Source organism: Diprion similis, chromosome 14 (assembly GCF_021155765.1).
Source record: "Diprion similis isolate iyDipSimi1 chromosome 14, iyDipSimi1.1, whole genome shotgun sequence".
Taxonomy (NCBI): domain Eukaryota; kingdom Metazoa; phylum Arthropoda; class Insecta; order Hymenoptera; family Diprionidae; genus Diprion; species Diprion similis.
Genome location: NC_060118.1, coordinates 8,751,846 through 9,040,203, shown reverse-complemented (window position 1 = coordinate 9,040,203; position 288,358 = coordinate 8,751,846). Strand labels below are relative to the sequence as shown.

At 38.6% G+C, this 288,358-nt stretch overlaps 11 protein-coding genes and 1 pseudogene across 13 annotated transcripts in view; 4 read left to right on the top strand and 8 right to left on the bottom strand.

The window, feature by feature from the left end:
* Positions 1-83,971, bottom strand: part of LOC124414841 (hemicentin-2-like) — a 167,139-nt gene extending 83,168 nt beyond the window's left edge. The window contains exons 1-2 of the mRNA XM_046895935.1: positions 83,961-83,971; positions 77,529-77,749 (exon numbers count right to left, since the gene is read on the bottom strand). The gene's annotated coding sequence lies outside the window, so the exon portion shown is untranslated. The remainder of the gene's footprint in view (positions 1-77,528; positions 77,750-83,960) is intronic.
* An 8,384-nt stretch (positions 83,972-92,355) lies between these two features.
* Positions 92,356-94,066, top strand: LOC124414845 (probable 28S ribosomal protein S6, mitochondrial). Its single transcript, XM_046895938.1, has 4 exons — positions 92,356-92,527; positions 92,735-92,874; positions 93,054-93,215; positions 93,302-94,066. Exons 1-4 carry the CDS (start codon positions 92,483-92,485, stop codon positions 93,393-93,395), a joined length of 441 nt encoding a protein of 146 aa, XP_046751894.1. The 5' UTR covers positions 92,356-92,482; the 3' UTR covers positions 93,396-94,066.
* Positions 94,067-94,413: 347 nt separating this feature from the next.
* On the bottom strand, positions 94,414-106,931 carry LOC124414798 (myophilin). Of its 2 annotated transcripts, none has more exons than XM_046895876.1 (4): positions 104,692-104,787; positions 95,179-95,315; positions 94,858-95,062; positions 94,414-94,728 (listed from the first exon to the last, which is right to left on the bottom strand). In XM_046895876.1, exons 1-4 carry the CDS (start codon positions 104,704-104,706, stop codon positions 94,558-94,560), a joined length of 528 nt encoding a protein of 175 aa, XP_046751832.1. In that variant the 5' UTR covers positions 104,707-104,787; the 3' UTR covers positions 94,414-94,557. The 2 variants fall into 2 exon arrangements, with proteins under 2 accessions (XP_046751832.1, XP_046751831.1); XM_046895875.1 differs by lacking the exon at positions 104,692-104,787 and adding an exon at positions 106,734-106,931 and having other exon boundaries at positions 94,415-94,728.
* A 5,474-nt stretch (positions 106,932-112,405) lies between these two features.
* LOC124414594 (60S ribosomal protein L13a) lies at positions 112,406-114,937 on the top strand. The gene is made up of 6 exons (XM_046895570.1): positions 112,406-112,536; positions 113,041-113,171; positions 113,365-113,474; positions 114,096-114,241; positions 114,429-114,551; positions 114,805-114,937. Exons 1-6 carry the CDS (start codon positions 112,516-112,518, stop codon positions 114,886-114,888), a joined length of 615 nt encoding a protein of 204 aa, XP_046751526.1. The 5' UTR covers positions 112,406-112,515; the 3' UTR covers positions 114,889-114,937.
* Positions 114,938-115,135: 198 nt separating this feature from the next.
* On the bottom strand, positions 115,136-116,459 carry LOC124414592. The gene is made up of 4 exons (XM_046895569.1): positions 116,225-116,459; positions 115,899-116,154; positions 115,454-115,822; positions 115,136-115,375 (listed from the first exon to the last, which is right to left on the bottom strand). Exons 1-4 carry the CDS (start codon positions 116,374-116,376, stop codon positions 115,160-115,162), a joined length of 993 nt encoding a protein of 330 aa, XP_046751525.1. The 5' UTR covers positions 116,377-116,459; the 3' UTR covers positions 115,136-115,159.
* Positions 116,460-117,867: 1,408 nt separating this feature from the next.
* Positions 117,868-124,971, top strand: LOC124414591 (transient receptor potential channel pyrexia). The gene is made up of 2 exons (XM_046895568.1): positions 117,868-117,986; positions 121,630-124,971. The coding sequence occupies exon 2, from the start codon at positions 121,677-121,679 to the stop codon at positions 124,671-124,673; it is 2,997 nt and encodes a 998-aa protein (XP_046751524.1). The 5' UTR covers positions 117,868-117,986; positions 121,630-121,676; the 3' UTR covers positions 124,674-124,971.
* Positions 124,972-169,557: 44,586 nt separating this feature from the next.
* Positions 169,558-173,826, top strand: LOC124414465 (annotated as a pseudogene).
* A 576-nt stretch (positions 173,827-174,402) lies between these two features.
* Positions 174,403-177,007, bottom strand: LOC124414464 (gustatory and odorant receptor 22-like). Its single transcript, XM_046895413.1, has 7 exons — positions 176,637-177,007; positions 175,941-176,194; positions 175,597-175,857; positions 175,395-175,503; positions 174,854-175,098; positions 174,696-174,785; positions 174,403-174,528 (listed from the first exon to the last, which is right to left on the bottom strand). The coding sequence occupies exons 1-7, from the start codon at positions 176,947-176,949 to the stop codon at positions 174,403-174,405; spliced, it is 1,398 nt and encodes a 465-aa protein (XP_046751369.1). The 5' UTR covers positions 176,950-177,007.
* An 851-nt stretch (positions 177,008-177,858) lies between these two features.
* On the bottom strand, positions 177,859-179,017 carry LOC124414678 (microsomal glutathione S-transferase 1-like). Its single transcript, XM_046895689.1, has 2 exons — positions 178,910-179,017; positions 177,859-178,386 (listed from the first exon to the last, which is right to left on the bottom strand). Exons 1-2 carry the CDS (start codon positions 179,012-179,014, stop codon positions 178,042-178,044), a joined length of 450 nt encoding a protein of 149 aa, XP_046751645.1. The 5' UTR covers positions 179,015-179,017; the 3' UTR covers positions 177,859-178,041.
* Positions 179,018-179,629: 612 nt separating this feature from the next.
* On the bottom strand, positions 179,630-182,706 carry LOC124414677 (PI-PLC X domain-containing protein 1-like). The gene is made up of 6 exons (XM_046895688.1): positions 182,444-182,706; positions 181,444-181,617; positions 181,066-181,297; positions 180,649-181,002; positions 180,392-180,579; positions 179,630-180,327 (listed from the first exon to the last, which is right to left on the bottom strand). The coding sequence occupies exons 1-6, from the start codon at positions 182,490-182,492 to the stop codon at positions 179,966-179,968; spliced, it is 1,359 nt and encodes a 452-aa protein (XP_046751644.1). The 5' UTR covers positions 182,493-182,706; the 3' UTR covers positions 179,630-179,965.
* A 3,233-nt stretch (positions 182,707-185,939) lies between these two features.
* LOC124414619 (palmitoleoyl-protein carboxylesterase NOTUM) lies at positions 185,940-202,449 on the bottom strand. Its single transcript, XM_046895618.1, has 8 exons — positions 202,369-202,449; positions 188,143-188,512; positions 187,795-187,855; positions 187,462-187,685; positions 187,164-187,373; positions 186,761-187,037; positions 186,355-186,668; positions 185,940-186,284 (listed from the first exon to the last, which is right to left on the bottom strand). Exons 1-8 carry the CDS (start codon positions 202,384-202,386, stop codon positions 185,950-185,952), a joined length of 1,809 nt encoding a protein of 602 aa, XP_046751574.1. The 5' UTR covers positions 202,387-202,449; the 3' UTR covers positions 185,940-185,949.
* A 9,322-nt stretch (positions 202,450-211,771) lies between these two features.
* Positions 211,772-280,023, bottom strand: LOC124414645 (glutamate receptor ionotropic, kainate 2-like). 2 transcript variants are annotated; one of them, XM_046895648.1, is made up of 18 exons: positions 279,761-280,023; positions 269,634-269,738; positions 248,412-248,567; positions 246,749-246,939; positions 241,037-241,336; positions 240,192-240,311; positions 239,275-239,448; positions 238,763-238,981; positions 238,450-238,665; positions 237,642-237,726; positions 237,407-237,545; positions 237,047-237,184; positions 236,093-236,291; positions 235,801-236,032; positions 235,419-235,702; positions 235,091-235,346; positions 213,863-213,866; positions 211,772-211,785 (listed from the first exon to the last, which is right to left on the bottom strand). In XM_046895648.1, the coding sequence occupies exons 2-16, from the start codon at positions 269,719-269,721 to the stop codon at positions 235,095-235,097; spliced, it is 2,793 nt and encodes a 930-aa protein (XP_046751604.1). In that variant the 5' UTR covers positions 269,722-269,738; positions 279,761-280,023; the 3' UTR covers positions 211,772-211,785; positions 213,863-213,866; positions 235,091-235,094. The 2 variants fall into 2 exon arrangements, with proteins under 2 accessions (XP_046751604.1, XP_046751603.1); XM_046895647.1 differs by lacking the exons at positions 211,772-211,785; positions 213,863-213,866 and having other exon boundaries at positions 235,081-235,346.
* Between the last annotated feature and the right edge of the window lie 8,335 nt (positions 280,024-288,358).

Below are 288,358 nucleotides of genomic sequence, written 5' to 3'. Positions count from 1 at the left end.
ATATACGTTATGCATTTCACATTGTACACCTTGATTCGACGGTGAGAAATTTTTATTCCTTCTTTACGTGCTTATATTGTGTGTGTGTATATATATATATATATATATATATATATATATATATATATATTACAGAGTACGAGAGCGGTGAATAAATAAATGCAAATACGGAAATTGCATGTGTGGAAAAATAAAAATAAAAATAAATAATTAATGTCTAGTTACCGCGAAATCGAGTGCGTTATAAATAATGCAAATTGATGTTACATACAAATGAGAATAATCTCATTACTGGCGTTATATTGTGTAAAATAAAATATGAATTATATTATTATATGACGAGTAGAAGAATGGGAGAAGAAAGAAATTAATTGGGAATTCCTTTTTTACTGTTTCTTTTTTTTTCCTTCACATTATCTCATTTATCGTTTGAAAATATTATAACGAAATATGTTTTTTCACATATATAGATATACTATACGTATATATATATATATATATATATATATATATATATATGTATGTATACATTTTACCGGCAAGAATTTCTGCGGCCGTAGGTATATCAATTAACTCAAGTTTCTGTGGTGGATATAATTATTAGCTCGAAGAAAAGGAATAGGGACAAAGAGAAAAAAAAGTATGGATGGATGAATGGGATGAATTGAGATTTTGAACTTTGAACTTGAAAGTTGCTTAATGACAAGCATTTGCGCGTTCTGACTTTATTCTCCCCTCGCCCCTTTTTTTTTCCTCTGTACTGACGCGAAACAAAAGCGATGGAATTACACACACACACACACACACACGTGTATATATATATATATATATATATACTATATATAATTCATATTTTTTACGCGTTTGCGCAAAGGGGAAAAGGGGTCGTCTTGGGAACTTGGAGCGTGGAAGAGAGAGGGAAAAAAAAAGAAAGAAAGAAAGAAAAAAAATATACAGGGGACAAAAGTTGTTATTACTATCCGCAACTTTTTCGCCAGTTTATGTATACTCGTAGGGTATATTATATATAATATCAAGGTATAGTAGTTGAAGGACTCCACTCTTCCTGTTAATAACCCGCATCCCTGCTCCTCGTAGAATTTTAATGCATCAATTTCACGGCTAAATTTCTACCAGAGGGGTGGTGGAGGAGGGTGAAAGATGCCTCGACGTTGTGTATTACAATCTCTTGTACTACGATATTCTGAACTACGCTCACGGTTCGCGTGCATCCACCCCCCCCCCCCCCCCCACCCCCCCGCCCACTGTTACATAGGTGAAATAAATTAACAATGTCCGCTCGCCGCGGGAGTTCTGGGTAAATTACCCTAATTAACCGATGCGCTATGTAGGTACAGTATCGTACAGTGTCTCTGTGCGTACGAGTTTTTCTCACACCTTGACGAACACTTTGTGATATATACGTGCGTGTGTGTGTGTGCGTGTGTGTGACGTAGGCATCTGATTCTTTTAAATACATTTTTCCTCTTTTTTTTTCCCATTTTTACATACGTGATGATAATAGATGTACAGAGAAGAGGATAATTATCATCCCTTATTTTTATCGATCCTTTTGTACAATTTTATATCATCAACGTTAGACCAGCTTTCTTGGGCGAAAATTTCGATCCCTCAGCAATTTTGATGCATTTGTTTCGGTAAACGTTATACTTGTGAAAATTCTTAACTTTATCGTGCTTTCGAATCGACCTTTTGTTTTCGAATTTTGTGCCGTTTGTATTGTCAGAAATTGATATGACTTGGTAAATTTTTTGTCTGAATAAGTCGGATTTTTTTGGATAGATTTTTAGGAATAACGAAAAAGAAAAAATACGTTTTCTTATATTGATATTGATACTTGCACTGCGACAGGCAAAATATTTGATTTTCATTAATTTCGTTTTGCGCTGAGAAGTCGGCAACCCGAAGCGTATCCTGAAGTTTTCAGATCGGGATGAAAATGGGATCATATTCATAATCATTATTCTTTAATTATGATCTCATTTACGATCCTGCATTCTAGAAATTTCAGGCTATTCTCTCGAACATTTGTTTTTATTCACAGAAGAAAATAAAAATATTTTATTACTTGGTACTTCGCACCTACGGTTTTGAAATGTGTAGAAACCGGGTTTATTTTTGTTTATTTATTTATTTTTTTTTCAACACTTTACGAAAAGTTATGTAAAAATGGATCTTACAACCGAAAATTTTTTTCAAACGAAACAGAGATTAGATCGTATTTTTTCGACGGAAGGAGAAATCAAAAATGGGTGGTGGGGGCAAAACTTTGAAGGATCAATACTTGAAAAGGCTGATGTATCGAAATTTCAAACATGCGGAAATAAAATAACGAAAGACAAATTGTTCGAAATCTTTATTTTCGAAAGTGTCAGTGATTATTAGTAATTTTAATCACTCACACTATCGACAATAAAGATTACTTTTATTATTTTATTTTCTCATGTTTGAAATTTCGGTATATCGGTCGTTCCAAATATTAATTATTCCAAGTCTTGACCCTCCGCACATAAAAATTCGAAGACAAAAGTTCAATACGAATATCTAATAAAATCTATCAACGCGTATTTTCCGTAAACTATAAAATATTCAAAAAACCAAAACCAAAACCAAGGCCAAAAAAATCAATATCTGGCGATAGCGGAAAGAATAGTATAATAACAACAATAACAATCAGGGCTCGTTAAAATGTGTGGCATTGTAAAAGCTTTTCACATCCCCCATTTCCTCCCCTTCAACCCTCCCCTTCTGTTGAGCCACGTTGAATATCGGGACGGTTTTTCGTTACTTCTCCGTAGCTCTGTTGCTCTAGATATGCGGTGCAGCGATGAGTATAGAAAGGGACTTGCAGGGGGACGTGCTTTCAGGTAGCCGAGCTTTTTTCGCCGGGAATGTCGATACGTTTGAAGCCAGTTCCTCACCGTTAAAGTGAGTGGAGGAGGACTGAGAGACGGGCTGTCGGGTAACGTTTTTTCACTTTGACGTCTAGTCGTCGGGGGCTCGGCAACGAGCTCCACCCGGATTTTCTCTGCACAGGCACTCTTTAACGAGTACGTACCCCATTAGTCGAATACTCCTATCTGGCGCAAGAAGCCCCTCTGCAGGTAGAGTGTAGACGAATAGTATGCACGATACAATCTATGTGAGCTTAGCAGAGTCCAGCCTGCACTTACGTGTAGCTCTAAGCGACGGCTGTGTTATGGATAAGCCTGAAACGAGAGCTTTTTTGTGGAATTCGACGCTCGATGCTGACGGATAGGAAACCGGAGCTACTGTTTTTAATACGTGGCAATGCCAAGTCAAACTACCTTTTCAATGTTTTACAGTTTTACAAAGTGAAGCTACGTTTTGTATATTTAGTGGTTCGAAGTGAAACTACGCTTTTTTAAATACTTTGTGGATGTAAAGAGTGAAGCTACATTTTAAATATATGGTTTTATACATTAAAGCTGCGTTTTCAATATGTAACTGTACAAAGAAAAGCTACATTTTGGAAACGTAGTGGTGCGGAGTGAAGCTACGCTTTGAATGTGTTGTAGACGTAAAAATTGAAGCTACCTTTTATATATATATATATATATATCGTTTTATACATTGAAGCTGCTTTTTGAATATGTAACTGTACAAAGCAAAGCTACATTTTGGAAACGTAGTGGTGCGAAGTGAAGCTACGGTTTGAATACGTCGTAGACGTAAAAATTGAAGCTACATTTAAAATATGTTATAGCTAACGGAGTGAAGTTACTTTTTAAATATATGGTTGTGTAGTGTAGTTGCGTTTTGAATACATAGCGGTACAAAATGAAACTAGATTTTGAATAAGTAACTGCACGAAGCGGAGCTACATTTTGAATATGTAGCTGTAAAAAAAATGAAGCTACATTTCGAGTGCGTGGCTGTACGAAATGAAGTAACATTTTACATATATAGCCGTAGAAAACTGAGGCCACCGCATTTCGAATATGTAGCTCTAAGAAATGAAGCTACGTTGTAAGTACATTGTGAACTTTTAGCAAGAAAAAAATGAAGTTGCTTTTCGACTATGATGTAATAATAAAAACGAAGCTGTAACTCGAATACGTAGCAACACAAAAAGGTAGCTTCAGTCGTCTATCTGTCGGCGTTAAACGGTAAGTTTCACAGAAAACCCCCGGTATATACAGTCATATGTGTGTGTATCGAGAGATGTAAAACGCGGTGCAGGGCATAAATCGGCTATCCACTTTCCCCCTGTCTCTCAGAACTTGATATTTATGGCGGGGTTTAAAATCTAAACATAGGTATTCCCTAAGCTCGCGAGACAGAATCATTATTTCCCAATTTTCTCCCCAACGTCTCGAGATAGATAGAAAAAGAGCGAGAGAGAGAGGATAGAGGACTGGAGCTTTTCGTTCCTAACCTCTTTCTCGCTTATATCCTTCGCCCCACGAGTAGCGATCCTTGCTTCTGTCGAATCCCACCCCCTTGCTCGAGAACCACCCTGTTGGTTGCTCTATCTCCTGCAGGGTTCTCGGGTTCCTCGACGTCATGGATTGGACTTTCATTGATCGTCGAATTCCGGAATAAGGCGGGATGTGGGGGGACGAGAAAGGCGAATCGTGGAGGCTACAGGGAAAAAGGAGAGAGAAAGAGAGAGAAAAGAGACGTCGCCTGAAAAATTATACTCGTTTAACGGTAATGAGTCGTGCAAAGGACTCTGAAACGAAAGTCAGTCAAGGTGAGAGCTGGAGAAGGAGAAAGAGACGGGGAAGGGGCAGGGGCAGGGGCAGGGGGGGGGGGGGATTTGAACGGGGTAGGTAGTGGCGGTGATGGTGGTGGTGGTAGTGGTTGCTGGGAAAAGATTCCTTTCGAGGGAAAACATTCTATCAAGAAGAGTCCTGCGCTACGAGACAGTAACCGTCTCATCTCTACATAGGTATATATATATATATATGTATATATACAGGTGTATATAAGTAGTTTGTATGTATACGTACGTATATATGTATATGTACAAGAGTGTAGATACCTATACATAGCTGAGGCACGATGCTTGCAAACCGAACCAAACCAAATCACCGACCCGCGAGCACGACGACGACGCCTTTCCAAGACCATTCCTTTAATTAATTCGACTTGATTTCGCCGTCTATACGCGGTGTAGAGAGTGATGAGAGAGAGAGAGAGAGAGAGAGAGAGAGAGAGAGAGAGAGAGAGAGAGAGAGCGAGAGAGAGAAAAGAAGGCGTTCGAAAGGTAGGAAACGATGCGGAGAGAGAAAGATAGGAGAAAAAATGAATGGCCGCGGTGGGAGGATGGAAGGGTGGGTGGACGGGGGAGGGGTGGGCAAGAAGTGCGAGAGGAAGAGAATAAAAAATGTTAGGTGCAAGGGAGAAAGGAGAGAAGAAAGATGAAAGAGCGCGGGAAGGTTAAATCGAACCACCATTATTCAGACGCACCATACTCTTCTTCTTCTTGGGTATCGATGTATAATACATTTATAGCTATATATTTTCGGTCCATGCATCATATTATCCTGTATGCACGTGAATGTATAGTGTAACCTACTACACGTTACACTTTTTTCTTCACCCCTTATATTTTCCCCACGGTATACGAAAAATGTGTATAAGGTATACGAAACCCATATGTATATATATATATATGTATGTATGTATGTATGTATGTATGTTTAGGTATACGTGTAGGATACTATATATGTATGTACGTATACCCACGTATCACGATGATTGAAATCGAAAGGGAAATAAAGAAATAAGTGAAAAATAAAATGTAGAAACACATTCACCACCGATTCGATAAATGTGAAAATGTAAATTGAATTTCTTCATATATGTATGTATGTATGCATGCATATATATATATATATATATATATATATGTGTGCGTACGTAGGTAGGTACGTACACTCGAATTCGTCCGTTTCGCAACGTGGCGTGAAATTGCTGTGCACGCGCGCGCGCGCGCGTGTGTGTGTGTGTGTTTATATAATATAAATTTTTTCGGGTAAGGGTTCATTTTTCATTTTCTTTTTTACTTTTCGAAAATCCCGTTGGCCGAAATTTCTTTCCGTCGTTGTTGTTTTTTTTTCGCCCTCCGTTTTCCGGGTTTTTTTTCTTTCTTTTTATTTTCGGGCATATAACGCCAGGCCACCAGATTCGCGGTTTATCGCCTCTGCTACTGGTCGAGAATTAATTGCGGGGCGTGAAATGGAATTTTTACTATTCAAAGTTTGATTAATATTAATACCACTTCCCTGTTTCCTGCACTCTGTCTCTCTGTATATCTATCTGTATACATGTATGTATACGTGTATATATCTATGATGCTAGGTAAAATTGGTGAATATATTTCAACGTGGGAAAAACAACAGGTGATTGTTTTACGGTGGGTGTACCTACTTTATACACAGTTTGCACTAAATGCATTGAATACATATATCAAAACCGCTTTAGAATTGTGAAATTATTCTCTCGCTTTGTTATATGTTTACCATGTGTATACCTGACATGTAAATTAATTTCATTCTCAAATACATTAGCGGTGAAAAACGTATGCGTGAAAAGGTAGCTTCAAAAACAAGAAGAAAAGCAAAAAAAGAAACTAAGGTTGAAAAACTGACATCACTGAGTTGAAATAATTAACATTTATTCAACTCGCCCGGAGTGCGTGAGTTTTTTCTTTCTTTTTTTTTCATATTCGAAATTTGCGTGGCTGCTGTATTTGAAAAAAAAAAAAAAAAATTTTCTCGAAATATTTCGTTCAACGTCGCAGAGTTACGAAGATTGAAAATTTATCAGGGGTTCCTGGAAACACGAGAGAGATGAGATAAAACAAGGAAATCTGACAAGCTGTACGTTTCATTTACGGGCTTAGAAAATGGGTAGTTGAGCAACGAAACGAAGCAGAGCTAGTCGAATGCGATTCAGCGAGTCTATAATTACTATTCGCTTCTTTGCCTCCCTCGGCGCTTGTGGAAAGGGGTTGGGGGGGGGAGGACGGACACAATGGGTGGGCTTGCAGGGTGAGCTTTTCACAATGCTCGGAGTAAACCCAATAAAAGCCGTCAGTAATGAGACGCGCCTTGACTCGGCTCGAACCGGCCCATTTTTCTTTCCAGTTTTACGCCATTTTTTTTTCTTTTTTTTTTTTTTATTCTTCTTAACCTCCCTTCCTCCACTTCTTCATTTCGCCGTCCCTCTCCACACGATCTTTTATTCGAACTCTGCCCTTTCACGCCGAGTACTCTATAATACATACATATATATATATATATAGCTTATATTTTATACTCTTCCATCGGTAACTATTCGTATAATACTTATTCCGACTTCGTTTTCAACCCCTTACGTCAGCCCTCGAAACCCATTTGGAAGCAACGACGAATCAAACTTTTATATTATATGTGTGTACGTATATTGGTATATAGATATATGTTAGGGTACACATGTGGATGTATATGTGCCTTATGTGAACAACGTGTGTGTGTGTGTGTGTGTGTGTGTGTCCTATACATCTAGCTATACCTTATGTACAGCTACTTACGGCAAACTTCAACCTCGTCGAAAAAGTTTCACCGCGGTGCAGAAATATATCTACTCACCTACCCACCTACCTTACCTACTTCTATACTCGCACTCAAAGATTCTTTTACCGTGTATAAAAAACTCTGTGGATATAGTATAGGGAAGAGGGGGTTGGCAGAGGGTGGTTAGGTGGATACGTACGCGTCGCTAAGGAGACACGCCGGCGAAACGTTTCACTTCTTTTCTTTTTTCAAAACGTTTTCCTCACGTCGCGTCGCGTCGCGTCGCGATGCCGCCCAGATTTCCATTCAATTATACATATAAATATCTGTGTGCTACGCGATATGCGAAATCGCGATTTTTTTCGCCCGTGAAAATTTCCGTTTTTTACCCTATAAGACGAGTGGGTATGTGGAATATATATATATATATATATATTCATAAGGCGTTTCACGCGAAACTGGCCTACGTGTGACTCACGATATTAGCGATTTTGTTTTCTTTTTTTTTATAATTTATCTTTAATCGTGGTTTCGAGTCTATTAAAAAACTTCTTTCACCAAGTGTTTGATTTTTAATGCTCGAAAATATAGGGGAAATGAATTTTCGACCAAGATGGAAGTCGGAGTGCTTTTTGTTTGGAAGCTGGAGGGGAAACAAGTATTTAAACGGTGTGGGAAAATTGAATTTGATGCAAATTCGAAAATTCGGATTTATATTCTATTCGGTTTTTTCGCTTTTGTACTTTTCGTTTGGGAGATAAAGGTGACACAAGTAATTGAATTTTTTTTTACTTTCATCTTTAACACAATATCAGGTCTATAGTATCTTCATATTATATCATGTATGATGAGTCGAAAACGGTTTACTAGAAATAATAATCATTCAATCCGAGATCCGAGGTTCAAAGTTAATAAATAAACTAAATTCGGCAGCGTTTAAGCCGTGTGTTGTATAATAATTCTACATTCAGTAAAGAAACGAAAGAATCCGAAGAAAACGAACTTAGAACCGTAAATTTTTTATTGATATCAACTGAATTCAGAATCCAGAATTTCAGACAATCGTTTTTACCTGTTTTCTCGATTTTCCGTACGGTTTATTAATACGATACAGATGTTTTCGTATAAATCTTTTATTTTTTTTTTTTTTGTTATTCAAAAACGTCAGTTTTATAATACAACTCTGTACGTACGTATAAATAAATTTCACATAGCTTCGTTAGCTGTTTTGATTGATATACCTTCTCGTTATACGTATATATTTTTTTCATCATTCAACGTATAAACGATATTTCAGTGATCAAACGAATGCTGCTATACATGTATACATATATATATATATATATATAATAATAATTTCGAACCCCCGACGACAGAGAAGAATTTCAGGTAATTAACGTATCGGTTCTGACGAAAGGTGCCACCCTTTTCTCGTCTCTTACGCCCAAGTTCGATAATTAGGCTCCGAGGGCCGACTAATTACCGATGGAGATGATTAATTTTCATTCATCGTCTAGTCTATAGTCAAGGATTGTATCCATGCTCACTTAACGTGCAGCCTTTCGTCCTCCGCGTGACCCGGGAGATTCTCAATTATCTTTACTCTACGCGATGTTCATATAAAAATATGTATATAGATTTTTTTTTAGATGATCGCTAAATCAGCTCCAAATGATTAAAAAATAATCCCAAAAGGCTCGATTTTACCGTTTAAAATACACACGTTTTCGCTATATTTTAACTGAAAAATTTATTTCGAGAGTAATGATTTTCAAAAAAAATCTCAAACTGCGAGATTTTAATCTGAATTGATGTAACTTTATCATAAAAAATTCACATCATCGTACCAGGCTATCTAGATAAAAACTGGAGGCGAAAAATCATTTCTCAAGTTTGAAAAGCCCGCGTATGACGCTCGACGCCTAGCGGTGTTACTTCATCCAAGCGGCCACCAGAGGGCGACGATTCTCTACATGAAGCGTTACGCCACGACCGTGTGGGATTCCCCCGTTTATATTTATCTTTCTCATTCGATTTACTGTGTGCAATCGAAGTATTAAAGAGAATTCAATTCAAAAAGCGTTTTTACGAAACAGTGTTCATTGAATATGAAGATTCTGCGACGTCACATTGCGGGAGAGTGGTTGGGGTGTAAAAAAGGGAATTTCACGGTGACGTCATTTATGTACGGTCCCAAATAAGGACCATTACTTCATATATAAATGTATATATGCATTGCGAACGCGCTACTCTTCCCTCGTATATGATAATATGGAGTTAGGAAGCGCCGAGTCAGGACATCGCAGCGTTGCAGCATCCGATATTTGATCCCATATCCTGTTCCGGCTCACCGTTGCATGCGGCGTAATTGAAAACTTCTTGTTCAATTTCCATTCGGAAGGGATCGACATATATACCCTCGGCTGAGGGGGAAGTCCTCGCGTTGCATTGGGTTCATTCAATAATTATCAGATGTGTAATAATTAATCCATCTCGAGCCCTTTATATCCCATACATATTCCGAGAATTATTACATTATAATTCATACGTTACATTGCTAGCAGAGAACAGGTAGAATTATTCTATCAATAAAAGCGTGGATAATGTACTCGGTGCCAATATTCACTCAATTATTCGTACGATCTATAATCTGTGACCAATTAGACACGCGATTCTGAAAAATTATTTAATGATAAGCTCGGATGAGAAGAGAATGAAAATACCTGTCGATATTGGACTCCGAAGTTTTTTTCTAGCCTCCGATTTTTCCGCGAAAATCTTTTCAGGGAAAAGTTTATTTCAATCGTGTTACATATCTGGTGAAACGCGAGAATCGTATATGATCATTTTTTCTTGCCGGATTACACGTGGCATTTTTCGGTGGATTATATAAACCGGAAGAGAAACCGAATACGGCGAAAAGTCTGTGTACATACTTACATTTCGTATACGTATACGTATATATGTATCTATACATAGAGAGAGAGAGAGAGAGAGATATATACATAGCGGAGTGATATTTTTGCGGAAAAAAGTTTTTCATAAGTCCTTGGCGAGTTGCAGGACTTTCGGGCAAAAGTTGTCCCGCAAAATTTTCGCGGATCAAGCGGGACGCCGAGGAAAAAGAGCAAGGGAAGCCAGGAAACAAGAAGAAAAAAAAACCGAGAGAGAGAGATGGAGAGAGATAGAGAGTGAAAAATAAAAAGAACCGCACCGACGGAACCGCCATCGACAAGAATGAAAAGAGTAGAGAGGAATAGAAAAAGAAAAAAAAATCGCGTTCAGGAGTGGGGACAGGGTATAAAAAAAAAAAAACGAAAAAAAAAAATACGCAAGTTGTTTTCGCCTGATCAGCCAATATTCTCACGGATCACGAATCTATTCACCGCTGCAACTGTCGTTAGTTACAAGTTATGAATTTAATACTGAAAATCGCGTGAGCATCAAAAGAAAAAAAAAAAACAAAAAAAATGATGTTAAGAAACTTTGTAATAATCGTGATATACCAGCTTTGTGAAGTAACGAAAAAACAAGCAAAAGAAAAGAAAAGAAAAACAAAGATCAAGAAGGTTTATTCTGTTCTTGACTTCTCGACTATTCTTTTTTTCTGCTCTGTGTATAATATGTATCGCAGAAAATATATCCTTTGACTACACTTGTCTGATGATGTAAGTATTAGGATATTTCTGGAAAAAAATAATTTGCACTTTTCCACCGTGACATTCCCTAAAAAGTTTGTTCAGGACAGAAGAAAAATTTTGATTCCTTGAATATGAAATGATTTTAATTAATTTTGAATAAATTTTCTTTTTTTTCATTATCGCTTACGCTAAACGTAGTATCAATTCACGTCACAAAGAAGATCCATACTTGTAATATTAAGTCTTCAGCTGATGTTTGAATAGTGTATTCCACGACTTTTTCATTATTAATTCAATCTCATAAAATAGTTACTATTTAATATGGACTTTCAAATTTTTGATATATAGACATAGTTGGTTGATATGTAGATCGTGATCTTTCGGTTGAATATAAATGTCAGAAGAGAAACAATAATCGAAGTGCGCAACAAAGTGTTTTTTCATGTATTGAAAAAAAGTGTAAAAAATTAAATGAGCTCGATATTCCACGCGAAGTAGAGCATTCATCTTTGTTTTAAACGTAAGCAAACTTTTGAGGAATTTTTGCCGCTTCATCCCCCAAATCAACTTCAAATAATTCGAAAACGATTTCTGACATTTTAAAAAATATGAAGCGACCTCCTAAAAAATTTGTTTTGAACTGTCCTTTGTAGTGGGCTCTCAAAACATGAAAAACTAACATTTTGTCACACGAGACTCGGAAAAAAAAAAAAAAAATAGTCGATTTTTTTGCGCCACCCTAGTACACATGCTGTAGTTATCATACGCGTTGTGCGTGACGTTGATCAAGTTTAAAAAAAGATGCATGATATAGTATAAATATTATACGTGTGAGCAGCTGGGTGGTGCAATGGTGTGAGGAAAAATGAATCTCCCGAGAGTACGGTGTGGCCATAGATTACAGAGGGATACGTGCCCTACACGTGTAGCGGCAGAGTGGTGAAAAGGCTCGTGTATCTAGGATCTCTATTCTAAAAATTCCTTTTCACCTTACATAATACGTTGTAGTATACATATATCTAGATATATATATATACTACCTATAAGGTGAAGGTAATATCTATTCTGCAAAGTCGATAGCAGCACGCTAGTGACGAAAGTTGTCCTTTTCTACCTTGGCAACTGATGTCGATGACTACCATGGATAGAAGATATTCTTTTCTATGGTGACAAACGTTCTTAGAACAGCGAATGATTTCCAGTTCATATTGAGGATGAGGTTGGTAACGTTAGTTCAACGGTACATGTTTAGGAAAAATCTTTTATCGTTCAAGATGTGATTTTGAAAAATTAACTCCTTGAAAGTCGTTCTAAAATTGAGCAGTAAAGATGATTTTTTTTTTTTTTTACCGATGTTTCGTTAGTTACTAACTTTACTAACTTCAGCCTTATACTTTCATTCATCTTCCTCTCCTCTTCGTCCTCCTCCTCCTCTTCTACGTAACGCAACAATATTTTTGTTTCCTTCTCTTCTTCATTCATCCAGGTGTGTGTTTTTGGTTCTGTTTTCCTATTTTTCTTCTTTCTTGATTTCTTTTATTTTGTTCTGTTTATGAGACCATTACCAGCGTCCAATAAACGTGCGAGGGTGAAACTAAATGGATAAATCACGTGGGTCGTAGAAAATGACAGAATGAATGACACGGGCGTTGTTGTCGGGGGGTGGAGAGGGTGGAGGATGGTGTTAGCTTTTATTGCTGGTTCACGTCTTCTATATACCATATATATATATATATATATATATATGGTGTATACCATATTCCTTGCACACGATCCTTCTCCCGATACGTGATATCAGTCTTCGATCCGAAAGTGTGAGGGATACGTCTGCACGGGACTATTTCTGGAGGTTTTTTTGGTAGGTACTGTCCTACCGTTGACTCGGCATTGGGAGAAAGTAAGAAGAAGAAAAATAAGAAGAGGAATAAGAAGAATAAGAAGATGCTACTACTGCAGCAATCATAGTAAACACGGAAAGAGAGACAGAGACATCCGGTCTATTATCGCCGGTTGCTAGCTGCGAGCTGATATGCCTGTCAAAGACAGAACGCGACGCAATCTTTACCCCTGCTAACCCCCCGTGGCTGAGGGATGTCACGAGATTCCAACACGGAATGCTTCCTGTCTCTGTGCATGTATGTATGTGTGTGTGTGTGTGTGTTTGTGTTTGTGTTTGTGTTTGTGTGTACCGATCAAAACGACGAACAACCACCGACAACCATCCCGTCTCATTTCTGTGTTTGCGTCTGATTCTGGCTTGTCTGCAATTCGCGAAACTCGCGTATATTTATCACATCCGATCCGACGACGACGACGACGACGACGACGACGACGACAAGAAGTTGAGCAAAGAGTGATTCGCTCTCTTTAACTCTCTCTTTCATTCCCACCTCCGACCATCTACCTACTTTTACCCACTTTCAAGTGAACCTCAGGCTAAATTTGTATAACGCGCCTGCAACGTGACAGCACCGCGTATTGTATTATTTATATCCTTTTTTTTTTTTTTATTTTTGGTTTCGTTTCGTTTGGTTTGGTTTATTAGGAAGAGAAGGGACGAGGCACGTTTTCCTTTTGCGCACGATACGTTCGAAAATCGTAACAGGCTTATTACTGGGATTTGGATACACGTTCACTTCGGTATGTAATACAGCTTCGTGAAGATTTTTTCCTGTTTTTGAACCTGTACTTCTGATATTTGAAGAAAGAAAGAAAGAGACGGAGAGAGAGAGAGAGAAACTTCTTTCAACATACATATATGTGTGTATACATATATATTAGGGTGGCGTAAAAAAAACCGACTATTTTTTTTTTTTTTTTTTCTTTCGAGTCTCGTGTGACAAAATGTTAGTTTTCTGATGTTTTTAGAGCCACTCCAAAGGACTCCGAAGGACAGTTGAAAAAAAAAATTTTAAGAGGTCGGTTCACATTTTTTAAAACGTCAGAAATCGATTTTTTTTTTTCTCGTTACGGTACAATTTCATAGACAAAAAAAAAATAAGTTTCCGAAAGTTTCAGTTCAAAATTTGAATTTTGAAAGGTCGCTCATAATTTTTTTTCAATTTTTTGGTGCATTTCTTTAGATCTTTTCGAGCGACCTTTTAATATTCATATTAAAATTTCATCAATTTTTTTCTTTAATTTAGTAAGAAAGAATCGATAACAATACACCACGACACGAATTAAAAATCAAACAAAATGCTGAAAATATAATTTTTTTAATTAAATTTCTTGACGATTTTAGACATTTTAAAAAATTTGGAGCGACCTCTTAAAATTTTTTTTTTGAGCTGTCCCTTGGAGCGAACTCTTAAAATATCAAAAACCAACATTTTGTCACACGAGACTCGAAAAAAAAAAAAAAAAAAAAAAAAAAAAAAATAGTCGGTTTTTTTTGCATATACATATATAGCAATAATCCGGATTCTAAGGAACAAATACGTCGAGATGGTGATTTTAAATTCAGTGCAACGACGTGATCTTTGTTGGCTTCTTCACAGGATGAACTGAGGTGGAAAGAGAGAGAAGGAAAAAAAAAAGAAAAAAGAAACGGTAGAAAAAAAAATGCTTCAAAGATTGTTGAAATTTTTCATTCATTTTGGAGGATTTTATCTCGTGCATGGTTATACCTCGTTTATGTTTTACATCGAGACGACTGGCTGAGGATTTGCATGAAAGCTCCAAATATATGCACGTAAGGTCGCCATTCACGACGAGTTTTACCTCCTCCACCTCCACCCCCACCCCCTCACCACCATCTTTTCATTGCTGATACGTCTGAGAATTTGATATGTCTAGAATATTGGACATCCTGATCGTAAGTCTCAGGTCGATGTATATTTTTAACCGAATGTGCATGAATTTCGCAACATTTCATCTTGTATGCAGGTATTCGAGATACTGAGATTTTTCTAGGTGGTTTTACTTTTTTATCCACACATTCCATATTGAAATGAAATATTTTTATTCTCTTGTTCAAACCAGCCAAATTTTCTTGCTTTACTTTATCCTGCAATCATTTGTTCTATAATTCTTTCTATTTTCGATTAAGTTTAACGGATGCGAAACGAAAAGAATTCTGTGCCAAACCGAAGTCTAAAAATTAACGTGAATAAATATACTCGAGTACAGTGATGACTGATATTACAACGAAATGACGCGTTTCTCTCTGTTCGCCTCTCTTTTTCTCTTTTATTTTTATTTTACTTATTTGTCTATTTTTCTTTCTTTATTTATACAGTTTCTATATATTTTTTTATTTATTTTGTACATTTCTGCATTCTATATTTGTTTATCTCTATCCATCTACTCGTTTATCTATAGTTTAGCTCCTTTCTCTCTTAAATACTTTCTTATAGTAAAGTATTATAATCTCAAGTTTGTGCTTACTTGCTATTTAGCTTATAAGTTATTCATCTTATACTGCTTTGTCTATGTACTACTAATATTCACGTCCGAAGGGACTTTTCCCAGGATGCACAAACCCTTCTCTCTCTCTCTCTCTCTCTCTCTCTCTCTCTCTCCACTATCTACCACCACGACTATCTCTATATCTACTTTAATTTCTTCTCTTTATTTTGTCATTCTTCCTATTTCAACCCTTAAATGACCAAAATTTGACTTTAATTTGATCCAATCTTCTGGAATCTAAATCACTTTTCTATAAAAAAAAAAAAAAAAGATCCTTTCAAATTCCTCAGACCCCGGTCCTCTAAAGGGGTTAACTTATTCCCCCTCTGCTTACTTGATTTTTCTGTTTCTGTTGTTGCTGTATTTTCTATCAACCTTTTGTCGTTACTTACAACATTATCTACTTGTCCAACATCGTCACGGACATAATGAACATCTGTCTATCTATCTATCCCTCCCTCTCTCTCTCTCTCATACTATCTATCTATACATGTATCCACAATTTATGCGTCCTACGATATTTAGGCCAGCCAGGGGTTGTTTTGCCTGGCCAGACCGGCTCCTTCCTTTGGCAAATTTCGCGTAGGGATGTATTTCTGCACCCAACCAACCAACCAACCAACCAACCAACCCGGGTGAATGGGTACATGCAGCCCGCGCCTGCGTGCCTCTATCGACTTTATACGCCTCGTCGAGGAACCCGAAACTCTGCACCAACGCAACGCAACGCAACGCAACGCAACGGGTAGGGTAAGGTAGGGTAAGCCTCCTTCGGGTTTGCGTATACCTAACTACATAAGCCTGTCTATGTATTTATATATACAAATATACATATACATATACACACACATATATATAGCATGTATTTACCGACCTACAGAATGTACATAGAACGTGTATTATGTGTGTGTGTGTTTATATATATATATATATATATATAGGTACAGTGTAAGTAGAGGCGGGATCTTAGCCCTCTCGAAGCCCCTTCGCAGGCCCTTTTGTCGCAACCATACCTGCAGGCTCGTCCTTGCTCCTGTCCCTACTCGACACTCCTCAGAACTCTGGGGCACAGCCTACCGACGCATTATTATTAATATCTCTGTTAATATTACAGAAGTTTAGGCAGAGAAGCCTCTCCTTCTGTCCCGACCCGAAACCTCCTTCGCATCCACATCCAACCCCGCCGCTACGCTGTATCTGTGTATATAGTCTACCTATATTACAGGTATTATCTGGCAGGTAGACCTACGCCGTTTGTATATATATATATATATGTAACTACAACCTCTATACTGTTTACGGTTCAACTTCCGTGATCTGAGATCGTGAATTAATTCCACTCGAGATATCTTTGACGTTCGAGAAGGGAAGAAAGAATTTTTTTTTTCTTTTTTTCTTTTAGCAACTCCGAAGTTCAATCCTCGTTCAGATTATTCAGATTGTAAATTTTTGCCCGAATTTTTCTTTTCACTTTTCATTGATTTAAAACTGGAATAGAAGGTTCTTGGAGGTTAGGATTTTTTTTTTTTTTTCTTACGAATACGATTCATTCTAATTACTGGAAGGTTTTATTCACGAGAAGGTGGTAACAAGGTGTTCATTTTTTCTTTCAAATTCATAGAAATAATCTTTTAGAATATCCTTAATTTTTCTCTGGCAGTTCACTCGATCTTTTATTCCAATTTCGAGATAATATAATCATTCTTTATATTTGGCGTTTAATTAACACGTGACCTGGCAATGAATATGTGTTACATCCCCCCCTAATACAAACACGCAGAAGAGAGCTTATAAACCGCAAAAGTTTCAACCCTCTATAACTCGAATCTTAGGGAATTTAGGAGGTGTTGCAATTATACACGCCCGATTATATAACTAGGAAACTTTGCACCTGCGAGTGGTGATATTTATACGTATACGTATGTAGGTATGTATGTATAACTCACGTAACGCGATAAGGATTCACCCACAAAATATATGACGAAATATTAGGATCATATATATATATATATATATATATATATATCCTGGGGTGTTGTATAATACTTGGGGAGTTTCAGACAATTAAACACGTCTGAATGTCTCGGTAATTTTCGGTTCGAATTACTGGTGGTCTAGCCTTGGAAGCTGGAAGGTGTAAAAATTGGTCGTTGAGCTGCTTCTTGCCTTAAACGAAATCCTATAAAGCTACGTGTCTTGTTCTGCGGAAACGCGTGAAAAGTTAATTAAACTGTATAGAACGTAAGCTTGATATTCGTATCTTGTATCAACCGTTGATGGGGGTGTGAATTTCCTCCCTGTAATACGGTTGGGAAATTTTTCACTCAACAAGCTTTATACCCTCGATTGAAAGAGATATATTGGAAAGAAAAAAAAAAAAAGTGAAGATATAGACGCCGTTTGGTGAGTGGTATTTCAAACATCCGTCACATCGTCCGTCAACCGTATAACATTCGTGGTGCGGTATAACCAAGCTGCAGGAGTGACGGGGGTTGACGTCGTTCAGAAATACCTGGGCTCAACAGGGTTAAGAATGACAGATCGAAGACCGACGCCTTTGACATCCTTACGAGAACAGCTGCGTTATTAAAATTGCCACGGATAAGGGTGGGGGTTATTACATCGAAATTGCGAAAAGGAAGACTTACTTTTACAAACAGCAAAAATAAGAAAGAGAAAAAAGTTGCCACATTTTTTGCCTTATATTCAATATCTTTCAACTTCCTGATAAGCAGCTTGGAAACAAGCCCGAAACCCTCCAAGCTTACGGCTAACTGTTTAGAAAGTTTGTGACCATCAGGTGGTGTTTCGGCTCGCGCGGATCTTTGCGCGCCTTAAATCGTCGCATGTAAGCGAGATTCGTGATATCGAGTACTAATTTAAGGGGTTGAAACGACCTGCCGCGCAGACTTTGGACTTGAACGATTGCGAGGGTCGAGGGGTGAAGGGGGACGAGCAGCCGCGTTACGCTAAGTTTCTGAAGCCTGAACACCTGACAGACAAACTAACTGACGGGTATAATCCGAGCTATTCCATCGCGTTCACCGTTCAAAATTTGCCACGATTTCAAACTTGATACCGAGTTACCGACGGAGGGAGGGAGTGAGACTAGGTGGCTAGACCACCAAGGTACCCGTCTAACTACCCGATAACTAATTTACTCTCTATAACCTCCGGTATACGCTCCCCGGATTATTAGGTGCTCGTGGGAAAAATATTGTCATGGAATGGAGTGGAAAAAGAAAACGAAAAAAGGAGGAAATTGACACATGATGCAAACGTTTTAGGTTAGTGTACCAGTTATGAATTCACGTCACAAATTGTGAATTTCTCGACGACTAAAGCCAATTGCTAGAGAGTTAGATACTAGAAATTTAGTTTATGGTAATCTTAGAACTAAGGGTCCAACAGATGTAACCAAAAAAGGTCGATGATTGGTACCTGAGCTTACTTTCCAAAAAAAAAAAAAAAAAAAACACCGTTTTCGAAAGACGTACTTGCCGTTCTGTCCGTATAGAGTAAATTCATTATTCCTACAAGAGAAATGGATTCAAGGGTGAAAATTTGTGTACAACTAAATTTAATCGCATGGTTGAACAACTTGTATTCATTCGTTAAGGTTTTACCTACAATTAGGAGACAAAGGAAAGCTTGCGTTATGCAGGTATAATGAATTGTTTGAACCATGGATGCACGTAATGCTCTGTAAGCTGCGGTTGTTGCGTGCCTAATACAACGAGACATGTATTAGGTGCTGTTTCAGAAGCCCCAACTGCAGCTGCGTGTGTGCTTTGCGCGCATTAAACTGTGCGGAGGTGAGGTAGAGAGGTGTAGGTATTCTGCATGAATGGTCGAGCTGTGGAGAGGAGAGAAGCTCGTGCACCGCGAAAGCTCGGGCAAGGAGAGTGCAGCCATCTTCAGTCCCCCCTCCATGAGCACATGGGATATGTAGACACTGCAGGCGTGGGTATCATGTATAAACGTGCCAAGCGTGACGTTGTAAGTTCAGACGGCATTAAAGGCTTTCGTTCCCAACTGATGTTATGGTCGACAACAAAAAAGCAATGCCGCCCGGGGATTTGCTCTCTCGGATAGCCTGCATTATGCGTGGTTGCTTCACGTTCTGAGTAATGCAAAATATTCGATGTTACGCATTTGCTACGAATGCTCTAGAAGTAGAGATCAAGAACAACAAGAATTTGGCGAAAACTACGCTTCGGATTCATGCGGAGTTCGGAAGCTTGGCCGTGAATCGTCCATTTTTTATCTTTAAAGTCACTGCTAGCAACCAATGTCATAGCCTCGATGAAACTGATGCAGGATATAAGCACAGAAGTTGTAACTCACCGATTTACTTCATTTTGTGATATGTTGTAGGACATCGCAAAACTTTAAACACGTGTTTTATTTTGCCAACTCGACGTTTTAAGGGTGAAAAAAACACCCGAAAATTCAACTTCCTAGAATTTTTTGACAAAACCAATTGGACGTTATTCACCTTCAACACACGATGATGTTGGCAGTTTTTTTTTGGGGGGGATTGGAGTTGCATCCCCTGTTTCTCGGGGGTGATTTTTTGGGGTGGTTTTTATTCCTTGAACGGTGGTTTTGGCACGTCAAAATAAACACGTGTCTAACGTTTGTCGATGTACTACAACATGTCGTAGAATTAAGAAAATCGGTGACACACTTCGGGTGCCTTCCTTGTAACAGGGGTGAGTTTCAGAGCGGAGACTGGGGAAGAGAATTCACCGTGCAGCGTGTTTGATCGAGGTCGTAGTGGCGGAAACTGGGACGTTTATTTGATGAAATTATTCTTCCGTGTTCGGTCGGTGCCTGCACGTCAACGACGAATCAATGCAACGCCTCGTGGCAGACGTCGATGCTGATGGTGTTGGCGAAAAAGATAGAAACGGGGGAGAAAAAGCGAGATGGATGGACAGGTACAAGGGAGAAGCCGATGGTCGGGGTGAATATCGATTTGATTCTATATCATTCGTTCGTTTCTGCGATGCGATGGTCCGGTGGTTTATTCGGCACTCCCCAGTAGCATCGATGGGCCGAAGACGATCTTCCGGAATGAATTTTTCAACGGTTTGAAATACTGCATCGTTCATTTTGATAAACACGCGTCGAAAACACCCCGAAGTCGATTTATGCCACTTTCAGAACTCGGGGCTGATCGTTACTTCCATTCCATTTTCACAAATCGATCACAAATAAAAAAAAAGTGTTGAAAATTTCTATTTTTACGGGATAAATGTAATTCTGGGAAGGTTATGGGCAGTTGAAAAATGGAATTTGGTAATCTCGGGCTTTCGGGGTTGCTAAAAATGAATCCGATGTCAAAAGTCAAAAATTCAAAATAGCGGATCCAACATGCAGGACTGAAATTAGAAAAATTGATCCTCTTCGCTTGAAATTTCTTACTCGGGAGTTCTCGGGGTCGTAATTGGTAACTCCAAAAAACCCTAGAGTGTGCATTTACCAGCATTCCGATGACTTTGATATTTTCAGTCCGCCATTTTGAATTTTGAAAATTTCTCAGAGCTGAGCCCATTTTTTAAATCAATGCATGCTTCGAGGGTTACGATAGTGAGGAAATTTTGCCAGCTTCGCTTTAGTTCCCGGTTTTTTACCGAGTCAACCGAGGGAGCAATCGCGCTAATGTTTAAGCGGCTTTGACGTCGTCGTCGTCGTCGACGAAGGGAAGAAGAGGGTGAAGGAACGGCGACGACTCGGATTGGCAAATATTTACGATCCTCGGAGCTTCACCTGCCGCAAGGGAATTCGGGGCTTCGGTTGACACGCGATAACGAATGGCGATATCCTAATCACCTGTCCGAGAGGCTCCTCGCGCAGTAAAACCGCCATTCCGCGAACACTCGAATCATTTCAATTAAACATGGCGCTTCGTAAACATCCGAGTATTGTGCGTATTATTTGTGCTCCACAGACACACACAGACACACACACCGCTCGTTGTTTTCAATCATTTTTTGACGTCGCGTCGCTTTATGGAATATTCATAAACGGATCGTCGATCCTGCCAAGGTGATAAGAGAAAGTGCTTTTCTCTATGAAGAGACATTTCGAAGGTTATCTATTTTATCTTCGATCGTGTCAAACAGTTCAGGACTAAACTAAAGGCGAATAGAACACACCGTTTGCAAATATGAGAAAATATTCCTAATATATAATTTAAATAAATATCAACAAGTTTAAACAATACAAGTAAATCGAAAAATGATTTTCTAATTAGAAAATTCAACGACATTAAACTCTGGTATTTTTTTTTATTCGATTCTAATGTTCATCGATCAACTTCTCATCAATTTGTAAATATTTTTAAATCTAACTATGCTATTCGAATTTGCTAAAACTCGTTTCTATCAGATATTAAAGCCATTGTTTTATTCACGCTCACTATCACCGGCGTAAGTAACATTGGTAGAGTTTTTTAGACCCCATTTTCCCTCTTCCCAACTGGTGATTTATCGTTAGACTGGTGGTAGGTCCCATTCATTCTTGACGCTGCTAGCTTCACGTGCAGTGTAAAATTTCCTGCCCGATTACCGAACGAGTATAAGAAAGAAGAAGAACGGCTTTGAATCTTGCAATTGAATTTCGAAGACCAACCGCGATAGCAAGCAAGAAAAAGCGTTGTGAAAACCTAGTCTATGACGTAGTAAATCGCAGACTCGACGATACCGGCGTCTTCTCTGCACGTTTGGCGATTTTATCACCGTGGCTGGGGGGGGGGAATCTTTGTCAGAAATTGAGGGACGGGGTAAGAAAGCAAGCAAGTTTTCTCAAAGTACCTATCACCGGATGGCTTATCCGTGGCAAAACGCGAAGCAAAGGATTAGGCCGAAAGATAATACCTTGGCTGGTCGGCTGATGACTCCGAGCATTAGAGAATCTTCTTCAGATAACTTATCACGCTCCCCCCCCTTCCCCCCCCCTCTTCGTAGCTTCGCCTTTACCGATCCACCCATCCACCCATCCACCCCGGGTTCCGGGATCTCGGTTCTCAACTCTCGACCTCGCAATTTCTTCTCAGCTTCGCAAAAGCGAAAAAGATCCCAACCGTCGTCTTACCGCCCGGCTATTGATTTTACCCACCACCCCCCCCCACCCCCACCCCCACGGTTATAACTCAGGGTTGAATGTCGCGGGGATATTTTCATTACACCCGGTATGAAGAGCCTCCGTGCAGTCTGTGCACGCCTTCTCGTGTATTTGGCTTTTCAATCTTTTTCCACACACTTTTTTTTATTCTTTCGTCATCCTGCACGTATTCCTGCACCGTTTAACCATTGTCTTGATGTCCTTTTTTTTTTCTCTTTCCCCCATCCCTCGATAAGCGCGCGGCATCTTTTAACCCTCTTTCTTACTATCTTCATCTTCTATTTATCGTCAGGATATAAATTTTAGTGACGGCAATATTAGTAGTGGTAGCACTGGTTGTATAATGGTGAAGATGCCACGAGGATATCACAATCAGTCGACTGTGATATGCGCCGTCATGTGCAAACTGATATGGGAATTGCTAACCCAGGGTGCTGCTGCTGCTGATGCTGATGCTGATGCTGCTGCTACTGCTGCTACATCGTCTAGTTTCTTCCCATCTCCTTGGGAGACAAAAACTGCTGATCAGCCAGCAGACGACGGATAAAAAGAGCAAAAATGTCCAATTGACAGCTGTTTGAACAAGGCGTTTGTCTCTTCACAGCAAATCAATGGTCCTTTTGAATTACGATCCTAATTTCATAATTTTCATCATTTATTCCACTAATAATGGTGAATCTAAATTTTCATTCTAATTCACTCGATCGTCGGAGCGTTTTTTTTTTTTTTTTTTTTTCTTTTTATTTCGAAAGCGGAGCTTTCAAATGGACTTATCGTCATCATCATCACCGTAATCATCCCTTTGGAGTGTGTGTAAAAAAAACGTCGGTGAAAAAACAAAAATACAAAAAACTGACGTCCTTTGTGCATCAATCAATGCCACTTTTGGTGGCGTTGAAAAGGCATGCAAGCTCCGGGGTGTCTGTCTGTGTGCAAATGTACCGGGCATAAGTGAACATGAAAATCGAGAGGAGTACAAAGCCTGACGTGATGTGAAGTGGAATAGATAGAGAGAGAGAGAGAGAGAAATAGGTTTATTTAAGAATGTCCTGGAGCGGTGAGCTCCCTTAAGGATAACTCAGATGTACAATTAATGGATACTCTCGATGAAAAATTTCTACAAAAATATTAATCTACAAAATACAATACAAAATAGAGAACATAAATAAAAAAATAGATGATATCAGAAAACAAAAAAATTAAGAGAATGAAATTTCTAAGGCTGTCTAGATAAATTTGCAGAGACGAAAAGAGAGAGAGAGAGAAAGGAAAAATATTTCAAAAAACAACACAAAGAAAATACATGAGAGATGGAGGATACGCATATAATAATGGGTTACGAGTTGGCCGTGTATGTTCTTCGATGTGTGGACGGTATTCGTGGCTCGATTCCGTGCTTCGATGAAATTTTAACGCGGGGCAATCCTCGCGTATCCAAGTCACCCTCCTTCTTCCTTTCCTTGCCACCCCCACCCCTCTTCGCCATTCGCGTTTGTAGGTTGAGTATAGGTGAAACCTCCAGAGAAATAAACTTCTTTTTCCGAGAGATTTTTCGATTCCCGGACGGAAATCCTGCCGCCCGAAGGAAGATGCCGCCGCACCTTCGAAGAAACGCGCCCGCGGACCAGGCGAGGAGGAAACGTCAGTATCCTTGGGTTATTTCCTCCACCACCACCACCACCACCACCGACATCGTTCCCTCCACCCCTTCCGAAAATCTAGGCTACTAGTCCTGGTTACAGACGAGTGAGCGAGGATGTATCGTCCGCCCTGAGACTTCTAATTTATTTTCAACCCCCGCTGCGCCGGGGGTGGGGGGTTATAGGTGTAGGTACCGGGGAATTTAACAGAGTGCTCGTAAAAGCTGCAGGGGATTCGGGCAAATGTCTGTGTCTGTACAGAAGACTGTGGCCTGCGGTGGAGAAGCGAACGATGCCAAATTCATAAAAATTAGAACCAAGGCTGATGTCTAATTGGTCAAAATTAGGGTTATTCGATATTGTTTATCAGAAATTTCAAGTTGATTAGAGACTTTTTAAAATTATTTTTCTAGTGGGTACGGAATTAATCTTTTGCCAAATACGTTGTAGTTGAAATTTTCTGCTCTTACGATCTGTGGATTGAAATATTTTGAGAAGCCTCGAGCAACCCCTTTCTTGTATATTAGGTAAATATTTCTATCACATGTATATGTATAGGTGGTACACTGGTGGCAATGATGTCGATAATAATTCACAATTCAAGGATATCCACGAGAGAAATTATTATTTCCAAATTCGAACTGACTGATGAGATATATTTGAGGGGGTGAAAAACAGGGGTGAGAAACAATCAAAAGAAGAAGAGAGAAAAAAAAAAAAAAAGAAAATGAAAGAAAGAAAGAAAAACGAATGGGACACAGATAAGAAGAAAGAAAGAAAGAAAGGAAGGAAGGAAGGAAGGAAGGAAGGAATTAGAATCGTCTTCGTCATCCGGTTGACGACATGCTGTGCGGACAGGCAATATTTTCTCACCACCCCTCGACAGGAAATCTGTTTAGGCTCCACCCCTTAATCGAAACTCATCGAGGCTACTAATTAAAATTCGTTACCAGGTGAAATATCGCTGCGGTAAAGTTCTTCCCTCCGGCAGAGTGGTTGGTAGGTGGTGGGTAGGTGGTGGGTAGGTGGGTAGGTGGTAGGTATCTTAATTCCCGAGGCTCGCAGCCGCCTCATAGTCTGCTCAAGTTGGCTCTTCCGTTCGGTTATCTACCTAAGGGGCTGAAAAACCGCACCGAAAACCAAACCTGCACAGCTCACATTCCACGCGCAAAGCTCGAACGTCAAACCGCTAATCTGCTTCATCTTTTTTCGTCTTTTTTCCCGCCCCCCACCCCCCTACCCCCACCACCCATTTTTTTTACGGCTCTCTTTCCGCTTTTTCGCCTGCAGGAAAAAGGACCGCTTCGTTGGCTACAAGCTCGGCTTATACGTATCATAATAATACATACATATAGTATATGTACATATATATATATATATATATATATATATATATATATATATATATATATATACGCATGGATGTGAAATCGTGACTTTTATCGTTTTAACCGCAAAACATTATATATATATATACATATGTATTGCACATATGTAGGCGCGCATACACGGATCTCCCGGGGGTTTGAAAATGCACGAGCGTTTATTTCATATATATATGTATACATATAACGAACGCTTTTTATGGATATGTAATTTTTGAATTTCTGTTGCTTTGTTTAATCAGAAAAAAAATAAATAAATAAAAAATACGGAGTTGTTTTAATCACCCTGTGAATGAAAAGTCGAGTTTTTATTCGATCGCGACGTTTCGAGATACGGGAGAATCACCGTCGACAACGTTTTTGGAAAAGAAACTTTTACTACATTATTTCACACTAAGAATTTTTTTAAGTAAAATATATGGAATGGACAAGATATTAATTAAGATATGAATAGAAAATTTATTACTTTGTGTTATACTCAATATTCCTGTTCGCGAAGCCTGACGGAGTAGCGACATAGTCAATGTGAATCTCGGTTATAGTGAAACGCGAATACTCCATACGCTATTACTGCGAAGTATTAATTAATTCATGTTAATTACACAATTTAATTAGACAATTAATTTTAATTTATCAATTAACTGTACAGTCTAAGTACAGTATATATGTATATAAAACGCCTTCATACTCATACCTATATTAGTATGAACGAGCCTCTGGCTATTGATGAAAACGATATTTCGAAGAATTTTTTTCTAACAAATTTTTTTCAGCAATGAAAGAAAAAAATTTTCGAACGAAGAAAATTAAATTCTGTGATCAATCACGATAATAGCCTCATTCTCTAAGCTCTGCTGTTATTTTTTCCTCCCTTCCCCCTCCCTCCCCCCGCCCCTCTTTTTTTTTTTTTTTTTTTTTCTTCTAAATCATGGCAAATTTCGCATTACAGGCGGACAAGGTATAAAACGTTTAATTATAAATACACCCGAGTCAGTTGGTTTGTAGTCACGTTCATTCTACGTGTGCATACATACGGAATCGAGGCAGTCAGCAAAATTTGAAGGGGGGAATTTAACTTGGGATTAGATCGCGCGCCTCGCTCCGAGAAGTTGAATCACCCCTTCTCTCCCCCCTTCTCCCTCTCCTCTTTCACCCCTTCTTCCGCTACTCGCGTCACCAACCCTATATACACCTAGAAATACGTATACATGGATATACTCAGGGTGTGTGACGTCACGGGAAACAAGGATACCCACTTACAAACCTCGTCTTTCCCCTCGCGGTTCGTCACTTAAACTACCACCCCCCCCCCCCCCCCCCCCCCCCATCGCCTCACCATCTCCTTATCGCGTCGATTGTATTATTGGCTGGTGTGGGATAAGAATATGGTTGGGAAATTTACGTGTAACGGAAATACGGGTGGCATGGTGGAGAAGGAGGAGGGGCAGGGGTGGGGGGGACGGGGAGAGGGTTTAATATTCTTGTATAAGTGGTCAGTAGAAATTGGTATTCTCTGGGAATCTCTGCTGGGGAATAGGAGATAGATTGAGAGAGAGGAAAATATAGTCGAGATATCGCGAGATTCGCGCTACAGGAAATGAAACGATAAAAGACAGCAGTGTTGCCGGAAACCTACACGCCTCGTAGAATAATATTCATAGTAGATTTATATTATGATCGTTTGAATTTCATTGTAATGGACCGGAATTGGATGAAGGATAAAAAGTCGATAAAAAAAAAAAAAACTACAACGTTCGATTTTTTTTTATCGAGAAATACAGCAGATTTCAGGGAATTATAGAGGATTGTAGAAAGGACTAAGAAACAATTATTTTAATGGAAGAATTGAATTGAATTGTTATTATTATTATTATTGTCGTTGTGTTCTTGTTCTTGTTGTTCTTTATTATTCTTTATTATACTTTATTATTTTTCAACGCGGTGGAGCTCGTGTTGTTCTTCATTCGTGCGGAAATGTTTTACTTTCGTTTTTGTGTCTTTTTTTTTCTTTCTTTCTTTCTTTCTTTCTTTCTTTCCTCAGTTTTCAACGAGACTACGTTATCGACAATTTTATGTGTGATAATAATTTCACCTCGATTCTCAATTCATCCATTTTAATAATCTCCGATCAGCTGCGGCTTATCGCCTTCGAACGGCACTTTCTGATATTAGTTTTATTATTAATATTCAAACTCAAAGACGTTGAATTAGTTTCCCGACTATACGAATAAACCTCACCGATATTGTGTATATAAAAATAATAAAAGAATATCAATTATTACGTATGTTTTTTTTTTTTTCTCTCTCTCTTCTTCTCTTTGTCAGCTCAAATCTAAAATTTTGTTGAATATGTCGAAAGAAGAAAAAAAAAAAAAAAAAAAAAAAAAATTCCCCGAAAGTTACAGCCCTTAATAATTAACATTAATATTAGTTTTCCTGGGCGTGAAAAAATCTTCCATATAAAATAAAAGTGAATGAAAATTATTATTTTTTTTCTTCTTCTTCTTCTTCTTCTTATTTTTCAAAATTCTACAACTCAGCTACATTTTGTGTTTATCACATTGTTATCGGTCACAATTTACGCATAATTGAACGATCTTAAAAATTTTCTGAAACGGCGTAAGTGCAACTTACACTGGTAAGATCGTACGTACGGGTCACAGTAAAGTTGATTTTATACCAAAAATTAATGATGATAAAAATGTTGAGAAAAATTTTTGCTGTAAATTTTTGAATATTCCGGGTAAATTGCGACCAAGAATAATGCGATGCGATGAATTAACCCCTCGGAGGGTAAAGGAGTTGGCATTAAACCGTGGTGGGTTTGAAGAAGGCCAACAGCGTGACGGGGTTTTCATTAATCGTAAACGAAGCGGAAGTTTGTATATTACGTATACACACAAGTCTCTCTCTCTCTCTCTCTCTCTCTATACATTACTAAACACACACACACACACACACGCACGCACATTGAATATCGGAGCACTTTACCTACTCGTCGTTGATATTCAATAACTGTCAAGTCCAGGGAGCAATGATGCCGAGTCGTATGAATAACGAGTGTTTGTCTGTCTGTCTGTCTGTCTGTCTGTCTGTCTGTCATATAATATACATGATACATTTCCATTAAGGGGTTATATATACGGTTAAAATTTTCGAAAAATTGATTTGTTTTTTGTTATTTTTTATTTTCGTAACTTACACATATACAATATATTTATGTAAAAACACAGAAAATTTCTTGTCAATTCGTCGAATATTGTACTGACAACTCGATGTAAGTTGAAAGAAGAAAAAGAGAAAAAGAAAAAAGAAAAAAATTTTCCACCACGTGTAAATTGCTTCTGAAAATTTGAACGCGTTTTTTTTTTTTTTTCTTCACATCTTTTCTCAAACCGTGCTTTTAGCGTCACTGAGCAAGATTTCTCGGATCAGTATCAAATTTTAACACAAACTTTTCAAGTATATTCATCATTTTATAAACAATTTAAGGCCTCAATTTTTGTCGAAAATCGATTGTTTTTTTTTTTTTTTTTCAGATCAATTATTTTCACAAATAAAAAATGTTTGAACACAGTTAAAAGTTACCATGATACGTGTAAAAAATTTTTACTTCAAATAAATTAAAACGTATTCTTAAAAAAAATTGTTGAAAAATCGATTCTCTTTGACCTCCTGACTGTTGTATATTGTAACCCCTTAACGTACGTACGCGTGTTAATAAATAAATAGAAGCCTCAGACCTAGAACTTATGACAAATCAATCCTTTGAATCGCAGATTATTGTACTGAGTCAATTTTTCTGACAAGATAGTATTCGATGGTTTTTTGAGACTCGCTGATGACGAATCTGAAAACAGATTTCAAAAATTCAAGATTACGGATCCAATATGGCGGATGAAAATATCGATATTCATCAATCAATTAGAAATTAAATCACCTATCTCCATCCGGTTTGATTAATGCTTAATGATTTATGTATATGCACCTACATATATTACAGGCGTGTGAAATGTATGTAAACTCCGAGTAAATTTGAAGCTGGCGTAATTTTCACACACACACGCATTCACACATTCACACATACAATGTTAAACCCCGCGTATTCTATAATTAGAAAATTGACCGAAGCGTGGACAGTAGCTTCCTATTTCATTTACATTATACGTGTGAAGTATACATATATATATATATATATGCATGTATATGCATGTGTGGATTATGCATATGTATGTACGTATGCAACTCACTCATGCACGTTCAACCGAGTTCGCCCAGTTTTATGGTAATTCAATTCATCGCGTTCGTTGCATCGGTGAACCGTTTCTAAAACGCGAGGTTATTTGAATTTCGGAAATTACGTCGTTCGAAGTATAAAATTACAGATAAAAGAGAAAAGTAGAATATTATGGTTAAAAAAAAAAAAAAAAAACGAATCCTTAGATTTTCAAGTATAGATACGTATCTACGTGTATACATACACTAGGGTGTCCTTTATTTGGGGGTTGTTGACGAATTTTTGCCGTCTAAAAACCTCCAAATTAACTTCAAATAATTCGATAACAATTGCCTAGTTTTTTCAGATTCTTACCGCAACTCTGGGATGGTCCGTTTTTTGATCAAAGTTTCTTATGGAAATAACATGGAGAAAACTTGTTTCCTCGGTATATATTTTGTTGCAAGAGTAATAATATTAAAAAACAATCTGTAACCACGAGGTTTTAGTGGGAATCAGTACTGCTATCTGTAAAAAAATTTACATCACGATACCAGCGAAATCTAGACGAATTGCACATCTTCTGAATAAAAAAAAAAAAAAAAAAAAAAAAAAACATCAGATTTCGAGATTGTGCAATTCGTCGAGATTGCGTGGTATGATTACGTGAATTTTTTCCCCAGACAGTAGCACTAATACCGTCTGAAACCTCAGGGTTAAAACTTTTTTTTTAACATCATTACTCTTACAATAAAATATATACTGAGAAAAGCAAGTTTTTTCCACGTTATTTCCATAAAAAACTTCGACCACAAAGACGTCTATCTTAGAGTTGAGGTAAAAATCTGAAAAAATTAGGTAATTCTTTTCTAATTATTTGAAGTTGATTTTGGGGATGAGGTGGCAAAAATTCGTCAACACCCTAAATAAGAAAGACTCTAATATACATATGTGTATAGTATACAGTATTACAGGACGCAAAGGCTGACTTACGTATATAACTGGCGGCTAACCAACAAACTTTTTGACTTCTTTCATCAACTCGGCAACACCTCGGCATAGGAGACTACAGAAAACGATACGAAAACTTTGCTTGCCACTTGACACCGTGTACACGTGATATTATTTGTTGTAACGTAATGCAACGCGCGTATACTTTATACACTCCTGCGCACGTGTGTTAAATACAAAAAACAGAAACAAAGAAACGTCTTTACTCTTTTCCTTCAACGCGGATGTTGAATTAATGCGAAATTCGCGTGAAATTGAGATACTGAATTCGATAATTTATATCAGGAATCTATATATATATATATAAAGAATTCGGTTGATTCTTCACTTTTTTATCTGTTCATTAATTAATCTTGTTGTTGTTGTTGTTGTTGTTGTTATTATTATTATTATTATTTGAACAAAAATACAATCGTCATCTGTGAGATCGTATATCGTGAAGCGTATATATATATATATATATATGTATATATGTATGATGTAGAACCAGCTGTCGTCAACTTGGAATTTTACTTTAACTTTTTTCTCCTCCGTATTAGGCTTTGCATCGTTCTTTCTTTTTTTTTTTTTTTTCTTCTTCTTCTTCTTCTTCTTCTTTTCATTTCGCTCCCACTTTCTTTTGAACTTTCTTACTTGTTAAATCTCTTCTTTTTCCTTTTTTTCTTTATTCCTTTTTTGTTTTTTGGTCTTTCTTTTTATACCTTCTTGTTTTGTTTCGTATTGTTGGCAAACGCGTAGTACACCCCCTCGGTTAATGATGAGATATATCATATATATATATATATATATATATACACGCACACGGGCAGGCAGAGCCTGTATATAAGAGGTGTGTGTGTGTGTGCATGAAAGGGGTGGTTAAAAAATGAAAACAAAAGCTGACGAAAAGAAAACAGAAAATTTGGTGGTAGGGGTGAGGGGTGATGTACCAAATAAAAAAAAAAGAATAAAAAAGAAAAAGAAAAAAAAAAAAGAAATGAAAAACAGCCAAGGGTTAAGAAAGCAAGCGGTGAGAAAACAAGCGCGTTTCACAGACAAGATAATATAACGAGCCAAACTATATTATAATATCTATCTGTCTCAACTTTTGCACCCTCTCGTGAAAGCTTTGGAAAAAAAGATGAAGAAAAGAGGGAAAGAAAAATGGAAAGAGTAGTGAAAGGGAGAGACGAGCGGGTTGAGTCGAGTCAGCTCACTGTCAATATTTCAATTTCCACTCTTTTCTCGCTATTCATCCCTCTCCCTCCATCCCACCCTCACCGTTACTCTCCTCTCTCTCTCTCTCTCTCTCTCCCTCTCTCTCTCTTTCTCTTTCTACCTTTCTCGTCGAGTTCTTTCTCTTTCTCGAAGCTGTCGCCGCGGGTGAAAACCCTTGAAAACAGTGATTCGAGGCCGGGTCGGTCGCCGGTGTTCGGGATCAGTGAAAAATGTAAGGGGAAAAAGAGGAGAGGAGGGCGCTTACCTCGTTAGCACTACGGGGGTGGGTGGGTGTCAGTGGTGACGGTTTTACCCTCGATTTTTGGACCAAGATTCTAACCGATGACGCACAGTAACGATCCTCTCATCGCACCCAAGGGCAACCCCTTTCTCTCTCACCCTCTCTCTCTCTCTCTCTCTCTCTTTTTTTTTGTTTATTTACTTTAATTTCTTTTCTTCATATTTTTTTTTTTCTTTTCTTTCGATTTTATATTATTTCTAGTTATTTTTCTGTTTGCTTTGATCTACCGCTAAGCTAAATGGTTTTTTTTTTTTTATTTTTTTTATTTCTCTCTATTTCTGACTTCGTTTACTTATTCAAGTTAGGTTTTTGTGTACTCACTTGCTCTCTCTCTCTCTCTATGTCTGTCTTTCTGTTTTTGTTCCTCCTGCATCATGTATTATCTGCGCTCTCTACTCTCCCTACCTTTCTCCTTAAAGTTTACAAGCAATTGTAAGTAAAATAAATATTTTTCTATTTTTATCTTCTCTCTACTTTTCTTACTTATATATATATATATATATATCTTATTTTATATATGTATCACGTCCGTATGTCTTAATGTTCATCTATTTCCCTATTTATTTCTCCCTAATTTTTTTTTCTAATTCGTTCTACGTATTCAATTTTACTTTACACCGACTCTGTGCATATATTCATATTTCTAATTAATTTAAACTTACAAACGTTGTTATTTCTATACTCTACTTAGACTTTTCTCTATTTTTCTCAATTGCTTTACGTACATAATAGGATACTTTACTTCTGACTCTTTTCTCTTACTTTTTAAGTCCACTTTTTTTTACATATATATATAATATAAAATATAATAACCACGTGACGTGTCGAAAAGTATATGTATATAATACTTATATATTACATGTAGACGAAGAGCCCGCGGTTTTGACAGTTCGTTGGAAGGTCAGTGGCGATAATTAAGACTTTCACCGTGATAAACGGTAAAAGAGAAAATGAAAGGTGAAGAGGTGACGTCGAGGGGTGGAAGGACGACTCTGGCGAAAGATTCCGTCGCTCGGGTCAAAGACGGCTTTGAGTATCTGCCCACCTTCCTTCCCGCGAGAAGAGAAAATAAAACTGAAGGAAATAAAGAGAAAAAAAAAAAAAAAAAAAACGGTGGAAGAAAAAAACTTCGAGAGATTTTTAAGACTTCTGGCGTGGCAGGGGGAGAAGGGAGGGGGAAAGAGGGAGAGGATAAAATCGGTCGGACCGCGGAACTCGATTTTCCTGATTGAAATCCCTCGACGACCGCTCTCTTCTCTCTTTTATACAGTTATATTATACATATATAGGTATATTATTGTATATATGTATATATATATATATATAAGTGTTACGAAGGTACGATTTTTGCGCTGAACCATCCGAAGATGATCATGTAATAACGACGTGCTCGAATCAGCAAAACAGATAAGTGGTTTCGGCAAAAACAGAGTCAAATATACAATCTTATTCATTTTTCTTTTTCTTCTTATTATTATTATTATTATTGTTATTACCGTTATTATTATTAATGCCGTAACTGTTTCACTTATACATGCATATTTGCACGATACCTACATATATCCAGAGATCGGTAATATGGAAAATTTTTCGTATTAATTTTTTGTTTCTTAAAAAGTATCAAATAAAATCAATTGAACTATAAATTTTTTTTTTTTTTTTAAATAAATTATTCATTCAAATCATTGTCAATGATTATTTAAATATTTTAGAATGAAAACAATAGTACTGTTAATTATGTAAATATTAAATAATTGAAGATAAAAAAGTTACTAATTATTTGAACATTCAATAGTAAGTATTAAATATTTTTTATTCATTCGGTATTCGGTAATCGATGGTTAATATATTATTAATTTTGAAATATTTCATAATTCATAATAGAGTGTTAATAATTAGAAATATGTTCAATAATCATCAGAATGATTGCAAATATTACAAGCAATCGAAATTCACGGGATTTGGTAGCATACAATACCTATAGATACACTTCGTTAAGAATCCTAATTGAAAAAACTTGTCGTAAAATTAAACCATCTTCTTAGATTGTATTATACGAGTGGTTGAAAAAACTGCTCGGATTGAGGGATGAAAATGTTTTTTGCAATATTTTCAGAATCAACAAATCGTTCCCGGAATATCGTCTTCATAGATTTAGAAGTGAAAAAAAAAAAAACGAAAAACAAATGAAAAAAAAAAAAAAAAATTAACAAAAAAAGTTATAAATAAAATCGATAACAATAATTTTTTCTCCTTCGATCATTCCGTTTTAGAGCAGAGTTTCGTTGCAGGAAAGCTCGATATTTTCCCTCCAAACAAGGTATTGAATTTGTTCCGACTGATTGGGCGGCGTCGAAGAGGAGAAAGGGGTGGCGGTGGAGGGGGATGAGGGGGATTCAGATGAGGCGCTGCACAGACGCATAATTATTTTATTTTTCCAACTCCAGCAATCACCCTCGAAGAATATTGCTTTATAATCTAATACGAATTAATTTCTTTCCGATCGGCAGGTTCAATAGATTTTCAGACGGTTTTGTCGGCTGCTCCTGACTGATTCGCATATAAATATATACATGACGTATATACACATATATACATATTACAATGTAGAAATAAACCGAACTTTACTGTATCATCTCGGGGAATTATAATAAATACATAATCCATCAGCGAGAGGATAATAATAAAATTGTATTTCGTATAAAAATTTTATTCGTTTAGTGAATTGAGAAATGGCCGAAGAAGAGGAGCAAAAAAAAAATAAATAAATAAATCATATAAAGATGATAACTTTAAAAGTGATAAAAAAAAAAAAAAAACAGAAAACAATAACATAAAAATAAGAAACTTCTTAGGAAATCGATGACGAAGAAGAAGGGAAAAAAGAAAATTATAAGAAAAAAAAAAAAAGAAAAACTTTAACAATAACGTAAAAATAAGAAACTTGTGTATTAATTGTAGCTCTTTTGGTGACTGGTTGTCTCTCCTCTCCTCTCCTCTCCCCTCTATTTTTCCCCTCTCAAAAGTCCGGTCGCTGAATATCGCGAAACTCGCGCCGGTTCCGGAGGTTTGCTCAGCTCGACTCGGTAGGTGAAACCGTCGAGAGCCGTCGTATTCGAACTCCGTAAACCAAATAATTGCTGAACGTGCAGCGGCAGGGATTTCATATGCTTTACCTAGGAAGTAATTATTATTAATTTTCACCGAGCTTTGATAACAACCTACGCGTGTTTGCAAAGTGCCACCTTATGCTGCTCGGATCGCGTCGAGTGGAGGGTGGTTGGGTGGTTGGCTGGCTGGGCGCTTTTAAATCGGTGGAAAATCGAGCCGGTGAGCTTTAATTATTGCCTGCTTGCATAAATATATATATATATATATATATATATATATATATATATATGTATTTATACCTAGACACGTCAGATATTCACCTACAATGCGTAATAAGTGGATTTGGAAAAAGTTTGAACCTCATTTTACAAGTTTTTCATCTGCGATATCAAGTGTAGGGTAGGAGTGGGAAATATGGGGTACGCTTAAAATTTTACAAAATATTTTTTCTCTAAAAATGTTTTCAACCCTTAAATGGCACGTTTTGAAAAGTGTCCCAAGGTGGGCAGAAAAATTTGGAAAAATTCAGGAAATCTCATCGACTATCCTAGAATAAGATAAGAAATCACGATATTGATGATTTGATCATTTGTTTAAACAATATAATCGTATAATCAAAGGAAAATGCGAAAAAGGTTAGCAAGGGGAGACGGTTTGGGTGAAGCACGAGTGACCCATCGTTGCCAATCAAGGGTTAAATAGTAAAAAATGACTTCTATAAACATTATTGAGTATTATTTTGAATTTTCAAAAATTTTATGAAAAAAAATTTTTCTTTCCTTCCCTTGACATCTGAAAATCCATGAGTATTTCCTCAAGTATCTAGTTCTGCTTCCCCCCCCCCTCCCCCTCCCCCACCCCTCTCGTACACCATGTTATTTTCTCGGCCCCTTCGCTTTCCTCTTCCTCTTGTTAATTGTTAGTTTATTTAAAATTGCACAAGTTTCCATCCGACATGGACGCGCAGTTATTATTTCGCAAAGTTATACATGCGTCGTTGAGGCAGGCAGCGCGCAGCGGGTTGAAAATGGAAATTGTGTTTTTTACGTATGTGTGTGCAACGTAAATCGAAACTACTCGACGTCGCGGCGTCGCGTCGGTACCTTTGCAGAAATATTGTGCACCGTGGGGTTAATTGAAAGCCCGCGCTCAGCGCACACGTCGAAACGCTTTCAGCCTCCGTAACGAATCGAGTTAGAAAAAAGCCGGCCGTGGAAATGGAAATTCTCTGATTACACCAACCTCCGGACGAGTTTCTTTTTTGGTTTTTTTTTTGGTTTTTTTTTTTTTTTTTGTTTTTCTTTTTATATATACACCTGCCTACATAACATTCGCACCCGAGAGCAGGCGGACGATATTGACGACCGTTTCGCACGGTCACATCTACTTTCGTTTCGTTTCGAGCCCGTGATTCGCCGCCCATTGATACAAGGTAATTAAGTTTATTGCGCTAAATAAGTTCTGAGCGACAGAAAGGGAGAGAGAGAGAGAGAAGGAAAATGTGGAAAACCCGACGGGGCGGAGAAATGTGGAAAAGCTTTTTTGCCGAAGGATATTCGACAACAGTCACGAACGAATGTGTTATAGGAGAATGGTGTGTATAAAAACGAACGTGCGAGTGATAAAACGTGTTTTTAAATTGAAGAAGAGTTTCTTTTATTTTCCTTTTCCGAGGCGACGTTTTTTCGTTCCCCCATTTTTTTTTTTTTTTTTTTTTTTTTTTTTTTTTCTCTACCCTCTTCCTCAACGATTTTTTACTTCTTCTTCTTATTCTTCTTCTTCTTTTTCCAATAATGAATTTATACGGCACTCAGGTTCTCTGCGACCCTGTGCCGAAAATTTCCAGGTACAGCAGCATCATCGAAATTGTCAATTCACCCTCTCGGTGTTCAGTTTCAGCCTCGTCTTTCGACAAGCGGTTCGCCACTGCCGGTGTAACTCTCATCCCGGTTTATAATTGATCGTCGAGCTATGTGCAAAAAAAAAAGAAGACAAAAAACAAAAAGAAAAAGAAAAAAAAAATCACGCGTTGATAACCGCGCGTCGAATCCCACCGCTGTCACCAGATCGAACCGCAGCGCGTTTCTGTGACGGGGATTTTTTTTTTTCAGGATAAAACTTGGGTTAAGTGGAGGTATCTATACATATATATATATATATATATTAGGGTGACTCGAGACTCAAAAAAAAAAAAAAAAAAAAAAAAATCGGTTTTTTTGCGCCACCCTATTATACATATATATATATATATATTTTTTTTTCTTCGTCTTTCTTCTTTCTTTTTGAGGGGCAATGCCTGTCACGTATTTATTTATATTTTCCGAATGGAAAGCCGGCGTCGAATATTTATCAATTAACGAGGGGTTGTTTTGAAAAGGTCTAAAGGAGAGGGAAATGTCTCGTCGAAATTCATCGATCGGCCGGACGTGCGGTGCGAGGCGACAATGTCACTGATACGCGACCATTTTTCACCCCCTACGTCACGCCGGTACCGACGAGAGGGACGTAGGGTGCTTTTCCCCTTCGCCCAGGGGGAATACCCGCGCTTTTGGACACCGCAGGAATTGCTAACGACTGGCGAGAGAGCCCCGGAGACTCGCTCGCGTTTAAAACTCACTTATCGTCCGAACCGCTTCCTGTCCGTTCGTCATAAGCTATAGGGGTTGAAAAAAAAAAAGAGAGGAAATACAAGGAAGCGAAGAAAAGGGAAGAAAGTTGAAACACGGGGATGAGGACAAACGACTCGACGTGGCTCGACACGCCGGCGAGCTTTTTTATTCAAAAAAGAGAAAGAAAAAAAAGGAATTTGGGGGTAGGAAAAACAACCCCGGAACGGAAAAACTCCGGAAAAATCAATATGCCTTTCCACGTTTAGTTCGTCGCACGTCACATCGCCTCGATTTTTCTCGCTTTTTGTCGGGGATTATGGCTGACGGAAAGTACTAGTCATGGTTTGACGGTTTTTATTCCCGATCTCGACTGACGACACGGAATCAGCTTTGTCTTTTGGAAAATTTTACGGATCTCCCGTCAACTCAATCGGGCGACAAGACCAACGGAGGCGAAAAATAAAACTCTTTATGCGGCGGGGTCGAAGTTACGAATTTGAAAAGTTCCGGAAGTGCCTAATTCCGAATTATTTTCTAGAGCGAAACTTGGTTGGTATTTAAGGGAATCAAAATTTTACGAAACAACGAAGCTTCGGAAGTCAAATGAATCATTTATTAAAAATTGTTGTTATTTTTTCATTTTCAGTATCAATTTCTCTGATCTCTGTGTGTATGATTATATATTTTATGCAGTAAAACATCGAAAAAAACTACTTGGTCGGATCGCACGAAGTTTGGGGGAAAAAATTCCGCAGAAAACAACGACCGCAAAAGCTTTTCAAAACTGAATAATTTATTTTCAATAAATTTTTACTACAAACTCATGTACACAAGGGTGGCTGTTAGAATAAAAAGTTCATGCTCCAAATAGAAAAATCTTGAGTTTACCTTGAAAATTTCATTTCATTTATTTCATTATGAAGGGGTGCCGGCAGATTTTTGAAATCATTTTTTTTTACAATATTTTTCATCAGATTTATTTTTTCCTACTATTTTGATTTGTTCAATTTTTATTCTAGTCGTGCTTAAAAAATTTTATGTAATGACTAATTGAACTTGTTTGAATAAAAAGTAATTTTTGATCACAGATTGATTTGTTTATCGTTTGAATTTTTTTTTTGTCGTTTCGTTGTAAAATTAAAAAAAAAAAATCAAAATCTGAGAAAAACTAAAATCTTGTTTTAGAAGGAAAACGAATTAAAAAAAAATTAAAAAAATCAAAGAACAGAGTAAAAAAAAATGTTTTACAAGAAAAAACAAAACCAGAGAGAAAAAAAAAATCGTGTAGCGCATCAATTAGTCAACAATTTCGGAAAGCTCTTGTCAGAAACTGACGATCCAATTGGTTCACTGACTCGAAAATCGCCAAAGGTGTACGTAATTTCGAAAAAAAAGATAGAAAAAAGAAAAACTATGCCTCGTACTTTTTTTTCAACTTCATAAAATATACTGAAATTTAACGAAGGATATTCAGTAGCGATTTATTTCGGAAAGTTTCCACCGTAATAGTTTTAAAGAGAAGAGACACCTGTTTTCAAAATCGCGTCACCGAGACTCGACTCGTCTCTTCTCTTCTCTTCTCGTCTCGTTTAGTTTCGTTTCGTTTCTTCTTTCCCCCGAAAAGCGCGATGGGTGAAACGAAATGTTTATTTCCGAGCCATTAAAGAGGAGTGGAAATCGTGTAGAGGGAAAGTGATGGGACAGCAGGAATCGAAGGGCTCTTCGTGTTCCTCCCTAACCGTCTCTGTCGTACCCTTGTCTCCTTATATTTCTCCTTCATTTGTCTACGGCCTCTTTTTCCTATCGCCCTTCACCGCTCTTCAAAGGTTTTTACAAAAAGTAAATTTACCGCCAAAATTTCTCGCGACTTTTCAAACCCTCGTGCGAGAGAGAAAGAGAGAAAAAGAAAAAAAAATAGAGGGGGTGAAAGGAAGGGAGAGAAAAAACGTATCATATCATTTCCCCATCGATTCTGGTTCTTCTTTGTCGTTTCTCAGTTTCTCTTTTGCTTTTCCTCTCTTCTTCTTTCTACCATTTCGTACGAATATATATATATATATATATATATCGTCTCTAACCGAACCGGGAATAAATGTCAAATTGTTTTCATAACCGAAAACGATATTTCTTATATTATATTCCATTTTGACATTTACGAGAAACGAGATATATATCCGTTATATGGATCGTTCATTTCAAACTGTGTAAATATTTGTTTCCGATCGAGTACCTGAAATCTGTTAATATTATTATAGTCAGGCGTATATATATACATCCTGTTTACCTTATTTAACTTTCATCAACCATGTACATTTACGCTATATTTATACTTACGGAATGTGAATTATAAAATTTTTATGACAAAATTTTTTCTCACCCTTACATATGGCGATAAAAAATATCATTAAAGTAGAAAGAAATTTATCTACTATTTTTCATTTTCTTTCGACGATTCATCGTTTTTTTCTTGTAAAAACTATAGACAGAAATATTGTTCCTTCGGCAAACTCTTTGAAGTGAAGTCGGAGTGAAAATTAAATTTCGATCGTTTCAGAAGAATAAAGGTAAACATTTTTCAAATTCAAGTACGAGTATTCGGGGGTGAAAAAGAAAAAAAAGAAAATCACAAAATAAAAATAGTCTCCACGAGGGTGCTCAAAAGCACGATATTCTCCCCACTTCAAATATCGATTATGACGCGCAGAACGGCGCGTTTCGAGTTCGCGATATTTCACGCACAGCCGCCTGCAACTAATCGCGATTGAAACAATACGATCGGTAGCAACAACGACGCCTTTTGTGTGAATCGCTCGATGAAAATAACAATGACAATAAAAACAAGAGAAGAAGAGGAGGAATAGAAGGTGAAAATCGAAGGAATAGCGGATGGCGGGTGGGGGTGGGGGTGGGGGGGGGGAGGTGAAGAGTAGAAACGTATTGCTCGGAAGAGGAAAATAAGAGGAAAAAAATCTACTCGCACTCCTGATTTATCGTCGCACCTTAAGAAGGCATTATCATCTTTATCGATCATCGATTGTCGAAACACGTTTTAGAGGAAGGGGATCAGGTGCGTGACGGCGCGTGTCGCTGGATGAAAGAAAAAGAAGTCGCGCTGGGCGAAGAGAAGGATAAAGAATGGCAAGAGAAAGTTGCTACGGGGATGAAATAGGAGGATGGCGGCGGCGGCGGCGGGGGGGGGGGGGGGGACTGAGAGGTGATAAATAAACCAATAAATATGCAATTTGTCAAGGAGAAATATAATAACCGAGAAATATCGTCGCCTCGCTTCGATTCACCTGTTTTATAGAAGGAGGAATCGTTCGCTCGTTTTCTCTGTAATATACTTTTTAACGTTGTTTGGGAAAAATAAAAAAGATTTCATAACCGTGCCTGCGGCGATATACCTATATCGTACGTATCTTTCGAATGTGCAAAAACGCAAAGAGGGATTTTTTATTTAGTTGTTTGGTTTTTTACAATTTTTTTTTGTTTTTTTGTTGTTTTTTTTTTCTTCTTACCCACAATTCATTTATTTTAAGATACACGCATGGTGAATAGATCTTAAGGGGGGTTGAATTTATGAGTATTTTTTATATTTGTTAGCTGAGAGAAAAGATTTCAGTGGAAATATGCGTAGGTAGAAAAATAATGAAGTTATGAAGGAAAGCTTTCGGACATCTATGCTTCGGCTAATCGAATCGAAATTGTTTTAGAAAATCTAGCAGATTCGTTCGATTTCAACTATATGATAGCTAATTTTTATCCAAAAGCTTATATTTCAGGTAATCTTTGAAACGTATTTTCTTTTTTTTTTTTTTTTGTTATCACTAGTGAAATTAATGCAAAAAGTTTTATTTTTAAAAATTAAAACAAGTTTTTGAGAAAACTTTCTTGAACAGAGTCCTTCGAATAGAATGATCAGCTGGAAAGACAAAGTTTCGAGAACTAAACTTAAACCTATATATATATATATTTTTCTATTCTTCGATAAATATTTCATCTTTGTTTACAAAATTTTCTAAAATTTTCTAAAATATTCAAAGTACGACTAGCGCGTGACAAAATTTTTCAAAAAAGTGTTGACTTCTTGTCGTCCGACCAACAACCATATCAGTCTCGACTACAATATAGCAGCTGGTGGAAAAAACGGCAGCGTGTTGAACAATAGTAAAAAAAACAAAAAAAAAAAAAGAATAACAGAACAACATGTGTAATCAAAATTCATTGAACTCCACACTCCATGTCGAGTGATAAATTCCTTAGACATACTAAATTAAACCCTCGGTCAGTGTAAAATGGCGATACATGTATAGAAAACATGGAGGGAAGTAGAATGAAAAAAAAATATAACAATAATTTATAGAACTAAGGAAAACAGAAATTAAGGCGATGCGATCGACTCGCGATTACACATCGAGTGTGGAGCTCGTTCCCTGCACGATAGCATAACAAGTCGGCTTAACTCTGCGGGTGCATTTCTTATGTATACCGTGTGTTTCAACCCCGCAGACAACCACAAACAACCCTTATTCCAGGGAAAACCCCTGGGGGTGAAATATCACGCAATTTTATTATTATACAGCTGTACAAGTACCCACTTGGACAGGGTAGCCTGCGGCCGGCCGCTCGGTGCCCAATAAAACGATATCCGTTCTATGCGAAATATTTACGTTCAACGTACGTGCCGCGATTTTACGTTGTTTTCATTAATTTCTCTTCTTTTTTTTTTCTTTTTTTTTTTTTCATTTCCTTATCTTTTTTTTTTCTTCTCCACTTTTTCTTTTCGCCTATTTTCTAATCCGTGGAATCGTTACACGCGCTGCGTCGCCTTATTAAGGTCATGTTGTGATCCTACACTTACCGACCGAGCAAACTCACCAGTTTTCTTCCTATGTTGAGGAAAAAAAACGGATGGAAGATGTTTTTTTTATAAGTAACTGTGTCAATTAATAAAAATTACAGGTTCTTCCTTTGCGGTACGATTGTTGCAGGAAAATCTATTGTTTTTATATATCTGTATACTGCACTGAATATTGTACAATACGGATATCGTCGCCGTAATCGAGCTTGTGATGCGTAAGTTTAGAGAATAGTCAATACAAGTGACACGTATCCGTGAAAAAGTGATTTTTGGATTATTTTTATTTTTATTTTTTTTCGAAAATCGATGATTCTCACGACTGACTTAAAAATATCTCCTCGTTCGCAAACCGAACGAATTGTAATTTTATTAAAATTGTATCGGCTAGATACGATTTTGGAATTTTTTCAAAGAGAAAAAAAAAAAAAAAAAAAAAAAACAATGTCTACGATAATTCGTCAGTAATTATCTGAAAAAAATTTCGAGTATTTCTAATTTTTTTTATTTTTCCTCACGTGTGTAAAAAAATTGACAAATCTCGCTCGACGTTCGACAGACGAAAATTTTGATGAATTCACATCATCGTTCGGATGTGCACAAGATCCTCCGAGGCTTTGGAATAAAATTTTCAGAAACACTGCCATCGCGTGTAGATAGAAAATTATACAAGAGTAGCTCGTTTGAAAGAGCTGGCTAAGTTTGATCGCGGTACAATTTTACATATATATATATATATATATATATATATATATATATATAACATTACATACATGTATACATGGGTAGGTATACTTAGTTTCGTATGAAAAATAAGGGTGCAAAATTCGTCATCCCACCTTCGTCCGCAAGCTGAATATTTTAGAGGAAATGCAGAGAGGGAGAGAGAGAGAGAGAGAGAAAATAATTCGGGGTGAAATTTATACGAGACCCGTCTACGCTCGGTTTTTGCATCACGTACATGTACAAGAGAGAAATAAAGAAAGAAAGAAAGAAAGAAAGAAAGAAAGAGAAAGAAAAAGAAGAACAGAAACAAAGAGAATGAGAGACTCGCCCCTTCGACTGATTGGCTCGACAGTTTTATGCGCAATACGTACATACATACATACATATATATATAGTATCTGTGTGTACAGAGGTATACCATCGTATACCTACACGTGCATATATGTATAGTGAAAGGTAAATTTTTCTCCTCAAATTATCCATGATAATGACGCTAGGGTGGATGTTGGGTGGGCGGGGGGGGTGGGGGTGGGGGTGAAAAGACGTGCGCTGAAAACGTCAGCTTGTTAAAGCCAACAATATAACGCGCTTTGGTGGCAGCGGGAAGCGACGCGACGCCCGGGTTTTCCGATATTTCTCTTCTTTTCCTCCTAGTCGTACCCTCTTTAGTTTTTCATTTTTGTTTCATTATTATTTTTCTTTCTTTCTTTCTTTGTTTTTTTTTTTGTCGTCGTCGTCGTCGTCGTCGTCCTCTTTTAGTTTACGTTTTTCTGGATAAATTTTGTTAATTTTTTTTTTCCCCTCCCCCTCGTTTTCTCATTTTTCTCTCTGCTTTCCCGTTTTCTTTATCTTCTATCTTCTTTATTCTGACAATCAGCTTCGCGACATTTGAAAAAACCCCGGGATCGCTGGATCCGGATGTGATTTTTGTCGGGGTGGAGGGGGGTCGGTGTGCGTGTTTGTGGGTGAGTGAAAAATCGGAGGGTATAAGGTATGAAAAATGCGAAGGAAGTAAACTCTTCCCTAGAAATAATAAAGCGCGTGTACCTTACGTCACCCTCGCCCTTTCGGAATATGTTTGCGCGCGTGCATGGAAATCGGGGGGGTTTTCTGCGTCTCGCCGAAAGGGAGAAAAAGAGAAACGCAGGGAGGGAGGGAGGGAGGGAGGGAGGGTGCAAGCCCTACTCGCGTACAGGGAAGTGACAGCCTCGAAGCCAATTTCGAATACTCGGGGGCGTCGCGGCGCCGCGAGGACGCCCCCCACACCCTTCTTGCCGCGGGTAGTTTACCCTCTATATTTTCTTCCCCTCGGTGGAAATCCATCCATCCATCCATCCATTCCCTGTAAAAGTTATGCCGGTATAAGCCTCACGTGACGTTAATTCTTACAACGTCAAAGTTAGGTATTACATATACCGGATGTGTTATTATAACTATACCTGTGCAAAAGGTAATCGACAGAAACCGTAGCGAGAACGCAATGAAATCGACTAAGGAAGTGTTCGCTATCCGCATCTCGATTAGCCCGTGTTTCTGTGTGTGTATATTAGGGTGGCGCAAAAAAACCGACTATTTTTTTTTTTTTTTACAAGTCTCGTGTGACAAAATGTTAGTTTTTGATGTTTTAAGAACCCACTCCAAAGGACAGTTCAAAAAAAGAATATTTAAGAGGTCGCTCCACATTTTTTAAAACGTCAGAAATCGTCGAAAATCTTTTTTTTTTTTTTTTTTTTTTTTTTTAAATTCTTTTTCTCATTACGGTATAATTTTATAGACAAAAAAAAAAAAATAAATAAGTTTCCGAAAGTTTCAGTCCAAAATTAGAATTTTGAAAGGTCGCTCATGATTTTTTTCCAATTTTTTGGTGCATTTCTTTAAATCTTTTCGAGCGACCTTTTAATATTCATATTAAAATTTCATAAATTTTTTTTCTTCAATTTAGTAAGAAAGAATCAATAACAATACACCACGACATGAATTGAAAATCAAACAAAATACTGAAAATGTAATTTTTTTATTTTAATTTTTTGACGATTTTTGGCATTTTAAAAAATTTGGAGCGAGCTCTTAAAATTTTTTTTTTTCAGCTGTGCTTTGGAGTGGACTCTTAAAACATCAAAAACTGAATTTTTGTCACACGAGACTCAAAAAAAAAGAATAGTCAGTTTTTTTGCGCCACCGTAGTGTATACAATATGAAATATTCCGCGTCAAATTAACAGCTCATCTACTTCATCCCCTTCGATTTTGATCATTTTTTATCACGACGTTCTTAGTAACCAAAAAGATTCTCGCGTATTTTAGTTTTTTTTTCAGATTTTCTTCTGCCACTGGTGAAATTCTTTAGAAAATTGCAAAACCAATAACGAAAACGCAGTGTTTTTAAATCTTAAAAAATTCACACTGATTCTAAGATTCGAAATGTGACTTTCCAACAACGCACACGATTATGGGATCTCGATTTTTAATATCTTTTTCCCAACTTTTTTCATCTCGGAATTGCTTTTGCTTCTTTATTCTTTACATGCCTCTATCTGAATAGATTGTGGAATCATATTGCCTTTATCCTTCCGTGATGTGATTTATTTAGATCGGGGAATAGAAAAGAACACGGTCAATAAAAAAAAAAAAACAACGCCAATTCCGAAATGGGAAGACTGAAAACTTACGAAAAAACTAGTAAATATTGAATTCCCATTATCGCGTGGTGCTTAAGAATCATATTTTTGATTTTGTCTTTTATAAAATCAGGTATTTTGTAATAAACAAAAAAATAAAGTGTAAATAATAAAAAAATTAAGTAAATAACAAAGATAATAATCAGTGTTTCAACATTTTTTACTCCGTCGTGATAACTTTCACGTAACCGTAATAAACTTTAGCTTCAGCGAGACCATTTCTTTCATCACTTTTCACGTTTCAAGACGTTTTTGGCCTGAAGCAACTCTCAGTTATAATATATATTAAACAGAGTGAGGAAAAAGTATGGAAACCCCTAAAATTGTCGGGGAGTTCAGCGAGTTTTAAAAAAAATTACCAAGGCTAAGTCTTAAGTAATTTTTAACAAGATATTCAACTTCCTTTACTTTGACTTTGAACTTGATTTTCCAGGTCATTTTGAGACGTCAAATTTGATTTTTCAAACTAGGAGCCCCCATTTTTGGTACCAGAAACGGAAAGAATGGGAAATTTAAAAAAATGGGCGTTTCCCTTCTGGAAAATTGAAGTCGATCTGAAAATGACGTTGAATATGAAGTTCAAGGTGAAATAAAATGCCAGCATCGAAGAATCCCTTGTCAAAAATTATTATTTTTTTTCTCCATACTTTTCCTCACCCTGTATACTCTTAAACTATAAATATAAAAATGGGCAAGTTATAAACGAACAAATTAATTAAACACTATGTTTCTAAAATCCATCCGGCGTCCCTTGGGACGCCAGGAGACTCGCTGCAGGGTGCAGTAGTTTCTGATCAGGGCAAGTTGGCACGGGGTGAAAGCCCGCGGGGGTTGAAGGGGTGGGATCCACTTCCGGCGCACTTCGCGTTATCGGATTCCGCTCAACCCGCTCGCTCGACCGTCACTTTCCCCGCACCGGGGGTTGAAAAAGGGGGTTGAAACGGGGTGAGGGGTTGGGGGAGGACGTAACGTGGAAGAAAATTCTTTCCATCCGGTTGAATGTAAATAATGAAAACTGCGGAACGAACGAGTTGAAACGGAAAGACCGCGGCTTCACCTCGAGATAACCAAACAACCGTTTTAGATGCAATTATACAAACAATAGGTAGGCAGTCGGCTTAAATGGTGGGATAATAAAAAAAGACGAACTGCCTTCCGGTCGACGTATTACCCCTGTAATCCTGTAACGCGGACCTCGCATTTATACACTTGTTCGCATTTCGTTTTAATCGAGCTATATATGTATATGTATACGCGTCTGTGACCAACGCCGGAAAATTGTTGGAAGCTTTGAACGCTTTTCATTGAAATGAGATTCGCTTTGTTCCTGTGATATTCTGTCAGTCGCTATTTGAAACTTTATTCTTCAGAAGTAAGCGAGCTTAACCTGAGTTACACGCAACAAAAGGGCGCAACTTCATGTCAGCCATTTGGTCGAAAAATGGCTGACGACTTGCTAGTTATAAATACCCTTAATAAAATTCTTACAGGGTTTAATAAATATTACAATCAACCGATTTTAAAGTCTTAACATTTTCGATAATTTCTCTGCTGTTAGGTATAGTGAATTTCGATATTTATTATTCTTATTAAAATACGTTGTTATTATTATTATTATTATCGAAACTTCATTAATTATAGCCAAACTCTCAGGTACCTACCCTGCTTTTGCATTTGACTGAAATTTCGTTTCAATTTATTCAGAAACAAACCACATCCATCAATTGTTCCATTGAATTCTGACAGTCAAATTTTTCATCACTTCTTGAGGCCTAAAAAAAATATGTATATCAACATTTTTTTCACTTGGCGTTGAAGAATCAAGGGTTGAAACTTTCGAATAAAAATATCTGTGCTTCTATCTCAAGAATCACCATCCTTTCGACGATTCTGTTCTCAAATCGTAATCAATTTCAGTTTGCAGTACAAAAATCTATCAAATTTCTTCTCCCGTATTGTGGGGTGATAATTTTTCTCGTCTTCCATTTCGAGGCTTGTTTCGGTATAATTTGGTATCGACAAGGATAGATGATGGTGGGAGGGTGGGAGGGTGGGAGGGAGGCTACTTTTTCGTTTTTCGTCAATGTCTATATTTTTAGCGCATTATCCTCGTTACGAAGCCCCGGACAGGTGGGTGATACCCATCCCCACCGATAGTCACGCGATACATCATTTCATTTCAATACGAATCCCCCCACCCCCTATACATATATATATATATACATATATGTATACAACCGTATCAAATGAGGCGAGCAGAAACTTGCGATACGGATACAGCGTCGATGCGTATCGATTAAACGACTGAATAATGTACCTCAGCAATATACAACTTGTCGTATACGTAGGTATACATATAGGTATACGTCTAACTATGCATAGACGAGAGTTTGTTTCCATTAATCACGCCCTTTCTCCGACGAATAATCACAACCGCGGACGTATCTATGCGACCCATTCTAAATATCAAGACAATAAAGATTGTAACAACGGTTAAACCGTGTATATATACACGTGATACATATGTATAGTATGATTATATTTTATACATTTTCCACTATCGAAGCAGCATCGCAATTTCTGGTAAAGCATTTTTGGATGTGGATGAGGGTTGAATTATTAGGGGATGATGAGAAATGTGCAGGGAGGCTCACAATCAGTTATCAAGATTCTACATGAGAGCACACAGAAGTATGTTGATCTTTATTGGATTAGTTTGGCGCAGTTTGACGAGAGGGGGAGGCAAGCAAAAGTCTGCGGTCTGTGAGGGAATTTTGCGAATGAAAAGAAGTAATCGAAAAGTATGTAAGTGTGACGAAGCAAAAAAGAAGAAGAAGAAGAAGAAGAAGAAGAAGAAGAAGAAGAAGAAAAAAGAAAAAAAAGAAAATGAACGACTCTTCTTTTTTATTTTCCTTACTTTACTTTCGTTTCAATCGCCCCACTCTTAAAAGCCCGCGTTCTACCTCAAGTTGGAAGTTTGTTACGGATGCGTGTAACATATATGTATGTATGTATGTACATACTTGTACGATACATCTGCACGTAAACGTGTATCGATAAAATAAAATTCTTCCATTTTTCTTCGGTCCTTTTCCCTTTTTACCGATTTCTCGCCTACCCAGTCATCGCGTTGTCAAGGCCCCCCGCCCACCCTCCGGAAAGAGCCGTGAGAAGGGATTTTAAAAGCTGTAAAGTGGGAACATTTGACGCCAAGGTGAACTTAGCTCGAGGCTTGGCGGATTAAAAGGTGTATAGTGTGTACTTTGCCACAAAAGGCATAAGGGGTAGGCGTCTATGACGTAGTCAGTCCGCCGTCGCGACATCGCCATCGTTACTCTCATTCTTTCATTTATTTTTTCTACGTGTCGCTGGGTTAAGGCTCTCGCGAGTTATAGTGCATGGAAAGTTGGACAGTCAAAAATTAGACGGCAGAAAGTTAGACGGTGGGAAGGTTGACCACAAAAAGGTAAATAGGGATTGTGAAGTTGGATGGTAAGTAACGCATCAGACAGCTGGACAACGTGAAGTTAGACAGCAGAAAGTTGGACCTCGTGAAGTTTAATAATGAGAAGTTAGAAAATAGGAATTCAAGCCGTGGGAAGTTAGACATGGTGAAGTTAGGAAGCACGAAGTTGAGCATTCGTAAGAAGTTAGTCAGGAGGAAGGTAGACATCGAGAAGTTAGACATTGAGAAGTTAGGCAGTGAGAAGCTAGACATCGAGAAGTTAAACATGATGTAGTTAGGTATTGAGCAGTTGGACAATAAGAATTTAAGTAACAAGAGTTGGTCAAAATGAATTTAGACATTGTGAAGTTAGACACGATGAAGTTAGACAAGAAGAAGCTAGACAAGAAGAAGCTAGACGTTGAGTAGTTAGGCAGTGAGAAACTTGACATTGAGAGGTTGGAAAATGGGAATTTAAGCGGTAGGAAGTTAGACACAATGAAGTTAGAGGTGATGTAGTTAAGTATTGAAAAGTTGGAAAATAAGAATTTAAGTAATAAGAGTTAGACAAAATGCATTTAGACATGGTGAAGCTAGACGAGAAGAAGCTGGACATTGAGGAGTTAGACACGACGAAGTTAGACAGAAGGAAGTTAGCCAGCAAATATTTATGTAGAACCGATCAGGCGCGTTTCATGGTCCACATCATGGCGATTGCGTATTGAAAAGTTGGAAAATAAGAATTTAAGTAATAAGAGTTAGACCAAATGAATTTAGACATGATAAAGTCGGCCGAGAATAAGCCGGACATTGAGGAGTTAGACACGACGAAGTTAGGCAGTAAGAAGTTAGACAGAAGGAAGTTAGCCAGCAAATATTTACGTAGAACCGATCAGGCGCGTTTCATGGTCTACATCACGTGATTCGCAACCGCAATAATTGGCGATGCGATGCGTTGTACGACGTGGAATGCTGGGAAACGAAGCGAGCATACGGTGCAGCAAATCGGGGTGGCTGGTTCCCCCGTTTCCAGGGCAACCCGTTACTCTTTCGTTTTAACACAAACCACACGCGTGACGCGCCCCTGAGACTGTGGCTCGGTATAAATATAGATCCACCCTGAAACTGCGTGCGTTACACATGTGCGAGGGTACAAAGCGACGCGCGCCGTTCCTGCAACAGCCTCAAAATATGCTTTAAACACGCTTGAAGGTGCGCGGTTTTCCCTGCGAATCCGTGGTTTTAGATCTCTGTTTTTATGCCTACGGTGGGAAATTTTTACTTTTATTTTTTATACCAATTATCTTTTCAACACACCCGGTTGATTATACATCAGAGGGTGCGGAGATACACATGAATATATATTGTTCGGTGTTAGTAGTTCTTTTTTTCTTTCCACGTTTTGTTGTTTTGTTTGGTTTTTTTTTTTATTTTTTTTTTTTTTTTTTTTTCAAATGCTATTCCGGTAATTTGCATTTGTATAGGAAATTTTTCAAAATTTTTAACGATTGCGTTAGGTTTTTTTTTTATTGTAACGGGTTAAAAATTTTACTTCTCTCAAGTTTTTAGTGATTTCCTACAGAACAGCAAATGTTGACAGTATTTGCGCGTCTTTCAGATATTCCTTCAACTCTGACGACCTTCTTATTACTTTTTCTATTTCTTATTCTTTACAATATCAGGCATAAACCGTAGAATTATACTGCAGAATAAAAACTTTCACGTTTTGATCTTCGATGATAAGTTCGTGAGAAAGTTATCCATCATGTGAGCTTTATTTCATTTCAAGAAACGAAAAACACATCAACTTTAATAGTTATACTCCCCCCCCCCCTCCCCTCCCTCCCCCTTCCAGCGTGAAATTCCTGCACGTGAGATGAATTTCACGCAAATTGTGGCTGTCTAGTAATGGCGGTATGAGTTTATACCTATACATACATATATGCAACTAGATCGATGTAGAAAAATCGCGTCTAAGTCTAAGTCTAGCCACCCTCATAGTATGGACGAACAATATAAGTCTTCAAAGAAGAACCGGTTATTTGAATTGAAATTATTCCTCTCAGAAGCAAAGTTTATACATAAACATACAATGTAAGAAAATATATGTATATATATATATATATATATATATATATATATATCATTCAAGTCAAATTTCCAGCAGCGTTTGAGTTTCGAAACGAGGCTGGAACAAGCCGTGCTCCCGAGGTGGCGAATTGAAAAAAGGGAAAAAGGGTCGAAAGGGAACAAACGAAAATGAATAAAAATCTCGGCTGCCCATATAACTATATATGCATTCATAAAATATTTATATATACGTGTGATTAAAAGAGAAACATTGGACACACACGGTAAAAAAAAAAAGGACGCAAGTTTTTTCTCAGTACGAAAGCTCACGCCCCTCTGCACCCTTGTCGCTAGTCGCAAGCTCGGTCTGCGCAAGCAGCTCACCACAGTGTGCGGATTATCCCAGAAAATATAGTATAACGTTGGCGCTTGCGACGGTGTGCAAGCTTTTCGCACAAGCATATATGTATATACATATATATATATATATATAGATATATACGTACGTGGTTTCCTCGTTAAGCTCACAGTCAGGGAGAGCGAGTCGAAAGTGCGCGCGGTTGGCAAGAAAGAGGAAACATGGAGGTGGCGACATTGTTATTTTCTTTTTTTTTATTCTCTTTTTCTACGAAAGCTCGATTATACCTAACGCAGGTAAGAGGAGTTTTTCCCAGAACGTGGAGTAACGCGATATGTGTGGAAAAATAAGCGCGCGCATTGCAGACGGCTGGCGCCAAGGGGTGGAAGGAAAGCTCGCGCTGCGTGTGCGGTTAATATACCTATCGATTTGCGAAATTTCACGCACCGCAAGACCGCGACGCGTTGTCAAACGGCTCGGTTCTGTTAGCCGTCGTCGGTCGTTCGACCCGCTCGGTGACCCCGACGACCTCGACGACCTCGCATCCTTCCCTTTCAACCTAACGGCAAACAAAGTTGTTTGCACAAATGTCGCAAACTTGCCCCTGGAGATAAGAGGGTAAAAGACGAAGACGAAGAAGAAGAAGAAGAAAGAGAAAAAGAAACTGCACGCGAAACAAGCCGATGACCAGACGCGCGAATTCGGACTCTAAGCGATCCTTATTCTTCTTCCTTCTTCTTTCTCTCTATTCTCCGCGCTTTTTTCCTTCCCGTCCAACCTCAAACCCCTCAGATTATCTCCCCAAAAGCAGAACCCTCGATCATTTTTACGTCTAGAGATACCTACCGTCGGCCAGACGGCGCTGCTGCTGCTGCTACTCCTCCTCATCGTGCAGAAGCCGCTGGGATTTTACCCTGACCTGAAACTGAGGGCTGTTTCGACCGCTTTACGGTCTTCTCTATGAATTCTACGTTATGGTAATTCTTCGGTGTGTAAGGTACACGTATACCTATCTACATATACCATATATATATATATATATATCTATATGTATATATATACACAAATACATGTTTTATAGGGTATATATTACGGCAGCAGACGACGCTTCGCTGCCGTTGCTCGGTGAAATTTTTCCGTCGGGTTTTATATCGTGTGTTATACCCATTTCGGTAAATGTATGCCGCAGTGTACCGGATTCGTCAGGTTTGAAAACTGCCGACCGAGAATCGCGGAAACTTTTATGCATCGTGATATATTTCCAAGCTCCATCCATGTCCTTATGTGTATTAGGTCTCGACCACTGTTAAACCCCGACCAACTTAAAATTATTTCACGTTTTTTTTGCAAATTTTTTTTTTTTAGTAAACCGTTTATTTTTACTAAATATTTCGAGTCGATTGCGAATTCCCGTATTTTTTAAATTCTCAAAAATTCAGCGAATCATACAAAACACCCTTCGTTAAGGAAAACGTGGGCTGAATTTTTTTTTCATCTGTTAATTCGGAATTTTCAAATTTTTAAACCCTAAATTATCTTTACTAACTAGAGTGGCGCATTATCGAATTAGTGAAACCGAATATTTACAAGTAAATTGACGTTTTTTCGATTTGATCCTGTGTTAAATTTGGATTTAAAAATTTGTCTGAATTAACCCGGCTGCAGAGTGCAATGATAAATCTCTTTAAACATATTTTCAACCCTCCGTTGTGTATGTATAATTATGTGTATATACATACATATATATATATATATATATACATTCATGTACGTGACACCTAGCATTATTACACCTCTCGTCTCGTCGGCCTTTTTTACGCCCCAGGAACTTGTGCGGTGCGGAGAATTAATTTCCCTCTCCGATCGTCAGTCATGAAGGGCCACCACTGCGTAATGAAACGTTATAGCAGCTTTCCCACCCTTCACACCCTGCCAGCATGATAATCACCCGCTGTAGAGGGTAAGAAGGAGCGTAATTCCTGTCCGCCCTTCTCCTGTTTCGTCATCCCTTCTGCAAAAGGTGCGGAGAAATATCGTGAGGAGGGGGGGGGGATAACCGGTTAGTCGGTGAATTTTTATACCATAACATAAAAGGAGAACGTTTGAGAGAGAAAAAAAGAAAGATAGAGGGAAAAATAATTCACTCGTACGATGATCGCGATGCCTAGAGTCGTTATTTTATATATGAAAGCAACGAGATCAACCAGCAGCCTCGATGCTTGCGCAGCTTGCCTGCTTGCATGAGACGCGACTGACTCTCTCTCTCTCTCTCTCTCTCTTCGGGAACTCTAGAGTGGAGTGCAGTGGAAGACGCTTTAAAGCTCGTTAGCGCAGCGCTCGCTGGAGGATGCAGTGCACTTCTACTGATGAAATATTACCCGGCGACATGACATGACATCCACACACGCCGGTTAATGCGTAGGCACACATCCTCCACGTGCATCAAACTTGTGCTCTTCGCTCGCGAAACGGTCTACGTACATACAACAGCCCCTTGAAGGGGTTGTTTACCGGGCTTCAATTACACTGAGAGCCTCTCTCTCTCTCTCTCTATCTCTCTCTGTCCTCAAGATTTTTCCTCCAAACGAAATAAGGAGGACTGATTTCTGTCTTCATTTTTTTTCTTTCTTCCACCCCCATCCCTACATTCCTTAATTACTGTCGAATGTAAACGTCATCCCTGCAAGTTTTTTTCACTTGTTATGACTGTGATTTTCAAAGAATTAAAAAAGCTACTTGTGCTGATAAGTATTTTTGAAAAATCGTAACGATGATTTGACTTTTCTGAATCTCAGTTTATATATCAATCGGGGAAAAAAATAATCAATTTAACTGAAAATCGAAAAGAAGGTGGGGCAAAGTGGACCCCTGAAATTTTTGAAACAACAAGGAGGACGAAATTAATCACCTCAACTTTTTAATAAATATTCATTATTCGGAAATCATTCACTCGACTAATTGCACAGCTCATAGCACGAAAAGTTTCAAATTCTGCTCAACTGTCGAAATAATTTTTTACAACTTGAAATTATGATTACATTTTTCTCTAGAAAACTAGATAAAAATTCAACATAATTGTTGATATGAAAATCAAACATTTTAGATATTATTTTCTTGAGGTACCCACTTCGGTCCACCCTTCACTATACCCAAAATCTGTATAATCCAGGGAAGTGCCGGTTTCCACGTCTGTATCTGTAACCCCGTTTCTCCATCCCTTCCTCGCAGGTTGTTACGGGCAAATCGAGTCAGCCCCAACACCACACAGCAACAGACGTGGAGTCGGGTTCACACCGAAAGTAAGTGTGCGTCTGCACACGCCTGGACAGTGGGGAGCTTGAGCCCGGCATTTCGGGCCTCTCTATTATTAGCCGCGAAGCCAATTCTCGCCGGAATTTAAACCCCGCAAAACCCCAATATCTCCTCGACTATACGCATCTCGACCATCCCCTACAGTCTGTGAAATCCTACGGACGTTCGCGTCGCGATTAGGAACATCGATCACCACCCCCGACGTTTCGACTGTCTATTGGTTTCGTTGTCGCCCCCCCCCCCCCCCTCCCACACCCCCCTTTTTTTTTGGCCAACTTTTTTTGAACGTACCTAATACACATGCCGAGGGTGCCTGAAACCGTTGCGATCGTAGAGAAAACGCGGCTTTGGATACAAATGGGAAACGTCTTGGTGACGATGGCTACGAATATTTAGAGTGACTGTAATAAGCTTCTGATAAATTAATTAACTTATTTATTTATTTATTTATTTATAAGAAAAGTAATAAGAAATATTAATGATACAAAAGAAATAATTATTCATACGTGAATAAAGGTCTGAAGAGGTTTCATATTATATAAAAATTAGGATTGCAAGGATAAAGTCAGTTTTCGTTGTCAATTTCAGAATAAGGTTTGCTGTTCAAGTTTATGTTGAAGTAGTAATTGTTACGTCGTAAGTTCTTCTGGGAAAGAGGAAAACGAAGTCTAGACAGTAATTTGGGACAGTTAATTACGTTGTTGAGAATTTTCGTATGCAAGAATCGGATGAATTCTATACATTTCTGAACAAACTGAGGATATTGAACGAATTGAAGAATATAATCGGATAAAATGAAGAAATAATACGAATCATCTGAGACAATGTCGAATTAAATTTTAGCAGATATTCTAAAACAGTATTTATCTAGAGTATAAATAGTTCGAGATGTATAGTATATTCGAATGAATGTATCAAGAATCTGAGACATCATTGAAAGAAATTTTAAGTAGCTAAAACAGAATCTAGAGAAAGTGAAATTTCCTATTATAATCGATAAGAAACGATTCTCTATTATTTCTTCGACTTTCGTTTGTGAAATAGTTTTTTTTTTTTTCTCTCTTTCGATACCTGTAATTTATTCATAAAATTTCATATAAAACAACGATCGAGCCGAAAATTGAAAATATTTACTCTTTATAAAATTGTAAAAACGAGGCTTTCCGAATGACTGAATATTTTCAGTGATTAAACCGGCCTTTAGGTAGGCAAATTCTTTTTACCATTTTTTTTTTCTTTCTTCTTTTTTCTACAGAATATATCTAAAAACCGAGGAGAACAAATCTTACGCAAGGAGTATAAACGTGAAAATTTTTCGGCGACGGAAGTTGGGAATAATCTTGCTTACTACGTAAGCGAGGGGTAGTTTGCATCTTTCATCTCCTGGTTTTCGCGAGGAAAACTAAGAGAGAACTGCCATTTCCGTCTTGGGCCGGATACACGCCGGCAATTTTCCTTCAAGAAATTCGTACGGGCTGATCTCGACGAGCTGTACGAATGGTTTTGTGTATACATACATATGTATTCACGACGATGCAAGGACACAAAAGATGCGAGACGTCCTCGGCGTCTAGAGTGAGTGTTGCGCCTTCTACTCACTCCGATTTGTATTCAAGGTACTTCTTGAAATGAAAGGAAAAATGAAAGGAAAGAAACGAAACTCTGCGCGATATACGAAGTGAGTAGATAACTGCATGCGGAATGAATCCTTGACGATGCGATGGAACGAATTTAAAACCGGCAAGTGATGACCATTCGCGTTTGGTCAGCCACGCGAATCTGTTTGATAGATACTGTAAAAAGAAAGTATCTATATACTCGAGATCCGAATCTCTGAATTTGTTCAGTCCGTGATGGGGTTTAGAAGGTAAATAAAACATCGGATACGTGTTTTGTGCCCGGTGATTTGACCGTTCAAGGGTCGAAATGATACTTAAATAAGGCAGGGGTAAGAGTTCCGAATTTTTAAAACTCCGAAAGCTCTTAATTGCAAATTATTTGCGGGCGAAAATTGGAAAGTTGTGAAATATTCCGATGTTTCAGATTTTTGAATTCTTTCATTTTCGATCTTTCGGAACTTTCGTGTTTCGTCAAAGTTTGATTTCTTTACTTCAAGTTTCACCGTTGAAAAAAAATGCAGGATTAAACTCTTTCGAAGATTTTGAAATTCTGAATTTCAACCCTCGTCCTTTTTAAATCTCAAGTAATATGCTATCTTCTTTTAACAGTGAATAAATATTGAATTGGTTTTACGAAAAAATTTTACATCGGCACTCAGGAATCCTAAAAAAAATCAATTTACGGGTAATTCTCAACCCTCAATCGGCCGAATCAGCAAATCAAAAAAAAAAAGACGATTGCAAAATTTTGTCTAACGTTCTAAAACATGTCCGAGAACGAAGAAAATCTTTTCCTTCCAATCTTTCCCTCTGAAATGTTGTGTAGACAAATTTTTTTTTTTTTCACCAAATCACTTCTCGCTCAGTTCCCTCCACCCTCCACCCTCGTCTCGTTATTGTGTTTTATTACATCAGTATAATTAAACGGTCGAATTGTTTCATCGTCCTAACAATTCTCGAGGTATGGAAAACGAAATTGAACCGCCGCCGTCAGAAAGTATCGATGCGAGAAGATGATGACGGAGTAAAAAATTCGGTAGATTCGTTATCAGACAGAGAAAGCTGGCTGATTGTCAGACAGGCGTTTGGAAGGAATAAAACGTTTGTACTCGCCGAGAACCGCGTCTCTAGATATATATTGTTTCGCACAGACCGTTGAGTCGGATAGTAATATCGAAGCGTGAATATCTTTCGTCGACAAAGTGAAAACAAGAATAGTAAAAACGAGATAGAACTTTTCCAATTACGCCGCAGGGGATGAAATCCAGGCAAATAAAAAATTAAGACATTTTCATCCCTATAAGCCTGAAATTTTTTATATTATTTTATATAAAAATATTCACCGCTTTCTATACAGTTTCATCTTTAATTCCTATAATCTTTTTACTTCGCTTCGGTTACTAAGGGATAATAATAATAATAATAATAATGATAATGATAATGATAATGAAAAAAAAGCTCGCAATTTTCGGGAAACTTAAACGTATTTGAATTTAATTGGAATTAAGTAGGTAATCGAATTCACGGAATTGGAGAAGAGAAAATAATCGTTCGTGGGATAATTATAATTGACGCACCCTCTATTTGATAATTATTGCGATTCTCCGAATAGATTGTACCGGCGTGATTAATTCACTTTTGTGTGCCCGAGCGTAGGATGAGCATCGCGACACGGCGGTGATGCTAATTCATTGATTACACACTTTTAAACGTTGCTCAACGCACCCCGTCAAGCTTTCCCCGTATCGCTATTCTGTCACGAATAATTATGCCGATATGTATTATATATATACATTAGGGTGGCGCAAAAAAACCGTCTATTTTTTTTTTTTTTTGAGTCTCGTATGACAAAATGTTAGTTTTTGATGTTTTAAGAGCCCAATCCAAAGGACAGCTCGAAAAAAAAATTTTTAGTGGTCACTCAAAATTTTTTAAAATGTCAGAAATCGTTAAAAAATTAAATTAAAAAAATTATATTTTCAGTATTTTGTTTGATTTTTAATTCATGTCGTGGTGTATTGTTATCAATTCTTTCTTACTAAATTAAAGAAATAAAATTTATCAAATTTTAATATGAATATGAAAAGGTCGCTCGGAAAGATCTAAATAAATGCAGCAAAAAATTGAAAAAAAATTATGAGCGACCATTCAAAATTCAAATTTTGAACTGAAACTTTCAGAAACTTATTTTTTTTTGTCTACAAAACTACACCGCAACGAGAAAGAAATTTTAAAAAATCGATTTTTTACGATTTCTGACGTTTTAAAAAATGTGAAGTGACCTCTTAAAAATTTTGTTTTGAACTTTCATTTGAAGTGGGCTCTTAAAACATCAAAAAATAACATTTTGTCACACGAGACGGATTTACATACCTAATGTAAGATTTTTGTCGTCAAAGATTTTCGGGTGACGTCAAAATGTTTAATTTCTAGACAATTAATTTCTAAACTTTATTACTATGTATAGGTACGGTGTGAAAATTGACGACAGTCAACTGTTTTCTATAGATAAACATTTATTTACTTCGGATATTATACAATCCATAAAAAAAGAGTTGTCACGCAGCATTTATTTAGGCACAAAGCATTTATTTAAAAAGATTTTGATAACATATTGCTGTTATATATATATATATATATACACGCACGCACGCACTCGTACAAATGTATGTTATAGATAGATACAAAGGGTGGAACTCGATTTGCCGCAGGGGATGAACAGCGATAACGTTTCTCGAGGCCAGGCTCTGGTTTATGGAGAGCAGAACGCAGGTCTCTATAGATTGGAAAACCGTTTTCACTTGGAAACAAACAAACAAACAAACAAACAAACAAACGACTATGGAGAACGGTTGATCGCTTGCTTCGCGAACAATACGATCCGATGCACACACACACTTACAAATGGCTGCAGGCAACCACATCCACTTGGTACTACGCTGGTGGGAATAAGCTATTTGGAGGTGAAGAGAAGCTCAGGTTGCGCACATCGCATCGTCTTCAGAACTTGCATCATTGCAGTATAATGCATGCACGTGTCACGTGTTACTGCTTGTTGTCAAAGGGGTGGTTTTACACTATTGTTGATGAATTTTTTTTTCCCCCCCTATAAATTTGCAGGTAATTTTAGATAATTTTAAAATCCGTGTATCACTTTGTATCCAGAAGCTTGCATCGGTATAACAATCACGCGATTTCCACGCAATAGAATTTCTCCCAAAAGGGGGTAGGGGGTAGGGGGATCGTGGTTGAATGAATAACGAGCGTCATTTGCGCGGTTGAAATCGGGTGGAGGAGAAATTTTATGGTACAAGCTTTCGGTCGAATGTTATCGCGGCTTCTTTTTTATACAGTCGAGAGGTAAAAAAGTTTGCCGAATTTAAGCCGGTGCAGGTCGTACCTAACCCTAACCCTCGACGTTTTTCTTGTACGAACAAATTTATTTTAGCGAAATTGGAGGGATTTATAATTCTTTTAACACCTTTTGCCTCTGTTGTACCACCTAATGCTGCACGAAAAACGAGATGATCAGTCGCCTGGCCTAATTTTAAACCACAAATCGTCTACCTCTCACCGTTATTCGTCATCTCGTTATTCTCTGTGTGAAACGCGTTCTCACGACCACATCACACCTCGTATAGTAGGAAACATTTTCCGTTCGGAACCCGGGGGAGAATTTGACGGGTCAATCCACCGACGCCCTTTTCCAAAGCCCTCGTCACTCGCAGACAGCTGTATTACCGATAATTCGGTAACCGTTGTAGAAATTTTTTTCTCATTACTCCGTCAAAACCGAAAATTCGTACCGACACCAACGAGATTGAATGTGAATATTAAATTTTTCATTAACTGGTTAACAATTTTTTTTTTTTTTTTTTTTTTTTTTCACTCTCATTATTCGTTGTCACGTTTTTCATTCCAACGAAACTAGTTTTTTTTTTTTTTTTTTTTTTTTTTTCTTATTCAGTTACAAATTTTATTCCGAGTTTCTAGTTCGGGGAAATCATGAAGAAAAGAAAAAACTTTTTTATATACATTAGGGTGGCGCAAAAAAACCGACTATTTTTTTTTTTTTTTTTTTTTTCTTCTGAGTCTCGTGTGACAAAATTTTAGTTTTTCATGTATTGACAGTTCATAAAAAAAATATTTGAGAGAACTTATTTTTTTTTGTCTAAAAATTATACCGTAACGAGAAAAAAAAGAAAAATCGATTTTTGACGATTTCTGACGTTTTAAAATATTTGGAGCGACCTCTTAAAATTTTTTTTTTTTTTTGAGCTGTCCTATGGAGTGGGCCCTTAATAAACATCAAAAACTAGCATTTTGTCACACGAGACTCAAAAAAAAAGTCGGTTTTTTGCGCCACCCTAATTATACATATGCGGTAAAATAAGACTCATGTAAATTTTTAATTTACGATGTATTTCAAGTACGCGTGAAACGAATGAATACAAATGAATAAATAACCATATAGGGGGGGAAAAAAAAAAATTGTTCGGTTTAAACGGTAAGTGAATATATACTGGTGCGAATCAGAAATTTGTGTAAAGGATAAAAAAAAAAAACAAAAAAGAAAGAAACAAAGAAAGAAAATTCATGAAAAATGGATCAAAAAAAAGGAAAAAAAAAAAAAAAAAAAATCATGAACCGTGGTATTGAAATGAACAAAATCAATCAATCTCGAGGCACGTCAAAGTCGTCGGCTGCATTTTGTCGGTGACACACGTCAATCAAAAAACTTGGAACGACGGTGGCCAACTTTTAGCTCCATTGCCGTTTATCGAGTGTACGGGGTATGGGTTAAAAATGGCCGAGCGGGGATTTGAATGGTCCGCGATTTTCGGGGAAACGGGTTTCGGTTTCATTTTGTCGGGCAGATTGATCGACCGGCATGCATGTATGTACATACATATACGCACAAGTATACGTAAGTAGTTCTCGAACGGTGCGTCGGTCCGTGAAAATTGCAAGCTTTTGGGCGAAAGCTTATCCCCGATTTTCTTCGTTTTATCCGGCTATGGAAGAAGGTAGTTCTCTTCACCTAACCGGCGGAAGTCCGCGGGGAGACGGAAACCCGTGAAAATCTCATCGATGAAGAGCCTGCCTACCTGCCTGCATGCACGGGGCGAAGGAAGCTTTTCTTATCCCGCGAAGAAAAGCTCTCGAAAAGGAAAAGGTCGTCGTCGCGAGACTCCCGAGAGTTGTTTGGGGCTTTCAAAGGAGATCGCGAGAGCCTGCTGCACAGCTGCTCGTGCATCCGTCTTTCTCGCGGTGTCAAACTTCCCCGGAAACAGCACCGAGACTCTGCAAGTCCTTAGAGCCCCTCGCCAATGCTGCAAAACTCCTCGAAGCACTTCCGTCGAGATCGAATCAGAAACGTGCTGCACGGAATCTCGACGGAGTTTCTATCCCTGGCTGAGCTCTCGCCTGCTATACAGACATTCCGAACCTGGAGGAACAGCTACTTCCGCTCTAGGATCGGCCATTTTATTTCCACACAATGGCCAGAACGTCGCCACCCTCAAACTTTCCACGGATTAGCTCCTAGACTCAGGAAACGTCACGAATCGGTAACCCTGGTTTTGTTCTTCTTTATTTTTTGCGTTGAAAGTTGCCGGGAGTTGCAGAGGAAGAGCAAAACAGAAATCTACGAATCGATCTAGCATCAAAAATTCATTCAGTCTATTGGTTCATAGAATTTTATCGATTTTAAATATATATAATCTTTCCTCGACGTGCGAGAAAAAAAAAAAAAATCGTAAACGGTACTTTGTTTTATTTTATTTTATTATTTATTTAGTTTTTTTCCTTTTTTGTTTTCTCATCTCATCTCATCTCAGGCTTCAAGTCATGTGAAATGCGTATCAGACGTCGCGATTGAAATCAAGAGTTGGGATTTTTCCGCGGGTGAAGAAAAACAGAGAGATCAAATAAATAATTAACAGGTGACGAGAGGCTGATAGGGAAAATTAAAAAATCCATTAGCACTGTTTATATCGGGCGAGAACTGGACACTCGTCAGCGGTATCCGCGTGGTATCATCGCCCTTATCGTAAGCGTCGTCGGTTTATCAGCACGAAAAGCTGTCGTGACGAGAACCGAACGAGACACACGGCATCGCTGTTTCTTTTTTTTTTCATTTTTATTTTTATATCTCTTTTTCGCCGGCTCGTAAACCTTTATTTCCATTAAAACCGTTGCCTTCTACTTTTCATTCTCCTCTCTCGCTTCGGCCTCTTTGTCAGCTATCAAGCCGACGAGCTGATCTCCAATCAACGAAATAATTTGAACGCACCGATGCGATATGGTGCTCTAAGTTTTCCGTTCGTAAGTTCCTTTTTTTTTTTTCTTTTTTTCTCTTTGCCGTAAAGAAAGTCAATTTTTACCGTCATGGATTTTTGGCTCGTTTTCTCAATCACGTGATGTAAATGATAAAAATCGTCAATTCAATAAATCCAAACGATACTGAAAACGTTTTTTCAGATTTGTCGTCTATTTTACGAGCAGTTTCTTTCTCATACTTTTTGGCACTGCTGTCGACAAGTTGGAACGTAAGATAGTTGCTGAGTAACTGTTCGGATATTGACTGGACAAAAAAGTTTTACGCATATTTTCATTCTGTTTCAGTATTTTGAAGATTCTTTCATTTTGTATTCTAGTGTAGTTTGGTTCGAGAAAAAATGTCTTGTTATTTTGTACTGTTTCTTCATTTCAATAATAATTCGCAACAGACACAACAAATTCGAATAAAGGAGAATAATGAAAAATGACGTGACAAATTCGGAGATAATCTATGTTTTTTGTCGCAGAAAAGCAAAAAAGAAAAAAACAAAGAAAGAAAGAAAAAACCCTTTAGAAATAATTCAAATTCTTTGAGTTGCTGCGAGCGAGGCGAAGAAATATATCTCCGCTGCACGCGGAAGAAATTTCGCTCGAGTCGTTGTAAATCTTACCATTTTTCGTGTCTCTGCATTCTGATTGCGCGGTCGTTATCGCAATTTTCACGTCGGGGGTTCTCGGAGAGCGATAATCGGCTCGCGTGACGTCGGACCCCCCGGGCGACCGGAGTTAGTGCGGAGGTGAAGCATTCGCATCCGCACAGCCTCCGCCTCCTGTAAACGATAAACTGCTCGAAAGCTCCTCGGGGAAATAAAGACTCGGTAGGTATATAGCGAGATTCGCGAATAAGTCGAGACTCGAGGAACCTGCGAGTCTTGGATACGAGTGCGTTCTTTGCGCGGTGGCTTTATTGCCCAGTTGTGTAATTCCGCCGATGACTGGGTCTCGAATCGGGTCTGATTTTTATTACATCCACTCCGGCATTTCATCTCCGCTTCAAAACGATTTCGCCAGCTTTTTTCGCCCCACCGCCGTGCGAGAAAATTTACCGACTTACCGACTGAGCTGATCGGCACGTGACCCACGCGAGGCCTTTCCAAGAATATTGGTCAACTTATTTATCGACTGAACTGATCGGCGCGTGACCTTCGCGACGAAAATTGACCGACTTACCGACTGAGCTGATCGGTACTCCATGCTTGCGAGACTCTAACTTAGTGCATTTCGTTTTTCTTCGATTTAAACAATTTGTTTTTAATCAAAGACGTGAAACCACTTGCATTATCTGCAACCTTTCCTGGCAGTAACTACATATTGACGCGAAAGAAACGAGTGTAACGATGCAGGCTGTAGTCGAGTCGGATCGAAGTTTCCCACAAGTCGGTGCTTAGTCACACGCAAGAAGTCTGAGGCTGAACAGCGGGTCGGCCTAATCGGTAAAGTATAACCTCCAATTTTATTTTCCAACGATACAGATAAGCTCAGGCGTTAATATTATCTCGATTACTGTTGCGGCAGCCTAGCCGTGCTGCGCTGACCCAGCCCTCGGCATCAGACCAACGAGAAATTCAATTTCGGCTTATCGCTGCGGGATATGATACTTATCATCGGTACACTGGAAGGGTCGGTTTTCCCATTTTCCCCCATTCTTTTCTCTCTCTTTGTGTTCCTTCCTTTGTCCAGTACTTTATGTGAATTTGTCATGCACCAGGCGTAGGTGCGATCACGTGGTTTAACGATGGAAAATTTGTCAACTTATTTCCAATGCGAAAAAACGCCACGGGATTATATCCTGTAGCTTGAAGTTAGCCGCGATAATGTAACGTTTTTTTTCCTTCTTCATAATACTACTTTTCCACCCTTGATATCACGGCTATTGACTCTTCCATTATTACATCCGGTGTAGCATCGCGTTTATACATCTACATTATATTAAATAAACTTATAATCCGTTCTTCGGTATTCTCTAAAAGGGTTTCACTGCCGATTCAGCCGGGTCAGCACTATTTCGTAATATAATCAGTCTAAAAAATATTTCGGGCTTTCGGTAAACCGCTGGGACGTAATATCCTCTGTATAAGCGGTTGGGCGGTGACCACTCGGTTAAATTCGAACTTTCGTAAATTATTGAAACAATATATGTGTAGCCTCAGGCAACTTTGCCACCGGATTAGGGTACCGGAAGGTCCATAATTCTATTAAGCCTATTTATTTTAACCCTGTTAGAAGGCACGCGGACTCGGTCTTAATTAGGGCGGGCACAGGTGGACATAAGTCGCTATATTCCCCCGGTGCTTCGATTCGCTTTGAATCAAAGAAGATACCAAAATCACTGTATGAAAACAAAAAAAAAAAAAACACCCTTTCATGGATCAGCTTTAAGGGGGGGACACGTCAATGAAATTCTAAACTTATTCGATTTGCTTGAAAGTTGAACTTTTTCTTTAGAAATTTTTTCAGATTTTTACGATGAGAATTGTAACGCAAAGAACTTTTCGAAAAACATCACTTTTTGATGTTATTTTAAATAACAACTGGACACATGTGGAAAGTAACTGATTGGAACCGAGTGAAAACCATTTGTTTTATGGAACTTTATTATGAGTTCAAGTTTCAAGTAAATCGAAAAAGCTTAGAGTTTCACCGACGTCTCCCCTTAACAAGATAAAATTGATGTTCAAGTATCATAACTTTCAGGGAATTCGTTTACGGGAAAAATTGTGTTATAACATAAAAATAAACGAGACGTTTTCAAAGTTTTATATCAATTCAAAATTTTGCCATGGCTACGATACTCGTTAGCAATTTGTTGTAATTTTTTCCGATAATTTAATCCCCATTTCTGAATACCTAATCAATTCCATTTCGTCAGCCCATCAGCTGAATTGATTGGCTGGACTAAGAAGTGTCGACGACTTGGTCCGAGACATCTTCCGACCTGATTGAGTGCTAAATGTTTGTTTTGAAAAGGTATTTCACCGGTAATGTGGATCCCCCTTAGCAAGAAACATACTTTGAGACCATAATATTGTGGGTTTCGATGTCAGGCTATCGGGTCGTGTATCTGACGTAATACCAAATTGGCCGTACGTCGTTAGTCGACGTCGCGACGACGCGAGTTGAACGTCGTACCGTTGAGCTGGCTCAAACCGACGCGACGTTGCAACGTTGTGTGTCTGTGTGTTGTCGGAAGCGTTTTTTTTTTTTTTTCTTTCTTTCGGCTCAAGTGCAAGTGCCTTAGCACATGCCTACGTACCTGTGTGACTACCTTCGCACCTGTTAACACATTTCCTTGCTATTCGCAACCGCGTAATCGCCTGCCGCTGCTACAGCAAGTCTTGAGGGTATGTACATAAAACCATTTTAAAGGTGCAACCACTCCTCCAACGGCAAGTCGGTTACACGTTTTTAGATTCCACTCGTGCGTAGAAAATATCGCTGCATTTCTCAAGATTCTAATATTTCCTGCAAATTATTTTTTTTTATGCTTTTTACTTAGTTTGATTTCTTTTCCTTTTCGTTAACGAATTTCGATCTCCACCCTGGAGATTTGGTAAAATATGAAGCTCGTGCGATTATTTTCAACACACCCTGAACTTGAATGTGATAATTTTGAGACTTAAGCACGATTGTCTACCATATATAGACAGGATGTTCGATGTACGTTATGAATTTGCAACAATCAATCACTCGACGATAGTTAATTGTATAAAAATCGTGACTTTTAGAGGAGAAGCGCGAAGAGAGCTTGCACGATTAGCATGAAACTTGTAAGCTGAGCATTCCGTTTATTCGGCAATTATTTGAGACGAAGTTGAAGGGGTTCTTTGACACCGTCTTGTGACTACAGTGAGTGTAATTACCGTTCTGCACCCAGTGGGAGGGGAATTTATTTACCGAAAAGGGAAGCAGCTTTGCGTGCGTATCGGTATACATCGACAAACGCAGAGACGCGGACGCAGACGCACACATTTATACAAACACAAACACAGAGACACCGATACGTCGAGCAAACAGTCGGCTTGCGTAGTAAAATGCCACGCGGGTGCCGGTTTTCGGCTCTATCGTGTCGGGTCGGCGTAACAATTTAAGAAACTGTCGTTTTCGCCCTATCAGATGGATGGACGGCTATCCAAGGCCGAGGCGTCGCGACGCCGCCGTAGAGGGTCGAGGATCTACCCTCGAATTTTGGGACCCGCGTCAGTCTGGCGCACCAAAATCAAAACCAAAATCGACCAGAGAGTGAGCTGATCGGCATATGATACAGTTTTTTATTTGAAAGTTTTTGGACCATCTTTTCTTTTTGAACTCGTATATTTGAAACTTGTTTTTTTTTTTTTTTTTTTTTTGTTATAACGATGTTCATTGATCGATTCTCAATCGCTTGAAATAAAAAACAAACTCAAACATGTTAATTTCCACTCTAGTTTTGAAAAAAAATCTGGATATGGTTCCCGATACCTCGGTTTTACAACGACGTAGCAAAAAACCAGTGCGGCAAGCTAGAGTTAAGTTCACGTGATTAATTGAGGCCCCGTTACCGACAAAATTGACCAACTTATCGACTGAGCCGATCGGCACGTGACCTACGCGAGGCTTTACCGATAAAATTGACCAATTTATCGACTGAGCTGATCGGTGCTCGACGTTCGCAAGATCCTACGTAGCCTCCCCCCCCTCCCAGCTACCCTCGAATTTCGGAGCGCCACGCCAGTTCGGCGAGTAGAAAACTAGAACCAAACTCGACGAGGTTCAAACTAGGTTCGCCAGCGTAGGACGGACGACGCGACGAGAGAAAGCTCCTCCTGTTATTCGTGCCTTGGTGTGTGTATTGTCAATTCCAGGCGCACAACAGCTTTCAGGCCGTATTTACCGAACGTTTGATCTTTTGCCTGCAAATTACACGTACCTACCTATCTACTATACCTACACGGTCTACTGCCCCTTTCTATCCGCACTCGCTTTATCCACCCGCAATGAGCAGTCGCCTTGTCCTTGTTGTCAGTCCATACGACTGTATCTCGACTATCTCTCTAACTTTCTCTTATAAGCCCGTCAGCTGTTTGGCTATGTTGACTTCCGTGTGTAGCGTGAGAAAGTTTTTTATACAAAAAACGAGGTTCAAGTTGGCAACGTTAACGTGTCGAAACACACAGGGATAAATATCATTATTAAATAGGCTACACGGTGGTTCCCCTATTTTACGCTGACTTTTTTTTTTTTTTTTTTTTTCTTTTTTTCTGAGGCTGTTCGGAAAAAGGTATCTAAATTTCGAATTCAATGTTTGGAACATTTTTTTAACCGAACCATAAATCTTCGTAAAGATTTACTGACCCTTGTTTGTTTTAATTTTATCTCGACATATTCTTAGCCTGTAAGATCGTACGTTTCGCATACCGTTGAAAAGAATAATTTTCAAATTTTATATCGTCACTAAAATGATCATCAAAAAATGACTCCGTTTTTTATATAATAGACCTAACCTTACCATAAAAAAATGTTTCATTCGTTAACTTTTTTCAACGTTTTTATTTGGTGGAATACTAAAATAAAAAAAATAAAAAAACACAGAAAAAATGAGATTTTTCTACCAGACAAACTGCAGCCAGTTACTATATATTTACGGATCAATCAGATAACCGAGCGGCGAAGAGAAACAACAGCTATAGTCGACGAGTAGGTAAACATTAAACTTCGTTTTATTCATCACACATACTCTATCCGGGTATTACGCGGGTACAACGTCGGTAATAATATCATTTATTGTCACAGGCCAACAGCGACGATACTGCAGTGTATTGTACAATTGTACATACATTCAACGTGTATAATAAAATTATAATCAAACATATAATATCGCGCTGTTAATTATTATTGCAGCTATTATATATACCTACAGAGTGAGTAGCTAACGGTCGAACGATCTAACGCGCATGCGCCAAAAATTCTAGAGCAAAAGCAGTTGTTTCGTCAGGCTTACCAACCGTCATAAGTACAGATGACGGGTCGTCGCGGCTTATGTAACCTCAAAAATGTTGCTCGTCCTGACAAGGCAAGTGCTTTTTTCTCTAGAATTTTAACGCATGCGCGTTAAGTCATTCAATCGTTAGCAAATCACTGTGTATGTATATGGGGCGTTCCACGCCAAATCGGACGTTTTGAAAAACTTTTGATTTCCTTGATTTGTTGATATTTTTAGTACCCTTCGAAAGAGTCTTTCTGGTAAATTACATATATATATATACATATACATATATGTGTGTGTGGGGAAAATAATATTGAGTGGATATTCACTCGTGTTCCTTTTTTTTTAAATTCTAATTATTCAAGCTGACATTTTTTTCTCTCTTTAATTCATTTATTTCCCGTTAAATAATAACAATAACAATAATAATAATTTGGCGGGGAGGCGATTTGCCCGACGAACTCACCCAAGTGACCGTATTTATCGGGGTCGCTCATTTTCCCCGGCTAAAATCGCTGTTTTTCGATGTAAATCTCCCTCTGCCACCTACGAGGTTTTCATTAAGCCGGCGGACACGAGAAGCTCGTGAAAGCTCCTCAAGCCGCAAATCCTGTTGAAGGAGAAGACCATGAAGCCCGGTTTGTTCGGTCAAACATTTGTAGACAGCAACAGTCAGCTTTGATTTTCACGGCCCTAGTATGCATACATATGTATAAACCACCCTCCTACACTCGCGATCTTTTACATACACATACGTTCGTACGTAATACACTGAGATTACATCGGCGGGTAGAATTTAGCCCAATAAATTAGGTAATCGATGTATATACATTGCGGTAGAAATTGATTTCGAATACCGACGATAATGTTATAATTATAAAAAAATATTATCTGATAAATTATTTGTAATATTTATCTTTTTTCAAAATTCAAGTCGAAAATATTATTCGAAATGACGAAGAAAAGAATAAAATGAGCTATCATAGATAGAAATCGAACCAATTTATTAAATTTTTATCAAATTCGAAATGATTTGAAATGCGAATCTAGTATTCAATATTGCTATATTTATAAACAATCTCACATTTAGTATAATTGATGGATATAATAATTCGATGAAATACTTAATACGCGACAACTATTTCGTATACAAAAGAAAATTGACAGAAAGTATTGATTTTTGGCTAACGAATTGCCAAGCGGCGATTTTTTGCGCTGTTTCGCACGCGGTTTAAAACTCGAAACTCGATCCTCTACAGAAACCAAAAAAAAAAAAGCCGAGACTGAAACTGAAACTACGTTATTTACTCAACTTTGCGGAGCATCCCGGCGCCGCGCCGTGACGAGGACTTTCAAAGGACGCGATGCTATCCTTCGACTGGGAAAATGTTCCTTCCGACTTTGTTACACGATCCTAACGATCCTAACGACTGTCGTATTATAATATCCTCTTCCTGCACATTTTAAAAAGCTGCGTCTCCACGCATGCATGCATAGTATAACGAACACCGCTTTTGATAACTTTCTTACTATAAAAAATTACAAATTGTACGTAACGTGGGGGGGGGGGGGGTTGAAATTCCAAATTTGAAAATCTGTGAACGTGCCAAATCCCAAATTTTTTCGTGGTGAAGCTTAAATTAAGCAAATCAAATTCTGACGGAACGTAAAAGTTTCGAAAGTGGGAAAATGAGAAAATTTAAAAACCTGAAACATCGATATTTCGGTGAATCTTCACCGCCCTGATCTTCCTTTGTTTTGGATTTTCGATATTTTTACGCACGGAATCCCGGTCTTTTTGAGTTTTAACTTTCGACTTTTTTCATTTTTTACACCCCCTCATCGAGTGGGTGAAAATTTGTTTCCTTATCTTAAAATTTCGTCGGGAAATAATTCGTAACCAAGCACTTCCGGAGCTTTTGAAATCTCGAACTTCGGCCCCTATAACAACAAGTTGGATTATCGTTTCGCGAATTCAATTCATCTTTGTAATATTTGTCGCTTATTCAGCCTCTCTTTCTCTCTCTCTCTTTCGCACATTCTTCTTTCTCCCATTCTCTAATTTTCTCATTCACAAAAAAAAAAAAAAATCCCCCGGGTGCGTGTAAACGAATTTCCCCCTCATCTCGGCGCAATAACTTCAAATCTTGTTTCACGGATGAAATAAAACGCGCGCCGAGTCTGTTTCTGACGATTCTTCAAGCTCGAATATTTCGCGGGCAAAACGTAAGCGGCTCGCTATTCCTAGCAGTAGGTAGGTACCTACAAGCGAATATCCACTTAATGCCGAATAGAATGCTTGCTTCTCCCTCTGCAAAAGAGGATCACCGTCGCGTCGTTTCTTCACCCTCTTCGCATCTGCACACCTCTAACCCCACAGATACATGCATATACATTTCCTTGCATATCTTTCCCTCTCACTCTTTCCGCGTGCTTCAAGCTCTTTATGTTCCACTTGCAGCTCCATTGGTTCTCGCTCTCTTTTCGAGACTGCATCCAAAGCTTTTCCCGCAGTCCGCGCGCATTTCCGCTTTATACTCACTGTCATTTACGAAAGAAAAGGATCTCGACGTTCCTCAGGAGAGGAACTCACAACTCCTCGAAACTCTTCTCTCTATCAATTTCACTGGCGAATATCCGACAGCTCACTTGTATCGTATATATACTATATAAAATAAGTACAAGCTAGTAATTTTTTTTTTTCATTCTTTTTTTTTTTTTTTTTTATCGGTCTCTCATTTATCTTTGATTCTGACACTTTTGCTTGTTTGTTTGTTCTCATGTTTTTTTTTTTTTTTTTTTTTTTTTTTACACATGCTTGTTCATCGAATAACAGTTTTAAGTGATGTGACGAAAAAAAATTATGTGACCGATAATTTTTTTTTTCCATTCGTCAATTCAATCACTTCCGGTTGTGTGTTGTATATCCTGGATGATAAAAAAAAGGGAACCGATCCTTTAAATCTTGAAATAAAAAATATCACCGTCAATTTTTATGATATATTTGATACACAGGACACGATTTTTTTCTCGTCAGTTTGTATAAATTTTTTCAACGATCTTTCAAACCTTGACAAAACTTCTCACGGTTTTATCGATACAGATCGATGTATCTAATCACGAATTGAAAGTAACGGGAAGATATTATATACTTTTGAAAGTTTACTTTATTTTTCGTTCGAAAAATTTCCGAACCTCTTTTCAACCTCGGTGTGAAATTAAAAACTTTGAAAAACTTTAATTCCATCGTGTCTGATACAAGAAGGGATGTTTACTTTTTATTTTTCTTCAAGTTTTTTGCTTCTTTTGCTTAGCTTTTTTAACGTGTAAATAGATAATTCAATCTCTTTAAATTGTTTTTCGTACTTTCTAGACACGCGTGTGTGTACAGAGTCAACGGTAATATTTAAACTTGGCTACTCAAATACTTTTTGTCGTCTTTCTTTGACTTTCCTTTCCTCTTGCTTTACAACTTGGATTTTCCTTTTCACGTGTCGTACTTCTACACAGTTGACAAAAGGAAAAAAAAAAAAAAAAAAAAAAATGTTCCACAACAACCGAGTCAAAAGTACAAAAATCACCGTTTTTCTTTCACTATCCTAATTTTTCTTCATCGATAATATTTGTTATGCTAATTTTTTCCTCCCTTATAGAAAAAATCTTTCCCAACCCCATATTAATTCGTCGTCCATCACCGTTGGAAACAATAATCATTATTCGATTTGCAAAATGTACACGCAATCCCAATAATTACATATCGATTTTTCAATCGATATATCGGTCTAGAATGGTGTAAAAATTTGAAAAAATAGAGGAATAATTGATCAAAAAATTACCACCGTCCTCGGTTTTCTCTACACCCACCACAATGTCAAACCGTGGCAAAACGTTGACATATTGTAAAGCGAGAATTGATAAAAAAAGATGAAACATTTTTTTTTTTGCTCGCTCCAAATGCAAATTCGAACCAGATGAGTCGGTGTAATTGAAGGTGGAGGGGGATGGAGACAGAAAGGCTCGGCTTATTCGGTTGATTGATTAATTGGCAGCAGGATTCAACGAATTCATTTTCTTTTGCCAGAGTAGAATTATGTTGTTCTTTTTTTTTTCTCATCGTCTGGCGATTGTTTTTATTTATTTTTTTTCTTTCCCTTTTTTCAAGTCTCCTTTTCATTCAATTTTTACAAACACGCTACGCGTTGTTACAGCCAGGTCTGGTACTTTGAAGAAATAAATAAATAAATAAATAAATAAATAAATGAATAAGTGAAAAAGAAGATGAAAAACGTATGAAAATAGAAAAAGAAAAATACACGAACAAATGTTTGAAGGAATGATACAATTGTAATGAAATTTGAAAACGAGCGATAAGTGAATCAATCGTAATGAATCATTATTGTCAAGTTAAAGTGTTAATTAACTGCAGCGTTAATTACTGTAAAATAATGTAATTATTCCGCGGAATATCCGCCGGACTATCTTTCTATCGTCGTACTTTTTTGTCCCATCTTCATATTATAGTCCCTCGCCTAATTATCTTTTGTCTCGCCGTTTTTTCTCTCTCTCTCTCTCTCTCTCTCTCTCTCTCTCTCTCTCTCTCTCATTTTCTCCCCCCTTCTTGCACAAAATTTTGCCCCGTCGAGATTCTTCGATAATTTCACAACGAATCGTTAATTGGTTTAAAAAGGCAGCGAGCGATAGTCGAATTACACGGATCCACGGCCCTAATTGGTGTTCCTTTAAAGTTGAACCCGGCGGCCTCTGCGCCGCTGATATCTCATCCAGTCTCTACTCCAGGAAACGGGAACGAGGAGGAGACTTCGCGATCCCGGCATTCGGCGTGCTCAATCTTTCATCGAACCGCGCATTTACTTATGCATGTAAGTATATAGTAATATATAGATATATACATACATACATATATATATATACGTGGCATATAGAGAGAGAGAAGGAGGGTGGGAAGGAGGGAAGGAAGGCAAGAAGGGTGTCCTTGCCTGGTGAGGTAAGGATCTCTGTGAAGGTGTCACGAAACTCGGTGTGTCCAACGTTATTCACCCCCCCTGCGTTTTTTTATTTTTTTCAAGTGTGGCGGGCGTGCCTTTTCAAGAAACAATTATCCCCTCACCCTTGAGGGGATTTTAAGACTAAAATTAACGTGAAAATAAAAAATTACGGACAGCGACGCGGGGCTTGAATAAAATGAAGGAAAAGAAACAAAATGGGAAAGTATAATTACTACAACAATAACAATAATAATAATGATAATGGTAACGAAAATATTTACAACCGACTTCACGCGTTTTGGAAAAGACGATGCTACGTAGAATTTTTTTCCCTGCATTAGCGAAAATATGGAAACATTGTTAATCCTTTTAGTCAAGGAGTCACTATAATAGCATCCTTATTTTTTTATTTTTTTATTTTATTTACGCAAAATTTTGAATTTTTTTGCATTTTTAGGTAAACCGTTGAACTGAATTTCGTTACTGAAAGAATTATTCAGGTATTAATGATTTTATGTTCTTGATCATTTTGATTTCTTCACGATCTTCTTGTCTAGTTTTAATTGATGATTTTACGTCGCGACTTTTGGCTTTTATTATATCTAGATTCGATATAATCTTTTTGTCGGTATGACAATGAAACATTCAGAGCTATTTAGATTACAGTTTATCGTCGTTGAATCCATGTTCAATTAAGTAACTTTATATAAATCTTTGGTCGAGAATTCAAGATCCATTATTATCTTGGACTCTGATTTCGATTAAGCTTTTGATTTCGTGTCAGGAGTCTTAATCCTCCGTGAAACTTTCTGCGAATGATCGTTGATTTATGAATTTATTTTAAAACCGATATTTATATCACCGAAAAAAAAAAAAACTTCTACTTGTCGTTAGTACCCAACGTAAAGTCCTTAAACAATTTTGCACTTCTCATTACAAGTGAAAAATATTTTTACTTCTACGGATTAGAATGAAAATAAATTTTTCAATTGTAATAAGAATGAAATAAAATCGTACACCTTGTCATTATTTTCTGTCACAATCAATCGAACTAACTTATATGCATTTTCTTGCAACTATTGTGACAATTTGACGTTAAATAAAAACTATAAAATAATATGAAATTGATAATTTTTACGTAGGATATTCAACGTCGAAATATCCATAAAACGTATCACCCAGCATCGTCAACTACGAGAACAAAAAATTTCTCAAACGAGATTTTCCTCCGACCAAACTTTGGAAATGATCGTCGTCAGATGCCATTAAAGTCGATCCATATATCGCGATCCTCAGAGTCCCCGAGTCCCCTCCAGCTGCCTGGGACCCACGGGGGCCAGAGAATGACAAGTTTGGTTCACCCTCTCTCGCTCCGAGAGGGTGGTCGAGGCGTTTACTTTTGCAGGGATCGTTTCTAACTTGGCACTCCGCATGGTTTATGGTAAACGTGTGCAGGTGGGTCGGTTCGCGTTGAAAAGCATTTGTTGGGCTAAGCTAAAGTTTGCGTGACCCAAGCACGTTGAATGCTGAGGGTAGGAGAGAGAGAGAGAGAGAGAGAGAGAGAGAGGGAAGCTCAAGCGACCCTTGGAAACCCGGGAATCGCTCGTAGAGCAAATACTTTTAACAAGACGGCGGGTTGGGCATTATGTTTAGGAGAGAATAACCAGCCGCTGCGTCGAGTCTCGAGAGGGATAATTTCCTCGACGATGCTGTTCTCGATTAGGGTGGTAGGAATCGGTTACCTATTTCCATTCAACCGATTCACCGCCACGACGCGACGACGACGTTGCTTGCCCCCGTGGAATCGTAACGAAACCGATCCGATCGGAGTAGGCCGAATTTAACCGGAGAATTCGACAGACTGTATAATTGAAAAGACGTGTCGTCGGATATTTATTTCCGGTACGGAAAGAGCGGGAGATTAACCCGCAGGCTGCTGCTGCTGCTACCCCCCGAGTAAAATCCAGACAAACGAGCTTTCGTTTATCCTCATTTTTTACATTTTTTCATTTCTTTTCTTCTTCTTCTTCTTCTTTTCTTTCCTTATACCTTCACCGACTTCTCTCCTTTTCCTCACTCATCCTCGTCCCCTGTATTTATATATAACATGCATTATCCGCATGTACGTAACCTGAACCCACCCACACACGGTGTTCACGCAATCGAGATTCTTTTTCTCTCGGGTTGTTGTTGTTATTATTATTATTATTTTTTTTTTTCTTTCAATAACAAATTTATTCCAGCCCTCTTCTCTATCCTCGTATATATATATTATAACAAAGTTTTAACCTCATCGCCTTGGTAATTCGCGATATCTTCATATCTTCGTGGACATGAGAGAGGAATAAAAAAAATTGTCCCTCGAAGTATCCCGCGTGAATTCTGTATGGGGGATGAAATTTTTTTTATCCCTCCCCCCCGTTCATGTAACCGCTCTTTGTTCTTTCCTCAGGCGAGTCGAGATCAGGTATATAGGTATATATATATATATATATACTGTTTAAGAATTAAAATCAGGCAAAGATGAAGAAGAGAGAGAGAGAAAAAAAAAAAAAAAAAAAAAAAAACTTCCCCTTGATAATCAAAAAAGTAATTTCTTCAAACGTATTTTCATCATTTAACTTTTCTGACCAAATAAAGTAACGCCGCGGGGGCTGTCGAATTAAAATTACGGTAAAACAGGTTGCCCCTGGTTATTATATATACGTCTTCCGATTTTTCATCGCGATTTAGAATACCATCTCGGCGATTATATTCAGGGGATTTCGTTGATTGGTCAACCCTTGGAAAGCAATCACCCTGTGTTGTCAAGCGGCCGACGAAGTCGACCAAGAGAGAGAGAAATAAAAAATAAAAAGTTCGATGAAAAAAACGCGACTCCGAACGGAAGTCGGCCGCAGTGAGCCGCACCTGCGGGACAAATTTCGCGGCGGTTGAAAGAGGAAATCACTCACTGTGTCTGGGGTGGGTGGGCGGTTCGCGGCCGTCCGGAGGCCGATCTCTTCGTGGAGGACACCTTGGATCCCGCTAACCCTCTACGGGTCGAATCTTCCGGGGTTCCGTCATTCCTCCTCCTCCAGGACTCTTGCGGTCGCCCGCGGGACCTCCGGCCCACTACTCGACGAATATTCACCCTCGCTTCCACTAACGACAACTAATTACTACGATGTACACTCTCACGGGGCGCGAAAGACGGCGGGATGTCGACACTGATTAATCCCAGGTATCTCACCTTTGCTTAGATTTCACTATTATTTTCATACAAATTTAATATTTGTATACAAGGTGCAGTTTATTATTATTTAATTATATTATGGGCAGATTCACTCTTAGGCATTCACAGTTATCTAACGATTTTTTTATTTCTTCTCCGAGAATTGCGGGGATTTAATAGTAATCAAAGAAACAACAACAACAATAACAACTATAACTATACCTAATCAAACCGTGCGTGATTCAATTTTTCAAATTGAAACAAAAATCGATGCACTTTGTCACCACAAGTTTTCACTTCTGCACTGTTTAATTCAAGGCTACACTCACTGTCATTAGTTCACAGCTGCTTCACGACCTTTTTTGTTGCACCAAGTGTTTGTTTGTTTGTTTGTTTGTTTGTTTGTTTGTTTGTTTATAATCTAATGAAGGGGGAACGAAAGTGGGTTGGTACCGTAATTCTTTAACGACTGATTTTTTTTGTAAACCAGATTTTTTCAATTTCAATTAAGTGCAGCAAGTTTTCCGTTAAACAATTGAGACGTTCGTCTTCCGGAGGAACCGGTGCCCGAACTCGGGGGACGATCAAACGCGGGTTCCTGTCCTCGCGAAGTCCTGGCTTCGTTTCCTACGGGCTTTATCCCGCTCCCATGCACAGGCGCCGTCGTGGGGACGTCGGCCGACGGGGAGGGCGCAGGCGGAGGTGGCGCAGGCGTCCCGACGCGCCCCGACGCATTGATTCCTGAAATCCGCGCAGACCAACCTCCATCGAGAAGGGAACTCTGCCGCCTCTGCCACCGCCACCGCCACCAGCAAGCTCCGGGTCCTGTTTGTCCCGTCCCGTCTCGTCCCGACTTCAACGCCCGACAAACTCTCTCCACCAAGTCCAGCCGCACACTTCACCTCATCCAGAAGACAGGCTTTCGTGCACGCCTCCGTATCGCCTTTCAGGATTTTTTCCCGGACGAATTCGCCCCGAAACTTACCCTCGAGTCGGAACTTTGGACTGACTTTTCACGTCCCTTTTTAACTCTCTTTTATACTGGTTACGGCAGCTGCTTGACCACCTTTCATTTCATCATTGAACTATCGGACGTTTCAAAAAATTTCTCATGTCTTCCATTAATCGCATGCTAATTAGGTGAATTTAATTTATAGTAGAAAGATCCTTCGTCTATGCTGCACCATCAACGACAGAACTTGAGATACTATGGTTGGGAGGACATGGAAGTTACATGGTTGGGTTCAGAACGAAGGAGGAAAGGAGGGATGTTCCATTAGGATTCTGGTCTCACTTTCGGTCCGCCTCCTTCTCTCTCTCTCTCTCTCTCTCTCTCTCTCTCTCTCTCTCTCTCTCTCTCTCTCTCTCTCTCTCTCTCTCTCTCTCTCTCTCTCTCTCTCTCTCTCTCTCTCTCTCTCTCTCTCTCTCTCTCTTCGCACGATCAGAGTAATGAGTGTAATTACTGCGAAATTTAATCGCGTCTTATCGCTTATACCTACTTTCTAGAGGGAGTTATCCATAAATCTGTCTAGCAATGAATTACCTCGCATTATTATACCTGAACAATACGTAAAGCTTCGCGAAGCTATTCACTATAACTGTAGGTATCTCGGGAAGAAACTGTGTTCCAAACAACTTGCGAGATGGCGTGTTCTGACTTGGGCTTGGAGGTTGAAATTCTCGAAAACATAGGCAAAAAACAAGTCTGCTGAATTTTCAAGAGGTAGACATAAAAGTTAAGGGGGAAAGTCAGGCTTTTTTACTCGCGGAATTGTTCCGCAGGTATCTAATTTCGACTTTTAAAAATCTCAATTATCCAGTATTTTCTAATCCCTCGTGCAGTCGCAGCATGTGGAAATGTAAAAACTAACCTCTAGTGAAATTTGAAACAAGATTAATTCTAAAACCCGTGTAAATAATTAACTTTGGAAATGTTAACCGTGCAATTGTTATCAGATGTTGTAATTTAATGCAAGTTGGAAAATGAAATAGAAGTTCAGTATCCCCACCCATTTTCCATCCACGTACTCCAATCGAGAATCTGCGCGAGCGTTCATTAACGCTGGATAATGTTCACGGGCGCTATGGAAGACCGTGTGAAACAATTAATTGGCAGAGCTAAATTAAATAGGAGGAAGCCGGGGCTACACGTGGCTTGCAAAATGGAAAGCTCAGCCCTCGGTACGTTAGTCGTTACGCCATGGTAGTCGACTTTTAATCGCGCACTCCCTGTCGAACTCGATCGATCGGATAACTTTGACGCAGAATTGTTATCCCAAGGATGAAAGGGGGGAGGGGGAGGCTGCGCCGACGGGGATTGTAATTCGGTAGTTAAGGGTTAATTGCCTCCTATATTTTCGCCGTTTCCATCCGCAAACCCCGCTCTACAGCGATCACCGTATCTTCGTATGCGAAACCGGAAATCTAGCCCGTCTGTTTCATTCTTTTGGCCACTTTTCACCCCCTTTTCAGTTTCACTTTTTATACATGGCTTGAAAATGTCACCGTAACCATGTTCACGAATCACAAATGTACTTTTACTCGCTGATTCGGGGTCCGAGAGAGTCGTCTGCACTTCTGGACTACCTACATGAAAAACTTTGAACTTTGTGGATTTTCATGGAACTTGTTATGGAGTCTGGTGCAACTTGATGGAAATCTTTGTGGAAGTGGATTGAAGACTGTGGAATTTGATGGTAATACTTCAAGGAACATGATGGGACTTACGAGACTTGATTGAACTTCATCGTAGTTGTCGGTATACTTTTTGAGACTTGAAATGAAGCTTTGCGAAAGTTTATATAAAACATCGTGAACTTGATAACGATGATACTTTATGAAACTTGCCGAAGGTTATACAAGACTTGGTGAAACTTCATGGGGCACTTAATGTTGGAACTTCGTAAAACTCACAAGATCTTATGATACTTTAATGAACTTGATACGAAGCTTTGATCGCGCGTGATGGATCCTGACGATACTTGGTGAAACTTGATAATTCAAAGACACTTTCACAACTTTCCAGATTCCATGAAATACGATTCAAATGACTCTTCAAAATTGCTCAAAACTTTACAAAGCTTCTCGTCCTAAGTTGATTCCATGGTAAGACTAACGGGACTAACAATCGACGTAACATATATCTGTCAGGGATTTAAAATAATTTGAGAAGAATTCTACCATCACAAAACGTCGGCCCAGAAGGGTGAACCTTGAGCCAGCGATGAACCCTTCGGCACTCGGATCGAGGATCATGGATCGGCAGTAACGTCGAAGGGCTTCAATCCTCGAGGAAGACTAACGAGTCGCTTCTGGCTCCTTGAGCATGTGACGCATAGCTATCGTTCACCGACGCGTCGGCCCGTTAAAGAAATACTCAGGAAAAGGGCTGGGCTTTGGGCGTTTTCGCCGCTCCCACGCTAAGACGTCGGAGTCCCTGCGAGTCGTGTCTTATTCTTCTTCCTCTTCCTCGAGGGCTGGCGTGAAATTAGAACGCCGGCGTTAATCGCCCGGGGTTGGTCCTAGCAGGACAATTACGAGCGATCGCTTGACTCTCCCTGCCATGCTCGTTTATAGAACCCCCGGCTCAACCCCCTCCCCCTCCCCCTCCCCCTCCCCCTCCCCCTCCCCCTCACCTCTCATCCTCATCCTCTTCCTCCTCCACGCCTGGCATTTCAATTATGCGTACCTCGCCCATTGTCCCTTGCGGCTGGGCTGCTGCAGAACTATCCACGGATCCAACCCCCTTGCTTTCCTGCCTGACTGCACTTTCGTAATTGACACTGGTTACCGTGCCTGGAGTTGATGTACCTACAGTCTAAACTGCAGAGCAACGAAACGCCGGAAATGAATGAAGGAATTCATGGAAGAAGGGTTGAAAAACGGGGTATCGGTAAAGGGTTGATAATTACTGCGGTCAACGAACGATATCTTTCGCAAACACCGGAGAAATTCAAATTAAGAATGAAAAAATTTCAATCGATTTCGTCAAATTCTGATTTTTTTTTGGTCAAATGAATTTCATTTGCTGGATCGTTTTATTTGAAAAAAATTTTTATTTAAACATTATTGATAAAGGAAACGATTGTCAAAGTCCCGACTGATTAACGTTGTCGACAAATCAGTGATTTAAAATTTTCTCAAATTTTTTTCTACCTTTCCAATTTTTTTCGTATCAAGGATATATTCATTCATTATAATGATCAAATACCAGAGAAATTTTCAATGAATTCAAGTTTCATCTAATTTTGTCTACCGTCTTAGTTATTTTCACTTAATTACACTCACGGCCGCGTGTAACTAACTCTGTGTATAGAAGAGAGTAAGAAAAAACCAAAAAGAAAAAAACTTCGCCGAGTCTTTTCTACGCGAAGAATTAAGAATGCCGACCTTTGCGAATTTCCAATAGTCAGAAAAGATTCGTTTGATTATTCAATCTTGGGCTCCTCCTGCACCTTTTGTCCGCCGATGTGTCTGGAGAAGAAAAGGAGGAAACCGATCGAGGAACGAGGATGAACTGAATGAAAAAAAAAGAAAAAGAAAAAAAAAACACACACACACACACAGAAAAACACTCGGCTCTCTCTATTTCGCGGAGAGGCCGCGAGCTTGCAGCTTAAAAAGCATGATAAGTACTCCGAACAAAGGCGCGGCGGGTTTCTAATGGTCTGATGTAGCGTGCAGTCAGCCGGACAAAAGGAATTTGATTTTCAATTAGAATTTATTACACCCCCTCCGGCGTTTCGTGCATACAGCCGCACCTCTCCCTTCTTTCTTTCTTCTCTCTCTCTCTCTCTCTCTCTCTATATATATATATATATCTTTGGCAGAAATAAAATATATATAATTATATATAAAACCATTGCCACAATTTTCAGTGTTAATATCCATTTTTCAAGATAATACGCGGTGAGCGGCGAGGGGGCGAGGGGGGAGGATAAAAACGAAAGAAATTTTAACCGTATATTCCAACGACATATTATTATATACAGCGACGATCAGACGTGTGATTATTTATGCTTGACTATTTATTTATTTATTTTTTTTTTTCTACCTTTTCTAAAAATGAAAGCTAATTAAACGAAATCCGACCAGCAAAATTAGGATGAAAATTACCTACCCTTACTATCATACCGAATTACCCCCTTTTGACGAAAGTTTGCGAGGCGTGATTAACGCGAATGCATATAAACGTCATTGCAGGGGTGTGGGGGAGAGGGGAAGGGGGGGTGTGGCAGAAAGTAGGTTAGGGTGAATTTGATAACGTCGTTTATATCAGAGTGACGAGAAATTCGAGGGGGAGATAAAAAAAAAAACAAGAAAAAAAAAGAAAAAAAAAACACCAGAACAACGCTTTTGGCGGTGTTACGAAATTCCCGCGGCGGTGCCGCCGCAGGTGTTTAATGTCGAAACTTTTATCTCATCTACTCTCCACAGTTTCTTTGATCTTGCGATGGTACGCTTGTACCTTATAGGTATACATTTATCACACCTTCTATCCTTGTACACCCGCTTTGCTGCTTCGTTAACGGCTCGTTATAAACGAAAAATTTTAACCCCACCTCCCTCGGTTGCTGTTTTTACAAAAACAGTGAAATCCGTGTAATTATTACGTACAAATAAAGAAAACCTCCATGTCTGTTTCCGTCATCCGGCTGTCTTATCGTTTTACAATAAGTACTATCGGATACTTATTTTGCCTCTGTCATTGGAGCACGCCTTGACCCAAAGCCCGCGGCACGTGCCTCAAGCACGAGTTTCGATCTTGGCGGATTCTTTCCTCTCGCGAAAGAGAAAAAGACGAGAAATAAGAAAGTGAAGTTGAGTGAAACACGGACGAGAAGGGAAAAAAAAATAAACAAGGTTTTCAAGTTTGATGAAGAAAAATTACCTTTTATACTGGTAATTGAAGATCGAATTATTACGCCATGTGTCGAAAATTTTTTTGGCCAATTTTTTTTTTTGCTGTGCAATGAAATTCTCCTACAAATTTTAGAAAATTAATTCAATTATATCGGTAACGTTGATAAAGGTAAAAAATAAAAAAAATATTAAAACAAATTCCATAGTTGCAAATTTAAATTTCGTGCTATAATAATAATAATAATAATAATCATAATCAAGATTCAGTTTCAATTGGAATGTGTATAAAAAAATTTCAATACCTACATACTTCACGAGCTGGTGTTTATAAGGTATAATTATTGCGACTGGAAATTCGTCGGGGAATTTCACCTTACTTTTGTCGTTGCGCTCGTGAAGCTGGGATTTTGGAAACGTCTCTCTTTCCCGCGTTGTGCGGAGCGTTTTTGGGCTGGCGACTGGCTACGTGTCAATGGCTCTGTAGCCGAGGCTGAGTAAAAAAGAGTATAATAACGTTGGGAGGCAGGGATGAGGCGAGGGAAAAAGGAGACGTAAAAAGAATAGAGGAAATTCGTTGCTCGAAAGCTTCTAAATGAGTTAACGATCGGTGCGATAAGAGAGACGTTGAATTTTCAAGAAGTCTAATATATATACGTGTATAATAATACAGATATATCTACTCAACAAAGTTTGGCGAGACGACGAATTCTCTCTTATAATCGTCACGGTACGCGATGAAAGAGGGAAAAAATAGTGCAAATATTATACTCTGCATGCCGTCTGCGCGGTATTAACGATCATATATATATATTATATAGCGACGAGAATTTGCACTCAGAGATAGAGAGAGAGAAACTGCAGGTAAAAAATTCTTGAGCCGGATAATTATTCTTCTGCAAAAACCACAACCTGGAATGATTATGTCGTTAACTTTTGTTGGCTATATTTTCCCGAGACTTTGAAAAAGAAAATATCTTTTTACTCTTTAAGGAGACGGTTTCACCTCGTGCATATACGCAATCCTAATGTCAAACTCATCCCTCGCCTCGAGATGTGATCGCGCGTCTATTATTATAACTCGTATAATATTAACGAATTATTGCAGATGACTTGAGTGAGTTTTTTTTTTAACACAATTTAATAATATTTTAAGAAAGAAAAATGTGGTGGCATGCAAGTCTGAAATATTTTGAATCCCAAGTAAATAACGATGCATTTAAAGAAGATCGCTTTTATTGAATGATCAGAAAAGAATTACAAGTTAATTGTTGGATAAATTTTCGTCACTGAAAACTTTCATCGAGGGTAATTAAATTTTTATTTCTTTTTCCCTTCAATCGATAGAATTTATCGTAGCATATTGTAGACTCGGAGAGGCTAACACAGCATTAACATATCATGTATATAGGTATGTAAACCACGTAGAATGACTTATGACCGCATGCATTCAGTGCTTTGTATAAATCAAGGTGAGCTATTTCGTTTTTGCGTTGCGGAAACCGCGCTGCGGATGAAAAAAGCAATAGCCAAGAGCCGCACAGCCGGCAACCAAGTCGTGAAACAGCCGAGGCGATCTCGAGACGTATAAATATCGCCGGCGCATAACTGCCTTGACACGATTGAGAAAGTCGATTTTCCTCCTTTTCTTCTTTCCCTTTTCTTGCCTGGCCCCTTTTTCTGCCTGCAACATACGCCTATACTAGAATATTACGCCTTCGTATTTCACGTCCTTGAAATATCGGAACACCCTTGTGAATCTAATGAATAATACCTGCGTGCAAATTCGTCGATTTTTCTGATCCGTAATTAATCACACCGAAGAATTTTTAATGAAAACTGCCACTTGACGCCTAATAATAGACAATTCGAGATAAATTTTCAACTTGTGATGCCGCGAAACGTAGCTCGGTTGCCTATCTACCGGCGTTCAGCAACTTTTCCATGAAAACTCCGACTTGACGCCAAAAAATAGGCAACCAGAGATACGTTTCTAACATGTGCCAACAAGAATGTAGCTTCGGTTGCCTATCCACCGGCGTTCGGCGAGAAGTTTCACCGAAAATTCTCGGTACAGAAATTTCTATGCATCATACGTATAGCAAATCCCAAGGACAGAAGCCGCTAATCCTCTGGGGGAAAAGTCCTCGTTAATTCACCGCAAAGAACACGGCGCGCAATGCAGTGAAAATGCCTGAATCCCGTGTCACTTGACCGCTGAGCTTTGGCCGCGACCCACGTCGAGCTTTTGGTTGAGAGCTTGCAGAAAGCGGGGAAAGCTTGACGCAGTTCTCCTCCCCCCCCCCCCCCCCTTCTCCTCTCTTTTTCTCCGTCTTCCTCTTTCTCTGTCTCTCTCTTTCACCGGTTTTAACTTCATGCAGTGAAAATTAGGCAAAAACGGAACCCCGATCCTCCCAAAGGATCCCCGGTGACCTACAGTCACTCAACGCAATTCCCTTCCTCCTCTCCTTCCTTTATTCCTCCGCTGTGACGCCGCGGCGCCTACCTCGCAAAAACCCGCGGATAATCTCACCCGTCGTTTCAAAGGCCTAACTTAACGCGGCTTTGACTACTTCTCTCTCACATCGCTATATCTCACCACCTATCTACTTCCAACGGCGTCCCTCCTCCACCCTGTAGACGGTCTGCAAGCTCGTTAAGATTGGACGGAAGTCGGAGGATGAAAACGATCAGATCCGAATTAAAGGAATTGCGAAGGATTTAAGTGTTTATCAAATCAATAAACATATTGAATACTGCATGGATTCACGAACGGAAGCTTGGATATCGAGGCTTTGTTTCAAATCGCTTCGTAATCCGGGATTATAAGAATATAGTAAAGTCGTTTGGTCTCACTTTAGGACTCGTGATTTTTATTTTTAAAACTTGAAACACTTTTTTTCACATACTGTGCATCGCCAAATATTTAATTTTACAACGTTGCACGGATACTGATTGTGATCGACAAATGGCAACATTCAGTTGACTGTTGGAAAAAAAAAAAAAAAAAAAGAAAATGTTTCACGATCAGTGACTGTAAAATTGAACGACTCTATTAGATATTTAATAATTTTCAACCAATTTTAATGAAACCATCGCTAAACCGTATATTTGAACAATGAAGCTACGTAACGTTTCAAAACCTGAAATCAAATGACAGCTTCGCTATTTTTTCGCAAGCATAAAATTGCAACTTGTTATAGAATTTATGTGAAAAGAAAGGTGCAAATTTTTACGCTCACATGATTCGTGAAAATTGTAATACTGAAAAATAAATAGCTTCGTCACTTTGATCAAAGAAATACGAAAATGCTAATCCGTGTCTTGCAATTTTTACACATAAAAAGAAAACGACGGGATGCTGAAAATTCGGAGAGTTTCATTTTACTTTCACCCTTCTGAAATTTCGGCATAAATAAATAAATTTTCGCTGCTGAAAGAAACACCCGGAAAAATCAATTTCTATAACACATATGATATACTATATAATACCTATATCATGTTCCGAGGTGTATCGCCATTATGCTATTTGGGGATGTAAAATCGATCGCAAGGGTCTCGCTGAGTCGCCGAAACGAATACAGTTTATAGTTTTATATTCATAGAACTTATCAAATATTATGACGAATGTTATATACAAAGTTATAAGGTGAAAGGAGATATTTCGGGCGTTTGCAGGAATCGTCGAGAAGGACCGTTGCCGTATAAATTTCGCGTTCGTGACGCAAACCCGTGAATTTTGCCGAATATTTTATAATCCGGTTGGTTGAGAAACGCGGACGTGTAAAGCCGTCTTAGTTTTCGTATATACATTCAGATTTACACATGTGCCAAGAGTCGAGTTTTATCAAAGGAATAACGAAGAAATTCGCTGCCGCTCCCTGTAACCGGGGAGCAGCTAATTATAAACCAGCGCAAACCCATGTAGCGTGGATTCTGTTTGATCTGGGTGAAATTTCGACGATAAACCTGTTAAAAAAATTCGGTAATCTTGTCGGAGAAACACTCTGACGTCGACTCGGCTTACCTCCTTTCCCAAAGCTAAGCCCCCTCACCCCATTTACCCCCCCCCCCCCTCCACCCCCCTTTGCTTCGTCGCGTAAGCAATTTGAGAGCAGCAGCAGCTAATCCGATGCAAAGATTTCGCGACATTTGAACTCGCTAGGATTCGATCGAATCTGTCCTCTGATTTCGGATTCTGATATCAATTCGTCTTTGGTGTTATGAAAAAGTTTCAATAATTTTTTTCTTCTTTTTTTTTTTTGTTAGATTACATTAAAAAGATAGTATAATTAAAAAAAAAAAATTGGGGTTCAAATTAAAAATCAAATCAATATTTTGAAAATTCGCAATTTCAATGCGAATACTTGTACCACCTGAGGATTTGGCACAACTTGTTAAAGGGTGGTGAATGGTGTGAAAATTAAAGACCCTACAAGACCGATAGACGGTTTCTCTTTAGGGGATGAAGGCGAAACGGAATTGAGAACGGAAATGGAAAGGGACGACTAATCGGGCGAGAAGTTTCTCCGGGGTGTTTGATTCGGTTGGCTATACCCAATTCAATTTCTAAAGCATTTCATTGCAGCCGGGCATTGAGATGAGGTTTGGTTTCAGATGTTAACGATTTTCCAGAAAGAATACGAAAAAGAATAAAAAGAATTAAGTAGAAGACATCACGCACTGTTTCATATACTTTAACATTTTTATACTATCCCGTAAGAAAACTAAGAAAAAATATCGACTCCTAGCCTAGAGGGAAAGAAAATTCTCTCGGAGCTTTCGAGTTTAAAACCTGTCGTTAAAATCACACCCCGATTATCTTTCCTTACACTTCCTACCCTCCAGAGTCGATAGTTAAGGTCGACGCAACAGAGAAAATATTGATCACACCCTCTCGGCTGCTCTTTTTGTGCGTACCTATATACGTGCATGTATCGCGTTCTTTATCAACACTCCTCGTGAAAAAAGAATGAAACCGACGTCGTAGTCGCCGCCTGGATCCACCTGCGAACTCGAATGTCCATAAGGTAGCCAATATACGAGGTACATACATAGCCTAATATATGCTCATGTACATTATCGTCCATGTACCCAGTCGTTTTATGTCCACAACGTGCATGCATGGGCACACGTGTCGTATACATGCCGATCCGCAAATCGGAATCGTAAATCGAAACGAAGATTTCAAGATTCGCCAATTCTTTTCTCTTTCGTTTAAATCGTCGTTCAAACAAGTTCCTTATCCGATCCGTTTTTCGATAAAGTTTCTCATACGGAAAAGTAAAGAGGTCGCGATTTTTCCGAACCAAAATCACACCGATCGGTATATATCGGTGGGTGAGAAATCGGCCGGAATTTTATTTCCAAATTCTGATTGATGTAGCACTGACGGAACACTTTTCTATTATCGCGTATGAATTTCACCCCCCCCCCCCCCCCCCCTCTACCGCATCAGCCGAAATTGAATTGGAATCTAGCCAACCAATTACCGATGACTTTTCTGTGTAATCTGAAAAATGATACATCTGAAACGAGCTGTTAAATTACCTTAATTATTTCGGTTCACAAATTTTTCTTCCCACTGAAAAAAGAAATGGAAACAATACGAAATTCCAGAGAATATATAATTCTCGTGGAAATAGTTTCACAGAAGCATTCCTGCTAGACGAGTAAGCGCGGCAGAAGCCGGTCGAAAAAGCTAATTAACTTATTTCTAATCAGCGTGGAAGAGGAGGATGTTATAGCTAGGTGAAAGCCAGCTCTCCAAGACAGAAGGCGGTACCAACGTGTAACGAGAATGTGGCTTTTAGCATAAAGTCTTCTCCTTTTTCTATCCGTCAGAATAGAATCTTGCGCACCAAGCCATGCAGGATATAGGATAGCAACGTGACGTGTCTGCTTCTTCCCATTTCCCTTGGCATTTCAATTATCCTCGTCCCGTCGTCGCCGTCGTTGCAAAACGGCACCCGCCATTCCTCGCTCATCCACCCACCCCTACGGAATGGGGGGAGGGGGTGGTTGTACATGCGTAGTTGTAGGTATACACGAGCGTCTATTTAGACCTTGTCAGCACCGAGTACCGGCACTTGACCCTTGACCCCGAGGCTCGAGGGTCGAAGGATCAGGCCAGACGCTTAAAGATAGCTTCGAGGACCAAATTCACTCGCAATTATTCCTGCGCTTATATTTTTCGCCTCTGATCAGACTGAGTTTTTTTCCGGGTTGTTAAGGTGGAATATTTCCAGCGAGATCGGCTCTTGCGAAATCTTTCCAGCTTTTCCTTTCCCCCGGGAAAGACTCGATTAACGATTAATTATTTAATCACTGGGTTTCCGTGTTCGTTATTTTTCCAACCCCACCGTTCGCCGGCTCTTCCTGTATATTCCTCTTGTTTTCATCCCCCATAACCCGAGGGCCTCTCTCCACCCTTCGGTATAAGCACCGCTCAGTTCACCTTAACGTTTTGCCTCCGGGGGCTGAGGGCGCGATTTCCGAGGGTCAAGCTTCAAGTATTCATTCTGTTCGAGGTGCTAAAGTCGATCCCTCAGGTACCGTCAATTTTCTTTATTCATCCAGGTGACTGCTGGACGGAAAACCGGTTGGCATTCTTATAAGTCACTCTTTCGATCCTCTCGCAATTTCAGTTATATATTCATCGTTTCTGAACTATTTTCATAATACTGTTTGGTATTGTCCGTACCAATAAGCTGAAATTAATTCTGTTCAATTCACGATTGATGATAGTCTATAGGAAACAAGCGTTTTAACTTGAATATTAATTATCCTAATTATGAGGACTGACTTCCTATAATTCATTTACACATTATAATTTCGGTACAATTTTTCGCACCCACGAATTCGGTATGATTAGTATCGATGACTATGCAAAATGGATGTAAAAACTAAAAGCGTCACTAACATCCGGTTAAAACTCACGCCCGAAGATCGAGATCGTTGACAAGGATAATGCTATCGCGGGTACTGACAGAACAGGACTCGAGTATTCATGAGTAACTGACAAGACGGATAGGCGTGCAACGTAGGTTTAGAGTGGCGCACTTTACCTGTGCGCGAACCATCGATCCGATCATAAATTACCTGTTGAACGATACCCACGCTGTATGTTTAAATGGAAATTTTACATTTTTTTCTCTTACGCCTCTCCATTTTTCCACTTTTCTTTCTCTCTCTCAAATTGACCGTTTTAACACGCGCGTGCTCTGCATTAAACGTTTTCCAATTAGTCGAACTTAAACGTAGCTATTTACCGTGTTATTTCACGCAATCGTTACTTTGGTAATTCTATGTATCGTCGATAGCCTGCATTTATGCAATTCGGAGTACATTCTTAGTAAGAATTTCTTACCCGTTGACTTAAGATAAATGTCGATCGGCAAAATGTACTCTCAGTTGCCTGAATGCAGGCGGACTTTCTTATGTGTTCAGTAATGTTTATTATCATGCGTTCCAAAATTAGCTTCCAGTTCTGTCAACCATCTTTTATCTCTTTTGCGCTACCAAGTTCGTGAGTAGCTCTTCCTCTATCCTGGGGAGTTTTGGAACACATCTTTAATCGGTTTTCATTGGCTTACTATTTTTTTTAGCATCTAAACTGGAACGAGTTTCCTTTCTAAGCAAGTTTTATGTGCCAATGATCATAGACGCATAAAATTTCCACAGAAAGAAAGCTTATTTCAACTATAATTGAACAAATAAAAAAAAGAAAACAAAATAGTGAGCCACTGGGAACGCATTAATGAACACTAGTTATAAATGCAAGTAAATTTGGGTGAAAAATGCCTTGATTTGCATAAATGCAAGAGTATTTACCTTATTATGTTAATGTATTTACTCATGTAAAATTTTGATGACACAACATGTTATGTACAGTATATACCCTGACGTTATACAGTGATTTGCAAATTTTAATCGTTGTATTATGACGGTTGCGTGCTTGTCGAGGAAAATTAACCCTCGATGTATAAATTACGCCTGTAGCCAAAAAGTTGAAAGGAAATATTTTCACACACCAGAATTTCACTTTATCCTCACGTTAAGTGTACGACCAGCTGTCTATCACGAGAGACCCTCGAAATATTCTTAATGCGAAAGACTCCTGAATTCTGATTGGATATGATGAAATTTCAGAATTCATGACGATGGATAAAACTTTAGGTGATTACTCGCGATTGGCGTCGAACGAACTTGATGGGAGAAATTGAGGGATCGGTGAAAATAATTTTATCCCCAAAAATATCTCAGATCAAAACGTCGTATGACTTATTAATCAGCGAAATATTATCGCGCAGGCTATTATTGATCTCAATTAGCTCAAAGTGTCTTAAAGTCTGAATTCCTAATTGTATAATTGTTTATTGCGGTGATTTTTTCTTTGTTTCTAGAAAATTTTCGCATTCACAATTTTTTCAAAAACTGAAATTTCGCAAATTCTTGAAACCCTGCTATTAAATAATATCGATGATCAAATATTTGCTTTATTTCTAACTAGAAATCGGTTATCAGAAAATTTCTAATTCTGCTTGTCAGACATTGATCGAGAAAAAAAAATATCGGGATCAACCAGCGCACGTTCGGATTTCAAACTTCGCGCCTAATATTTTCTGTTAATATTTCTCCGTCGCATCACTAGATGTCGCTACAACACAGAAACCGTTTGAAATTTAAGAGCGTGATTGGTAGCACCGACCGATCGATGGTCATTCGTCCATACCGAATTCGTTTCAGCCTTTCGGAATACACAAGAATTTCATTCGGAACGTTTGTCGTAATTTTCTGATTCCACGCGAGAATTATACCTGGAAAGTCTCCGAAATGCCGACGTACGAAGTGTCGATGCTTCTCCGCGTCATGCCAAAGGTCTGTTGCGTCTAATTTGATTATTTCTTCATAACATAACCTAAAAACTTAGCCGACCGCAACATAACCTACAACTTTGAATAAACGTTTATGTTGTGAATTCGTCCTTTACGTAAACTGGAATATTGAGGTATCCGCGTTGGTTGTGTTGTGAAATTATTCACAATATAAATTAGAACTTTGAATTATTTATTATTTTTCTTGCAGACCGAAATCGTGTCGACTCTGAAACGGACGGCGAACACAATCTTCAGCACTGGCGGAATAATTCGAAAAATCGACAGTCTTGGGCTTAAGAAGATGCCGTACAAGACAAGCGCCCACAGTTTGGTACACAAGGAGGCAAAGTACGAGCAGAATATCTAACGCAGCTAAGAAAGTGTCGAGAGCAGGAAGCAGGCTTAAGTTTTCAAACGAGGGAAAAACGTCTCTTCGTCTTTGCTCTGACACTTTTTATGGCTATGCCATAAGCATCCTTGAATAAGCACATGATTGGTATCGATGTTGACAATCTTTATTCTTGTAGCTATTTCGTCATTTATTTTGATGCCCCACCGTCAAAGATTGTTGACCTAGACGAGGCATTTAGCAGAGACGTAGATATCGTCAGGAGACGAATTTACAAACAAGATTACGAGCCACCCGGAGCCTGCACTCTGGCTGATGAGATAAAGCCACCTGCTTACAGGTGAGAAGCTAAGTGAAAGAGAATGCGAGAAGCTTTCATCGATGCAGACTTCTGATTGAGAATAAAAATGTTGATTTCGTTTTCAGGAGCGAGGTACAGAAAATGATGGAAATTGCCGAGAAGACAAAGAAAAAGTTCAATTACAACACTGGTCTGGATTATTATCCATTCCAGAAATAAAATACTTTAACATGTTACTTCTTTGAAAGAGGAAACGTCATTTTTTGTACATAAATCTTGTACACATTGTAATTCTGATTGTGTACGTGACCGTAGAATATATTTATTACGCATGAAGTCGGGGTTCCTAATTGTCTTACAATTAGTTGGTTCGTCAACAGCTCGCATTGATTTTTTATATCGGAATGTCTCTGCGATTATGGAGTGAATGAAATCCCTCATTTTCGTTTCATTTTCAATCTATACTTTGATTTATTAATCTATAATCTTTCTTAATACATTATTAAAAGTTACATCTGACAATAGTATATATATAACCACCAAAAAAGAGTTTGTACAAAATACTTGGTAAATAATCTTTCTATATATGTATAGTGTATAGTATAATTATCATATAATATAATAATCATCATTAATATTAATAATAATAATAATAATATTATTATCTTTATGTATCATAAATATCTCCTCGCGTTAGAAAATCCAACGAGAACGTGTAAAGCGACTAGCCATGCAAATTTTATACAGAGTTTCAAGTTCTGGAAACATACTTATTTCGAACACAATCGTCACTTCCGTCATCGTTAATTGTTGTTACACGCTATTACGTCGTGAACCGTGTCGCAAACATATTTCCGTCGCTGTCCCGTCGGAGATGAATAAAAACGAACAGAAAAAACAAATGAAGAAAAAAAAAACACAATTAAACATAAAAAAAATCTCGTCATCATTAGTAAACAGCGAGGAAGACTAACTCGAAAGAAAGATAAAGATAAATGAAAGATTTCGTGAAACAGTGCAACATATTTGTCAATTTAGCTTAAATAAACTCGAATCCCGATTTCAAACGTCACAGCTTCGTTGTTCGATTAATTTTTTTTTATTATTATTTTCATTATTATAATCGTTGTCGTATCAAAATGGAAAAGAAAAATTATCGATTTTATGTTGTTTTTTTTCTTTTTTTTTTTCAAAGAAAAAGGGCAAAGAAAGAGAACGAAAAAAAATGTTTATAGGTTGTACGAAGCATTTCGTGTCCTTTGAATGTAAAATTAATTAATTTACGTGTGTGTGTGTGTGTGTGTGTGTGTGAGTTGTCTAAGGCGGGGTTGGAAGTCTGAATTATGGAAAATGTGGCTGAGGAGGAGGGTGGGAGGGTGATTTACATGTGTCTTGTGTTTCCAAAGTTGATGCCACTCTGGGTTGCTCCCTTGTTGCTACCGTACTGAAGACTTATCACACCTGCTCCAGCCTTGAGCTGTTCGTCGCTAAAGTTTCGCACGTTCTTGTCAGCCTCTTTCGGCCCGATGCTCGGTTTGCCGTAATTTCCAGCCTAGAGTGAAAATGAATAAAAAAAAAAAATTTTTTTTAATTACGGGTAAATAAGGCCGATTCTAAAAATCTTTATATCGAAAAACAAATTATTCGCATTATTTTCAAAAAAAAAAAAATTATCACTCACCTTGCGGCCCAGCGATTGTAGACAGATTACGACAGAGTTTAGATTTTGTCTTTCCCATAGATCGACGGTTTGGAATGTTTCCTGGGCTGGTACTCCTAGAGCTCTTGCATTTTCTAAAAACGCGTTTATGTTCTCCATGCACTTGAACGCCAACCCGGTGTTGTTTATCTTCTTTACTGATCCCTCCTTGATGCTGTTCACCAATCTGCGAAATAACGTTTTTTTTTTTGTTTTTTTTTTTTTTCAAATTATTTCAACCCGATCGAAAAGATTTATCGAATCTTTGAAATGAGTTTTGAAGGACGAGTTTAAGGCTCTCACCTGCAGAGCAGAGTTCCGTCCTTAAGGGTCTCGTAAAAATTGTCCATGTCTCCACTCGTGTTTATGTCCTCGCCGGTTATTGTTTTTATCCATTCTAAACTCTCCTGGGCCAATTCCTCGCTGTATTTGCTGTTTATCTGAAAACACGGAGAGAGAAAATCGTTATCAAAAATCGTTTCAATATATATATATATATATATATATATATATATATATATATATATATATATATAGTTACTAACATGTAATATAAAAAACGATATTACATCGCGAAAATTTTCAAATTTTTCAAAAATACACGTACATATTGACGCGATTATTAATTTTTTTTTTTTTCTGATTTATATTCAAAATCGAGCAAAGAAATTAATTCGTTAATTGATATAAATTGTTTTTTCTTAAGAATATAAAATTGTAACAATTGTTTTCTAAAAAGTATAAAATTGTCCGAAACAAAATTTAAACGCGAGTTTCAATTCTATACGAATTACGTGACTATGACTGGCGATGCAGCTTACGCGGCTTACGCGTGAGAAAATGGTACGTATTCTCACATAATTCGTATAGAATCGAAACTCGCATTTTATTTTTGACCTCAAACAAGTTAGCCGTACGGATTCGAAAATCTAACCGATCAGAAACTTTATCTTATTATACAACCGTTGTAGTTTTGTTATTCGATATCGATCGATATCGATCACGCTGTACTCGTTGATCGGCTATCATAGATTGTCTTGATATTTTTTATTTTACCATTTAAATTTTTATCGGATTACCGGATCGGCGGCGAGAATTATTCGTCGGTAAAAACGAAAATTCGTTTTTTGTTCTGTTTTTTCTGCATCTAGGGAAAAATTTTATTGCGGTCGTGCAAAAACACATTCGAACGTTATTTCGTAGGTATAATTTAACAACGATAGATCGTTGCCGAACGAATTCGTTGCCCCGTGAACGATGACAAAAGATATATATTATGCCAACGGCTGCATTCCATCGAGCATGACTCATATTCCCAGACGGTGACATCACGTGGCAAAATCGATGACGAATAACATTTTACACGAATCCTTGAGAACGAAGCACGCTGTATTACAATGAATATTATTTTTCAAATTACAATGACGGGAAGAAATTTTGAGCTGAGTTTAAATCATCAAGTTGATTAAATTTCAAAAATTTTGAATTCCGTTCGAAATCGGTTATTAATTCGTAGGTAAAAATTCGAAACGTAGATAAACAATAATTATAAATAAATCTCGACATTCGCGCAAATATCGAATTTACGAATGTGTCTAGCAAACTTGACATTATAATTTTTATGCAAAATATACACATTTCAAAAAAAAAAAAGAAGAATAATGAGAAAATTTCTTACGAAATTTTTAGTCACAGACTGTAAACGCGATGCGCGTTTGAAAATTGAGACTTCAAGAGCGTTGCGCCTAATTTCTTCAAAAACCAATTCACGTCTAAATCTACACGAAAAGTAAAATTCCTTTTCGGCGATTGAAGCATGAAATTGCGGCTTACCGAGCTGCAAAATTCTCTCCGACATTTTGACACCGCCTTTGACCATATATTTTACAGGCAGAGCGGCAAAACCATTCGATCATCTTTAAACAGCTGCTATAAATATGCATTCATATGATTATACGTATAGAATCGACTAACCTGATTGTCAAAGGTTATAATTAATTAATTCGCGCGCGAATGATGATACCTAATGCTAGAAAAGTATTGCAAAAAAAAAAAAAAAAAAAAAATCTAAAATAGCTGTATATGTGTTGAAAAAACACTTTTTCTCTTGATTATTTATTTTTTCTTCTTGCCTGATCGTTGAAACTTTTATTACGCGAGTAGTGCGATGCATGTTTTTATCATAATATGCGGTCAGATATTCGCGTTATCAGGATCCGCACAAGTCAGACCGACGTTTTTATCCCTGACGCAATTCGCTCTTCTCAGCTTTTCGAGATTTCGCATGCATACGTTATTGTTGTTATTATTGTTTACTATTATCGTCAGCATTACGTACATATTTAACGAAAGACACGTGTGTTGGAATAAAAAATTCCGAATGATACGGATGACTGAAATATATTCTATAATAATTACCGCGCGATATGAAGTAAAATTATTATTTATCTATATAATATAAATTAATTATTATCGTATCGTGACTGAAGGCGTTATATTTAAAACACTTTTTTTCCATACCCTATCGAGCGATAAATAACGCGAAAATTTGAACGAATTTGATAATTTTGTTTTTTCAAATACTGTATAATATCATAATATTTAAAAATTCATAGTCAAAGTCGCCGGATTTGTATAAAGGAAGATATTAAATACCTACTCGGTTGGATACTTTCGGCGAAGTTGCGAGATACATATGTAATATAAACAAAACGTCACGTTTGGATAACTTTAAACTTGCCCAAAGAAAATCACTCTGTATATCAAGTATTTATACGTATATATAAAATATGTGAAAATTCAGTGCTAATAACGATTGGAAAAAAATCTTTATCCAATAAAAGTCAAATCGTATTTCCTCATAGTTTAAAAAATTTAATTTTTCATTTCCTTCGACGCTCTTTTGCTCATAAATTTCTACAAATATTACGCCAAGCAAGTGTTTAAATAAAATAAACTTTCTGGCAGCTACAATTATATCACGAAAACAGTATACAATTAATCTCATCACATATACTTATGATTTCGATTGAAATTGATGAATAATTTATTATAATTTATTATAATTAATAAAAAAAATTTAGTATAAACGTATAACGTCGCGGTGTTATTACTTCGTCAAGCATTTGAAACACTATCAGTGTCGCTTCGATTCTTCATTTCTATGGATTCCCGAGTATATTATAAATACATATATGTATACATAAAACGTATCGCAAACTGCATCAAATAACAATAATAAAAAAGTATGATAAAAAATGATGGAGTAAATAATCCGAGCATTTCGTAATCATATTAGGTCAAATTTCTAACGACTTACATACCTCACGGTATGATGGTAAAAAATTTTTTTTTCGAAATTCCACGTAGCCCGTGATAAACACATGTACATCATTATACTCAGCTGTAAATGCATCATCGGATTTTCATAATAATAAGCTGCCGCAGCTATACTAATATAAAAAAAAAAAAAAAAAAAAAAAAAAAAAAAAAAAAAAAAAACCGGCGTTAACTTGGAAAATGAAATTTTTATCCCCTTCGTTCGACGTTCCACGCATCATGAGATATACTTTTTATGTACTCAACTGCGTGCCGTTGACTGATGCATCCGAACACGATAAACTCGACACACATTCACGTACGCGTTCGAATATATGTATATACATATATATGTATTTAAAGTAAACATGTGTAGTAGCTGTGTGAAAAGCGGTAAATAAGAAAGAAGAAAAAAAACTACAAAAAAAAATTGAGTGAATTTTTCTTGACGTCATTTCACGCTAATAAACCGTAGAATATACGCTATACGATGTCCGATTTCGGGAATATTGAAATTTCAGTATAATTTTCTCTGCTTTAATTTGTCTTTTTTTTTTTCTTTTTTCATTTCTTTCTTTTCTTCATCTTTTGAGACGCGATATTGATATCATCCCAAGTTTTTCTTATCATCTGCGTATTATAAGTGTTGAAGAAGTGAATTTATCGTGTCATTCAATGTATGTACATACATACGTATAACGTGTTATAGCTTATAGGTATGTATAGTGTGTACCTTGTGGAATTTCGACTCAGCTTTATCGGTTCAAATTTATTGATATAAACGTGCCATATGTACATACATGCAGAGTACACGACGACACGGTGTTCATATTATACAGTCGAACCCTGCATTATGTGTTGGGGAGGGTGGGGTAAAGTGGGCACCTTGAAATTTTTGATGTCTCAAAAAATTTGGGGGCAAAGTGGGAACGCTGAAATTTTTTAAATAACAAGGGATGAAATTAATCAGCCTAAACTTTTTATTGAATATGAATTGAAGTTGAATTTATGGTTAATTTTTTTTCGAGAAAGCTAGATAATAATTTAACATAATTTTTTATTTTTTATTTTTATACATGAAAATCAAACATTTTATTCTGATTTTATTATTTTTCTCCATTTAAAATCGAGATATGTTCGTGGAATAATTCGATTGCAGGTAATTACAGTTCGCGTGAAAATTTGGGTCACCAGACGTGATAATTATATTATATGCACAATGCATTACGAGAATAAATAATAAAAAAATCTTTAAACATCGTCCGATAAGTGATATGAAGAAAAATTCAAGCTGGACGCGAAAGGAAACGATTATTGATACGATGAATTGAATAAATTCATTGTTAGTTTATTGTTTCTTTCCAAAACAATTAGTAATTTTTTAATTCTTCTGTTAAACTATAGTTCATTCATACATTCATTATAAAAATTGTATAATATCGGCGCTACGTGTATTTGAGAGAAAAAAAATTGTGGGTAATTGGCTCGAGTTGAGAGACTCTAAGATCGGATGATGTTGATGCTGGGTCGAGGCAGTCGGGTTTGCGGTCTTGGATCGAGAAGTCCGTAAAAGGAGCTAAACGGACCGTCGACGACGAGATCTCCCAGTATAGGTATATGTATAGTTATATATGTACATACATACTACAATACCTCTGAAACGTGAGTCTTTTCACCTACATGATTGTAAGTTGTATTCACGTATACGTGCTTCGGGCATTAATTTACACCGGCGATAAAGCGAATTGATCAGACTGCGTATTATCATGTATATATATATGTATGTGGGTACCTATTATTCTATACAGTTCGAGATACGTGTATAGTAATAGATCCCGAGAAAATCGTTGACCCACATGTTGAACACATCGTTTGTCTTATACATATGACCATATATTGAAAAAAAAAACTCGGCCATTGGCTGGCGTCATCGGTCTTAATGTGTTCTCGATGCTCGTGATTCGATATATGGAACCGATTTAGTTGTGTTATATATATATGTATGTATATATTACTGTGATGTTTGTATGGATAACTTGATTGATTGAACTCGAGATGGAGATCCTAATTCGGTTGATAATAATTCACCTGTTTGTATAATGCAAGATCGACATGAAATCGTCGCGATCGTTTCTATTTCGTAACAGGAATTAATCCTCACGTTCGTCTGGGAATAAATTCTAGATCCTTATTAGGATGCGATTTTCGAATAAGACGTGTAAAATAAGGTATGGCAAACTGGGTCTGATCGTGCAGTCTTGTTTTCTTGTATGTATTATCACGTCGTCGTTAAAACCACTGTCTGTGAACGATGAAAATATGAAATATCATATGTGAATATGTGAATATAAAACAAATAAAAAGTAACAAAGGCCAAACGAACGCGAGATTGAAAATTTTCAGATCTATTCCTGATAAAACGTTTTTTTTTTTTTTTTTTTCTCAAAGTTTCACCGGAACGGAATTTTCACTTCTATATATATATATATAATTAAAATTTCATCCTCGCTCCGGGATTATTTTTGATGAATTCTCTGATGATTATTTTTTTCTGGAAAAAAACTTTTTGCGCCTAACTTTTTATTTCCAGCACTTTCCCGGAAGAACAAGACAAATAAAAAAAAAAAAAACTAAAACATTTTCATTCGAATGAGATATTTAAAGAATCAATTTTATGTCTATTAATGTTTCTTAAAAAGTTTAAAGTGCGAAGAATATTGTGTGTGTAAATCGCATGATAAAATTCAAAGAATTGTAGAAATTATGGCCAATTCGTCGAACATTTTAAATTCAATTATCTCGAAACTACGTTTCCGAGTTCGTGGCTAGGATATCTCGAAAACGAAACGACCAATTTTCATCAAATTTGTATTAAATGTTTTTGTCCATTTTGTCTCGTTCGCTTCGTATAGTTTTTTTTTTCCATTAGATTATTTATTTTCTTTTTCTATAGTCGAAAAAAGGTGTTCAATTTAGTCCCGAAAACGAACGTTAGAAAATCGAAAATTTCACCGTTTCGTTAATAAAAACGAACCGCTCAATATATTGTCCATTGATAAAATTACTGAACATTTCCTTAATATAATATATAAACTTGAAAATAGCAAAAAAAAAAAAAAAAACGGATGTAATCGAATGAACAATTTTTTAGATAAAAATTCTCGAAATTCGTTTACTTATCCAGCCATCTATATACTGGGATGTGTCCCCTTAAACACATCGGCTAAGCGGATCATCCTCGTGTGTTTGTGTGCTCGGCATATCTCGACACACATAGACGCTGTTCCTACTTAAACGTGCGAAGGATACGCTTGTAAGAATCGTTTCGAATCTCCATCGGGGAAGAGAGACTTTGCCCCTCGGCCACCCGCGCTCAGATAAGAACCTCGAGGCTTGTTGTTATACCGGTTTTTCATCGATATATGTATGTATGTATGTACGAGTATATATACAGTGCGAGGTACCTCGTTTATGTACTAGAGTCTCAGAACCGACGAGAATGCAGGGTTGAAATATATTTTTTATTCATTGTAATTGACTTTCTTCGTTTATGCAATATACTGCATAGTTAGAATAAAATTGTGGTTTTTTTTTCGCTTTTTCCTCTTTTTTTTTTTTTTGATCGATGTGACGACGATTTGATGTTTTAAAAAAATTGAAACGTTCTTTTCTAAACATAGAACATTGAATAGAATTTACTGTATACGTATACATGTATTAGCTGACGATTAGTCATTTCGGTGTTGAATATGATAGACTTTAATTCGCGTTAATCAACGACGATCGGTTATGAATTCGAATGAATTCGAAGAGCGTAATAAACCGTGTCGAAGAAAAGAGGAAAGAAGGAAAGAAAAAAAAAAAATAATAATTCCTTTTTGTAACAACACCAAAGATAGATAATTATCGCAAGAAATCAAGATCCGGAAAACTTGTGTTACGTTAGAAATTCTTTTGAAAAACGAATTAAATCTGATAATAATATTCTATTCTTTGCTTATTATTATTATTATAGCTGTTTAGCAAACTTAATATCTTACGTTTCAATAAATAATCAATTTATGCACAACAATTGACCGGCGAACTGCAATTCAACATAGATAATTGTATTACTCAATACGCGTTGACGAAGTAGGTACTTAGCTAATTATAAACTTGCCGCGTGAGTCAGATGAATGACTTTAAAACTCAGCGGTGGTGGTAGTAGTGGTGGTGGTGGTTGTTTTTTTTTTCTTTTTTAATCTTTCTGCTCAACGGAAATAAAAAAAAAATAAATAAATAAAAAAAAAATTTAGAACCAAAAAAGAAGAAAATCCGAAGAACCAGTCACAGACAGTAAAAAAAAAAGTATGTTTAAGACACTGATTGATTTCGCGGTTACTTCTCTCTACAACCGAATTCGGATTCTTGATTAGTGGCAATGACTGTAGGTATATATAAGTTATACGGAGTGTATACATGTATGTAAAAGTTTGTACAGCTGTACGCTCATAAGCACCTCATGATGATGATGATTATTAAGTAAATTGTCGCGTTGAATATGAAATAGTAATATAAAGATATCCGGGTGACTCATAGGGCCAGAACCTCCCTTATATGGCAAGCTTTACTCTATCGTCTATCCTTCTCTCTCTCTCCCTCTCTCTCATTTTCAAACCGAAAATATCGATCTATTCTGCTGAAAGCCGTTATGGACTAATCGATGATAATCGGTTCAAGGAACAATATTTTTCACGCGGTGGATATTAAGCAGCAGATATATATATTCCAGGTACGCGAACGTTGATCATCGTTTTATAATTTTACCTGGAAGGTGAAATAACGAGGCGTCAACGCACTCGAAGCTTAGAATTAACTTTCTATATACTTTCCAGACCAAACGATTTTTGATTTGCTTCGTGTTTTTTTTTTTTTTTTTACCGTTGTTGTCCTTGTTCTGAAACAATTTTTTTGTATTTTTTTTTTTTTTTCAGATTATAAAAAAATGGTCGGTTTTTTCGTGTTTTTTTTTTCGGATTTAAAAAATCCTTACTCAGAAACGGTTGTTCCGAAAAATCTGAAAAAATTCAGAAGAAAATTTCAGAGCAAGGACAGCAACAGAAAAAAATACGAAGCAAATCAAAAATGTTTTTCGTTTGGAGGCTAGCTGAATCGACGTGGACTATATATATATATATATATATATATGCTCCGAGTGAACACACCTTAATGCGTATAATGTGTATATAGTACACCCGCTTTGTGGACACCTGACTAATTGCTAATTACCGTTTCACTTTGGACGTTGATTAAATGTATAACGAAAGCCTTTTTAACCGGCCGTCATACTTTTTCGCAAAATTATTTTTATCTCGTCTTATATTATTATAGTTATTAAGTATGTACATATATATATATATATATATATAAATATATTCACCCTGCAATCTCTTTGCACGCTTAAGTGCCTTTATCTTCTACACAGTGCGAGCAGGTAATTAAACTCTGCAAGTGTGACGGTAAATAAATTATCCTGATGCATAAACAGAAGGATGAAAAGAATTGCTTGAGTGGAAAAGAAATACAATGAAATAATAACTGAGGTGAACTAATTTGAGCGAATTTTCAAAATAAGACACAAAAAAAAAAAATAAATAAAACGTCGAAATCACGTCGAAACGATTTTACCACAATTTACAAGTTTCCGTAACCGTGAAAAATGATTTGAAAAATCCTTTAACGCGATTCAAATTCTCCCGCGAACAAAAGTTGACGCAAATTTTACTCTTCTGGACAGAATCGCCTCGTATATACATATATATACATTTTTTTGAGTCTCGTGTGACAAAATGTTAGTTTTTGATTTTTTAAGAGCCCACTCCAAAGGACACTTCAAAAAAAAAATTTTAAGACGTCGCTCCACATTTTTTGAAACGTCAGAAATGGTCAAAAATCGTTTTTTTTTTTTAATTTTTTCCTCGTTATGGTATAATTTTACAGACAAAAAAAAAAAAAGTTCCCGAAACTTTCAGTTCAAAATTTGAATTTTGAAAGGTCGCTCATAATTTTTTTTCAATTTTTTGGTATATTTCTTTAGATCTTTTCGGGCGACCTTTTAATATTCACATTAAAATTTCATTAATTATTTTTCTTTAATTTAGTAAGAAAGAATCGATAACAATACACCACGACATGAATTAAAAATCAAACAAAATACTGAAAATACAATTTTTTCAATTTAATTTTTTGACGATTTTTGACATTTTTAAAAATTTGGAGCGATCTCTTAAAATTTTTTTTTGAGCTGTCCTTTGGAGTGGGCTCTTAAAACGTCAAAAACTAACATTTTGTCACACGAGACTCAAAAAAAAAAAAACAGTCCGTTTTTTTGCGCCACCCTAATATATATATATTTTTTCAAATTTGCGTCAACTTTTGGTCGCGGGAGAATTTAAGTCGTTAAAGAATTCTTCAAAACAACTCTGACGTAATTAAAACCGCAAACGGAAACCGACTTACTTTTCTCGACGCCATGTCTATGTCGAAACTTGTTGAATATACTGAAAAATACTTCTGCAATATCCGCGATGTATCAGCGACGAAGGTGGCAATTGCACTGTAACAGTGTTTCGCGATTTTACCTATCTTTATATTCCCAGATTGTGTATCTTTGACTCGACTAGCCTCGACCCATACATGTAACACTCCAAATACAAGAAATATTGAGCGACTGACATGCGATTAGATTTACCGATTTCACGCTCTATGCGATTATTTGCACTCGCGACTCGCTGCGCGTTTGTGTCATTTTCTAATTATAGAAATTATTCAAGTTTCATTGTTTTTTTTTTTTATATTAACAACCAGTGAAATTGTTCCAGCAACGATAATAAATTATCCTAATTCATACGATAAATCGACGCTAATTACATTTCGATTGCGGTTTTTATTTTGAGATAAAATCAACCAATATTTTTCACGGAATGAATAAGTGAATATCTATACGAGAATTCATCATCATCGTGGTATTCAGGATGTGGATAAAACCGTGGAAAGTAATCTCGTTTCCACCTTACATCGCGCACGTTCTGCGATAATCATAATTCCTCTCGTTTTATGCTTTAAAAATTATTCATGTATCGCCGAAGGCGGTTTCTTTAAGAATATTTCAATCACTCCTCGATATAGCGATGACACAATTATATATATATATATATAACCAGGATTTTGCTGGGAATTTTTCCAGAAACGATAAGCCGCTGTCTCGATCTCGATTCCTCATGCTGATAACGATTTTATTCCCGCGATTAAATTCTCCGGCTCCAATTGGCCGTCGCTACTGTATTATATATATATACAATAGAAAAGACTGTTAATCCTCTGACTTAATATTGGAAACCTAAATTACATGCAATTATCGTGACATAATACAGCCAGATAATTCTTGTATTATTCTTCGAGAATAAAAAAAAAAAATAATAATAATATTCTTTTGCAGGTGTTAAAAATCGGAAATTGCATTTCATTTTGACTCTGCAAGCTGATTTTCCTGATGATGGAGAAAAGAATTAGGCGAGCTTTGGCAGTCGCACAATGAGCAGCATTCTGTACTCCAGACGGCTGAAAAAGTGTTTCATGGTCACCGGGTTTCGTACTTAGGTTACGTACAATGGAAGTGGAATAATCCCTTTTACACGTTAATCGCAAAACTGGGTCATCGCGAAACTCACCAGCTCACTCGCAATCCAATTTCGTTTTACTCGTTAATTAAAGAATTTTAAAAAGCGTGGCTGGTGAATTATACCTTCTGGATTTGCCCCTTTTCTCAAGCCAATTAGCAGTTTTGCGAAAAGACTGATCTAGCGAAAATCAAAAATCGCTTTACGAAGCAACTAAATGCTAGTTTTGTTCAAGAATCCGATATAAATTCATCGAAACGAGAAACTACTTGGTACATGAAATCAAATCTATTTAATACATGTTGTAAAATTTTTACCTATCGAATACATTAAAAAACGTGAATTTGTATCACAGGAATTAATTTTTCTAGTTTAAAAAATCACCCGTCATCGAAATGAAATAAAACCCGAAGTTCTTGCGTGAAATATTATTCTGACGGATGTTTTCCACTCGTTCTTCGAGTTTAAGGGGCTGCTCAAAGCCGCGATTATCCGCGAGAAAAGGACCGATCTACTGATGAAAGCTGGCCTGGAATGATTGGAAAATTCGACGGAACAAAAGGTTCGAAGCGTTTGATATTGCAGGCGGGGGTAAAAGGTGGGAAATTGGTCCAGGAGGCGACGGAGAGTCCGGAGCAGCCTCGGGGCATCTGGGAAATAACGATTTCTCGGTTGACCTACATCCACTCGAATGTCAGGGGTGTAGAGTATCCAGCATCCGGCGCTGAGCATGCTGGATCAAAAGTCCGAATTAAATGCAATATGGACGGGACGCCGAGGGATTCGCGAATATTTTTATGACACCGTCGCGGCGTGCAGAAGAGATTTGAAATCGAGATTATGGACCGGGTGTAAATTAAGATAACGTAGAATTGTGTTCACCTTGCGCTGTGCTTCGGCGGCGAATCCGGACTTGGTTGCTCTGTTGTTAGCCATGTTTGTTTGTTGTTTTCTATTTGTATTTTTTACTTTGTCCGTAGGATCAAGCGGAACGAATGACACTAAGGGACTGCGCGATTAGACACTGAAAAACTTGAAACGGGTTTAACAAAGCTGCCGCTTCAACGGTCGCAACTCTACTGTGCGCCGTCAAAGGTGACAGCATCGGGCTTCCACGGCTCCGTTTCCTCCACTTCGCCGCTCCAGCTGCAACTCGAGAGCCAATCGCGTAGCTGCATCGCACTCCCGGGTCACGTGGGACGCGGTTCGGGCTTCCGATTGGCCGCCGGTGACGTGACGGGTTTAACCTCGGCCAATCGGAGCTGCGGTGATACTTACCGCGAATCTAACTGTCAAAATACGAATTCAACGGTCAGGATCACCGCTCTCGAGTTGCCCTGTACATACAGTGTATGAGATTCAAAGGTCGCATAGCCGTGGGTTCGGTCTTCGTTTTATCATCATTTTAAATCCCATTTGCATTATATATTCGTATGATTTACCGAGAAAGAAAATTATCCTTACAACGTTTACTACGTATTCGCAAAGGTTTCATTTTGCGAATACGCGCGTTATTCGTTGAATAAATTATAAACTGTGCTCTGATTTTGCACGCGGATCACGTTACGTTACGTTGGAAGTTATATATTTCGCCTTGTATGTAATTGGTATTGAGAAACTGTTTTCATTCCCGCAGAAAAGTCTGGAATAAGTCTTAATATAGGTATGCGAACGTCGAGCTGATATTGAGCTCGAAATATTCAACGCTGTGATTCACCTTTGCGATAGATCTACCGCGATCATTTGATCGTGTACTCATCGTCAGTAGATACGGAATTCCTCACAAGCTCTTTGATCTGTGATCGCGAAAAGCGTGCAATACATACGTGCAAACAGGAATGAAAATCGCCAAATTGTCGAAATTCAAACACGTAGGTACGTTTCGTTACTCGTGTTTAAAACTTTCAATTTCTCAGCAAGTTTATACTGTTGTAGACACTGATTCAGCGAAATTTGGTTCAAGTTTCGCGGAACTATTGAAATTCATATGTATGAACGGGTTATCACTGGATTATACGATGACTTCTGATGACCCGTCGGTGAATTACATATTTCAGAAAATCTTTCTCTGTATATACCATCTAGCACATATATATATATATATATATATATATATGTATATATAGTAGATGTTTCGGATGCGATTAAATTATCGTAGTCTTGTATCGCGATTGCATTTCTACAAACCGTGAAATTCTATCATTATTTCCATCACGTAACGGTAAGGTTTTAATAACGAAGAGATTTTCAGTCCAAGATCACATCTGAATTTTATGTACATACATACATCGTATCAATAATAATCCGCGATAAGTAGCTTATACGCGGTGGAAACTGCGTGCAGATCGAGGGCGAATAAGCAACATACACATGGACTTGTTTGTTTAGCCACGCATACACATATGTATATATATATATATATAGTAAATTCCTTCCGAGTTGATACATTTTTCATATAATATAACTAAACGAAAAGGCGAACAAGCAGGCCGAGCTACGCGTCTCTAGTTTCCTGCATATATTCTAATCGCGGGATTGACATTCCACTTGACCGTTGGGACAAGGACGGGGTTGTTACACCAGGTTTCTCGAGGTCTTGAGTGCTGCACAGCAGCAGCAGTTCCTCGTCGTTCGTTACTCGATAACGCGAGGAGAGAAAGAATGTACGGTATATACACGTAGGTGGGTACATACGAGTAAAACCGAGGAAGAGAAAGAGAGAGAAAGAGAGGGGGGGGGCATAAATGGGTCATAGAACCCCCGTTTGGTAACGACTGCCTTGTAGGCCCAAAGTTCGGACTTTGCTCGAGGCCTGTACAAGCTTCTGCTTCTTCTTCTACTTCCTTTCCTCCTTCACCCTCCTGTTCTTGTTCTTCTTCTTCTTCTTCTTCTTCTTTCTCTCCTTTCGAAAAGAGGTAAAACACGTTTTAAAATCTGGTATATTCGCTGCCTGCAGGACGAACTCGACGACCCTGCTCGAAGAGAGGAGCAAAGGGGGGACACGTGTCACATGGACCCTCCGAGCGAGCAGCCGAAAGGTGTGAGCACACTTACATGTATGTACCTACCTGGAGGGTAATCAAACGTAGGACTCAAAGTCCGTTTTCTGATGCATACTCGGTGAAAAGAAATCGATCGATGTGAGTCAGGATCAGGAAGGATCGAGCAAACGAGACACCGAAGTTCGACCATTTCGTTGGTTACACTTTCTTGCGCATTATTCATGGTGCCCAGTCGTCCTGGAAGTTTCCTTGAATTATTTTCGAACTTCTCTTGTCTCCTGTCCTTGAAGTTTTTTTAATGGACACCATGAACTTATGCAGATCGGCCGGGACAGTGACTCCCAAGACTCGTCGTTTCCAGGACGAAGCATGTTAAAGTGTTTTTGTGGTCCCAGAGTGATGAAGAGTGTACGAATATCCATGATGTGTAAACGGCCGGTTGAGAGGCACGGTTTCGCAGCATTTCGCGAAGACGCGGACTCAAGGTCGAGAAATCTTCTGTACAGGCATCGGAGCTACAAGCTACAATATCGTCCTTCTCGTCGTGCCGCAGAAAGCTGGCTATATAAGCTACGGCTTGCCGTTACACTCGCCTCTGTAACGTATTATAATAAACCGGGAACAGTATCTAACAGCGTCTTCGTCTCACACTGTTATTGTTATTGCGTGTTACTTATTCGACGACAAATGTGCTCCAACGCCGCGACGATATTATGCCTGTAATTCAATACGGAATTCATATATCGTCGTATGGTTCTTTTGTCAAGTGCGTACAATAATCCTGAATGAAGAAATTTAACTTATCTTTAAATTGATAGATTCATTTAGAAGTACAAGTTTTCTTACAATCTAGGTTGTTGAAGTAATAATGGAAGAAAATGGACTCCATGGAAGTTCAAAGATGGAGGGAATTTCTGTCGAGATGGGAAGCTTTGCACCATGGGGTCGATATTTTATCCTTTACCTGACTCGCGTTTTCACGTTTTTGAAACGGCCGGGAAGGTGATTTCATCCGCAGAATACTGGCTTAAGAATTCAAGTCGTTCGAAGCCGTGGAACCACGTAAGTCACGTGGGTGCCTCACTATGGCTGAGCTGATTGTTAATGCCGATGCACATCCTGTAGAAGAATGTACAGGGTGTTCAAAAATCGACTCCGAAGTTGTATAGATGGTTGAAAAAAATCTCGATATACTTGGCCGTGATAATAATTCTCATCGTTTCATTCCACGCCGGCGGAGTGTCTTTACAATAAATTCTTGTATCCAGCTGTGCAAGCGAATTCCGTTAGGCGTAGTGGATTCACAATCTCCATTACTCGACTCTGCACAACGGATGATTACAGTAACATATAATATTCGAGAGCTTGTTTAACGGAACAATTATACATCTTTGCGAGGATGACTCAATCGCTGTTAATAAAGATGCGAAAACTGATTCGAGATTTATTTTTATACAGACATTAGCAATTGCAACGATTGGTACGTATATATCCTGTTTTGGAACGGTTTTGAAAGTATAGAAGAAAAGTTAAGAAACGTCCGCGTCTCGCTGCTCGTTAAAATAAACAATACTTGTATCGACTCGAAGCGTAAAATAGCAGAACATTCGACCCTGAGGATCATCTTCGAACATCTGGCGCGGCTCGTGAGTCAAAAATTGTCTGGGCTTCGAAAGAGGAACCGGAAGAGGAAGGCGATCGGAAATACCAATGCTGCTGGGGTGAGGGTGCAGATTAGACTCGTGCCAAGGTCAGTTTAGGGTGCAGTCGTTTGTGGCTCGCAGATGTTTCAGACTCACGATGCGGTTGATCGAAATCGTATACCGCAGGCGTGCATCAGGCTCGGTTATATTGGCAAGCTGCATCGACATGCATAACGCGCTAGACAAATAAATAGTCGATGCTCTGGATGCGAGGAAAAATCACATGCGAGGCGATGCTGATGATTAAAATACGTGATTTAAAGGACAAATAATTTCCCATATATACTTCGTTATACAGATTTTAAATATACGATGAACGAGGTGCATAATTTATTTATTTTTTCATTGTAATTTAGTATTTACGTAACGATCAATTGCATTGCAAATATGCAAGAAACGAACAGAATATCGATGAGACAATACGTCGTATGTTTATAACCGTAAGGCAGTATCGTTGTTACTTATACTTAACGAGGCAAATATTTCGCAGTGAATAATAATATAACTGAACAGAAGGCTCTTTCGTTTAAACGAGAACGACGCCCGCAAACAGCGTATAAGTGTAATCCACGTTTTTTCGAGCTCTCTCTCTATATGCTATGCGTGTAACGGTGTATTTCCATATATATTCATCACGATTTTATTATGTGTACATGTTTTACAGACGTATGTATAACGATATTGCTTTCAGCTACTTATTGTAAACAGTAGATTCGTAGTATCCTCTCCTTGCCAACGCCCCAGTTTCAATTATCGGTGCTTCCTGTTTCCGATGATATAATATAATTACTCTAGTAATATGTATGAGTGTGGTATGATCGCAGCAAGCGATCTACAGACGAGGAAACGCTCGCCCTTTATATTCTGGATCTCTTTACATTTAAAAGAAAAAAAAATCTAGGATCGAGCCTTTGGGCTCGAGTCGCACAGTGGCAGCATCTGTCGGTACTCCGCGCTATATTATATCGGTACGGCAGATCAGCTTGTCGGTCAGAAATATGACTCGTTATTTTTTTTCTCTACCCAAATTATTGATAATAACTGTGTAGTAAATATTTGGTGAGTGATTTTCGAACGCAGCTTTGAAATATAGCTATACATGACACGAAGATTGCTGCAGTTCCGTTGAAAACATCGAATGAGTAACTTATTGTCGTGCATGCTGGATTTAATTTCGTCGAAATGTCCAATGAACAATGTAACGCAAGTTGAATTCGCCTGCATCTATGCAATTCAGGGGACACGCACTGAAAAACGCCTGCATTTCGGCAACAGAGCATACATTTTACAGATCGATAACTCGACAATAATTAGATGTGCAAATAAAAAATTCCATTAGTATCGTCAGTTAGAATGTCGAAAAATAATTGCCACATATTTTTTCTTTTTTCAATTCAACGTTCCCTAAGAAAGATATAGCAGTTTGAAATTAACGCGTGACGTCACAATGTGCTTAAATATAGATATACTACAATGTGAAAAATGTGTAACGTTATGACGTCACGCGAAATTCGACTCCCTATATCTTTGTTAATAAACATTGAATTGAAAAAAGAAAAAATACGTGTCAATTATTTTTCGAAACTCTATCTGATGATACTAATGGAATTTTTCATTTGCACACCTAATTGTTTCGCTTTTCAAGATTTGCAGTCACTCTACACTTTCTTTCGATCGATGAAATGTAGCCTGAATTTCGGATAATTACCCATAAATAGTTGAAAACCTCAGGCCAACATCATCTTTGCAAGTCATCAAAACGGCACAATTAACCGGTAGAATAAAATCCTCACGGTTAATTGCTACAGAATTTGAATTTAAATTCGTTCTGAACGCAGCCACAGAGCATCAGACAATATCTGAACGTATCCGCGCCGGCAGCGCCACATTTTAATGGCGGTTTCCGGCCGCTCTGACTTCCTTTCACTTCTGTAGACCCTTTTCCGGTCGGGTATCAAAATGACTGGCTTCAGTGAAAAGGTTTGTAGACAAAAATTACCGGTTATAAATACGAAACGGCGATTCGGTCGGCGAATAATCGTCCCGAAAATATAGCTGCGATATCGACGATCTAAGTGAATGGCTTTGAGTCTTCGCGGAAATCTTTTTACTCCGACTAAACGTATGGCTGGTCAGTTCGTTTTGGCTGTGGTTTACACGTGTTGCTGTTTTTAACGTGCGCATATTTCGCCTCCCCGAGTCGCGCTGATCGTCAAATTTCCGCGATCGTGTTTCGATTTTTTTTGTGTTCTTCGTTCCGCGCGTCTCTTTCGAATCGGCTGATCGACGCGACCGAAAATTATTCCTAACCATAAAATTGACAATGACGCTTAGCACGTGCGCCCGAATATCAAATCGTTAATAACTGATCCTGTCTTCTCGTCCGAAAGCTGCGATCCGTTGTCAAATTTTCGCAGCTAACTTTAGTCTCGTTCAGTCGAAAATTGACTTTCAATAATTTTTCTTTACACCTTTTTCTTACAGCCAATACTGATAGATGGCCGTGGCCATCTTCTCGGCCGCTTGGCCGCTATCATCGCCAAAACAATTCTGCAGGGCAACAAAGTCATCGTTGTTCGGAGCGAGCAGCTCAATATATCCGGAAACTTTTTCAGGTATGTAATTCCTCTCTTTGTCGATTAGGTGAAAAAGTGATAAACAATGCAAATGATTAACAATATTCTTACCTACATTATTTGATGTGATATGAAACTTCCGTACTCAATGATCTCTCAAACCTCGATCAGACAAGGCGCACAGTTATTCGGATTTTATCTAACGCAAAGCATCGCCTTCTTTCTTTTTCAGGAACAAATTGAAGTTCATGTCTTTCCTTCGCAAGAGGTGTAACGTTAACCCTGCACGCGGGCCTTTCCACTTCCGTGCCCCGAGCAAAATCCTCTGGAAGACCGTGCGTGGTATGTATGTTTTTTTATTTTACAAAGAATTTGAAAGTCTTGCAATCATTCCAAAGTTTTTATTTACAATTGTTATTTTTCTGCGGGCTGCTATTTCTCAAATTGTTCTTTGAATTTTTATAATTTATATATATCGCGAGTATTTCAATCACTAGAAATATTTTTCCTCTATGATTTGGTCAGAGCCGAGTAATCGTGGGATTTCATTTTTCTGTAATATCGTACGATTATTTGGAATTATGTTCGGTTTGTGAGAAAATATATGTATGATGTTACATTAATATAACTATGCTTTTTTGGGAAAAGTCTAAACTGTCTAACATTTAGTAAATTGTAAACTGGCGTCAACATAAATGTATCCAAATTATTTTAACTTTGCAAAATAGTTATTCTTCTTTTATGTTATTTTAAAGTTAGAAACTTCAACCTCGAGGATATGTAGATTGCGAGACTATTCTTTTTTTTTACCATCGCTTCCAATGATTATCAAACTTCTTACCTACATTATTTGATAGTGTTATGAAACCAAGTGTTCTTTATGAGATACTTAGATCTATTATTTGCATACAAAGTAATCGCTCTTCACAGAACTAATGGAAGTTTTTTTTCGGATCTCTTAAGGAATGGTACCACACAAAACCCAGAGGGGCAAGGATGCTCTTAGGAGATTAAAGGTTTACGAGGGTTGCCCACCTCCCTATGACCGCAGGAAACGCCTTGTCGTTCCAGGAGCGATGCGAGTCATGTGCTTGAAGCCTGGCAGAAAGGTAAAATTCATTTTATACCTCTGTTTGATTATTTTTCAATGATACAATGATGGTATGGTAATTTGCGACTGAAAATGGAGTGATCCACGTTTGTTGACAATATTTGCTGAGTTTTTATGAAAAGAAAACTCTTAATCATCGGCAATTGCTGCTACTTGATTTTAAAATTCTTTCATTTTTCATCCAGTACTGCCATGTCGGTCGTCTTTCCCACGAGGTTGGATGGAAGTACAAGGCTGTTGTACGCACCTTGGAGAACAAGAGGCGTGTCAGGTCCATCCTTGAAGTGCAGAAGAGGGATAAGCTTAAGGTTTGTAAATGGTTTATATTTTATTTATTTTGTCTTTAGAAAGCAGGGAAATTCTGCTTCGTACCGTACTCGTGATAATAAGAATTCCGTGATGGTATGTAATGGTAATTTGCGACTGAGGAGTGAATATTTCCTCATTAGTGTTGAAAATTCATAGCTGAGATTAATGTTCCCATATTTTCTCATGATAAAGCTGTACATCGATGTTTTATTTTATATCTTCAACCACGTGTGTTTTTACTATTCTTTACAGAAACTTACGAAACAGGCTGGAGAAGCTGTTGTCAAGAGCACGGCACCCTACACTAAGATCATCAACAGCTTTGGATACAACTAATAGCTGCGTTATATAATAAAGACACAATAAAGTTTTGTCTAAAACAAAATAATCGCGTTGATGCCCTTAATTTTATAAAATTATCCTATCATTTTTCATAAATAATTGAAGTAAAAATTCTTTGAATTTCTCGACGTTTTTAGCTAAAAAATTCAACTCACCAAAAGCGGAGAATAAATTAAACGACAGAAAATTATGCAAAAATATTATATTCATTAATTTATTTCTACAAAATTGGTACATCACAATTGAATATTGTTAATTATTATTGCTAATTACTATCGATCATGAAAGTGACAGTTCCAGCCTTGTCGTCATCGTCGTCATCATCGCGCGCCTCGTTTTCTTCCTCATTTCCCTCGGAATCTGAGGAACTGCTGTCCGCGATCGTTGAACGATGATTTCCCACAATACGCGGTACCGAATCGCCCATTTGCGGAGCAAATTGTTCAGCGAGTTTCGTGATCGCGTTCTGCGTTTGAATTTCCTGCAAAGAAAGTTTTGTGGAATTAGAATCAAGAAGCTTATTAAAAAGAAATGAAATTAAAGTCTCCCGAGTCTCAACCTGGAGTTTTTCAGCCTGATTCTTTTGCAATGTTAGAGATTCTGTTATGTTCAATTCCTTGATCGTTCCATGAATCGAAGGGGGTGGAGTAGCGGCGGTAACTTCCCAGTGCGGATGCCTTCGTCTTTTGAGTTCGTTCGAAGGATCGTGAACGTTACTTCTGGTTGTTTTGTATGGTTTGAACGATTCCGGTTTCTGCTTTTCACCCACAATCCTGGGCCTCTCGACCACTCCCAGAATGTATTTAACGTGCTCAACGCTGACGGAGTCATCGAAAGTTTCAATCTCCTTTAAATCATCGGGTGTGATCAGACTTTCCTCAGGTGGCAGGTGCACCACCTTTTTCTTGTGCGTCCCGCTCCCTGTGGGCTGTAAATTTGATCTTGTTACTTATGAAAATCCACACAAAAGGGCAATGATAGTAGGCGAACATTGCGAAACAAACCTGAGCGAGAATCTTCAGGGGATCGTCTTCGTCGTCGCTGTCTAGCTGGACAACCCTCACAGTTCCTCGATCCTCGGTATACTTTCCAGTCCATTCGAGTTCGTTCATCTTATCCTTGCCTTCGGAGGCAATGTTGAGCCTCGAGAGGAGGTTAGCCGCCCTCTCAATATCATTCTTGGACTCTAATTCCCGCTGTATTTTATCCCGGAAATTTATTATCCTCGCACCCTTGTCCGGCAGTTTCGCCACGAACTTTCTGAAACAGATATAACGACGAGGTTAGGGATTTTTCCTGTGACAGACACCTCGCGCCTGACCACACGTACTCGTTTCTTAACAGCTTGTTTTGCCGCTCCAAAAGTTCCTCCAATTCGAATATTTGCTTCGAGGAGAGATCCTCGATGTAACCTTGATGCTCTCGCTTTGAAGGCGGCAATATCGTGCCCGGAACTTTCTTTACTACTTTTTCATGATACATCTTGTACTGTGCTTGTGCTTACCTCTCTCTTCTGACGTTAAATGTCAATCGAAACGTTAGTTCGGCGCGCTTTTTGAGGTTATGTTAAGTTAGGATTTGCGTGATCATAGCAATAGCAGAGCAGGCGATTCCTTGATTACAGATTACTTACATCACGTTTGTGTATCAACGGTCTATAGCGGTTAGGAGCAAGCGCGCTTTGTTGTGGATTAATTCTATTATTAAAATTGCCGTTTTAACTCGTTTGAAAATCGAAAAGAATATTTAGAGTAAAAATAAGCTAAGAAAACAAAATGAAACAGATAAACAAACACAATTGGTGCGATTAATATTGATCCTAAGTTATTGATATTGCAAATTCAAAAATTAGTTTAATGAAGTGTTCGTAACGTCGATTACACAATGAGCGAGTGTTGTGACAAAATAGACAACAAACAGTTTCAATACTTCTCTTTTTAAGTGGGTTCAATACTCCCTTCAATCTTTGACAGTTAAATACCTTTTTATCTCAATTGCAGCAAACCTGATGAAATCCTTTTTTCGAGGTAGATTGTCAAGTTGAAGTCTAATGGACCGTAACTGAAGTCGATGAATGAGCTAAAGCAGATGGTATGTATGTATCTATCTTTATATACCTTATGACTAGGTAGAAGGCTTCTCGTTGAATAAAATTGAATCCTGTGAGCAGGAATAACATTTGTTCAACAAAATTAGAAAAAAAGAAAAATTTCATATAAATAAAACAACCAAGTCTTATGACTAGCAGAATTCCAAGGCACTATAAAATATCGCTTGGTTTTCGAAAATCGTCTTGATTTGAAAAAATATAAGAGTATAAGAAGAATTTTGTATTTCTGAAAGCAGTGTGACGGGAATATAAAACTTTACTTCAATATCCTAGAAATACCGATTCCCACGATCATCATCATATAATTCCGGAATGCCGATTCTTCAATTCTGAAACGAGTTTGTGCAATAAATCAGAACACCTAAACACTACCTAACTCAAGCTAGTCAAGGTTTTACGTATATACCTATACCACGTAGACGGAAAAATATCTCATGGCTGTAGTAAATACGAACGCGAATTGTTTCGCTGTATAATACAGCTAAATTGCATAAATCATGAGCACGTTAATGACCGTGAATTCCATTTGTTAACCGTAACGCGTAAAGAATTTTCTCAGACCCTTGACTGCAGAGCCACAAGTCGAAATTGTTTATTGCGTTATCCTATACCGCACTGGTGTTCCCGGTTATATTAGAAAGGAAAATACAGCTCGACAATTTTACCTGTAAATAGATCAACTATTCTCGACCAGTAAGCACCAAATTTCCGGTTTTTATCGGCTTTAGCTATTACAAAATAACATAGCAAATCGCGTTACGTACTGTCAGTGACATTTCCTGTATTCATTCATGATCAGATCGTTGCGGAGTACAGTTTACACCCAAGTTCTGTTGACTATATCAGCGTACAGTGTCCACCTACTCGGAGAAGCGGAGTGGTGGTCATGCCGGCGACTGCAGGTTTCCACGATCCACACGATCGCACATCGTTTTCGTGTCAGCTGTTACAACTATCGTGTTCCACCCATCATTTTTATACGGTAAGTACACCTTGCAAGATGATAATCACTGTCCGTTATAAATAATAAGATTAAACCATGAATCAAGGATCAATCAATCAATCCATCAATCAAGCAATCAATTAGAGTGTCTATCTACAGTGCTAATTACAGTGATGGGATCCTCCATGTTAGTTCCAAATTTGTAAACAACATACGTATAATATACACGATGAATCGCGAAGTTGATTCGCGTTGGATTTTTATTTCGGGTCAGAAAATCGGGTCGAATTAGTGAGAGGCTGGCGGGTTTTGTAGACAACGTTTCAGCTATTATTTATGAATGATTCAGAGGAACCCGTTAGTTTAATTCAGACCTCGAGCCAAATCAGTGCCATGCGTTGTTATGCTGGCCGCGGACAAACCCTAGTGTGGTCTTTTATTTCCGCAGAGTTTACAGACCTATAGAGAGAATAATAGGAGCCGTGGCCTAGAGATGAAACTGTTCGGTGTTTCAGTCATGTCAACAATATGCTTAACTGTACGTTGTACATACATACGGTGTCGCAATGTGTCTATTCGTATTCATTGCAGGATATTGTGATTCAAACATCGTGACGTTATGAGAAATAATGTGATTAACTTTCATTCTGTTAATTATTCGCTGACGTCGGGTGATTGGAAAAACTTTTTTTCCACGAGGTGCACAGTTCAATATAATCCAAGTACCACTGATCACAAGAGATCGTCGGAGATGATCGCAACAATTAATTGTTTCACGAATGAAAAATCCGGAGTTTAATGATCTACGTCGTTCTCGAATGTTTTTCATCAAGAAAAAAGTCACGCGAAACCAGAAATCGAATATTTGGGATGCTTAATAACAATTTCATCGGGGAATTGTTGAATTTTAATCGTTTTCGAAAAAACAAGCAGTGTGAAAAACGTGGGAGAAAATAAAAACGAAATAGTAATTCGTGAAAGTCCACTGAGAACAGCCAGCTTGCCTTAATCAATCCATTGACTCATGGGTTTTAACGGAAGATGAAAAATTAGCGACGATCACGAAACCTACAGTTTAGACTTTTTTTACCTAATGTCACAGGCGAGTTTCAATTCTTGGAATAACATCAATGTATACAATCATGTTGAGTATCAACTAATAAAGCGCCACTGTAGTAGTGCGGATAGTTTTTTACTCGGTTTTGTATTAATTTTGTATAAACCGCGCTTATACTTCCTCGAACTTTAGTTTTGCAGTTATTTTTATTTTTATTTTTAGTTTTATTTTACGTGATCTCTACACTTTACTTTCTATTCCTCTGCTTCTCGCTACTTCTTATTTTATATCGCTGTTTCTCTGACTGTTACTGTTTTGGTTTATTTTCTGTTAGTTTAAGGTTTTTAATTGTATTTCGCTTTCTAGAGCAACATTTTTTGGTCTTCTTTGTTTTGAGATTTTTTTTTTTTTTTTTTTCCAATTGTTTGACTCGTTGGTGACAGACTTATCTATTTAATTCTGCAACATTGTCATCGAATTCCAAAATTCAAATCCATCGTTACTCTACATTTCACTTGAATATAATTCGCAGTGATTTCGCACAGTAATTTTCCATCCAGTTGGTCACATCGCGACTGATGCTCACTTTGGGGCTATACAGGATCTTCACACGCTGAATAGGAGAAATCTAATTACTATTCGCGAAAACCTGGGCTCTACACGTAATGGACACCTTTACTGACGCAACCAACTGCAGATTTGTGCGTACGCAAAATACAGACGTCTGTGGCGATTTACATTTTTTGATAGACGATAATTCGATCGCCGGATTTTAAGCGATGGTTAGCCAGAGGCGTTCTTGACACGCGTCAATGGGTGAAAAAGAAAAACCGTGTAGAGAATCTTTCGAGTAAGGGATCGGAACTTTGGAATACCTGATGAAATTCATTATTATTCGATTTTCATTTATGGTCAAACCAGCAGAGCTCGAATATGGCAAAGCACCTGGAATGTATGTAGCTATACAATGTATTAATTCGCGTCTTACGTAATTCAGTCACATTTTATGAATGTCGGGTTTTTTCGTAAGTGATCATGTTCCTGTACCTACACGTCAATGCGCGTCCTTTTTTGTCCATTAATTATGATTATGATTTATGTGCGCATGACTTAACTGCCGTTAAGGCTTGGAATCAGAAGTAGTGTCGCAATAAATTGACTTTCCCGACATGATTAGTGAATCATGTGAGTATCAGAGGTCAGAAAAACCGGAATGAGTTACGTAATAAATGGAAAAGTATAAGAATGCAATTTCTTTCAACAACAATGAAGGTAATCAACGCAACATGAATCACAGCCTCATCCTTCTGAAATTCGACTTACTACATTGATCATCACTTATAGCGTTGATTTTTAATTCAGCTACTCATTACCAACTTATTTTATCTCACTGCAGGTTTTTTGTTTCTAATATGAAGGCTCGGGTCTTCGCTTTCACCGCAATTTGTCAAAATCCACTCATACCTGGCTCTATAATTAATCATTAAAACGTACCCGACTCTCAGAGACACTCGATGCACAGTACCTACGGATATGTAACGAATTTCTTATGCGATATGGATTAAAGATTAAAAAAAAAAAAAAATATTTTATATCCTAGTTCTACGACGGATACTGAACGACTGACGATTCGCTGTGGCAGCACAGCCTCAACTGCTACCAACGCCTCACGCATATACGTATACACACCTGTGTATGATGTCCATAGTCTTGCAGATGCTTGGAATGCTTCGTATACCTGCTTCCAGCATCGCGACAACCGGTCCTTCAGTCTGATTCCAAGTTCAGCGTTTTCCAAGTCGATTCGCGTCCTTTAGCAACGTGTGCAACATCATTCACACTCTGTATCATAATTCACGACTAGATGCTGTTCACCTGTAGCTTTGAAATTCAGATTAGAAAGACACGCTGTCCATTGAATTGGATCCAGTGCTGAGACGTAGACGACAAATTTCGATCGACGGTTTATTGATAATTTAAATCAGTTGAAGTTTCGTTTAAAAAAACTTCAAAATGGTGTTGAGTGGTATCGATTTATTTGCAGTCAGTTATACGATGTGCATGGTATACATTATAGTATAGAATGGTGAACCTTGCGATTATGTTGCAATCCAATTAACTGAAATCAACTACGTCGCACTTCTTTGCCTTTGCTAGTTTCCAACAACGTCCGAATTCCTCGTTGAACAGTTAGTTATGAGAAGTTAGTACATATTATTCCTACTGAACAACAACGGTTATCCATTTTATAGAATAAATTATCTGGATAACCAGTCTCTAGTACTAAATGGTACATTCTATTTTCAAACTCTAACAATCTCGTCAAACTATCAATGAACAATGTCAACATAATTATCGCGAAGAGTTCTCAGTGTTATTAAATCAATGATCCTCAAGGATCCAACCCTCTATTTGTTAATAAATCAACAAATGTCAAGAAAAGAAATATCTTCATTTCGTTCAAAGTGCACTTTGGGACGAATCAAAATCCATTAGTTCAGTTGAATATGTTGATAACAAAAAATAATTAGAATATTACAGTGTACTGCATTGACATTCTTTTTAACACCAATTATCGACAATCACGAATTTCCGTATTTAATATCAATGTACGTTAATTTTCAGGGCGAAGAATCCCGGCAGTATGTAGATAATCTGCTAAAACAAGAACAATGGGTGCTGGAGAGAAACAACCGGGGGCACCAAATCTGCCGCCCCCAAAGAAGCGGGTGCAGTTGGAACGGACGTCAAGTTTGCAAGAGGTGGCGTCACCGATGCCAAAGAAGCCGAACCGGAGAACGGCGACGTCACTGTTGCTGACGCGTTGGATAGGAGGAGGTCACGATCGCTCCTCCCTGGTGAAAGAGCAAGCGACCATCGAGGATGGTTGGGCACCAGAAGAACACTGCATGGATTTTGGAACACCGCCGCCGGTGGAGGAGCCGCACTGCTACTCGATATGCTTGAGCGAAAGCTCCTTCAATGAGGAGTCAAGCTGCGCCATAACGATCTGCAGGGAGACCGTGAAGGGCATCCTCACCGAGCACATGCGCGGCGTCGGGGGGCGTCTTCAGCTCCTTGAGGACCTAGAGTCGGGCCGTATAACCGTCGAGAGCATCGGTAGCGTCCTTGAAGGCTGCAAGGCGGCGGAAACCGAAGCTCTCTTCCTCTTCGCGAGTTTCCTTGGCCACGCGGAGCTCCTTCCAAGTTTCCTGGAGGCTAGAGTTGACGTAAACCACGCGGAACCAGAGCAGGGATTGACGGCCCTGCACCTCTGCGCGTTCAGCAACTCCTTGGCGGGTGTGAAGTTTCTTATAAAGAAGGGGGCTCGCGTTAATTCCCGAAAAGTCTACACGCCCTTCCAGTACGCGGCCCTTGGAAACTCCTACGACGTGGCGAGGTTCTTCCTGGCCGAGGGTGTGGCCCAGGACGTGCCGACCGGTGATGACTCGGTCCTCCACTGTGCGGCCAGGAGCAGTGCACTCGAGGTCATGCGGCTCGTTGCTCCCGGAAATCCTGCCCTCGACACCCTGGACTCTGCGGGCCTCGCGCCCATCCACTACGTCACCGATCGCGACCACCCTGGCTGTCTTGCGGAGCTTCTGCAGGCCGGCTGCCACGTTGATGTGACAACCAGGAAGGGCGACTCGGCCCTCCACCTCGCGGCCGAGGCCGGCTGCGCTGAGAATCTCGAAATTCTTTTGGATAACGGGGCCGATCCCACCTTGAAGAACCATCGTGCCCAGACTGCGCTCCACCTGGCGGCAAGAGCACATTCCCTCGAGAGCGTCAAGGTTCTGCTCAAGAAAGGCGGCAGTGACCCCAACGCCGAGGACCACGACGGACGCACTTCGCTCCACGTCGCCCTCGGCAGATCCACCCTCGCCTTCGACGTTTCGGAGTTCCTCGTCACCTGGAAGGCGGATGTTAACAAGGCCGACAAGTACGGATACACGCCGCTCCATGTTGCCGCTATTAACGAGCTCTCACAGTGCGTCGACATCCTCATACTCCACGGCGCTGACCTCAGCGCCAAGACCAAGGGCGGGACGACCGCGCTTTCCATAATACTCCGGAAGACACCAACGTCTCTCAACGTCTTCAAGGAGAAACTCGACGGCTCGATCGCTCTCCGTCAGCATGGATCTGCCACCGGGGAGGTCGAGCTTAGGCTCGACTTTCACCCGCTCCTCCAGCACGATCGGCAGAGTGAGATCGGCTACCTGGACACCTTCATCACGGAGGGGTACAAGGAGATCCTCGAGCATCCGCTTTGCCAATCCTTCCTTCACCTCAAGTGGCAGAAGATCAGGAAGTATTACGTCGGCAGGCTGCTCTTCTACCTCCTCTACGTTCTCGTCGTGACCGCCTGGGTGATGACTGCACTTGCTCATAACTGCTACAACGAGAGTCAGGGGATATTCGAGGAGGGCCAACAGCCCAGTAACAACACCACCACTAGTACCCTGAACGATATCTTGTACCGGAACCCGGTCGTCATGGACGTCGCCTGGTACGCCTTGACGATACTCACCGTGCTGGAAGTGTTACGGAAGGTCACAGGGATCCCGACCTTCCCCTCAGCTCGGCAGTTCTTCACCCAAGTCGACAATCTCGTCGAGTGGTGTGTCGTCATCAGCGTCTTCGCCAGCTCGTTCGTATTCACTGGGACAACTTACAGCTGGCAGAACCACATCGGCGCTTACGCCGTCCTTTGCGGATGGACAAACCTGATGCTGATGATCGGGCAACTCCCGATGTTCGGTGCCTACGTCGCCATGTTCACCAGCATTCAGGCCCAGGTCATAAAGCTCCTCATGGCCTACGCCTGTTTGTTAATCGGCTTCACCGCCAGCTTCTGCGTTATGTTTCCTCACTCGAAAGCGTTCAGAAGTCCTCACACCGGGCTGATCAAGGTACTCGTGATGATGACGGGTGAGGTCGACTTCGAGAGCCTGTTCTTTCCTAAAGAGGACGACTTCGAGAGCGTGGCTGACTATGAGTCCAAGGACTCGTCTTGGGTCCTTCTGCAAATTTCGGCTCAGCTCTGCTTTTTGCTCTTCCTCCTCTTCGTCACGATAGTGTTGATGAATCTGCTCGTCGGTATCGCCGTGGACGACATCAAGGGCCTCCAGAAGACAGCCGGTCTCGCCAAGCTCGTCAGACAGACGAAGCTCATCTGCGAGGTGGAGACCGCACTTTTCCTCGGTCTTCTGCCTCGGCGACTCATCAGAATGCTAAAGTGGACGGCCCTCGTTCTCCCCCCATCCCTCAGGGTCGTTCTTACTGTTCGCCCTCTCAATCCCAGGGAGAAGAGACTTCCGCCCGACGTCCTTGCCTCCGCTTACAGGATAGCAAGAGACCGGAAGTCCACGACGACTGTCGGAACTCTTCGCAGCAGAACGAGTTGCAGTACTGCTTACACTTACGTGAAGAGCGATGGTTACTCGACGCTAAGACGCGATGTTCACATCGAAGATGACGAGGACGACGCGGTCGGCAGGGCGTCAAGTGAGCCCGAAACTATTCAAAGATCGGAGGGTGGCATCGGTCAGTTGAGGGATGAAATTCGTGAGCTCAGAAAAATATGTGACCAGAATCAGAAGCTCATTCAAGATTTGGTAGTCGCCATGGCTATGGATTCCAGAAACGGTGCAGAAAGCGTGTGAAGCTGAGATCACTGACTTCGTGATGTATGATTCATAATGACATCATGTGAGGTCAACTTTACAGTGGGTGATAAAAATGTGCGGAAAAGACTTTACTTTCCACGTACTACTATTTGAAATATTACTACTATCATTGTTAACAACTCCGTCTAGAGGATGTTTGCATCGTATTGTGATTCGAAACTGATTGGTTCGACTGTGCTGAGATGGAAACCAATTTTACAAATTTATTTGATCATTTTACAATGAACTTAATGAACTTGATCGTCTAAAACCAGCGTTTTTTATACTCGAAAGATACATCGTCCTGCTGCAGGCATTTCACGTACTTAAGTAAAGTTGTTGGACAAATAATTGTGAATAAGCATGTATTTTTGTGAGAACCGATTAAAGTACGGAAAAGGTGCTAAATTTTATGATGAATTGTTTTATTTATATTCTAATAAAAAAAAAAATACTAATCGCTGGAGGTTGGATGGATGTTGGCCGACGCGCGGTTGAAGCTGTCGTGAATTTGAAGCGAGAAAATATCTGGGAGTTTTCAGATTCAGCCGAATTATGACTGAATAAATCCAGGAGGGTAAGCCTGGTTTTGATGCCATTTTCAGAGCTAAAAGTTTGACTTATTAGTATCCGTCGGAAGTACTCTTACAAGGTAATACAAGGGTATTTCGGCTTTGTTGGTGGTTACTTTAGAAAATTCCTCGCAGCGCTGCTAAACGGTGTCCAAACAATTCCTGTCGCCGATTGACGTGCATAAAATGTATCTGAAGAGAGAAATGACAAAATGTGGGTCAATTGAAACGTGCGGTATTTCGAATAAAACCTGCAACAGAGATGAGCTTTGCTCATTTCAAGATTTTCGGAACAAAAAAGTGTTCAGCTCGGGGTCTAATTGTACAACGTTTTCTGGACTGATAGGGATATCGGCGAAGCAAAAAGCGCATCAGAAAAAGCTAGGGACTGACTGTAGAGGATTTATTCAATAAGAGTAGACGTGAGACTTTTCGCCTAGAATCCAGATGAGTTTGGCATTAGTTAAGTGGGTGAGCCTTAGATTTTTTTTGGCCGGAAAATCTTTTGTCTGGGAATCGATCCGTATGACGCTTTTTAGACTAATTCGACGCCCAGGAACTCAGAAAACACATGAAAAATAGCCTAGGACCAGCAGCGGAGAAATGACGATGAAAATCTGCAGTTTTTCGGCTGTAACTTTGCAGGTGTTGCTCGCAGCGTATCGGGACTGCGATTAATCGATTCCTCTCGCAAAATCACGTCGGAATAGTACCCCAAAGAATTAATTGCAGCACTTTTCAAAGTCGTCGAAATTTTCGCCAAAAATGCAAAGGGGTTAGCCTTGGATTTTTTTTAGCCGAAAAATCTTTTGTCTGGGAATCGATCCGTATGACGCTTTTTAGACTAATTCGACGCCCAGGAACTCAGAAAACACATGAAAAATAGCCTAGGACCAGCAGCGGAGAAATGACGATGAAAATCTGCAGTTTTTCGGCTGTAACTTTGCAGGTGTTGCTCGCAGCGTATCGGGACTGCGATTAATCGATTCCTCTCGCAAAATCACGTCGGAATAGTACCCCAAAGAATTAATTGCAGCACTTTTCAAAGTCGTCGAAATTTTCGCCAAAAATGCAAAGGGGTTAGCCTTGGATTTTTTTTGGCCGAAGAATCTTTTGTCTGGGAATCGATCCGTATGACGCTTTTTAGACTAATTCGACGCCCAGGAACTCAGAAAACACATGAAAAATAGCCTAGGACCAGCAGCGGAGAAATGACGATGAAAATCTGCAGTTTTTCGGCTGTAACTTTGCAGGTGTTGCTCGCAGCGTATCGGGACTGCGATTAATCGATTCCTCTCGCAAAATCACGTCGGAATAGTACCCCAAAGAATTAATTGCAGCACTTTTCAAAGTCGTCGAAATTTTCGCCAAAAATGCAAAGGGGTTAGCCTTGGATTTTTTTTGGCCGAAAAATCTTTTGTCTGGGAATCGATCCGTATGACGCTTTTTAGACTAATTCGACGCCCAGGAACTCAGAAAACACATGAAAAATAGCCTAGGACCAGCAGCGGAGAAATGACGATGAAAATCTGCAGTTTTTCGGCTGTAACTTTGCAGGTGTTGCTCGCAGCGTATCGGGACTGCGATTAATCGATTCCTCTCGCAAAATCACGTCGGAATAGTACCCCAAAGAATTAATTGCAGCACTTTTCAAAGTCGTCGAAATTTTCGCCAAAAATGCAAAGGGGTTAGCCTTGGATTTTTTTTGGCCGAAAAATCTTTTGTCTGGGAATCGATCCGTATGACGCTTTTTAGACTAATTCGACGCCCAGGAACTCAGAAAACACATGAAAAATAGCCTAGGACCAGCAGCGGAGAAATGACGATGAAAATCTGCAGTTTTTCGGCTGTAACTTTGCAGGTGTTGCTCGCAGCGTATCGGGACTGCGATTAATCGATTCCTCTCGCAAAATCACGTCGGAATAGTACCCCAAAGAATTAATTGCAGCACTTTTCAAAGTCGTCGAAATTTTCGCCAAAAATGCAAAGGGGTTAGCCTTGGATTTTTTTTGGCCGAAAAATCTTTTGTCTGGGAATCGATCCGTATGACGCTTTTTAGACTAATTCGACGCCCAGGAACTCAGAAAACACATGAAAAATAGCCTAGGACCAGCAGCGGAGAAATGACGATGAAAATCTGCAGTTTTTCGGCTGTAACTTTGCAGGTGTTGCTCGCAGCGTATCGGGACTGCGATTAATCGATTCCTCTCGCAAAATCACGTCGGAATAGTACCCCAAAGAATTAATTGCAGCACTTTTCAAAGTCGTCGAAATTTTCGCCAAAAATGCAAAGGGGTTAGCCTTGGATTTTTTTTGGCCGAAGAATCTTTTGTCTGGGAATCGATCCGTATGACGCTTTTTAGACTAATTCGACGCCCAGGAACTCAGAAAACACATGAAAAATAGCCTAGGACCAGCAGCGGAGAAATGACGATGAAAATCTGCAGTTTTTCGGCTGTAACTTTGCAGGTGTTGCTCGCAGCGTATCGGGACTGCGATTAATCGATTCCTCTCGCAAAATCACGTCGGAATAGTACCCCAAAGAATTAATTGCAGCACTTTTCAAAGTCGTCGAAATTTTCGCCAAAAATGCAAAGGGGTTAGCCTTGGATTTTTTTTGTCCGAAAAATCTTTTGTCTGGGAATCGATCCGTATGACGCTTTTTAGACTAATTCGACGCCCAGGAACTCAGAAAACACATGAAAAATAGCCTAGGACCAGCAGCGGAGAAATGACGATGAAAATCTGCAGTTTTTCGGCTGTAACTTTGCAGGTGTTGCTCGCAGCGTATCGGGACTGCGATTAATCGATTCCTCTCGCAAAATCACGTCGGAATAGTACCCCAAAGAATTAATTGCAGCACTTTTCAAAGCCGTCGAAATTTTCGCCAAAAATGCAAAGGGGTTAGCCTTGGATTTTTTTTGGCCGAAAAATCTTTTGTCTGGGAATCGATCCGTATGACGCTTTTTAGACTAATTCGACGCCCAGGAACTCAGAAAACACATGAAAAATAGCCTAGGACCAGCAGCGGAGAAATGACGATGAAAATCTGCAGTTTTTCGGCTGTAACTTTGCAGGTGTTGCTCGCAGCGTATCGGGACTGCGATTAATCGATTCCTCTCGCAAAATCACGTCGGAATAGTACCCCAAAGAATTAATTGCAGCACTTTTCAAAGTCGTCGAAATTTTCGCCAAAAATGCAAAGGGGTTAGCCTTGGATTTTTTTTGGCCGAAAAATCTTTTGTCTGGGAATCGATCCGTATGACGCTTTTTAGACTAATTCGACGCCCAGGAACTCAGAAAACACATGAAAAATAGCCTAGGACCAGCAGCGGAGAAATGACGATGAAAATCTGCAGTTTTTCGGCTGTAACTTTGCAGGTGTTGCTCGCAGCGTATCGGGACTGCGATTAATCAATTCCTCTCGCAAAATCACGTCGGAATGGTACCCCAAAGAATTAATTGCAGCACTTTTCAAAGTCGTCGAAATTTTCGCCAAAAATGCAAAGGGGTTAGCCTTGGATTTTTTTTGGCCGAAAAATCTTTTGTCTGGGAATCGATCCGTATGACGCTTTTTAGACTAATTCGACGCCCAGGAACTCAGAAAACACATGAAAAATAGCCTAGGACCAGCAGCGGAGAAATGACGATGAAAATCTGCAGTTTTTCGGCTGTAACTTTGCAGGTGTTGCTCGCAGCGTATCGGGACTGCGATTAATCGATTCCTCTCGCAAAATCACGTCGGAATAGTACCCCAAAGAATTAATTGCAGCACTTTTCAAAGTCGTCGAAATTTTCGCCAAAAATGCAAAGGGGTTAGCCTTGGATTTTTTTTGGCCGAAAAATCTTTTGTCTGGGAATCGATCCGTATGACGCTTTTTAGACTAATTCGACGCCCAGGAACTCAGAAAACACATGAAAAATAGCCTAGGACCAGCAGCGGAGAAATGACGATGAAAATCTGCAGTTTTTCGGCTGTAACTTTGCAGGTGTTGCTCGCAGCGTATCGGGACTGCGATTAATCGATTCCTCTCGCAAAATCACGTCGGAATAGTACCCCAAAGAATTAATTGCAGCACTTTTCAAAGTCGTCGAAATTTTCGCCAAAAATGCAAAGGGGTTAGCCTTGGATTTTTTTTGGCCGAAAAATCTTTTGTCTGGGAATCGATCCGTATGACGCTTTTTAGACTAATTCGACGCCCAGGAACTCAGAAAACACATGAAAAATAGCCTAGGACCAGCAGCGGAGAAATGACGATGAAAATCTGCAGTTTTTCGGCTGTAACTTTGCAGGTGTTGCTCGCAGCGTATCGGGACTGCGATTAATCGATTCCTCTCGCAAAATCACGTCGGAATGGTACCCCAAAGAATTAATTGCAGCACTTTTCAAAGTCGTCGAAATTTTCGCCAAAAATGCAAAGGGGTTAGCCTTGGATTTTTTTTGGCCGAAAAATCTTTTGTCTGGGAATCGATCCGTATGACGCTTTTTAGACTAATTCGACGCCCAGGAACTCAGAAAACACATGAAAAATAGCCTAGGACCAGCAGCGGAGAAATGACGATGAAAATCTGCAGTTTTTCGGCTGTGACTTTGCAGGTGTTGCTCGCAGCGTATCGGGACTGCGATTAATCGATTCCTCTCGCAAAATCACGTCGGAATAGTACCCCAAAGAATTAATTGCAGCACTTTTCAAAGTCGTCGAAATTTTCGCCAAAAATGCAAAGGGGTTAGCCTTGGATTTTTTTTGGCCGAAAAATCTTTTGTCTGGGAATCGATCCGTATGACGCTTTTTAGACTAATTCGACGCCCAGGAACTCAGAAAACACATGAAAAATAGCCTAGGACCAGCAGCGGAGAAATGACGATGAAAATCTGCAGTTTTTCGGCTGTAACTTTGCAGGTGTTGCTCGCAGCGTATCGGGACTGCGATTAATCGATTCCTCTCGCAAAATCACGTCGGAATAGTACCCCAAAGAATCAATTGCAGCACTTTTCAAAGTCGTCGAAATTTTCGCCAAAAATGCAAAGGGGTTAGCCTTGGATTTTTTTTGGCCGAAAAATCTTTTGTCTGGGAATCGATCCGTATGACGCTTTTTAGACTAATTCGACGCCCAGGAACTCAGAAAACACATGAAAAATAGCCTAGGACCAGCAGCGGAGAAATGACGATGAAAATCTGCAGTTTTTCGGCTGTAACTTTGCAGGTGTTGCTCGCAGCGTATCGGGACTGCGATTAATCGATTCCTCTCGCAAAATCACGTCGGAATAGTACCCCAAAGAATTAATTGCAGCACTTTTCAAAGTCGTCGAAATTTTCGCCAAAAATGCAAAGGGGTTAGCCTTGGATTTTTTTTGGCCGAAAAATCTTTTGTCTGGGAATCGATCCGTATGACGCTTTTTAGACTAATTCGACCCCCAGGAACTCAGAAAACACATGAAAAATAGCCTAGGACCAGCAGCGGAGAAATGACGATGAAAATCTGCAGTTTTTCGGCTGTGACTTTGCAGGTGTTGCTCGCAGCGTATCGGGACTGCGATTAATCGATTCCTCTCGCAAAATCACGTCGGAATAGTACCCCAAAGAATTAATTGCAGCACTTTCTAAAGTCGTCGAAATTTTCGCCAAAAATGCAAAGGGGTTAGCCTTGGATTTTTTTTGGCCGAAAAATCTTCTGTCTGGGAATCGATCCGTATGACGCTTTTCAGACTAATTCGACGCCCAGGAACTCAGAAAACACATGAAAAATAGCCTAGGACCAGCAGCGGAGAAATGACGATGAAAATCTGCAGTTTTTCGGCTGTAACTTTGCAGGTGTTGCTCGCAGCGTATCGGGACTGCGATTAATCGATTCCTCTCGCAAAATCACGTCGGAATAGTACCCCAAAGAATTAATTGCAGCACTTTTCAAAGTCGTCGAAATTTTCGCCAAAAATGCAAAGGGGTTAGCCTTGGATTTTTTTTGGCCGAAAAATCTTTTGTCTGGGAATCGATCCGTATGACGCTTTTTAGACTAATTCGACGCCCAGGAACTCAGAAAACACATGAAAAATAGCCTAGGACCAGCAGCGGAGAAATGACGATGAAAATCTGCAGTTTTTCGGCTGTAACTTTGCAGGTGTTGCTCGCAGCGTATCGGGACTGCGATTAATCGATTCCTCTCGCAAAATCACGTCGGAATAGTACCCCAAAGAATTAATTGCAGCACTTTTCAAAGTCGTCGAAATTTTCGCCAAAAATGCAAAGGGGTTAGCCTTGGATTTTTTTTGGCCGAAAAATCTTTTGTCTGGGAATCGATCCGTATGACGCTTTTTAGACTAATTCGACGCCCAGGAACTCAGAAAACACATGAAAAATAGCCTAGGACCAGCAGCGGAGAAATGACGATGAAAATCTGCAGTTTTTCGGCTGTAACTTTGCAGGTGTTGCTCGCAGCGTATCGGGACTGCGATTAATCGATTCCTCTCGCAAAATCACGTCGGAATAGTACCCCAAAGAATCAATTGCAGCACTTTTCAAAGTCGTCGAAATTTTCGTCAAAAATGCAAAGGGGTTAGCCTTGGATTTTTTTTGGCCGAAAAATCTTTTGTCTGGGAATCGATCCGTATGACGCTTTTTAGACTAATTCGACGCCCAGGAACTCAGAAAACACATGAAAAATAGCCTAGGACCAGCAGCGGAGAAATGACGATGAAAATCTGCAGTTTTTCGGCTGTAACTTTGCAGGTGTTGCTCGCAGCGTATCGGGACTGCGATTAATCGATTCCTCTCGCAAAATCACGTCGGAATGGTACCCCAAAGAATTAATTGCAGCACTTTTCAAAGTCGTCGAAATTTTCGCCAAAAATGCAAAGGGGTTAGCCTTGGATTTTTTTTGGCCGAAAAATCTTTTGTCTGGGAATCGATCCGTATGACGCTTTTTAGACTAATTCGACGCCCAGGAACTCAGAAAACACATGATAAATAGCCTAGGACCAGCAGCGGAGAAATGACGATGAAAATCTGCAGTTTTTCGGCTGTGACTTTGCAGGTGTTGCTCGCAGCGTATCGGGACTGCGATTAATCGATTCCTCTCGCAAAATCACGTCGGAATAGTACCCCAAAGAATTAATTGCAGCACTTTTCAAAGTCGTCGAAATTTTCGCCAAAAATGCAAAGGGGTTAGCCTTGGATTTTTTTTGGCCGAAAAATCTTTTGTCTGGGAATCGATCCGTATGACGCTTTTTAGACTAATTCGACGCCCAGGAACTCAGAAAACACATGAAAAATAGCCTAGGACCAGCAGCGGAGAAATGACGATGAAAATCTGCAGTTTTTCGGCTGTAACTTTGCAGGTGTTGCTCGCAGCGTATCGGGACTGCGATTAATCGATTCCTCTCGCAAAATCACGTCGGAATAGTACCCCAAAGAATTGATTGCAGCACTTTTCAAAGTCGTCAAAATTTCCGCCAAAAATGCAAAGGGGTTAGCCTTGGATTTTTTTTGGCCGAAAAATCTTTTGTCTGGGAATCGATCCGTATGACGCTTTTTAGACTAATTCGACGCCCAGGAACTCAGAAAACACATGAAAAATAGCCTAGGACCAGCAGCGGAGAAATGACGATGAAAATCTGCAGTTTTTCGGCTGTAACTTTGCAGGTGTTGCTCGCAGCGTATCGGGACTGCGATTAATCGATTCCTCTCGCAAAATCACGTCGGAATAGTACCCCAAAGAATTAATTGCAGCACTTTTCAAAGTCGTCGAAATTTTCGCCAAAAATGCAAAGGGGTTAGCCTTGGATTTTTTTTGGCCGAAAAATCTTTTGTCTGGGAATCGATCCGTATGACGCTTTTTAGACTAATTCGACGCCCAGGAACTCAGAAAACACATGAAAAATAGCCTAGGACCAGCAGCGGAGAAATGACGATGAAAATCTGCAGTTTTTCGGCTGTAACTTTGCAGGTGTTGCTCGCAGCGTATCGGGACTGCGATTAATCGATTCCTCTCGCAAAATCACGTCGGAATAGTACCCCACAGAATTGATTGCAGCACTTTTCAAAGTCGTCGAAATTTTCGCCAAAAATGCAAAGGGGTTAGCCTTGGATTTTTTTTGGCCGAAAAATCTTTTGTCTGGGAATCGATCCGTATGACGCTTTTTAGACTAATTCGACGCCCAGGAACTCAGAAAACACATGAAAAATAGCCTAGGACCAGCAGCGGAGAAATGACGATGAAAATCTGCAGTTTTTCGGCTGTAACTTTGCAGGTGTTGCTCGCAGCGTATCGGGACTGCGATTAATCGATTCCTCTCGCAAAATCACGTCGGAATAGTACCCCAAAGAATTAATTGCAGCACTTTTCAAAGTCGTCGAAATTTTCGCCAAAAATGCAAAGGGGTTAGCCTTGGATTTTTTTTGGCCGAAAAATCTTTTGTCTGGGAATCGATCCGTATGACGCTTTTTAGACTAATTCGACGCCCAGGAACTCAGAAAACACATGAAAAATAGCCTAGGACCAGCAGCGGAGAAATGACGATGAAAATCTGCAGTTTTTCGGCTGTAACTTTGCAGGTGTTGCTCGCAGCGTATCGGGACTGCGATTAATCAATTCCTCTCGCAAAATCACGTCGGAATAGTACCCCAAAGAATTAATTGCAGCACTTTTCAAAGTCGTCGAAATTTTCGCCAAAAATGCAAAGGGGTTAGCCTTGGATTTTTTTTGGCCGAAAAATCTTTTGTCTGGGAATCGATCCGTATGACGCTTTTTAGACTAATTCGACGCCCAGGAACTCAGAAAACACGTGAAAAATAGCCTAGGACCAGCAGCGGAGAAATGACGATGAAAATCTGCAGTTTTTCGGCTGTAACTTTGCAGGTGTTGCTCGCAGCGTATCGGGACTGCGATTAATCGATTCCTCTCGCAAAATCACGTCGGAATAGTACCCCAAAGAATTAATTGCAGCACTTTTCAAAGTCGTCGAAATTTTCGCCAAAAATGCAAAGGGGTTAGCCTTGGATTTTTTTTGGCCGAAAAATCTTTTGTCTGGGAATCGATCCGTATGACGCTTTTTAGACTAATTCGACGCCCAGGAACTCAGAAAACACATGAAAAATAGCCTAGGACCAGCAGCGGAGAAATGACGATGAAAATCTGCAGTTTTTCGGCTGTGACTTTGCAGGTGTTGCTCGCAGCGTATCGGGACTGCGATTAATCGATTCCTCTCGCAAAATCACGTCGGAATAGTACCCCAAAGAATTAATTGCAGCACTTTTCAAAGTCGTCGAAATTTTCGCCAAAAATGCAAAGGGGTTAGCCTTGGTATTTTTTTGGCCGAAAAATCTTTTGTCTGGGAATCGATCCGTATGACGCTTTTTAGACTAATTCGACGCCCAGGAACTCAGAAAACACATGAAAAATAGCCTAGGACCAGCAGCGGAGAAATGACGATGAAAATCTGCAGTTTTTCGGCTGTAACTTTGCAGGTGTTGCTCGCAGCGTATCGGGACTGCGATTAATCGATTCCTCTCGCAAAATCACGTCGGAATAGTACCCCAAAGAATCAATTGCAGCACTTTCCAAAGTCGTCGAAATTTTCGCCAAAAATGCAAAGGGGTTAGCCTTGGATTTTTTTTGGCCGAAAAATCTTTTGTCTGGGAATCGATCCGTATGACGCTTTTTAGACTAATTCGACGCCCAGGAACTCAGAAAACACATGAAAAATAGCCTAGGACCAGCAGCGGAGAAATGACGATGAAAATCTGCAGTTTTTCGGCTGTAACTTTGCAGGTGTTGCTCGCAGCGTATCGGGACTGCGATTAATCGATTCCTCTCGCAAAATCACGTCGGAATAGTACCCCAAAGAATTAATTGCAGCACTTTTCAAAGTCGTCGAAATTTTCGCCAAAAATGCAAAGGGGTTAGCCTTGGATTTTTTTTGGCCGAAAAATCTTTTGTCTGGGAATCGATCCGTATGACGCTTTTTAGACTAATTCGACGCCCAGGAACTCAGAAAACACATGAAAAATAGCCTAGGACCAGCAGCGGAGAAATGACGATGAAAATCTGCAGTTTTTCGGCTGTAACTTTGCAGGTGTTGCTCGCAGCGTATCGGGACTGCGATTAATCGATTCCTCTCGCAAAATCACGTCGGAATAGTACCCCAAAGAATTAATTGCAGCACTTTTCAAAGTCGTCGAAATTTTCGCCAAAAATGCAAAGGGGTTAGCCTTGGATTTTTTTTGGCCGAAAAATCTTTTGTCTGGGAATCGATCCGTATGACGCTTTTTAGACTAATTCGACGCCCAGGAACTCAGAAAACACATGAAAAATAGCCTAGGACCAGCAGCGGAGAAATGACGATGAAAATCTGCAGTTTTTCGGCTGTAACTTTGCAGGTGTTGCTCGCAGCGTATCGGGACTGCGAATAATCGATTCCTCTCGCAAAATCACGTCGGAATAGTACCCCAAAGAATTAATTGCAGCACTTTTCAAAGTCGTCGAAATTTTCGCCAAAAATGCAAAGGGGTTAGCCTTGGATTTTTTTTGGCCGAAAAATCTTTTGTCTGGGAATCGATCCGTATGACGCTTTTTAGACTAATTCGACGCCCAGGAACTCAGAAAACACATGAAAAATAGCCTAGGACCAGCAGCGGAGAAATGACGATGAAAATCTGCAGTTTTTCGGCTGTAACTTTGCAGGTGTTGCTCGCAGCGTATCGGGACTGCGATTGATCGATTCCTCTCGCAAAATCACGTCGGAATGGTACCCCAAAGAATTAATTGCAGCACTTTTCAAAGTCGTCGAAATTTTCGCCAAAAATGCAAAGGGGTTAGCCTTGGATTTTTTTTGGCCGAAAAATCTTTTGTCTGGGAATCGATCCGTATGACGCTTTTTAGACTAATTCGACGCCCAGGAACTCAGAAAACACATGAAAAATAGCCTAGGACCAGCAGCGGAGAAATGACGATGAAAATCTGCAGTTTTTCGGCTGTGACTTTGCAGGTGTTGCTCGCAGCGTATCGGGACTGCGATTAATCGATTCCTCTCGCAAAATCACGTCGGAATGGTACCCCAAAGAATTAATTGCAGCACTTTTCAAAGTCGTCGAAATTTTCGCCAAAAATGCAAAGGGGTTAGCCTTGGATTTTTTTTGGCCGAAAAATCTTTTGTCTGGGAATCGATCCGTATGACGCTTTTTAGACTAATTCGACGCCCAGGAACTCAGAAAACACATGAAAAATAGCCTAGGACCAGCAGCGGAGAAATGACGATGAAAATCTGCAGTTTTTCGGCTGTAACTTTGCAGGTGTTGCTCGCAGCGTATCGGGACTGCGATTAATCGATTCCTCTCGCAAAATCACGTCGGAATAGTACCCCAAAGAATCAATTGCAGCACTTTTCAAAGTCGTCGAAATTTTCGCCAAAAATGCAAAGGGGTTAGCCTTGGATTTTTTTTGGCCGAAAAATCTTTTGTCTGGGAATCGATCCGTATGACGCTTTTTAGACTAATTCGACGCCCAGGAACTCAGAAAACACATGAAAAATAGCCTAGGACCAGCAGCGGAGAAATGACGATGAAAATCTGCAGTTTTTCGGCTGTAACTTTGCAGGTGTTGCTCGCAGCGTATCGGGACTGCGATTAATCGATTCCTCTCGCAAAATCACGTCGGAATAGTACCCCAAAGAATTAATTGCAGCACTTTTCAAAGTCGTCGAAATTTTCGCCAAAAATGCAAAGGGGTTAGCCTTGGATTTTTTTTGGCCGAAAAATCTTTTGTCTGGGAATCGATCCGTATGACGCTTCTTAGACTAATTCGACGCCCAGGAACTCAGAAAACACATGAAAAATAGCCTAGGACCAGCAGCGGAGAAATGACGATGAAAATCTGCAGTTTTTCGGCTGTGACTTTGCAGGTGTTGCTCGCAGCGTATCGGGACTGCGATTAATCGATTCCTCTCGCAAAATCACGTCGGAATAGTACCCCAAAGAATTAATTGCAGCACTTTTCAAAGTCGTCGAAATTTTCGCCAAAAATGCAAAGGGGTTAGCCTTGGATTTTTTTTGGCCGAAAAATCTTTTGTCTGGGAATCGATCCGTATGACGCTTTTTAGACTAATTCGACGCCCAGGAACTCAGAAAACACATGAAAAATAGCCTAGGACCAGCAGCGGAGAAATGACGATGAAAATCTGCAGTTTTTCGGCTGTAACTTTGCAGGTGTTGCTCGCAGCGTATCGGGACTGCGATTAATCGATTCCTCTCGCAAAATCACGTCGGAATAGTACCCCAAAGAATTAATTGCAGCACTTTTCGAAGTCGTCGAAATTTTCGCCAAAAATGCAAAGGGGTTAGCCTTGGATTTTTTTTTGGCGAAAAATCTTTTGTCTGGGAATCGATCCGTATGACGCTTTTTAGACTAATTCGACGCCCAGGAACTCAGAAAACACATGAAAAATAGCCTAGGACCAGCAGCGGAGAAATGACGATGAAAATCTGCAGTTTTTCGGCTGTAACTTTGCAGGTGTTGCTCGCAGCGTATCGGGACTGCGATTAATCGATTCCTCTCGCAAAATCACGTCGGAATAGTACCCCAAAGAATTAATTGCAGCACTTTTCAAAGTCGTCGAAATTTTCGCCAAAAATGCAAAGGGGTTAGCCTTGGATTTTTTTTGGCCGAAAAATCTTTTGTCTGGGAATCGATCCGTATGACGCATTTTAGACTAATTCGACGCCCAGGAACTCAGAAAACACATGAAAAATAGCCTAGGACCAGCAGCGGAGAAATGACGATGAAAATCTGCAGTTTTTCGGCTGTAACTTTGCAGGTGTTGCTCGCAGCGTATCGGGACTGCGATTAATCGATTCCTCTCGCAAAATCACGTCGGAATAGTACCCCAAAGAATTAATTGCAGCACTTTTCAAAGTCGTCGAAATTTTCGCCAAAAATGCAAAGGGGTTAGCCTTGGATTTTTTTTGGCCGAAAAATCTTTTGTCTGGGAATCGATCCGTATGACGCTTTTTAGACTAATTCGACGCCCAGGAACTCAGAAAACACATGAAAAATAGCCTAGGACCAGCAGCGGAGAAATGACGATGAAAATCTGCAGTTTTTCGGCTGTAACTTTGCAGGTGTTGCTCGCAGCGTATCGGGACTGCGATTAATCGATTCCTCTCGCAAAATCACGTCGGAATAGTACCCCAAAGAATTAATTGCAGCACTTTTCGAAGTCGTCGAAATTTTCGCCAAAAATGCAAAGGGGTTAGCCTTGGATTTTTTTTGGCCGAAAAATCTTTTGTCTGGGAATCGATCCGTATGACGCTTTTTAGACTAATTCGACGCCCAGGAACTCAGAAAACACATGAAAAATAGCCTAGGACCAGCAGCGGAGAAATGACGATGAAAATCTGCAGTTTTTCGGCTGTAACTTTGCAGGTGTTGCTCGCAGCGTATCGGGACTGCGATTAATCGATTCCTCTCGCAAAATCACGTCGGAATAGTACCCCAAAGAATCAATTGCAGCACTTTTCAAAGTCGTCGAAATTTTCGCCAAAAATGCAAAGGGGTTAGCCTTGGATTTTTTTTGGCCGAAAAATCTTTTGTCTGGGAATCGATCCGTATGACGCTTTTTAGACTAATTCGACGCCCAGGAACTCAGAAAACACATGAAAAATAGCCTAGGACCAGCAGCGGAGAAATGACGATGAAAATCTGCAGTTTTTCGGCTGTAACTTTGCAGGTGTTGCTCGCAGCGTATCGGGACTGCGATTAATCGATTCCTCTCGCAAAATCACGTCGGAATAGTACCCCACAGAATTAATTGCAGCACTTTTCAAAGTCGTCGAAATTTTCGCCAAAAATGCAAAGGGGTTAGCCTTGGATTTTTTTTGGCCGAAAAATCTTTTGTCTGGGAATCGATCCGTATGACGCTTTTTAGACTAATTCGACGCCCAGGAACTCAGAAAACACATGACAAATAGCCTAGGACCAGCAGCGGAGAAATGACGATGAAAATCTGCAGTTTTTCGGCTGTAACTTTGCAGGTGTTGCTCGCAGCGTATCGGGACTGCGATTAATCGATTCCTCTCGCAAAATCACGTCGGAATAGTACCCCAAAGAATTAATTGCAGCACTTTTCAAAGTCGTCGAAATTTTCGCCAAAAATGCAAAGGGGTTAGCCTTGGATTTTTTTTGGCCGAAAAATCTTTTGTCTGGGAATCGATCCGTATGACGCTTTTTAGACTAATTCGACGCCCAGGAACTCAGAAAACACATGAAAAATAGCCTAGGACCAGCAGCGGAGAAATGACGATGGAAATCTGCAGTTTTTCGGCTGTAACTTTGCAGGTGTTGCTCGCAGCGTATCGGGACTGCGATTAATCGATTCCTCTCGCAAAATCACGTCGGAATAGTACCCCAAAGAATTAATTGCAGCACTTTTCAAAGTCGTCAAAATTTCCGCCAAAAATGCAAAGGGGTTAGCCTTGGATTTTTTTTGGCCGAAAAATCTTTTGTCTGGGAATCGATCCGTATGACGCTTTTTAGACTAATTCGACGCCCAGGAACTCAGAAAACACATGAAAAATAGCCTAGGACCAGCAGCGGAGAAATGACGATGAAAATCTGCAGTTTTTCGGCTGTAACTTTGCAGGTGTTGCTCGCAGCGTATCGGGACTGCGATTAATCGATTCCTCTCGCAAAATCACGTCGGAATAGTACCCCAAAGAATTAATTGCAGCACTTTTCAAAGTCGTCGAAATTTTCGCCAAAAATGCAAAGGGGTTAGCCTTGGATTTTTTTTGGCCGAAAAATCTTTTGTCTGGGAATCGATCCGTATGACGCTTTTTAGACTAATTCGACGCCCAGGAACTCAGAAAACACATGAAAAATAGCCTGGGACCAGCAGCGGAGAAATGACGATGAAAATCTGCAGTTTTTCGGCTGTAACTTTGCAGGTGTTGCTCGCAGCGTATCGGGACTGCGATTAATCGATTCCTCTCGCAAAATCACGTCGGAATAGTACCCCAAAGAAATAATTGCAGCACTTTTCAAAGTCGTCGAAATTTTCGCCAAAAATGCAAAGGGGTTAGCCTTGGATTTTTTTTGGCCGAAAAATCTTTTGTCTGGAAATCGATCCGTATGACGCTTTTTAGACTAATTCGACGCCCAGGAACTCAGAAAACACATGAAAAATAGCCTAGGACCAGCAGCGGAGAAATGACGATGAAAATCTGCAGTTTTTCGGCTGTAACTTTGCAGGTGTTGCTCGCAGCGTATCGGGACTGCGATTAATCGATTCCTCTCGCAAAATCACGTCGGAATAGTACCCCAAAGAATTAATTGCAGCACTTTTCAAAGTCGTCAAAATTTCCGCCAAAAATGCAAAGGGGTTAGCCTTGGATTTTTTTTGGCCGAAAAATCTTTTGTCTGGGAATCGATCCGTATGACGCTTTTTAGACTAATTCGACGCCCAGGAACTCAGAAAACACGTGAAAAATAGCCTAGGACCAGCAGCGGAGAAATGACGATGAAAATCTGCAGTTTTTCGGCTGTAACTTTGCAGGTGTTGCTCGCAGCGTATCGGGACTGCGATTAATCGATTCCTCTCGCAAAATCACGTCGGAATAGTACCCCAAAGAATTAATTGCAGCACTTTTCAAAGTCGTCGAAATTTTCGCCAAAAATGCAAAGGGGTTAGCCTCGGATTTTTTTTGGCCGAAAAATCTTTTGTCTGGGAATCGATCCGTATGACGCTTTTTAGACTAATTCGACGCCCAGGAACTCAGAAAACACATGAAAAATAGCCTAGGACCAGCAGCGGAGAAATGACGATGAAAATCTGCAGTTTTTCGGCTGTAACTTTGCAGGTGTTGCTCGCAGCGTATCGGGACTGCGATTAATCGATTCCTCTCGCAAAATCACGTCGGAATAGTACCCCACAGAATTAATTGCAGCACTTTTCAAAGTCGTCGAAATTTTCGCCAAAAATGCAAAGGGGTTAGCCTTGGATTTTTTTTGGCCGAAAAATCTTTTGTCTGGGAATCGATCCGTATGACGCTTTTTAGACTAATTCGACGCCCAGGAACTCAGAAAACACATGAAAAATAGCCTAGGACCAGCAGCGGAGAAATGACGATGAAAATCTGCAGTTTTTCGGCTGTAACTTTGCAGGTGTTGCTCGCAGCGTATCGGGACTGCGATTAATCGATTCCTCTCGCAAAATCACGTCGGAATAGTACCCCAAAGAATTAATTGCAGCACTTTTCAAAGTCGTCGAAATTTTCGCCAAAAATGCAAAGGGGTTAGCCTTGGATTTTTTTTGGCCGAAAAATCTTTTGTCTGGGAATCGATCCGTATGACGCTTTTTAGACTAATTCGACGCCCAGGAACTCAGAAAACACATGAAAAATAGCCTAGGACCAGCAGCGGAGAAATGACGATGAAAATCTGCAGTTTTTCGGCTGTAACTTTGCAGGTGTTGCTCGCAGCGTATCGGGACTGCGATTAATCGATTCCTCTTGCAAAATCACGTCGGAATAGTACCCCAAAGAATCAATTGCAGCACTTTTCAAAGTCGTCGAAATTTTCGCCAAAAATGCAAAGGGGTTAGCCTTGGATTTTTTTTGGCCGAAAAATCTTTTGTCTGGGAATCGATCCGTATGACGCTTTTTAGACTAATTCGACGCCCAGGAACTCAGAAAACACATGAAAAATAGCCTAGGACCAGCAGCGGAGAAATGACGATGAAAATCTGCAGTTTTTCGGCTGTAACTTTGCAGGTGTTGCTCGCAGCGTATCGGGACTGCGATTAATCGATTCCTCTCGCAAAATCACGTCGGAATAGTACCCCACAGAATTAATTGCAGCACTTTTCAAAGTCGTCGAAATTTTCGCCAAAAATGCAAAGGGGTTAGCCTTGGATTTTTTTTGGCCGAAAAATCTTTTGTCTGGGAATCGATCCGTATGACGCTTTTTAGACTAATTCGACGCCCAGGAACTCAGAAAACACATGACAAATAGCCTAGGACCAGCAGCGGAGAAATGACGATGAAAATCTGCAGTTTTTCGGCTGTAACTTTGCAGGTGTTGCTCGCAGCGTATCGGGACTGCGATTAATCGATTCCTCTCGCAAAATCACGTCGGAATAGTACCCCAAAGAATTAATTGCAGCACTTTTCAAAGTCGTCGAAATTTTCGCCAAAAATGCAAAGGGGTTAGCCTTGGATTTTTTTTGGCCGAAAAATCTTTTGTCTGGGAATCGATCCGTATGACGCTTTTTAGACTAATTCGACGCCCAGGAACTCAGAAAACACATGAAAAATAGCCTAGGACCAGCAGCGGAGAAATGACGATGAAAATCTGCAGTTTTTCGGCTGTAACTTTGCAGGTGTTGCTCGCAGCGTATCGGGACTGCGATTAATCGATTCCTCTCGCAAAATCACGTCGGAATAGTACCCCAAAGAATTAATTGCAGCACTTTTCAAAGTCGTCAAAATTTCCGCCAAAAATGCAAAGGGGTTAGCCTTGGATTTTTTTTGGCCGAAAAATCTTTTGTCTGGGAATCGATCCGTATGACGCTTTTTAGACTAATTCGACGCCCAGGAACTCAGAAAACACATGAAAAATAGCCTAGGACCAGCAGCGGAGAAATGACGATGAAAATCTGCAGTTTTTCGGCTGTAACTTTGCAGGTGTTGCTCGCAGCGTATCGGGACTGCGATTAATCGATTCCTCTCGCAAAATCACGTCGGAATAGTACCCCAAAGAATTAATTGCAGCACTTTTCAAAGTCGTCGAAATTTTCGCCAAAAATGCAAAGGGGTTAGCCTTGGATTTTTTTTGGCCGAAAAATCTTTTGTCTGGGAATCGATCCGTATGACGCTTTTTAGACTAATTCGACGCCCAGGAACTCAGAAAACACATGAAAAATAGCCTGGGACCAGCAGCGGAGAAATGACGATGAAAATCTGCAGTTTTTCGGCTGTAACTTTGCAGGTGTTGCTCGCAGCGTATCGGGACTGCGATTAATCGATTCCTCTCGCAAAATCACGTCGGAATAGTACCCCAAAGAAATAATTGCAGCACTTTTCAAAGTCGTCGAAATTTTCGCCAAAAATGCAAAGGGGTTAGCCTTGGATTTTTTTTGGCCGAAAAATCTTTTGTCTGGAAATCCATCCGTATGACGCTTTTTAGACTAATTCGACGCCCAGGAACTCAGAAAACACATGAAAAATAGCCTAGGACCAGCAGCGGAGAAATGACGATGAAAATCTGCAGTTTTTCGGCTGTAACTTTGCAGGTGTTGCTCGCAGCGTATCGGGACTGCGATTAATCGATTCCTCTCGCAAAATCACGTCGGAATAGTACCCCAAAGAATTAATTGCAGCACTTTTCAAAGTCGTCAAAATTTCCGCCAAAAATGCAAAGGGGTTAGCCTTGGATTTTTTTTGGCCGAAAAATCTTTTGTCTGGGAATCGATCCGTATGACGCTTTTTAGACTAATTCGACGCCCAGGAACTCAGAAAACACGTGAAAAATAGCCTAGGACCAGCAGCGGAGAAATGACGATGAAAATCTGCAGTTTTTCGGCTGTAACTTTGCAGGTGTTGCTCGCAGCGTATCGGGACTGCGATTAATCGATTCCTCTCGCAAAATCACGTCGGAATAGTACCCCAAAGAATTAATTGCAGCACTTTTCAAAGTCGTCGAAATTTTCGCCAAAAATGCAAAGGGGTTAGCCTCGGATTTTTTTTGGCCGAAAAATCTTTTGTCTGGGAATCGATCCGTATGACGCTTTTTAGACTAATTCGACGCCCAGGAACTCAGAAAACACATGAAAAATAGCCTAGGACCAGCAGCGGAGAAATGACGATGAAAATCTGCAGTTTTTCGGCTGTAACTTTGCAGGTGTTGCTCGCAGCGTATCGGGACTGCGATTAATCGATTCCTCTCGCAAAATCACGTCGGAATAGTACCCCAAAGAATTAATTGCAGCACTTTTCAAAGTCGTCGAAATTTTCGCCAAAAATGCAAAGGGGTTAGCCTTGGATTTTTTTTGGCCGAAAAATCTTTTGTCTGGGAATCGATCCGTATGACGCTTTTTAGACTAATTCGACGCCCAGGAACTCAGAAAACACATGAAAAATAGCCTAGGACCAGCAGCGGAGAAATGACGATGAAAATCTGCAGTTTTTCGGCTGTAACTTTGCAGGTGTTGCTCGCAGCGTATCGGGACTGCGATTAATCGATTCCTCTCGCAAAATCACGTCGGAATAGTACCCCAAAGAATTAATTGCAGCACTTTTCAAAGTCGTCGAAATTTTCGCCAAAAATGCAAAGGGGTTAGCCTTGGATTTTTTTTGGCCGAAAAATCTTTTGTCTGGGAATCGATCCGTATGACGCTTTTTAGACTAATTCGACGCCCAGGAACTCAGAAAACACATGAAAAATAGCCTGGGACCAGCAGCGGAGAAATGACGATGAAAATCTGCAGTTTTTCGGCTGTAACTTTGCAGGTGTTGCTCGCAGCGTATCGGGACTGCGATTAATCGATTCCTCTCGCAAAATCACGTCGGAATAGTACCCCAAAGAAATAATTGCAGCACTTTTCAAAGTCGTCGAAATTTTCGCCAAAAATGCAAAGGGGTTAGCCTTGGATTTTTTTTGGCCGAAAAATCTTTTGTCTGGAAATCGATCCGTATGACGCTTTTTAGACTAATTCGACGCCCAGGAACTCAGAAAACACATGAAAAATAGCCTAGGACCAGCAGCGGAGAAATGACGATGAAAATCTGCAGTTTTTCGGCTGTAACTTTGCAGGTGTTGCTCGCAGCGTATCGGGACTGCGATTAATCGATTCCTCTCGCAAAATCACGTCGGAATAGTACCCCAAAGAATTAATTGCAGCACTTTTCAAAGTCGTCAAAATTTCCGCCAAAAATGCAAAGGGGTTAGCCTTGGATTTTTTTTGGCCGAAAAATCTTTTGTCTGGGAATCGATCCGTATGACGCTTTTTAGACTAATTCGACGCCCAGGAACTCAGAAAACACGTGAAAAATAGCCTAGGACCAGCAGCGGAGAAATGACGATGAAAATCTGCAGTTTTTCGGCTGTAACTTTGCAGGTGTTGCTCGCAGCGTATCGGGACTGCGATTAATCGATTCCTCTCGCAAAATCACGTCGGAATAGTACCCCAAAGAATTAATTGCAGCACTTTTCAAAGTCGTCGAAATTTTCGCCAAAAATGCAAAGGGGTTAGCCTCGGATTTTTTTTGGCCGAAAAATCTTTTGTCTGGGAATCGATCCGTATGACGCTTTTTAGACTAATTCGACGCCCAGGAACTCAGAAAACACATGAAAAATAGCCTAGGACCAGCAGCGGAGAAATGACGATGAAAATCTGCAGTTTTTCGGCTGTAACTTTGCAGGTGTTGCTCGCAGCGTATCGGGACTGCGATTAATCGATTCCTCTCGCAAAATCACGTCGGAATAGTACCCCACAGAATTAATTGCAGCACTTTTCAAAGTCGTCGAAATTTTCGCCAAAAATGCAAAGGGGTTAGCCTTGGATTTTTTTTGGCCGAAAAATCTTTTGTCTGGGAATCGATCCGTATGACGCTTTTTAGACTAATTCGACGCCCAGGAACTCAGAAAACACATGAAAAATAGCCTAGGACCAGCAGCGGAGAAATGACGATGAAAATCTGCAGTTTTTCGGCTGTAACTTTGCAGGTGTTGCTCGCAGCGTATCGGGACTGCGATTAATCGATTCCTCTCGCAAAATCACGTCGGAATAGTACCCCAAAGAATTAATTGCAGCACTTTTCAAAGTCGTCGAAATTTTCGCCAAAAATGCAAAGGGGTTAGCCTTGGATTTTTTTTGGCCGAAAAATCTTTTGTCTGGGAATCGATCCGTATGACGCTTTTTAGACTAATTCGACGCCCAGGAACTCAGAAAACACATGAAAAATAGCCTAGGACCAGCAGCGGAGAAATGACGATGAAAATCTGCAGTTTTTCGGCTGTAACTTTGCAGGTGTTGCTCGCAGCGTATCGGGACTGCGATTAATCGATTCCTCTCGCAAAATCACGTCGGAATAGTACCCCAAAGAATTAATTGCAGCACTTTTCAAAGTCGTCAAAATTTCCGCCAAAAATGCAAAGGGGTTAGCCTTGGATTTTTTTCGGCCGAAAAATCTTTTGTCTGGGAATCGATCCGTATGACGCTTTTTAGACTAATTCGACGCCCAGGAACTCAGAAAACACATGAAAAATAGCCTAGGACCAGCAGCGGAGAAATGACGATGAAAATCTGCAGTTTTTCGGCTGTAACTTTGCAGGTGTTGCTCGCAGCGTATCGGGACTGCGATTAATCGATTCCTCTCGCAAAATCACGTCGGAATAGTACCCCAAAGAATTAATTGCAGCACTTTTCAAAGTCGTCGAAATTTTCGCCAAAAATGCAAAGGGGTTAGCCTTGGATTTTTTTTGGCCGAAAAATCTTTTGTCTGGGAATCGATCCGTATGACGCTTTTTAGACTAATTCGACGCCCAGGAACTCAGAAAACACATGAAAAATAGCCTGGGACCAGCAGCGGAGAAATGACGATGAAAATCTGCAGTTTTTCGGCTGTAACTTTGCAGGTGTTGCTCGCAGCGTATCGGGACTGCGATTAATCGATTCCTCTCGCAAAATCACGTCGGAATAGTACCCCAAAGAAATAATTGCAGCACTTTTCAAAGTCGTCGAAATTTTCGCCAAAAATGCAAAGGGGTTAGCCTTGGATTTTTTTTGGCCGAAAAATCTTTTGTCTGGAAATCGATCCGTATGACGCTTTTTAGACTAATTCGACGCCCAGGAACTCAGAAAACACATGAAAAATAGCCTAGGACCAGCAGCGGAGAAATGACGATGAAAATCTGCAGTTTTTCGGCTGTAACTTTGCAGGTGTTGCTCGCAGCGTATCGGGACTGCGATTAATCGATTCCACTCGCAAAATCACGTCGGAATAGTACCCCAAAGAATTAATTGCAGCACTTTTCAAAGTCGTCAAAATTTCCGCCAAAAATGCAAAGGGGTTAGCCTTGGATTTTTTTTGGCCGAAAAATCTTTTGTCTGGGAATCGATCCGTATGACGCTTTTTAGACTAATTCGACGCCCAGGAACTCAGAAAACACGTGAAAAATAGCCTAGGACCAGCAGCGGAGAAATGACGATGAAAATCTGCAGTTTTTCGGCTGTAACTTTGCAGGTGTTGCTCGCAGCGTATCGGGACTGCGATTAATCGATTCCTCTCGCAAAATCACGTCGGAATAGTACCCCAAAGAATTAATTGCAGCACTTTTCAAAGTCGTCGAAATTTTCGCCAAAAATGCAAAGGGGTTAGCCTCGGATTTTTTTTGGCCGAAAAATCTTTTGTCTGGGAATCGATCCGTATGACGCTTTTTAGACTAATTCGACGCCCAGGAACTCAGAAAACACATGAAAAATAGCCTAGGACCAGCAGCGGAGAAATGACGATGAAAATCTGCAGTTTTTCGGCTGTAACTTTGCAGGTGTTGCTCGCAGCGTATCGGGACTGCGATTAATCGATTCCTCTCGCAAAATCACGTCGGAATAGTACCCCACAGAATTAATTGCAGCACTTTTCAAAGTCGTCGAAATTTTCGCCAAAAATGCAAAGGGGTTAGCCTTGGATTTTTTTTGGCCGAAAAATCTTTTGTCTGGGAATCGATCCGTATGACGCTTTTTAGACTAATTCGACGCCCAGGAACTCAGAAAACACATGAAAAATAGCCTAGGACCAGCAGCGGAGAAATGACGATGAAAATCTGCAGTTTTTCGGCTGTAACTTTGCAGGTGTTGCTCGCAGCGTATCGGGACTGCGATTAATCGATTCCTCTCGCAAAATCACGTCGGAATAGTACCCGAAAGAATTAATTGCAGCACTTTTCAAAGTCGTCGAAATTTTCGCCAAAAATGCAAAGGGGTTAGCCTTGGATTTTTTTTGGCCGAAAAATCTTTCGTCTGGGAATCGATCCGTATGACGCTTTTTAGACTAATTCGACGCCCAGGAACTCAGAAAACACATGAAAAATAGCCTAGGACCAGCAGCGGAGAAATGACGATGAAAATCTGCAGTTTTTCGGCTGTAACTTTGCAGGTGTTGCTCGCAGCGTATCGGGACTGCGATTAATCGATTCCTCTCGCAAAATCACGTCGGAATAGTACCCCAAAGAATTAATTGCAGCACTTTTCAAAGTCGTCAAAATTTCCGCCAAAAATGCAAAGGGGTTAGCCTTGGATTTTTTTCGGCCGAAAAATCTTTTGTCTGGGAATCGATCCGTATGACGCTTTTTAGACTAATTCGACGCCCAGGAACTCAGAAAACACATGAAAAATAGCCTAGGACCAGCAGCGGAGAAATGACGATGAAAATCTGCAGTTTTTCGGCTGTAACTTTGCAGGTGTTGCTCGCAGCGTATCGGGACTGCGATTAATCGATTCCTCTCGCAAAATCACGTCGGAATAGTACCCCAAAGAATTAATTGCAGCACTTTTCAAAGTCGTCGAAATTTTCGCCAAAAATGCAAAGGGGTTAGCCTTGGATTTTTTTTGGCCGAAAAATCTTTTGTCTGGGAATCGATCCGTATGACGCTTTTTAGACTAATTCGACGCCCAGGAACTCAGAAAACACATGAAAAATAGCCTGGGACCAGCAGCGGAGAAATGACGATGAAAATCTGCAGTTTTTCGGCTGTAACTTTGCAGGTGTTGCTCGCAGCGTATCGGGACTGCGATTAATCGATTCCTCTCGCAAAATCACGTCGGAATAGTACCCCAAAGAAATAATTGCAGCACTTTTCAAAGTCGTCGAAATTTTCGCCAAAAATGCAAAGAGGTTAGCCTTGGATTTTTTTTGGCCGAAAAATCTTTTGTCTGGGAATCGATCCGTATGACGCTTTTTAGACTAATTCGACGCCCAGGAACTCAGAAAACACATGAAAAATAGCCTAGGACCAGCAGCGGAGAAATGACGATGAAAATCTGCAGTTTTTCGGCTGTAACTTTGCAGGTGTTGCTCGCAGCGTATCGGGACTGCGATTAATCGATTCCTCTCGCAAAATCACGTCGGAATAGTACCCCAAAGAATTAATTGCAGCACTTTTCAAAGTCGCCAAAATTTCCGCCAAAAATGCAAAGGGGTTAGCCTTGGATTTTTTTTGGCCGAAAAATCTTTTGTCTGGGAATCGATCCGTATGACGCTTTTTAGACTAATTCGACGCCCAGGAACTCAGAAAACACGTGAAAAATAGCCTAGGACCAGCAGCGGAGAAATGACGATGAAAATCTGCAGTTTTTCGGCTGTAACTTTGCAGGTGTTGCTCGCAGCGTATCGGGACTGCGATTAATCGATTCCTCTCGCAAAATCACGTCGGAATAGTACCCCAAAGAATTAATTGCAGCACTTTTCAAAGTCGTCAAAATTTTCGCCAAAAATGCAAAGGGGTTAGCCTCGGATTTTTTTTGGCCGAAAAATCTTTTGTCTGGGAATCGATCCGTATGACGCTTTTTAGACTAATTCGACGCCCAGGAACTCAGAAAACACATGAAAAATAGCCTAGGACCAGCAGCGGAGAAATGACGATGAAAATCTGCAGTTTTTCGGCTGTAACTTTGCAGGTGTTGCTCGCAGCGTATCGGGACTGCGATTAATCGATTCCTCTCGCAAAATCACGTCGAAATAGTACCCCAAAGAATTAATTGCAGCACTTTTCAAAGTCGTCGAAATTTTCGCCAAAAATGCAAAGGGGTTAGCCTTGGATTTTTTTTGGCCGAAAAATCTTTTGTCTGGGAATCGATCCGTATGACGCTTTTTAGACTAATTCGACGCCCAGGAACTCAGAAAACACATGAAAAATAGCCTAGGACCAGCAGCGGAGAAATGACGATGAAAATCTGCAGTTTTTCGGCTGTAACTTTGCAGGTGTTGCTCGCAGCGTATCGGGACTGCGAATAATCGATTCCTCTCGCAAAATCACGTCGGAATAGTACCCCAAAGAATTAATTGCAGCACTTTTCAAAGTCGTCGAAATTTTCGCCAAAAATGCAAAGGGGTTAGCCTTGGATTTTTTTTGTCCGAAAAATCTTTTGTCTGGGAATCGATCCGTATGACGCTTTTTAGACTAATCCGACGCCCAGGAACTCAGAAAACACATGAAAAATAGCCTGGGACCAGCAGCGGAGAAATGACGATGAAAATCTGCAGTTTTTCGGCTGTAACTTTGCAGGTGTTGCTCGCAGCGTATCGGGACTGCGATTAATCGATTCCTCTCGCAAAATCACGTCGGAATAGTACCCCAAAGAATTAATTGCAGCACTTTTCAAAGTCGTCGAAATTTTCGCCAAAAATGCAAAGGGGTTAGCCTCGGATTTTTTTTGGCCGAAAAATCTTTTGTCTGGGAATCGATCCGTATGACGCTTTTTAGACTAATTCGACGCCCAGGAACTCAGAAAACACATGAAAAATAGCCTAGGACCAGCAGCGGAGAAATGACGATGAAAATCTGCAGTTTTTCGGCTGTAACTTTGCAGGTGTTGCTCGCAGCGTATCGGGACTGCGATTAATCGATTCCTCTCGAGAAATCACGTCGGAATAGTACCCCAAAGAATTAATTGCAGCACTTTTCAAAGTCGTCGAAATTTTCGCCAAAAATGCAAAGGGGTTAGCCTTGGATCTTTTTTGGCCGAAAAATCTTTTGTCTGGGAATCGATCCGTATGACGCTTTTTAGACTAATTCGACGCCCAGGAACTCAGAAAACACATGAAAAATAGCCTAGGACCAGCAGCGGAGAAATGACGATGAAAATCTGCAGTTTTTCGGCTGTGACTTTGCAGGTGTTGCTCGGGGCGTATCGGGACTGCGATTAATCGATTCCTCTCGCAAAATCACGTCGGAATAGTACCCCAAAGAATTAATTGCAGCACTTTTCAAAGTCGTCGAAATTTTCGCCAAAAATGCAAAGGGGTTAGCCTTGGATTTTTTTTGGCCGAAAAATCTTTTGTCTGGGAATCGATCCGTATGACGCTTTTTAGACTAATTCGACGCCCAGGAACTCAGAAAACACATGAAAAATAGCCTAGGACCAGCAGCGGAGAAATGACGATGAAAATCTGCAGTTTTTCGGCTGTAACTTTGCAGGTGTTGCTCGCAGCGTATCGGGACTGCGATTAATCGATTCCTCTCGCAAAATCACGTCGGAATAGTACCCCAAAGAATTAATTGCAGCACTTTTCAAAGTCGTCAAAATTTCCGCCAAAAATGCAAAGGGGTTAGCCTTGGATTTTTTTTGGCCGAAAAATCTTTTGTCTGGGAATCGATCCGTATGACGCTTTTTAGACTAATTCGACGCCCAGGAACTCAGAAAACACGTGAAAAATAGCCTAGGACCAGCAGCGGAGACATGACGATGAAAATCTGCAGTTTTTCGGCTGTAACTTTGCAGGTGTTGCTCGCAGCGTATCGGGACTGCGATTAATCGATTCCTCTCGCAAAATCACGTCGGAATAGTACCCCAAAGAATTAATTGCAGCACTTTTCAAAGTCGTCGAAATTTTCGCCAAAAATGCAAAGGGGTTAGCCTTGGATTTTTTTTGGCCGAAAAATCTTTTGTCTGGAAATCGATCCGTATGACGCTTTTTAGACTAATTCGACGCCCAGGAACTCAGAAAACACATGAAAAATAGCCTAGGACCAGCAGCGGAGAAATGACGATGAAAATCTGCAGTTTTTCGGCTGTAACTTTGCAGGTGTTGCTCGCAGCGTATCGGGACTGCGATTAATCGATTCCTCTCGCAAAATCACGTCGGAATAGTACCCCAAAGAATTAATTGCAGCACTTTTCAAAGTCGTCAAAATTTCCGCCAAAAATGCAAAGGGGTTAGCCTTGGATTTTTTTTGGCCGAAAAATCTTTTGTCTGGGAATCGATCCGTATGACGCTTTTTAGACTAATTCGACGCCCAGGAACTCAGAAAACACGTGAAAAATAGCCTAGGACCAGCAGCGGAGACATGACGATGAAAATCTGCAGTTTTTCGGCTGTAACTTTGCAGGTGTTGCTCGCAGCGTATCGGGACTGCGATTAATCGATTCCTCTCGCAAAATCACGTCGGAATAGTACCCCAAAGAATTAATTGCAGCACTTTTCAAAGTCGTCGAAATTTTCGCCAAAAATGCAAAGGGGTTAGCCTCGGATTTTTTTTGGCCGAAAAATCTTTTGTCTGGGAATCGATCCGTATGACGCTTTTTAGACTAATTCGACGCCCAGGAACTCAGAAAACACATGAAAAATAGCCTAGGACCAGCAGCGGAGAAATGACGATGAAAATCTGCAGTTTTTCGGCTGTAACTTTGCAGGTGTTGCTCGCAGCGTATCGGGACTGCGATTAATCGATTCCTCTCGCAAAATCACGTCGGAATAGTACCCCAAAGAATTAATTGCAGCACTTTTCAAAGTCGTCGAAATTTTCGCCAAAAATGCAAAGGGGTTAGCCTTGGATTTTTTTTGGCCGAAAAATCTTTTGTCTGGGAATCGATCCGTATGACGCTTTTTAGACTAATTCGACGCCCAGGAACTCAGAAAACACATGAAAAATAGCCTAGGACCAGCAGCGGAGAAATGACGATGAAAATCTGCAGTTTTTCGGCTGTAACTTTGCAGGTGTTGCTCGCAGCGTATCGGGACTGCGATTAATCGATTCCTCTCGCAAAATCACGTCGGAATAGTACCCCACAGAATTAATTGCAGCACTTTTCAAAGTCGTCGAAATTTTCGCCAAAAATGCAAAGGGGTTAGCCTTGGATTTTTTTTGGCCGAAAAATCTTTTGTCTGGGAATCGATCCGTATGACGCTTTTTAGACTAATTCGACGCCCAGGAACTCAGAAAACACATGAAAAATAGCCTAGGACCAGCAGCGGAGAAATGACGATGAAAATCTGCAGTTTTTCGGCTGTAACTTTGCAGGTGTTGCTCGCAGCGTATCGGGACTGCGATTAATCGATTCCTCTCGCAAAATCACGTCGGAATAGTACCCCAAAGAATTAATTGCAGCACTTTTCAAAGTCGTCGAAATTTTCGCCAAAAATGCAAAGGGGTTAGCCTTGGATTTTTTTTGGCCGAAAAATCTTTTGTCTGGGAATCGATCCGTATGACGCTTTTTAGACTAATTCGACGCCCAGGAACTCAGAAAACACATGAAAAATAGCCTAGGACCAGCAGCGGAGAAATGACGATGAAAATCTGCAGTTTTTCGGCTGTAACTTTGCAGGTGTTGCTCGCAGCGTATCGGGACTGCGATTAATCGATTCCTCTCGCAAAATCACGTCGGAATAGTACCCCAAAGAATTAATTGCAGCACTTTTCAAAGTCGTCAAAATTTCCGCCAAAAATGCAAAGGGGTTAGCCTTGGATTTTTTTCGGCCGAAAAATCTTTTGTCTGGGAATCGATCCGTATGACGCTTTTTAGACTAATTCGACGCCCAGGAACTCAGAAAACACATGAAAAATAGCCTAGGACCAGCAGCGGAGAAATGACGATGAAAATCTGCAGTTTTTCGGCTGTAACTTTGCAGGTGTTGCTCGCAGCGTATCGGGACTGCGATTAATCGATTCCCCTCGCAAAATCACGTCGGAATAGTACCCCAAAGAATTAATTGCAGCACTTTTCAAAGTCGTCGAAATTTTCGCCAAAAATGCAAAGGGGTTAGCCTTGGATTTTTTTTGGCCGAAAAATCTTTTGTCTGGGAATCGATCCGTATGACGCTTTTTAGACTAATTCGACGCCCAGGAACTCAGAAAACACATGAAAAATAGCCTGGGACCAGCAGCGGAGAAATGACGATGAAAATCTGCAGTTTTTCGGCTGTAACTTTGCAGGTGTTGCTCGCAGCGTATCGGGACTGCGATTAATCGATTCCTCTCGCAAAATCACGTCGGAATAGTACCCCAAAGAAATAATTGCAGCACTTTTCAAAGTCGTCGAAATTTTCGCCAAAAATGCAAAGGGGTTAGCCTTGGATTTTTTTTGGCCGAAAAATCTTTTGTCTGGGAATCGATCCGTATGACGCTTTTTAGACTAATTCGACGCCCAGGAACTCAGAAAACACATGAAAAATAGCCTAGGACCAGCAGCGGAGAAATGACGATGAAAATCTGCAGTTTTTCGGCTGTAACTTTGCAGGTGTTGCTCGCAGCGTATCGGGACTGCGATTAATCGATTCCTCTCGCAAAATCACGTCGGAATAGTGACCCAAAGAATTAATTGCAGCACTTTTCAAAGTCGCCAAAATTTCCGCCAAAAATGCAAAGGGGTTAGCCTTGGATTTTTTTTGGCCGAAAAATCTTTTGTCTGGGAATCGATCCGTATGACGCTGTTTAGACTAATTCGACGCCCAGGAACTCAGAAAACACGTGAAAAATAGCCTAGGACCAGCAGCGGAGAAATGACGATGAAAATCTGCAGTTTTTCGGCTGTAACTTTGCAGGTGTTGCTCGCAGCGTATCGGGACTGCGATTAATCGATTACTCTCGCAAAATCACGTCGGAATAGTACCCCAAAGAATTAATTGCAGCACTTTTCAAAGTCGTCGAAATTTTCGCCAAAAATGCAAAGGGGTTAGCCTCGGATTTTTTTTGGCCGAAAAATCTTTTGTCTGGGAATCGATCCGTATGACGCTTTTTAGACTAATTCGACGCCCAGGAACTCAGAAAACACATGAAAAATAGCCTAGGACCAGCAGCGGAGAAATGACGATGAAAATCTGCAGTTTTTCGGCTGTAACTTTGCAGGTGTTGCTCGCAGCGTATCGGGACTGCGATTAATCGATTCCTCTCGCAAAATCACGTCGGAATAGTACCCCAAAGAATTAATTGCAGCACTTTTCAAAGTCGTCGAAATTTTCGCCAAAAATGCAAAGGGGTTAGCCTTGGATTTTTTTTGGCCGAAAAATCTTTTGTCTGGGAATCGATCCGTATGACGCTTTTTAGACTAATTCGACGCCCAGGAACTCAGAAAACACATGAAAAATAGCCTAGGACCAGCAGCGGAGAAATGACGATGAAAATCTGCAGTTTTTCGGCTGTAACTTTGCAGGTGTTGCTCGCAGCGTATCGGGACTGCGAATAATCGATTCCTCTCGCAAAATCACGTCGGAATAGTACCCCAAAGAATTAATTGCAGCACTTTTCAAAGTCGTCGAAATTTTCGCCAAAAATGCAAAGGGGTTAGCCTTGGATTTTTTTTGTCCGAAAAATCTTTTGTCTGGGAATCGATCCGTATGACGCTTTTTAGACTAATCCGACGCCCAGGAACTCAGAAAACACATGAAAAATAGCCTGGGACCAGCAGCGGAGAAATGACGATGAAAATCTGCAGTTTTTCGGCTGTAACTTTGCAGGTGTTGCTCGCAGCGTATCGGGACTGCGATTAATCGATTCCTCTCGCAAAATCACGTCGGAATAGTACCCCAAAGAATTAATTGCAGCACTTTTCAAAGTCGTCGAAATTTTCGCCAAAAATGCAAAGGGGTTAGCCTCGGATTTTTTTTGGCCGAAAAATCTTTTGTCTGGGAATCGATCCGTATGACGCTTTTTAGACTAATTCGACGCCCAGGAACTCAGAAAACACATGAAAAATAGCCTAGGACCAGCAGCGGAGAAATGACGATGAAAATCTGCAGTTTTTCGGCTGTAACTTTGCAGGTGTTGCTCGCAGCGTATCGGGACTGCGATTAATCGATTCCTCTCGCAAAATCACGTCGGAATAGTACCCCAAAGAATTAATTGCAGCACTTTTCAAAGTCGTCGAAATTTTCGCCAAAAATGCAAAGGGGTTAGCCTTGGATCTTTTTTGGCCGAAAAATCTTTTGTCTGGGAATCGATCCGTATGACGCTTTTTAGACTAATTCGACGCCCAGGAACTCAGAAAACACATGAAAAATAGCCTAGGACCAGCAGCGGAGAAATGACGATGAAAATCTGCAGTTTTTCGGCTGTGACTTTGCAGGTGTTGCTCGGGGCGTATCGGGACTGCGATTAATCGATTCCTCTCGCAAAATCACGTCGGAATAGTACCCCAAAGAATTAATTGCAGCACTTTTCAAAGTCGTCGAAATTTTCGCCAAAAATGCAAAGGGGTTAGCCTTGGATTTTTTTTGGCCGAAAAATCTTTCGTCTGGGAATCGATCCGTATGACGCTTTTTAGACTAATTCGACGCCCAGGAACTCAGAAAACACATGAAAAATAGCCTAGGACCAGCAGCGGAGAAATGACGATGAAAATCTGCAGTTTTTCGGCTGTAACTTTGCAGGTGTTGCTCGCAGCGTATCGGGACTGCGATTAATCGATTCCTCTCGCAAAATCACGTCGGAATAGTACCCCAAAGAATTAATTGCAGCACTTTTCAAAGTCGTCGAAATTTTCGCCAAAAATGCAAAGGGGTTAGCCTTGGATTTTTTTTGGCCGAAAAATCTTTTGTCTGGGAATCGATCCGTATGACGCTTTTTAGACTAATTCGACGCCCAGGAACTCAGAAAACACATGAAAAATAGCCTAGGACCAGCAGCGGAGAAATGACGATGAAAATCTGCAGTTTTTCGGCTGTAACTTTGCAGGTGTTGCTCGCAGCGTATCGGGACTGCGATTAATCGATTCCTCTCGCAAAATCACGTCGGAATAGTACCCCAAAGAATAAATTGCAGCACTTTTCAAAGTCGTCGAAATTTTCGCCAAAAATGCAAAGGGGTTAGCCTTGGATTTTTTTTGGCCGAAAAATCTTTTGTCTGGGAATCGATCCGTATGACGCTTTTTAGACTAATTCGACGCCCAGGAACTCAGAAAACACATGAAAAATAGCCTAGGACCAGCAGCGGAGAAATGACGATGAAAATCTGCAGTTTTTCGGCTGTAACTTTGCAGGTGTTGCTCGCAGCGTATCGGGACTGCGATTAATCGATTCCTCTCGCAAAATCACGTCGGAATAGTACCCCAAAGAATTAATTGCAGCACTTTTCAAAGTCGTCGAAATTTTCGCCAAAAATGCAAAGGGGTTAGCCTTGGATTTTTTTTGGCCGAAAAATCTTTTGTCTGGGAATCGATCCGTATGACGCTTTTTAGACTAATTCGACGCCCAGGAACTCAGAAAACACATGAAAAATAGCCTAGGACCAGCAGCGGAGAAATGACGATGAAAATCTGCAGTTTTTCGGCTGTAACTTTGCAGGTGTTGCTCGCAGCGTATCGGGACTGCGATTAATCGATTCCTCTCGCAAAATCACGTCGGAATAGTACCCCAAAGAATTAATTGCAGCACTTTTCAAAGTCGTCGAAATTTTCGCCAAAAATGCAAAGGGGTTAGCCTTGGATTTTTTTTGGCCGAAAAATCTTTTGTCTGGGAATCGATCCGTATGACGCTTTTTAGACTAATTCGACGCCCAGGAACTCAGAAAACACATGAAAAATAGCCTAGGACCAGCAGCGGAGAAATGACGATGAAAATCTGCAGTTTTTCGGCTGTAACTTTGCAGGTGTTGCTCGCAGCGTATCGGGACTGCGATTAATCGATTCCTCTCGCAAAATCACGTCGGAATAGTACCCCAAAGAATTAATTGCAGCACTTTTCAAAGTCGTCAAAATTTCCGCCAAAAATGCAAAGGGGTTAGCCTTGGATTTTTTTTGGCCGAAAAATCTTTTGTCTGGGAATCGATCCGTATGACGCTTTTTAGACTAATTCGACGCCCAGGAACTCAGAAAACACATGAAAAATAGCCTAGGACCAGCAGCGGAGAAATGACGATGAAAATCTGCAGTTTTTCGGCTGTAACTTTGCAGGTGTTGCTCGCAGCGTATCGGGACTGCGATTAATCGATTCCTCTCGCAAAATCACGTCGGAATAGTACCCCAAAGAATTAATTGCAGCACTTTCCAAAGTCGTCGAAATTTTCGCCAAAAATGCAAAGGGGTTAGCCTTGGATTTTTTTTGGCCGAAAAATCTTTTGTCTGGGAATCGATCCGTATGACGCTTTTTAGACTAATTCGACGCCCAGGAACTCAGAAAACACGTGAAAAATAGCCTAGGACCAGCAGCGGAGAAATGACGATGAAAATCTGCAGTTTTTCGGCTGTAACTTTGCAGGTGTTGCTCGCAGCGTATCGGGACTGCGATTAATCGATTCCTCTCGCAAAATCACGTCGGAATAGTACCCCAAAGAATTAATTGCAGCACTTTTCAAAGTCGTCAAAATTTCCGCCAAAAATGCAAAGGGGTTAGCCTTGGATTTTTTTTGGCCGAAAAATCTTTTGTCTGGGAATCGATCCGTATGACGCTTTTTAGACTAATTCGACGCCCAGGAACTCAGAAAACACGTGAAAAATAGCCTAGGACCAGCAGCGGAGAAATGACGATGAAAATCTGCAGTTTTTCGGCTGTAACTTTGCAGGTGTTGCTCGCAGCGTATCGGGACTGCGATTAATCGATTCCTCTCGCAAAATCACGTCGGAATAGTACCCCAAAGAATTAATTGCAGCACTTTTCAAAGTCGTCGAAATTTTCGCCAAAAATGCAAAGGGGTTAGCCTCGGATTTTTTTTGGCCGAAAAATCTTTTGTCTGGGAATCGATCCGTATGACGCTTTTTAGACTAATCCGACGCCCAGGAACTCAGAAAACACATGAAAAATAGCCTAGGACCAGCAGCGGAGAAATGACGATGAAAATCTGCAGTTTTTCGGCTGTAACTTTGCAGGTGTTGCTCGCAGCGTATCGGGACTGCGATTAATCGATTCCTCTCGCAAAATCACGTCGGAATAGTACCCCAAAGAATTAATTGCAGCACTTTTCAAAGTCGTCGAAATTTTCGCCAAAAATGCAAAGGGGTTAGCCTTGGATTTTTTTTGGCCGAAAAATCTTTTGTCTGGGAATCGATCCGTATGACGCTTTTTAGACTAATTCGACGCCCAGGAACTCAGAAAACACATGAAAAATAGCCTAGGACCAGCAGCGGAGAAATGACGATGAAAATCTGCAGTTTTTCGGCTGTAACTTTGCAGGTGTTGCTCGCAGCGTATCGGGACTGCGAATAATCGATTCCTCTCGCAAAATCACGTCGGAATAGTACCCCAAAGAATTAATTGCAGCACTTTTCAAAGTCGTCGAAATTTTCGCCAAAAATGCAAAGGGGTTAGCCTTGGATTTTTTTTGGCCGAAAAATCTTTTGTCTGGGAATCGATCCGTATGACGCTTTTCAGACTAATCCGACGCCCAGGAACTCAGAAAACACATGAAAAATAGCCTGGGACCAGCAGCGGAGAAATGACGATGAAAATCTGCAGTTTTTCGGCTGTAACTTTGCAGGTGTTGCTCGCAGCGTATCGGGACTGCGATTAATCGATTCCTCTCGCAAAATCACGTCGGAATAGTACCCCAAAGAATTAATTGCAGCACTTTTCAAAGTCGTCGAAATTTTCGCCAAAAATGCAAAGGGGTTAGCCTCGGATTTTTTTTGGCCGAAAAATCTTTTGTCTGGGAATCGATCCGTATGACGCTTTTTAGACTAATTCGACGCCCAGGAACTCAGAAAACACATGAAAAATAGCCTAGGACCAGCAGCGGAGAAATGACGATGAAAATCTGCAGTTTTTCGGCTGTAACTTTGCAGGTGTTGCTCGCAGCGTATCGGGACTGCGATTAATCGATTCCTCTCGCAAAATCACGTCGGAATAGTACCCCAAAGAATTAATTGCAGCACTTTTCAAAGTCGTCGAAATTTTCGCCAAAAATGCAAAGGGGTTAGCCTTGGATCTTTTTTGGCCGAAAAATCTTTTGTCTGGGAATCGATCCGTATGACGCTTTTTAGACTAATTCGACGCCCAGGAACTCAGAAAACACATGAAAAATAGCCTAGGACCAGCAGCGGAGAAATGACGATGAAAATCTGCAGTTTTTCGGCTGTGACTTTGCAGGTGTTGCTCGGGGCGTATCGGGACTGCGATTAATCGATTCCTCTCGCAAAATCACGTCGGAATAGTACCCCAAAGAATTAATTGCAGCACTTTTCAAAGTCGTCGAAATTTTCGCCAAAAATGCAAAGGGGTTAGCCTTGGATTTTTTTTGGCCGAAAAATCTTTCGTCTGGGAATCGATCCGTATGACGCTTTTTAGACTAATTCGACGCCCAGGAACTCAGAAAACACATGAAAAATAGCCTAGGACCAGCAGCGGAGAAATGACGATGAAAATCTGCAGTTTTTCGGCTGTAACTTTGCAGGTGTTGCTCGCAGCGTATCGGGACTGCGATTAATCGATTCCTCTCGCAAAATCACGTCGGAATAGTACCCCAAAGAATTAATTGCAGCACTTTTCAAAGTCGTCGAAATTTTCGCCAAAAATGCAAAGGGGTTAGCCTTGGATTTTTTTTGGCCGAAAAATCTTTTGTCTGGGAATCGATCCGTATGACGCTTTTTAGACTAATTCGACGCCCAGGAACTCAGAAAACACATGAAAAATAGCCTAGGACCAGCAGCGGAGAAATGACGATGAAAATCTGCAGTTTTTCGGCTGTAACTTTGCAGGTGTTGCTCGCAGCGTATCGGGACTGCGATTAATCGATTCCTCTCGCAAAATCACGTCGGAATAGTACCCCAAAGAATTAATTGCAGCACTTTTCAAAGTCGTCGAAATTTTCGCCAAAAATGCAAAGGGGTTAGCCTTGGATTTTTTTTGGCCGAAAAATCTTTTGTCTGGGAATCGATCCGTATGACGCTTTTTAGACTAATTCGACGCCCAGGAACTCAGAAAACACATGAAAAATAGCCTAGGACCAGCAGCGGAGAAATGACGATGAAAATCTGCAGTTTTTCGGCTGTAACTTTGCAGGTGTTGCTCGCAGCGTATCGGGACTGCGATTAATCGATTCCTCTCGCAAAATCACGTCGGAATAGTACCCCAAAGAATTAATTGCAGCACTTTTCAAAGTCGTCGAAATTTTCGCCAAAAATGCAAAGGGGTTAGCCTTGGATTTTTTTTGGCCGAAAAATCTTTTGTCTGGGAATCGATCCGTATGACGCTTTTTAGACTAATTCGACGCCCAGGAACTCAGAAAACACATGAAAAATAGCCTAGGACCAGCAGCGGAGAAATGACGATGAAAATCTGCAGTTTTTCGGCTGTAACTTTGCAGGTGTTGCTCGCAGCGTATCGGGACTGCGATTAATCGATTCCTCTCGCAAAATCACGTCGGAATAGTACCCCAAAGAATTAATTGCAGCACTTTTCAAAGTCGTCGAAATTTTCGCCAAAAATGCAAAGGGGTTAGCCTTGGATTTTTTTTGGCCGAAAAATCTTTTGTCTGGGAATCGATCCGTATGACGCTTTTTAGACTAATTCGACGCCCAGGAACTCAGAAAACACATGAAAAATAGCCTAGGACCAGCAGCGGAGAAATGACGATGAAAATCTGCAGTTTTTCGGCTGTAACTTTGCAGGTGTTGCTCGCAGCGTATCGGGACTGCGATTAATCGATTCCTCTCGCAAAATCACGTCGGAATAGTACCCCAAAGAATTAATTGCAGCACTTTTCAAAGTCGTCGAAATTTTCGCCAAAAATGCAAAGGGGTTAGCCTTGGATTTTTTTTGGCCGAAAAATCTTTTGTCTGGGAATCGATCCGTATGACGCTTTTTAGACTAATTCGACGCCCAGGAACTCAGAAAACACATGAAAAATAGCCTCGGACCAGCAGCGGAGAAATGACGATGAAAATCTGCAGTTTTTCGGCTGTAACTTTGCAGGTGTTGCTCGCAGCGTATCGGGACTGCGATTAATCGATTCCTCTCGCAAAATCACGTCGGAATAGTACCCCAAAGAATTAATTGCAGCACTTTTCAAAGTCGTCGAAATTTTCGCCAAAAATGCAAAGGGGTTAGCCTTGGATTTTTTTTGGCCGAAAAATCTTTTGTCTGGGAATCGATCCGTATGACGCTTTTTAGACTAATTCGACGCCCAGGAACTCAGAAAACACATGAAAAATAGCCTCGGACCAGCAGCGGAGAAATGACGATGAAAATCTGCAGTTTTTCGGCTGTAACTTTGCAGGTGTTGCTCGCAGCGTATCGGGACTGCGATTAATCGATTCCTCTCGCAAAATCACGTCGGAATAGTACCCCAAAGAATTAATTGCAGCACTTTTCAAAGTCGTCAAAATTTCCGCCAAAAATGCAAAGGGGTTAGCCTTGGATTTTTTTTGGCCGAAAAATCTTTTGTCTGGGAATCGATCCGTATGACGCTTTTTAGACTAATTCGACGCCCAGGAACTCAGAAAACACATGAAAAATAGCCTAGGACCAGCAGCGGAGAAATGACGATGAAAATCTGCAGTTTTTCGGCTGTAACTTTGCAGGTGTTGCTCGCAGCGTATCGGGACTGCGATTAATCGATTCCTCTCGCAAAATCACGTCGGAATAGTACCCCAAAGAATTAATTGCAGCACTTTTCAAAGTCGTCGAAATTTTCGCCAAAAATGCAAAGGGGTTAGCCTTGGATTTTTTTTGGCCGAAAAATCTTTTGTCTGGGAATCGATCCGTATGACGCTTTTTAGACTAATTCGACGCCCAGGAACTCAGAAAACACATGAAAAATAGCCTAGGACCAGCAGCGGAGAAATGACGATGAAAATCTGCAGTTTTTCGGCTGTAACTTTGCAGGTGTTGCTCGCAGCGTATCGGGACTGCGATTAATCGATTCCTCTCGCAAAATCACGTCGGAATGGTACCCCAAAGAATTAATTGCAGCACTTTTCAAAGTCGTCGAAATTTTCGCCAAAAATGCAAAGGGGTTAGCCTTGGATTTTTTTTGGCCGAAAAATCTTTTGTCTGGGAATCGATCCGTATGACGCTTTTTAGACTAATTCGACGCCCAGGAACTCCGAAAACACATGAAAAATAGCCTAGGACCAGCAGCGGAGAAATGACGATGAAAATCTGCAGTTTTTCGGCTGTAACTTTGCAGGTGTTGCTCGCAGCGTATCGGGACTGCGATTAATCGATTCCTCTCGCAAAATCAAGTCGGAATAGTACCCCAAAGAATTAATTGCAGCACTTTTCAAAGTCGTCGAAATTTTCGCCAAAAATGCAAAGGGGTTAGCCTTGGATTTTTTTTGGCCGAAAAATCTTTTGTCTGGGAATCGATCCGTATGACGCTTTTTAGACTAATTCGACGCCCAGGAACTCAGAAAACACATGAAAAATAGCCTAGGACCAGCAGCGGAGAAATGACGATGAAAATCTGCAGTTTTTCGGCTGTAACTTTGCAGGTGTTGCTCGCAGCGTATCGGGACTGCGATTAATCGATTCCTCTCGCAAAATCACGTCGGAATAGTACCCCAAAGAATTAATTGCAGCACTTTTCAAAGTCGTCGAAATTTTCGCCAAAAATGCAAAGGGGTTAGCCTTGGATTTTTTTTGGCCGAAAAATCTTTTGTCTGGGAATCGATCCGTATGACGCTTTTTAGACTAATTCGACGCCCAGGAACTCAGAAAACACATGAAAAATAGCCTAGGACCAGCAGCGGAGAAATGACGATGAAAATCTGCAGTTTTTCGGCTGTAACTTTGCAGGTGTTGCTCGCAGCGTATCGGGACTGCGATTAATCGATTCCTCTCGCAAAATCACGTCGGAATAGTACCCCAAAGAATTAATTGCAGCACTTTTCAAAGTCGTCGAAATTTTCGCCAAAAATGCAAAGGGGTTAGCCTTGGATTTTTTTTGGCCGAAAAATCTTTTGTCTGGGAATCGATCCGTATGACGCTTTTTAGACTAATTCGACGCCCAGGAACTCAGAAAACACATGAAAAATAGCCTAGGACCAGCAGCGGAGAAATGACGATGAAAATCTGCAGTTTTTCGGCTGTAACTTTGCAGGTGTTGCTCGCAGCGTATCGGGACTGCGATTAATCGATTCCTCTCGCAAAATCACGTCGGAATAGTACCCCAAAGAATTAATTGCAGCACTTTTCAAAGTCGTCGAAATTTTCGCCAAAAATGCAAAGGGGTTAGCCTTGGATTTTTTTTGGCCGAAAAATCTTTTGTCTGGGAATCGATCCGTATGACGCTTTTTAGACTAATTCGACGCCCAGGAACTCAGAAAACACATGAAAAATAGCCTAGGACCAGCAGCGGAGAAATGACGATGAAAATCTGCAGTTTTTCGGCTGTAACTTTGCAGGTGTTGCTCGCAGCGTATCGGGACTGCGATTAATCGATTCCTCTCGCAAAATCACGTCGGAATAGTACCCCAAAGAATTAATTGCAGCACTTTTCAAAGTCGTCGAAATTTTCGCCAAAAATGCAAAGGGGTTAGCCTTGGATTTTTTTTGGCCGAAAAATCTTTTGTCTGGGAATCGATCCGTATGACGCTTTTTAGACTAATTCGACGCCCAGGAACTCAGAAAACACATGAAAAATAGCCTAGGACCAGCAGCGGAGAAATGACGATGAAAATCTGCAGTTTTTCGGCTGTAACTTTGCAGGTGTTGCTCGCAGCGTATCGGGACTGCGATTGATCGATTCCTCTCGCAAAATCACGTCGGAATAGTACCCCAAAGAATTAATTGCAGCACTTTTCAAAGTCGTCGAAATTTTCGCCAAAAATGCAAAGGGGTTAGCCTTGGATTTTTTTTGGCCGAAAAATCTTTTGTCTGGGAATCGATCCGTATGACGCTTTTTAGACTAATTCGACGCCCAGGAACTCAGAAAACACATGAAAAATAGCCTAGGACCAGCAGCGGAGAAATGACGATGAAAATCTGCAGTTTTACGGCTGTATTTTTGCAGGTGTTGCTCGCAGCGTATCGGGACTGCGATTAATCGATTCCTCTCGCAAAATCACGTCGGAATAGTACCCCAAAGAATTAATTGCAGCACTTTTCAAAGTCGTCGAAATTTTCGCCAAAAATGCAAAGGGGTTAGCCTTGGATTTTTTTTGGCCGAAAAATCTTTTGTCTGGGAATCGATCCGTATGACGCTTTTCTAGACTAATTCGACGCCCAGGAACTCAGAAAACACATGAAAAATAGCCTAGGACCAGCAGCGGAGAAATGACGATGAAAATCTGCAGTTTTTCGGCTGTAACTTTGCAGGTGTTGCTCGCAGCGTATCGGGACTGCGATTAATCGATTCCTCTCGCAAAATCACGTCGGAATAGTACCCCAAAGAATTAATTGCAGCACTTTTCAAAGTCGTCGAAATTTTCGCCAAAAATGCAAAGGGGTTAGCCTTGGATTTTTTTTGGCCGAAAAATCTTTTGTCTGGGAATCGATCCGTATGACGCTTTTTAGACTAATTCGACGCCCAGGAACTCAGAAAACACATGAAAAATAGCCTAGGACCAGCAGCGGAGAAATGACGATGAAAATCTGCAGTTTTTCGGCTGTAACTTTGCAGGTGTTGCTCGCAGCGTATCGGGACTGCGATTAATCGATTCCTCTCGCAAAATCACGTCGGAATAGTACCCCAAAGAATTAATTGCAGCACTTTTCAAAGTCGTCGAAATTTTCGCCAAAAATGCAAAGGGGTTAGTCTTGGATTTTTTTTGGCCGAAAAATCTTTTGTCTGGGAATCGATCCGTATGACGCTTTTTAGACTAATTCGACGCCCAGGAACTCAGAAAACACATGAAAAATAGCCTAGGACCAGCAGCGGAGAAATGACGATGAAAATCTGCAGTTTTTCGGCTGTAACTTTGCAGGTGTTGCTCGCAGCGTATCGGGACTGCGATTAATCGACTCCTCTCGCAAAATCACGTCGGAATAGTACCCCAAAGAATTAATTGCAGCACTTTTCAAAGTCGTCGAAATTTTCGCCAAAAATGCAAAGGGGTTAGCCTTGGATTTTTTTTGGCCGAAAAATCTTTTGTCTGGGAATCGATCCGTATGACGCTTTTTAGACTAATTCGACGCCCAGGAACTCAGAAAACACATGAAAAATAGCCTAGGACCAGCAGCGGAGAAATGACGATGAAAATCTGCAGTTTTTCGGCTGTAACTTTGCAGGTGTTGCTCGCAGCGTATCGGGACTGCGATTAATCGATTCCTCTCGCAAAATCACGTCGGAATAGTACCCCAAAGAATTAATTGCAGCACTTTTCAAAGTCGTCGAAATTTTCGCCAAAAATGCAAAGGGGTTAGCCTTGGATTTTTTTTGGCCGAAAAATCTTTTGTCTGGGAATCGATCCGTATGACGCTTTTTAGACTAATTCGACGCCCAGGAACTCAGAAAACACATGAAAAATAGCCTAGGACCAGCAGCGGAGAAATGACGATGAAAATCTGCAGTTTTTCGGCTGTAACTTTGCAGGTGTTGCTCGCAGCGTATCGGGACTGCGATTAATCGATTCCTCTCGCAAAATCACGTCGGAATAGTACCCCAAAGAATTAATTGCAGCACTTTTCAAAGTCGTCGAAATTTTCGCCAAAAATGCAAAGGGGTTAGCCTTGGATTTTTTTTGGCCGAAAAATCTTTTGTCTGGGAATCGATCCGTATGACGCTTTTTAGACTAATTCGACGCCCAGGAACTCAGAAAACACATGAAAAATAGCCTAGGACCAGCAGCGGAGAAATGACGATGAAAATCTGCAGTTTTTCGGCTGTAACTTTGCAGGTGTTGCTCGCAGCGTATCGGGACTGCGATTGATCGATTCCTCTCGCAAAATCACGTCGGAATAGTACCCCAAAGAATTAATTGCAGCACTTTTCAAAGTCGTCGAAATTTTCGCCAAAAATGCAAAGGGGTTAGCCTTGGATTTTTTTTGGCCGAAAAATTTTTTGTCTGGGAATCGTCGTACGAATTCTTCGATCCGTATGACGCTTCTTAGACTAATTCGACGCCCAGGAACTCAGAAAACACATGAAAAATGGTCTAGGACCTAGGAATAATTGATTTCTCTCCCAAAATCACGCCGGATTAGTACCCTCAAGAATTAATTGCAGCACTTTTCAAAGTTGACGAAATTCTCTCTAAAAAGCCAAAGGGGTCAGTCTAGAACAGTTCACTTCATCTGTTCCTATTTCATTTCGGTAGAAATATTACATTGATCTTTTATAATTGACATCGATGTTACAGGATTGATTTCTTCTCCATTATGTACTATTCCTAATATTAACTACAATGTATTAAGAACGCATCACGTAAACCTTTACGTATAGTGCTTCACCCTTTTCTACATAACTTTAAAAACTTGTGCGCAGGATGTATAGGATTTGGCCTCTGTTTCGTCCATTATCGTATTTGTATCGTCCGTCCTGCCTTTCTGCTCTTAGTTCTTCATTGCTTTATTCCGGGTTCATCAATTTTTCTAAGTATCTCTATTCTTTTCACAGGATCTATTTTTCTATCATTCTCCCAAATTGAAGGGTCGGTTGTTTCCTGATTTTGTTTGGCATCTTACCATATACTTTTCTGCTCATGTAGTCTGCTTGGTGTTGCCTACAGTCGTGTGCGTCTTCAGATTCGCTACTCCAATGTTGATCCGTGCTCTTGTGTCATGCATATGCACGATATCGTATTTTTTGTCCGTTAGATTTGTGTTGTGCAGTTTTAGCGTTGCAGCCTCCATGTAAGATTGTGGAATATCTAGTAGTCCCGTCTCTTCGCAGAGTTTTTTTGTGGGGTATGATCCATCCTTTTTGAATGTGATTCTGAGGATAAGTTTTTTTGTTTTCTCCAGCATTTTAAGGTGTTTACCGTACGTTTCATCCCATTTATCCATCATACCATATACCAGTATACAATTAACGAGACAATAAATGATTTTCTCCATGGTTTCCCTGTTCACCATATTTTGTAGGTTGATGAAAGTGTGTACCAGTTTTCCGAGTCCTGGTGACGTTTGAAGTATGTGCGTTTTCCATTTCAGATTCTTATCAATCGTTATCTCTAGGTATCGTATTTCAACCGTCCTTTTCATTTCTTCGTGCGTACATTTTTTATGTGTTGAGTATTGAGACATAAAAAACATTGATTCTTGGTAATAAATACTTGCCATGTTCGAGAAACGATTAATCAAGCCTTCATACGAATCCACTCATATTTCGTTGCGATGAGTGTTATAATAACTTGTTTAATCTTCTTTGACCTTTAGGTAGCTCGATGATCCTAAATCCGTACGACTCTACCAGTCATCAGTGACTTAAATAAATCTTTGATGATATTGACACCGCAGGCTACAACGACGATGGCAGATTACAATTTTGGTATTGTTATTGACGTGTAATACTAAATGCGTTCGGTCGAAAAAAACATTTTTTTTTCTTGTATAATATCGGATTTCATTCCTCAGGCCCAAATTTATCGCAAAGGTCTTGGTGGATGTCATCAGAAGAGGAAAAAGTGGCCGCGTTTGGGTATCGAAGGATGAATAGCCGGGCGTCGAAGTTTTTATTCCTGATCACTTTTCCCTGATTGCCTCTTCCCAAAATCAGCACTAAATTCACACATACTTACGCAACGTGATACGTTTCATTGAGAAGTACATATCTTGAACGTTGATTGCTCTTTCTGTCCCCATTAATTATATTATAAGAATTATATTCTGTAATACCTATCGTTGCAAAATTCTATTAAACAAATGGTGAAACAATTTGACGTATAAATTAATTTTCCTTCGTATTGTGTGAAGAGCAAGTGGTATACAATGAACTCGAATGGAAAAATTACAAGTAACACAATATCTTCATTATTATCAATTGAAATTTATAGTAGTCCGAATGTAGTAAATATTACATAACATATATATATCAACGCGTTATCGAAAGTTCAAGGTGAAAAGTGAAATGCTCGTTCAAACATTCGGGCTGGTAATTTATCACCAATCAACAAACCACAAAAATTGGATGGTCTGCCCCCCAACTATCTATTACGGTATATCAGAACCGATAAAACTTCGATGCTCAGTGCCTGCCCTAAAACTCGCTGTGTCACACGACTATTACTTATCGTTGTACTGGAGATCGGTCTTGTAACTCACGGAAACCTTATAATACAGTAAATAGATTAGAAAATTCATTATTTTCGCTGATATTTCTCATGGTGTTAGCGTTAGCTGTTTCACTGTTTCGCCATTTATTTATTTTCAAATTTTAATTGTACTCTCAAATAAAAAATGAATGTTTATTTTTGTACCTATGCAGCTTGACTTGTAAATTGATTTCTCCGATCATATACATTTTTTAGTCAATAAAAACGATATGAAAACATGCTTCCATCGATAAAAGTGTTTGTAAAGTTTGAACTTTGTTCATCTATTAGAAATGGATTTGAAGAATAAAATTGTGCTGCTTACCGAAGGGGCCAACGGAATCGGTTTCGAATTTGCCAAAGAACTTTTGAGAAGTGAAGCTAAGGTGAGCAATGTTATTTCTATCCTCACAGGTGATATCAGTACATCAAATATTCAGTGATTTATGCTTATTGTTATTATTTCATGCAAAACAAAATCGGGACAAAGGTGCTATCCATCTATTCATTTCAAGATTCTGAATAATTGATATTGTGTTTACTCATTTACTGAATCCATCGTTTTTCTGTAATGTTATATTTATTGTACAAAATTCATTCAAATAATTGCTTTTGTTAACATCGAGAATTTGTAATTTTATCAAATACATTTTCACATAAGATTTTATGTCAACGACCCTAAGAGTAGCGTAGTTTTTCGAAATTGCCTCCGGGTATTCATTTTATGGACATTTTCATACATGACTAAATAAAGCAATATTCATGATGAAAAACTGATTTCAATTCTCTGTATTTATATCTGTGAATGTAGCATGTGGCCATTCTAGATTTGGCATCATCCCCAGGGGTGGAATCGGCGAATAAATTGAATGCTGAATTTGGTAAAGGGCGAGCAATCTTCGTCGTCTGTGACGTTACGAAAGCTAACGAATTCGAAGGTAAGGATCACGGTGTGTGTGTGTGCTGTGAAAAGATCAACGTTTGAAATCAGTAATCAGTTTAACCCAGACATTATCAGAGTTCACAGAACGAAATCCAATTAATCCACTGTCATATTCCGATATTTTATATACGGATAATTGATAACTACATTCCTAAGCTTATTGGCATTATGATTTAATCGATTGTTGTTATTTGTCAAATGTCTGGTAAGCCGCTTTCGACAAGACTGTCAAGGAACTTGGTGGTAAAATGACCAAAAAATAAACTTGTAATGTCCAACTCTGTAGCGATTGGTTCTAGTCATCGAGAAATCCACCATTTGAGAGGTCAATTTAAAATTTTATAAAATAAAAGGGTGAATAAATGGGTCTAAACGTGTCAATAACTGGTACACTTACCTCAATGGTTTAGTTCTGACGTCTGTTTAGACCGCCGTGGTAAGAGGCACCATGCTGGGTCTGCAGCACATGGGGAAAGACAGAGGTGGGAAGGGCGGTGTCATCGTCAACATGGCGTCCGTCTTTGGACTCGATCCCGCTGCTTGGTTTCCGGTTTACGACGCAACTAAACATGCCGTTATTGGCCTGAGTCGATCATTCGGGGTAAGGTTCATTATAAGCGTAGAAAAAACGAGTCAGTCACTGTCTAGTTGAGATAAATAATGACGAATATCAATTTTTTTTTCTATGCAGTTACCATACCACTACGAAAAAACGGGTGTAACAGTTCTGACGATGTGTCTGGGAGTCTCTACCACCACATTGGTCGCTCAGGTTTCTGGATTAGTGGGAGAATTTGCGGATCCGAAAATGACTGAGAACGATTTCATGAAGTATCAAAAACAAAAGTTAGTATTGCTAGAGTAGGCCAGAATATATATCTCATTCGTGCAAGGGGATTATCTCTTCACTTTCATGGTTGTGTCGACTCATGTTCACTTTGGATGTCTTTTATTCCTTAGACCGGAGGTTGTGGCAAAAGCCATGGTGGAAATCATTCAAAAAGGAAACAGTGGCAGCGTCTGGGTATCGGGTATCGCCCTGATAACCTCCTCGAAGAAACAGCACTGAAGTGATATTGAAATAAATGAAATGTGGATTAACTAATGTTATCGGGATTTACAGATATTACCACGTTTATTTGTCAATAAATTACTGCGCTTTAATTTTTTCCCCTTTGTATCTGATGCATATAATGATGATCATACGAAATTCTCCTCAATTCCAAGAATTATTGGATAATGCATGACTTTCGGAGAGTGAAAACACAGCTGATATATTGTGAAATAAACAATATAATGAATCCAGTGATAATTTTTTTTTCTTAACGTGGAGCAACAGTTTATCTACGCTAAATATTGAATGGAGAGAGCCAGATTGTGAAATGTCAGTATCAAGCTCCTCCCTCTCTTCGTTAAAGCAATTGTATATTCTCTTCAATGGATTCATTTGTATAACTTTAAAGTTGTCGAGAACACTCGCTGTCAGCACTTCGCAAGGATAAATAGTTCATCAAATCAATTACTGCAATTTCCGAGGGTTTGTGGTTTAAACATTAACACGTGTTCGGTATTTTGTGCAAAATGGAGTGTATTGAAATCTGAAAAAAGTAAACCTTGAAGAAATGAATTGTTTTTTGTTTGTCCAAGGACACATTTGTTAAAAATGAAAATTTTAATACAGTCCTAAAATGGTTTATAGGTCGCGTTGTTGAAGGATCGCATCAAATCAACATCGTGTATTATTCAGAAATGAATTTGAAGGACAAAGTGGGTTTGGTGACCGGATCAGCGCGTGGAACTGGATTTGCTCACGCTAAGGAACTCTTGCGGAATGGTGCTAAAGTGAGTATCACCATCACCGAAACATCACTTTTAGGATTATTGTTTCCGTAAGTGGTGTAAGATCATTGACGAGTCATCATTCATCTGATTTCTCACATATATAGCATGTTGCAATGTTGGATTTGGCAACTTCTCCAGGCGTGGAATCCGCATATAAATTGAACATGGAATTTGGTGAAGGACATGCAATATTCATCATTTGTGACGTCACGAAGGCTGACGAATTCGAAGGTAAGTGCAGCTTAGTCTCAACGTAATGAATCATAGATTAAAATTGAGGGCATTGGAATTGAACAAAAATCTTCATTTTACCTTCCGCGTTGTCAATTTTTGGTTCCTGTCAATGATCACTAACAATTAAAGTGGTAGTTCGTTTCTGATAATCTCTGAAATTATCATTCAGCCGCCTTCGCAAAAACTGTCAAGGAATTTGGTGGAATTGATATCGTAATCAATAACGCTGGAATACTCAATGAATCAAACTGGAAATCGATGATGAACGTCAATTTTGTGAGTATCTAAAACCACACGCACTCTATTATACCGCATCTTTATACACTTGTAATAGCTATTTATGTGGCATGCCCGTAAACGCCTGTTTTTTTGGCAAGGATAAAGATTTCAGGACGAGCTGAAGGCGAGCCGGAAGCGAGTACTGAAATTATCCGAGCCAAACAACGGTTTACGGGCATGCCACATACAACATTTTTTACGGTATGGGCATTGAAAAGCAAAACGAAGAGTGAGGTTATGTCGCGATCTGTTCGACGAAGCTACTTCATTCGGCAGTTTGGGATGCGCACTTCGAACTGCGCATCAAAACTGCGGAATAAAGACTTTATTCCGCAACTTTGTTCGCTGCCGTATAAAGCGTCACTTTACGGAACGAAAACTGCCACAAAAAGTGGACTTTTCAATGCCCATGCCGTAAAAAATTATTTTCCTTCGCTTAGAACGCTGTCGTACAAGGAACGATGCTCGGCATGAAGTACATGGGAAAGAATAAGGGTGGCAAGGGTGGCGTTATAGTCAACATTTCTTCTGCAGCTGGCATCGATCCTTCACCTTGGTATCCAGTCTATGTTGCAGTTAAACATGGTGTAGTTGGGCTGACCAGATCTTTCGGAGTAAGATTGATCATCAGAGATACGATTTGACACTTGACTTATCGCAAAGAATATAAATTGCAATTCTCTTGACCTAAGACTCAGGCTTTGATTGGATACACCGAAAATTTTATGGTTTCAAAATCCTCTGGTATCATTCGAATCAGGTATCCATTATCGCAATTTCAGTTACCGTATCACCATCGGAAGACGGGTGTCAGATTAATGGCGTTATGTCCTGGAGTCGTGACAGATACTGCAATGGGAGAAGACGGTGGTCATGATCTCGGTCCTTTCGTGGATTACGAACTGGCTATAAAGGATATCGGGACTCAGGCAGTCCAAAAGTTAGTATCCATAGCTCCAATCTTCCTGAATTAGTGTTACTATTGTGTAAACGTAATTATTCATTTCTAACTTGTTATGTTTGAATTATATCATTTCATGACTTTTCAACATCCACTATACCAGGCCTGAAGTAGTAGCAAGAGCTTTGGTGGAAATTATCCAACATGGCCGAAGCGGTAGCGTTTGGATGTCGGAGGGCGGAGAACCGGTTACCGAAGTTTTCATCCCCGATCGATTCACCCTGATAGCATCTTCTAGGAAACGGCAATAAAGTGATATTTGAAGACTGATAAGTCTAAAGGCTTTACAGCTGTAAAAATCTCAAAGAATTCAAAGTTTCAATTTTCTTTTCCTCAATCAGCCTCTTGTCGTGTTGTCCAAGTTCCTGGCGCCTCGATAAGCTGTAAAGACTTATGCAAATCGATTTCTTGTGGAAAAGTTCTATCTCACTCATTAGATAACTGACGTACGATATCTACCAACACATAATGAGCATTTTGATATTCATAATTGAATGTCACTTTTTTTTATGTTTTCACTATCTCTTTACCCTGTAAGTCACCTCTAGAAGATGTATTCAATTTACTGTCATATCTGAGTGCTCCATTCTGCGATTTCTTGGAGTTTGCCTCTGAATTCCAGATGCATGAATTGTACAAAAATATCGGGCTTTTGACGATGCTTTTTATTTTAAATATCATCAGTTCTCAGGTGTGCTTCACCGTTACACTCGAGTATAAATCATTGGCTACGATCAAAGCGTATTTATTGTGCACTGAATCTTTTTACATTCCATTTGTAGCAGTAATCATATCATGTTTGTGCAGTAAATTTTAAGAATTCAAAACCAATTAATCAATTACAACTTTCGAAATCACGATGAGTCAATAGCTGCGGTCAAGTTGAATATCGTGGTCGTTGGGCTTTCTGTTCCTCTCCGGATTAATGACAGTTTGAACTGCATAAGTACGACCCAGTATGTGACCATCGTAGCGAGGTTCTGTAAAGATATATTTCCGATTTGAAATAAAGTATTTTTTGTAGTTTCAGAAAAAGTTTTTTCTCTCAGTATTCATAATAAGCATTCGCTTATTATCTTCTTTGTTATTCTTTGCAGTTGCTTCTTGTTTTTAAACTAAGTTGTCAATGTTAGTTGAAATTACTTACGGACGATAGAAGTTCTCGGTTTATCACCGCGTAACCATTCAGACTGTAAACTGGAGGATTGTTGGCAATCGAAACCAAGAACATTTCCACCTGTCACACAAAAATACAAATTATTTTTTGCATCGTGAATTCGAAGCGAATAACGAACAACAACTTGCCTCTTTTTTCGTTTCGGCATTAACTGCAGCCAGATTGACGTTCAGCAATCTTTCCTGAAAATCCAGACCAACTTTCCGCGTTGCGTGATCTGCTTCGTTGCATATTATGTACAAGAGTCCCGTACAGTAAGCGACGATCACAAAAAGTCCGAGCTCTTTCAGGCTGAAGCCATGATCAAGAATTTCTGAGAACGCTCCGTAACCAGCGATAATTGTCGTGACAAACATGATCATGCAGTAGATTCCTGGAATTGATATATTAGAATGCAATGTATCATTATAATATGTATACATAAGAATATATAGAGGATAATTGGATTCTATAAGGGATGTAAAAACCAGGTCAAGTCACCCATTGAATACACTCTTATGGAATGGAAGATTCTTGAGAATTAATTTTAGCTAGAGAAAATCTTGTTCATTCTTTCATTTCGTGTTAATCAAGTGAAATATGAGCTTTTCAACCATGATCAAGAATCCATAATGATCTGGGCTAAGTGAAGATGAATAAAAAGGTTCTGAAATCAAGTAGCTGACCCACCGTACATATTAGCGTAAGCTTTAGCAAGCTGCTGCATCATGTGGCTCAGATCTAGCCACAGAGCTCGGTATTCGACGAGAAGATCGGCCGATTCTGTGTTCTCAAGAGCCTGAACGAGGACAAAGAAATTATGGAAACGCAGCTCTCAACATCATTGAAAGACGAAGGTAAAGTCAAAATAATAAGTTGCCTTGTAAGATACCTTGTGGAGGTTGAGTGCAAGTCCTTTGGATGCGGAGCCAATGGCGGTGCAATTGATCCACCACAGAGCACACAGGCAGTCCAACATAGCGATGATATGGTAGTAGGCGGATGTGTGCCAAATTGTGAAACCAGGCTGCAAATAAAACTGCGAGACCACAACGCCGATTGAAATGAGCCAAGAGATTATGCAGAGCGCAATGCACATCCGTTTCAAGTTCGGATACTCAAGGATTGAGCCGGTCACTCTGTAGTATCGAAGCTGTTGACAATACGACGAAATGAAATATATCCAAGTGAAACAACAAACAATCATGGCCGAATTATATGGAGGATAAAACATACCTGATAATGCGTCCACATGTTTTTGTACTTCGCCACTTCTCCCCCGTAACGCCATGATGCAATTGGTAGCAGGAAATGCGGCGTCAAAATACAGAGGAAAATTATATTGTATATGTACTCGTCGAAGGGCTTGTCGGGCTGTAAAGTGTTCTCTATTCGCTCTCTGCCCACCAGGATCACAACCACCGTTTCAGCTACCCACAAACACATCGCGTAGATGGTCGCGGTTGAGGTCCACTCGAAAGTCGTCGTTCCTGATATTTGAAACACGCAGAAAACGGAATCACTAATTGTAATTACGATTAAAGTTACGTTTTTTACGATATTTTCCACACATCAAAGTGTTGAGCATAAAAAAACGTAGGTAAAATCTAAGCTCGACTGAAGGTATCACAAGTATATTCAAATGTTTTAATTTGCAAGACCAACATGGCCGCCTCTAACACGCTTGCAATTTCATTTTCACGGTACAATCCTTAGCATCAGTCAATGATCACCCAGCGTTATTTCACGCGAAACAAGACGATGGCAAGAATTCTTGCGTCGCAATTTCATCCACGGCAAAAGTCTGAAAGCCGAGAATTTGGCGTGCAAAATTTGTTTTCACTTGAGTGTACTTGTATTGCCTACGGTTAGGAGAAACAATCCACGAATTGACCAGGCTTGAAGCGCATTAAACTTTCGAATATGAATTACCGATTCCCCGCTGTATGGGCATGACGCCCATTATCTGAAATAGGATGAGCAGAACCTTCGTGTCGTCGTAAAAATGATCGAACTTGTCGAGCAGTTTCCCGTCCTGTTCCGGTCTCCTGTCTTCATTGTAACTGAACTGATTCTTCCGCTCATACTTCGGACCCACCGTGACCATTGGCGTGTTGCCCCGAGCTTGTACTCCGAGAAAAATTGCAGGTTTGGAGGGTTCGACTGGTGCCGAACGTTGGTCTTCAATCTTGAAGAGCTTCGGGCCGTCCATGCGCCCCGTAAAGGAGTCCTTGTTTCTGTACATCCTGCAGATTTAGCGAATTAATACAGAAGATATGAATCAAGGTGAAGGCTAACAATATTAAGGATAAAGTAGGATTGCAGTTACAGTGCGGTCGTTTTGACCACGGCAAAGTGAAAACGAAGAATGTTGGAAAAATTTACGGAGTAGTTTGCATAAAGTAATACCTCTCTTTAGTTATTAACGTTAATCACCCCTACGCAACCGCTAATCACGAACAAAAGTCGATCATTGGGACCCTCAATTAACACTGCCGATTATGGTGTGAAGGAAAAATTGTTCTCGTGAGAATATCATTGACGCAGGTAGCCTGCAGTCATAATTTGTGAAAAATTTTATTCTCATTTTCAACAAATGATTTACTGTAATTATCGATGCAGTTCTACCAGCTGTTAGGCATTTATATTTCGAACATATCGGAGCTGTTCTCTTCTTCTAATGCCTTTTCACCTCCTTTGGAAGTCGTTTTGATACGTCTACGCCAGTGTGGATTGATCAATGGCTTAAAGTTTAAAGTCGACGAGGGTGACCTTAAAGCTTTGGCCACATGCGTGTTCGAATTCTCGATTACTTCTTACTCGTTGAATTAATAACTTTTGATCGTAGGCCTGATACCAAGTACATTTTATGACTTAAGAACGGTGTAGGCGCCTTAAAATTGTATGAAATAAATAATCCACGTTTCAGTCAATTCTATGTATGTAAGGTCCATTAGCGCTAAATACACACCAAATTCTCACCTTTTAACAGCTTCATCTAGTCGACTTTCTGACTTTTTCTATTTTGCTTTTCCTTGGTTACAAATATCCATAGATATCTAAATTTATTTATCTAGGAGTTGGTTTAAAATAAAATTCATCCTCAACCTAAATTCTCGGTGTCATTTTGCTCTGAATAAAAGTTTTGTTCTACTTACTTATAATATCAATTGCAAATACGATATTAAATATTTTACAAAATCCTCATGCTACTAAAAATCCCAGGTAAAATATAATTATTGGTAAATAATTGAATAGAAAATATTTTTACCGCATTTTTTAAACATTTTAAAACAGTGTCTTTATGCTGTTCACAACAATTTCGTCACTATTCATCTTAAGCATAATGTACAACACACGAAAAAGCAACGTAAGCTGCAACCAGGTAGCTGAAGAGTGAAGTGAATACTTTGACAAACTGATGCACGGGAATGACGTCCATGTAAAATAAACCGTGGAAAATTCTCGCCAACGAGAAGCTGCGCATAACCAATTTCACTGAGTCCACTGACGGTGAAGTTTCCAACCAAATTAACGCCACCAACAAAAATGGCAGTACAGTCTCAACATCGCTGCGATGTGCTGCTCTTATGCGATCAATATCCGGATGACCGCCACCCGTTGGATCAAGGATGACATCCGGTTCCTTGACGAATATTCGGTCCGCTTCACTATGGATCACCTGAATATTATTGTTAAATAAATCACTCAAAATTCGATATTCAATTAAATTTGATAAAACGTTAGTTACAAAAATCGTAAGATCTATCGTGTGGACTAAGTCTACGGACGATTCTCTTACGTAGTGTTAATTTAACAATAGACTGTTAGAAAAATATAACTACACATAACGCCTAGCAGGTTCACTTTACGTTTGAATTATTTGTTACATTTCTGTCAATTGAATTGTCATATCAACATTCAATTTACAGGGTGTACCTTTATTTCACTTAGTTATCCATTAAAAAATGATTTAATCAACCCAAAAATTTTAGTGGATATCATTATATCATTGCAACAGTATTTAGTAATGGAAATTTTATACATGTTCAGAAAAATTTTTCTTACATGACTTCTTGAGACCAAAGTTATTCTGAGCAATGACGTCAGAGCCAAGCATGTCAACCATACCAAAGCGGAGTACCTTAGCACCAGTTGTCACAGTTTTCATTGTCATTAAAGGCTCATGTCACCATGTTTCCTACCTTTCTGCTCACTCGAAGCCTGCCAGTACACCACGTGAACGTCATCATCTTGAGGATGAGAACGTTTGACCACCAACCGTACCAGATCCACGATTCGTCTTCCATGCTGATCAACCGTCTGACTCTGACTCTGGTGTCGTTCCGAGGCGCAGCTGGTATTTGCTGACTAGGCAACTGACCGTTGGGAGCCTACATTATACGACCGTAGATCGCGATAACCGGTATTTCAAATTCAAATCGTTCCACGCGTAGCTTGAAGGTATTCGAATACAGATTTCTTCAAATAATACAAATTCATGAAACAATACGAACGTTATACCGACCTTAGCTGCAGTCTATGGATAGATTTCGAGACATTTTGATGTTTTAGGGTTCTCGGTCAATTTTGAACCTAGTTTCGAATGATTTCATTTTTTAAATATTGAACACAAACATACATATGCAGAGTTGAAGCTAGATTGCATGATTCACAAATTAACTTTTTAACTAGACGTTTTTTTCACCCTAGTGAAAATAAAAAGTCGTTTGTTTAAATTGCAGATGACAGGTCATTGAAGGAAACTCAGGCTTATCGATGAGTGAAAATAACTGCCCAGAAAACCGATCGTTTTACGGACTGTCAGTTGGACTGCATAAGCGATTCACCAAATTGTAAATGGAAGCCATCAAATACTTGGGGCTACCGATGTCATGCAATTTGTTCTACAGTCATTTATTTTCGAATTTCGACCGTTTAATATTGTATTATAAATGTAAATAATAAACAATCAGGTTTCAACCGACCTGCAGAATATCCTCTCCTCTCAATTTATTTCAGCAAGTGACTCACCGATAATTTCTTAAGAGTAACATCAAGATTTACATATAGCAGATGAATTCGCAAATTGGATCTTTTAATAAAATAAATAACAGTATTAAGGCATTAACGAACAATTGGTCGTTATCATTGAACTAAAATTATCACGAAGAAAAAAAACAAAAACAATCAGGCCCACGGAATTCATAAACGTGGCTGAAATAATACATTAAAAATAACATCAATTGATTTCGACTCGACTACAAACGCCAATGAGCAATATTACTCTTTTTGATATTAGACTGTATAGAAACGTCGATAAGATTATTCCCAAGGAAGAAATCAGTCGCCACGATATTCGTCTGCTTCCACCACTCGTCCTGGAACCATACAGTCAAATTCCTGTTTATCGAATCGGCCATTTGGCGAAGACCTCCCGAGGGCTTCAGCATTATGTCCAAAGGAATCGGCGTCAACTCAGCCATAACCGCCCACAAAGGATTCTGATTACTCCTGGGCCGTTTACTCCCAAGAATCGTCCTCTCCAAGTAGTGTTTCAAGCCCTCCGCAGTCTGCTGATTACCCCAGGCCTGCGTCATCGGTGGCCAAAGCCAGTCGTACTCTAAAAGAATGTTTCCCAATGATTCGCCGTTCGCTAAATATCGGTAAAAGTAATCGGTCCTCACCGTTCACCGTTTGCTGGTCCCCGTAACATATCACCAGCCTGCGACCAACGGTCCAGATGTCGTTCAGGGTCGGTCCAAGGCCGTCGACTCCTCTGTCAGGTCTGAGAATCAAACCACCAAATTCCCGGTGCAAGATGGAAGCCAGTCGACGATGTCGGCTCGGTCGGCCTTCGAATCCGACCGGAAATCTGTGGAAATCTCGAGGATGCAGTGGGTACAGTACAGAGACCAAGTTCATGAGTATCAGTGATCCTCACCTGTGGAAGTCCAGAATGACGACCTCGCCTCTGGCCACATCCAAAAAGTTCCTCACGTCCTTGATGATGCTCATCAGCGGTGTTATCCTGATGATGTCGTGGTTCACCCAAAACCTGTTCACGAAGTTGGTCTCCTCAACGACCGTGTTGTTCCTGGGTATCGAAGGGTAGTATCCGACTCTGATGTCCAGGTACCGGATGCCGTGGACCAGCTGGGTCCACACGTCGCGATCCTGGGTGAGGAGGTACCGTTGAAAAGCGTCTCTTCGAGTCAGGTCGCCATGTTTGTAGCACCCTGAGTTATGAGTGCCTGGGATCATGAGAGTGCCGATTGGCAGTCTTCCTAGTTGCCTCCTGGAAAAATTTGCGGTGAATAAGGATGACCGATGGTAGTGAAGGAGCCTTCGAGAGACTCACCTCAAGTCGTACATCCACGTTGGCCAAATCTGCAGACACGAACTGGTGAGGTATTCGCCGTTCTTATATAACGCTGCATGGTGCTTCAGGCAGTGAGGTCCTGGCAGTGTGGCGCCTCCTCCTTCGTCCCATCCTCCTGGGAGTGGTGGTCTTCCAACGGTTATATTAGTCCTGTAATAACCCCGGGGATGCTCGGCGAGTAGTAAAGTCAGCTGCGGTTTTATCGTCTTGTCTAAGGAAAGATCGGGACTTTTTGAGAATCTGGTATGGTTTTGGTAATCATGGTAGTCATATAGTGTAGCAGGCTTCTGGTGGATGTGAATAGAAAAAATTAAAAGTATACTGATGAAATGGTTGCAACAAGATCTGGGTCATTACTGTGCGCCGGATCAGACGTGAACACCTTAATGCTGTCCGGATATCCTGCGTTTGCAGGACAGTCCAGGTCCCAATTGACCTCCAATTCCGCGTCCACAACCTTATTGTTGATCGCCACCGGCCGCCACAGAGACGATACTGTTAGCCACACCTTTCCGCATTGATTCGACGATACTGAAATCAGGGGTTATGACATGATTTGTCAATACTCGTCCAATACGACATTTCTCGATTTTTGGTGTGCGATAATTAAAATCCTGGACGCTTCATATGATAATATATGTATTAAACGTTGATATATATTATACAACCGAAATGTAGGGTCGTTATGCATAGTGTCCAGTAAAAAATAAGCAACAAATTCAAAGACATTTCCAGGTTATTCAAGAACATTAAAAATAGAATATTTCCGGACACAAGAAAAATTCAAGCATAGTATCCAGGACTTTCGAAGAACAAGAAAATTTCAAGAACATTTGCAGGACCACTGGAAACCATCTTAAACTATGCAATACCATTGAAACTCAATTCCGAAATGCATGCGCACAACTTTTTCCCTTCACAATAACTAGGTTTGAATAAAAGCGGAACTGGATGCGAAAAATTCTTCCAAGAACCAGCTGAAATCTGTTAACCGTTACGATGCTGGTAAAAGTCAGGAAGATCGAGAAAAGTGGATTGCATCATGAAACAAAACAAGTTAGCTCCCCGAATATGGATCCTGATCCATAAACAGACGTGAGAAATCCTAACAATAATACTTTGAATACGAAAATTGATCTTGTAAGTATTCGCATAATGACATCTAACGGTACCGTTCAGAGTTATAATCCCAAAGATCAAATTTCGGAACCAAACTCGGTCTCAAGTGTGTCATCCGAAAGATTAATTTTCGCAGATCGACCATCGATCATCATAATCTCAGATTTCCGCAGGTTTTCAAAAGCCATGAAATCAGGCGGTGCGACGGGGTCGATAATACAATTCAAGACTCGCTCACCGGGATTGTGTATAGTCAGGAGGCAGATGAAAACGAAGATCCCGATCATCTCGACTCCTGGAATTATCACTTGTGGCCTGTATTTTTTCCTCGGATAAAAGTGCGCCGATCGAGAGTTAATATTTAACGGCGACCGTCCGACCGCCGGTGGTGAACCTCGCAGCGAGTAGAACGCGGTTCGGACTAATGGAACATATTCAACGACATTGTGCCATCCTCTGTCACTTCCTCGGTCGCCTCAATTGGCTGCATGCTCTCGGGCCTGGGGGGCCCGCCGCTGCCTCGGGTGGTGCACTAAATACCGTTTCCTGTGTGTCAGGATATTATTTTGAGAGGACGCTCCGTCGCCCCACCCGCAGACCTCAGTGCCCCAGCTATTCCATCGAATTATCATATCCAGATAACCGCGACCAGGGGGGGACTGGTTGATGATTTTACGTCGGTGTTGACACTCGCGCGTCCGCATCCATCGACCCACCAGGATTCGGTAACATTGATGGGCACCGTATCCTGTCCTGAGAAAGGGTGAGGGCAAAAGTATGGTAAGATGACAAAAATATTCCCAACAAAAGTGAGCTTTGGTGAGAATCTAAAAAAATCAATCATAACGAAGTTGACGATATAATTTGTTTTGAATAATAATAATAATAATAATAATAATGCAGAAAAGTTTTTCATAAATTGTTTAAACTGGTAACGAGATTGTTCACAAGTAGGAATAGAGATATCACGAAACAAAAGTTTTATACTTTTGACGACGTAGGGATGAAAGTATTTTTCATACTTGTTTCAGAATTATTGTTGTAATCACGTTTCATCATACTTCAACGTTACAGATTAATTAATCGAGGGCAGTAATTATACACGAAAGACGAATATGTATATTCTTCGACAAGACAGTGCTCGTTTATTTGTCACGATATTTATATTATACCTATGTTTTAAAACAATAAATTAGTAAATGGAGTACTCGCATAGGCCTAGGCTAACCGATAAACACTGGGCTCTGTTCGTCCGTTAAGTACAGGTACTTAAAAATAAATAATATTACGAGATTACATATTTTACAATTGTTAAATACAGGTCTGCTTTACTTTTCTTTCTCACTTTTCTTCTTCGTGTTTTTTTTTCTTTTCTTTTCCTTCTTGCGTTTTGCTTCCCTCCGCTATTCTCTAACAATAATATATATGTACACATATAATTATATTTGTATACATATACATATACATTATATACATTAAGGTGGCGCAAAACAACCGTTTTTTTTTTTTTTTTTTTCAGAGTCTCGTTTGACAAAATGTTAGTTTTTGATGTTTTAAGAGCCCACTCCAAAGGACAGCTCAAAAAAAAATGTTCAGAGTTCACTCCAAATTTTAAAAAATGTCAAAAATCGTCAAAAAATTAAATTAAAAAAATTGTATTTTCAGTATTTTGTTTGATTTTTAATTCATGTCGTGGTGTATTGTTATCGATTCTTTCTTACTAAATAAAAGAAAAAAAAATGTATGAAATTTTAATATGAATATAAAAAGGTTGCTCGAAAAAATCTAAAGAAATGCACCAAAAAATTGGTAAAAAATTATGAGCGACCTTTCAAAGTTCAAATTTTGAACTGAAACTTTCGGAAACCTGTTTTTTTTTTGTCTATAAAATTATAACGTGACGATAAAAAAAATAAAAAAAAAAAAAAATTGATTTTTGACGATTTCTGACATTTGAAAAAATGTGGAGCGAGCTCTTAAAATTTTTTTTTTTTCAAACTGTCCTATGGAGTGGGCTCTTAAAACATCAAAAACTAACATTTTGTCACATGAGACTCAAAAAAAACGAATAGTCGGTTTTTTTGCGCCACCCTAATATATATATATATATATATATATATATATATATTCATCAATTACTCTGTGATCATAATATCCAGAGATGCGGTCATAACGCGAAGGACATAATACAATTTGATTTACTGAGGTAGATAATTTAATCAGTCTATATACTTAGAGAGGTTCGGGGATTGAACATTACCCACGAGGTCGTTGTTCGTACACTTGTACATAATAATATAATATTGTTTACAATCGAATGAATATGCTTCATTGATTGATTTTGAAAAATTTCGTTTACAATTGCATTTACCATTGTCATTCGTGCGTGCATACGAATAATGACTCGTAGATGACGTTCTTTGTTAATTTGCTCTTTCATACTTTCAAACAAACAGAGACGACAAGACGGCATGTGGTAGAATGAGACTCTTGGCTCGTCGTAAGAATACGAAAGGAGCTCAGTAGATTTTACAAAATAAAAAAAAAAAATTAATTTCTTTCGTCAACTTAAGAATCTCATTTGGTACACATACGCCTACGCATAACAATAAATTGAAAGTGCTAATTGTGCACGTAAATGTTTCTTAATCATTAGCTTCATTACTCGACGGTTAAAAGTGAACTACGTCATCTGCAATTGTGTAATAGTAGTAGTATAATAATCATGATAATAATAATAATAATAATAATAATAATAATCTTCAATAAATTAAGAGATTCTATTTACGAGTTGAAAAATATAATAATTATTCTAATATTTATAATATAAAATTCTCCGATGATATCATGATAGTAGTAGTAATAATAATAATAATAATAATAATGATTACGTTTATCGTGATAATGATGATATTAATATATTTACAATTATATAGTTTTGGTTGAATACTGCTGTTTTATAGTGTGGGTTTGATTATTACTTGTTACTATAATATCGCGTGATTATATTTCCTAGTTTAACAAGTAGATAATTGTGTTTTTTTTTTTTTTTCTTAATATGGTAACATATAATAGTACCTATACGTCATCTCGTACTTTTTCGCGTTTTCATGATACAGCTCTGTCACGTTTCAACTGGGTCGCAAGATTCGAAAACAATATAATCCGAACATATGTTCAATTTTTATTGTAGTATAAAAATTGTTTAAAAATACTTTGGATTTTAATCTAGAAAAATAAGAAGATTTTCTACGACAAATGGTTTTTTTTTTTTTTTTTTTTTTTTTTTTTTTTTTTTTTTTTTTTATTGCAAAGAATAAGTAGAAGATGAACATAAGTACGAAAATAGCCCGACGAGATATAAAGTTGGATGAAAGAAAAAAAAAAACAAAAACAAACAAACAACAACAATTTAGACGTGACAAAGCTATACGGCGCTGCAAAGAGTAATCAGCTGATGATTTCAGATGAATCAGTCGAATATTAGGACACGTATAACCTCGTAAAAGCTATTGGGTTTTTATTTTGTATAGTATGAGGTTAATACAGATGACGGTATGAGATGTTGGCAGAGCTTTATGGTTAAATACGACGTTTCTGGAGTTTTGTGCTCTCTGCAACCACGTGGTATATCTCGTAAAGAATGAAAAAGAAAAGTTGTCATCGAGAACAGAAACTGCAGTGAAAAAAAAGCTTACTTGGTAAATAGAATTTCATCTGTGTAATATAGGTGAGCTGACCGTGTCAATTGGGCGATTGTTGAGTGAGAAGATTGAGGAGTTCGTCATGGTCCATATTGTTTAAGGTTTGTATGTCGATGCCCAAAGCGTTGGCCACGCTCTTCATGTCGAGGCCAAAGCTCTTGAGGAGTTCGATAAAGTCCATTTCCTCGCCTGTGAATGGATTGTGGAGTCGTGGACAGCTGTGATTGCACTGTGGCCAAGTGCAGCGTTCGATAAAACGGAATTGGCAGCCCTGACCGCACTTCCGTTTGTTCGAAGGTATCACCGATCGTTGTGGCCTCGTGCCGTTCAGCATGGCCGTGTGGTTGTTTCCGTACCTGCCACCGTGCCTTCGTCCTAAAAACGAAAAATGGCGTCGTTAGGAAAAATTCCGACGATTTTTGAGCCAACCGTGCAAACTACCAACCTCCTCGCCTCCGCTCCTGCTTATCCTTCTTCTGTCTACCATCCTTGTTTCGTTCCCTCCTTCGACCCTTATGTTTTTTTCTTCGTCGCCTCTTGTTCCCGGCTCGTCCACCCTGCGACGGACTGTTAGACCCCTTTCTCTCCTCGGCAGGACCTCCACCGTCCAGCCCGTTCTTCCTGGACTCCGAAACGGAACCGTTCCGGATTTTACCACCGTCCAAAAAGGTGCCGTTCACCTTCGTTGGGCCCGAACGAAGCAGCTTTCTGGCGGACTTTGCGCAGGGCTGATTTGTTTCGACGTGGTCACGATTATTTCTGTGAAAAGAATAAATGCGGCGATCTTTGGTCATGAAACGGTTCTTCGTCGAATGTACCCCGCAGAAGATATACAAATTAACGATTCTCACTCGTTACGTTTATTTCCAAGTGACGTTTGCTCCCAGCAATGAAGCGCCTGTGGCAACGAGACTTCATCGATCTTGACCAATTGCCAGTCCTTCTTGGTCAGGACTCCGTGGCTAATGCAGCTCGGTGCAAAGACTGCCGTCACATTCTCGAAAGTCTGTCTTAAGCTGTCACCCATCTTATGAATGTAGTCCCACTGCTGTTTCGTCACTGGTGCTCCGACGTTGTCAGCGGTCATTTGGGCCTCGTCAAAGATCCATTGAAAGACGAAAAGAGGCACTGGAAAAAGATTGAACGGTTTTGCCGCTTCGAAAGACCCTCGAGGACTTGGTTCTGACCAAATTTAACTGCGGACACTGACCACCACCAAGTCCAGACTTCGGACATCAATGGCTCCTGACTTACCGGAGAGTGTGGGATACAGTCTGTAGCCAAAGTAGCATCTCCACGGCTCGTGGGGATACTTGAGGACGCAGTTGCGGGGCATTTTGGCTTTCCAGAGCTCCATGCCTTTCCGGACAGCGTCGGTGGCAGGTAGGCCATTGGAAGAGTACGGGGCCCGGTCCAGGAACCATCCGGAGTCGCTGACCCCGCGTATTGCGATGTGTTTTAACCCTGAAGACCGAGAAGAGGAGCCTTTAGAGTTCGTTCGAAAGCTGTTTCGAGCCAAGTTCGTGACGAGTTTATTGTTTATGAGTCTCACCCAGCTCCTGGTGGACCAAGCTGTGCACGTGGTCCAAATTCAGCATCACTCCCGTTGCTCCGGCGCTGCTTCCGGCCAGCAGGAGTGAGCTCGCGTTCTCCAGGCCCAAGGGAATCAAGTCCCTTACCACTTGGGCCACGATCTCCGCTCCCATGAATGAGAACATGTCACTTGGCGTCGCTCTGCTGCCACTCCACGTGTCGCTTGTACAGTAGGGCACGAATCTGCAACAAGGAACAGAGAATCTGAAGAATTGTTTTTTGGACTTTTGTTTGGGATTGTTCAAGAGAGAATCCCCTATTTTATGCAGAAACTGAGGAAAGTTATACTCACACGTGGTTGGCGTTCCACCAGAAAGGATTTTCCTCCGGGCGTGAAGACAGGAGGCCACCAACTGCGGATTTTAATTTCAGCTATTAACACGAATTGTAGATTCGAGATTTTAAACTCTTATACTTGAAATAAAACATCATATCTGTAATACGGTGAATCAAAAACATCTCGAGTGTCAAAATCCTGATTTCAGATTCGATGTCAGCAGTTTGGAGAATTTAGGTTGACTGAATTTCAGTTTAGAAACGTTAACAATTAACTGCAGTTTTGTTTTTGTACTTCGACCATCATACCCAAGAAATCAACTTAATTCAACATATTGAAGCGAAGAATCTTTTTCACACTAACCATCTCTGGTCTCCGACCATTGTGTAGAAGTCATGAGGTGCCTGAGCCTGAGCCATCTGTTCCTGCAGCTTCTGTGATCGTAGCAGTACCAACCGCCTTCAAGAAATATGACCCACCGTTTGGAGCCCTGAGATTTTCTCAGGTAAAATCCGGCCTGAGATCCGTCGTTGCACGTTATTGACCTGTTGCTGAGGTAGACTCTTTTCAGGGCTCGTTGATCCTCGAGCTCATACTTTCCCAGCACTTCAATAAACTTCTGAATCGTGTTACTCTGGATGACCGGCGAGGCTCCGGACGACAATGAGATAGTGTTCGTCGCTTTGTTTTCAGCGGAGACCAAAACGGTGAACACCGCGATGCCCAGCGATATCTGAAAAAGAGTATATACGTATAAAACAAAAATACGACAAGTGTCGAATTTCGCAATATGATGCTTCGCCAAAACGGATCAACCGTGGCAAAAACATATTTTTTTTCTTAACAAACAAGTGTCAGAGCTGGGTTTATAAACGCAAATGAGAATGAGAATATCTTATCATCACACTGATAAGGACTTGAAAAATTCACACACGTAGTGAAAATTAACGCACTCTGAATTTTTGTGACAACATTATACAGGCCGATTTAGAAAAGTGTTCAGAGAGCTTTTTCCATTCCTATCTCGTCTTGTTCTGGATTGAACTCCGCATGAAGCTGAGGACGGATTGTTTTGACTAATCGAGGTTCACGAGAGTAATTCTTTGGACATGATACAGTCAAAAGATCTGAGAAAGCCCGTCTCACAGCGGGTGGTTGATCTTTGACTGCGGCGTCCCTCAGAGCCGAGGCGCCTCCATAATACGTTGAAGTCGAGGGAGCCGAGGATCAATTTCTCTCACTGGCTTCTCTCCGCTTGTTTAAAGTTGGGGTCGAGTGGCTCGGGACGCGTGTATAAACAAAAATTGTTTCCTAGGGTTCATGAGATTACAGGAATTGTATACAGGAACGTAGGGCAGTTAACCCCTCAACACCTCTTCATTAATTCACTTTTTCGAAAACAGATGTTGCCGCCGAGCCACTCAGACGGAGCAAGTGCTGAGCAGTTTAGAGCTGCTCGGGCTTGGGACTCGTAAACACAGCCTGCAGGGGGCGAGTCGCTAAAAAATGAACCCGCTAATTGGGAAGATCAAAGAGGAGGTAGAAGACGAACCAAAAAACCCGGAACCAAGAAGAAAGTCCCACAGCGTGAATTTTCATGCAAGGATCGACGCACCGATTAACAATCGATCCTCCGACGTACTTTCCGTTACAGTATGAATTTCAGGAATGAATTTCAGGAATCGCTGGGATATTCATCGGGAATAACACACCGGGGAAAGCAGGGGAAATTACATACTTCAGTAGGTAAGTGACTGAATTGCCAGTGGACATTAGCCGGTTACTTCTTCTCTTGGGATGGAAGTCCACGCCTGATGACGGACGCCGCATAAGATCGCTTGTCGGCACCCGGGGCAAAAGAGTCAGCGAACCGCAGAGACGGGGAAGAAGAAACGACCAGATACTTACGCCCGAGTTATGTTATACGTTCTGTTGTGTTACGTTCGGATCAACTGCTCAGAGTTCACGCGTCCTTTTCCTTCATCGTTGACAGGAGACTCACATCATGTTGTTGTAAGTCCAGTGAATTGACGTCAAGTCGCTTTTAGATACCGTATAGAGTCGTTAAAAGATGTGTCAATTCATCTACGAGTAACGTATAATCTTGTTAATCCTCTAATTAGGACTATATCAACTCACGTCAAGTCATCCGAAGTCGAATTGAAGTTATGACAAATCAATTAAAACCTTTTGCACTCTCTCTCTCTCTATGTTACACATAGAACAATGTCAACAACCATAAAATTTTGGGCTTAAGATACCGTGGAGATTTGTTTAAAATCCTAGGAATCATGAAGGTAGTTGAAAACTCGATGTGAGCCGGCAACTTGTACCCGGAAATGGCGTTCTTTTGAAGAGTTTGGGTGGTAATTTCAACGGAATTCAGAATACGAAATTATTTCCGCACACGCACGACTCTCCGTAAGTCGGTCTCTAAAAATACGCGCAGCAGCGAGCGTCGACGGAACGTGTCTTCAACTCGAAGACACCACGCGGCGGTTCACCGTCACAACTTGATCTTCTGATACTTCAGTAAGCAGAATTGAGTTTTATAAACTTGGGATCAATCTCGTCAGATTTCGTCTTGCGGTCATTAGGACCGTGCAAGTGTGTTCATGGTGTTCATACGCCCCATGGGTACGTGGTCGCGGCACATACAGGTGGATAGAAGCAAGGGGCCCCATGGTCTCTGGTCGTCGGCGGAGTCCTTTGTTCTGGCATATAAATGACCGTGCAACAATCAGGTACAATCAAAATAATTGAAAACGCGCGCTCTCTAAGGCGATTAGGGTCAAGTTCCAAGTCGGTAGCCGCCGGCGGAAACAGTGAAACAGAAGCCCGAACTACTGGAGATGAAAGAAGCCGCCAGTCGAATCGCCGGACGGTAACCTTCTCTTCGCGCTCGAGCTCACCAGGAATAGGACCAGGTAGCTGTAATGGCTTAGGACAGATTGGACCGTGTTTCCGAGGCAATAAACTAAGGTCTGCCTATAAAGGTGCAGCCCACGGTATATACCTATAAGGATCTATAGAGACTTCTACGTCGCGGTTCCATCACCTCTGATGCAACTACACTGGCACCAATTCACGGTCAACTATTGGTCGGTTATTTTTCTTCTCCTTTATCGGCCTCACACGCACATACACGCACGAATTTGCATCTGGTGGATGGGGAGAAGAGAGTTCATCGTTAGGTTTTATCTAACATTTTTCCTGTTCGATGATCTCGTTTATATAAGATTCGTCTTCAGCTCTAAAAGCGAGTCTTTGCTCGAGATTGATCGAAAAACTTTGCCTCCAGCCTTCCATCATCTTTCTGGACCCGATTCTTGTTTCGGTATGAAAGTAGAAACGTTTGAGTTGCGGAGTAATTCAGAAAATTTAACCAAAGTTGGTCCGAGTTTGGACTAGAATATGTCACTAGTAATGAGTACGAATGAGATCTTGAATTTCCTAGGATTTGATAGTGATTTTCCAATAATGGAGATTGATTGTTCTTCGAACCGAAGAAGAATTTCTGTACATTTGCGCAGGATATTTTCTGGCCAAGAGGAGCTCGGTAAAGATTGTGAAACGGTGTCGCCGATGCGCAGGAAGGGAGGGAGGGAGGGAGGCGGGTGGTTGAAGAACTTTACGTCTTTCACGGTTCGACGCGATTATTTGAAAGGTTCCGAAATCCGATTTGGGAATCCGCATCGAATCGAAACTTTCAAGGAGATCGTAAATCAGCACTATTGTCGGTGAAAACTCGAGATGTACGAGAGAAGCCCGCCTTACGTAACCTCTTTATTATGTCGTAAATCAAAAACTGAAACCGGTAGGTACGCCGTCAGTGGTTGCTACCCTCGGGATCCGTCTAAAAAATATCCCCAGGCTGGCTTGGGACCAACCCCTCTTAAAAACACTTTGCGTCTAGCCATGGTAGCCGGAAATTTTTAATTCCTTCTTTTCTTGCGGAAGAAGCCAGAGCAACAAATTTGAACTCACCCACGTGACAGAAGGGAAAAAAAATGTTACATGTTCACTAAAATCTACAAAATTCCTCGAGGAATGAGATAAAGGATGAAAAAAAAAATTAGTCAAGCTTGATTAACGAGTCGTCAAGTTTTTTTTTTTTTGTTTTTTGTTTTTACTTTGGAAATAAAGAAATAAATGACGGCTCGGGTTTCAGGCAATTTTAACGATATGACGAAGAAGATGAAGCGAGGAAAAAGAGATGGAGGAGGGGAAGGAGGAGGAGGAGGAGGACGCGCGCGCGCACAACTTGATTACCCGGTGAATCGAGACGGAGCTGGCGTGACGTGGTGATATTTGGGTGCAAAAAGAGGGCAGGAATTTAATTGAGGAAAAACGTTGACGGAAGTCGGAGTGCAGCGACACTAGAGTGCGTCTTTGGTCTCTGTAGTTCGGGCAGCGGAGAATAGTTCGTGGCGAATGTCGTCGTTTAAAAATCTTATCACGAAAATGAAATTAATGATAAATAAACAGGGCGTTCAGTTATTTGTGAAAACGCAATTCCCCGAGAATTCCAGGTTTTCCAGACAAGAATAATTATTTATTTATCCAGTTTGTTCTCATGTGAACAATAAACGAAAAATACAATAGTCGAATTTGTAAGAATTCGCTAGCACGTGAAATTTTTAAGAGTCAGGGTTTGGTTTATGACCATTGCCTGAAAGTTAAATTTTCTCTCCTCACCAAATAGCTAGATTTTTAAGAACCAAGGACGAAAATTATTATATTCCAAATACGACGTGAAATTCCCTGAGATTTCCAAGTTTTTCCAGGAGACATCAAGTTTCCTGAGAATTTCCTGATTCCATAATATCCATGAACATATACTGGGCACCCTGATAAAATAAAGCTTCACGCTTCACGGTTGGTCTTCTCGTGAAGTTCAAGCAAGGAGCGAGAGTTAACAGGGAAACGTGTCGAGCTTTTCGTAAATAGAAAAATGCAGTTCAGTTTTATCCACATAATTACATTATAAAAGTATTTGGAACTTGAGGTATCTTACAAAATAATGATTTTCCAACTTCATTATTACCTTATTCGAACGAACATAATTCTGGCTGCTAGTTTCAGTCTCGTGGTATTCTCTTTGCGACGGTTATACGAAAAGGGATTTTGCATGCTTAGAGACAATCCTCAGCCTCCCCCTCCCCCCCCCCCCCCACACACACACAAACACACACACACACACATGAAGGCGACTTGTCTCGCTAAGCCGGTTGTGAAGATTGCTTTGAAAATGCCGCTGATCTCAAAGATATCTCGAATAGCACGTACATTATGTATATACCCGTATACGCGGGTCCTTTTTGCCCTCGATAAAATTCAACGATCTCTCGCCGATACTTATCGATCTTCACATGGACCGTCGCTCGGCTGATCAGCTTCACGTCCAAGCTTGGTACAACGAGTCACGTGTAAACGCCGCCTGTTGTTTTATACCTACCAAACGAGAGAAGCTGACAGAAAAACATGTATTCATCATTTCATCGCCTCGAGCGTAACCTTGTTTGGTTTTGAATATCGAATTCTTGCATATTCGTTTGTCGGCTCGTTATAGTTTGTCACTGTCGAGGACATTCGATCGATTGAGACTTTGTTGCAATATCGCTCAAAGTCAACAAAGTACCGGGGTCTAGATATTCTTCCGTGAAACGGGAATCGACAAAGCGGAAATTGAAAATGAGAAATCAATGAAAAAAGAGCAGCTACCGACGGTTTTAAAAAACTACAAGTATACGAGTGACCAAAAAAAAAAAAAAAGAATAAAGAATACTCTTCACTGCCGTGAAATTTAGAATTTGCTGAAAATATGAATCAGTTGGCAAATGAAAGCCACTCCGGAAGTTTTTTCTGCACAATGTCATGCCTTGGCAGAGCATCAAGATAATTGAAACAGAAAGTTATTTCCTTTGGATTATTTGAATTTTTTACAGGAGTGTATACTGCCAAAGTCTATTTAGAAGACGAAGACTAAGAATAAGAATAAGAAAAAGCGGTGTGGCTATAAGCGTATAAGACAGCACGGCGCCGTTTACTATGCAACCCATTAAAAATATCGAATGAAGAAGAGGAGGAGGAAGAAGAAGGAGTGGGCTTTCCCCTTCAGCGGATCTGCAGTTGGCGGCATCTTTGAATCGGTCAGTTGCCGATCGGTCGGTTCTTGTTCCGTTCGGACAACGCGAAGTACAAGAAGAAGAAGAAGAAGAAGAAGCGAAAGAAGGAGAGGGGGAAAAAGCCGCTGAGAAAGGAGGAGAAAATGATGATGATGATGATGATGATGATGATGATGATGAGGAGGAGCCCGTCTCGTTATCATTACGACGGCTGCGCACGCACGCCTGCATCCAACACCAACACTCCTGGACCAACGTCATTACCATAACTGTACGCCCATCTCCTCCCTCTCTCCCCTCTCGTTTCATTCTTCCTCCGCAGTTTCTTCTTCTCCTTATTCTTATTCTTATTCTTTCTTTTCACTCAGCTCGCGGAGCAGAAGCCGCGCGTCGTGACTGCAGTTCGACGTTCGCTTTCATCGACGCGGAATTTATTCTCCTTTTTCATTTATCAATCTCGCGTTAATATTTCCCTTCAGATACAATTATTAGATATTTTTTGGCACGATATTGTAGAATAAATTTTTTTTTCCCTGCAGAAAAACGTTAAGTTCATCAGAACGATTCTTTTTCTTTCGCTGCATGGAAATGTCCACTTTCGTTTTTCCAACATGTTTCTCTGTACCGAAATTTTGCGAGATTCTCAAACCTTAGTTTTCGTATTCAATCAAAAATTCGTCCTTATTTATCACAAGTTTAACGCAAAACAGTTTTTTTGTCTCTCTCTTCTTCAATTTCACTATTTTTCGATACTTCTGAGCTCGGAACTAGCGCGAAATTTCATCGATGTTTACACTCTCGACAGCTGCTGTGGGTGCAGAAGGATGATGTCAATGACAGTCCAAAATGCAACGAGATGGTAGTCGGTGCGTTTGAAGATTCCGTTCAGACCTCTCCTTCTTGGTCTCGATTGAGCGAAAGAGAGTGAGAGAGAAGAAGAGAAGAGAAGGTATTCTTCGGGATATAAGCATACAGGCTACGTCTCGTGTGCGGTGCCACTGATTGAGTCATTTCGAATGACAGATCTTGATGTAAAAGCTCGACGCTTGACTATTCGAATAAAAGAAGAATTAGCGGATCTCTAGTTTTTTTTTTTCAAGCAACGTTGCTGTACTGAGCGAATTGAACGTATTTAAAAATTGAGGAACAGGTTCTGATTCTCTTTGCTAAAGCGCAAAAGTTTTTCTTTTTTGGTCTTCTCTAGGGCGTTGACTTTTACCGTTTATATGATTGCAACTTATTGTTAGCTTTAGATAGTAGAGAAAAACGTATGATTAATTCACTGACGCAAATTCTTTTTCTTTTTTTTTCTGTTCTGATTTTTTTGTTTATCAGTGTATAATTGAAAAGATTTGAATCAAATTTGACTTCCGGTTTCGAGAAAAACCCCCAAGAATCATTTGGCGAGACATATTTTTGAAAATCGGTGAGTTCGCTGTCGATAAAACGATTTTTCATACGAGGCTGAAGTTATTAATAGTAACATTAACGTGTAAGCAAAAACGTTAGGGTAAAAAATCATTATCGTACAATTTCTGAATGACTTTCGAGGAGTTAAATTTTCGAAATGTATACTGAGAAGAGAGTTTTTTTATTGTCCCCTCACATTATCTTCCTATGCAATAAAAAATAACGACGATACAGAATACAACGAATATTACAAAAAGAGAATAAAAATCCGAAAAAATTAGAGAACAATTTTTTCTACACTTGTATCAGATTTACCATCCAGCATGATCTTCCATTTAACGTCCATAATCCTAACGAGCACGTCTCGTTTATCACGGTGTTTACTAAATTTCTGACAATCCTAAATGTCCGAGGTAACGCAATTTTTCCTAAACATGCATCGTTAAACCGTAACACGTTATTACAACATTAGATACTTCATCCTCATTTCTTTACACCGTTTTCCCGTCTCCTCAAGCAAGAACTACCCGCAAACTCGGTTTAAAAGTTGCGCCAAAAGCGTTCGGCGAATCGTTAGATTTGACCAATCAACAGATCGGACCGAGCTGCGCGACTGCGCGGTTGCGCGGCTGCGCTCGCAAGGATCCACCGAGTTTCTGCTCTTCACAGGAAGAGTCCAGGGAGTCTGGCGCCCTTGTGCATCTCGCCACGGATCTGCGGCCACCACTGCTCTTTTCCTCGAGAGAGAGAGAGAGGGAGAGAGAACGAGGAAGGGGGTGGGGGGAGCGGAAAGCAGGTGGTAAGATAAGTCTCTCGCACGAACCGATCGCGGTGAAGGCGGCGGGTCAAAGAGATCTCCCCCACCCTCTCATCGCGGCAGGGGCCTGAGGCCTAACAAGGGCTGAAATATGACTGCGCCGCGTCCCAACGACCTCGGGCCGATGCTCACCGCGGCCTCAAGACCTTCCGTCGCTCTCTCCCGCCCTCGGGAACTTGTATCGGTCCAAAAAGTTCCGATCGGTTCTTGGGGATTGCGCGCACGCGTAACGAGTTCGGGGTGATTTTTCACGCTTGACAATTGACCGATGCAAGCGCTTCTTTACGTTTATTTTGATCGCTTTCGAGTTATCGGATTCGCAAAAGGGCGCATGTACACGGAGAAAAGAAAGAGAGCAGATTGCACTGAAAACTACAGGAAAAGGGGGACACATCAAGGTTTTTAGTGAAAAATAACCATGTCAAATATTATTTTTACTTAAAGTGGGTTTTACTGTTTTTGGAATAAATTATGTAGTTTACGAAACGTATTTTATCCAAAACACATAATGTGTTCTTATTTTCCTGCAGTTTTGGGTAAAATCTGCTATCGAATTCCCTCGATATATGGATAAGAATTTTTATTTGTTGTTCAGTCGGGCACAAAATTTTGTATTAAGATTGATATCCTTGGGAAAAAACAGTTCAATTATTAGTGATTTTAGAAAAAAATAAAGTGAAAATTATACTCAACAAGAATATAAGTGACACGTACAATATTTGTTGTTCACAGTTATGCAAATCATTGTCATTTTGTACTTTGAATTACATTTTTTGGTCAAAGTATAAAATGGAAATGGGCAAGGACTGTAGATCAACCAAAACTAGATATTATCCTCAGTGCAGTTTTTGCATAGATATTCCTTTACGGTTCGTCTCAACTTGTTGTGAAAAAATGTTTCCACCAACAGACCGCGGGAAAATATTCCGAACAATCTCTCGATTGATATTAATTATCTTGATAAGTGTATAGTTTATAGTGTTTGGGGAAAGACTCAGAATTGCAGACTAAATAATCATCTCCTAAAGTTCCAAACTGATTGTACTCATCTCCAGAAGAGGAAAGGAAGGATTCCGAAATATCTTTATTATACGATCTGTTTGCTCGGTTGGTATTCCTCCATAACCTTGCTAAGTGATATTTGCCAACGAAACGTGTTCCCTACTGCAAGATAAATTTTTCTTTCCCTTCATATTTTTTTTCTTTTCATGGTATACCGAATGTTTTATAAAAATTATTGCAGAACCGACTATAGCAAATCGTTGGTAGTAACTAAACTGAAAATGATCGATGCATCAATTAATCGAGTCTAACCGATTTTTCGTATTTTTTTTTTTGTAACCCTGTGTGTGAAACCGAACTTTCGTAAATTTATACTTTAATTGAAAATATTTTTCAATTTCATGTGAAAATATTCGTTCATCATTTACTCATTATATCAACTGGGTATACTGATAATACACACTTTAATGAGATAAATTGACATTGTACACGTCGTTCATGAGAGTATAAAAACAAAAAGCGATTGCGAGGAAAAACAATGGTCGTCGAGTCGTTCGATTAATCGATTTTGAAAATGAAGTCGAAATAATCGATTGTCTTTTGTCATCCTTAGCCACTTGGCGCGCGATTTGAATTTTCAAATACTGAAACAGTAGACTGCAGGTGAAGAGCCGCGCGGCGCTAGGCAGAGTGCGGTGGTCCATGCACGGGGAGTAAATATGGCGGAGTGGATCGGGCTGGCGGCGGATCGAGGATCCGCCGCGTGCCCGGCCGCTCGTTCACGCCCGAGGTGCGCCTTTGATGTGCCGCCTAAGGCACGTTCGCGATAACTCTTCACGTGCTGCTGGAGCCTGTGCTGTCGCTTCGCTTCTCGACACGGTCCTCGCCTCCCCCTTTCTCCCCCCTCCTCCGGCCGCCCTCGCATTCGCTTCCTTTTCCTCTTTCTCTCTCTGTTTTTCTCCCCTTGTATAATATAACACTTTATTTTCAAAATTCCCGCTTCCTTGAGCGACGGTCATGCGCGGTAAACTCGCGTTCGAAATGCGGGTTCATGAAAACTGCGATAACGACTATATGTATGTGCCCCTTTCGAGATGCGATTGTTTAATCTCTGTGTGTGAGTGCAGGTGCTTCTTCTTTCTTTTTTTTCTTTTCGTTTTCTTCTTTTTCTCTACTGCTGCTTGCTTTTTCTTTTCTATTTCCTTTTCACGAAACGAGAAGTGAATGGGAAAACCCACATGGAGGGAGGGTGAAGTGGATAAGATTTGTCCTTTAGAGGTTATGTTTGCCCGCTACGATTCTCCTGCGACCTCTGCAGCCTCCCCCCTCCCCTCCGCCATAGCCCCACCCATGCCGTAGAATGATATTTTTTTTTTATTACACTTTAAATTGTATAATCGACTATGAAATCTACTTTTGGTACAAAAAAAAAAAAATATGTTTGTATATACATATATATATATATATATATATATATATATATATATATATATATATATATATATATATATATATATATATATATATATATATAGCGGATTATTTAGACTAATTAAAAATATCTGGAATTGTAAAAAAGTAACATCGAATTTGTATTCGGCACTGGGCGAGGTATTTGAAAGAATTTCTTGGACACCGATGAGAAAAACGGTGTTTTTTTTTTTTTTTTGTATTCAAATCACTTTTTGTTTTTCTTTGTGTCGCTCAGTTATTCATATTTTTTTTCTTCACCTCTGCATACAATGCATGCCACCGTTAGGGTATCGAGTTTCAGTAGTAGGTGTCGGTATTGCAGCCTCTAACAAGTAACATACGAAGAACTATATGTATAAACGTGTTACACAGGTATGGAATCTCGTGTGCGCTACCGTGATTTGTGAAAATAATAACAATGGCACAAGTGAGGAAATATTTAGGGAGAAAAAAGTTTTATTTTCTTACCACAGGTATACCATATCTATCCCAAACTTTTAAAATTTTATTTCTATCAAAGATGCGAGAAAAGGTTCGCAAAACGAGATACGATACTTCCTCAAAGAAATTGAGAATTCAGAGGAGGAGAAGAAAGAAAGTTAAAGGAAAGAAAAAAAGAGTCGAAGAACAAAAAGAAAGAAAAAACAATTTGTGATAAACGAGCCGCATGCGGCAGGCGTTACGGTTAGATAAGGTATACGAGTTAGACTTCCGGTTGAATGAAGAGCAAACGCGGGGAGCCACAGGTGGATGGATGGCTGCAGAATTGTTGTTGTCGCTAGATCTTTTGGCCCTGAGCTTCCAACGGCGAGGAGGAGGATGAGGAGGAGGAGGTATAAGGTACGGAGGTACGAGGTACGGATGCCTTAGGTTTCCAGTTCGAGGCGCGGAGAAGCCCACGAGAGGGAGAGAGGGGCAGAGAGAGGAGCGAGGCGGCAGAGGAGGTTCTCGAGGAGAGGAACTGGCGGCTCCTTTGAAGTCGGTCGGTACCGTGTGTAATTAGGCCGTCCCCCACCCCGCCCCGAACCTCTGATCTTGCCGCTGTGTCGCTAATTGTTCACCGCCCCTCGGGCAGCCGCATCCAACGGCAGCAATAGCCCAACCGCTCTCCGCGGACCCGGAGAACCTCGGATATCTCGTCTACGAACGCCTTTTGCTTTGCAAGCTTCCAGCGTTAAGTCCGCGGGACCAAAGCCCAAATCGTACCGTCAAAACTCCGCTGGTGCAGGAAAACTTGCTGCGACCCATACACCCACAGAACCATGATTTTCTTCCAGGGGGTTATCCGCGTCGATTTCGACGTTGACGTGGATGTATCTCAAACGCAAAAAAGGGCTCAAATGCGGATTTTGAAGCGGAAATATAGAAATGGCACGAATTTACCATTACGATTTTGTAGATTGCATTGCGATCCTTTTTCGTATGATCATTGCAGACTTTTTGTTCAAAGGACGACCCGGAAACAAGTTTTCAGCGTGTTCACTGTTCATCGAAACTGTATGATAATTTGGTTACACTCACACCCTTAGCATTCGAAAGAATATTTGCTAACGAATTTAATTTTTGAACCTTTTTTTTTTAAAGGTGGTAAGAAGAGATGTGAACAGACTAGTCGGATGTTAACATCCACAGTGTACTTATCAAAGTTCTCTGGAGCTTGTTTTGGGACTCAAATACTCGCTAGTATTTATTTGATATTTTGAAAAAATGGAGCAAGTTGGCAGCAATAAGTTTTAAGTAAAACTCAGGTTCAGGTTTTCTTTCAAGAGGCCATTCACTCGAAAATCGGATGAATAATTCCAATTCATTGACATCGATTCCAAGCGATTACCTTCGATTCACAACTTTAACCGATTTCTAATTCCTACTATAAGAATTTGTTAATCAATTTTCGCCCGAAATCATCCAAAAAGTTTAAAAAATCATTCGAAACGAACATAAATCCCTTAGCCAACGGGAAATCATCGAAATTAAAGGCACGATTGGTGGGGGAGAAAATTTCCAAAAAAACGCAGCCGTCTTTTCTAAGTGCGAAAAGAAGGGGTTGAAAAGTAGCTTCAGCGACGTAGTTGAAAAAGGAAGGGCAGTAAAGGGAGGAGGGGGAGGGGGGGGGGGGGGGCTAAAAGCTCTAAGAGGTGTTTCCCAGAGGTCAAAGTGCGGCGTGACGAAGAAGATGCGGCGGCGAAAGGGGTGAAGGGGTGGTTCTTTGATCTAACTCGAGTCTCTCCATCTCCACGTTACACTTTGTCAGGGTTTCGACCTACCAGCTACGCGTTCTCGGTGCGGCGGCGCGCGGCTTGACTCCTGTGCAAGGCGTGCCTCGTGTACATGTCGCGGAAGACTTTGATCGAGTCGAGCCTGTCACGAGCCCGTGACATCAAAGCGAGATCAGACTCGGCTCAACCGAACCAGCTTTCAGGACAATCTCCTTCGCCATGAGGCTAGACGGGCTCACCCCGTTTCGTCTGGAAGAACGAGAAGAAGAAGAAGAAGAAGAAGAAGAAGAAGAAAATGATGATGATAATGATGATGATGAATAGGACGTTGCCATTGCAGTAATTCACCATTATGTAACTCCGAGTCTTCGATCATCGGGGCATTTCCACTTCTTCGTCTTCTTCTTCTTCTTCTTCTTCTTCTTCTTCCGGTGTACGAGCTGATTTCAAAGATAGACAAAGTAGAAAGAAGAAGAGGATGATTACGTTCCCGTATTTTTTTCGTTCGCTTATTTATACTTCACTCTTCTTCATCTTCGTTCTCTTTTCACCCTTCGATATGACGAGCTTATTCGAAAGTTTGTGGGGAAATTTTTTTTACCGCAGATTCACTGTGGCTTTCATTTTTTCACTTCACGCTATGAGTGAAATTGAAATTTTCGTATTTACGGGGCATTTTCTGTAGATCAAATACAGACACACTTTTTCGATATATTATTTCGGGATATTTTTCGATCACAAATATGGGAAATAATTCAAGTTTCATGGTCGAGATGGGTAATCGATCGACGAGATGTGACTTGGGCTGTAATAATTTCTGGTCCTTTAAAAGTAGGCGCCAGAAATGAAAAACGTATCAGGTGTTCAATATTATTCGATTAATACACAGCTGAGAATAAATCCAAGAATTTTGAAGAGTCTCAAAATTTCGAGACTGATTATAGAATAGAACTTGAATGTAACATTTAGAAACTGATGATTCTGAAAATTCAATCTGGATACCTGTAATTTAAATGTTTCAAAAGAAATAAAACAAAGATTAGAAAAAAAAGCAATAATGAAACGACATCAGATTTATATCCTCGTTCGCTGGTGACTTCCAGAAAAAATTCCATTTCATTAAAAGGACAGCTTGATCCTTGCAACGATAAGGAAGTAGACGTGAGTTTCGAAAAATCCGATGTAAATACGCGGCAATGCAGGCGCATAACAGAGTGCTATATTTACTAAGTAGGTACGTAGATGCATATCTCATCTCAACATCCAGCTACGAACGTCTTCGGACCATTTGGCACACGTGCGCGTTCACGAAACTCATCACTACGGTATAATTTTACATGTGTGGCATCCAAGGATTCAAAAAATAAAAGTTCCATTATATGATTTTGGTAAAATTTTGGTCAAATCATAACAGATGAGACACTGCAAAACGTGTCATAGGATTCAAAAACTAAATTCAATACATTTTGAGATGTTCGCCAAAGATATACCGATAAATGGAAACAAAAACAAAAAAACTATCCAAAAAGAGACATCTTCTTACCAGCAGCACGGTCCTCATCTTTCAAAGACTGTGAGCACAAACTGGACGTTGGTCACGTTGAAGCGCTTCCAGCTGCTGAATCACTGTATAGTATTATCAAAAAATTTCCGTATAGAAACGTCACTCAAAGACGCTAATTTGGCGATCAGTGATGCTGGCGTATTTTCGCGCCATTTCTTTTACCGCGTGTAGAACAACGTCTCCGTGGTTTTAAAAATAATCAAATTTCCCGTCACGTCGTTACTGGCCTTCCAAAGACGCCTGACGCTTCACACGAGACGATAATCAAAACGCGCCTGAGAGTATCAATAAAATCGAATCATAAAATCAGAAGAAAACAGATCAAAAATCGAGTCAATAAACAGCCGACGTGTCACGTGCAGTCACTGCGTTCCCATCGACACGTGGGTTCGTTTCAGATCCAGCGTGTCCGCGTGCTTTTAAAGGGCAAAAAAATACAAAAAACTCGAGCTTCGTGTCGAAGGATCCACAAAAGTTCTACCGGATTTAAAATTACCGCACCACACTGTCCAGCGGGATCAGATATTTCCGTTTTCGAACCGATTTTCTCCGAAGAACGGACCACTGATTCGAACTCGCGTCTTCTAACTCGGTATTTTGAGTTTTTGTTATTATTTTTTTTTTTTTGCGGACCAATTTTATCGATTTATCGGATAAACTTGCCCCTGGACGAAATCTTCCCTGACGCACCCTCCGAAATGACTTGAATGAGAGGATTCCTCCTTGTTCACGGGGTATGAAATTGGTCGGGAGTGAGCCAGCAGCCCCCTTTCGCCAACAAAGTCAGACGCGAACTGACAACCTGAAGCAGTTAACCATTATAAAGTAGTAGGAGATCGTACCGGCTCCCCCACCACCACCACCGACGTCGTCGTCGAGGAGGACTCAGGGAGTCTGCACACCTCCAGTCGGCCGGCTCGGCTCCTCACCTCTTCGGATCAGCTTAGTTGGATCCCGTCCGTTCGACGGTCCCTGCTGAGTATCCTGGCCAGGGAATTTGGAACCGGTCGAAAATCGACCTGGAACAAGTGGACAGAAATTTTCCGACTCGTTTTTTCGAACAGACTTTGATTTGGTCTGGTAAATTTTTGGCCAGTTTATTAAAAAGCTGATGTCACCTTGGACTGGATCACAAAATGATCGACGATCGCTTCGCTTCTTATCCTTAGTCAATTTTTCTTCCTGCGAAATTAGTTTAGTGAGTTTAGTCAGGTACTCGAGGAAGTCGAGTCAACTGGACTACGCAATCGCAGTTTGGATCAAAATTCTAAGGTTTTTTCTATTAAGCTTGATCACCTGAGACTCACAGAGTATTTTGTGAAGGTTAAAAGCAGCATCATTACAGAAGCTTTCCTAGCTCAATTGGCAAAATCTTGACAAAACGTCGATTATTCATTGCCAATTGATTAGCTAGTCACATAAAATCAGTCAGAAGTTGGCGTCATGATCCTTTGATGACCAATTTTCGTCTCAAATGGTGACTCGAAGACAGAAGTAACCGATGAAAGAAAGTCTTTCAGAGGTCAGTTGTCAGACTTGTAACGAGATTACAAAAACAAAGACTATACAGCAAAGTGAAATCCCTTCAATTATTGATTCTTGAATATTCAACTGAACGACACTAATGAGTGTTTAATTAGTCGCAAAAATGAGTGATTCACTCACACAAGAATGCGGCGATCAACGCAGATGTAATAAATAAAAAAGGACAACGAATTCCGTGATTAAAATATTCATCGGAAATTCGCTGCGTATAGAAGGGAAGAACAGAATACAGATTTGTTTCCGGGATGAGAAAAAAATAACCTGCGTTTCATGTACGACAATGAGTAGAGAAGAGAAGGAAAATAAAGAGACGGATGTGAGGAGAATACGGAAGATTCGAAAAGAAATTTTCAAAAATGACTGGACGGTTCGTATCGCTGCTCCTGCAGCTCGCGTGCCTTTTGATGACGCTGGGAACTTTTTGGCCCGCATCAGCCTCGCCGGTGATTCGCGGCTTGACGCTTAATCCAGATAAGAGAACATCGCGATCCTCGAAGGATTCGGAGGAATAAGGAAACCGTAACAAACTTTGCTTTAAGACAATCACACGAGGGTCTCGGTCTGCGCTTCAATATTGCTGCAACAACTGCATCAGTTGATCACGCCAAGAGAAAAGGAAGTCGCCCCTCTTCCGAAGGGCTACGCCCCGATTCTTGACTCCAGCGTAGCCTACAAGGTCTACAGGTCGGGGATGGTAACCTGGATGCAAGCGAAAAAATTATGCGAAAGGGACGGTGCTCGTTTAGCACTGCCTGATAACGTAGAAACGAACAAGTACATGCTAATCGGCAGTTCCTGGGTAATACACGTGGGCATTTATTACGCATTCGACGAATGGATCACTATTCGTGATGGTAAGTTTTGATCGTTTAAAATCGTAACGTCTACATTGACATTTGGGTTAAATAATCCATCCTTTTTTCCGTTGCGTAGGATTACCCATAAATAAGATACCATGGCACTTTGTTTCGCCTAAAACCGGTGAAGGATGTGTTTCTATATGGGATATTGATCAGGATCTACACACTACAGATTGTCGGCAAACCATTGGGAATTACGCCTGCGAGATCCCGATTCCTCCAAAGCACCCGTGAGGTGAATAGTGTCGAGCCAACGTAGCTGCCAACTAGGCTGACCCCAACCGAGAAGATTTTTAATGCAATGTAGGGTTCATGTACTCTCGACATGTTAAATAAACTAATATTATATCGATTGCCAAATAAAAAAATACAGTTAAAGTTTGGGCAAAGACTTGATATTTTCTCTGTTTTCTTTGTCAAGTAAACCAATTCACCGATAACCCTGTTTCAAATACAGAGATCTCGGATCTTGCCGCAAAAATCGAACGTAACGACCTCGAATCATCGTTTAATAGTTCCAACATACCTGCAATCCATGACTGCTTCTCATGTAGAACAGATTCTAATCGATGAGTGAGAGGGAACGAAAATGATCATTTTCATAAGATGAAGCATCGGTTGATGTTTCACGTGTCACGTTTAATGGCTAGGCAACATTGATGGCGAAGAAAAATATCGGCTGCAGCGATGAAATTTTTCGCCTATTCGTTTAATGTTACGATAACTGAGGGATTCTTGGATCAATCTTCTACTTAGCTTCGCCAACTGCACGGAATATCGATGAACGCGTATCTACCTTCTGGTTATAAATAATTTTTTTTTTATTTGTACACGCAACACCAGTACAGTGCACGTCACTTTTTTTTGCCTGCATTCCTTACGTATGAAGTGACCATTTCCGTGACGGTATAAAAAAAAAGAAGACGGGAGTAAAAAAAAAAAGTACAAACGCATAAATTTAAAAATTCGTAAACAAATGATCAAAAACGTTATTTACCTTCAACTTAGCAATATTGAATAAGAAACACGCGTACGACGCAGAAGATTTGTATCAATTTTTTCGACCGTATTCCAATCAGTCTCTGCCACGTGCAGAGACACTCACAATTACAACGTGGGAAGAAAAAAAAAAAAAAAAAAAAAAACGAGCGAAAAATTACAGAGCTAACTTCTACAAGTTCTTTTCGAGATAGGTTTTTTTGAAAATTATTACTGAAAGTATGGCCGAAACACGTGTATTTTGGACCCTCTTACAGGCAGGTGTCAGAGATGAAAATCTATAAGAATTATAAACTTGTTTTTGAATTGTTTGCAGTCGACTTGGTGGGTGAATGACGAAGAATTCGTCCAAGCCCTAAATAAGGACCCGTCATAATGTACACCACTACTACAATCGAATATAAAAAAAAAAAACTAGCCTTCGTCATTTTACATTCTTCTTTTATCTCCGATCTCTCGGTCCTCGAGTAGAATCGAACTTGTAAAACTGTTTACTTGTAAGCAGGAAACTGTCAATGGCTCGAGCGTTAGTCAACATTAGGCTGCAAAATGATGTTCAGTTACTTCAACTTCTCGTTACCCATTCCGGCAATGAATTGATGGTATGGCTACTTGCTCGAAGTCAAAATGATATTCAGATACCTAATCGAACCTTCCGTTACCCATTCTGGCAATTAGCTGGTGTTGTGCTTCTTGGTCGAATCATGGTCGGTTTCATAGGGGCTTGGATTCTAATGCACCGGGTGTGCCAGTGTTAAATTCTGGCGCCCTTGCCTTGGGCTGTTACACCCCGAGTTCCTCCGCTGAACATCGTTCACCGTTCACCAGACTGCAGCCCCCACTTTGCTCTAAGCCACGGCAGCGTTTAACTGCCTTATAATCACTCTATCCCCGGCCTCTAAAGCGAGCCGACGAAACCTCGTTCCAGCAGGAGGAAAGTCCTGAAGCAGAGAATCGTTTCAGTAACAATGAGCGCATATTTTCGGTCCATTATGTCACAGTAGTTCCATGATTATCGTCTCGTGTGATCATAGTTTTTGTTCCTTGTCATGGATGGAAGCCTGTTTTTCAGGCTTCATTTATTCAACCTCGTTTCCCAATTTTCACTCCTTCGATTCACGATGAGTTAAAATGTCATCGTCATTTTCTGTAAACAATGTCGTTTCAATTCGGAAAACCGACGAAAGTGCAGGTAAAAAACTAATTCATTATTCATTTTTGAGTTATAATCTATGCCTCATTTTTTTCAATGCAGATAATATATGATTACGAATCTGAAATCGGATTTAATGAATTCAAAATTGCGGATCCAATCCATGAAGCGAAAATTTCAAATTCGATCGAATCCGTAGAAAAAACTCTGTCCGGGGGTTTTCGGGGCTGCTGATTACGAATCTGGAATCAGATTTTGAAAAATCAGTACAACGAATCTAATCCCCATAAAATAGTATCTAGTTACAGAGGTTGTCTTAGTCCAATACGAGTGACTCAAAGGCTTAACCTCTGCAGTTTCTCGACTTCTCTGTCTCGTCACTTTGTTGATTAGTTTGGGTACCTCCTTGGTTCATTATCGACTTGACCCAATACCCGATATCAAAACGATGCGATCCGGCTGGATGGAGTCCTGATTGGACGGGAAGATCCTGAAGGACTCGGGGTCAAAGCTTGTGGATTTCTGTTGCGATTGGTCCGGACCAGAATGGGCTTGCTGCACGGGCGAAGATCAAAGCTGCGGAAAGCGCGGCTCCGACAAAAGTGAATCGTGCAGGTGGACCTGTCGCGAGTCGCTTCTGCCATCTCTCTCCCTTCTTCTCTCCTTCTCTCTCTTTACCCTGAGGTTCCCGCAGGGAGTTCGGAGGACAATAAGGCCGAGGTCTTATTGCCCGATTCGCCACGAGGCGTGTCCTCCGTAACTGCGACCGAAGACCCGCTAAAAGGACATTGATACCCGTATAATGACGGACCTGCCGGCTTTTCCTGATCCTCGATCCCCGATCCTTGCTTCAGAGTCGGGACTGCGTCCCGAAAGGCTGCGGCGGGTCCCCTGACCGATAACCTCGTAAATCATCGCCACTCTGGATCCTCCGGGGAACTCGAGTGCCCAGGATTTCTGGTGTAGGGCCAAACCTTCGCCTCTTCTTTACGCATTAAAGAGTTTCGAAAGGAGCCTCTTTTCATCGGAGTTCGTCCCTCGCGGGTGGGTGCAAGAAGTCGCTGCAATGGTTCAAGTGTGCAATTTGAAAATAATTCAAGATACGGTGAGTTGATGATTGTTGAAAAACAAAGGCTTGGAATTAATGGTGTAGAAAGAAATTCGAAAACTTTCCATTTTTATCCAAGTATTTCAATATTTGAATTCACTTTCAACGGTGTTCAATGGTCCTCGATGTTTTCAAGGTCCTGGAAATTTCCTTGAATTTTGCTTGTCCTCAAAAAGTTCTAGAAATATCCTGGAATTTTTCTTGTGCATTGGAAATATTCTATTTTCAAAGGCTTGCTGCGAATGATGTATTTATTTGTGTTCACTGAGTAACTCTTTTTAAAACTTCCCGCCATGAATCGCGTTTTTCGTTTTTCCATATTATTATAAGGTTATTTTTCTTGAATATCCTTAAATAACCTGGAAATGTCCTGGATTTTTTTTTATTTATTTTTTTTTTTACGATTTTTGACCGGACACCATTACTTAGAAACGAAACGAGCTACTATTTTTTGAAATGTACATTTTTTCATTATAAAATATTGCAAAAGAGTTGTCTTATGTTCCCAAAGTTGTTTCTGTTCAATTATTATACATCGTGATTTTTCCACTTTGACATTATTTGTACCGGACTGTCACATCTGTACGGCTGAACACCTCCTGTGTGACATACCGGGGTCACTGATGACCCCACATCGAAAATCATGCGTTATCAAACAAAGAAATCGATTCAAGTAACTCGAAACAATTCCGGGATACTCATTAAGTATTATATTTCAAAGTAAATTAGTCATTTTTAGCAAAATGAAATTTTGAATATGAAAAAAAATGTATGTAACAACAAAATACCGGAAAATGGATCATTTTACTAAAAAAATCATAACTCACCGAATTTTGAATATTTTGCGCTAAAAATCGTCTGCGTAACTCTTAAGACACAGATATTTAAGAAAAAAAAATCCACGGAGATATTCTGCCACAAGAAAAGATATTTATTTGTGTGAGTGAAGTTGAATTTTTGCAAAAAGAATCAGTTAACGATTTTTACGATATTTCATTAGTTATCTTGGATCAAATCAGATATTTTTAATCCTTTTCATAAAGAATTTAATGTGAAGATAACGTGGGGTCATTTTGACCCCGGTATGCAGCGTAAGGCTTAAGGGAGAACAATGATTAACATGTAAAGCCAGTAATCGTGAATAAAAATTGTTAAAAAATAAAGCTAACTGCAATAAAATATGGATTCCACTTTTTTACACTTCAGCTCGTCATCGCCATTTTCTCCGCTTTTCTGCTCTCCCGGGTAAGATGAAGGAGGTTGAAGCACGTCAGTGGCAAGTCGAGATGAACGCTTCGCGGAACTTGGAGAGTCACTAGAATTCTGTAAAATAAAATATTATGCCTCGATCTTACCGGCTGTCCTGTCGCTGGCTGCTGCTTGCTGCATCGTTTTTTTGCCGACAATTCTAATGAGGTTTTACCGCGCGCGGTGCTCCTGCCTTGATCACACTTTACACCTTTATACACCTGCAGGCTGTTTTCTACGCGCGGCATTGAGATTCTGCCGCTTTTCGTACTATCAATTGCCAACCGCTCGTCTCGCGCACTCGCTTCTTCCAGGTACTTCCTCTGATCGTGTTACACGCTCGTTATAAGGCCGCTCTTTATATTGGGCCGGGGTTGAACTTCGGAAGTTGAAAAAAGTTCCGAGAGTGCCTGATTCTGGATTATTTGATAGCGGAATTTGAAGAAGAGAAATAAAAATTTTACGAAACAACAAAGTTTCGAGAATGTTCGGAAAGCCGACGGCTCAAAGTTCCAAAATTGAAGATTCTTAAAATTTAACTTACGATAGAGCAAAATTCCGAAAAATAAAGTTTCATAGAAAGATACTCACACAGCGTCGTAAAAAGTGAGAAACACTAAAAATCAGAATGACCAGGATTCCGAACGTAAAAATATCGAAAATCCGAAAGAATATCAAAGTGGTGAAATTTCACCAAGCCAGAAATTCTGGGGACTTAAAATCTTGGATTATTCAAAATTTCGATCTTTCAGATTTTTAATTTTCTCATTTTGCGTATTTTCGGAAGTTTGAGCTTTGGGTTCCTGACCCTTTCGTGAAAATTTGATTTCCTCAAGTTTCGCGAAGAAAATGTTCGGAACTTTTTAAATTCGGAATTTCAACCCCGCCCCTAATCGCTCACGTTCCAAGCTCTTACACGTATCTGAGAAAATGATCTCAACATAAACCGTCTCATTCCAATTTATTCGCAATTCGCTACCCTGTGGAAGTAAAGGAATGGTTTCGAAATTAAGAATAACGGAGAAAGCTTCGCATGATTTATTATTCTCAAGATCCACGGATATTACGCATCGTTTCCGGGGCTTCGAGAGAGATTGAGGTGGAGAAATAGCTGTACAAGCACTACAAGTTATGATAAACCTTGCGGAGAGGCGAATAATAATAAAATTACGAGGACTGTAAAATTTAACTCCTTGATGCAGCCTGGCGATATATGTATATCGATGTAGGTACAACCGTGCATTAATTTTATAGCCACTTTACGAGCCGAATCACGATGTCTTGATTTTCTTAACACTGTTCCACTCCATTTGAGCGTGCACAGCTCTTTTGAACGATCCCGACGTTTTTGTCTAGGCTTACGGTTTACCGCGTATTTTATATCTACAGACTCCTTTGTCTTATAAATATTTTACTATATAAGAAGATTATAAAATTTTCCCTCCGTCAAGGCTTTACTTTTGACAGAGAATTTACGTTTTTGCAATTCAACTTTGGAGTTTTTGATATTTTGTAAGTTGTTTGGCTATTCGAATGGTGCACGATACTATTGTTCTACAGTCAATTTAAGTATTTCCCAATAGTCTGATAACTAATAATCTTATAAAATAATAATACGAAATAATAAAATTATATTAAACGCAGTTGGCACATCGAATAATTTTTTGTCAAGAAAATATCAAAGCTGATAATCGTGTGAAGGAATAAAGTATCTACAGTCGTAGTTCATCGAACTGATCGGAAAGACAAAACGATATTCAAAGAAAAGTAGAAAATAGCGGAAATTTTCTCGTCGATATTAATGCAAATGCAGAAATTATTAGATTAGATTAAAAATTAATAAATAAGGGTGGGGGTTGAAATGTGGTAAGATGAAAAAACGGAAGGATTACAGTAGGTATCAAATTTTTGAGAAAAATGTACGTTACAAATTTCTAATGTAAAGTAAGAAAATTAAAGTACAGAAAAGTTAAATTGAAGAAGGTTACATACTATAGAAAAGTATTTATGATCATAAAAATCGATGCATAAATATTCTGAGTAAGCTATATATACGATCCTCGTCAAAGAGTCTGGAAACAAAAAAAATTGTGAACTTGAATCTAAATTTGATAATTAAAATCATGTTTTTCCAACGTTATAAATCATTTTTAGGGTTAATAAATTTGTGATAAAAAATTTTAGTTGTCATCGGTTGAGGAGAGATCAAAGAAAAGAAAATTGAACGAAATAAAGTTCTTCCTTTAGAAATCCAAATATCGTTTACTCCTGAAAAACTGTAATTTCAACAAACAAACAAGAAAAAAAAAAGAAAAAACGAATTGAGAAACTGAGTAGAAATTTGAATTTTGTTACCTATAATGAACATCGATTTGTTAAGATATGTGTCTGAACTGTTGATCAAATTTGGTAAAATATACCAGTATAATAATAACAATAATAATAATAATAATAATAATAATAATAATAATAATAATAATGAAGTAAATCCCCCGCGAACGAAGTTCCATTAATTTCAGGATTCGAAGTATCAACATAATACCGTTATACATATATGTATTTCGCAAAGAAATCACGAAATCATTTTTAGTATATACTTATCGAAATACCGAAAACCCTTATACAAAGTAGGGTTAAACGAATAACAGTGTGTAAATACTTACAAGATACTTGCGCAGGCGTAAAAAAAAAAAAGAAAAGAAAAAAAAATCACAGACGTCTCGTGGTAAGGGAAGAAAAGATAGAGGGGCTTGGAGGGGGGGGGGGGGGGGGACACGGCATAGGTGCCGGGTGTAATTAAGATTCGTTTATCGCGGCTGACGACGATATACCACCTATACCTATACGTGGTAGGAGCCGAAGTTCCTCATCGAGTCGAGGAATCACTCAAGGATGAAAAATCCCCGAGTACCTACGTATAGGTAGAGCAAAGCCTCGCGCCAGTCGCCTCGGTTCGGGGCCGCAGGCTTGATGGTGGGGGTCGACGGGCCCAGCAGCGAGCGAAGGAGAGATGGCAAGTGGGCCCGATCCACGGGCCAGAGCGTGACGCGAAGCGCCCCGACAGTCGGCGCGTTTGATCTCGACAGCGGTGGGGGACATCGGGGATGCGTAAGTCGTTGAATCGCGCTTCGCCGGGACGAGGCGGGTTGAGGAGGGAAGGGGAGGGGAGGTAGGGAAAAAGAGAGGGCAGAATCGCGGTAGACCACTATTATGTAAACATCACCGATCCTTTCATCTCGCCGCCGGATGGCCCGGCCCCGAGCCCCGCTCAGCTGACCCAGCTGGTGTACGCGTCGTGGGCCTTACCAACCCCCCCACCCTCCCTCCCTTCCGCCCCCCTCCCTTGCCACGTTAGAAACGGTGCGGCGCTGCCTCTGACCAAAAAAAAAACTAAAAAAAAAAACAAACTAATTTGCGAAATCAGCATCGCGGGACATTGAATTGGAATATATTATATACCTGTGTGTGTATATACATGTAGGTTGTATGTATATTGTCCATGGTGCAGTCGCAATTAAACAACCTGTTTACGGCATCGTATGGAAATAGGTTGAATATGTGGAGGGAGGGGGGGAGGGGGGGGGGGGGGATTGTTACTTTGCAATGTGACATCTGGTGGGAAAAAAATCAAACAGTTGACTTTTGACCGTCTTTTTTTGCGTTTGAATTATAGAATAGATATATTATTGATTGTGATTAATTAATTTATGGGACATGAGTGATTTGACAGACTAAGAATTAGGATTTGTCTTTATTAAAATTGAAAACTTAGGTTAGGTGGTGGTAAAATGGCGCCGACAACCAGGCTCTGACGTCATGAGGACATTTTTAAATGACTTAGATACTCCGTGTCGACGAGAGGGTAACGAGGGGTTGGGTTTTGATTTATCGAAAATTGAAGTGACGGGTTAATAATTCGACTAAGGGTAAATGAAAAATATTTAGAAGCTGCTTTGCAGTGATAATGAATTGAGGGTGTATATAATTCGTTTGTTCAATCAACCAATTACTTGTTGATTTATTCCTGCAAAATTCTCTATCGGTTTATTGATTTTTATTTTATCTTCGAACGGATAAAAATCTTCTAAATTAAGCTTACCAATTTTTTAATATATAAAAATCAGTTCTAGTCCACACTTCGATATTAGGTAATTCGAGGCTGAACGGTTGATGTGACGATATTTATATTACATAAATTTTGCTGTATATTAATGAATTCAAATCGTTTGTCAAACAAGATTGACAGTATTGAATAAAAAGTGAGTTCTATGAAGAGAAAAAAAAAAAAAAAAAAAAAACATCACGTAATTAATAATAATCCACGCAGAAAAATTAATTCACCTAACATTTCCCGTATTCTTTTGAAATTTTCAACGAACACGAAGACTCGATAATAATTATTTGTTGAAATTTTTTTAATTACTCTAAAAATTTTTTATTCCAATTTCTGATGTGTCGTTTCACTCAGTGCACGAAAATTCGATAATTTTTTAACAAATTTAAATCGTGACGCAGAAAATCGCTCGTTTTATCGTAATCAGCATCCCCAATGATAAGCAGACGAATAAAATTTGCAGGAAGATGAAAAAAAAAAGCAAGATTTATCCAGTCTCGAGTTTTCTGGTCGCTGGTATATTCTCACGTGGGTACATAACTTCCTTTCTTACCTCCGAAATCCGGCTCCAAGATTTGAAAAACAGAGTCGCATACCTTATATACCATTTCCGTTTGTGAGCTACGGACTTGTTTATCCCCCTGCAGTGGCGGGCACGATGATCACCGGAATAAACCATTTTTATGCGTTTGAAAATTTCGGAGAAAGGTTTTGAGAATTACGGTTCGAGTATAGCGAGTCCATCGTCGTCGGGGACGGCGTCTTGTAATTATTGTTATTATCATACGGCATACGGTTGTTCGTATCTTAACCAGCCCGTCGGCCCGCCTCAAAACGATTCAACGATTTTATGACGTCCTTTTCGGGGATCCTTAGGGTCACAAACGCCCCGTAAGAATATCGAGAAACCTCGCGTCCACCTCTCGTGACTTTTCGCCAAAAATTGCTTCGACGTTACGAGCCTCGATATTACGATTATCGCCGAGAAACGATCGTCGTTCGATAAATATCCGCTTTGGGACTCCGAACGGCTAGAAGGGCCTTAAGGCCCGCCGCCGCTCCCTCTCCAGCAGTAACTATAACTCAACCGGTATGAATTATTTTCACGTTATTTCGTGGGCGGAGCTTTGCCGCTGTGCGCTAGATGGGCATATCGTTAATATATATATATATATTTATTTTTTTTGTTTTTTTTTTTCCCACGTAATTGATCGCCTCACTTTACGTCGACAATTTTAACTGTTATTACTACCGCGATTGCTTCGCTGCATAATTTCCCACTTTTCAGGGCGTAGGTCGAGAGGAAGGATTTCGTTATTCTCAACGTTTCCTAGAAGTTTTCGAGAGATAAACAATGTTTTTTTTTTTTTTTGTTTTGTTTGTTTTTTTGTTTACTTTTTTTCGAAAATTATCGTCAAATGAAAACTTGTAGATTAAAATTTCGTCATTTCAGAAGTGTTGATGAGAGTTTTAAAAACTTGATATTTTTTTAAGATGATTTCGAGAGATATTGTTATTATTATTATTATTTTTTTTTTTTTCAAAAACTATCTAGCTTAAAATCAAACAATTATCTTGAAATGAAAACGTATAGAATAAAATTTCCCGATTTTCCAGTTACGTTTGCGTTCAAAAATTGTAAGATAATCACGACTCTAGTCTAATGAAAGTATAAAAAACTTGATATCTTTTTTTGGATTCTTATATCTATGTTTGAAATCGATCATCCCCGAGTTTTTTGAAAACATTTGTTAGCAGATCTTAAAAATCGGAAACTTTACACAACAACAAGCATCGAATGAAAAAGAATTTCAGAATTCTGTATGAAATAAAAGAATAAAACGAAATACTAATCATATTGTGTAAATGAAAAAAATCTCGTGTCTATATATATTATACGCTTTCTATGCATATATTATACCTTTCAAAAAAGCACCACCTGCGCAGTGCAGCTCTCCGATGCCTAATGTCAGGACAGTGTAAGCGGGCGATTGGTCCTGAGATAAGTGGAGAAAACACACGTGTCCTGAACACGTGCTCTTCCTTCTTGGATATGGATCCACAATACATCCTCTCTCCGAGTCCAGATTGGACGCGATAGCCTCCACGGATCCGCTTGTATAATATAATACGTGTATATATACATATATATACTATATAGTTGGGTGATTCGTTTGAGAGGACTATTTTTATTTATTTTTTTTTTTCAACTTCCGACCTAAAATTTTATCGAATATGTCGAAATAAAAATTTCCTCAAAGTTACAGCCCTGAAGATTAACTTTAAGTACTTTCCCTTGGCGTGAAAAAAGATTTATCGTCGAAAATACACGTAAATTGAGATTTTTTTTTTTTTTTTTTTTTCTCTCAAAATTCTATATCATTGTTAGTATTTTATGGTCGTATCACATCGAACCAGATTGAAAGCTAATCAGAATTAAACGATCTACAAAAGTGTGGATTGCGACGTAAATTTCACTTACACTGGTGAGTTGGTAGAGGTGACTAAAGTTTATTTTTACCCAAAATTCTCGTTTTTTCGCTGTTATTTCATAAATGACTAAACTTGCCAAACAAAAAGAAAAAAAAAAAAAAAAAAAAAACCCGTACGACGAATTTATAGAAAGTTAAATTTTCTACAAAAAAAGATCTTTTCAGCCTAATCGCTAAGTTTGATATTTCTTGAGACGTTGAAACTTTCTAAAACATTGATTTTCCCTGCTATATAAACACATAAAATATTGAGTTTTCACGGTTTTCAAATTCGATATTGTGGTCCTTCGATCTTTCGATCTTTTTATATTTTTACGCCCCCTTTTAGCACCGGTGTTTGGAGTTCAGGATTTAACAGAAGAAACAAATTTCGAGCTAAGATGAACGCATACGATTTGAGAAATTCGTATCTCCGTCATGTGCTGTGAACGAAGTTAGTTTTCGATTGCAAGAATTCCGGAGTTAAGAAGCGAGAGTTGAAAATTTATCACTCAATTCACCAGCCGGATTGAAAATTGCAAAAGGATCGAGCTTTTATCAACTTGAATATGAAAAACTAGCTGTCATCTACAATTCCGAATGTTTAATGATTTTTCATTGTTTTCTAGTTCAATGATCTCAACAATTCTTAAATTCGCGGATCTCGATGCAATCGAAAAAAATCATTTCAGCACCTTTCGAGATTTCGCAAAATATATTAACTCCCGTGAATTATTTAAAAAAAAAATTGATCAGAGACTTCCTAAATACATCCCACCTTCAAAAAGTACAAACAAATCTTTCAATTCGTCAATTAGTCATTCAAAATGTAAAGACACAGCAATAAAACACGACAAAGAAGTTTAAAAACAAAGGAACAGAGTCTTCTCTACTTTCTAAACGAAAAAACCAAAAATCGACCAAATTATTCATCTCCTTTTCGTTGAAATGAAAAATTTAGCCAATAAATATCGATCATTTTACGCAAGTAACGAAGAAGAAGATAAAAGAAAAAAAAAAAAAAAAAAAATTAAATAAAACAAATCGTAGAATCAATCATAATCACTGATTGAAAAAAGAAACCAAAAGAAATAATCAAAAATTCCTGTTATTCAGCTACAAAAATCCTTTCCGTCTGTAAAACGTAATAAATTTTCTTTCAACCCCAGTTTATCCATTCTCCCTAAAAACCGCAATGATTAAAAAAAAATTGCATTTGGCAATTGCTTCGTTTCTTAATTTTTCTACATAATATCAAATTTTTCTTTCTATCGATCCAAGCGAGACAGTATATATCGTTAAATCGTGATTTTGATCTTCGGGGGATGCAACGAGCATCGCGCATGATCTAGGCGAGATGAATTGTGCGCGTGACGCACGCACACGCTTCCAAGGCATCAATTGTAAAAAGAAGAAAGGGTGGAGGGGGTAAAGAGGGCGAAGGGGGTGGGTGAGGGGGAAATGCTCGGCGGCATCGTTCAAAGCATTGGTGACATGTGACTGGCATTGTGGGCCAGTCCTCCTTGCTGTTATACACGCTTTTCTATTGCTATACGAGGACGCAACGGGCCCCGCTTTGTTGCGGCTTGCCGCCACGGCCCGTCGCCATTCCCTCTTCGCGTCACGGATTCAACCCTCCGACGATGTCGGCTTCGCCACCCATCAGAAATTCTCCCTCCCCCCCCTCCATCACCGTGCGTCAACAACGCGGCCCTTTTCCCTTCCGATTCTTCCTAACGAAAAGGAAAATCCGAATTCCTTAAGCTCGAAGAAGGGGTTGCGCTCACCCCTCCGGAGGACGGATGATTTACAACGTTGAAACGAGTGTTTTTTTTTTTTTTTTTCTTTTTTTTAATTGTCTTTTTCGTTCGAATACTTGACATTGCGATGGTTGAACAATCGAGCACAGTTTTTTTTTTTTTATAATTGTTTCAACTTGGAAAATCGCGAGATTGATGATTTGTAGGGTTAGGAAGAGAGTTTTGATTTATAGGGGATGAATTGAATAAATTAGAATTTTTTTCAACTTTGAAAACTAAGATAAGTATTTATAATCATCGAGTATATCGAGTATTTATATATCAGCTGAATTTCACTGGGATAAAAATGAAGTTTTCCTTTAAATTGTTTGTAGATTAAAGAGTAAGGAGTTGGAAATATGTACTTTGAAAAATTTTAGCGTTTTAACGGAAAGAAAATATATACGTACTTATAGATTTTTAAAAAATGTGAATGATTTGACTTTGTATGGTGGAATTTTTTTTTTTTTTTTGTACGATTTTGAAATTTGTTTCCACAAGATTTTGAAAGCAATAACGTTACGAAATCTTGTGAGGTTATTTAAAAAACGTTTCGCAGTATTCCAAAATGCAAAGTACGATAATATTAGAAAAAATTTTTCGTTGATTGAAAATACAAAATATTATTTGAAATATTTCATGAGGATTTCAAGAAAATTTTCTTACGGTGTTTCAACAAAATATCCTCGAATTTCAAATGATATTGTTTATCTACAAGAAAGATAAAGATTTGTAAGCTTATTGTTGTAAGTGAAGATTTTATTCTATTCTTGTATTATGTAAAATTGTTATTTTATTAAATAATATAATGTAATTGAATGTTAGTTTTCGCTGTTTCTTTGTAACTATCCGAAAAGCGTAACTTTCTATATTATCTTTTATTTTGTATATTAATTTTTTTATCTTATATTCGTTATTATCTACATAATATCCTTCCATAATTCCTTATCTATGGGTCCTTTGTAAATAAAATAAAATAAAATAAAAGAAAAAATAAAAATAAAATAAAGAACGAGCAAAGAAATAGAGAAAGAATTGAAAGGGAAAAAACAACTAAAGGATGTCGCGTAGACACTAATTAGCTGGAAAACAGCGCCGTGTTTGCTTTGAAGGGTTTTTCTTAGTGGCGCAGGGAAAATCCAAAGTTGGCCTGTACCGGCCGTTTCTCGACGTTCTTTGGGCTCTGTGAAAGGCAAAAACGCGATTCAAGCCGCAACGACGAGTGACCTGCGGAAAAACGACGGTCCGATCTCGCCGCAGACGATCCGCAGACGCTTACTAATAAGCGCTTTGCGTTTAGCGCAGCGCCGTCCGGAGTTCAAAGATGTCCTGCGACGGGGTGGCATATAAGGAGGATTTACCTGGAAGTGCCGCACTTTGTTTATGCCTCTGCGATTTGCCCGTTTCCGCGGAAAAGCCGCTGAGCTGCGGATCTCCAGAGATGGATACGCGGCGTTTTGCCTTTAACGAGCTACTTGCCGCAAGAAATCGGGAGTCAGGATGTAGAAGGACGTCAATTCTCAAGGTTCGGAAATTCACACCGAGTTCGGCTGATTAATTCAACGGATATATAATTTATCGTTTATGTTGCTTAGTCGTTACGAAAAGCAAAGTAACTAAATTTTTATTACGTCAAATTGTTTATAACCAGATATAGCGATTATAAATTTTCATATCGTGAAGGTTTTCAAACGGCTTCAAAAATTCGAAGGGTTCCAGACTTATTCGAGTTTTTCTAGTTTTTTTGCTTTTCAAATGACTAAAAAATGTCTGGTCAAAAATTACTTACAAAAATATTTATAGATTGTGTTAGTGTATGTTTAGAAAAAAAAAAATTTCAATCTCCGGAGATGAAAGTTTCTTTTGTCTATTTTTCTTTCTGTTTTAGTCATTTCAAAAACGAAAAACTTTTACCGGATTCCTCTCTTAAATAAATTATGCATTTTTTTTAACAAGGATTTTATTTAAGGGAGTTTGAAAACATTTTGAGAGATTTCACGAACTGATATAAAATTTTTTGAATCTTTTATAGAGATCCCAATTATACAGAAAAAAATTCAACTTTCCAAAATTTCGTCGGTAAATTCGATTTATTTCAAATCTTCTCATCAATGTTTAATTTAATTTCATCTCTAACTGAATTTGACGAAGCACTGACTAAAAAGGATCACTGAGGAAAGAAAAAATAAATAAAAATGAAAACGGTTGAATCGGGAATAGAAATGTCATGATTCGAAATCATCGCCTGCCTTTGTATAAAATATTTGGGGACGCGGAAAGGACCTCTGATTCTGTGGTGTGGATAAACTTGAAAAGGGGTTCATTAATACAGGACGTTGACTAAAATTCTGTCCGGAGATGTCAGAGCTGTTTGTCAAAGGTTCCGACCTCCGGTTTCTATAATACGCGGATGATAGAAGCACGCGTATAGGGGTCATTCCATGTCAATAAACCATCTTCTAAGTCTTTTGATTTCACCGCTGATGTTCGTGAAAAATTTTGCCCTCGATTTATTAGATGAATTGAAAAAAAAGTTTCAAGTGTCATTGGCATGGAATACCCCGTTGGAATTCTACCCTTTGATACTTGTACCCAAGCGTGTCATGTGAGACGCGAAAGTGAGGGGTTAATCACCCCTGAAATCTGGTGTAGCAACACTTTTCCGTGAATCTTGTGCAGAGTCTTAAAATCTTCTAAAATATTTTGAAGTCTATGAAACTTGGTCTCTTGAAATTTTCAGGAATTTTTTGTAATCTCTTACAATCCACTGTAATTATGTGAAATATTTTGAAATGAGTGAAATCTTTTGTAATCCTGGTAATCTTCTGAAACCTCCTGAAACCCCCTGAAATCGTCTGAAACATTTGCAATCTCTTGAAATCTTTCGAAGGTTTTGTAATCTTTGAAATCTGTAAAAATCTTTTGAAATTCACTGAAATCATGTAAATTTTTTGAAATCATCAAAATATTTCAAATCATCTGAAATCTCTTGTTATCCTTTGAAATCATTGGAATATTTTGTAATCTGTAAAAATCTTTTGAAATTCACTTGAAATTACTTGAAATCATCAAAATATTTCAAATCATCTGAAATCTCTTGTTATCCTTTGAAATCATTGGAATATTTTGTAATCTGTAAAAATCTTTTGAAATTCACTTGAAATTACTTGAAATCATCGAAATATTTTAAATGATCTGAAATCTCTTGTAATCTTTTGAAATCCTATGAAATCATTGAAATCCTTTGTAATCCTGGAAATCTTCTGAAATCTTCTGAAATCGTCCGAAACCTTTTTAATCTCTTGAAATCTCTAAAAATCTTTTGAAATACACTGAAATCATTTCAAATTCTTGAAATCACCGCAATATTTGAAATCAGGCGAAGTCTATTGAGATCTTTTGAAATCGTCTGGAATCTTTTGAAAATTCCTGTACTTTTTTTCAACCTTTCGAAATCTTTAAAAATCCCTAAAATCTCTGTGAACTTTTGAAACCTTTGTAATCTTGAAATCAAGTGTACCTTATACATTAAATCCATGAGTGATTAACCCCTCGCGTGCAAGTGTATACACAATACATTCTATACATCATATACGTGCACGTATACGCAGTATCTATATGTATGCTCGGAATAAGATGGATTGGCTGTAGATGATTTGAAGGATGCCGCTCGTGTTATTCCAGCCGCAATTCCCTGCCTCCCTTTCCCCCTCCGCTCTTCTCCTCACGAAGCTATCAGCTCGTTTCAGCCCTCGAAGCTTCTCAATATATCTCGTTACGTACGGTCCTTTGACCGGCTCTTCTTCGCCCTCTTTGACCCCAGCGATCCTTTGTGCGACTCGAAAGACCGACGATATTTCGGACCAACGTTATAAATGTACAATAATCGGGCAGCGGAAAAAGATGTTGAGTATAAGAATTTACAGTCCAGAGAGAAATAGAGAGAGAGAGAGAGAGAGAGAGAAAAATGAATGAATAACTGAAATAAAGGAATTTGGAAAAATAGAGAAAAAATACTCGAAAACAACTCGGGCAGGACTTTGATTTTTGCCGCGTGATCGATCTCGATCCGCGTGTCAACCGCAGCTGGCAATCAGAGTGCCGATTCCGGGGATCTTTACGATCCCTCGAGGCTTGATCCATCGACTATTTATCTGATCTAGAAATGCACCGCCAATCTCTTCGAATGCTGCTCTATGGTGACGAATTACGTGTAGATACGTTATACGGACGTGAAAAGAAGGCAAAACGAAAACAGAGAATGACGAATTTTGCCACTCAATGTTTTAATTAAAGTTGTTGTTTTTTTAAGATCGCGGTTATTTTGGAATTGGATATTGAAAAATTTTCTATTTTCTTGTAAACTTCTTTACCGGCCAATTAATTTTTCCTCAAAATTTTATTCGGAATTCGAAAGAGAGAGAAATTTGTACCTTGCAGTGAAAAAATGAGAGCAATTAAAACTTGATTGATGCTCGAAATCGGCGAAACGCACGTCTTTTTTACAAGCTTCTCCTATTTTTCAAATTCATCCTGTCCTTTTCTTGTGATCATGCCGATCGAACGGTCTGTTAGATCCGATGAATTTGTCTAAAAATCTTGACGTCGGTGGCGGCGCCGCTTCGGCGTCTGAATTATCGCTGAAGCCACATTTCGGAGGAAATCGTTAAACTCGCATTATGGAACCGTAAACGCGGACGTCGTTCGAACGAGGGATTTGGGATTTTGAGAGGAAGATATGCATCGATGAAATTCCGCGGCTTCAGGACTGCGAGTCGAGAGTTAAGCCATGCCGTTATGCGTTTCTCGAATCGGCTTAAAATTGGTAGGAAAGGCTGCGATTTTTTCACGGATATTTTATGAAAAAATTTAGAAGAATCGATGGGAAGAATGTCGAGTTTTTCTCTTCTTCGAAAAGTGTACTCCAAAACGAATAATTCGTCTTTCAAAAACTTGACGATCGGAAGTTGGAACCAATTGAAATTACGCCGATCGGCATACGGAATCGGTGAGATTGAAAAATTTTCAGGGCAGGAACTGTTTGAGATAAAAATTTGTAAAAAATATCGAGCATTCGATCGGTCCGAAGGAAGGTGAGAAAAAATTAAGCGAAAAATTTCAACGAGCCGTGAGAGGCTGAGAGGTATTGAAAAAAAAATTTGAAAAAATCGGCACTCCTGATTGCGTTACTGAAAGAGACGAAAAAGGAGAAGGAAATAAATCTGGTGCCTGATTTCGGAGAATTCTGAGCGGTGATGTTATTTTTGGAAATGGTCGCACGTTCTAAAGCAAATACCGCGTTAAAGGCTGCGTCATAGAAGAATCGAAGAGGCGTTCTGCGGTCGGCAAAAGGCGGATCGCTAATTGATTTTGAGCTGCCGAAATCAAGGGATTTTTAAAACCGCAAAATAATTCTAACAAGACAGCTACCCGTGGACCTGCGAGGTTAAATTGTGTTTGTTTTTCGGTTTATAATATGACGATCTCTTTTCCAAGAATCGTTTAATCGTTGGATATCAAATCTTGACAGCTTTTGTACCTCCTATATATAAATATATATATATATATATATATATATTCTGAACCTTAACTACAATTCTCCGTTTTGTCTGAATTCTGAAAAATTTTCGTGTATATGAAGTGTAAAAAAATTAAAAATTATTTCACGTATCGTTAAAAAATCGACGGACTTGCAAAATGAACAAGGATCAATTTCATTTTACAACTAAGAAATATATTCAATTTACACAAAAGTCTATCCTGAATCTAAAAAATTTATTTTAAAACAATATTTTGCAGAATTATTAATATAATTTTCACAAAATATTATTTTAACCAATCAAATGACTATAAGATTAAAGGAACAAAAAAAATTTGCATATTTTTCTATCCAGACGATTCAATTATGTTACTATAGCTTGATGAATATCAGTTTAGTAACACTATATTTGCCTAACATCAACCCAAAAAGAAGAAGAAAAAAAAAAAAAAAAAAAACGCAAACTAGTACGTATTTTATTTGTCAAACAAAATACTTAATTAAATGGAAACACAATACTGATTAGATTCGAAGAAATTTATCAAATCGTTCCCGAACGAAAAAAAAAAAACGATCACGGAGAGTGAATAAAGTGAAAGGAAACGACTAATTATTCTTACGCGTATAGTTTTTTCTTTCTAACCAAGTGCGTAATCAATATAAATCAAAACAATTATATTGGTCATTATTTCTACGCGTATTTTATCCCTCTCCACACACGTCTCCACGCTTTTTACAGCCGCATTGGACGGCGGAGGGATTAGTACCGGTATAAACCGTCGTCGTCCCATACCGACTACCGTACACCGCACGCTCCGCAATGGAGGATTATGGGTATGCTAATGAAACCGAATCGCGTCGTAAATAAATTAACCGTTTCTCACCGGCAGCCTCTTATCTCAGATCAAGCTTCTTCGATCCACAGAACCAAAAGGTCGCATCTCACTTCGTTTCTTGGGACGTTAAATTCTTTATTTAAGTATTTTCTGTACACCGATTTTCCCATTTTTACCAACAATTTTTCAACAACTCAGTCCATGATTATAAATTTTTTGTTTAAATTAAATTTTCACACTGTATATATATATATATATATATATATATTCACTCGACAAATTTAAATTCACTTCATTTTTCTCCAAATTCAATTCGATATCTGCAAGTATTGCTATAAAATTCAAGGAAAAAGAAAAAAAAAATATATATATATACATATTAGGGTGGCGCAAAAAAACCGACTTTTTTTTTTTTTGAGTCTCGTGTGACAAAATGTTAGTTTTTCATGTTTTAAGAGCCCACTCCAAAGGACAGTTCAAAAAAAAAATTCTTAAGAGGTTGCTCCACATTTTTTAAAACGTCAGAAATCGTCAAAAATCGATTTGTGAAAAAAAAAATTTTCTCGTTACGGTATAATTTTATAGACAAAAAAAAATAAGTTTCCGAAAATTTCAGTTCAAAATTTGAATTTTGAAAGGTCGCTCATAATTTTTTTTCAATTTTCTGGTGCATTTCTTTAGATCTTTTCGAGCTACCTTTTAATATTCATATTAAAATTTCATAAATTTGTTTTCTTTAATTTAGTAAGAAAGAATCGATAACAATACACCACGGCATGAATTAAAAATCAAACAAAATACTGAAAATATAATTCTTTTAATTTAATTTTTTAACGATTTCTGACATTTTAAAAAATTTGGAGTGACCTCTTAAAATTTTTTCTTGAGCTGTCCTTTGGAGTGGGCTCTTAAAACATCAAAAACTAACGTTTTGTCATACGAACCAAAAAAAAAGTAGTCGGTTTTTTTGCGCCACCCTAATATGTATGTATAATAAAAAAGAATCAATCAAATTTACAGAATTTGACAGATGAAAATATTATGACATTGGTATAGTTTTTTTTTAAATTTATTAAACAAGAAATTTATATTCAAGGACGAAGACGAAGAAGAAGGAAGAAAGCAAGTGAGATGAAGATGATGTGCTGGAGATGAGACGGACTTGGGTTCTTCTGAAAATGAGCGTTGGAAATGACCGCATACCCCGAGGCTCTTGGGGCGTAAAACCAGTAGCCGGATAGGCTTAAGGTTCGTTACGTTACACGAGCACACTCTCTGTGGCCTGCAGAGTAATACCGGAGAGTCGTGTTCATCCGCAAGAAGCGTTTCAGGTTAGTTATATGTGCTGTAGAGGTGCCTGGCCGACGACCGACAGCTCCTCGAAATTATAAAAAATTGCCGATTTTCGTAGCACGAAGAACTTTGAATATTTAGGTTTATTTTTTCAAATATTACGTCAAATTTTTACTGTCCGTTTTAATTTATTTGCACTGCACGTACGATTGTGAGTATTTTAGAAGTGCAATTTTAGATCGTTTTTCACGTTTTCTATAACCATTTTTTGCGCGAAGGAAAAACAGTGATATTGAAGAAAACTTAAACGAGAATGGAATTAATGTGACATTTTGAAATTGAAAAATGGGTGATTTTGAGAAATGAAAAATATAAAAATTCAGTTTTAATACTGTGGTTATTTTATTTTATTTTTTTTTCGAAGTAGCGGAGAAAATACGAGGTTTTTGTATTTTGCGATATCATTGCTTAGAGATTTTTTTCCGATTAATTGCATGAATATTGAAAAAATTGATGATTTTGCGTTCGTCGGCGAGAAATCTGTTTTCTCAAGATACGACATTAATTGTTTCACGTTTCTAATTCTTCAAATAAATAACTTAGTCTTATATTAACAAAGATAATTGAATGAAATATTTTTCCCACTGACTTGTTCGTATAAGTTATATGCTCTTGATTTTTTTTTCCACACTTATTCAAAGTTTTGAGTAAGAATTTGGATATTTTTCCTGTAAATTTGTACTATTAGTGATAAAAATTAAACTTTTCTCTCAAAGGTTAAAGGCCCAAGTAATTGAAATCAGATATTTGTTTATCCATTATACATAACCGACGTCACTCCATACAATCATCGAATAGCTTAATCGAGTTTCAGAAGACCTGATCAAAATTACGTTTCACTATACCGGACGATTAGATTTTTCCAAAAAATACTAGCATCGGTATCACTGATTCCGACTGCCTCAAAATAAATCTGTACACCTGGTCCGCTTGAATGGAAGCGATCAATTTGAAATTCTCAAGATTTCGTATCTGGATTTAGAAAGAAATTGATGATTCACGAAATCCACGAAATTTCGAATGAACCGGCCTACTTAGGGTTCTTGGAAAGTCTATTACAGAGTATGAGAAACATGACTGCGATAACATTGAGAAATGTAGGTGAAAAATTAGAAACGTCATCGAGGGAGCAGCTGTCTGAAGGAGGGTACGGAGTGGCGGTATCGCGGTGGAAAAGAATTTCTGAAGGAATGCTTTTCGGAAATGTCGTTGGGACCAGGAGCACCGGAGTCCGGTAGCTGAGAGCGGCGGGGAGGCTGAAAGGAGGAGGGTTCCTTATCGGGCTACATCCACTAAGACCCGGCTATTTGTACAACAGCCGTGGCTTTATAATTAGCCGATAAGGCGGTTCGTTAAAAACTTGAAAGAGAGCCGTAAAGGTTCCGACTCGAAAGCTGAGAGACCAGAGATACACATAGTACCTACTACGAGTTACCTGAACCAGTGTTGCGACTTCTGTTACAATTTTAATGCCCCTGCTCTAAACTCCGCCGTCTAGAGGGTGTTCGGGAATTATTTTTCTACGACAAACAGGCTGAATAAAGTACAAAATTTAATGATTATTAACAAATACGTGCTTTGGAATTTCTCAAACTGACCCCGATCATCTCCGATTTGAAAATGGCGTCTACCACGATTATTAAACAGTCGATAAATCTCGCGGTATTTGATAAATATCGATGAAACTTGAGGCGATAATTGTTGCCATCGGTTTCCGCATGCGTGAATTTTTTCAAATTTTTTCAACGAACAAGTTCGAATTAAGGTGATTTCAAACTTTTCAAGTGGGACATTCTAGTGCTTTGATTCAGGTTTCAGGGAAAACTGTCTGCTGCACGAATAGAAACAGCTTAAAAATGTAACGAATTGAGGATCGGACATTTTTTTTCACGACTAGATTTATCTGGTTATACTTTTGAACGCGATTAGGGCGTAGTTGGAAGACACCGTGTATATTGTGCACGTTGTGTAAGATGGTATAAGTGCGTATAAAGCGTATATTGCTCGCATGCTGCAAAGGCCTGCTCACAAGCTGGCTTTCGGCATTTCTCCTCTGTTTTAATCAGCATAAATCAAATTTAGAGAGGGCCGTTGAAAGGACTGCCATCTCGCCGGCATGGATTCTTCTTTACCTCATCGTAATTATCTAAACGTAAAGAGAGCGAGAGAGAGGGAGAGACGTAGTATGTTAAACACGAATATATACATTGCGAGGCTACACAACTTGTATCAGTGATATAGGAGCAAGTACCCCTTACACACGGACGTACAGATAAAACGAGAACAACAACACGGCGGGGGAACTAAAGAGGTGAAAAAGAAGGAAGAATAACAGTAGGGAAGACTCGACCTGGAAATCCAAACAAACTTTGTTACACGATCCCATCGGCACCATTACGCTTTACTTTTAACGATACAATAAACCGGCTTTATAACACCATTTAGGGTGAGTCTCTGTCTCCCATTCAACACCCGTGAGCATATTCGTGGCTATAAGCACCAAGGTATTCGAAAAATATAAAAGCAAACAAACCAGGCTAACGATAAACCAAATTTCAACTTTTCACCATCGAAATTGTATTTCGAAAGTGCTGAAAAAGTGTTGGAAATTGTTGGAAAACAACCAGAAAATCCGACAGACATAAGAAAAGGGTATAAAATATCGAATTGCTCACAATTTGAGATAACTCAACGTTGAATTAACCTTGTCTTCAACAAGTCCATAAACTTTTTTTGATACCAGCCATCAGGTCAAATGAAACTATTTATAGCTCGTCCAATTCGGTTGAAATTAGTTTCCAGGATTGTCCACCTCGTGCCAAAATCCTCTATCGAAAAAAATTTCGACTGGATTATCACACGGTTACCATATCCTGACGTTCCTTCAACGACCTGTTCTCATGCCAAGCGATATTCCAAAGCTCCTTGCGATGCTTGCGTTTATGGTATATTATAGCGCAGAGAGCAAGGCGATGCCGAAAGACGCGTTGTACCCCGGAATCCTCGGCTAGTTGGGGGAAATAGGGTGGCAGCAAGGAGGGAGGGTTTCGCCGCCAGAGGATGCACCCCGCTGTGGAAGTCTGGAGAGCTAACAAGCGCCGATAGCATCGTGTTCCTTAACTGGGGTCCTATTCCTCCCCCTCTCCTCCCAGCGGCTCGACTGTCCCCCCCCCCCCCCCCCCCCCTTTTGCTCCTTCCTTCGCTCCTCTGCCGGTGCAAGGAGCGGCACTTCGGTCCTCTTGGTCCCGATCCTGATCCTGATCGCCCTCTTCTTATTCGCCTTTGCATATCCTCCAGCCACACACTCCTCTCTCTCTCTCTTTCTTCATATCTCGTTCTATCTCTTCGCAGACGTCACTCGATCACTAAATTATTCCCCACAGATGCGGTGCGTATGCGGCATGAATTACTATGAATGAGAGGAGACACGCCTTCGGCCATGTCTGGTTGGATTACACTCAGGGAAGTATCGTCGTCATCCACATTCTGTTGAACCCGGAAAATGCGACGTGAAATCAATCCAAAATTCTGTATTTTAGAACCACGATGTATCTTTTTATGATGGTTAAGTAAAAATTTTTTTTTCACGACATGGGCATTGAAAAGTCCACTTTTTGTGGCAGTTTTCGTCCCGTAAAGTGACGCTTTGTACAGCAGCGAAAAAAGTTGTGGAATAAAGTCTTTATTCCGCAGTTTTGATGCGCAGTTCAAAGTGCGCGTCCCAAACTGGCGAATAAAGTAGCTTCGTCGAACAGATCGCGACATAACCTCACTCTTCGGTTTGCTTCTTAATGCCCATACCGTAAAAAATATTGTATGTGGCATGCCCGTAAACAGTTATTTGGCTCGGATAATTTCAGTACTCGCTTCCGGTTCGCTTCCGGCTCGCTTTCAACTAGTCCTGAAATCTTTATCCTTGCCAAAAAAACAGACGGTTTACGGGAATGCCACATAAATAGCTATTTAGAGACTTGCGGGAGCTTTCGAATTCCAGTTTCCTAGCGTTTATTGCGCTTGCACGGCATTTCTGAAAAAGCTCGTTTCTTCATTCCAATACTGAACATCGTCTCAAACGTACTTGATTTAAAATACTTGATGAGCCAGTTATATTGACAAGCAGAATTATCAGAACTATCAGAACTGCGGACGCAGTTTCTCGGATTTATCATTGTAATCGAAGACTCAAAGTACTCCTAGGAGATCCGGTGCTTCGGCTCCTCGGGGAGGTACTTGCCGAAGGACACATTGCGGCACGGTTAAAGCGAGACGCGGGGTTCCTTTCTGCGCCTGCACAGCTCCTGCTGGTTCAAAACGCGCCAAGAATTTCTACGGGACACAGAACCCATCGGACTCAACGGGATAAGTTCGCCTCCTTATCCCCAAAGGATCAGTCTCCTGACTTTTGTCGGTATATTTTTCCACCCGCTTTGAGTAATGGAAGTCGACCGAAATCAATTTCCACTCCAGAATGTTCAACCACTCGGCGGGTCTCGAGACCCCAAAAACACCGCGCACATCCTAAGACCATGCAGATATACTTTCTTCACGTTTGTACATTGCTGCCAATCTTTTCGTATTCATTACTCGAGGATTGATCAGGACGCCGTCCTTTGATCTGCAGGACGCCAATCGTCCTATCGCTTGATTGCATCGGTAGCTTAACAGACCATTTCTGAAACTGTAACGCATCGCCAGACGAGAACTCGATCTTACCACAATCAAATTCGATCTCAGTTTTGGTCCACTAATCTTCTCATCATCTTCTCAGCATTGCAAATTAGTTTTCGATCTGAGCCAATGCATATCACTAAATTTTGATGAATAGAATTCACTTTATTGCTTCACTTGTATCGCAGATACAATTGTCTGTAATCGAAAAGCTTTTTTGAATCACACACGATTTGATCCACTTTGAAATCGTTTTATCTCGACATCACGCATTTTCACTCATGTTTCATGATTTTATGTCAGCTGTTCCAACTCCTCTTATGCTAATCATCGAGGAAACGATACGATTTCAAGTGATTTCCGTTAACCAGTGAATGGACAACACTTTAAAGTGCGACTCAATCATACTCTTACAATTACGTTCATTCGCTATGATTTTTATCTCTCCCATAATCGATCGTTCAACGGTTACTTCGCAACAGTCTTTTAATGAATCGAATTCGTTCCAGACGAACTTCAAACGCGATCAGTATATTAACCACAAGAAAGGTTCTATCGAGAATCGAAAATGGCAGTTGCATACCGGCGAAGGTTGTGCGGCATGAGGCGGCGAGGAATCATTATCGGCTTAATTACAACGGTCGCGTAACGAGCGGCAGAAACACAAACGATATCTACTCGCTTATCGCCAAGTGTAATCGCTCCTCGCGCGAGGCCATTTTGAATTCCATCGAAGGTCCATCTTTCCAGGGAGCTGGACCTAATGTTTCCATCAATTGAAATTAGTGGTATCCTCAACGCTTTGCTTTGGTCTCCATCTTTCCCCTTCAATTTCTATGTTTCAGGTCTTCGTCATTTGGCAGTACTTGTAATTGACATTGATTCTAGATCGCTTTTGTTTCTGGATCCATCCAAAGTCCCATGAAGATTAAAACATTTGTTCCATAGTGCTTGAAACTTCTCTGCAGGTGTGCTTCAACTTCTGGTGGATTTTGGATGCTCTTCAACATCGAGTCAATTATGAACACCACTTGGTTTCCTAGTAAAAGTGGTTAAATGACCAGGAACAGGAGAGTTTTCTTCAAAGTTGATTTTCAGCATCTGGATTCCATATGAAGGTGAAAGCATGGCCAGTAACAAGATGAAGAATCAATTCTGTACCATAACTGGTAGCATCCCATGGTATCCAGTGAAAAATCCGTACAAAATTCAAGGACATTTCCAAGTTGTTCAAGGACATTAAAAATAGAATATATCCAAGAGGCAAGAAAAATTGAAGGACATTTTCAGGTCCACCAGACACCACGAATCCAGACTGCAGTTGGTCCCGGTCGTTACAATCGAGCCGCAACGACATGAAAATGAAAACACGGAATGACGCATTCCGGGAAAATCTGGGAGGTCGGCACTTGGAGTAAGGGTGTGCCATGAGCGTCTTTATTATCTCGTGGGCAAGGATCGATCTGTGGGGGGTCCGTTTGAATTTGGACAGCTCGGAACGGTTTACCGGGGGTCAGATGCACAGGCAAAACGGTGGCGTCATCGTCGCCGTCGTCGGTGCGTATAATCTGTGCATATACACACTTGGGCGGCGTAGTTTCTCAAGGAAGCTGGAAAGGCAAACAGGTCATTGTTACTTATATACGCTCTCGAGAGTCGAGTTCCAAGCAAACGTATATACATATACAGGTACATACATAATAATGCGGGTCTTTTGAAAAGGCGGCGAGACGGTGCTTATCGAGTCAAATAAAGGTGTCAGAAGAGGATTCGGCGTCCTGCAGGACCCGCTCGGCATAACTCAGCCTGGCTCCGGCGGGGGGCAACGGGATTGACTCCAAATCCATCCTCCAGGACCTCCCACGCGTCTCCTGTTTGCACAGGACCCTCCGCCGACGCTGCCGCTTATTCTACTCCTGAATAATTGCCCGCCCTTTTCAGGACTTCCTTGGGTACCATGAATCATTCAAACATCCACCAATGCGTATCATGTGTTATATACAGTGATACACACACTCGTGCCGAACGGACACCCGCATCGGATGAAAATTCTTCTCTTACTCCATTCGACTCTCGATACATGTTGGTTTTTCTCCAATTTTATTCTTAAATACACTTTAAATTTGACTTTCAAATTGGTTTGCCTATTTTCAGGCGAACTGCAAGCGTCACAAAATCACCAAATACCAGTGTAAAAATTTGCTTGAAACGAATTTTCAGTGAAAAGTGTTCAGCATGGTTTCCCATAACTCTCAAAAGAAGGAAATTTTTTTTTGGAGGATTGGTCTTAAATTTTCAGATATCCATATTACACTTGCTTTGATTATTCTGAAAATTCAGTCGCCATTTTGCAATACAATTGATTTTTTTTTTATTTCATCTTCTCGACAGAAAAATGTCAACTCCTTAAGGTTTAAGACATTTTCTGACCTACGAGGATCGAATTTTTTTTGTCTAATCGACTGAGTCACAGGAAGCAACCTCCTAAAAAATAACGTTCAAACAAATCTCTTGATGTTCTAAAATATTTTGAGAGATCTAGTAATTTTTTTCACGTCAATTGAAGGCCGGCTTCCTTGCCAGTAGGATTTTCGTCCTGATTTTTCCACTCGTTGAAGTTTCCTCGGCAGGAAGGTGGCCGCTCAAGGCTCTTCGGATCGAGTCTCGGGCCGGGAAATAATGCCACAAAGAGGCCGCGTGGCACGACGCCGAGCCAAGGGGCGAAGGGGGACGAAAATCCCAAAACCCTGGGGACCAAGGTTCGTTAACACCATTATGGGCAAGTCCAAATATTGTTGGACTGAGCGAAGGACCTACAGCAGCGATGCGATCAGGAGAATTACCGGCACTTCTTTCACCCTCTACGCTGCAGTCGTGCAGACACGCCACGCCACGCCGCGACGCGAAGCGACTTCGGTCCCTTTCCATAACTCAAATTTGAAAAGAGTTTTATTTATTTTTTTTTTTTTTTCATCAGCAGCCTTCGCCCCCGAACATTCGTCCCGCCTTCGCTTACCGAGAAGATGTAAGTCAATAATTTTTTTGATTTTACGTGGCCTTCTGTGCTAGAATTTGAAAAACTTAGCACATTCGAATTAGATGATTTTTGATTTTTTTTTCATACAAATTTATCTGTACAAAATGATTATGGAAATTAAAATCGTAAATAACGTACGATATTCTCTGCTGGTTTTTATACTTCTCAATTCAATTTCCGTTGCATTTTACAAGAGAATAATAATAATAATCAATGAATAAGAAATAAATACTGTTTGGAAAAAGCTTCTTTGGAAAAAAAAAACCAGAACTTACTCGAAAAAATCAATTTCATATATCAACGAAGTACTTGGCAGAATCATGGTTAGAAATATTTGGAAGTAACGGATGTTTTTGTTTGTTTCTTTTTTTACAAAAAAAAAAAAAAAAAAAATCAAAAAAATCCACGACTGAAATTATTTATGGAGAGATGCTTGAAAAGTCCGAGAACTTTTCAGAAAAACCCTCAAAGACAAAAGTAATGAGAAAATGTATAATTTACAGATCTGGACAGAATGAAATGTAATTCGAAACCAGTTGATTATTATGAAAATACGCATTTCAAAAATCACAACTATACGGGCGTGTGCGTCCACGTGTACAAACAAAAGACGCGCATATAACTCAGTTTGAAGGCGCTGGATTGCGGGGCGGTTTTTGTCAAAGGGCTTATCGGAAATATCCTCATACCTTCACGGCGACCGGGTGATTTAGAGTTTGACTTTTGACCCGTTATCTCATTGGAAAAAAACCATTAATACGTCCAGCCGGAGGGTAATTAATATCAAGTTTGTTTCATGTTTATTTCGTTTTTCTCTCTCTCTCTCTTTCTCTCTCTTTCTTTCTGTCTTATCTCACTCTACACGACCGTCCAGTTTCGGTATAATAACACATACCTAAGATAGGTAGACCCGCAGAGCTCGCCGGATGACTTGAAAGTACAACGCCGCCGCTCAAATTTTCAAAACTCCAATCTGCACCGCGGGACTCGCGCCGTCTCGAGTTGGAATTTGAACCTCGCGCGCGTTTTTAAATCTCGACTCACCGCTGTCTGAACGATACAAGAGAAGACTGGAAAAAAAAAGAAAAGAAAAAGGAAAAGAAACAACTTTCCCTTTTCTTTTTCATTTCGATGGCTCGATTTATCACCGATTAAACGATTAGAAAATATTTGTCAGTCAGTTGGAAGAATAATATGTTTTTCTCTCTCTCTCTCTCTCTCTCTCTCTCTCTCTCTCTCTCTCTCTCTCTTTTTTTGTTTTAAATCCAGCAGCATTTTTTGAGAAACCATATTTACCCTTTTTTTCAACTCCTGCGTACAGTCATATCATGTGATACTTGATGCAAGTATGACTTTCGGAGGCGAAGAGGATATTAAACTCGCGGCGCTTTTGTAGTCGAGTTTGGTCCATCGCGCTGGTTTCTCGACCGCAAACTCGCGGTTGACAGATATATTACGGATTATAAACGCGGAGAAGAATAAACAGAATGCATTGTCTATGGACACCATAAAATATATACAGACGTATATTACACGCCGTGTATTATGTCCGAGACGATGACAAAATGAAAAAAAAGGAGACCAAAATGAAAAGAGAAAAAAAAAAAAAAACTAAAAAATGATACAGACAAATAACGCAGCCTTTATTTTATTTTATTTCATACCACATATTTCCCTTTTTTATTCCTACCCAGCTCAGTATTCTGACTCCGATGGGACGTTTCGTCGGTTACTTGTCGTTTAGAATTCCGAACAAAAAAAGTTTATAAGTAGGTAGGTTTCCAAACCAGACGATGACGTACAGCTGTGTTTCAAATGAGTTAAAATTATTGTATAAGCGTATAAAAACTATGCATTATATGAAATTTTGCAATCATGCTTGAAGCCATTCTAGATATCAACGACTACACGTGACTCATAATATAATTAATGATTTATGAAAACTGATCATCGTTGCAATAATGATCCCTTAATTTCAATTCTTTCTCTGATTTCCGCTTCTGGTGTTCGATGTGTTGTCTTTCTCGAACTTGTCGATCATGTCGAGTCTGAGAAAGGAGCCTACGAGTGACCTGGCGACGGAAGCGGCTCTTCCCGGTCCAGCGCCAGTGTGCAGAGCGGAAGTGGAGCTCCTGTTACTGCTCTTTGCGACCTTGACCGGTTTAGTCTCGGCCCAAATGTTGATCGCGAATCTAAACTCAGCCTTGAACGCCTCCCACGGTGTCACCTGGAAATTGATATTGCAAAGTAAAATAGCAAGTGCCACGGAAGAAGCCACGAGCTAGCAGACGATGCTGACCATTTCGTCGACGGCGACTTTTCTGACGTTCCAGAGGAACTCGAGCATCGCCACTACGCAGGCTGCCGAAACGCCGCACATCAGAACGACGAAAACACCACCAACGTTTGGCAAACCCAACTCAAGATCGTCCGAGTCCGTCTTCGCCTCCTCAGTATTGTTGCATTTTGCTGTCTCCTCACTGAGGTCTCTCTCCTTCCACCATTTGTCCTTCATCTTTTGCAAGATACCCTTTTCTTGGAGCTTCAGTACCGCTTCGCTGAACAACGTTCTGTACGGTGAGTCTGAGGAGGAAGAGAAGGTGAATCATCGTCAAAATTTCCAATGGAGGGCTCTGCGTCAACCTTGTTGGTTAAAAAGTGTAGGTATTTCGGATCCTTACTCAATGGCATGGCAATGCCGTATCCTTTGTTGTCTAGAAACCCGCCGATCTGTTCGAGATCGCAGCTTCTTGCGACGTAGTACTCGATGCTAGTGGACTCCATGATGAAAGCGTACTTGCTGTTTGAGTTAAGTACGCGTTGAACGCCCTCGTCGTTGTTCTTTGTAAAGACACTGGGTCTGGCTTCCATCATAGCAGCCCACATCCGTTGGTAAACCGAGTTGTTCGAATTCTATAGAAGGTAAAAATGGTTAAGAGGAGTATTTATCGCACAACATTTCGCCGCATCTACCTTGAAGAACATGGACGTGGATCCACCTTCGACAGCACCGTACTTGACTGAGGACTGCGTGGCCAGATCCTCAGCGCTGGTTATACTGTCGCCCATTTTTCCGGCGGTCAAAAAGGCGGCCAAGTTCGCGGTGTAGGAGGAGGTCATGATCAAGGTGAAGAACCACCACATTCCAGCGACCATACGGATCGATGGTGCCCTGTGAATGGGGTCAAGTGTCATCAATTTGAGGGATATTCAGGCCTGCTAGAGTGTGTCCGCCGGATGTTTCAAGGACGCGAAGGTGGGTACGAGGCTCCACCGCAATTACCAGAGTCCTCCACTAATTAGCCGACCCATGATCGTTGTGTAAACTGTTACCGTCTGTTTGTCTTCGGCATTTGAGGGACCACGAGCATTACCGTAGACGCGACTAGCATCCTCTTGGTGCTGCGGGCAGCCGCGCTCTAGGAGTCGGGTTAACTAAGCGTCACCTGCATGTGCAGGAGCGTGGATGCGCCGAGTAAACAAGCTCGGCTGCAGGCAACAAATAGCCGCCGGGATGACACGCTAATAAGTGGTAAGCCGCCTCAAATGCGTCCGGCAAACACACCGTCGTTAAGGTTAATTGTACCTACTCTCTCGCTGACGGGATGAGAACACACGTCATGCTGGGTATATGGACGGGGAAATGATAGGAATCCGAGTACCTATAAGAAGCCGTCTGCATGCGAAGAGTAGGTATATAAGATCGCGGTGGTTGCAGATCATGGATACAAAAATTGATCGGGGAACCAACAGGGGATAGTCTTTTTCCGGTTCCTGATGGCCGACAGCTTCCGGTCTCTTCGGCTGGGTTCTTTGAGATGTTTTGCATCCCCAGGAAGTTGCAGAGTCAGTTGAGAAGCGTTAATTGGCGGGTGACAGAAAGTGGAAAAAGAATATATCAGAACGAGAAAACACGTGCGGGCTCACTTTGGCAGAATGTCTGAGCCCTGTTGCAGCAGTGATCCGATACTGAGCCACATCGAGTTCATCAAGTTGAAACTGTTCTCCAATTCCTCAGGGTTTGGGTTGCAAGGATGAGGGTTGTCCCACTCTCCCGGAGCGATTCTGAAACCACGTTTCGTCTGTACTTTCATACTCAAGGGTCGTGATTTAAAGTGATCATAATCGAGTTCGATCAGTTTTTAGCATTGCGTCAGTCCGAAGGATTGAAACTCCAAATGGATCTCAGAATGTTCGACAATTTTTCGGGTACCGATGGTCTCAGCGCTGTAAATTTTTTGTTCTCGTCGACTCGTTTTTGATATTAGAGCATAAAATTTGACCAACCTGGCAAGGAAAAAGAGCGCGAGGGAAACGGCCAGGTAGGCAGTAGCAACGTAGATCCAGACATCGATGGTGAACGGGGACAAGAAGGAGAAAAGATCCGGTTCTTTGTCCTTCACCTTCATGTGCAATATGCTGATACCTGTGTGAAAACAAGATGAGTCAGATACGCGAGAGAGCTGGATTGAGAAGACATTTGAAACCTGAGTAATTTTGTCAGTTGGTTTTACCAACTTACCAAGGTTCATGAAGGGCATCGTAAAGTCAACAGCCGATTCCCGCTGGTGGTTAATCGTCAGGTCACAAATGGCCAAGTCAGCTTCCTGAAATTGCAAAGACGAAACCGTTCAGTGAAGCTTAATAAGAGTATCTTACTCACAAGGAGAGGTCTTGCGAAGTAAGACCGACGGAATTTATCAATATAATTTAACACACTCTATGGCCAAAATAAATGCACCGCTATTTAGGCGTTTCAGCGAGTGGGCATTTGTCAATGATAGTTAAAAAAATTGAAACCTTATCGTACCTTTTATGTTCCAATAAGATTCCAATTTTTTTCTCGTCCCTATCAAATACCAACTCACAAGGAAGGCATCCCAGGTCCATGTCTCTGATTTTATTTCTTTTGTAATATGTTCAAGTAGATTAAAAACTAAGCGAAACAGTTTTTTTATCCGTGTATTTCAGAAAATTACATTTTTCACTCCTCGTTATGAGAAAACTTTTTCACTTGGATTGCTTACAAAATATCACGTTTGTGTAGATGAAACTGCCAAATCACGCCTTGACAAGCCTTACTTTGGAGGGTGGATTCAACCCCTCAAATTATTTAATAGCAGATAAAGAAAAAAAAAATACCTGTCACTCAGTTTATAGTCTACTATACCATACTACAAAAAAAAATAAAATCAGAAATATCGACCTGTGATACCTTCCTTGTCAATGAAACGCCGAAACCAAAAATTTTCCTTCAAATCTGCCTGTCCTGTTTCAAGACCTGTCCTTGTTAGTCCTACTGCAATATTTCTTGTCAAACTTTGACTCACGCGATCTTGCAAGCGCCTGACAAGCCCGTCCCAGGTCTTGTTGACATCGCTGTATGAGCCGTAGTTACCGTCGGGTACCAATTCGAACTCGTAATCAAACTTAAGGTTCTGGGATATCGCATGGATAAGGTCGACGCTGTAGCCGTAGTACCGCTTCTCTCCGATAACGACACCTTCGGTTGAGCCCGGTGGCATCTCCATGAAGTATGGCGAACCCTGTAGACCAAGAGGGAAGCCCAATTGAAGTGACAATATTTATTTTACAATCCGTTTCTAGCCGAATGCCTATCAATGCAAGGATACCCAGACTCACGAGTCTTGTGGTGACTTTGTAGCGATTGTTCTGAATTTTACTCTCGATGTCATCCTGCCGCTCCTTAGCGGACCGAGTCAGCCTGAATCCCTCGAAGTCCTGAATCGCGATGGTCTGAAACCTGTCCATGTAAAACTCCCAAACGTGCATTTGAAACGTTTGCCTCTGTCCAAATTCGTCGAACTCCATCGGACCCGTCAGCTCGTCGACTCGAGTTTCCTAGGTTGAAATTCAAATTAACAGGCAACGCGTTCATTCAGTAGAGAAGGCCGAAAACTCAGTCGGTAACTCTCTATGAGTAAAAAGATGCTGGATGTCGATAATAGAAACTGATCGGTCAGCGAACGAGTTCACACTTCGCATCTTGAAGCATCTTCGCATCTGATGAGACTGAATCTTCTTTACCGACGGTAGAGTGGCGAGACCTTTTCTGCCGACGGCAAGTATGTTAAACAATCGACCATCAATAAATTACCCCGTGAATCTTACATTCGTTATTCTTTCATACTCACGGAGCGTATCGCCTTGGTCAAATTGCGCCCCGCCGAATAACTATCCACAGAATTGCAAGCCAGCGATTTTGGCACGAGGTTCAATGGCGAACCTGCGTCAATATTCGCCAAATTCAGGGCGTCCAACGACTTCTTGAAGAGGAAAATAGCGTCGTAAAGAAGGGCGTCTTCAACCTGAAATTGTTAATGAAATCCATAAAATATTATATTCTCGAGTTTCTACATAAACTCACGGAATTTATTAAGTCTCAAAAAACTCTCTCAGTTGCACAAAAATTATTTCCACTCGCGATAACCTACGGATATTAAAAAAATCCTTTCCTACTGCAGTTATCCCAGCAATTTTTACCGGAATAACAACCCTCTTTCCAAACAATGCGCAGCGTGCATAGAGCAGGTTAACATTTCCTCTTTTTTCATACAATTTCGTCGATGTAAAGGTGGGACCGAGGCTAATGAAACGAAAATTAAGGTGGCCGTCAGCTGCTCGTAAGTGCCTCGTCGTTGGCGGGTATGAGATGTACTTCAGCACTGCTGTATTGTGGACCAGAGCTTGGGCAAGATGGAACAATATTACAAGCCTCGAAATTGCAGCTTGCCTATTGTACACCGAGGGATTAATGAAGACATTACCCAGAAATTTGACACGAGACCCAAGAGAAATAAAAAGGGACTTCTTTCTTCCGAATGTCTTCTTCCAGTCGAGAATTGTCGATTGTATCAAAGAATTAAAAATTTTCGCAGAAAATATAGTCAACGTTTTTGTACCAAAATGTATAAGAATTTGAATACGATGTACTGTGAATAAAGAAAACCAATTAATTGTATAAAAATGAAAACGAAAAAATTCCACTGAGGATATCGTTGAGCAAGTATCAGAAATTATAAACTTTAAGTAATTTAAAAAAATTACGAACCTTGATATCTAGATCGAGGGCATCTTTCAGTTCATCCTTTCTGTCTTTCATGAGTCCTAGTCCGGTGATATTCGCCGGTGACTGTCTGAAATTTTCGACGATCCGATGATCCGGAAAATTCTGCCGAGTGAAGAAAAAATCGCGCAGTGAGAAAACAGAGTCTGAGTCTTAGCAGAAACAGAAGAAAAAAGAACGAAACTATAAAAATAGAAAAACTCCGTCAATTCCAGGACATCTGGAGCCGCTTCCGGTGCTTTTATTTTTCTTTGGTGTTCGGAGTATTTTATATAGAGTGTGCAGTTCAGGTATCCGCCCACTTTTTCTTTTCCCTTTTCTTCGATTTTGTTTTTATCTCTTCGTCGCCTGTCTCGATGCTACTCAAGAGATAAGATCAGGAAAGAAAGAAGAAACTGGAAAGTTATAGTAGACTGGCTTCCGAGGAGTTTTGTCAAGCCAATGAAAGTCTATTAAGCAACTTATGTTTCCCGCCATCGAATCGATTACTTTCCTTTTATTTCCACTAGTAATTTCTCTCATACAGACAATGCTGACAGTGAAAATTTTATGAGAATACAAAAAAAAAAAAAAAAAAATTAACTAATTCACGGTGTTTCTGGCAGTTCCTCTTATCTGATAGACGGAATAATGAAATGGAATCGACAGTTTGTCAATTAAATTATCAAAAAATATTTCGATCAAATTACAATGATCTGTCATAAATTAGTGTTTTAAAATCAAAGAATCAGAGTCAGTGAATTTCCTTCGCAGCGAATCGTGAAACAGAATTCCGGAGACTTGGTATTTTGAAATTGTGAAGTAGAAAAAAATTTTTAAAAACTTCTTACCAATCCGGAAATTATGTAAGTGTGATAATCCTTCATCAGGTTGACTTCTTTCGCTTGTTGAAGAACACGTATCAGATTATCGTACTCGACATCAAGAAGTATGTTTATGTCACGCGACGTCGCGACGTCTTTGAGCAAAGAACGGTAATCAAGTCCTTCCCCGAGCTGCCTAACAGTCACTGGATCATCCTGCGGCTCGTGGAGCTTCAGCGCGTCCTGGATCCTCGAGAGACCATCGTCGGTTTCATAGATCGCGATGAATTGCTTCCAAGGCATCGCCGTTGTCAGGGCAGCTATCGCCTGAGAAAATAATAAGAGATTTTGCGTAATTGAATGCTGGGATCGCAAGATTTTTTTTCCCTCATCCTGAAAAAGAGAATATTCAATTCCTTTCGTAAAAAACGAGTATAAAAAAAAAAAAAAAAAAAAAAAAATAAACAACGACAACAGCAAACGATTAAATAAAGACTTCCAAAAAACTAAGAATAAAGTCGATCGGGATAAATTTCAATCATTATATTTCACTTGTTATTTTTTTCGTTACGAAAATGTAACTTTTGGCTGGTTTTGATCGATTTTATTTGGCTTGGATTGTCTGTGAATGATTTATCGAAAAAAAAAAAAAAAAAATTGCCAAAGTTGATATTCTATCTTCAATTTTTTATCTGCGTGAAATTTCCAACAAAAAAATTTATAAATATCAACTGTGTGTGAAAACACGATGGATTAAAATTGATAAATTTGTGTCACTTTATTGAAAATTTATTTTTCGAAATTCAGAATTACTTTTGTCAAGAAAAAAAAAAAATGTGAAAAAACAAACAATTGAAACCGGAATTCGTCCGTTTAGTTTCCTTCTTTACATATCGAGGAGATTTTCTTTCCAACAAAATTCAACTCAATAATTCATTTATTTAAGTAAATTTTCTCTCTCTCTCTCTCTCTCTCTCTCTCTGAATGAATGAATGAAAATTTGAAAAACGAACAAAAAATTGAAAAACGTCAAGTAAAATTTTCCCCATTCGACAGCTATTATGCTTTTACTCGTGCATCCCTCGTCACTCTCGAAATTCCTACCAAATATATATAAAGCATCTATATCATGTATAGGTGAATTCGAGTATGTGTTATACCGTACATATATGTATATACATATATTGTATATGTATACATACGTATGTGTATAAATTCATGCAGCTCTCTCGCGGATAATTTAATCCGTCGATTTCAACTGGAAACCAGAGCACTTTGCTTCTACGCGCAAGGGTAGAGATATTGGCGAATAAAATATACGTATGTAGGAAAAAAAGGCTTTCCGCATCTTTTTTTCTTTCCTTTTCCTCGTGTTTTCATCGATTTTCATGAGTCGCGTGTAACACTCTGAACTAAAACTTGAGATATATCCGTAAGTACGTTTTATCGGCAAGCTCGAGAGAAATTTTTTTTTCCACCAGAATCACATTTTTCCATATTATTTCACTCGAATCGCTTTTCAATACGGCTGAAGAAAGGAAGTCTGAATATTTAGTTTTAAATACTAATTTTATAATGTGCAAAATATCACCGATTCAGTCAAAATAAGTTTTCAAAAATATAGCTTGTACAAGATCTGATTACACTTAATTCTGAAACACACAAATAAATTTCAAAGTTTCTTATGACCGATGGAAAAAAAAAAAAAAAAAAAAAAAAAAAAATCTGTCGTTTCTCAAAGAAATTTCATCTTCGATTGTTAAATATTGTTTAATTTATTTGACAATTGGCTTACGGATTCTTTTACATCAAACGATCTTTCTTAAAAAAAAATTTCTTCAACTTCTTTTCACAGGAATTAAATTTCCTCATTTCTAATTCCACGCACGTTGATTTGTGTATGATTTCAGTTCATTTCTTTTTTTTTTTTCTTTCTTTCTTTCTTTTTCTGCGATACATATTCAGAAAATATTCCCTCAGAATTCTGGCTCGTTTCCGATATCCCGAGGACAGTTACACTTACGATAGTTACACGTGTTACGTGTACGTGTGTGTACGTGTTTACATATGTATACCCATACTTACAAACATTTACGAGAATTCCGATTGGAATTTTATTGGCCGATACGGCCGGTTTTACAGCTCTCGAGTAATCGAGGAAACGACCGTGATGAGGGAGGGGGGCGAGTAAGGGGTGGGATAAAAAAGTTGAAGAAAAAACAAAAGTTAGAAAGCTGAGTACGTCGCCTCGGATTTAATTAAATCTCTTGCAATGTGTAAGTGTACAACGTGAGCCAGGTGAGGTTTGCAGAAAAAAGGAGAAGGAAAAAAAAATTTTCGCAGCAGCCGTGACGATTGGGGGCTTCGAAGTGGATATACGGATAGTGAGAGAGAGAGAAAAAAAAAAAAAAAAAGAAAACTTGCAGAAATGAAGTAAAAAAAAAAAAAAAAAAAAAATAGATTCGAGCACGTATTTTTTTTTCCCCACGTGCTAATCCGGCCGTTTGAGGGGTAAAAACGTCCCCTAAAATTTACCGCAAATAATAAGGGATGCGGTATAATGAGTATCGACAAATTTGTTGATAAAATCAAAAAAAACAAAAAAAAAAAAAAAATACGATTCTTAGGAGTAAAAACTTTAGGGGCGGTTTTCACCGCTTTGAACGGTTGAATCCACGGGTGAAAAAAAAAAAAAAAAAAATACGCGACTCATGTTCTTTCTTGTACTACGACTTATCGCGGAATGAAAAAAAAAAAAAAAAGAAAAAAGTCTCGCAAGACAACCCAACTCGCAGTAAACAGAATCAGCATCCCTCCGCCCTAACAAGCCATAAGATTATTGGCCTGTTTCACCGAATCTTATCTCATACCAGATGCCGCTTATCTCGTGCTTAGTCGTAAAATTCCTCGAATTTCACTCACGTTTCCAGAGATATATCGCGATAAAGATACGGGGGTGTATAATACACGCGTAACTAGGGTGGTTGGCTTTTTTTTTTTTACTAAGATGAAAAATTCATATTTGCTTCTGGAATTGATTACCTTTCATTAGGATATAATTTTGTAAAATCCACGTAGACAATAATAATAATAATCATGATAATTTTAATAATGAAACGTTTAATATATGGCTGAAAACTGTGATTCAATATGATTATAATTGGTTTTATTGAATAAAAATTTACGAATTCAAACTAAACAAGAAAAAGAAAAAAAAAAAAAAAAAAGAAACGTACGTTTATCAATAAATAATTATACAGCGATTAAATTGCATGGTTTAATTATTATTGTTCTTCAATGAATCTTACTTTATTTTTGAATAAATTCTTTTGAAAGTATGTAGGACAAATTTTCACATTTAAACCCTGATCTTGCAGTTATTATTGTTTATTTTATTGTATTTTTTATTCGTATATTGTTGATCTTTATTTTTACCAGACTGTGGGGCTGGTGTAAGCGGGAGACTTCTTACAGCACGGAGTATATAAATCCAGAAGAGTATAAAAATTGTAAACAAGATCGTCGGAGTCTTTATGTAGCACCGTGAATTTTATCGTATGGCTGTGCGCCGTCGTGCAAACCCGATTTTATATTGAATCACGACAAGTTTGATGCAGTCTCAATCGTATCTTGGAAATAAAGCCGGGCGTTAAATCGACGAGATAAAGATTCCGAATCGACGAAATCGCCGCATTGAAACACGGGAAACGTCGAGAAAAGAAAAGAAACACGCGGAATCGTTTTATCGATAAAGAGAAAAGGAACGACACAAAAGAAAAAAAAATTCAAAAATTTTTCAAACTTCTATTCTGTTTTTTTTCACCCGGTATTTTTGTAATTTTGCTGATTTTACGATATAAAATTTAACGAAAGCTCGGAAATAGGTGCGGAATTTTTTTTTTTTTTTTTTCTTTCCAAATTATCTCTAGATAACGTAACAAGTGTACGAATTTATTACATTATTACATTAAAATTGTCTATTTTTATTTTTTTTCCTTACGCTTTATTGAGAATTTTTTTTTCCTCACCTTCATTTTTTTTTTTTTTTTTTTTCTCCCCCGTTCTGTTAAATGTTGCCATCCGCTATTGTGTTTCTTCGACCGTATAATAATGCGAAAGCTTGGGAAAAGGTAAATTCACACAATATTCACAGATATTACGTAATATATTTACTCAGCACGTTGTGTAAGGAATTTTTCCGTAAAAGCTTCAGCGCCATTATGTGAGGTAATTTCTGACGTGAGCTGGTAATCGCTATTTAACGACAAGAAGGCATAACGGAGGTTCGGTAATTTGGCCTGATTTTTTTTTTTTTTTTTTTTTTCTCTCCCCCCCCTCAACTTTACTTTTCATCTCGGTTGTGTATTTTTTTTTTGTTTTTTTTTTTCGTTTTTTTCTTCTTTTTCATTCCAGCCAATTTCACAAAAATTTGTAAAAGTGCCCGCTACCTGCAGGGGTGGAAACGAACGAACGAATAAATGAATGAATGAATGAATGAATGAATGAATGAATGAATGAATGAACGAGCGAAGCAGGGATAATTCCGGAGCATGAAAGGCAAGTAAATTATTCAAAGTATTTTATATACATATCACACGTGGGGTGAAAATGAAAATCAAATTAAAAATATTAACGACAGTTGAAAGATGTTGAGGTATGGGAAAAGAAATGGAATGAGAAAGAGAAAAAAAATTACTAATGATCAAAAATAAATAAATAAATAAATAAGGTATACATATATATATATATATATATATATATATATATATATATAAACGAGCCGAGCTTGTGCAGTGGACTGGAATATTCGCTCGTCATTGCGATTATAATTTTGCCAAATATTCAAATTCCGGAACAATGAGTCCTCGTTTCTTGAAATTCTTGGTGAGTAAAGGGCGAAGGGAAGATGAGAAGGGATACTGAGAGCGAGAGAGAGAGAGAGAGAGAGAGGAAAATGTAAATATATTTATAGGCGTTAGGTATGTATGAAATATTCAACAATAAAAACATCAGGAAAGTTCTTTCACCTTGTTAGCTGAAGATATTTAACTACCGAGAACATTGAATTTTCACTCGCTTTTTCAATCGAAAGAATCTCGTTCACAAGTACATAATAATTTTACTGCAAGGTTAGTTTTTTTATTGAATTTGTATCGAGTTCAGAATCGAAACGTCTGAAAATAAATTTAAAAAAAAAAAATAAGATTGAAGTAGCTGAGAACGTTTGAAAACAGATTGCAAATCAAATGTTAAGGGATAGAGAGAGAGAGAGGAAATCGATTTTGACCCCAAAATCGAGAATTTAAACTTCAAACATGTTCGGAATAAATTTTTAGATTCAAAATAAAAAAAAAAAAACTGACCATCCAGAATTATTTCAATCGAAAAAAAGTCGAAATTGGGAAGCGAATATAACAAATCGACTTGTGAGATAAATAAATTAGAAATGGTCAAGAAAAAATCTCTAAAACAAGTGAACTTAAAGAACGTTTCATAAATTCCAGATTTAGAATTCAAAAATCGTATTCTTAAAAAAAAAAATAGATCGACTATTTTTATTAAGCTTTTCACACAACATTTTTGGTAAAAATAATTCCTCTTCCTCTCGTTTTCAAAATACTTCCAAACTAAAACGATTTTTCATTAAATTTCATCGCTTCGCAATAATAATCCACTTCGGGGCTGTTTCTCATCGAAATTAGCCATTAATTGCTGTTAAATCATTAATCCTGAACGAACCTCGGAGACGTTTTTGCCGGGTGGATAAACGTTTATGGTGGTTGACTCGAGCTGCGATTCCTCGACTGGTCGCCAGGCATACTCGATGTGAGGTACATCGTGATGAGCAGCGATACTTGCGACGACGGATCTCGTGTGCGCACTTTTTGGTCCAAATATTGCAGCCACCCCTTCGCTCAATAATTCGCAGGCTAAAACGATCGGTTTTCAAAAGATTAAGCAACCATTACTGAGAATCGAACCCGGAATTAGTCGTACAGAAAACTCAAAATTGTATTAAATGGGTGAAATGTTTCATTTTTTATAAGTAATTACTTGTTATTTTTTTTTTATTCGAAGAACAAAAAGATAAATTCGTAAAGTTTAAAAAAAAAATTTCTTGATGAAAATTTGTGTGGAAAATTTTTGTCTTCAAGAATCCTCGATGAAACTGAAAAGGAGAACGTAAAATTTTTTAAGTGAAATAATGATAATTGCCCAAATTCTCGATCATTTTTTTCCTTTTTCACATCCTGTAGAAGATTTATTAGATTCGATGTTTGTTTTCCGTAATCTGATTACTAAATTTCTGTTCAGAGTATCGTAGTTTCGAAATCGTGAAATGAAAATAAATGAAATAATGTGAACTTTTCGTTTCATTGGGATTAATAATAATAATTAAGAAATAAAAAAAAAAAACAGTTATTCTGTATTACAAAAATCATGATTCTTTTACATTCTCTTTACTATCTAATTTTTATCCATAACTACGATGCTGAAGAAATCGAAGTAATTTTTTTTTTTTTAATTTCTCAAGTTCATTTGTAGGATCCGAAGAATTCGTTTTTCCGATTAAAAAATGTAATTCTTCCCAGAAAGTAATTAAACAATTGATATTTTTTAATGGACTTAACAAGTCTTACGAAATTTTTTATCGTCAAATGAAGTCACAGTTGAATAATTTAATACAGAAAACATTAACAAGTAGAAGGATAAGCTGAATGACTCTGAAGATTTAAGTTTCAAAGACACTTTCGCTTAATAAAATCTGGGATTGCGAACAATTTGCAAACGATTTTGTTATTGTATATCTCCAAGTATTCCAGCGTTCGTAAATCGTTCTACCATAAAACTGGTACATACATCGGGTTTGAAAATTTTCTATGGTATATTCCAGGTAAAATATGTGACTATTGTCAGACTAATAATTATATTTACAATTGGAAACGAAAAAACGGCGTGAAAACTTTTCTTGAATCGGTACAAATGACGAAACCTCGCGACGAGTTGATAAATTTTTTCGGTACTTGTTGAAAGAAGAAGAAAAAGAAAAAAAAAAGAAAAAAAAAAGAAAATGGCCACTGAGAAAAAGAAAAAGAAGAAGAAGAAGGAAAAAAAAAAAAATAACAAAACTTTGAGGCAAAAGTAAGGCTTGAAAAAGTAAAATTTGCCCCTCCTCCCCCCTCCCCCTTCCCCTCCGCCCCTCTCGCCCTTCTTTGCAGCACTTGTAATAAAACGCGAAGAGCATTGGGGTAAAAAGTTCGATATTTCGTCGGAGGTGGGATCCGTGAAATCGTTGGACGTCGCTATGACGACAGGCATTATTGCGAATATTTTCAGATTCGTTTAATATACCGGGTGACAAATTGTTTCTGTTGTTTCGGCTTCTGTTTAATTTACTCACCCGCAGTGGCGGCGCCCATTCCATCGGTATCGACTTCCACCGTTTTTATAATCGGTTCCAGATCGAATTGACCGGCGGTTCGATGCATCCGGATTTGTTTTACGGCATAATGCAAAACCGCAGTTTCAACTTCCGCTTTGCCGTGGAATATCGCACCTAAAATCAGAAGGGATGAACTTTTTTTTTTTTTTTTCGTCACAGTTATGTGTTTATAAATTTAGATGAATCGTAGAATTTTTTTTTTCAAATTACAGGTTTTTTGATTTGAGGTTAGAAATTTCAGCGATAAATTTTACCCTAAATTAATATTTCGCAAAAAAGCTTTGAATTTTTTTTTTTTTTTTCACAACATTTTTTTACCGAGGACAATAAAATCGTCGCTCAACTTTTCAATTGGAATTTACGGAGGCTGCAAAAGTGGAAAATTGAATTTTGAACATCCGTTAATTCAAGGCGTTAATTTGAGGGGAACAACCTTGGGACCGAAAACTTTCTTGCGGAGAATTACAAAGAGGGGAAAAACAAGGCCGTGAAAGATTTTTTTCCCATATCAAAGTTTGTATTTTCACAGGTTTTTTTTTTTTTTTTTTTTTATGGGAAAATTTCTATTGCAATCCTTGCAATTATTGTTCATCTGTTTACAGCTGTATTTGAATTTCTCTGAAACATGTATAAAGCGATGTAACGATTAGTTTCTCTCTATAGATTTCGGTAAATAAATTGATATTGAAATCTGTTTGCACTGATTTCTCATTTCTGTACCGTAAAGCATTACCGAAATTGTATTTGATGTGCACTAAATATGGTATTAAATTCTTAGAGAGGACCGTCGATTGCGAGAGATTTTACAATAAACAAGGGAATTGATGAATCAGTACCATTTAATATCGCAAATTTACATTAACCGTTGTACAAATATCGCGTCGAAATGTGAAATTCATTCGCTCTGATGAATTAGTTTGATCAATCATGATTCATCGTTGAATTTTCTATCCATTCATTGTGGTTATTTGAAGAGACAGGTTTTTTCTCTCTCTCTCTCTCTCTCTATCGCTGTCTCTCTTGAACATCAGCCAATTGAATACGTGAAATTTATACGGAGAAAGTTCAGTTGTTAAAAAAATTTTAAATATCACATTATCGGTAGTTTTTTTTTTTTTTTTTTTTTTTTTTACCTCGAAATCGTTTTGTTCGTCCTTTTTTATCAATCATACTCAATTTTATTTGTTTTTAGTTGCTCTCAATAGATAGAAATTGCTAAGGGTTTCATCACTCTTGTAACCTGGTGTACAAATGTCATATAATCTTATGTAATCCTTGAAATTCTTTGTAATACTTGTGATCACTTGCAATCATTTTGTAATCCTTAGGATTTCTTTGCAATCCGTGTAATTCTTTTGTAATCTTTGCCGTTTATTGAATCTTTGTAATTCTTGTAATCTCTTTGTAATCCTTGCTATCTCTTTGTAATAATTGTTACCTCTTTGTAATCCTTGTAATAATCTAAGAAATTAAAACGCGTAGACTTAAAGTGATTTTCAAGCAATGTCAAGCTTTTTCCAAAGCTGTAAATCATGTGTCAGGAATATAAACTTCGTTGTTTATTAGTTTTTCTATCCGTTTCGCCCGCTGTTTTGCGTTTCGCAATTAAGCCCTAGCTCTGTCTCGTTGCTGCGTTGCTCACGTAGAGCGAACCTGCAAACACACAGTCCAGCTGCACCAGTTGTGTAATCGTCTATACATGTATAAATTGTAATTATTCCACGACACGGGGACGAATTATTAGTCTAGCGTATATATATATATATATACTCCAACGTTCGGGAATTCACTGGGTGATAAATTTTCCAATACCGGTAAGCCTGTAACTGTGTAACTCGCCATTGTTTGAGAGTAAAAAAATTATCCGAAAAAAGTTCAACTGCGATGATATTAGTTTAATTTATGTTATTTCTATAGATGATTACAGAGAAATTACAAGAATTACAAATATTCCATTGACGGTAAAGTCTACAAGAAAATTACATGGATTGTTGGAGATTACAAGGATTACAAAGACTTGCCAAGTATTACAAAAATTCTATCGACAGCAAAGATTGCAAGAAAATTACACGGATTGTATTAAAGAGATTACAAGGATTACAAAGACGTACCACGAATTACAAAGATTCTAGTAACAGCAAAGATTACAAGAAAATCACACCAATTGTACTAAAGAGATTACAAGGATTACAAAGACGTGTCAAGAATTACAAAGATTCCACTAACAGCAAAAATTACTAGGATTCAGTTGTTTTTTCAGTTCTATCCAGAATGTGAACGAATTCATGCGACATGTCATAAGTTTTTTACCATTTTGCTTTTGATGTTCGAATAATCGTTGACAATTTACTCTCGAAGATTCAGTAATATTTATAAAATCACTTAAAAAGCAAGGATATTTTTTTTTTTTTTTTTTTCTACCTTCGTACCTTCGAATTTGAACAAAGACTTCACCTTCGCATTTATAATGTCTTTTTTGTTCTGACAGTGATTCGTGAAATATTTTGAAAAACATTGTAATTAGAAAATTGTAGAAACGAAAAAGTCATTGTAATTTTCAGTTATTAATTTCAAACTGAAATTAGTATCTGTAAATAACGTTAGTTTGAAATTTTATGGTTCGCTTTTTTTCTCTCTCTCCTACAATATGTATAATGAAACCATCAAATCACGTGTAATAAAAATATTCCAAGAAGTTTTGACGCGAGTCTCGCGTCCCAAAAGACGAAGAGCATCTCAAGAATGATACGAGCGGGAATATATCACAAAAATAGGTGAGATAAATAATTTTCTCACACAGCACAGGTGTAAGATATATAAGATACGTACGTTACACACACCTGAGAAAATACAACATTATATCCTGCACGTAGGTACATCGCATATTATTCTCCGAAGTTACAAACTTTTTCTTTCTCTTTCTTTTTCCACTTTTATCTCCAGCAGGTAAGAGAAAATAGGATGGTGATTTTTTTTTTTTTTTTTTTTTTTTTTTCTATATTATCTACATCCATCCATTTTCGTTTTTCTTGGCTTCACTTCAATTTCGAATATTATTGTTCCTTCTTCGTAATGTCTATGATAAAAATTTCTCCAACTCACACAGAGCTGAAAATGAGAAATGATTTCGAGCTAAGATGACGAGTAATATAAGAGAAAAGAGAAAGAGAAAAATAACTTTCTCAGATAGTCAGATAATTTATGTCCGAAGGCCTTGGTTGGAAATATTTCTTTTCGAAGGTTGGATTTTGAAAAATTTGATTAATGAGTAGAAAAAAAATAACAACAATAAATAAATAAACGACGGACAAGATGATAATAAAGAATCGGAGAAATGCTTTTAAATTTTGGCCCGATCAGTGCAGATTTGAATTTCACGCTGGAAAAAAATTTACAGAAAACACAAAGCAATGTGACAATTAAAAAAGCGAATCACTATTTTTCTCAATTATTATTTTTCGGATTCGGTGATCGAGCAAATCGAATTGGTCGTGAATTTCAGTCGGTAAAACAGTATTTCGCACTCACGCCTGTATCTTAGGCATCTGCATTTCAATTTTCGGTAACTAATTTGACAAAAAGAGAGAAAGAGAGAGAGAGAGAGAGAGAGATATGAGGCTGCAGCTTGTAACTACACGTTCGGATAAGGGTGAGATAGGATCGTAGAGCAGCGTTAACCGAAAACTAGGCATTCAGATTCCGGTGAAACAGCACGCCGCGAATAATTTGAACCGCTGTATGTCTTCATCAGCGAATATGCAGAGGGTGCCTGGAGCTGCCAAGAGCTAACAAATCCTCGTTTCCTTTCTCTAGATACGGAAGAAAATTCACCGATTCATCGATTTTATTTTACACTTTGGGGTATAAATTTTTTTCGCCTGGTTCAAGGAGGAAAAAAATTATGAAAAATTAAGGTTTAAAAGTAGAATCAAAGAATTATTTTTAAATCGAATAAATAATTTGGTTCTTTTTTTTTTTTTTTTTTTTTTCCTCGAAATCTGGTCTAAGATTGTTTCTGTCGAGGGAAGGAAAAGCCGAGATTGTCGAGGAAAGCTGCGTTTTGTGTGAAAAACTTTAAGCCGGATTGACCCCGATTCGTATCGTCGATGCGCCGGCGAGTGTAGAACGAGACGAGACTGAACGTATCAAGGAAAAATTGCTAGTGATCGTCCATCTTTGAAAATTTTACAAAAAACCGCATATTTATTACAAATAAACTTAAATTTTTTTTCATCAACAAACTGCAGCCGAAATTAGTTGAAAAAAATTTTTGATTCCACTTAGAAAATGAATATTTTTTTGGGAGTACATGGATAAACAATCGAATTATTTGTAACATTCATTTGTGACAATGATACTTCGTTGACTGTAAATAAAAAATTGTTTTCTATCAACAGTCAAGAATAAAGTAGCTCGAAAATAATAAAAATATAAAAAGTATACTTTCTGGATATTATTCAAATTTGTTTTATTTCATACGAGTGTTAAATCTCGTGTTGAATAATAATTGAATCGTTTTTTTAATAAAAAATTTTTTTTACATCACCTAAGCTTTTAATTCTTCTACATGTCTCGGTGTAAAACTTTTCTTACTTCATTCTTTACAGAAATGAATTTCGAATACTTACTTGTATAGAAATGGACTTTGCAAATGTACGCGAGGTTAGTCTTTGTTGATATTTGAATCGTGCAACGCGAGTTTCGGTCATTTTCACGCGTTGAGTTCAATGTTGTAACCGTGACAAAACCGTTTCGCAAATTCCCCCTAATGATCAGAAGTTGCACAATGCCATGTCTGGTCTCGAGTATCGCGATTATGACGCGAAATGATCTTGCGAATTGGCAGAACGCAAAGAAAAAGTGACGCAAGGATAAAGATTCATGTCTGTCCAAGTGAATCTTAAGTTGATTGAATGATTCGAGCGCAAAAATAGGAATAAATAAATTAACAGTGAATCGGAATAATGAAAAAGTAGTTCAAAATTTTTTAATAACACTGACAAAGATAATATTAATCGTTTATCCGTTCCATTTTCCAAATCCAAAATCTTAATCTAAAATCTGTTCTTTTTATATCGAAACCTTGATTTCTTTCCCAGATTGCACGAATGCCGCGAAATTTTTTCGGATCGAAATTTAATTGATCTGATTGATTTGATTGATTTGACTGATTTGACTGATTTGACTGGTTTGATTGATTTGATTGACTTGATTGACTTGATTAATTTGATTGATTTAATTGACTTGACTGACTTGATTGATTTGATTGATTTTCATGCCTTAAGGCAACGAATTATAAATAGTGGAAACAAGTTAAGATTTAATAGAGAAAACAGGATACAATTTAAAATCAAGTAACTTGTGATTAATAATAATTAATTAGAGTAGAATTAGATATGACTACAGGAGAGAGAGAGAGAGACAATAAGAGAGAGAAAGAGAGAGAGAGAGCGAGAGAGGCGGATACAAAGTGAGTGGGAAAAGTTTGTTCTTTGACTAAAACTATTTAACTGCAGTTAGGTATGTACGGGAATAAATCAAGCCCTTCAAGGTTGAATTATTCGAGTTAGGGTACATATAACCGAACCTAACCTACCGGAAATATAAATTTTAACTTTCCGAGGTTGCAGGGCTGGTATATCAGTCGATTTCACCTACCTACGTACGATATATATACCCAAAGTAATTAATTAAGTCCGATTGTTCGGTCCGACGGAGATTAAATATATTCGCATAAATTTTCTAACAAGAGAAATGCTCGTCGTTTATTTAAAATTTTTATTTTAAAACATATATAATGTTAAACTTTTATTTCATTTCAGTGGTTATTATAGGTAATAAATAATTATCATTCCATTTCTCGTGTAAAATGAGTACGCAATCTAATAGAAATTTCTGTTATTTTTCATACGTCTAGAATGTTTCTTTTTTTTTTTTTTTTTTTTTCATATTTCTCATTAAAAAATTTATACAATAATTCATTTTTATTATCTCTCTCTCTCTCTCATTTTCTCGCGCTTTCTCTCTCTTCACCTTCGGACTCTGTTATATAATTCAATTTAATTAACCAAATGTTCAATTGTATGCTGATTAAAAATTGAGCGAGGCTTAATTGAAAAAAAGTTGAATGGTAAACGGAATGGGAAGTAAAGCGGTGGAAATGAAAAATGAAGAATCAAAAGAAGAAGAAGAAGAGCAAAAAAAAAAAAAAAATGATGAACGAGCAGAAGAAAAAAAATTTACACACCGAAAGAGTAATTAGCTGCGGAATTTTACACAAATTTCAATTTAAAACGAACAAAAGAACAACAATCGTTGCGAACGAAGAGATGGAAAAAAAAAGGTGAAAATTTCTTTATTTTTACTTTCATTCGATGTACGACAAATTATTATTATTATTATTATTATTATTATTATTATTATTATTATTATTATAAGCGAGGATATTTTAGCCAGGGAAAATAAAATAAATTATTAAACTTTTTAAAACGATCGTATAATTAAACAAATGGATGATCAGAGGTATTCAATTATCACCGTTTTAAGTAATTTATAAAATCTGAAACGTGAATTGAAATAATATTCTTCACAACTTGAATATGGTGAATTTTATGATAATACCTATCTTAGCATTGTATAATTCTGAAATTAGTCGGTGAATTTTTGGTGAGTCATAAAACTGAAAATACTCAAGCCTAGCGATTGCGGTGTGTGAGTTGAATAATAATTACGTTCATTAATTAGCCTTATCTCCAATTGAACCTTGTGCGAAACTTTATCGAGCCTTTCGACATAAATAGAGGAGCGATAATGCGAAGAAGAAGAAAAAAAAAAAATACCGACAATTATCGTTTACGGTATAATTAATGAAATTTTATTGTTTTGCGGAAACACTAGCGTCTAATAACTAGTTATTACTGACTAACAATAAACTATTCATTTCCAATATCTTATCGGAAAATTAGAAACTAGACATAAAAGTTTACAAAAAAAAAGAAAAAAAAAAAAAGTAAAACTCAAGATGATTGGATCGAAATTACCGAACAAATATTTTATCAACAGTAGGAAAAAGAAGGGAACAAAAAATATATGTAAATAATATAAAAAGAAAGATTCAAATTTGTCAAACTCGTTACAGTTTTTTCTAATAAATTCAATGCCAAAATCGAATTGTTTTCGGGATTGACAGAAGCTGCCGATAATATTGAGAACTTTTTTACGATAGTCTGTGAGGAATCGATAAAAAATTAATCTAACTTGGCATTATTGTTAAGCAATTTTATTTACAACAGGTACGCCGTAATCGTCATCGTTATTCATAATAGAGCGCGAGAGAAAATCGAGGAAAAATTTTGACCCGCGGGTTTAACGTCATCTCATTTTTTAAGACGACCGAATAGCCGGAAGGCAGAATAACTGAGGGGAAAAATTTGCATAAAAAAGACGAGAAGAGAGAGAGAGAGAGAGAGAGAGAGAGAGAGGAAGAGAGAGTTGAGATAATGGCCTGAAATGAAATTATACCCACCACGCGAGCCACTCTCATCCTTAGAAAACGAGCACCGTCGAAACGAGGCTCTTTTTTCCAAGAGGATCCCTTTCAGCTTTAGATGTAAAAGTGCGACGTACACAATTGGAATTTTTCCCTCTTTCGTGTGTCGTTTTTTTTTTCATCTTTAATTCTCTTATTCGCACCACCGTAGGTTTAATTATTAATTTTATTCATCGATGCAAATTTTCATTTTTATTTCGATTTTTTTTTTTTCCCCAATTCTGAATAATACACGCTACGTACAAGTTTTATTTTTTAATATAAAAAAAAAAAGTCGTTACACAAGATTTTAGAGAATCGACTGTATATCCGAGGAATGAAATTCAATTCAGGAAAAAAAAAAATATATATATTCACCGAACGTTTGTTGAAAAGTAAGAAAAGTCAATCAATGACGAATTCTATGTTCGAAATCGATGACACTTGACTGGATTGACATCAACGACAATTATCTATAAATAAATGAGGCTTCGATAAATAAAAGAATATATATTTTACTCCGAAAGATTGAAGGAAATCAATCATACGTGAAATTGAACAGCGGAAATAACCAATTAATTCGGATAGAGTTCCTCTCGTATAGACGAAACACTCAATCAATTTCTGTGAAATATTATTGATAAATTATCATTATTATATTGCCGCGAAAACTGTCAAGTTTCGATTAATGCAACAAGGATTACCTGAAGACTTGAATTATAAATAATCTTACCAAAAGAGTGTAAAAAATTACTGTATCTTATTGGAGATAAGTAAATCAGTGATTTTGGATTCTTACACCCAGTAATAATACAATCTTATAAATTTTTATTAAAACACGTTAATTTTCGTAAAAGGCGTCGATACGAAACCATCGTGAATATACTCCAATCGTAAAAAAAAAAAAAAAAAACTTCCGCTAAATCAAATCAAGTAGCTAAATTTTTTCGTAAAAAAAAAAAAAAAACAGATTCAAATTTGTAACCTCGTATCCAAGGAAGGGGTGGTGGTCCTACCTAATTCGATCATATGAGAAGAAAAGCGAAGGGATGGTGCTGAGGAAAATGAATTTTATTACCCGTGAAAATATATCCACGGTGGAGTAATTTTTGAAACGATAGGAGGGTTGAGGAAGAAAATACGATGATGAGAAAAAAAAAAAAAAAGGATCGAAACCCCAAGATAAGGTGAAAATTCTATCGAAAGAAAAACTCCGGCACTGCTTTCCATCCTGATTCTGATGGTCGACCTTTATTCCCTTAATTATTCAACCTCCCTTCGGCCTCTCGGCCTTCTTCCACCACCCCTGAAACCCCCAAGCTTCGCCCTTAAGCTCGACTCAAACCGTTCACGGTTCGATTAACCGGAGTTAAATGTCGTTATCAATGTTCGTCGTGTCCCCGTAGAGCCAAACTCACCCCATGCACCCTCCTCTCTCCCCTTCCAGCCCCTTTCCTCTTTCATTCTCCCTTCGAGCGTACGATTCGACCCTTGCACAATCGCCGTAATTGAGTTCGCAATGATATATATATATATATATGTTTCTATATGCGCACGATTAAATGCAGCTTGCATCAAAATTTCATACCGAAATTCAAAATACAAAACTTATTTCAACTTAGTTATTATTGTAATTTTTTTTTTTTTTTTTTTTTTGATACCATTTTATAAATACGGAGAACTTTTTATATGCATATTCTGTGATATAACGTAGGTTGGGAAAACAAAAATAACGAATCAAATTTGTGGTTCAGAAAATTTTAGTAACTTTGATTTTACAAAAAAAAAAAAAAAAAAAATTCATCCAATTGCTTTTTTTTTTGCTTCACAAGAAGTCTCGAAAATTTGTCGAAATTCGCAGTCGTAATTGATAAATAAAGAGAAGTAAAGAATTTCACACGACTATTGAACTACTTTGGCAAAACATTGTTGTATTGTAAAAATTTTAATTTTAATTTTTCCGTTTGTTCACAAAGTGTGAATTGTTGCTGTGTTTTCTTTTTCACAGTATATCATTACTACAAATTTTGAATATGAAAATTTCACCTCATTTGACAAAATTTACTGAAAAATATGTAGAAACTAAAGTTTCAATTTTTCCACTTTTGTATTATACGTATATACAACTATAAATGCGTTCATATTTTTTTGAAATAACAGGTTTTCAAAATTCCACAGCACACTGCAGTTTATTAATAGAATTTACAATACTCCTTGTTACAGTACACGATCATCGATTTGAAAAAAACATTTACGTAATATTTTGAATTATTTTATTTCCCCCCTATCACCAAACATCTCGTTATATTTTTTCATATTCGCGTTACGAATACGGGCCCCAGCTGCTTCGATCAAGTTTATATCCTTTAACGTCCTAAGTTTGCCACTGAAAAATCAAGTAATAAAAATGGTTACACAATGCATTCCAAATCTCCCGGTAAAAATACTCAGCTCGATCTATCGAAAATTAAAAAAAAATCTCAAAGGAGAGAGACAAAGAAATAAATAACAATAATAATAATAACAATATCAAACAAACGTACAAAACAAAGAAAAAATTACACGGTTAAATTTTTCAATTATTTATTTATCATTGGTTTTTTTTTTTTTTTTCTTTTGCTATTAATAATTTCGAAACTTGTTCAATTGAGGGTTAAATTTGTCAAATCGAAATAATTGACGCATTAAAAATTGTTCGAAATTTGAAAAAATAAGAATTTGCCATTATTTTCTCTCTACTTGCGTTAAAAAAAAAAAAAAAAACGTAACACTTACTGGGCGCGAAAGAAAAAATATTAATAGAAATAAAAATCGTGCCTCACTTTCAAATGTCGCATTTCGAAAAAAAAGTCTGGACTTACGATCGAGATCCAATAGCGGTTTGCCCTGGAGAGAAATTGTCAAAATGGGCGCTGCTGCGGCCAACGTGATGATAGCGAATGAAATTATTAATCGAAACATTATGATGTTTTTATAGCGGTGGATTAATTTCTTCTTTTTTTGCGGTATAGAAAAGCGAAAGCTTGGAATTCTTTGAAATCCAGTAACGTCTGTGAAACTTGATGAGGAAATTCGACATTATATAGGAATACGCAGGCAGGGGGGGGGGGGGGGGGGGAGGGGGGTGAAGATGATATGTGTTTTACTTCTTATCGCATTTTGTATAATTACCGATTATTGCTAACTCGATTCGCATGTCTCGGCGATATTCTAATTATACTCACTTACCATTGTCGCAACCGGAAGTATAAATTGCTAGACGATTATTTCATCAATTGATATAAACGCCTGAACAATATATAATAACGTATAAATAATTTTACGTTACTAATCGGTTGTGGTTTTTACCCCTAATTGTTTATTAACATTATCTTACATTCGGATCGGGCGAATCGATCAATGATTGATTTCATATCCGTGGTAGTAAATTTTCCGTGATTTAACTAGAAAGAAAAGAAACTTTCGATATTCTTATTTCTCCTAAAATGTTCTTTACATATTTATATATACGTTAGGGTGGCGCGAAAAAATCGAATATTTTTTTTTTTTTTTTCTGAGTCTCGTGTGACAAAATGTTAGTTTTTGATGTTTTAAGGCCCACTTCAAAGGACAGTTAAAAAAAAAAAAAATTTCAAGAGGTCGGTCCACATTTTTTAAAACGTCAGAAATCGTCAAAAATCGATTTTTTTTTTTTGATTGTTTTTCTCGTTACGGTATAATTTTATAGACAAAACAAAATAAGTTTCCGAAAGTTTCAGTTCAAAATTTGAATTTTGAAAGGTCGCTCATAATATTTTTTTCAATTTTTTTCGTGCATTTCTCTAGATCTTTTCGAGCGACCTTTTAATATTCATATTAAAATTTCATAAATTTTTCTTCTTTAATTCAGTAAGAATTCCGAGAATCGTGCTAAAAAAATATTTCTTTAAAGCTGTCAGACTTTTTTTTTCGTTTCAAATATTCCGGGAAGAATTGGTTTAATAAAAAAAAAAAACAAAAAACAAAAAAAAAAAAAAACTCTTCAGGCAAGATGGACGATTTCCGGATGATCGATATACGCGCCCTAATTCGTCGATCCTGATTTAACAAAAGTGCTAAATACCCGGCGGCGGCGAGAAGTTCGGAGATTAAAAAAGTTAAGGACACGGGGTGAGAAATTATACCGGATATGAGATTGAAAATTCGGATCTTTGTATAATTTTTTTTTACTTTTAAGTAAAAAATCGTGATTTATAGATCGATCCTTAGCGATTGTTTCTTAGTCAAACTACGCTTCGAGGGATGAATTTAATTAAACTCATACAACGCTATATATAATCCACATTGAATCGAACCGGAAGTTCGGCGGGGTTGTTTAACATTATTAAATTCGCCTGGATTGAATTCCGAAAATTTTAACCCCTCCTTCGCTGCGGTTTCATTCACCATTCGCAATTATTCGTCCACGTATTTACCGCGTCAAAGAGCCAATATTGCTCTGCGCAAATTTCAATCCCATTGTCTCGTCAATTTTCGCTTATATTAAAAATTATTTTCATCTCCTTGGAACGGAACGAAAGAAAGATCGGTTAAAAAAAATTTCGTAAAAGAAAAGAAATAAAAAAAAATTCACTCGATTTCTGAATATTTTTTACGCTAATTCGAAAGTCGGAATGAGTAATGGCGTAGATAAAAATAATTAGTATTTTCTATTATGTAACCAGAACTATTTGCGCTGTAAAAAAAAAAAAAAAAAAGGATAATTCACAATTAAAATTAACGCAGAGATAAGGAAGCGGAAAAACTGATGTACCCACTTGGCTCGTAAATTTATTCTAACTGAAGTTATTTTTTACGTAAACCAGTCATTGCCGTGCCTGCATTGTAATATCTTTTTGTTTCAATTACCCTCAAAATAATAAAGACATAATAAGTTGGCTTTTGATGAAAGAAAGAATAACGTGAGAATAATTATCAAAATTTTTTTAAATCATTACCTGAACTTGGATAATTTTTAAAAGTTTTATAAACTCGGTTAAAAAAGTGAGAATTAAACAGAAACAAAGAATCGTGAAACATACTTGCGGTAAAATCTTAGCTCAAATAAAACGACAAGATTTTGTGCTTTTCGGTAAATTGGAACGAATTTATATTCGAAATTAAATGAAGAAGAAAAATTAGACGGAACCGTAACTGGCATGAAATCGTTTCTCGAACCTTTTAAGGTCTCATATACAGTCAAGAAAGCCAAAAAAAAATCAATTTTTCAAGAATTTTTCTTGAGAAGACTTTTAAAATTTATTGAAAGAAAAATTTGTACAAATATTATGATAACTTTAAACTGTATTTTAACATTTTTTATTTGACAAAGTAATTATTTTGACAGCTGCTATAGCTGATCTTCGGTGAGCACAATATCTCTGGACAAGATGAATAAACCAAAAATATTTGAATTATATGATAAAACGAAAAATCAATTTTTGCCAAAAAATTATCACATCAAGTTGTCAATATTTTTCGGATTGACAAGAAATTTTCTGTGTGTTTACTTAAATATACGTGCATTACAAAAAAAAAAAAAAATAAAAACAAAAAAGTAATCGATTTTTTTTTGAAATTTTTACTGCGTATAACCCGTTAAACCGATTTTTTTTTCGTAATATAATTGAATGTATAAAATTCTTTGACGTAGAGTCATATTTTCGGAAAAGTCCATTAAGTTAAAAACGAAGTTAATTTCTTCGCTTTCTCTCATCTCGTTCGGTCTGAGTTTCGAGGCTCGAACCGAGATTCGCGCTTCTTCAATATCTGCATTATAAATAACCGATTTCACCAAGATTAATGGTTTTTCTTTCCTCGAGCAGGCCTTTCATGAGAATCATTTGTATCAATAAACTGCAACGTCTAAACAACCGCGAAAGTCGATACAAAACTTGAATCCATAGTTCGTCCGTCTGCCATTCAAGTTTTTCAGTAAATGTGTCGACATAAAATTTTCATAATCTTAATTAATTTACGTTATTCTTTTTAATTTTTGCAACCATGTTCTTTCAACGAAATAAACGACACGAAAAAGGAAAGTTATACAACGAAAGAAAAACTAATACTAATATATTTTTTAAACAACGAGATAATTGAATTGCAAAATTGCGAGAACCAAGTTAGGAAAATGGAATTGAAAAAATCAAACCCTGAATTTTTCAACACGTGTTAAAAAATTTGTTTAAAAACAAAGTTACAAATAAAAAAATCTTCATAGATAAAATAAGTTTCAAAAATTTCAGTTTTTCGAATCAAACTCACGGAATATATTTTACGCACATACGAAAAGTTGTGTAACGATAAAGAACCAAAATTTTTCATCAAAAAAAAGGATAAAAATCATAGATCAATTTCAAAATAAGACAATTTTTCACGTTATCCCTAAATTTGACAAGAATTTCGAAACGAATCTACAAACGATCAACATTTTCCAAGAATTCTTCATCAAAGCCGGAGGTTCGTCTAATAATTTTTTTTCAAAACAGGAGGGTTGAAGACCGATCGACACGTATCGAAACTACGTTATATACGGGCGGGGGGGGGGGGGGGGGAGGAAATGTTGAAGTCTGTATTCACGACCACGTTTCGTGGTCTAAATCATTCCGGCCTTTATTTTTAATGGACGACGTGCCGAGAGCTGAGGGTTTGGGGCGAGAGTTTGTCGAATCGCGGAGAGCGAAGCAAAGAGAAAGAAGAAAGAGAGAGAGAGAGAGAGAGAGCGAAAGAGAGAATGCGAAAAGGAGGAGGGGGGGGGGGGGGGGGGATACGTATTCCTGGCGATTTTGAGCCGGGGATTTCGCTGCGGGAATAATTTTGCGACCCCTTCCCCTACCCCCTTCCACCACCCCCTCGACTCTTCTTCTTCTCGCTGCGCTGCGGAGAGTTCAAATCTACACGCGTTTTCCATTTGTCGATATACAGCCTATCTTTCGACAGTTTATTATACTTTCTCGAGGGATTCACTCTCGCCCTAAGGGCTCTAACGGCTGGTGCTCAGAACAAAGTCCGCGGGTTTCTCTCCCTTCACCCCCAGGTCATAATGCAGATCGTCGACGGTGTTACGCGAACCCCGATAGAAATGTTGCGGAGAATATTATTAATGCCTATTTATATTCTCAGGCTCATGGATTTTTTCCTTCCTTTTTCTGTTTTTTTTTTTTTTGTGTTTGTTTGTTTTTGTTGTTGTTGTTGTTTTTTTTTTTTTTTTTTCTTTACTTCAACAAGATCGGTTACTTTAACCCTCTGAGTCACAAGTTATTGCGCTCCGTCAACTTTTATAAAAAGATAGTAATCCGTGGTTTTTAAGGTCGCTGATTACGAACCTAAAATCAGATTTTTCAAATTCAAGATTGTGGATCCGATATGGTGGATGAAAATTTCAAATTTCATCGGATTTGGTCAAAAAACTGTATCCAGCGTTTTTCAGGGTCTATGATTGGATTCGTCATAGTGAATTTTCAAAATTTGATTCCAGATTCGTAACTCAAAAAACGCCTGGACAAAGTTTTTTCTCTGGATTCGATGGGATTTCAAATTTTCGACCACCATATTGGTGATCCAGTCGGTAATCGGTAACCTAAATTTTATCCGAATCCGAAGATCTTCTTCAGACGTTTCGCCAGAACGTAAAATTGCATTCGCCATCTTGATTTCTTTAAATTCGATTTCAAAAAACTTATAGTTTATGAAAAAAAAAAAAAAAAAACATGTCACTTTCTAGGAAATGAAATATTCATTCAATTTTCAAGATTTTTTTCAATCAGTATTTTGTCTGCATTCATTTTTTATTTTATTATTAATATACCATCAGGAATATTAAAACACCGCAAAGAAATCTTTTTATTTAAAAGTTCTTTCCAAGATCAATTTGAACTGATTGCATTGATTAATTTTTCCTCTCCTCGGATTCTTTTTCTTACTACGAATCAGAAACTAATTTCTAAAAATCACCCGAAGAAATTTTTTAGCTTCTCGAGTCAACGACTTCTTCGAAGTTGTTTTCAAGTTGAAAAAAAAATGTCGGTGAAATGGTTTTTTCAAGGAAAAAATATGCGTCGAAATCAAATTTTAAACGTTAAATTTAAGCAACCGTTTCTCATTATTTTGAATCAAGAAGGAGGGAAAAAAAAATTTCTTTCAGGTTTCAGAAATATCGAATCAACTTTTTTTCATGAAAAAATAGGCTTCGTTGTACCGAAATTTGAATTATACACGTTGCTACGGAAAAGAGGCGGTGAAACAAAGAAAGTATTTTCTGTGAAATATCTATGCATACATTATCGTGGTAAAGTTTTATAATTAACCGATTTATACCCTAATACGTTCTTGATGAGAAAACCATTTACATTACAATGCAAACACACCGCGAATTGATAGTTAATAATAATGAAGTAATTCGAGGAGATGCTTTCTCAACAAGTTTGAAATTCAATCAGTAGCGTATTTAAATCACAGCCAGCTCTGTTATTAATTTCGTTATTCTTAGCACTTATAATACTGTGCATTGCATTGAAATTGAAAAATGAAAGAATTAAATGTGAAAGGTTTAAAATATTGTCGGTTATTAATATAAAATTTCTTAAAAACATCCTTTCCAAAATTGATAAATCTTTATGGATTTGAAGGTTTTCGCGTCGTTTGCGATGAAAAGACAAAAATGGTGGATTCGAATTTACACCATTTGTAAATCTGATAAAGGAAAATATATTTTGTTGTTGATAAAGCGTATCCACCAAATGTAAAGCCTTGTACCTTTATTAATTTTTTTGCATAATTTTATTGTCAATTAGATATGCGTTTTCAGTGCTTTTACCAGCAGATTTGTCTTTTGGCACATACGTACTTATAACATTAGACACGTGATGCTTAAACGTTTTATTGATCCATTAAATCATTGTTCAGTTCATTAAATCGATTTTGCAGTCTCGTTATAAATGTTATACGTACAATAGCCGCAAGCATTTCGCGCAATATTCGCACGCTGCCAAATTTCATATTATATATTATCTGGTTTGGGTGTATGTATGAATAGATTCGTTACACAGACTGTACAAGAAGTATAGCAATAGAGCTATTCCTAGTTATCACGGAAAACTGGGAAACAAGCTTTGCAAGCTTTCGCCAGCTCGAATAATCCTTGTTGCAAATTATTCGCTGCGAATTAGATTTCAAGTATCTAAATATCCGTATTCCTGAATCCGCTACTTCGATTTTGTATGAATAATATTTTGCGATTTCCTCGGTTTCAAATCAGTGGAAAAAGCCGTCTACAAATTCGATTGCGAAGTACAAGGCTTCTTGCCCGAAAATCAAATTTCATTGATACGCTTGCAACGGAATAACTTTGTGAAATTTCCTGCACTAGAAATTTACTGGAAATCTTTTCCCCTTTTTAAAAAGCCAAACTCCGATTTATCCATATTGAGCAAAACGATAGAATGAATCGTTTCGAAGATAAAGTTCTCGACGTTTTTTAGCCACCCAATATCAAATAGCGGTTTGACTACGTCTGCAGAAATAAATAAACGCCGCAAAATTTTATCTTGTACCGGATCCGTGACAACTGATTAGATAATTTTTGCGTATAGAAATAATAGAACCGCTAATCATACACACTCTGAAAACATACGAATAACTAATGTATAGGATATCAAACTAGAAATTTATAGACAAATCGGGACTTCAGTGAAATCGGATGAGACTCATCGGTACGATCGTTTGCTATTGATACGCCTGCAGCGGAATATTTTATTTTTTGTCAAGCTTCTGGTCTCTGTCTTTGATCGAAAAAATCCAAAAGTTCAGCAACACTTTGCAATTGTTTGCCGAATCCATACGTTTTACGTTACACCTAAGGTCCATTCATGCACACGAACCTCAATGATTAAACAATTTTTCTCGCACGCGGAAAACCGCAACGTCCGCAGAAAAATTTATAATCTTATAACTGATAACCGGCAACTTCCGGGCTTCAAAGTCTCGAGTTGAACGCAATTTTCAAATCGCTTCAGTCGTTCGTTATATTAAGCAAGCACTGCATTCGATTTTCAAACCTCAGCCAAAGTGTTACAGTTCAATCGCTTTCTGGACATTACACCAAGTGTCATTGCTTAACAAAAGAATTGAAACATCAAATACATTGTTTGTACAATTACACTCTCGAGATGATGCTGGCAGTCATATGCCTATATTTCTTCTTATCGACCAGCATAATCTTGATGATCGTAAACTTCTGTGGCTTCTGCATATTACCGCAGTTGAAAAATGTTCACGGCTATATTTTTACATCTTACATTGTCGCGTACATCGGCACTTATTTTCTGCAACTGGTAGAATTATTTGCATTAGATGAAGGGAAAAAATTTTCAACAAGTATAATCGCCCAGAGTAAGATAAACAAAGATACATATAAACATATTATAGTAACTAAGTGTCTTCACACGAATTTCAAACCGACAACTATGCAAAGTAATTATGATATAATTATTCCTGTTCGAGAGCTCCAGAAACGGGTTACTTTTATCTTTGTTTTTATCGATATGAAAATATTTTCACACACCTTGTATATGACTGTCACTTATTAATAGAATTTTTCAACATTTTATTTGATAATATTAGACTAAAAAATATGTAACTTTTCAGTGGTTATTATTATTTTATTAATTCAAGAAACAATTTGAGTTGTTTTTTTTTTTTTTTTATATACATATCAGATATTGATACGACATTCGATTCGTGATATGTTATTATTTAGTAGTTGAATGAATAGAAATTCCGAAATATGTATATTGGTTTAACGTTTCGAAAATGTTTTCATGCGAATATATTCTGATGGTAATGAAATTTTCATCTAAAATCTAAAATTTCCTTTCTAGCGTTATTATAGTTAATGTCGGTAATATTTAAATATTAGAGGCGCGAATTGAATGATTTATTCAAAATCTAAATTCACACAAAAGTGTAAATTTTGATCTACGGTGTTGGCTGCCAACCTCCACAACTTTTTTTTTTTTTTGCTCATTTATTCTAGAAAGTTTATATATAAAAGTCTCACGTGTAATGAAGCAATAATAGTTTTTTGAAGCTGAAAACTAAAGGAAATTTATCTTTCCCCCCCTCCGCTCTAATTTCCATACAACGCCATGCAAAAAATACCCTCTTAAATGGTTATTTCAATAATTAATGAAGCTAAAGACTAGTCAACGAACTTTGAAATTGGTATAAGACCACAATTCGATCCTTGGTTTCGTTCATTCAGATTTATAAATACCGAAATCTCGAGAATTCCTTTCAGTGTCATTCCAATTGCAAATAACCGTGATTTGAACAGTAATTCCAAGGAGCAAATTAATAAATAAAATTAAAAAAAAAATAACTCTGTTTTTCCTGTAGTTTTGTCCATGTATTTCAGCCTCGCCTGTCCATTTTGGATGTTCGCCGCGAGCTATGAAATATGGCGGTCACTCCGGTAAGTATCAAAAGCATTTGTTTTAAAGATACAATTCATTGTTTATCGATCAGTTTCTCCTCTCGAAAATTTTTTTTCCTCAACTCCAGACAGCAGCACATAGAGTCCAAACAATATGCCAAGAGCCCAAAAGGCGTTGAGAAATTTCGAAGGAATCCCTTATTTACTTGATCAGATGATCGAAGTCACGTAAAATCAGAAACATAGTATAAAATAACAAGAAAGAAGAAAAGAAGCGCGTCAAAGCTTGCGGAGTGAAAAAATAGAAATTATGGTTTTACAGGGACTTTAATATCGTCGATCGCAACGAGAGCGAACGCAACAAGAAAAAAATATTATTGCGCTACGGAATATTCGGTTGGGGAACTCCATTTGCCACATATCTTGTCATTCTCGTTTCCCTAGGTGAGTTCGAATAATCGTTTTACGTTGACGGACAAACCTTTTTTTCGTTCATCGACTATAGCATTTTATCTCGTCACGACGCGATTTATGTGGCATGCCCGTAAACCGCCTGTTTTTTTGGCAAGGATAAAGATTTCAGGACGAGTTGAAGGCGAGCCGGAAGCGAGCCGGAAGCTAGTACTGAAATTATCCGAGGCAAAAAACGGTATACGGGCATGCCACATAAAATATTTTTTACGGTATGGGCATTGAAAAGCAAAACGAAGAGTGAGGTTATGTCGCGATCTGTTCGACGAAGCTACTTTATTCGCCAGTTTGGGATGCGCACTTCGAACTGCGCATCACAACTGCGGAATAAAGACTTTATTCCGCAACTTTGTTCGCTGCCGTATAAAGCGTCACTTTACGGAACAAAAACTGCCACAAAAAGTGGACTTTTCAATGCCCATGCCGTAAAACAAAATATTAATATCCAATTTGAATGTCGAATTTCTAATTCAGATTTGTGATTGACGTATCAAAAGCCCTTGGATGCCATATTGTATGAAAATATTACGATTTTTTTTTTATTCTGAACCGCTGTAATGGATCCACAATAATAAATTTTAGAATTCTGACCTTGGATTCGTTATCGGTGACCCCAGAAACCTCCGATTCTTAATTTCAATCAAAATCTGAAAAATTTCAGATTCTTTTCACCATTTTGGATTTCACAATCTGACTTCAGATTCGTGATGATTAACACAAAAAAAAACCGCATGATATTAATTTTCATTCCAATCCATTCATCCATTCTCAAAATATTATTGTTATTCGATTTTTTTTTAGAATTTCGAATAATTATCCTGTTTCGATGCTTTTAAGGTAATTAAGACGTTTTTTTTTTTTGGAAAAATTGATCGACACTTTTCACTGGTTTACAGGCAACACGGCGATACTGATTCTTGCCTTCTCCGTGGTACCAGTTATTCTCATATCTTGCAACATCATCTTTTTTCTCTGGAGAGGCTGGACGATATGGAAAAACGAGAAGAATATACAAAATTTGATCAATGAATCGAACGAACGTCAGATCCGACACAAAAAGCAGTGAGTTGAGTTGTTACATGAGACAATTTCAGTGACAGAACAATTCACAAATTCTTAATCACTAACAAAACTCTAGCAACATTAAGCCTGCCAACTACTCAGCTACTTTTCTCCGTTCATTAAAGGTTCAGCTTCTATTTGAAGACATCCTTGGTGATGTCTATCCACGGAATAGGATGGATCCCATTCCTGGTATCTACATCGCTTTCAACTATGATTGTAATGCTGGCAATAGATATGCTGCACAGTGTTCTCATGTTCTACTTTTTTGTTTGGAGATTTTTGAAAAAGTTACTGCGCCAAAAATGTCTCACTTTGTGTCGACGAAGTAACGCTGGTAACGAACTTAGTACTGAGCAGGAGACTAGAGTCTGATTAATTTCCCGCAGTTGTTATGTCAGGAAGAGCTTTGGACTGCCATTTTCTTATCTGAATATCGTTAGTTTTGATTAGTTTACTCAGTGAAAAATCTGCTCTTGCGGTGATTATGCAGGTGATTTATATTTTCTTGTTCCCATAAGATTATGATAATTCAAATGTTAGGATAAGTTACTTTTCATTTATGATAAAATTTTTATTCTACAACTACGTTATCAACTTTGATCCGATTTGTTTTTTTAGTAGTAGATTTACGATTTTTTCAATGTAAAACGGAGCGCTAAATACTCACCAATTTTTATGGTGTTTCTTGCTCCATGACCGTAAGATGTTAAAGCCAGAAAAATGGCAAGGATGGCTGCAGCTCTAGATTCGTTCATTCTCAATGTTGCACTTTCTGAAAAAATGTTCACAGAATGTGACGTTTTGAAAGAGTTATTAAATAAATTAACAAATATGTTTGTCGTCTGGAATGCAACATAATTTTTGTACAAAATTTGTTTCAGAATCAAATTTCAGTTAACTAATTCGCTAGTCAGTTAAATTTGACTTTCAATTATTTTTCATTCTTTCTCAAAATGTGTAATCTCAACTGATCAAATTTGGATTCACAGGCTGGGAAAATTTCTGGTTTGAATTTTACTTCGATCTCTCAATAGGTAGAAAATTTTTATTCTAATGAAATCCTTAACCCCGAGGAATTCGAAACAAATTTCAAAACTAAAAAATAACAATAAAATTCAAAAACGAATGAAAGTCAAAAAATTTCAATGATATTACCAAAAAATAGTTTCACGAATAAATATTCACGTATTCGTTGAAACTTAGCTCGACTGCAGAATTAATTTATAAAATAAGTAATAAGTATAAGTAAAATAATTTTTTCAAGTTATTATTCAAGCATTTTGTAATATTAATCTGTACATAAACGATCGATATTATATAAGCTTAATTTATTGTACAGTAATAATCATATGAAAATTTTATTCGTTAACAATTTTTCTAATGTCATTCTTATTTGTAACAAAAGTGAAAAGATGCTATTAAATTATTAAACAATTTAATCAATAAAAAATACTCTCTGCTATATATTTATCAGTGAGAATTAAGGTATTTTCACACAAAATTTATTATTAGTAGAAGTTATTTTAGCTCACGCGTGTATATCAGCCAATTCTAAGGCTCGAACGAGTCCGATGATGGATCTCGATCTGAGGAAACGCTGTCCATTAGCCCGATCACGCATGGGGGGGGGGGTGGTTTTTATCGAATACGGTGGAAAGCCATTCAGGGAAAAGAAGAGTAAAAAACAAACTGCGAAACAGGATAACAATAAACAAAAAAAAAAAAAAAAAAAAAACAACAAAACGAAAGACATTTAGCAGCGAGAAAAGAAGATCAAGGCATTATTTTAGAATAAAATTCCGTCTCGTGTAATAATTATTAACATATCCTGAGGCGTAAAATCGTCGTACACGTTTCTTTTCTTCTTTAAATTCCTTCAATTATTTGTCTCGATCTAATTATTTTCTAACATATATTTTAAATTTATCTTCACTTCCTTGCTATCTAAAATTTTAAAAATTCATCTCCATCATAGGAAGAGAACCTTTGATAAACGCGAGGATTACTTTCATGGATATAGATTGCTGCTGCAGCAGCGGCAACAAAGACTGTATTTTAAACAATATATTACACGTTGAGTTCGCAGGCGAGATTAGATTGAGCAATAATTTAAGTACATGTTCGAGTGATAAATATTGAGGCGATACTACTTAGTCGGATAATTGGTAAAAATTCTAACTCAAATACTCTGTGTTTAATTCATTGAATATTGTCAAGAGTTGAAAAATCTATAATTAATTAAGCCACAGAGGATAAAAAATATGTATCGAAATACTAAAACAAGAGTAAAATTGAATTTTAGCATCAAATTTATCAAGTGAATTAACCGATTTTCTAAAAGATTGATATCCTTACTCAAAGTTTCGACAGAGAATAATTTGGAATTAGCCGCTTTCGGAACTTTTCAAATTTCGGAAATAGAAAAAACAATGTCGAGATTGAATAATCAAACAATTTTCATGACTCTACTTAGACGAAGTCAAATTGATCACTGCAGATTCGAATTACAATCAAAAAATCTAAATGAAATAGATGAAAAAAATTATTTAAAAAAAAAAAAGAAAAAAAAAATACAACAATAAAGCTGATAAAATTTTTATAAATTTGTTCTGGAAACTTTTCGGCTGTGAATCATGTGTTTGAATATTCCGACGATATCCTTCAAACCCAATTGTCAATTCGAGTAATAGTAACTCTTCAGGTTCTCGGGTAAAACATCATTTGCTTAAATCAATACAGCAGCATGGAAATCAATCTGTCGAGCAAATAATTATTCCCGATTAAATCCGTGATGTTTATTCGGCAAATCCTTTCCCCGTAAATGCATTCATATATATATATATATATATTACATATCTGTCACACAAGCTGACTTTTTTTTTTATATATGTATATATATATATTTTTTTTTTCAGATCCGATGCGATGTTTTCGTTTCGAATTCCATGTACCTGAGATATTTATACATACATAATATTAAAATCACAATTAAATATTGTGCCTTGAAATTTGAATGTTTAGAATCTTCCGAAAATAGTTTTTTTTTTTTTTTTTTTTATTTTGAATATTTTTCGATAAAAATTGATACGATTTGAAATAAATCTGTTTCATTCAGCTGAGCTTTTTTCTTTATACCTCCATTTGTATTTTCAACGAGATTTTCATTTCGTACGGATGACAAATATAATAATAACAACAATTTGACGATTGGTTGGTAAAATTGGTGTTAAGAATCGATTTTCGGGCAGCCTGCAACCCCCTCAAGGGATCGGATCAATCAGTGAGAAGCGCAACAGCGGGATAATTCCGTCACTCTTCCAACCATTAGCGCTAATTGGTTCCACCCCTTAATTTTTCTCCCTTCTTATTTCTTCCCACTTTGTTGCTTTTTTTTTTTCCTTTCCTTTTTTAGCTTTCACCCTCCACCCCTAATTCCACCCTCATATTTAGCCTCGCGGAAAATGGGCCACTTTTCACGGTACACGGATTGCTGCCTGCCTGCAGTGTCTTATCCAGCTAGCCACTTCACTTTCTTGGCTGAATCGTAGGTCTGCAGCCTTTGCAGGATGCCCTCGTAGGACGATACGACGTTTCAGCCCTCAATTTACTAGGGACGCAATCACGCCGCAAGAGTGTTGAATCTCGGTTATCAAGAGATATATACGTACGTAGAACTACGTCAAGGCTCGCTAATTTCAAAATCATCCCCCGAGGATTTTTTTTTTTTTTTTTTTTTTTAGATAAATTACATTCACGGATGGACGAATTTATCGATTGAACTTTTGGGTGGGGTTGAAATTCTGAACTTAAAAAGTTCTGAAAGCACCGAAAACCGATTTTTTTTTTTGGCAGTGAAACTTAGGCAAAGAAATCAAACTTTGACGAAACTTCGATTAAATTTTGGGGTGAACTTGAAAAGCTCCGAAAGCACCGAATCCCGATTTTTTTTTTTTTTGCAGTGAAACTTTAGGCAAAGAAATCAAACTTTGACGAAACTTCGATTAAATTTTGGGGTGGGGTTCAAATTTAGAACTTGAAAAGTTCCGAAAGCACTGAATTCCGATTTTTTTTGGCAGTGAAACTTGAAACGAAGAAATCAAACTCCAACGAAACTTTGATTAAAGTTTGGGTAGGTGGTTGAAATTTCGAACTTGAAAAGTTCCATAAGCGCCGAATCCCGATTTTTTTGGCAGTGATACTTAAAGCAGAGAAATTAAATTTTGACGAAAATTCGATTAGATTTTGCGGTGAAGTTAAAATTCTAAACTTGAAAAGTTCCGAAAGTTCCGAAAGCACCGAATACCGATTTTTTTTTTTTTGGCAGCGAAACTTTAGGCAAAGAAATCAAACTTTGACGAAACTTCGATTAAATTTTGGGGTGGGGTTCAAATTTAGAACTTGAAAAGTTCCGAAAGCACTGAATTCCGATTTTTTTTGGCAGTGAAACTTGAAACGAAGAAATCAAACTCCAACGAAACTTTGATTAAAGTTTGGGTAGGTGGTTGAAATTTCGAACTTGAAAAGTTCCAAAAGCGCCGAATCCCAATTTATTTGTGCCAGTAAAACTTCAGGCAGAGAAATCAAACTTTGACGAAACATGAAAATTCAGAAATACAAGTTTGCGAAACTTCAAGTTACGATTCAGCAAATTTTGATTTCTGTGCTTCAAGTTTCGCTACCAAAAAATTCGGAACTTCGCGCTTTCGGAACTTTTTAATTCCGAAATTTCAACTTAGCCCCACCACAAGAGCGTCCAGCAGTGACCCGAGCCAACTTTCAAGAAGGCAACTTAAAAACCATCCTCACCCAAATGCGAAGTCGGAATTTGTGCCACATAGACACGAGTGAGTGTACTGCAAGAATTGGAGAAGCTTTATCGGTTTTAATTAAATCCGTATAACTTCTCGACGTCGGGAGGTCAGACTACACCAACTGTATCTCCTCTTCGTCTATAACGTGTGACGGCTAGAAACGTCGATTTCACGTCGTTCCGACGGACACACAGGTACTAGAATATCGGAGGGCGAACAGGCCGGACGATCCGCCTTCTAATCGTACCTTTTCTTTTCCTTTTTATTTCTTTTTTATTTTATTCATCCCCCTTTTCTTCTCCCCTCAACCCTTTGTTTATCCAACTATTCTTCGTCATCCTCTTCCCTCATTTCTCGTAACTAGCCCCTTTAACGTGAAGCAAAAAAAAAATAGCGGTTATCGTCGAACTAAATCATAGTTTTAAAGAAAATTGTGAATCCCCGAAGTTAAAATAACGATAAGAATATAATTTTTGACAGTATCGGTAACATTCCATCTTGTGAAGAGACAGTGACGAGTCGTTAATTCATTAGTGTAACGATCATTTCCATCGATCGAATAATTCATTATTTAATAAAAGTGTTAATAATAATAATACTGTCGTGACTGTGGAACAAATTAATTTCGTAAAATCTGTTAATAAGAAAAAGGTAATCAATCGCGTGAAATAAAAAGAATAATTAAACCTTCAAGATAAAAAATAACCTCAGTCCAAAAATTAAATTGTGTTTTTGAAAAACAGGATAAATAATTGACAAAAAAAATAAATAAATAAAAAAAAAAAAAAAATATGAAAGAAAAGAGGAAAACAGCGATGGAAAATTCTTCAATGAAGCGCGAAGAATCGAGAAGAAAATCTTCAAGTTTAGTGACACATGGAATGATCGGATTTTCTGGCAGTCTGTAGAAGCTTTGAGTGAGTAAGTGTTTAAAATATCCAAGTAACACTCGCAGAGCTTTAACGTTTTGTACTATCTATATATGTAGGTATAGACTGTGGCTGAGAGAGTGAATGAAAGATAAACATAGCCGCTGGCCAGCAATCTGTTAGATAGGTATGTGTTTTCGTCTGGATTCGTTGCACCGAGGGCGGTTAAAGCTTATAATTAAATCCTCATCGTAGTCGTTGGTAGAATTGTTTGTTATAACAACAGACGGAAAATAATCAGTAAAATACGAACAAGACAGAATCAGAAGATAAATTTTTTTTTTTTTTTTCAATCAAGATAATGAAAAAGGGTCAAGTAAAAAAGAAATTCACTTTCAGCCTATAATGTTAAGGGAGCACATCCTAGTAGAATATTTAAAAAATCGATCTTCATTTCATTCGCGTTTCTGAAATTTTTCAGTATAAAGAATTGCAGAAATTGCCATCGATTTGCCAAACTTTAAACTCGACTATCTAGAAACTACGTTTTCAAAATCCTTGCCTAGGATATCTCGTAAACGACAGGACAAATTTTTACCAAATTTCGACGCAATGTTTTTGTACATTCAGTCTCGTCAGTTTATTTTTTTCATTTTTTTTTTTCAAATTCGATTATTTATTTCTTTATGGTCGAAAAAAAGTTGTTAAATTTATGCCGGAAAACGTTTCGTTGACTGAAAGAAAAAAAAAAAAAAAAATCCCTACGCAGCGAACTGTTCGATATATATTACAGTTTTTTTTTTAGATAAAAATTTTCGAAATCTCGCCTACCTTTCGAGCCATCTACTCGGATGTGCCCCCTTAAAGCTCGAGACGAGATTTCGTCGAGTGATGGGATGTGAGGAGTGGTGAGGAGGGCTTGCAAAAAGCATCAACCGCGTATATAAACAAGTTTTACGATCTGTATTACTAGAATATTGGCGGATGTTTGAAAAGCGAGCGAACGAAGCGAAGCGAAGTGAAGTGAAGTGAAGCGAAGCGAAGTGAAAGGAAGAGTAAAGTTTTGAAAAACAAAAAAAAAAAACAAAACAAAACAAAAAGAAAAAAGAAAAACCACCACCCCTTTTTACATGTCTCTTCTTTCTTTTGGTGAAAATATTTCGCGGTTCGTTTCCCCCGTCTCCTTTCTGTCGAAACTAAATATTACACGGTGCATACTTGATACGTACTTATTACATACACACACGTCTGCTATACACGCATTAAACGAGAATAGTGTTAATTAGGTATCTGCAATACGGTCTAATTAAACTGCAGCTGCCGAGTTCTCGAGGTTGTTCAAGGACCACCAACGCTTTCTATACATATACCTTCAAATGATTACCAGGAATGGTTACAGGCGCATTATACACCAGCCTTTACGCCGGTTATAGCTGCCTACTTAGGTATTTCGTATTGCAAGCCTGCGTGTAAAGGTGCTGAAACTTCGAAATGCTCGACGAAATGCAACGAATCGTTGAATATTCACGCTACACTGCATTTCTGGTCAAAGTATACTGGAATAAATAATCTTTACGGGCAAATGAAAAAGGTGAAAATTACGTCAGACATGCCACAACAGAGGACAAAAGATTTTCGTTACAGAAAGACATGATCGACACTGTTTTTTGTGTAAATATGTCAGATTTTTGGAAACGTTAGTCGCGTTTTGTACAAAAAACGGTATTATTTTTTTCTCCCTGTGAAACGAGTTTTGTTTTTCCTTTCCGTCTTTTTTTTTTTTTTTTTTTTTCTTCTTTATTGCTCGTTGTTTAATTTACCGGGGTTTTTTTTTTTTTTTTTTTTTTTTTTTATCGCCTAACGGAGCACATGTGCTGAGAATTTCAAGTCTGAAATTTTGTAAAAGTATATAATGTAACGAGGTAATAAAGTCGAAGGTTATTCCCGCTGAAACAATCGACTTTTACACCTGCGTTACGTGTGGAACTTTATTCCCGACTCAATTCTAGCCACATTATTGACTTGAAAGTGTTTTCCTTTTACATTTAACTATGATCTGTCAGTGTAAAAAGTATAATGTTATTCAATGTTTATAATAATACAGAGAGACGTGATTCAAAATGGTAAGGAAATAGAGAATAATAAAAAAATTGAGAAATTAATTTCTTAAATAATTAATTGATTAATTTAGTTTTTTTTTTTTTTTTTTTTTCTTTCTTTCCCACAGACGAGGGAAGAAAAGTAACGAGGGAATAAATATGCCACTTTTTTCCCGTGTTTTCAGGTTAATAAAGTGAACATTATGGTCTACGGTCTCCAGTCGGTAGTAAATATTCATAACTGAATAGATTTGATAAAGTATGAAATTTCGGCACCTGATCTGATCGCTTACCGAGTTGCTGGAATTTTTTTTTATTATTATACAATAATTTTATGTATGTAGGAAGGTGTGTTATATATATATACACGTGTATATATATATATATGGATACATAAGCGGGTTTATTATAACTATAATACACGAGGAAAGCAATGACATGGAAGGAAGCCGTAGAGGGACGTACCTACTACCTACTACCTACGTACCAACCTACGTAAGTATAATGTACGATATCCCACGCGAAGTAGGTAAAGTTGAGTCAACCTCAATTTAGCACGTACACAATTTCCAGCAAGCCCTGAGCAAGCAAACTTTGGATTTTCTCCCCATTTGGGTATTGAAGAGGATTAAATTGTGGGGGAGTAAAGAAAGGAAAACCATATCGTTTGAATTAAGGCTAAAAAAAAAGTAGGCGAATTCCGAGAATTGAATCTATTAATCGAGTCCAAAAATAAAGATAAAAAAAATAAAAATAATCGAACACGACTCGATTGATTAGAACAATCGATTATTTCATAGTGTTTTCAAATGTTGCATAAAAAAACCAAAATTTAATAAATTTTAGTATATAGTCTTAAAAGCGGTCAAGTTTTTTGATAATTTATAGTTTTCGTTTCAAATTATTTTTCAATTTCAGATGAAAATATTTATTTATCTTTCACTTTTTGTATTAAATAGTTACTTGGTAAGTAAGACAATGATAATAATTGACAGTTAATCGCATAGATTGATGTTGCATTGCGTCGTTCGTGAGAGTAGAAAAAAAAATAAAAATAACCGATTGCGAGGAAAAATAATTGATTATACTCGATTAATCGTAAAAAACTAATCAATTTAATTCAAAATTGATTATTTTTGCTAATTCTTAGTTTCAATCGGAGAAACATGATGATATGTGATAAAAATTTCTGATGATCATATTCATGTGATGTAAAAAAAAATTATGAAAGAATCCCTAAAATCAAATTTTATAATTTCAGCTTTCGTTTGGAGTTTAAAAATTTATCTGTCTGTACGTTTTTAGGACGCAATCCAATTGCTCAAAGACCTGAATTAAATTTTTTTCAACGATGCCCAATCTTTGAATAACTCTTAATTCTTAACAAAAAGAAAAAGAAAAACAAATTAAAAATTAATATTCATAAAAATTTATCCTTTTTTTTTCAACTGTCACAAGTAGTTTATTATTATTTTCACTCGATAATTATTGGGTTGATATTAGGTTATTGAAAAACTTTCACCACTTTGCGAATCATATTGTTGTTCCTAAAATTCACCAAAAACAATGGAATAATTTTTCTTTACTTTCATTATCCGGGATCAAGCGAAGAAAACGTATTTTCATTTTGAAAATCTTGAATAATAAGGTTGAAAAACAATTGTGCATCTATTGCATGGTTGCAATTTTCAATCGCATAATCTAATAAGTATTTCTTTCTGTGGAAACAAGAAAACCTATTACACAAATCGTTTTATTCTTTTTTTTGCAGCTATGTGTATAAGTGTGGAAAAATAATAATCCGCAGTCGAGGTGAATAAATATATTATAAAATACCGAAGCTATTGTCGAGTGATTATAATCTCGAAACTGTTTCGCAGTAAGAAAGAAAGAAATTTAATTGCGTATAAAATGAGTAAGAAAAGAAAAGGAAAAGAGTTAACCGGCCGCGTTTAAGGAACAAATAAAATTTTTCATTCAAACATCCCGGAAGTGAAACTTCACGGATGAATTTTTTCAAGTAAATTACTTTTCAACGATAAAAATTACTCCCGAAACAATTATATATATTTAATTCGAACATAATTCTGCTTCTTTAATTTTCTCCGTTCAGTAAATAAATGAATTTCAAATTTTTCATTACTATTCTTATATGCATCAGTTCGAAAAAGAATTTTGAAAATTTTCTCAAACGCCAAATATTTTCCAATTCTTGAAGAGAAGAAAAAAAAAATAAAAATTTCGTAGTAATATTATTTCACTTGATAAAAGAACACAAGAAAAAAAATCAAAATTACCTTTTTTCGAAATTTCGCCTGAGACAAGTGTTTGAATCCTTTTAGAGAATAAAAAAAAAAAAAAAAAAAAAACATTTTGGAAACCTCGTTCTTTTCATTTTCTTAGAGTAAAAAGCTAAATCGTTGCTGAAAAACCGATAAAAATTACTAAAAGACGTATGAATTCGAATTTAGGGATAGCTTGCAGGGAGTTTTTGAGGTTGGAAAAATTCTGTCCTCGTTTGAGAAAAGAAATGGATGCTGAGTCCGCATTTGGCCAACATTTTTCTTCGATACTTCGCCTGCCTATCTCATCAGCGATCCTTGATGGAGCGATAAAAAAAGTTGCGGTTAAGGGGTGGGAAGGGGGGTGAAATTACGCGACGAGAGCAGGCCAAATTACCACAGTGATGATGATGATGATGATGAAAACGAGGGTGAAACCTATGAACGCTACACAAGTTTGTAAAAGTAAAAAACCTCCCTCCCTCTACAAAAAAAAAAGAAATTCGAAAAGAAAAATTATATCTACTTGAAAAAACAAAAAAAAATATATATTTATATATATTAATGTATTATTATTATTCTTACTTTTATATATATATAGAAAAAATTCTATTTAAACTTATTTGCGGGATGAAGAAAATGAGAGAGAGAAAGAGAGAAAAATGAAGAAGAAGAATCAAATTCTGAAGAATGTTTATAATGAGAAAAAAAAAAAGAATATTGAAATTCTCACCTCGTTGTAGAATTCCTTAAGTGGTGCAAAACCGGAAGTACTCAAGAGTGTATGAAACTATCACTGGCATTTAGGAATTAAGGGTATCTCGAACTGAAGATAAAAAGCATCGGCGATTATTATTCGGTGAATGAATGAACGGCAGGAATTATTCAGTATATAAACGTCTCGATTATACCGCGGATGAAACGAGGGTATTTATTTTGGTTTTAGGCGACGCTGAGCGTCGCGATCCGAGCTTCGAACCGGACTGATCTAAATTTGGTTCGCGACAGCCTGAATACTTCGAGATCTTTGCGAAGAGGCGGGCGAGACGGAAAGCGGCGTGAAAACTTGAATACTTATGCAGGAGGAGACTCGAAAGTCTGACCGGAAGTATTATTAATTTCTGATGTTGGTGACTTTTCGGTTGAATAATAAGACGCGATAATTTATTATTATTCGAGATACTTGATGATGATCGCAAATCGGGATTAAATTTATCAACAAAAGCTGACGGAAAGAACTTTTTTTTTTTTTCTAGATTTTATTTCATTAAACAAATGTTGATTTGATTGATATAAAGTTTTCTTTATTTCTTTCTTTCTTACGTTGGTATAAATAATCACCAATTTTAGATATCAAATTTTCATTTTTTTAGGGTAACTAACAAAAGTGGAAAACTTTTTAATTCGATAAAGTTTGCTATTGTAGAAATCAGAAGGATATTTTTGATTGTAATTGTAAAATTACTTATTTTCTCAAATATTTATTGTAAATAAAAATTGAGCAAACTTTAGTTTCGCGTTCAAATCAATTTTATTCGTAAATTTCAATGCGAGATCGAAATTTGTTTAATTGTTATTTACAATAAATATATTTCTTATAGTCTGAAATATCCTTCTGGTTTCTGAAAAAGCAAACTTTATCCGATGAAAATTTTTTCCTCTTCGTTTATTACTTGCGTAAAAGAAATCAAAATTTGATATCAAGAAGTATTCTAAGAATCATTCGAGATATTAGTGGATCGTAGATTTCAATACTTCGAAAATAACGATTAATCAAAATGTCCGATTAATCTGTACCCGTCGAAATTAAAATTACGAAAATATAAATTATTGAATAGAATACAAAAAAAAAGGAAAAACAACAAAATTCTCGTTGAAACGAAAATTCAAAATAAAAGAAAATCGTGGAATAACGTGTTCAGAAAACCTAAAAAAATTACAACAGTTCAAACAATGACGTAGAAAATATTAGGTCAAAATTGCTTATGCGTGTAATATTTTACGAATGAAAATTAATTTTTTTTCTGAATCGTTTTCCGATTATTTTAATTTTTTTTCTTTCTATAATCTATTTTCAACCAAGATCACGTTATATTAGCGTAAAAATTTTATCAAACAATATCTTGCCGCTTGTTTATTCCTTTGAAAACTTTGTCTTAAAAATAATTTATCAAAAAAAAAAGTATAAAAGATTTCAACGAATGGTTTTTTGTCTTCGAAAATTTCCTCTCGGGTTATTAAGATTATAAAGTTTCCCGACTAATTACCTATATATATCCGACATTTTTTATCCGAGGTGCGCAACGATTAAGTCGGGTTAAATACACCCGCAGTAAAATAATTCTTCGCGGCTCATTAAGCTCACGACTTTGCAGAAATGTGTAATATATATAAATATAAATACATATATATATATATATATATTTATACACGTATAGATATGTATACAGATATATAGAATATTCGCAGTTTTGCGCCGATTAAAACAGTTTTCAAGCCAATCGTTTATAACTCCATACTCAGTCGCTTATATAACAATTGTGCAAACTTTGCTACAGTCTCGTTTATTATAATAGATTGCTGGCAAGAAACTTTCCGAGTTAGTGTATTTATATATGGGATATTCCACGGAAACTCGACCAGTGTTAAACCCTGACCATCTCGAAATCATTTCATGTTTTTTTCTAACATTTTAATCGGTAAAAAACGTGACCTGAAGTTTCTTTAAATTCTTTTTTTATCAAACCGTTAATTTTATATAATTATATTTGAAGTCGATTGCGAATGCCACATTTTAGAAAAACTGAAAAAATCTAGCGAATGACACGAAATTTATTTTCCAATTTTTTTTTATCACCTAATTTGGAATTTAAAAAATTTTTGAAACTCAAGATTAACACAGGATCAAATCGTAAGCGTCAAATGAGGGTTAATTTACTTGTGAATTTTCGGTTTCACCAATTCTATGATGCGCCATTCTAGTCAGTAAAGATAAATTTGGGTTCAAAAATCTAAGAATTCCGAATCAGGTGATAAAAAAATGAAAAACAAAAATTCGTCCCACGTTTTCCTCAGCGGAGGGGTGTTTTGTGTCATTCACTAGATTTTTGAGAATTTTTTCAGATTTCAAATATTTATAATAAATAAACGGTTCGGTAAAAAAATTTGAAAAAATTTGAGGTCGCGTTTTTTACCGATTAGAATGTTAGAAAAAAACATGAAATGATTTTGAGATGGTGGTGGCTTAATACTGCTCGAGTTGGCGTGGAATACCCCGTACATACATGTATATATATGTATAGACACGCATATAATGTCTGTAATATAAGCGAAATAGGCAGAAATTCAAACCTGAGGGAGATATGGACGCGGTATTCGAGCAACGCAGACGTGCAAAAACAATTTCGCTGTTCGTTTTTTGCTGCACAATTTCACCGGTCTTGGCAACATCTAAATTTCTTCTTTTGTCAATGAAATAAATACTTTTTTTTTTTCGTAATCGGACGTTAAAAAAATTTATCATAAAGAAGGGATGAAATCCCGGCTCGTCTGGGATATACTGACAGACTCATTTCGCAAAAAAAAAAAAAAAAAAAAATCGGAGTCACGTATTCAATTGCGAATTTATTCACCCTTCACTCGTTCGATTATTTTCAAATTAAGCATCGGAATTAAGCGTCATTCAAAAATCAAAGTATCAATTTTAATCAAATCACACAACTTTGAGACTCGAAAATTATTGTTAAATTAATGAATTAATCAAAGTCTAGTGATTATTCATCAGCAAAATACTACAGCTTTAAAGTTTGAATTTATAACCCCCCCCCCCCCCCCCCCCCCCCCCCCCCCACACACACACACACAAGTACAAAACCACAAACAAGCAATCGTTATGAAGCGAATCATTTATTCAGTGATCTGGAAAACGGAAGTTATTTTGACGGAAATAATCGTAGGTGAAAATCGTAATGAATCTTTGAAAATTTTCATACATATCGGAAAAAATGTTTCAGTCTAATATCAGAGTTGAAAACGGAAAAAAAAAACTCATACACCTATAAACTCTAAGACACGTGTCCGAAGGGTTTCGAATGTTGTCGATATTTCGCGAAACGTATACGATTAGTGATACACGAAATTGCGACACGTAGAAGAGAAGAGAAGAGAAAAGAAAGAAAGAAGATTTTACGCACGGTGAGGAAAGAAAAAAAAATAAAAAATTTTGTAAAACGAAAAAGAGAATGAGAGAATAAGAAAAAAGAAAAAGAAAAACGTTGGACGTATCATGCTGGGTCGTTTTCGTGCTTCTGTTTTCTTTTTGTTTTTTGTTTTTTTTTTTTTTTTTTCTTTCGTATACTTTTTTCCCAGATAAAAAATAAGACCGGATAAAGAGGAGGAGAAAAAAAGAAATGAAATAAAATAAAATAAAATCCTTCTTCTTCGCCAGCCATGCAGCCATACCAGAATACCTGAATAACGCGTGTTTCCTCAAGCAATAACAACAATGTTATACCTACTTTGGGACAAAATTCGCATCAGGTATTCACGGTGTGTTGAAACTTGTGCGTGTATGCCATACATACTTATGTATACACACATATATATATATATATATATATATATATATATATATATATATATACATATTATACATTCTTTTCTCTATAAAGTGTTATTTGAAAGATAAAACCCAGATACTTTCGTTGGATTTCAGGTGTATCGTGAACCTGAATGATATACGAATCGTCTTGTGATAAAATAACCTGAGATTTAAATTATTTATCGTATCTATTCTTCAAAAACAAAATGATCGTTGCGTCGATTATTCTCTCGTCCGATTTCAATTCAATATATATTGCGCAGGAATTTGCGTATGAATAAATTGTAATTTCGTATTATTATTATTATTATTATTATTATTTTTTATTTATTTATTTTTGCTTTCTTTTCTAATGATTGTTATTTGTTTTTTTGCCCGATGCGAAAGATTCATCGAATTTTATCATTATTTTTTATTCTATTATCCTTATAGTCTCGCGCGATTAAGAAACACAAAAAAATCTTTTTCACAATCTGTAAACCAAATTATTCGACTCTCGCCGGCAGTTTCGATAATATGATAAAACGAATGAATCGAAAAAAATTTACAGCTTCTCGCGAATAAGACAAAACGATGATATGAGAAAAAAAAAAAAAATAAAAAAATAAACAAAATAAAAAAAAGTCATCCCAAATCGCATTTTCATAATGAAAGAAAAATCATTTTCGACGTTTCTGATTTAAAAATAAAATTTAACCACGCGATATATTGTACGATCTTTTAGGAAAAATTGCGAAAAATCTGTGAAAAAAATATTTGCACTTTGTTTGAGATTGAAAAATTTTTATACTCATCAGTAACGCCGTTGTTGTTGTTGTTGTTGTTTCTCCCCTCCCCTCCCCCCCCCCCCACTTCTTTTTCTTTTCTTCATTTTTTTACGTATTTCGAATTTCCTCTACAGGTATATATTGTATATATATATATATATATATATATATATATACATTTGCTCAAGGGTAATCGAGTATCGATTCAACTATCCGCACACGAATTGCTTGTGACATTGATATAATCTGTTTGTTTAACAATTAGCCTCCGGCTGGTGCAGGATGCGCACAAAATGCATACACAGGGACGAAATTTCCAATTACAACTGCAACGGACGTTTCCAAAGGTTGAGAATCAAAGGAGAAGTTTGCCGTTAATTATTATCATGACGATTAGCTTGTATAGCGATTTACGATTATTTTGCTTTTTTTTTTTTTTTATTCACTTTTTTCATAATCGCAAGATTTTTTAAATATTTCTGCATCAATTTGACACTGTCGCTAAATTTTTTCGCCAATCTTTTGAACCCTTTTCGAATCTTTTCTCTTTCTCATTTATCGCAGCCAATAGTTTTCAACCATTGTTGTGATTTATCAGCAACAATCTTACGACTTCTTAATGATTTTTTTTTTTTATCGCCCAAAATCCGTCTTACGATTATTTTAAATTCTTCGATTTTGATAATAATGTCGTGACTTTTTTATTTATCTATTTTTTTCTTCACCCAATACAAATCCTTACAATTGAGTTGTATAATAATAATTTATTCCTTGCACAGATTTGAAAAAAAAAAAAAAAATCAATAACAATAATAACAATAATTCCTCTTCATATCCAAAATACTTGTATTTAACGTAATTTTATTTATGACACAAAACAAAAAAAAAAAAAAAAATCCCTCGTGGTTAAAAATTCTTTTCGCCAATTTCCCAATATGCCTGAAATAAATTGTCATCTCAGATATTCTCCGTTTCTTTCGTAATAATATAGGATCAATTTTCATTAATGTATAATAAATATACATATATATATTTCCATAGCAGCGGTGTATGGATATCATCGATCAAGCTTACACGAATTTCCGTAATTCTCTGCAAGCTTGCAGGATTCGGTATCTCGAAATCGCGAAGGATTAGCAAAAGGTAAAATATTGTTAATGTATACGACGAAAAAAAAGGAAAAAAAAGAAAACACATATGAAAAAAAAAAGATACACACACACACACACAAGCATACATATACACATAAAAGCAGAAAAAGCACAGCGTAAATTTGCATGGGAAAAAAAAAGAGAAAACAGCGGAGCGAAAAGGTTCGTTTTTTTTTTTTCTTTTTTCTTCAAACCCTGGGGGTATTAAAAGGGTTTCAACTGATCCGAGCTTCGAAACTTTCGCCCCTCTCGCCGTCCAGGCAAAGTTTGAAATATCGTTAGTCAAGCGCGTATTATATACGTTAGTTTTAATACAGGCTTCCCGACAATCATGGACCGAGTGCATTGTGGGAACAAAGACGCTCGCTTTAGCAATACGTCGAACTTCTCAAACTATCGAGATATATAGGGGGAGGGGTGGGCAAAACGGGGTAGGCGGGGGCGAAATGGGATACCCTTAAGGTTTCGTAAACAATTACAATTTTCAAAATGTTTTTTTGTAACACAGTGAAAAATGATATATCGAAAAACAATACTGAGCATTATTTAGAATTTTCAGAAAATGTTGAAAAAAAAAAAAAAAAAAAAAAAAAAAAAAACTTTTGCCCTCCCTGACGTCTGAAGAATCATTTTTATTTTCTTTGGTTACAGTTTGTAAAAATAAAATAAAATAAAATCAGTGTATTCAAGTCCTCGAAAATTAAGTATTTCCTCAAGTACCCCGTATACATATTTTTTTTTTTTTTTTTTGTTTCTTTCTTTTTCTCATGTTATTTGAATGAAAATAGAAAATTGAGAATCGCGACCTTTAAATAATAATATTAAGGGTTCGTATTTTAACAGGGTCTTAGTTTAGTTATAACCTGAAGATTTTCCAATGTTCTTTGAATAATAGAAAAAAAAAGTAGTTATTTTTTTATTTATTTTTTTTTAATCACTCTACCACCTACATAGGTAAAATATATATATACAGTAAACAGAGAGATGAAAATAATACGTTGAATATAAACGGATGAAAAACGGCTGCCTATTTCGTAGCCACGTGATATCTTCCACTTGTCGGTAAATTGAATTTTACCGAAGCCGGATGAGTCCGTCCGTCAATTTCAAATTCTGATGACAAAATTATTCCATTAAAATTTAATAACACCTCGTTGATTCGAGGGTTATGGATAGTAAAGTATGCGGGCATAACGTGATCTGCATCCACCTTGCAATTTTGGGATAAATCATGGCTGCGGCTACGATACGGAGGTGATAAAGTGAATAATTTACAGACGCTGAGAGAAGAAGAAAAAAGATAAAAAAAAAAAAAAAAAAAACCTAAAAGCTTGTCAAAGTTATAATTTGCGCGCTAATTCGACGCACCCGGAAAGTGAAAGAATCGGATACTTAGTTGGAGAAAATATTCGAGAGAACGAGTAGAAAAAATAGAAGAAAACATAAAAAAAAAACAAACAAACTAAAAACTGAAACGAAAAAAAAAAAATATCCGCAGTACCGATTTGAACGTAAACGTGATGCAGAAGCTTCGCCCGAGAGTCGTGGAGCAAACTTTTCGACTTTTGCATCCGTAAGTTTTTCTCTTCGTTCTTTTGTTTGTTTTTCAAAAATTTTCTCCACCCACTTTTCCTTATCGCCAAGGTACAAGTTATAACTACTACGTTCATAATTACGAGTAAATACATCGCGTCTACCTATATAGTATACATAGTTTGTGTTTAATTAATTAGCGAGGTAGTAATATGAGTTGAAGAACTGCGGTAAGAGAAACAGAGGGAGAGAGAGAGAGAGAGAGAGAGAGAGAGAAAGAGAGAGAGAGCATGAAAAAACCGGGTGACTTTCTTTTTAGCGCACAATGATGAGAAAAATTTTTAACGTTTGATTCTTGCATTGATGTTGTTTTTTTTTTTTTCTTTTTTTTTATCAGACTTCGCGAAGTCTGAATATATTTTCGAAAGTGAAGGTGACAACAATGATAGTTACAACGTATCCGCTCTCTCCGGGTACGAGGTGTGGAAAAAGAAAAGAAAAGAAAAGAAAAAGAGAAACAGAAGAGTAAAAAAAAAAAAAAAAACCCTAAACGAAGCACCGTGAAAATTAAAATGGAACGAAGGGGGATGGGGGGAAGAATGAAAGAGAAAAAGGCGGAAAATAGCGGGTTTTGAAAAGTGTAGACTGTGTAATTATACTTGAAAGCTTGATATGAACGGAAATTCAATTTACCGTGGTTAAAAGCACCGCGTTCAATATATATATATATATATATATATATATGTACGCAAAGGTGAGTAAAATTTTTCCCCGAAACGCGTATCGGAGTGGAGAAAAAAAAATCAATAAAGAAAGAAAACCGGCGAAAGAAATTCGTTCATAAATCTGGGCAAAAAAGGTAACAAAAAGAAAAACTTTCCAATTGTAAGGTAGAAGAGGAGGACGAGTGGAAGAAAAAAAAAACAGCAGCAAGTACTGAGAATGTTTTGTGAACATTTGCACTATTTCGCATCATATCTCGTAGCCGACCGAAACGGGTTCGTCTTTTTTTTTTTCTCCTTCATCTTCTTTTCACGCAGCAGAAATTTTCTGAATCGGTTTTACGAAATTTCCTTCGATCGTATCAAGAATGTCATAGACGACGAAAAATTGTGATGCATAAAAAAAAATCTTGTTACGTTAAATGTAACTTAATTGTCGTTAAAAATCGTTTCCCATAAAATATCCGATTTTTAGTTTTCATTCATTCGCAATAACAGCTGCGCGGTAGACAAAAGGCGTTTGATTAAAAAATGAGTGGCTTAGTTTTGTCAGGTGTG

What these genes read in the sequence shown, in the direction of transcription:
- LOC124414845 (XM_046895938.1), top strand. Translation starts at nt 92,483, where the DNA reads ATGCCGACGTACGAAGTGTCGATGCTTCTCCGCGTCATGCCAAAG. An exon ending in TTCTCCGCGTCATGCCAAAG is followed by an intron (nt 92,528 to 92,734) that starts GTCTGTTGCGTC and finishes TTTTTCTTGCAG; the next exon opens with ACCGAAATCGTGTCGACTCT. An exon ending in TTGGTACACAAGGAGGCAAA is followed by an intron (nt 92,875 to 93,053) that starts GTACGAGCAGAA and finishes TTATTCTTGTAG; the next exon opens with CTATTTCGTCATTTATTTTG.
- LOC124414645 (XM_046895648.1), bottom strand. Translation starts at nt 269,721, where the DNA reads ATGAACGAATCTAGAGCTGCAGCCATCCTTGCCATTTTTCTGGCTTTA. An exon ending in GCGCTCTTTTTCCTTGCCAG is followed by an intron (nt 237,185 to 237,406) that starts GTTGGTCAAATT and finishes ACGTGGTTTCAG; the next exon opens with AATCGCTCCGGGAGAGTGGG. An exon ending in CCACGTCCATGTTCTTCAAG is followed by an intron (nt 236,033 to 236,092) that starts GTAGATGCGGCG and finishes TACCTTCTATAG; the next exon opens with AATTCGAACAACTCGGTTTA.
- LOC124414594 (XM_046895570.1), top strand. Translation starts at nt 112,516, where the DNA reads ATGACTGGCTTCAGTGAAAAG. An exon ending in ATATCCGGAAACTTTTTCAG is followed by an intron (nt 113,172 to 113,364) that starts GTATGTAATTCC and finishes TTTCTTTTTCAG; the next exon opens with GAACAAATTGAAGTTCATGT. An exon ending in CCTCTGGAAGACCGTGCGTG is followed by an intron (nt 113,475 to 114,095) that starts GTATGTATGTTT and finishes GGATCTCTTAAG; the next exon opens with GAATGGTACCACACAAAACC.
- LOC124414678 (XM_046895689.1), bottom strand. Translation starts at nt 179,014, where the DNA reads ATGGAAGACGAATCGTGGATCTGGTACGGTTGGTGGTCAAACGTTCTC. An exon ending in GGCTTCGAGTGAGCAGAAAG is followed by an intron (nt 178,387 to 178,909) that starts GTAGGAAACATG and finishes AATAATATTCAG; the next exon opens with GTGATCCATAGTGAAGCGGA.
- LOC124414591 (XM_046895568.1), top strand. Translation starts at nt 121,677, where the DNA reads ATGGGTGCTGGAGAGAAACAACCGGGGGCACCAAATCTGCCGCCCCCA.
- LOC124414677 (XM_046895688.1), bottom strand. Translation starts at nt 182,492, where the DNA reads ATGATCGGGATCTTCGTTTTCATCTGCCTCCTGACTATACACAATCCC. An exon ending in CCTGACTATACACAATCCCG is followed by an intron (nt 181,618 to 182,443) that starts GTGAGCGAGTCT and finishes CCCTGATTTCAG; the next exon opens with TATCGTCGAATCAATGCGGA. An exon ending in ACGTGGATGTACGACTTGAG is followed by an intron (nt 181,003 to 181,065) that starts GTGAGTCTCTCG and finishes AAATTTTTCCAG; the next exon opens with GAGGCAACTAGGAAGACTGC.
- LOC124414798 (XM_046895875.1), bottom strand. Translation starts at nt 106,787, where the DNA reads ATGGCTAACAACAGAGCAACCAAGTCCGGATTCGCCGCCGAAGCACAG. An exon ending in GACGGAACTCTGCTCTGCAG is followed by an intron (nt 95,063 to 95,178) that starts GTGAGAGCCTTA and finishes GTTATTTCGCAG; the next exon opens with ATTGGTGAACAGCATCAAGG. An exon ending in TACAATCGCTGGGCCGCAAG is followed by an intron (nt 94,729 to 94,857) that starts GTGAGTGATAAT and finishes TTTTCACTCTAG; the next exon opens with GCTGGAAATTACGGCAAACC.
- LOC124414592 (XM_046895569.1), bottom strand. Translation starts at nt 116,376, where the DNA reads ATGTATCATGAAAAAGTAGTAAAGAAAGTTCCGGGCACGATATTGCCG. An exon ending in AACAAGCTGTTAAGAAACGA is followed by an intron (nt 116,155 to 116,224) that starts GTACGTGTGGTC and finishes TATCTGTTTCAG; the next exon opens with AAAGTTCGTGGCGAAACTGC. An exon ending in CCCTGAAGATTCTCGCTCAG is followed by an intron (nt 115,823 to 115,898) that starts GTTTGTTTCGCA and finishes TCAAATTTACAG; the next exon opens with CCCACAGGGAGCGGGACGCA.
- LOC124414464 (XM_046895413.1), bottom strand. Translation starts at nt 176,949, where the DNA reads ATGTACAGAAACAAGGACTCCTTTACGGGGCGCATGGACGGCCCGAAG. An exon ending in AGCTTACGCTAATATGTACG is followed by an intron (nt 175,099 to 175,394) that starts GTGGGTCAGCTA and finishes TATCAATTCCAG; the next exon opens with GAATCTACTGCATGATCATG. An exon ending in ATGCCGAAACGAAAAAAGAG is followed by an intron (nt 174,786 to 174,853) that starts GCAAGTTGTTGT and finishes TTTGTGTGACAG; the next exon opens with GTGGAAATGTTCTTGGTTTC.
- LOC124414619 (XM_046895618.1), bottom strand. An exon ending in CTTGGTCCACCAGGAGCTGG is followed by an intron (nt 187,374 to 187,461) that starts GTGAGACTCATA and finishes CTCGGTCTTCAG; the next exon opens with GGTTAAAACACATCGCAATA. An exon ending in CTTGGAAATAAACGTAACGA is followed by an intron (nt 186,669 to 186,760) that starts GTGAGAATCGTT and finishes TTCTTTTCACAG; the next exon opens with AAATAATCGTGACCACGTCG.